At 45.7% G+C, this 261,180-nt stretch overlaps 6 protein-coding genes across 7 annotated transcripts; 3 read left to right on the top strand and 3 right to left on the bottom strand.

The window, feature by feature from the left end:
• The first annotated feature begins 49,942 nt into the window (after nucleotides 1–49,942).
• ALDH1A3 (aldehyde dehydrogenase 1 family member A3) lies at nucleotides 49,943–83,998 on the top strand. Its single transcript, XM_058847113.1, has 13 exons — nucleotides 49,943–50,072; nucleotides 53,415–53,519; nucleotides 58,958–59,098; nucleotides 61,229–61,358; nucleotides 62,574–62,635; nucleotides 65,472–65,600; nucleotides 67,957–68,070; nucleotides 70,489–70,591; nucleotides 71,556–71,740; nucleotides 76,733–76,897; nucleotides 78,440–78,597; nucleotides 79,893–79,967; nucleotides 81,323–83,998. The coding sequence occupies exons 1-13, from the start codon at nucleotides 49,974–49,976 to the stop codon at nucleotides 81,393–81,395; spliced, it is 1,539 nt and encodes a 512-aa protein (XP_058703096.1). The 5' UTR covers nucleotides 49,943–49,973; the 3' UTR covers nucleotides 81,396–83,998.
• Nucleotides 83,999–85,583: 1,585 nt separating this feature from the next.
• Nucleotides 85,584–159,046, top strand: LRRK1 (leucine rich repeat kinase 1). Its single transcript, XM_058847114.1, has 34 exons — nucleotides 85,584–85,786; nucleotides 88,550–88,763; nucleotides 104,975–105,138; nucleotides 105,998–106,169; nucleotides 108,447–108,626; nucleotides 109,238–109,386; nucleotides 114,082–114,308; nucleotides 114,792–114,919; nucleotides 115,056–115,219; nucleotides 115,911–116,048; nucleotides 119,643–119,755; nucleotides 120,858–120,934; nucleotides 124,207–124,336; nucleotides 124,870–124,982; nucleotides 125,803–126,017; nucleotides 127,978–128,142; nucleotides 130,050–130,222; nucleotides 132,168–132,288; nucleotides 132,529–132,688; nucleotides 133,295–133,571; nucleotides 136,509–136,680; nucleotides 138,059–138,222; nucleotides 139,369–139,508; nucleotides 140,849–141,098; nucleotides 142,529–142,695; nucleotides 143,764–143,961; nucleotides 144,615–144,892; nucleotides 145,074–145,268; nucleotides 146,044–146,195; nucleotides 147,782–147,899; nucleotides 149,093–149,209; nucleotides 154,200–155,035; nucleotides 155,625–155,726; nucleotides 157,639–159,046. Exons 2-34 carry the CDS (start codon nucleotides 88,697–88,699, stop codon nucleotides 157,814–157,816), a joined length of 6,000 nt encoding a protein of 1,999 aa, XP_058703097.1. The 5' UTR covers nucleotides 85,584–85,786; nucleotides 88,550–88,696; the 3' UTR covers nucleotides 157,817–159,046.
• A 4,125-nt stretch (nucleotides 159,047–163,171) lies between these two features.
• CHSY1 (chondroitin sulfate synthase 1) lies at nucleotides 163,172–239,594 on the bottom strand. The gene is made up of 3 exons (XM_058847121.1): nucleotides 239,203–239,594; nucleotides 229,918–230,413; nucleotides 163,172–167,917 (listed from the first exon to the last, which is right to left on the bottom strand). The coding sequence occupies exons 1-3, from the start codon at nucleotides 239,472–239,474 to the stop codon at nucleotides 166,325–166,327; spliced, it is 2,361 nt and encodes a 786-aa protein (XP_058703104.1). The 5' UTR covers nucleotides 239,475–239,594; the 3' UTR covers nucleotides 163,172–166,324.
• Nucleotides 239,473–240,053, top strand: LOC131583170 (atherin-like). Its single transcript, XM_058847011.1, has 2 exons — nucleotides 239,473–239,837; nucleotides 239,988–240,053. The coding sequence occupies exons 1-2, from the start codon at nucleotides 239,473–239,475 to the stop codon at nucleotides 240,019–240,021; spliced, it is 399 nt and encodes a 132-aa protein (XP_058702994.1). The 3' UTR covers nucleotides 240,022–240,053.
• Nucleotides 240,054–247,377: 7,324 nt separating this feature from the next.
• On the bottom strand, nucleotides 247,378–253,191 carry SELENOS (selenoprotein S). Of its 2 annotated transcripts, XR_009278453.1 has the most exons (7): nucleotides 253,032–253,191; nucleotides 252,766–252,900; nucleotides 251,170–251,276; nucleotides 250,267–250,356; nucleotides 250,100–250,175; nucleotides 248,516–248,605; nucleotides 247,378–248,198 (listed from the first exon to the last, which is right to left on the bottom strand). XR_009278453.1 is itself a non-coding variant. In XM_058846952.1 (6 exons), exons 1-6 carry the CDS (start codon nucleotides 253,105–253,107, stop codon nucleotides 248,119–248,121), a joined length of 564 nt encoding a protein of 187 aa, XP_058702935.1. In that variant the 5' UTR covers nucleotides 253,108–253,191; the 3' UTR covers nucleotides 247,378–248,118. The 2 variants fall into 2 exon arrangements, 1 of the variants encoding a protein (XP_058702935.1); XM_058846952.1 differs by lacking the exon at nucleotides 248,516–248,605.
• A 191-nt stretch (nucleotides 253,192–253,382) lies between these two features.
• Nucleotides 253,383–259,226, bottom strand: SNRPA1 (small nuclear ribonucleoprotein polypeptide A'). The gene is made up of 10 exons (XM_058846951.1): nucleotides 259,159–259,226; nucleotides 258,957–259,096; nucleotides 258,172–258,319; nucleotides 257,588–257,666; nucleotides 257,188–257,234; nucleotides 256,350–256,452; nucleotides 255,717–255,796; nucleotides 254,541–254,616; nucleotides 254,086–254,179; nucleotides 253,383–253,568 (listed from the first exon to the last, which is right to left on the bottom strand). Exons 2-10 carry the CDS (start codon nucleotides 259,036–259,038, stop codon nucleotides 253,510–253,512), a joined length of 768 nt encoding a protein of 255 aa, XP_058702934.1. The 5' UTR covers nucleotides 259,039–259,096; nucleotides 259,159–259,226; the 3' UTR covers nucleotides 253,383–253,509.
• Nucleotides 259,227–261,180: the final 1,954 nt, after the last annotated feature.

Raw genomic sequence — 261,180 nt, 5'->3', positions numbered from 1 at the left:
GCAGAACCACCAGTGCTGGGGTCTGGAGGTGACACATTTTGAAAGGAAGCTCAGAGATCCAGCTCCTTCAAAGGATCTTTTTGGACAACTACCGGTAGATAACCCTGGCCAGACTTTAAGGTCTCAGTGAGACAATCAAAGCCTCACTGTGGTGTAAGGGCACATTCAAAGGCACAGAAGAAGCTGTACAAACACCTCATCTTGCTGTTCTAGCATCAAGAAAGATTCAATTAAGATTAAAAATTATTTTACTCTTCTTGAAAGACCATTCTTCTTTTGATACCTTGAAAGTCAGCACATGGAATTAACTGGGTTGCATCATTTCATAGTAGCTGTCAAATCCTCTCAGTAGCTTCAAACTCAGTAGCTGGAGCAGGTCATGGGACACTCGCCACTTGGCCTGCAGCTCATGGGTTTTATTGTTCCTGGGAAAGAAGAGGAACAGTTTCAGGGAAATGTGGTGGAACAGATGTAATAATGGATCCAGGAGCACTCACTGCATACAAGTGCTCTGCTTTCTGCTACAGAGCAAAACAAACATAAAGCATCTCTTCATTTTCTCTTGCACTACCAAAGTCTTGGGTTTTTTAGTTGAATTCTAAACTGTTCTGTCTAGAGGTGTGGAATGATTTCCTTGGAGATTTTGGGAGCTTATTCCCAATGTATTTGGAATGTACATCCCTCTGTGTGCACAGAGTTCGGGCTATTGAACCCATCAGCTCATTGCTGTTTGGATTATCTCGTGTATATTTCCATCTATATATGTACTTCTATATCTATATGTTCTCCCAAGATACTTGGATCCACCAAACCAAGTTCAACAATGTGAGAAGGGTTAGGTTCTGGATCCTCAGCAGATTTCAGTAGAATTGGTGGAAAAAGGGGACCCAAATGTGGTGTTTCCATCACAGACGAGGTTGGAGGAGCTTGAGTTATCCCAGATTTGTGCCTGGACCTTCACGTGCTCATCAGCTTGGGAATGCTGAGGATGGTTCACACACAGCTCTCCAGAAACTGCAGTGACCCAGCCATGAGGTCTGAGAGCTCCAGGGCAACAGGAGCAGGAATATGAAGTGTAAGGAATAAAAACTGGGGACACAGGACACAAACTTGCAGTGAAGCAGTTTCCATCATTCCTGCAGTACAAGCAGCTTGGATTCTTAGGTGCTGCTTAGAGTGAAATTCATCCCACCTGAGGCTGTATAAAACTGCTGAGTATTCTGCTTACTTTTCTCCTCATTTTTGGTTTGGCTTTTTGGGTTTTTTCTGGGTGGTTTTCTTTTTTGAGGAATGGGATGTGGGATTAGGTTCAAGTGTTGTTAAAGGCTCAAGTACTGAGGGCCTCTGCAGAAAATGAAGTGCTCAAGAGGATGGCCATTTTCATTAAGTGGACCTAATCAAGCATAGATAATGGGGAGTTAGTCCATCTCTAAAAATCATGATGTGTGTCACATAAAAGGGGAGACTCACTGTTATAAGTTTATTTAAGTGAAGAGAGATTTGGCTTCTTATGGATTTGAATCCTTCTAGGGACTATTGGCATGGAAAATTAAGAGGGATTTTGCTGGGGAGGTGCCTGGAGGCATTACCTCTGTCTTGGTCATATTTTTGCACACAAAAAGAACCCAAAACAGGATTGTTAACCTCTCAGACTTCTCCAAGGCATTGAATAGAGGCTTGTGTTTCACTGAGAGAAAGCAGGATGTCATCTGCTAGAAAAGCAATTTCATATTCTTTATCATGGGCTGTGATGCCCTGAATCTCATTTAAGGCTTTGAAGTTCTCCGAAGCCTCTTGCATTATCACCAAATCCCCTCCAGTGAACGTGTTCAGGGTAAGGCACATATCTTAAAGGAAATAGCCATGCAAGGAGCCTTCCCTGTGATAGCTGAGACGTTCGTGCAGACATTGCAGAGCGTAATCTAAAACTTCCTTGGCTGCAATTAAGTAAATCCTGTGTCCTACAGCACTGAGATAATATCTCCACAGAAATGCTTTTTAAAAGTTTCCTGTTTCCATTGTGTTCTCAATCCCCATGGGATAATATTCTCATTCACTAAGTCCTGGGCCCTTACAAAAAATAATAATTAATACAGCTTTGAGTCAATGGGATTCCCCAAGTTTCTTTTTTGGTTTTTGCTTAAGGAGCATTGCAACACAGGGTTTATTTGAGCAATCTGGGGGGAAGATGGGGTTCTCACAGAGTGAGCCCAGGGACATGAGAGGGAGGCAAGGGAAAATGTGAATTCTCAGGATGCACATCAGACCATTTTATCCCACACTTTGTCTGCATTGGCAAAGGTTTTCCCTCTCTCTGTCCCATCAGTCTGTGCTTTTGAGGACTGTCTTGTGATGAGCACACTGGTACCTTGTACATGTGGAATCAGTCCCAGCTCTGCTTAGTGAATGACTTCACATGCCTCAGTTTCTCTGGCTTTAACAAATGATGACCAACACAAGGGCATGAAAATAATACCACAGTTCCCAAATCATTTTAAGCCTCTTTTCTGCCTACCCCATGGCTGTCTACCCAGCCTGGGAGCCAGCAGCTCATCCTCCAGGAGGATTTTGAGCTTCTCCAGTGAAAGCTGTTGGACAGTGGAGCCTTTGTGCAGCTGCCTGGTGGCTGATGGTGTCTGGTTCTCCAGAGGAACCCAACCCACAACTGAGTGGTTTGACTCTCCCTGATCTGCTGGAGACACTGCTCTGAAGTGAGTCTCAGGAGGAGACCACTGTGTTTCCCAGGGCATTTTGGATCTGCTGCTCCATCCCAGGGAACAGGAGAAGGAGGAGAAAATGGTCCATAAAATTTCCATTACTCTGAAAAGCAGAAACATCTGTTGGAGCCTGCGAGTGAGGTTGGAAGTGGTATTTACCAGCAAGAAGCTGGCATCTCTGTTCAGACCCTCTGCAAAATAACTCCTGCTTCCTCCCATGGAAAATAACGTGGAGGAATCTCTGAGTCAGGATCTGCCCCAGGCACTGAAAGGCAGCAAACTCCTCACTCTTAGCCAGGCTGTGTGGATGGACCCACGCTCATGGTGCGTCTGCCCGGGCTCTGAACGAGGTGCATCCCATGAAATCCCAGCTCAGCAATGGGCTGTTTCTAATAACAGCCTTACATAAAGTCAGCTGTTCTGCATCACGCACTCTGGTTTAGGAACTCAGCTCTTTAAAGCAGAGTTTCAGAAAACAAGCTGGATTTTTTAACTTTTTAATTTTTTTTTTTTTTTTTTTTAGGGAGGGAATTGGAGGAAGTGGCAAAGCTCCCAAGTTATCCAGAGACCTGTGGTTTCTCCATGCTCAGGTAAAATGTGTGTTAGGGAAAGGGCAATGGCCTCCTTTTTAAGACAGGGCCTTGGGTCTGCATGATGCTTTGTGGCTCCACACAGAGCCCATGACTGCCTCTTCCATGGCAAACTTGCTGCTAAATTGACGAACACCTTCTCTGTGATTGCAGAGCTGCCCCAGCAGAAGCTTCTAGAAGAGTTAGAGGTCTTCAACGCAGGAAGTTCCCTTTTCCTCCTGTTATTCCAGTGGTGTCCTGCTGTCCTGGCTTTGTGAGGTTCCCAGAGTTACTCTAGACCCTGATAAATCAGACCTTAAATATGGAGAAATTACCTGCACCTGGGTAAGTCAAATATCCACCTATGTTTTAAATCCCTCTGATGTGTAGCTTTGGAATAGGTTGGGTTTCTCCTGTTGCTTCCCAGTTTGGTCCTTCCCCAGACTCCAGGTAAGACCAGGTGTACTCTGGGTGACCACCAGAGCAGGTTTTTCTTGGAAAAGAGCATGAAATCCAGAGGCTGGGATCTATTCCTCTAGGTATCTTCTCCTGCCAGGTGGGGGTCTGTGGCAAATTTGTCATATGAAGTAAGTCAAGAAGGCAATTTACATCCTTGGCTTTCACCACAGGATGATTTGCCCACTGCTTCCTCCAGTCTGTTTTATTGTGAAGCATCTCATTAAAAAGCAAAGGGGATTTAAAAGGTGGTTTGAAAAGCAGAGGTGAGAAAGGTTGTCCTGTGTCACTGGTCTGGTGTTTCATGGGCACAAATCACTTCATTTGTTCACATCCCTGCCTTGCTCCAAGAGCTGGGATGAACACGTGAGTCAGTGTGTTCTGAGCAGAGGATGTTCCTGCATTGAGACATTGGCTAATTTTGGAATTAAATCAGTTGTGAGCTCTGTGCTTATACTGAGCTGGTCACCTCTGACATGGGTTGATTTGACAGGTTATTTCCTTGACTTTGTGCAAATCTTTTTGAGACCTGACTGTGGGTGCTGCTGCTGCTTCCCAGCCATGCAGGGCTGTTGGAGGAGGTGTCTGGGTTTGCCCTGGTTTGTCCAGGGGGCACAGGAACGCTGAAGGTGCCAGGGAAGGAGGCCAAGTCTGTGACAAATCCTAATCCCCCTGCCTGGGGCTGGTGCAATACATTAAATCTGGTTTTTCTCCCTTCCACCTGTGCTGCACAGCTGGAGAGTGGTTGGAGGGTGCAGTTGTTTAGGGGGTTCTGTGCATCCCTCTGGAGCATCCAGGCCGAGCACTGTCAGATACAACATCCCAGGCTGAGCCATTAGAGTGACTGTACATGGCATTTCTCTCTGTCCTTTTGCCAGGTTTTCTTCTGAGGATAATATATGTGCATTGCAGTGTTGGCTAACAATGCTTAGGACTGCTGGAGGAACTCTTGCAAATGACCCATTTTTTTTGGTGAGATAATCTGTGGGTTATTAAAAAGACATATATTTAAAAATCCTAAAGTCAACAGATTTGCATGAAAAATTGTCTGCCTTGCCTGGCTTACTTGACACTTTGGCTGTCTCAGAACAGATGGGACAGTATCCAGCTGTGGGAAAGGAAATACATTTAATGTTCATATTGTGGTCATTGAAATGTGAGGGGCACCAACAGGCTCATAAGGAACCATTGAGAAAATCCCCAAAGCCTATCAAAGCCTAGGTTGCATAATTTTGACATAATAGCACTGCTTGGAGTAGCTGTGCTAAATCTAATGGATGTCCAGGCTGCTCTGCCCTGTCATGAGAGATTAGGCTTGATTAAGACCAGTGTATTTCAAGAAATCATTTGTCCCTGCAGATCCACACAGGATGTTCTTGTGGGCTTAAAGAACCTCTGAGGAGGCAGAAAGCTGGTTCTTTCTGGAGGGAGAAAGCATGAGAGACAGACTGGATTGAAAAGAGAAAAAGGACCCTCAACTCTCCCTAATTTTCAATAATGCTGCCAGTCAAAGAGAGTTCCTCTGGTGGAATCAATCTCTTGCAGCCCTGGTGGGTAAGAGCTGCTTTGAGTAACTTTGGTGCTTTCTTGGAAGTGTAGAACAGATGCCAAAATAATTAATTCTGTGTAAGAAAACTCAAAGGTGAATTAAAAACTGGCTTCATCTGTACCATCCCTCTTCTCTGCCTTCTCTGGGGAGTTTTGGCATCCATGAGATGGCCCTGCAGCCCCCTGCCAGGCAGGTAGAGTCAGTCCCCTGCAGTATTTCACAGCTCCCTTCTTCCATTTCCCCCCCCTTCTTTACACTTAGAGATGAGCCTGGATTTACCCCTTCCTGACTCTTGATAATGTTGATCAATGGACCATCTCAGCCATGTGTAGTGGGCAGAACAAAAGCTCCTGAGCGTTCAGATCCACCTCCAAACTGCACAGCTTGAGCCCATCTCCACGTTTAATTACTCCAGACCATTCCCATGTGTCTCTGGGAAAGATGCGTCCCCTCATCTCTGTATCTGCTTAAAAATTCTATCAATTGCCATTTTTCTAAATCCTTCTATCAAAGAAATCCTCTCCCCTCCCTCCTAAATCTCTTGCACTTGGAACTTCAGGGAACAGAGCAGATGCAGTTTGATGCCCTCATCCAAACTAATGATTTGTTTCTGGCCGAGAACACGTTACCATCAAGGGGTTTTAATATTCTGCAGAATTTAGTGGAGGCCAATGGAGTAGGAGGGGGGTTAGATGCTCTGCCTTTGCCAAGATGTTTATGCAGCAGGAATGTTATTTATGTAAATCTGGAAGCACTCTTGAAGCGATAGCCTCGCTCTTGCATCTCAGACTTTTTTCATTAAGTCATTGATCTTCCTTCAAAAAAAAAATTATTATTTTTTTTTTAAATAAAAAAAATCCCTCTGAAAACCTAAAACTCAAACATTAAAAGTACTTGGGAAAAAATATTTACTGCATAACTGTTCCAAACTACCCACATTATAGAGACCACAGCAATTCCTGAAGAATGCTGGGGTAACAACTGCTGGATTCGGGGTTTCACACATCCGCTCCCCTCTTCTTCAGCTGTCTCCTTTCGCCTTCTAAATGAAGTTATTGCCTGTTCCAGCATCTCACTGTGCTCTTTGGGGTCAGCCTGTTTCACCTAAAAAGGCCATGTACAGACACTAAATTAAAATATGAAATATAGGAAGTTCTGATGCCTGAAGTGTGTGCACAGGGGATGAGCACCATCCTCATCTCCAGGCTTTTCCTTTCTCAGCAGCACAAAGCTCTGCACAGACCATGTTCCTTGCATGAAGCAAACAGATTCTGGCACAGCTCAGTTTGTGCTCCTGGCTTTTTTCTTTAAAGATGTGCTCTCCTTGTAAAGTTTTTAACATTTTATAAATTTCCTCCCTGTACATAACTGCTGCTCACAGCTTTGTCTGTTAAAACCCAGAATCTAACAGGAAAGTTTATCAGGATGGATTGAAGGGCACTTCAAGGTAGGGGAAATCAGGCCAAAGTGTCCCAGCAGAGCAGCCTTAGTCCATTGAGTGCTCATATCCATATATATGGATACCCATATCCATGGGGAGACAAGGATATAAACCAAATGAGGTGGTGGCAGGCAGAGAAGGTCTGGATGAAATGTTACTCAGAAGCCAGGATGTGTGTGATCTTCACAAATTCACTCTCAGCTGCTTTCCCTGGACTGACACGGATAAACAACTTGCAAGGGCACTTCTCCAGAGCCCCATTCAGAGGTTTAAAAAATATCTCCAAAAAAGGCTAGTGGCAATTTTGGATCACTGTAGGGATACACTGAGAAGGATCAGTAACTGGTGATGCTGTGACCTGCTCACTGCACCTTCAAGTGCCCAGTGAAATTCCCACTGCACAGAAGACTCTCCCTGGGCAGAATTGTTCTGCACACTGTGGAAGTCAGGAGTTGGAAAGAAGTGGATGCTGTGTTTCAGGAATTTGAATGTGATGATTTCCACCTAAGGACAGTTAACCTGTGTTCTGCAGCCAGCAGGACACTGATGCTCTACGTTAATTTAGTGCGTATGAGGAAGCAGCAAGTCTGACAAACAACACATTCCTGAAAACCAATAGCATGAAGCACTTGTGGATGGAAGGCAGCAAGGACTGGAATACTCTGGGAAATAACACTGATCAATAACGTCAGCAGCTCAGGTCAGAGTGGAGTTTAGTCTGCACAGCTCTGATTTCTGATTAATTGGGAAACTCTTCCTTGGCATGTAATTCCTGTGACTCTATGCAGATAGTTCACCTCACTTATCTTTTGGGGATTTGCATTATCTGTACCAGCAGCAGAATTTGACCATATCTGATCCTCTCAGAACCCCAGCCAACCCAATGGCAAAATATAAACATCTGCCTGGAAACAATTTTTGCAGGGCTTATATGGTAATGATGGGGATTCAAAGGCAGCAGAAAGGCACCTACAGATACCACTGTGAGCATCCCAGACCACATCTTCTGCCTGTAGCTCATAGATTCTTCCAAGTATAGCACATTTGTGAAGCTCACAGCAGTAGCAAAGGCCCTGAAAAAAACTGTGACAACAAGCCAAGTATTAATGCTTTTATAACCCAGCAACCCAGGCAACAGCAACAGAAGGAGTTGTTTTACAGTCAGCACCTGACTGCAGCAACACCATCGACATCCAAGTCTGACCAAAGCTGAGAGAGCACAGGGAAACATCTTGGATCCCCCATTAATTAACCCTCTGTGTTTTGTGGTTTTGCATCCCAAAGCTTTACTTTCAGCACTGGAGGACAGGAGTGCTGTGGGCTGGACCTACAGAGGTTGGCAGATCACACCAGATGTGCAGCTGCCTTTAAGCTCCAGCCATAGAGTTAAAATTGGCTTTTAGAAAAGAATGTTAAAAGCAACCAAGATGCATTTTTTATAGCACTTTTTTCCCTTTTTGTCATGTATTTTGTTGTTTGTTTTTTTTCTTCTAATAGCAGGTATGAGACCAATTATCTGCATTTTCTCTGAGCAGTTGTTACTGAGGTTTATTAACATCTGGAGTTTGACCTAGACCATCAGTGTGTGGCACTGGTAGCAAACAGGGTTATGATGTGGCAAGGGGACATTCTTATGTGCATAAAGAATTCTTGGACTCCTTCCTGCTAGGGATGCTTGGATCCCTCAGAGATGGGTGTGGGGTTTATGAGGAGGGGGAGGAGGGGTTACTTGCTGGTTTTTGAGTCTCGATGGGTAACACCCTACCCGTGGGGCAAATAGCAGGCAAATCAGAACCAGGAAGTGATGTGGCACATGCACATGAAAAATGATGGGTGGGGAATGTTAACCAAACTCAAAAGGAACTTGGGATAGGTGCCAGGTCGTGTTCTGGTTCAAGCCCTTTGCTTGGCTCGTAGTTGATCTCCACTCAGTGGCCCACTCAGTAAAACCCATCTCCCTCAGATGCAGCGAGGGGCAGGAAGGAAGTCTCTGGTTGTTTTTGTTTTGAAACCTGATTTGGACTGGGATGTGCTGGGGACCGTCCCTTGGACAATTGATTACTCATGGCTCCTGCATTGCTCAGCACCTTCCAACTCCCTCTCAGGTCCTTCACCCTGAGAGCAGCTCCTGCTCCTGATGTTTGCTCCTGATGTGATGGGAAAGGCTGATCAGCCGTGCCTGCTGAGCTCAGTGCCATCCCAAGAGCAAGGAATGGCCCCGGGAGCCTGTGCTCAGCCAGCAGCTCTAGCACTTCACAGGCTTGAGGGGAAATCTGGAAGTGGCTAGGCTTGGAAAATCACAGAGGACACCTGCTGCCCTCACTGGTCATTAAACTTCATGAAGGATGACAAGTTCCTCTTGATGTGCAGTTTTCACTCCAGTGTGGCTCCCTGGCCTTCATCACAGGGAGTCCTTTAGATCCTCAGTGGTGCCAGCCTCCTGTGCCAGTTTAGCCATGATTGTGGAAGATCCAGGTTTGAGGGAATGGTAGATGTCAGGTGTACTTACACAGCTCTGATTATGAGCCCTGAAATCAATCAGTGCTGGATCACAGCTTTTCCAGCTTCTTCATCTGGGATGTCCTGACATCACCGTGGGATGACCAGACCGCAGCAATGATCAAGCCCTGCATCCTCTCCTGAGAACCTGGGCTTCAGGAGGACCTGGAAGGATTCCCAGATTTCACACAAGATCCACTCCCAGCTTTATTGACCTGCCACATCATGTGAAAGGTGCTAAGTGACCACAGCATGAGCCAGAGTTCATATTCTGAAAAGAATTATTCATTAGAATGAAAGATTGTGGATTAAAGAATGTCCTTCAAGAAATGCTGAGTATCTGAGCCCAGGCAAGATATGATTTGATGAAATAATTAAGAAAACATGCCTGGTTTCCTTCAATGAAACATGCAAGCCATCTCTAATTTAGCAAGTAAAATCTCTAAATGTTATGTAGAGATTTTACTGCCTGGATTCTAATTTTTCACAGCTGTAAACAGAAGACAAAGGGTGGTGGAAAAAAAAAGTCCTAAGTAGGAAGGAAGAGGTGTGTGATCAGAAAACCTTTGGCAAGTTAAGAGGATTAAGAAAGGCCCCAATGTTCTGATTTTAAGTTCTCTGAGTTGGACTAACATCATGGATTAGATTTGGGTGGTTAAGAGGAAGAAAATACCTCATTAAAAAGAAGCAATTGGGTTTAAAGTTGTTGTAAGACAATGGCTGAAACAGCTCAACTGGAATGGTCTCGCTTGCTTAATTCTGGGGTTTTGTGTGTGTTTTAACACCCTCCCCCACCTCTTCACTCCCACCCTAAAACCCTGCAGGATTTGCCTTAAAATATATTACTTTCATTCCTTCTGCCCTCTTGGTATTGCTGTATTTGGGATGTGTTGAGCTCAGTGGAGCTGGGCTGGTGTCAGGGAATCTTTGGAATGGACACTGTGAATGCTGAAAATTGGCACTGGAAAAATAAGAGTTCAGTCTTATTCTTATCCAATTATTTCAAGTCCACATCTTCCTTTCCAAAAAAAAAAAAAGAGTTGGATTTTTACACCCTTCCTCTTTTCAAGGTAGTACACTAGTGGTAATTAAGGAGATGATCACTGCAGTGGGATTAAACTCTGCAGGTGAGGAGGGAACTAAGGGCTGAACACTGCCACCCCTTTCCCAGCTTTCCAAAAACACCCACCAACAAAATCGTGGGAAAATCAGAGGAGTATGTATTTCTGAGGAAAAGTGGAATAAATACAGATCTGAAAGAGCAGGAGCAAGCAAGGCAGTACAGCCAGAAGGCAGCCAGCAAGATTTAGGGTAGTAAACAGCCAAGCAAAAACCAAAAAAACCCTGTGTCTGTGATCCCCTTTCCTGAGAAATCACCTGGGAACCGTTCAGTGCCGGTGGAAGGTTCCTGTGGCAGGAATTTAAAGCTCTCAGGTGGCTCCTTGAGCAGTGTTTACTTGTTCTTGGAACCCAGCAGGAGAAGAGTTTGAGAGTACCGTGGCTTGGGCAGGTGTGAGTCCTGTTGGCATCCTCCCACCTGGAGCTCCATCCAAGGAGGAGATCAGTCCAAGAGGTGCCGTAACGCTCCTTGGTTAAGCAGTTTTGGGTTTGAAGGGGATGTGTTTGCTCTTCCCATTGGCACGTGCTGGACTCTCTTCCCTTGGACCATCTGTGTCACCTCTGCTGCTTCCTCCTGCTCCTGCCCTCCAACCAGGCAGGCTTTTTTCATTTTCACACTCAAGGCAGCTCAGTTCCTCTGAGAGCAGCTCCCTCAGCCATTGCATCTTGCCAATGGAAAAAGTGACACTAAAAATAAACTTGTTTCGGAAAAAAGCAAAGGCAGCTTCCAAAAATCCCCAACTAAAGAGGAAAAAAAGAAAGCAAACCACCATCAGCCCAGTCTAGACAGCTGCACTAGGTGGAGGCAATAACAACCAAAAGGAATAAATTAAACTGTGGTTAAGGGGAGAATTTGTCTCCCCTGATTGCAAGACAAAAGAAACCCAACTCCTTGTTTGCAGAAAGAGATGTTTGGGAATTTCTCAGGCCAGCTGAGGGCCTATTAGAGTGATGTGAACTGGAAATGGAGCTGAGGGCTCTGGCTGGTTGCACGACCCGACTCCAGACCACACACCACAGGCGAGGCTTTGACGAGGCAATGAGTAGTGGTAGGTGACAAAACCATCTGTTATTCCACTGGGGAACAAAATGGACTTGGGCTGCGTGGCCTCGACACCATCAGCGCTGGCGATGGGAGGAGAACGAGTCCCTCTCCTTGCAGATGTCTTGAGCTGCTTCTCACAAGTGCCCAGCAGCTCTAGCTGCACCAGAAATTGATGGATGTGAGTTGTGACCGTGGTCTGAAAATCCATGGGGTGATGGATTCCTCCTTTTTGTCCTTCCAGTTGTGATCAAACCGAAGGCTGGGTCCTACCTATGCTCTGGGTGGATTTTTCTTGTTTATTTTTGGGTTATTCCTGCACAACTGGCAGAGGTTTGTGCTTTCTGTGTACCAAAGCTTACCTGTATGTACTTGTGCCACACCAATTTTTACTCTTTTACTTGATTTGAGCTGGGCAGGCTTTCATCCTGTCTAAGTGCTCATGGAGACTCCAGTGGGAAAACTTTACTATATTTGTTTATTTTTTAATGTCTAAGGGAGCAAGTGAAAACTCACCTAAAGAAACATCATGGTCATTTTCTCAGTTCTCTTTCTCCTCTTAATGAAATTCATTGTTGGTTTGTGCACAATCTGTGGTGTAAAAATGAAATATCTATTCCAGAGGGGGCATTAAAACATGGAAAGAAAATCTGAATATTTTTGGTTTAGGAACTGTACCTGGGGCCTGGCTGGGCATTGGTTCCCATCCTACATCAGACAGCAGAGGGAGGACCTGCAGGGTATCACACTTTGTGTCCTCTGTCTGGACATGGGCAGCTGACATAAAAACAGGGCCAGCTCACCTGCCTGTAGTCACTAAGGGTCACTTGGCATTTGATAAAAACCCCAGTGCTTGCCCCAGTGTCCAGCCTCAATTCTGCTTTGTTTATTAAGATTTTTCCTACATGAAACTCATCCCATGATTTCAGCTGAAATTCTTCTTTCCCTTTCCCACAGCCTTGCACTGTGGAGGGGCTGCATTTCAGTGGTAAACAAATGGTGGGGAGTCTTGGTACAACCAATTAGTAAAATAGCTTAAAAATGCTGACAACCAGCTGGGAAAAAAGGGTCTGTAGTTGGTTTATTTATTCACTGCCTGGAAGCTTCCTTTTAAAATTGAATTATTGATTAAAATTAGGTTGTTTGGGTTGTTTCAAGGTAGTAGCTGTTTACAACCAGACACACACAGCCAATAAAATCCCAGCACCTTGGCTCAGCAGGAATTTGGTGTCAAATCAAACCTGTTTGAGAACTCAGGGGGTGGGGTGGTATTTCTAAGCCCCAGCAAGAGCATTGCTGGCATAAGAGGCAATTGGAGAGGTTAAACTCGAGGAGTTCGATGCTCAGGGAGGTTTGGTGAAGTGTCCCTGATCATGGGTTTGGGTCTGGTGAGTGGCCTGGATTTTTTTGCCTGGGATGTGGTAACGTCACAGAAATGGGGTGAGTTGCCTTGGGCTTGTCTTCATCCTGTGCCAGGCAGGTTTAATCAGCCATGCTGGGGGTTTTGCCTGCTGTCCCAAGGAAATGAGCCTGATATGAGCATGTAATCTCCATCAGTCCAGATTCTTTTCCCCTTGTGAGACTTTGCACTGCCTGCAAAATACCTGTTGGTTCTGTGAGAGCCAAAGGCTGGGTGAGATGAGAGGTCCATGTACCATCCCACCAAGGGACCAGCTGTTGCTGCACCCTGGTGTGAGGCTCCAGACAGACAGGGAACACTGTGGGTGCTCCAGCAAAAGAAGATTTACTTAGGATTTGCTTTCTACTTTGGCATAAAGTGACCTGAGATGCACAGCCACAGAAAATCCCTGCCTCGACAAGTGCCACTGCTGACAGGAACATTTGGATTAAGTATTTATGTCTGCCTGGAAGGAGCCAGGCTGCTGAGGGCACACAAGCTCACCTGGACATCACAAGCCAGCCCAGGTTATTTGGTGTAAAGGGGAGCCCAGGACGATCCCAGCGATAATAAATCCACCCTGTGCAAATAGAAAATGAATGGCGGAAACACTGAGCAGCCCTGGGAGCTGTGGGAGCCTGGCTCAGCCACAGCCTCCACTGTCCCAGCCACAGGCAGCCCAAACAGGCTGAGGCTTGATAATCATCAGGATGGGTCTGTATGAGGAGTGGATTAAAGGCATCGTGCCACTGCTCTCCCACCTGATCTGCTTCCTCCTCCCCTGCCCCTTTTGATGTTTGCTTTCACGGTGATTTCTTACAATGTGAAATTCATCCTGGGTTTAATGGTTTGGGGATGATGTGGTTTTTCAGATGAACAGGACAAGGATGTAGAGCTCTGAAAGATGTCTCTGCTCTTTATCAGTGATTTCTTTCAAGTACAAAACGCTTTTTCTTTCCCTTTTTGTTCTGCAAAGGTGGATTCTTCTCCTGCTCTGTTTACTAATTAAAATTTAGTTGGTAAAGAATAAGCATATTGTCCCTGCCAGGGTTTGATCTATTGTTATTAGGGCTCTGCGTTGTTACAGATGAGATCAAAGAATTTAATTTATGATGGGTGGATAGGTCAAGTTCAGTCGTCTGAAGCGAGTGCAGGGCAGAAAGCACAGTCAGACAATGATGTCTTAAGCAGCAGCCCAGGCAATAAGTTCTTCCTTGTAACACAGCCCCACTTTCTCCAGTTTTGACTCAAGAAAGTCAAGCTGTCCTCTGGATATAAATACTTGAGGACAGCTGAATACAGTGTAAGAAGCCCCCTCTTAGTATGGTATCAACACCACCTGAGGAATCCATGGTTCAAGATAAAGGAAAAATCCTGGGGCCATGACTGTGTGCTTCAGCCATCCCAGTTCTCAGGTTTGCATTGTGTCTGAGTGCCTGCTGCAACTTCCTATGATATTTCTAATGTGATTTTTAAATATCCCTTGAGCTCACAGCAAGAATCTCTAATTAAGACCCAAAGTTGATGCTGCAAAGCCTTAGTCACACCCTAATAACAAAAGGGGAATGGGGTGGGGGGTGAACAAATTTATTGGGTCTGCTTATGGTCTCTAGCTGCAATATTTTCCTTGAACTGTGCTCAAAGAGGAATGGGTTGGATTATTTCCATTTCATCTTTATTTATTGCACATCAGTGTGTGCAGCGCTGTTATGAAACCAAGCAAGACACCCACCTCTCCCCTATGCCTATGGAAACCATGAGGACTGGCCTGAGATGAGTGACTGGGGAGCAGTTTCTGGGCTCTGGTTTTGGGACATGTCTGTGAATGCATGGCTCACATAGTTGGATATGTGGGGTGTGCTCTCCCTGTGTTCTGCCCAGCTGGAGCTGGAAGCTGTTTTGGGTGGGAACCACATCTCCCTGTGGCTGTCTGGAGAGTGCTCAGCACACCAGGGGCTGGTGGAAGAGGCAGGACAGCTCAGGGCTGTGGCTCTGCCTGGAATGGAGCAACAGGAGGTTCCCTGTCAGCTCCGTCCCTGGGCTTTGCCTCTCCGTGTTCATTTCTCTGTCCCACCAAGTGCTGTGGTTTCTCTGGGCCAGGCAAACTCCTGACAAGGCAGCAAAGCTGAAGCCTTTGTGTAAGAGCCAAATGCAAAATGTCACTGGTTTGAAACAACAAAATTCCTTTCCCTGACCTGCTTCATGGAATATGAGGAAACAATGTCAGGGCTCCATGGATGGGTTTCTATGGGTGAGCACCTCCCTGCCCTGCTGAGGTCACCTGCTCAAAGGCTCCATGTTTTCCCTGCTCAAGAAGTTTTGGGGTTTACAAAAGTCCCCATCTAAAGACCCCATGGTGCCTTTTCCCTCACAGGGTTTCTGCTCCAGGCCCTTGTGCCTTGGCTGCTGTTTCTTGTCCAGCTTGGTGGTAGTTTGAGTTTGTCATGTATCCTTTTTCTCTCTGTCCACTCCTGCTCCCAGGCTGCAGCCTCTATTCCTCAGTTGTACCTGGCATTGTGGCCACGATCAGGGAACTCATCTGGCCCTAAAAAAACCAGAACAGTGGAAGTTTCTCATAAATTGGTATGGGTTTGTTTGGTTATTTTGAAGTGAGGGCAGTTCCTCAGGCTGGCTCAGTGTGGTCACAAACAGAGCAGGGGATGCTCAGGGTGTACCTGGTACCTGCATCTCAGCTGAGCTCCCACCCACGCTCTGGGCTCAGGAGATTGGCCACAAACCCTGTGTGCTACAGAAACACTTTCCTCCAGGGGCTGGCCAGAGAAGTCAGAGGATTGGCAGTGGCATTTCAGCTATAGCAAGACAACTGAAATATATTCAGATCCTGGTAACACCATTGGATCATGATTTGCCTTTTTCAGTGGCTTTTTCTTCCTTTGACACTGAGAGGTCAAACTCTGTGAGGTGTAACTGCAGCTGCACAGCCCCACTCTGCTGCTTCGCTTCGGGAAAGGTTTGGTCAGGGCTCTCCTCCTGTTGTTTTCCATTTTCTCATTCATCCATTCCTTGACTGATATTCCACAGCTGTAACAGGGCAATATTGGAAGAGATGATGGCATTTTTCTCAGGGCATTTTTTAACCCAGTGAGAAGCTGTAAATATGTGATACCTCAGAGTGCCCTTGTAAATCTTGCAGCCCATGGGCTGGATCCGAGAAGCTCACACAGTCTGGATCAGCCTCAGGGGTGCTCACACACATCGTGTTGCTCATCCAAACCCAAACCCCAACACTCTTAAAATTTTCTCATTATGGCTCTGACTTCCAGTCAGCTTGGAAGCTTTAAAAGGGGAACTGGTGGGTGGTACAGTGTCTGTCTTAGTGTCTTCCTTGCATTTACTGCCTCTTCCTTTCTGGAATGAAAGCTTCAGTTTTATTTCTCATGACTTTACAATGCATCATCTTGGAAATCAATCTTCCCCTTCAATTTACTTAATAATGCTGTCAAAAGTCATCAGCTAGAAAGCATTTGGTGGCGAATGCAAGAAAACTTTTTAAATCTCTCCATGATGAGCGAAAGGGACAAAGAAAATCTTTTACAACTTAGTTTCTCTGTCTCAGTGAAATAAAAACAGCCCCCAGAGAGGCATTAGTAACTGTTGAGAACCAATATTTACATGTAGTAATTTATCTTCATGTTTATAGAAACCACAATTAAATATTTAAAAAAAAAAAAAATCTCCAGAAAATTATAATTAGAGATCTGTGGCCAAATTTTTTGGGGAGGGAGTTAAAAATTATTTTTCTAAAAAGGCTGTTTAATGTCTAGGGATTTGTGTTTGTTTCTGTTGACTAATCTATAGAGTAAACTGCCCAGGCCCCGAGGTGACTCACGGGCTGTGCAGATGGTGAGATTTGCTCTGGGCTCTCCACGTTCCTCCAGGAGGAGGAAGAGCTGGTTCCACCTCCTCATCCCCTGCTGCAAAGCCAGAGGGTGTGTGAAAACCCCTCCTGGAGACCCAGCTGCGGGAACCCTGGGTTTTCCAGGCAATTACATTTTTGGGAAGCTTGTGCTCTGACCCAATGTGAATGAAATGGGATTAGCTGGGGGCTTCTGGAGGCTGCCAAGGTGGGAGCCAAGGGAGGATGTGGCTGTGGGGGAGGGAGCAGCTCTTGGAGGACAAAGTAGGTTCTTCTCACCTCTCACTTAACTGTGCATTGCCCAGAAAGATGTGGAGGGGCTGGGGTGTGTCCAGGGCAGAAAACGGAGCTGGGGAAGGGTCTGGAGGGGCTGAGGGAGCTGGAAAGGGGCTCAGCCTGGAGAAAAGGAGGCTCAGGAGGCCCTTCTGGCTCTGCTCAACTCCCTGACAGGACGGGACAGCCGGGGGGATCGGGCTCTGCTCCCACGAAACAGCGACAGCACGAGAGGAAATGGCCTCAAGTTTCACCAGGGGAGGTTTGGTTTGGATATCAGGGAAATATTCTTCACCAGAAGAGTTATCCAGCATTGGAACAGGCTGTCCAGGGAAGTGGTGGAATCATCATCCCTGTAGGGATTTAAAAGTCATCTGGATGTGGCACTTGAGGACATGGGCTTTGGCCATGGTTGGACTCAATGACCTTAAAGAATTTTTCCAACCTTAAAATGTCTATGATCTTCTCCAACCTAAATTGTTCTCTGATTCTTGTGGGCTGGACAAGGGGAGCTGTGCTCTGTCTCAGTAATGAACTCTGACTGTCCAGGAAAGCATTTATTTTTGCAAAATTAAAAAGAGGGAGGGGTGGGGGAAATCAATGGATCTGTTTATAGCTGTGTAAAAAAGGCAGAAAAGTTAATGCTGCCATGTGTTTCTTCATTTTCCCAGAGCAAAAACATTTGCAGGATGGTAGTCCAGAGCACAGGTGGTAAGTGATCAATACCTTTATTTGCATTTTTATTAAGGAATGGCAGGACATGGAGGATGTGAATGGATAGAATCCCTGTAAACACATTATATTCATGTGTGGATGCTGTGGGCATTGTATTGCAAAGACTTCAGGAGTCCATCTCTGCAAGTCAGGTAAATATGATGGAGTTTATTTGTTTCAGTACACAAGCAGTTTTCAGAGCACTAGAGTGGACAAAAGCCATCAAAACTCCAGAGTTTTGTCCATTTTCCCCAAGCTACTAACAGAGCTGAACTTTTTTCTAGTCTAAATAGCAGAGTCCCCCCCTGCCATGTACAAGGTCAGCCCCCATCCAAATCCACGTTATGTCACACCCATGATATGCCACCTGAAAATCAGCTTGAGCAAATCTGTCTTGGTCTGGGTGAAGTGAAAAGCTTTGGGAAAAATCATTCCAAAATGCAAAGGATTTCCTGTGGTTTTTACTGACAATATCTGCCTTAAAATGGAGTGAGCTCTGCTGTGGGTCTCTATCTATTCCAGCTGCAGTGTTATGGCACGAGCATGGAGGCACAGTCCCAGGTGGAAGCACTGCAAGGAGTGAGAGCACAGGGGTGGCCTGGCAGTGGGCAATACCATGGAGAGAAGTGGTTGGGCCAGGGAAGGACCTGAATGTTTCAACTGCAAATATATTTAATGTTTCTGCTTCGAACAGAATTTCCTAGGATTTTCATTCATCAGTTTGCCTGGTTTTTAATGGGAATGAGGGTGGTTACCTGACTGTTCTGGACTCAGGCTGATGGAGGCACTGGGTGAAGATAATCACTGCTGTGGTTGAGGCTTCACCAATAATCTCTGCCTGGAGCTGAGTGAAGTTACAAACACTGCCTGGTTTTCTGATATGGGCAAATGCTTTATTTTCCCTCTGTTTTATGAATTTCCTTAATGTGTGCTGATGCTATATGTTATTAAAATCGATTACCTCCTTCACTTATTTCCTCTGCTCTGGACTCAATTACTTGCTTTCTTTTCTTTTCTTTTTTTCTTTTTTAAGTAGGTTGAAGCTGATATGACAGAAATAATATCCAATCTCTATTTCTTAAGATACAGGACCAGTCTATCAGGCTGTTGGCACAAAACAACAATTGTTTTATTGTTGGGGTAAGTAAATAAGAACAAGAAGTCTTAAGTATTGGCATATGTTGATACTTGGCCAAAAAGGTCTCTAAACAATACATTTTCTATTCATTCCAGAAACCTCATACTCTGTTATTTCTCATTTAATGCTGTTGGCAAATACCCATGTCACCATCTAATTTTGACTGTAGTTCAACTTTTTTAGTGCAAAGCTAATCCTCATTATAGCTGTAAACATGTGTTTCATTTGGCCTCATGCTCATGTGCTAAAGTGACAAAGGCAATCGAGGGTTTCTATCAGGAATGGAGATGTACAGGTAAGTGTTTTGTTCCATCTGCTTCATCTTTCACACAGTGAAAATCAGCCCAGTTGCTTAATAGGGAAGAATGTTTTTATAAGCCTCTCTGTATTCTCTGTTTCCTGCTCTGCATCTTTTTTCAGACAAGTGGGACAGACCAGGGAGAAAAAGAACAAGTGACTATGAATAATCACAAAAGCCATCAGGATCTGGTGTAGCAGCTCTGTGTGTGTCTCCTACAGCTTTATTTGCTTTTCAGAGACTGATAAATTTTAACTCTTATTATTCATAGAATGTTTTGGGTTGAAAGAGACCTCAAAGATTATCTTGTTCCAACTCCCTGTCACTGGAAAGGACACCTTCCACTAGGCCAAGTTGCCCCAAGCCTTGTCCAACCTTGGAAATTTCCAGGGATGGGGAAGCTACAGCTTCTCTGCCCAGCCTGGAGAGTGGCTTTTCAAATATGGTTATTTCAATGTGCCTCAGTTTACATGGAGAGTAACAAATTCGGTCCCATTGAGACCCTACTCAAAGTGACTCTGCTCTAAAATAAGGCCTCTTGTAAGGGGATCACAAAACAGCATCCCTGTAGTCAAAATTCACTCTCAGATCATTTTATTTAGTAGTTTCTAATGGCAAAATTCAACCTGACTTCCCTGACCCCAGCAGAGCACGTGACAAACTGTTTATCAAAATGATCTGACTCATGGAAGCCTGGCAGTGACTAAACTGAGGTCGAAGTGTTGTCACCAAACTTCTTAAAATGCAGCATCATAAAAACAGCAGAAAACCCTGAGCCATCAGACCTGAGTCAAATAGGACCAGACCTGGTTTGTTTATGGTTTCTGTCTTTAGGATAGAATAGGGTAGGGTGGAGTAGAATATTTTCAGTTGAATGGGACCTACAATCATCTACTCCAACTGCATCATCTAGGCCAACAATTCAAATTATTCTGCTGATGCTCCTGGTTGAAGTGTAGCTTTGTGTTGTCTCTTTCACTAAGTACTGCCAAGTCAAAGCTCAGTAGGAATAGGTCAAACAGAGGGAGGAGTTTGGGAGCACAAGGTGGAGGCAGAGTTTTTATTTATTCCTGGCTGTGGTCTGCAGTGGGATGGGTTCTGCTTGGTGGTGGCAAAGGGCTCCCAGCCTACAGCAGTAGTGCCCAAATAAATCTCCTGAAGGATTCCCAGTCAGACAGAGCCCATCTGCTTGGACTGGGGGAGTACCACAACTTCAGCAGCTGGCAGCTCCATCAGAGTTTGTCTGTGCTAAAAGAAATATACTTTGCTACAAGATATTTTTCTATATTCAAACACACACTTGAGCCACAAATGTTTCTCTGTGCTTGCCTACACCAACAAGTCACAAATTGTCCTCTTGTATTTAAATAGAGCCCAAATTCAATCCATACATTCCCAGTCATTATCACCCCATTATCCTTTCTCCTTTTTGCTATTTTTCTCACCAAGCAGCGGTAAACCCCGGGCCCTCTCTCAAACATGTGGTTGATATAAGAGGAGAGAAAAGTTATTTTCAAATATTAAAATGTTTTTAAATACTGTTTTATAGCAATCATGGTCATCTGCAAGAAATCAGTTTTCAAAGAAGCGTTTGATGGACTGACAATCATTTGAGCCCAGGATGAGATGAAATGGTCCAATTCAAGCTGGATTGGGACTCACTTTTCTGGAGAGCACATGAGTTTAGAAGAGATTGATGAAGCTGAATTTTGAAACTATCAATTTTGTGTTTGAAGCGTGTTGGGATCCAGGCTGGCTGTGAGGATCAGAGAGCTGGGAGTTGAAGAGGATGGAAGGAGGTGGCTCCCTCTGGAGAGTGGGCAGCACTGAGGAGGAATGATTAAATGGTATCAGAGAAGTCATCCCCTCTTTCACTGGACTTGTACTACTGCCACCCTATTTCTGGGACAGGGTGTCCTGTGAAGGGCCAGGAGCTGGACTCCATGATCCTTGTGGATCCCTTCCAACTCCAAAAGTTCTATAATTCTATGATTTTGGTGCATTTGTTATGCAGCATTTATTGTTCTCTAATGCACACAGGATGTTTGTTTCCTACGTGCTTCAATTTACACCTTTTGCTATGAACTGTGTTTTGTTTAATATATGTAAGGAACCTTCAATATTATGTTTCAATGTGTTAATATGGAAGAAAATCAAGAAAACTCTTTCTTGGGTGGAATTCATCAGGTCCCCAGCTGGGATGGTTGCATTTTCGGTTGCTGTGGCTCCCACAGTGGGAGAAACCTCCTAGATTTTCCATAATTTATACTGTTTATACTGAATATCCAGGCTCAGAAACAGAAATAACTTGGGGTTGTTAGGATTTTTCCGGTCTTATTTTCTTGAATACCAATAAGGAACAGCCAAGGCCTTGGTGATCAAGACCCAACAGTGGCGCTGCTTTAAAAATCATTCAGGCTTTTCAGGTGTCCAACTTCCAAACTACTTAGGGCACAAGGGGAAATGTAAACATTGTTCTGTTATTCAACCTACTACATAAGAGCATTGAGTTTGACAAGGCTCCAGGTACCCCCATGTCCCGTCCTGAGCGAGATCAGACGCTGATATCCCTCCCTGTGACATCCAATCTGGCAGGTTTGTTTTCACTCTAACAATTGGCCACTGTAAATGTTGGTTATGCTGCTTCGTGCCTGCCCTGCCAGAGCTGCTTCCAGGAGGGTTTCACTGCCTTTCTCAGCATTCAAGCTTGTAGAAGTTTTTTCTGAAATACAGTCAGGATGTATTTAAATACAAGTTCAGGTGTGTGCTGCATTTATTTAATCTGTGCAAGGAGAGAGGTGATTTCAGATATTCTTTTGAATTTTGTAAACTTTGTATCAACCCCTTTTTTTTTTTTTTCTTTTTTTTTTGTTCTTTTTTAAGTAGATATATATCATATTAAAAATTGTGAAACTTTTTGTTATGGAATTGGTCACATTGGATGAGTCTGTTTACAGGGCCCAAAGTTGGTGGCAGAGCATGAGATGAATTTCAGGTTATGCCACAGACAGATTTCACACTGGACAGAGGGTGAGAAATGGAGCTAATGAAGCTGGGAGTGCTCATTACAGGAACATGGTAGGGGAGAGGCTGATGAGTTCCCGGATTATTACTGAGAGCAAAACTCGGTGTCTTTGTTCTGCACTGATCTGCAGGGAAAGAAGAGTCGGAGCCATCCCCTCTGCCTCCAGTGAGCACAATCCATGTTTATACCCAGGAATGGCAAGGCCAGGTCTGGCAAATGCCAATGGTCTGCCTCTGCAACAGCATAACATTTGAAATTCTAATTTAAAGTATGAAATGTATATAAGAATTATAAGCAGTAGTAAATGTGCTCTGACCAGGCAGGAGAGAATTACTCCTGATCAGCTGGCAGAGCTGGATGTAGAGCAGGACCCTGGACTTCGGTCTAGTTTGAATTAAGCTGGATTTCTGTATTATATTATTTTTATAGTCTCTTCCCATCTGACAGAGATCTCTGCCTTCTTTGCTGTTTCATACAGTGTTCACAGCTCACTCCATTACCAGGGAACAGTTGTGCCATGATGGTTCAGGGCTCCCCAGACTGGGGGTCATGATGGTCCTGTCCAGTATCTGAGATGAGACAGCTCCTTCCCAAAATCCTCTTCTCTCTCTTGCTGCACGGAAAGACTTCTCTGCCAGTCCCAAAAACAGCAGGGAAGTGTTTCCATCTTGAACAGTTTGCTTCTCTTTATTTACCTTTGGCCTCTGGGTCAGGAAAGCTTAATAATTTCCTTTTTATTAATTTAATCCATAGTTCCTTGTAATTACCATAAATTAAGCCTGCTGGGGGGAAAAACACAGCCAATAAACCAGAGGAACTGCTGGCTTTATGTGGGTAACGTCAGTACCTAGAGGATTGTTTCCTGCAGGTCGGTCCCTTGGTTGTCGTGATTAACTTGAGATCAGCAGAGAGTTTCCCGTCCACCTTTTAAACGAGGCTCGGACATGCCAGGAATTCTGCTAATGCACAGGGCCCTGTTAAAGGCTTAATCTTGGTGTGAAATGAACTTATTCCTGCCCCTGTGCAGGTACTGAGTATTTCCCAAGGGATGTTTCTCTCTGGTTTGAATGAACTTGGAGACGCCAGTGTGTCCTTCCCGATGGCATTCACAGCAGTGAGGTGACAGCAGCACTTCAAACACCTTGGGGTTTGGAGTAGAGATGAAATTAGAGCTTTATTTTCCAAGAACAAAAGAAAATAGTAATCTGGATTCACAGGGGGAAATACATGGCATCTGGCAAAGACCCTTCTTTGGTCCTCCTTAGCAGCTCCTTTGGGATTGGGGCACTCAGAACATGGTGGAGAAAGTGGGAATTAAAACAAGGCCATGGGATGAGAGGCTGCCTCCAGGAGCCTACAGAGGCCCCACTAGTAAAGGGTTGCTGGTTTCCTCTTTGAACTGGGCTGAAGCCAGGCATTCCTGAGTGGCACCGGTCCTCCCAGAGCTGGAGAGGAAACATTCCCGTTTGTGAGCTGTGGAAGTGCATGCCTAAGCCAAAGGTTACCAGGCTGAGGTGATATTTTTGCATTCCTACAATGTCTTAGCTTTTTTAAATTAAATTCTTGCAACATGAGGATTTAATCCCTCCTGGTATATATGGCGTGCGTGTGTGTGCGTGTACGCGCGTGTGCATTTTTTTTTTCCTACAAAAATTTCATCAGGCAAGTTATTTTTTGTTTTGAAAGTTGGCTCAGCTACAGGGTCAGTAACTTTCCACCCAGAGCCTGTGGAAAGGTTTGGGGTTTGAGGCTGAATAGAGGGTCAAGTTTTAGGGTTGTGCTTGAGTCGAAACTGGATCTGGGGTTGAGAGCCACTAGGGATAAAATCTGTTGAATTGTTCTTGAATATTTTTTATTAAAAATAGTGGAAATAAGCAGTTTTCCTTTGCCCAAAAGCAGAGTTCTACCACATTGAAAATGGTCCTAAGAAAATTAGTGGTTTCCAGCATGGAATTGGGTTCGAAATCCAATCCCAGAAGGATAAGTTTGGAGTCACATACTCAAAATTAAGCTCCAGCAAAACAAAAAGCATTTTGAGTATAGTACTGTGAGGGTGGGGGAGGAACACAGGCTGTGCCCTGATCCTGCTAGCAAGGAGTTGGAAACTTCTTGGGACCAGAAAGGTGCTGTGGGACACCACAAAGAGCTGCAGGCAGAGCCTGGGCTCTGTGTCCTGGGCTCCAAGAGCAGATATTCCAGCTCAGAGTTACTTAAAGAAACTCAAAGCTTTTGCTTTGGAGCCTGGGCTGTGCCTCTGGTTGCTCTGAGCTCACACTCTCTGCCCTGCTTCTGTCCCCAGATGAAGGTGGTGGGTTTTTCCTGGGGAACAAAGAAGTTGTTAACTCAGGCTGTGGTCTGGTTCCTTTTCCATTCTGCTGAGCTGCTCTGCCAGCTTTGAAATAATCAGGCTGATTAAACCCACCTACACCAATGCCCTGGAGAAAATACCCACAGTTGCTTCTGCTAAGACAAGGATCCCCCTGCTCTGGGCATGCACAGGGGACAGCTCTGCACCTGGTCTGAGCCACGGTACAAAGATGAACCAGGACACTGAGACACAAGTGCCCAATTGCTCTGAGCCAGGACTCTGATTTTAAGCATTGACCTACTGAGATGCCCTTAAAACTCTGTCTTGATCATGCTGGAAAGTAACAACATTGCATTTCTGAGGAGTTTTTTCTCCACTGAACTGTTTAATACCATGGAAGTGCCCATGTGTGCTCTGTTAAACCCTGGACAAGGCTGTGTCCTGGATGAAGGTGTCTTGGAGCAGAGATGCTCAGATAAAATGGGGATCATGGTGTTCCATGGTTCCCTTCTGGTGTCTGCACAGCTGAGGACAGCTGGCACAGCCACCTCAGGTTTGCTCAGTGAGGGGAAGGGATGTCCTGAGCTCTCCTTTTCCCTTGGTTCAACAGAGCCAACACGATGGGAGAAAAGGCAGGTTCTGCTCAATGGAGATATCTCTGTTTCACCACTGCTTCCTCCCCTGGAAGAAAAATGATTCCTCCAGGTCTTGACATCTGCTGTTATTTAAAGGATCATCATCATCACCACTCCAGCCCTCCTGGGGCCTCAAGGTATATAAAACCTTATTCTTCCCAAATTTGTGATTGAAAACAGATATTACGTGATGGTGTCCCTTTAAATGCCATGTCAGTGGTGGGAAGCTTATTAATTAATGGTTCTGCAGGACAGAGGCTGGGGGTGACTGGGGAGGGCAGGTGGAAAATTTTAGGTAGATTTTAGCCCCCCTGGGGCAGATGGGTGATGACCACCTGTGGACATCCTGCAGGAGGAATCTGCAGTGCTTGCAGCATTCTGCTGGTGCTGTTATTTGCATTATCCAGAGATTCCCTTGTGACATTTAGCAGTTTTTATTTGGGCTCTGGTGAAAGACTGAGACAGAGGAAGAATTTCTCAGGTTAGCAGACCCCTCTGCTACTTGTCACCCCCATTGTACACCCACGTGCACACCTCTGTAGCTGTGGAACCAAGGGAGCAATGGGAAACTGCACCTGGAAGTTTCTCAAAGGGTCCAAGCTGTGGAAAAAGCTCATAAAACACCTCCTTGAAGCCTGTCTCTTGTGGGAGGCTGTGTGTAACCTTCATCCTCACCCTCCATCAGGTGGCTTGGATGGGGGAGGCTGCAGCTACAGACACACTCTCACTGTAACAGATCCACACTGGAGGACCCAGCAGCTCTCACTGTGTATTTAGAGTTTGCAGGTTCAGTGGTGATGGTAATTACTGATTCACAGGGTGGGAAGGCCATGGCACAGGTGACCCAGAGATGCTGTAGCTTCCCCATCCTTGGAAGTGTTCAAGGCCAGCTTGGACAGGGCTTGGAGCAGCCTGGAGGTGTCCCTGCTCATGGCAAGGGGTGGAATGAGATGGGCTCTGGGGTCCTGTCCAACCCAAACCATTCTGGGATTCATCTAATTGTAAGTGCCTGAGAAGTGAAGTATTGTTCTGAAGGCAAAGAAAGGAGGCTGTGTGATCAGCCTGCTGTTTTGATTACCTCCTTTAGCAGTACTTATTGTTAATTAAAAACTGGATTGTTCAGCTCAGTGCAAGATCTGCCCCAGCCTCTCCCCATTCACCCTCCACGTCTTTGCACCCTCACACCCACAGAGCAAGTTTTAAGACTTTTATGATTGATGAGTTATGGTGCTTGAAGCTGGTTGGTTTGACACAGAGCCATGAGTTTTCACCCTTAGGGACATTGGGTTCCTTTCTCTTTCCACATCCAAAGTGTTTGTCTTGTGTGGGTTTGCCCTTGGGAAGCCAATTCCTTTGAAAGGCACCAGGAGTGGTTCTAAGTGAGGGATGTCCCACAATGGGACTGTGCTCTGATGTTCTATCACCTTTACCTCCCTCCACAGGCTCTCAGCAAAAAACCTTTCAATTGCCAGGGCAATAAGAGATGTCAGGGGTGATTAAAGATGTGGAAGCTGGTGCTCTATATCTCCATGCAGCCAAGTCCTTCAGATTTTCCTCACTCCCACTGGGACAGAATTTTCCAATATTGAGTACCAGTCTCCAGCACACCCTGAGCAAGAAGAGGGTGTTGAGCACTGGCTGGATTCAGTCACATCTCTCCAAGCTCCCTATTCCCATCCATCTGACCACATCCATCCCTGCAGTGCTGGGTGTCCTGTCCCTGGGCTGAGCTGGGAGCGTGTGGTCCTTGCACACTGCCTGGAGTATTGCTTACATATGGTATGTTTTCCATACAAAATGGGTTTTTAAGAAATAAGGGTTTTTAAAATGGACTAAAAAATTTTTACCGGGGCATCTGGTATTGGAAATATTTGAAAACGTTGAAATTTTTTCTCTCTTGGCAGTAAAAACAACCCAGCTTCTTTCCCACTGCAGTCCAAGAACTATTGAATATGTTTTAAAACAGATCGTTTGGGGGGTTTATATAACTTTTTATGGTTCTGAACAGAAGACACTTTTCTCTTTAGAACTGGTTCAGAATCCTAAATTATAGTTGTTGATTTCTTGGCTTATGGGGAGCTACGTGATTTACACCAGTTAAGAATATCAGAAAGCTTCAAGAAACCTTTGAAAGCGCAAACCAGAGGAAGATGAGCTTTTGTTTTCCTTCCCAGATATTCATATCCTTGTTGCAGACTATGCCTGGATTCACTCCATTGCTGTTGTGAACCGTGAGACTTTATCCCATCCCCATTCCCCAGGTAGCTGGAGTCAAGCACTGCAGGGAGAAACCTGAAGGTTCCCCGAGAAATTTGAAGGGATCTGAGGGAATCCAACCCCTGGGATGGGGTGAACCCAGATGCTGCAGCTGCTTCAAGCTTTTTCCAGTTATTTTTTCCTGAGAATGACTATTAAGGTCACAAGATCTGGGGGTTTTTGTGTGTGGTTTTCTGACCTGCTGAATCATTATATTTTTTATTATTTTTTTCTCATGCCCGTTGCACTCAGATGTAGTTTTGACAGAAGCTGAAAGAATCTGCCTGGGCTGGAGGGAGGAATTGGACCTGCATCTCTTGCATCTCAGCTGAGGGCCTTGGCAGCTGCATATGGTACAGATAGGAACAAAATGAAAGCTTTTTAAAAAACATATTAAAAAAAAGAAAAAAAGGATGGGGATAAGAATGGGAAAAATAATTTTAAAATATCAGCTTTTTATCCGCAATTGATCCCATGCCTGCATGCTGGAAAATCCTCTGTGTGTGACAGCTCCTTGTGCCCAGGTGGCAAAAAATCTTGGGAAATCCAAATACAGCTGAGATATTTGTACACACAAAACCAGATGGGTTTTCAGCTTATTGTGTGCCTAGACAAGTCCTGGTACTTGCCAGCACCAAGGTGGCAGGATGGGGCTGGGAATTCCCCCCAGAGACAGCTCGTGCCTGGCCGTGCTCATGGCCAGCACTGCAGTTGCCATGGCTGGGGTTTGCTGATCCATAAACCCATCTCCCCTCTGAGCCAGGGTGGGATGGCTCAGGGATCTAGAAATGACCAGAAATCCAGCCCTGTGCAAGGGAAGGAAGGGTGGTGCTGGTGGAGGATGCAGGGGTCCCAGCAGCCTTGGCACAGGCACAGCACCAAACCACATCCCTGGCCAGTCCTGCTCTGCAGTCTGGCCTCATGCCCAGGTTGTGAAAGCACTGTAAAAGCCAGATATGTTGTTTTGGCCTTAATGTTCATCCCATGGCATGAAAAAAAAAAAAAAAAAATCAGGACAAGCACAGAAGAGTAAAGTCCTGAGATATTTGGCTTAATTAGATTTGCTCAGCTGCTGCTGGGCTTGTCTCTGCCTGCTGCTGGTGTCAGGGTTTCTGTCACCCTCTCTGGCTTTGTATGTGCAATTCCACAGACATTACTCACACGTGGACTATTCAGTGACACTTTGGTCCAGTACAGCACAAGCTGGACACTTACAGATGTCCATCATTCACTCTGACAAAGCCTTCACTCCCCCCAGCCTTGGTAACCCATAGCTGGAGCACATCTCTGCAGAAGAGAAATTCACTCCTTGCTTTGAAGACAAAGTGCTGAGGCATCCGCTGCATTCCTTCCTGACGTGTTCCAGTGGTTGGCTGCCCTCATTCCAAACCAGATGTCTCCTCTCTGATTTGAATGCTGCTGACCTCAGATTCCTGCCATTGGACCTTCTGCCTGTTCCTGATGGAGGTGAGAAGCTCCAGGTTGTTGGATACCCAGGCTGCCACTGCTACCCAACGAAGCATCCGCTCTCAGGGTCAGAGAGATTAACAGCATCATAAAACACTTCAAATACCTATGCTTTGTCTCTTGGCTGTGATGGCCATTTAGTGGGAGCAAGGCTTTCATGTGCACAGCCTTGGTCTGGTTTTCCCATTGCTGACTTTTCTTTGAGCCACCTGCTTGGTAAAATGGTGGAGGTTTGACCTTTAATTTTCCTCCTCTTATGAAAAGATAAATCTGTTAGAATGTGTATTTTTTTTCCTCTCTGCCTTTTTTTGTTTAATATCATGCCATAAATATTCTGTAGTTTCATCTTGCCACAATGCTGGTTGAAGCTAAACTCATCCAGTTTTTGGCCGAGCAGTGGATGTTCTTCCCATAAAAAGTTCCTAGTGAGATGTGGGAAAGGAAAGGGACAGTCTGACTACCAGCCCTGGTGAAGCCAGTGGATGCATCCTCATGAACAAGAAACTTGAGATTTTCTTATCAATAGTGTAAAGGTCAGGCTTGGTTTTGTTTCTCAGCTGCATGTACAGAACAATGTCTCTTTTCTCTGCAGTGCTGTCCTTCCACCTCCTTCCCCTGTAAATTTTGCTCTCAATTTAATTTATTTGCAGCCCTACCTTTGGTAGGCAAGGCAGAAACACAGACAGAGCGTGAGATAGGTCTGATCCCATGAAATTCTGCAGCTTTTTCTTTCAGGATTGAATGCTGGGCTCTTCCAAATTGAGGGGGAACCTGGTCTCAGATAATTTTAAACAAGACTGGCACCTTCTGAGCACTTGAAAATTGTAGAACCACAGGATCACAGAATAGTTTGGGTTAGGAGGCACATTAGAGATCATCCAGTTCCAACTGCTCTGCCACAGGCAGGGTCACCTTCCACAAGACCAGGGTGTTCAAAGATTTAAAGGAAGCAAAGATGTGTCCATAGAGCCAATGGAAATATTTGTGCTCTCTCCCTCCCCGTAAGTACATCACAGTAACTCAGAGGAGTAGCACGTGCTCACTTACAGAAGATGTGCTATAGAAGAGTTATCACTCATCAGGGGAGATATGGGCTTAATGCAAAAAAGAGCCTGAGATGGCTCAGCACAGCCCATAGCTGAAACATGTTGTGATACCCCTGGGTAAAGATCAAACTGTAAAGGTCTTACCGACATCTGATTCTCCTCAGTTTTAGTTGGATCCAAATCTAGCAAAAGGGCATTTTTATGTCTGGTCACAGTCCAAAAAGATATAGCAAAATCACCTGGAGTTACAAATGTGTTGCAGAACCTGTCCCTAATCACATTAAGAGCTCTAAACTGTAAGGCTCGATTGTTTGCCAAATGAAATATTCTCCTCTGGTATTTGCAGAAAGGAATTACAGTCTGTGAGTCATGTTTTTCATTTGGTATTGAAGTACAGTTTCTATTTTACAGACCCAATCCTGAGCTTGGGGAAGGAGTCATTAAAAAGGCTTTGTTTTGTTGGGAAATAAGGACAAGGTGACAGGTCTCAGACAATGTATTCTGGGCTCTCAGTTTGCAGCTGGGCTCTCAAGCCCCTGAGGTTCCCAATGTCAGGTTTTCCTCTGCGGTTCTCAGAGAGGTGGTGGGGGCTGTTGGATTTGAGGTTGTGCTGAAATAAGCAGAAAGGCCAGATAATCCCAGGGCTCTGGTCTCCAGAGCTTCAGTGGCCGCCCCTAAGGTTGAGAAGCTCCCTGCAGAAATGTCTGGTGGCTCCCCAGTGACCACTGGACTCTAGCTCCAAGCTTGAAGAGCCTCTAGGCCTTCCTTTTGGCCCACTATGATATTAGCTGGCCACCAGCCATGGGCTCTGGGCTGGAGCTCACCTGTGGTTTGCACATGAGCTCCTGGTCTAGTGGAAGGTGTCCCTGCCCATGGCAGAGGGGTTGGAATGAGACGGTCTCTAGGGTCCCTTCCAATCCAAAACCATCCAGGGCCTCGATATCACCCAATAAACTGATACAGATTGGGTGACATGGAGCTCTTGCAGTGGGTAGGAGGTGGGGGACAGTGAAATCCAAGACAGGGAAACACTCAAAGCACCAGGTCGCTGCTGAGAGGAGAAGCAAGGCTGAGAGAGCTCCTGGCTCCCAGCTGTGGAGGATGAATATTGCACAGAATTTGTCAGTACCAGAGCTGTGGGAGCTGAGCCAGCTCCAGGGACAGTGGGAGATGCCCTTGGCTCACCCAGAGCTGCTGTTGGATGAACTGCCTGTCACACCACACTTAATCACACTGAAGGAGACTCACCCAGAGTCACCCTGTGTCCCACGGGAAGGACGTGGGAATGGGCTTTACACCACCTCATCTTTAAAGCTGGGAGCAGGAGGGGTGGGCAAGGCCCTGTAATCCCTTGGGAAGAGGGGAGCACATCCCCCTGGGCTGCCCAGAGGCCACAGCCTGCCCCCAGCCTGCCCCCTCCTCATCCTCAGGGAGGAAGGAAGCACAGGGCCAGGTCAGCAGTCATGCCTGGGGGATTTTGGCCTGACTTCTCACAATGTCTTAATATACCCCAGCTGGCAGCAATAATTGGAGAGTTATTAAATAACTGTCTGCAGTGACATACAATCTGCAGAGCACTGTACCAATTATTTTTCATTTGCTTCCCTCTATCTCAACGTGTCTCTATCTCCCCATCCTACCCTGCTGCCTTTCCCAGGAACAATTTACTGTAGTGAGTGGAGGGCAGCAAGATCTTCTCCAACAAAGAAACTACTTTATTTTCTGCCATGGTTAATGCCCCAGTTTAATGAGTCCTTCATATCATTCTCACCACCCTAAATTAAAGGGTAGCCTGTGCAATTAAACTGTTTAGCTTCCAGAATGCCCCTCACAGTTATCTGCAAAATGGGTTGAAATGCAGCTGCTTCTACTATTGCTCATACTAAAACTGGCGAAGGGAAAACCACTTTCATCTCTTTATTTTTAGCAGTGTGCCTTTACTTTCAATTAAACTAATTATTTGCACCATCTTGTTACTGATTGTTGTCTCATGAGATTTTCCCAACCAGGAAATATTTTATGCAATACATAGCTGCAGATGCTTAGATCTTCATGTTTGTGTCTTTTGGGAATGAGGAGAAAGCTGGGATTTGCTGTTCTTAGTCCAGTGTTTATCAGTATTAAACCAGAGTAAAGTTAGTTTGCAGTGGATTCACTCCAGAGTTAAGCTTTGTTAGATGGCACTTGTTCTTTTTTCCCTTTACTTTTTAGATCTGAATTTGTTCTTTTTCCTTTATTTTTTACATGTAGAAGTTTAATGAGGAAAAGCCAAATATCTTCTTTGCATCCAGAACCTGCTGCTGTATTCCCAAGGATCATAAAACAACCTGCTCTAAAAGCATCCTTGAGGATCTGTTGATTCTTTTCATCAGGAACTGCTTCATCCATCCCTGATATTTGCCCCACTCAAGATGAAAAGTGGCTGCTTTTTAAGGATTGGAAGGAGGTTTGTCACTGCTTGGGTTGGGAGCAGAGTGGGAAGCCCCCAAACTGTCAAACCATAAGGTTCTGCAGCAACCCAAGGAATTCTGCTTGGGATGTCTCTGCAGGGAAGTTTCTTCCCGCCTCAAACCTGTTGAGTTCCAATATTCATTTTAATGATCTCATTTTATAAATAATGGGAAGCAAAACAATGCATTCAATAGAAATGAGATTAGAAATAGGAGGGGAATGAATTACAAATGCAAGAGTCTGTATTTATTCCAAGGAAGATAAATCTCATTTTAAGTGGTCTCCAGTGCAACAGAGTCTTGCTAAGACTAAAACAAAGTAAATCTGGTTTTGTTGATAAATAAAAGTGTGAGGCAGTGGCAGGGAATGTTTTCTAACACTAGTTGGTTGTCATAGTATCCTGGGACTAATGATAACTAACTAATACCTGGGTTTTACTCTTGGCCTGGCCACTGTCTCTCTGCAGTAAATCATTTAACACCCTGTGCTGGAGTTAAGGCACAAGCTGGAAAATCCAACTCCAGTGTACAAATTACATCAAGGCATGACCCTCGGTAAAGCTGTCACTGTCAGGATTCTACCTCAGCAGGGTGAAGAAGTTTGGGGTGCATCATCAATTGGAAGGTAGAATTAGTGGGATTTCAGCAGCCCATGCACAAGTTGCTTCAGGTGTTGTGGGAAAGGCTGTTGGGAGGCCTTTTAATCTGGGGCTGGATCTGGCATGGTGATGCACCTCTTGTGTCATACAATGTAGACACAACACCAGCAGTGGCTTGAAAATTCTCCTTTTTTTTCTGTTCTGTGATTTGGTCAGATTTTCTGTTCACATGGGTAGCAGGCAGGAAAAAAAATGTTTGCTCTGCAGAACTCTCCATGAGTCCCTTCTTCATGTGGTCCTTGAGCTGCAGTGAGGAAGGGACCGTAGCAGGGATTGATAAGAGGGTCTGAAGTGTAAAGGCCAACTCAGCAGGGAGGTAACACCATCACTGTGTTCTCACCTAATTGGAAACACATTGTCCGTCCACACCTGGTGAGACTCAGAGGGAAACGCTGGCATGAGCTGCAGTGGGATGGATGGATGGATGGATGGATGGATGGATGGATGGATGGATGGATGGATGGATGGATGGATGGGGTGAGGTATCCCCAGAAAGAATGTACACCCCAGAGCTGGCACGTGCTGAGCCGGGGTACGCAGAGCTGCTCCAAACCACGCCACAATCAGCAGCCTCGTGGGCTGGAGCTGGAGAGTGGCCGACCCTCCTAGCCGGGAGCTAATGATTCCCTTCAGGATTGCATCATTAGATTCAAACTGAGTCATTATGAGGCGATTTGGGAAAACAAGTTGGAATTCATTACCAAGGAAACGCTCTGGAGCTGTTGCAAGAGCCTCCTGTCGGGTGCCGGGTGGGCGCGCAGAGGCACCACCTCGCTCCCGGGACCAAGCACTGCTCTGCCCTCGTGGCAGGAGCCAAGACCTATTCCCAGTGTAGGCTGGTGGGATTCTTCTCTTATTCCAACCACAGCTGCTTCCTGATCTGTTCTGCCACTGCTCTCCTTGTGACACCTGTCACAAGAATAAACAAGCCCCAGGGCAGGGGGAGACATTGAAATTGTGAAATTTGCACTCTTGCATTCCCGGGTGCAACCTCAGGAGCAGGCTCAGCCTCTGGCAGCAGTTCCAGCATCATCTCCCCTGGTGTCCAGCTGCTGGCAGCCCCTTTGCTCCAGCTGGATGGTTGGATGTTTGCCTGCCCTGCTCACTGCCTGTTGCTTCTGGTGCTTCTCCAGGTGGACACAGCTTTGCATGGCTCTGCCATCAGCAAAAGCATTTTCAGCAGGTGTAGTGGAGGGGCTGGAAAGGGACTACAAGCAAACAGCCAAACGATTTGTGGCAGGTTCTTGGAAACCAAACAAAACCACATGCTGGTGTCAGTGTTTGGGCTGCAACTTGTTCTGTGAAGCCACCACTGAGCCATGGGAGGATTTCTACCTGCAAAGGGCTGGATGAGGACAAGAATATCCTTGATGAAGGCAGAGAATGTGGTATGAAGGATGAGTAAAGGTTTGGGAGAGCAGTAAGAGAAAAGGAACTTGGGGAGCAATCCAAGGCTTGATTGTGGGTTGGCACTCAACACAGATGATCATCGATCAGCAGAGATCAATTACTCTGGAAGCTTAAGCACCTACCAGGAGCAATACTAACATCAGCTTGATGACTAAGGAAACAAGGACATGGATAGAGACCAGCATGGATGGATACAGGCCCCTTACTTGCCTCTGCAGAAAGCTGTTATCCCAAAGTTACTGATGGGAGAGGCCAAGCTGTGGCCACTGAGGGTGAACTGGGGTCTTTGTTAATATGTTTATAAAAATGTGAGGCCTGAGCATTTGCTGGGAAAGAGGATACTGTTGTATTTGAAAATAAAATAAGCAAATGTTTGCCTAGTGAGGGAGAAAAATGATTTCAGAAATAATATGGGATAATGGAGAAATTCCTCAAAAATCAAATATAGTGAGGACAGCAAAGCCCTGGTGAGGTGAGCAAGCTGGTGGGTGGCAAAAACAACTGAGGACAGACCTGCTGAGCATTTCCCATCAGTCATTTTCCAGGGAACTCCATGCCACAGCTGCTTGAAGAGATGATGGATGGCTGATCCCTGGTAAATCTCTGCCAGCTTTGCATGGCTCACCAGGAATGAGGAGGTTTAAAGGAACAGAGTGAGGTACAGAGTGAAGAGGATTTCAAACACAGTGCTCAGGGCACCACAGCCCTCATTACCAGTGCCCCATGTGGTGCTTACCGTAGGACTGGCAAGAGAAAAGGCTTAGAATGTCCTCACACCTGCTTGTGATGCCACAGCCTCACAGCACAGGTGACAAACTCACCAGACCTGGGGGACTGGGGTGGCAGTCCACCCTCTACACAGTGACTGCAGGCTTGGGACTGGCTCTGCTGGGTGACCCTTCCAACTTAGAGCCACAAAATCTGGTCAGTTTTGTAAATTAGAGGTTGCACCTTAAAGATTGGATTTTTTTCAAACTCCTACCAAAATGCAGCAGGTCCCTGTAGAGTCAGTTATTTGCCTGAGGGAGAAACTAGGTCAAAACTTGGTAAATTCGGATATAAAGGGTTTCCTATGCTTCCTCAGCAAACAATGTCTTACTGCACATAACTGCAACTAACTGTGCCCTCAGCCTTGTTCTGTCCGAGGTGATGCTTAAACTGTCAATAATCCTAAAGCTGCTGTCACAGTGCTGCTCAATGGGGTTGACAGATTATATCTCTAAAGTCCCTTTATTGGACCTTGTTCCCAGAAAAGCTTGCAAATTGCTCTGATCTTACCAGACAAAGGCGTTGCTCACTCTCGGAGTCCTTGGATATCCTACACAATAAGGTAGGAATTGGTGAGAATTACCTGAGATAAAATATCCCTTACAACATCAAAGTTCCTGATCTCTTAGCTGTCAGCTGCAGGTATGTGAAAGTCCTGACAGGCTGAAGATAGAAGGAAGAGATAAAGCAAAAGAAGAAGGGAGGGGGAATGGAGAAATTCTCTGCATGAAACGTTATATCATTGGATTTGGCACAAAGATGTCAGCTCAGGGGGTCTGTACGGCCAGCTGGGGTGTGAGCAGGGCACTGGGCTTTCACCTTCTGAGATGAATCAACAGCAGCTGATACCAGGACAGATCCTGATCCTTGGCACACCAGTGGATAGGGAGATGGACATCAATAGTCTTTGTGAGTCCCTTCTAATTCAGGATATTCTATGATAAATAAAGCAGGATAACAGAGATCAGGATAAATCATGATCATGCACCCCTCACATTTTCCCTATCCCTGTACACTCAGCTTTTGGTTATCTTTTGCCAGTAAAATGGGTGAAGTAGGTCAGTTAGCAGGGGGAATCACTGGTGTAACACAGGACATCATCCTTTTGCCATCTTTGCCCTGCACATTTTATAATAATTGCCTTCTCTGAGTTGTCACAGGAGCGTGGCAGGAGAGCTGGGGTCAGACTCCACCCGCTGCTGCCCAACCTGCACCACTCATCTCCCTGCAAAAGTCCAGCTCGTTGGCACCAAAGCCACAGGTAGGTCTGAAAAACAGATTTTCACAAAAACACAGTCTGAGTTGAGCTGAAACAAGATCTGGTTTGTTTGTCTAAAATCCTAGCCTTTCACAACACAGACTGGACAGGTCTTCCCTCTGCCCAGTGCTCCCACACACCTAATCCTCCCTAAAACTGTGTTTTAGAGCAGATCAAATACCTTTAGGTTCTTAGAAAGGACTGGTTTTGGCAAATGCACAAATACTTTTCTCAAATGACATAAATATTGTATGTGATTTGCTGCCTTGCCAAAATGCAAACACACACACATGCTCTCCTAACTAAGCAACATTCTTTAAAAGTTAAGATCATTGCTTAGAAAGAAATATAGAGCATTTTATAAATCCAAATTGATCACGCACTGTGTGTGTTGAAAGTATGTACAAAAAATGGAACCCCAAAACTCCATTAAACCACTTCTGAGACAATACATCACTGCACCTTTATATTGCACCAAGGGGTTTAACAACCCTTCTCCAGGAAAATATTTTACTAGGTAACAAAAAAAAAAGTTATTGAAAACATATATTTGATACTTTTGGCAATTCATTTTACTACTTGCATTTCCAATTCATTGGTATAGTTCATGAAAAAAAATATTTTCGCAGTTGGGTCATGTTATTATTTCTCTATTTTTTTTTTCTACTTGAAAGCCATGATACAATTTTTATTTTTTTTCTATGAAACAACAGAGACAAAAGCTGCTTGCCTGGTGATCCAGTGGATGTTTGAGGGTCTTCTGGAAGTGTAGAATACACACAAACATGCCTACAGGAAATTATGGCATCTTTCTGCCTTTCTGGATAACCAAGGTCATATCTGAACCAGCTAAAATGAAGCCAGGAAAGAACTAGTAGGTTGAATTTTCTAAGGAACAAAAAGAAGGTATAATCTACTAGGATATTAAAATATTTTTTTAAATTTGATGATATTGCTTCACATTATCTGAACTGTCCCTGTCACTGATTTGTGTGTGCCTCATCCTCTCCCTGCAGCACTGCTCTTCTCTTGGCTGGTGTGAATGTACCTCCTCAGGAGAAACCCTGGCTTGAACTTGACCTGCCCAGATTCCAGAAGAAGGCAGAGGAATCCCAGGAGAGGAGGAGAAAAGCATTTCCTAAATCAGACAAACAGCACATCTGCACTGCAAACTCAGCTTAGGCTCAGATTCCTTTCCATAGCTAGAGAGTGACTTTCCCCCCAAAGCTGCTGGTGCTTTAGATCATTTGATCCGGGCATCATGGCATTGTGGGCATGCTCCAGGCTTTTGCTTTCCCTTGGGCTGAAAACACACCCATTTTGAAAGAAACCTAAACCATAGGTGGGACCCTCCTGTGCCTGCTTGCCATCCATCCTCCCTTCTCCCTCCCCACCTGCCTCTTTCCTTCACATCTCTTCAGGAAGATTTTGGTGGAGATCTTCCATGCAAACACCTAGGTGGCACATATCCTTGGAAGCATTGGTGACCTGCAGAGCTGGACATCCACACAAGGATTTCTGCTTCATTAACCAAACTGCTCCTGGACTGTGTGTGTGCTCACTTCCTACACCGTGTGGGTAAGTCTGTAACCTTTGCTTTGAGAGAGATACTGTGATTAACCATGAGTACATTGTATCCTTGTTTGTCTGCAGAACAGTGATTTTCCATTTTAATTGCTTCCTGTATGACACATTTTGTTAGGTCCCAGCCTCCTGTCAACTCTTCTTCTCACTGCATTTGTTTCCTGATGTGTGTGTAATTACAACCATGAAAGTCCATCAGCAAAAGCACCATCAGTCTGAAAGATTAACGAATCTCACGCTTTCCCTCTCTCCTCCCCCCAAAATTAGAAAGCCCACTCTGTAGTTTCCAGCACACATCTATCATTACACACCCCTGGGTCTCAGGTAAATTAGCAACCTGATTCTTTTCCCTGCTGTCACTTAGAAGAAAAGGGCTTCTTATTTGCCATCCAAGGAAAAGTACAGTAAACCTAGAGCTAGATAAAAGGGAAGTAATCAAATATATTAAACTGTACTCAGCCAAATCCCATTATTTGTATAGATGTTAGCTGGTGCATTTGAAGAATTAGAGAAGCCTTGTCTTTTATATGAAATAGTACTGCTTGATTGAAAACTGCAATATCTGTTCATGTGCTTATTTAAAATGAGGAGTTCAGCTTTATGGTGAGATATATTTATGCATGAAAGGCAGATATTTTAAAAGGGGTTTCATGTCCTTGCTCTTCCACTAAGCATGTACCATTGGGGTGAGAACAGCATCCCTCTGTGTTTCTTTTAGAGATGGGAAATGCCTCATCAGTGGGGGACTGCTCCTTGGATTATCCTTCTCACTTCTACTTGAAAGATGTGGAGAAAATAGTTTGAGACAAGTCACCTCCTACACATCTGAGGGAATCAACTCCCTGGGGTGTGAGGAACAGCCTATGGGGTGTAGGGATAATGTAGGGGCAGGCTGAGCAGCTGTGGGGAGGGAACATACTGGGCATACCCCATGGACACTATAACTATGGTGAGGCTGTAGGAGAGCACAGAAAGCCTTCAGCTGGTGGTAGGAACCCAGGTTTTGAAAATACATGGACAACATGACAGCAGTGCTTGTGCAAGGGGTACTCCTTCCCTTGGCAGCTGGGTCTGTGGGGAAGGGGGAATGCGCCACCTCTAGACGGCTGCGGTCCGTGGTCACCAGACCTTCCCTTTTGGAAATCCCTCCAATGCCAAAACAGAGGACGCACATCTACTTGGAAAATATATCCAAATATACCCAAATCCACCTCCTCATCCTTATCCACAGGACCAAATTATCTTTGGGGTGTCCCTGTGCAAACAGTGCGAGTTTTGCTGTGAAAATGTTTGATTAAGGTGTTCCAACACAAGCATTGAAATTCAGGTCCATGGATTGAGGGCAAGCTTCCCCTGGACTGTGCTCATGCCAGCACACAGCTTTTCTCAGTTCAGTTTTGTGCTCAGAGGACACTGTTTTGTGTTCTATCCAGCCAGGTAAGTGACAGGGGCTCTTCAGAGAGCCCAGGTTCTTAAGGATGATGACCCAGCTCCCCACCATGACAATGAGTGTACCAAGATGAGGTATATTTTGATCCCAGATTCCAGTTTTACTTTGCTTGTATGAAACATCACAACTCAATGTTGTTTCAGTACTTTGGGGAGAAGAAGGAGGCAGACAAGAGTCCCCACAATGTTTTTTTGCATGCCTGAGTCAAATTACCCTCCCTTCTGCGGGGCTTCTTCTGAAGTAACAGATTGTACTGTAACCAAATATTGCCATCCAGGAAAGCCATTTTCCATCCAGCAAGGAGGCTTCTTCCTTCTCAGCAGCCACTGAAAAGAGCCTTTGTTCTCAGGCTGAACACCTGGAGGGTGTTATCAGCAGTGGCCTCTCCGGGCCAGCGTGCGGAGCAGCTGTGACAAGACCCAGTGGCTTTGGCGTCGGAGCGTCAGCAGCACCTGGCAGCTGCTGGCACCCAAAAAATGTCCTGTCTGGGCCATTGCATGGGCAACTTTGGGTGGTTCCCCTCTTCTGTGGGGACCAGGGTCTCTATTTTCTTTCTTTTCCCTTCCTAGAATGAAAGGCCTCACTCCACAGGGTCTCTGGATAACCTGAAGGACGCGACACCTCTGCAGGGAATGGAGCACAAGCCTTGGCATTACCTTTCTGGAGACACTGGTGATATGAGCTGTGAAAAGCTGGCACAGAGCACCAACACCCTGGGCACATGGTTTGACACTACACCTTGATGGGTAAAAGGTGGAAGTGTTGCCTGGCATGAGAGGTAGGACATTCAGCAGAGAAGGAGTTGCCTGATGTGACCAAGGACAAGATTGCACAGCAGCTGATATGACTCTGGGCACAGCTGTCTGTTCTCTCCATACAGTCAGCACCACTTCTGTCTGTGTCCACAAAAAGACAGACCCACAACTACACAGAAACTCAAGAAAACCCAACTCATTTGGGATTTTACAGGATCTGAAGAAAAATATGTGAGGAAAGATGGAGAGTCAAAAAGCAGAGGCTGTCAGTAGATCTGCCATAGAGTAAACTGGAGAGCTGCTGACGCTGGCTGAACCTGTGCTGGATCTTTGAGGGTTTTTTGGCCTCAGTGGGAATTGTATCTGCAACCTATGAGTCTAGCAGGTCTAGGCAAGTACAGACCTTTCTCAGTGTATTGATTTTCCCCTGAAGCCAAACTGTCCAGATCACCCCCGCCCCCAAAACCCCAACATAATTCTTATTTTCCTGACAACCCAGATAAAGTTTTGACTCCTACAAGGGATTTGACTCCTACTGGGAGATTTCAATGCCTTGTCACAAGATGCACAGCTCTGCAAAGTATCCATTCTGAAGCAGTTCTGCCAAATACCAAAGGAAAATTGCATAACATGAGAAGGAGAAAACCGCAGCTGAAGCTTCATCATCCACAGTGGCAGCTGAGCGTGGACGTCACGAGTTCTTCCATACCCAATGGCATCATTTCCATTTTCTTTGGACTGTAGTAGTGAAAGAATAAACATTTCAAAAGGTTCAAATGAGACTGTTGAGTGCCAGCACTGAGTCCCTGTGAGGTTGGGATAAACTGACAAAATAACATCCTGCAGAAGCTGTGCCTGGGACAAACCACCATTCCTGTGTTCATGTTCTGTGGTTTGTAGCACAGGGGCCACTTTAAACCTTGGTCTCTATCCAGACACCAGTACCAGCTCTCCCATGACTTTATGTTTGCATCTCTTTCTTCTTCATGAAGGGAAAATTTCCAGGTTTGTTCCTTTTAACTTTGTTCATGGTAGCACTCTTGACAGAAGGACTTAGTGCCTATTTAATGTCTTTGCAAGGAAAAGAGAGAAACTTCTCGGTTACATAAAAGTTTGTATCAAAATTCAAGAATCCGGATTAATTATAGAAGACTTGCCTTGTATCATTCAATTTGTTTGAATAGCTTTAAAGATTAAGCAGATCCAAGGCCTAACAGAACCAGAGCCAGTAAGACAATAGCTGAGATTTTCCTTTGAAACAAAATATACAGGTGGTTTCTGTGAGTTTCTGTGTCTATCTGCCCGGCTTTTTTATTTTTATGTCGTATCCAATATCACAGAACCTGGCAGTAGAAATCATATAGCAATTTGTGAAAGCTTGTTGCTGTTCTAGATATCATATAGTCTGTTCCACACCAGCAAAGACAAAACCAATGCCTTTACTCTTCGAGTTTTCATTCAAAAGGATAATGATCTCTGGTAACAAAATATTTGGCAGTAGCATTATTTAAAATGCACAGAGGAAATGTTTGTCCCTAAGTCAAGGGACTGTGGTCACACAGTCTCTATTCACTTGGTATTTACCAGGGAATGCCAAAGGCTAATCTGCAAAAAAGCCCAGGAACAGAGTTAAGTTTATCACACTCCATCCTTCACCCATCCCATTGTAAGGGAATTGAAAAATAGTAATTATTGAGTTTCTCTGTGGCCAGAGAACTTATAAACCGTGTTATACCCAGCAGGCTCTAATGGCTCCTTCGGTAAGTATCTAATTAAGTGGTTGGGGTGTTGGGTTTTTTCCTTCTTTCACAGCATACTTTTGTGTTTTAAAATCCCTTTGCATTAAACGACTTCTCGAGTTTTCCAAATTTCTCACACGCACAGAAGAGGGAAGTAAGAAAAAAAGCGGAGGGGAGATTTCGGTCGTGAGAACAGGAGGCAGAAACAAGGATTCACAAAGGCCAAAGGCAAATCGTCCCCAAAATCTCCATCTAAAACATTGAAAATCGCAGCAACGATTTGCCTGGGACCGTTGGCTGTCTAGAGGGGGAAATAAAGCCAGCCCGAGGGCAATGGCTGCGTTTGGGGGGGACAAGGCTGCTCCCCAAAGCCCAAAGCAGTTACAACACCTCGAGGGTGTTGGTTTGAAGGGTGCAAATCCGGGGTTTGGGCAGTTTTACCGACCCCGCTCGGCATCCCTCGCCCGCCGGTCCCCGCCACCGAGAAATCCCGCTCCACCCCGGGGCAGCGGAACGCGCCGAGCGGTGCCGGGCGAACGCACGATCGGGGCAGGGAGAAACTGTCCCGGGGTAGGAGGAGAGAGCCGAGCATCCGCCCCGCTCCCTCCTCAACTTCGGGAGGGATGCTCGGCTTCGCGGGGGCGGCGGGAGGTGAGAAAACTGCCGATCTCCGGCCCGGAGAGCCCTGCGAATGCTACCTGCTCCCGGGAAAGCGACTTGCCCCGGGAAAACTACGTGCTCCGGGAAAATGCCTCACAGCGAGCCACGGGGCCGGTCCCTGCCGCTGCCCACCGCGGTACCAGCGGACACCGCCTCCCCGCAGCCTCTCTGCTCCTCCGGGCACCACGGGGACGCTCCCGCCCTCTCGGCCGAGCTTAAATCGCCAATAGGTTGGATTTTTTAAACTGAGCCACGTCGAGGTGCCGGAGATGGGCTGGAAGGGGCCGAGTCCCCGGATCCCGGCTCGGCCCCGCATCCCGGCTCGGCTCCGCATCCTGGCTCGGTCCCGGGCGCACCTGCCCCGGGGCTGCGGGTCTCTCCGGGGCTGCTCCTCCCCTGCACCCCCGGTCACTCCGGCCCCTTCTCCCTCGTTAGGGAAGTGTTAGAAAGTTGCTGAAGTGCGAAATGAGCCTGCGAAACCTCGTTGTCCTCATTAAACTCTGACAAGGAGGGTGACAAGAAGCAGCGGAGGGGAAACAATGCGGCAGTGTTGGGGAGAGCCCCGCGCCGGGGCAGCCTTTGTGCCCGCACACAAAAGCTCTTGTTTGCATGTGTTAAAGTCCATTAAACCGCGGCAGCCCCAGGTGCAAACGCCAGCCCGGAGAGGCCGCGCCACCTTCCGCGCCCGCTGAGCGCCGCGGCCGCTCCGCGCTCGGCCCCGGCAGTGGCGGGCGGCGGGGCAGGGGCACGGCCCGGCGGGCTCTTAATGAGGGCCCGGGGCTGGCCCTTCATTAGCGGACATGGGTGGGTTTCGCTCTCTGTGCCCCCAGATTCGCCGGTCCCCCGCCTCGCCGTTAGTGGCAGCGACGGGACACAATGTCGCCTATTGTGCTGCCCAGCCCCTCACCCGAGGGGACACGGATGGGACCCCGCGCACAGCCCGGGGTCGTGGATGCTGACCCGGTGCCAAAGAGCCTGCTGGACAGGGGCCGTGGTTTGGCTTTTTCCCACTGCGGCTTGTGAAGGTGCTTTTGGAAACCCAAGCATCATCAAATCTTCACAGAAAGTGCTGCTAAGGTTAGGAGCAAACTGACCAGGCAACTCCTAGTTCAAACAGCAGAATTCAACCCAAAAGGTGGAAAAGAGAGGAATTATACAGAGAATAGACACAAAAAAAAGCCTTGCACGGGTCAAAGCCTACAAAAACAATCTCATCACAGTGTTACTCTTTCATATGACTGGCATGGCAATTTATCCAAGAAAAAGTATTTCCAGGTTCTGTTGCAACAAGTCCACATCACTTCATCCCCAGTGGTCTGCCAGGGATCTGCCCTGCAGCTATTTTAAATTGTGCTACTAATAACAATTCATTACAGTTGATAGAACTGGGAGACTTGCCTTTTATTTTGCAATTAGACATAAAGGCTCTGATCTGGCAAATGCTCTGCACTGTATGTGAGTAGCTCTTCTGAAGTCATCTGGGACTGTTCATGTGCTTAACATTAAGCCCGTGTGGGTTTGCAGGATCAAGGTCTGAGATGGGATCATCTCTAAGGATGTTTGTTTACCTGCTCTGTTCTGTATTTTCTAGATTCATGACAGCGCCCTGCAAAACCATTTCTCTGGGAAGAGCTGGTATGTCTCGAATCAGCTGGGCACAGCTCACAAGTACCATTCTGAAACTGAGTGATTCTTCCCGTAAACAAAAGTGGTTTGCAGGAGCTTGATTCAGGAAGACATGACAGCACTGGGGACGTTGCACTGCAAACTGTTCAGCTGTGTGAGCCTGTGTGTACTGAGGCGTTAATGCAGAACTGTTGGGCATTGGGCCCAGAACAGATGTGATGATGAGTGAGAGCAAAGAGACAGGGAGGAAGGAGCAGAAGAAGAAAGAACATTTTAGGCTTCTCAGTTCCTGCCTAGACAACCACTGCTTCCAAAACCTGGGCACTGTCCCCATTTGCCTCTTATCAGGAGAAAGTAGGAAGCAACATGATCTGTGGAGAAAATGAACATATTTGTTTTTTTCATTTGCCAATCATGCAAACAATAGCTGTTTGTAGGTAAATAATCCTAGGTCTGCATCGCCAGATCAATGCAGGGAGTGGTTCCCATCAGCTCTGCGGTGCCAGACACACTGAATGGTTTGTAAGGAAACAGGTCCTTGAACTTCTCCACGGCACAGACACTATCTTAGTAGGTTATCTCACACTTGCTTCTGTTCCTGTTCCCATTCTCCTCATCTTCCAATGATTGGCCTGGGAGGGAGAAGTGAAGACTAGAGGAAATAGACCTTCAAAAAAAGGCTTCAAAATGTTCATCTGTTTGTTATTTCCTTGCCACTTACTTTTCTAATTTACTTTTGGAGCCAGGCTAGCTAAAGGAAAGGCCAATCCTTGTGCACAGTCGCAGTTTAATACCTACGACATGCATGAAGAAAATTAATTTGACTGAGGATTTTGCTTCATGAAGTAATTACAGCACAAAGCATAAAAAGGCTGTGTTTTGTCTTGAGCCGCCAAAGTCCTGGTTTGCATCATGAGGTCATGTTTAGGATTACGAATGTTTGCACAAACAGCATCTTACAGTATCTCACATCGCCTCTCTCCACCTTTACTAACAGGACTTTTGGAGGTGGAGAGGAACAGGAAAAGAAACTGTTCTTCAGTCCCAGATGTGTTAAAATAGAAGCTTAAACCCACAGGGCACGAGAAGGGCAACACAATTATGGGAGGGTGCTGGGTTCATGGGGCTGCTCACAATCCAAAATATATCCCATGTCTACAACCCATCTCCACTACTCTCAGTAGAGAAGGGTTGTAGCAGGCACCAGCACAGACCAATTGAGGTTGGATTGATACAAAAAACCCCCATAAGACATAAACATAAAAACATAAAAACACATAAGACATACCATTTCCATGGTATCTTCAAGACAGGCTGATCTTTTTTATTTTGACCTTTTAAGGCACCTCTCTGGATTCAAATCCTTTTGAAATTGTATGTGAATACTTTGATAAACTGAGTAGAGCAAGTTTCAGTAAAAAATGGCAGATTTTTTCATTAATTTGGTGATATTTGCAATGTGTTTCACAACTGAAGGCAGCAGCTCAATTATCACTGTCTTGCAACCAGAATATATTTGGAAAAACAAAGCAAATCAAAATGTGCTGGCAAAGCACATCTCACTGCCTTCTTATGGCTGGTCCTTATCAATCAGTCACTTCAGCTACCAGGGAGCCCATAAAGTGCCCATCACACCACAGTTCAAAACAGTCCATTCTGCTACTACCCCATCTCACAGCAAATTGGGTCAAGACTGATGAAAAGTATGGATTTTAAGTTTCCTCAGAAGAATTAACTCAAACTCTAGAGGACTACCCATGGGAAATAATAGTTACAGGAATGGTAAACATACAAAGAACCAGAAAATTCACAGATTAAAGTCACTGGGAAGCAATGCACTCACCAGCACTTTCTGCCTTACCTGGGTGTTTAGGTGGGAGATCTTCAGATCCACCCTGTGCAATGACTGCTGGAGCTGAGCTCTGAATATCTGTCATCAAAGCACTCAGGCTGTGGGTGACTCACATCGGGAAACCGAAATTATGAAGACCCTTTTTTTATTCATCACTGTCTGCCTTCTTTCCTCACTGATAATACAGGGTCAGCATCTTCTCAAAATGACTGGAAAAGGAAACAGTGCATGTGAAACTCTCAGACACTGCTGTCATGAGCACCATGGAAAAACCATACGGAAATGAATAATTTTGTGCCCAAAGCACAGTTTGAATAACAGGCAGTAAAAAGCCCCTTCGCTGCACATTAAACAAGAGGAGAATAAATCATGAGGGGAGCTGCTCCCTCAGGAGCAGCAACCATTGCCAATGCAGAGTGAGGGGGATGCCTGTAGGAAAAGGGTGTGGATAACTCAATTACAGTTCATCTGGATGAGGAAAACCAGGCAAATTCTGGACACTCCAGGCTGCTGAATGCTGGAGCGTAGAGGCTCAGTAGCCTTTCAGAGTATATTGTTTCACACACGTATTTATGTTTGTGTGTGCATGGGCTTCGGGGTATATGGAGAATAAGTGGGATAAGCTTTGGCTTTGTGCCAGGTTGACTACTCTTCACAGCTACAGCACTGCTGGTCAGCTGGAAGCACAGGCTGAAGTCTAGAAGAAAAAAAAACTTTGAAATATCAACTGATCAGTTTGTAGAGTATCTGTCAATGGCTACAGCCTCACTGGCTGGGCAAACATAGCCCTCTAATGTGTGCTTCACTGCCAAATCTGTCTTCATCCATGGGACAGGATGCCAAAGGGGTCTAGAAACACCTTATTTCCAGGTAGTGTGTAGATGTCTTCACTGACCCTTTGTATCCCTGCACTCCTGGGCTGGAGCCAGGGCATAAGATACAGCAGAGTGTATTTGGAGGAGTTACCACCAGCAATATCCCATTCATTAAGGTTAAATAAGGTTGGGAAGTAAGAGAAATTAATTCCTACAGGGACACTTGGCATCCCTAAGAGACAGGGAGACTGTTATATCATAGCAGGAACGTGTCCTAGGACTGCACTTGGCACAGACAGGCAGGACAGCACAGAGAGCTGTGCTCAGGTCTCACTCATGGTGGCAAATTTAAGAGTGCACATGTCCACAGTGCACAGTAGGAAGGTGATCTCTGTTCTGCTTGGCAGAGCAGAGCTGGTGTACTGACAGTGTAAAAACTCTCTGTGAGATACAGCTCTGCTGAGCAGCTCCAGGGAATGCACAGCCATTGCTGTCACTGCAGCAGGTTAAGGACACAATGCCAAGATCTCTGCAACAGCAGAACACAGCAGGGTGACTCAGTGGTGTAACCTCTCATCAATGGATGCTTTTCCTCGTGCCTGTGTTTCTGACACATTGATCCTGTTGCAAACCTAGGTAAAACCCATTTTTTCAGTCCCTCTATCCAAGTGGTGGCATGGCACTCCTGAGGCCCAGGAATGAATGTAAAACGTCTCACACTTGTTCTGATCAGGGCTCTGCTGATGCATTTAAAGCTTCTCCCACTCAGAAGTCTGGAGATGTACTTCCACCTCTGTGGATCTGGTAGATGCACAAAAGACACATCTGGTGACAAAAGACATATCTCTTCTGGGGCTGGTGGACTTCCTGCTTAAGCCAGGATTGAGTTTTCCCAACAAGGGACCAGTCAGTGTCCACAAAACTCTTTGACAGCAGAACATTCTGTTACTCTTCCTGTGACGTTATCAGAGGAAACACTGCACACAGTTATGTATATCCCTTAAAGTCTATTATTTCAGCTCATTCGTTTGTTGCTGATTCACTTTGTACAACCTTTTAAAAGTCTTACACATCCCCAAACCCTGTACATGGAATTTCTGCTTTAGATGTATCTCACACTACACCAACATTAACTCGAAGACGCAATAATTTTCCCAGGAGAGTCCTGTATAAAATCTTTCTCATCAGAGATAAGAGACAAGGTCATTCCTCATGAGACAGCCCACTGGAATGACTCTTTAGATACTGCTTGTTCTGGAACTTCTTATTCATCATTCTCCTCATCCTGATATTTTGTCCTCTAATTGCACAAGTACTTTCCACCTCCTCTGAGTGTTTCTGTGGGCAAGGTACGGACAGAAATGGATACACTCTTCACTGGGACTAGGAATACATTGGGATTTGGCTAAGAGATTTCTTCTAGTTTGTGTACATTTGTAGCTTTTGTGGGAAACAGCAACTGGACAGCTAAAACCAGACAGCTTAGAAATAAATATTTCTGCACCAATCACCATCAGATAGGTTTTCACCTGGGCAGAGGATCTCCAAAAACATTTTCAAAGCTGCAGGGAGTGGGAGATGATTCATCAAGGTACTTTCCCTTCTGAATCAGCACTAAATCTACGCCACTGTGATATCACGGGCTATCTGCCTTTGGAAGCTCTGAGTATTTTTAAATATTCTAACAGCAAAGTGCTGACTATTGCTGGGGATTACAGATTCTGCAGAACATTTTGGAAGATAACTTCTGGCATCTTGCCACTTGTTATATGGAAAATATGTTGTATTATCTTCCATGTGTGTGGGGGTGTGAGGGTGCTCCGAGTGTCCTGGCCCTCAGCCTGCAAAGACTTACACATATTTTATGCAGAATAAAGTTAAGCAATACATAATGAACTTGTTCAGGCTCAGAGCCTAGATCTGTCACTTAAGACATGTTCCATATCCTTCAGGACTTCTCGAAAGACAGCATCTTTCTCAGCACTCCAAGTATGCTACTGTGAGCACCATGCTGGAGTGGGACTCAAGTTATTATATGCTATTATCAGTGTAGGACTTTGCACTGGAAGGGCCTGGTCCTGCCCCAGTTGGCTGGAGTCCTTTGACTGGGATAGTCAGACTGGAATGGTGAAACTGGTCCCAGACTTCTGTACCCACACAGGAATGTGGAGAAGCTGCTGTCAGATGCACATCAGACATTTGATGTCATGTTCTTCTCTTATTATCAGTCCTCGAAAGATCTCCAGAGGCACTGAGTTAAGGATGAGGTGTAGCAGGTTGAGGTAAGGATGTCAGGGCACCAGGAATAGCAGAAAAAGACCCTTATTGCTGGGAGACAGTGGTTTTATTCCCTGCAAGGGTCCTCCCATGAATGACTTCTGGGTGGGTTTTGGTGGGACGCAGAAGCAGAAGGCAGCAGAGGGCACATCCTCCCATGCCTGCCCCAGTGTCACTCTTACAGGGAAGCCAGGGTGGCTGCTCTACTCCCCAAAGCCCATCTGGGCACATCCAGCTCCCCTCCCTCACTGCCCTCGGCTGCGGGGAGCCCTGAGGGAGCCCTGCGGGAGTCCTGTGGGGAGCAATGTCAGAGCCGTGTGTGGAGCTCTGAGGGAGCCCTGCAGGATTGCGGGGAACAGCACGGGGAGCCCTGAGGGAGCAATGTCCGAGCCCTTTAGGGAGCCCTGAGGGACTCCGTGGAAAGCCTGAAGGGAACCGTTTATGGCCTGAGGCGAATCCTGAGTAGACTCTCTTGCAACCCTGTGGAGAGCTCTTTGGAAGCCCTTTGGGATCCTGAGGGGAATCCTTTGGGATCCTGCGAGTCGCCCTTCGGGAGCCCTTTGTGACCCCTGTGGGGGCAGCGGGGCCGGAGCGCTGTGGGGGCCCCGAGGCGGCGCGCGGGCGCCCCCCCCGCCCCTGCGGCGCGCGCGGAGCCTCGGCGGGGCGGCGCCGCCCGTCACCTGCGGCCGCGCGAGGGGCCGGGGCGGGGCGCGGGGGGCGGGGCCGGCGCGCGAGGCGGGGGGCGGCGGCCAATGGGGGCGGGCGGGCGGCGCGCGCGGCGCTCTTAAGGCGGTGCGGGCGCTGTCAGCGGGCAGAAGGCGCGCGGGCTCGACGGCGGGGCGATGGCCGCCCTCAACGGTGCCGTGGAGAACGGGCAGCCCGACAAGAAAGTGCCCCCGCTGCCGCGGCCCCTGCGCAGCCTGGAGGTGAAGTACACCAAGGTGAGCCCGCCAGGCGTGGGGCGCTGGGCGGCGGGTGGGCTTCGCCGTGGTGTCGCCGATGCTCCGTGGAGTCAGGGTGGCGGTGAGGTGTTATATTTTTAATACAAAATTTCCACCCTCAGTGTTGTTTTTCTTAGCTTCATTTATTCCTTCTTCTATCTGAGATAGCAGGTTTATGGGGGTTTGAGGTTGAGCAAGCAGATGACAGTGGCATTTCTAATAGAGCAACACTTGCCGCAATCCCTGTTGCCCGAAATCTACCTTTTTCTTTTTAATAAAATAACTCCACCAAAACTGTTGCTTTCCCCAGGCGCCTGGGCTCCTCTCCCTGGCTGTGGCGCCTGACACCATCTTCCCCTCCCAACCTACCCGTGAACGCCTCCAGCTCCTCGCTGGCGCTCAGCAAAATCCGATTTGGATGGGGTGAGCCTGGGCAGGGCGAGGAGAGCTTTATCCCTCAGGAAACCTTTGCTGGGCTTGTGTTCAAGCGTCCTTGACCCACAGCTCCCCTGTGGGAAGGTGGCTCCGTGCCAGTGGTGGGTTTGGGTGGTGGCGAGCACAGGGCTGGTGTCCGGCAGGACTGGGCCTTGTGGAAAGGCTCTGCCGTGAGACTGGAGCCATCCTGCAGCTCCACAAGAGGAGCAGTGCTCGTGTCGGTGACTCTTCATCCCAACTCCATGGCCTCCCCACGGGATGTGCAGTCGGGCTCTGAACCCACACAAACCCTCACCTCCCTGCTCTCCATTGAGTTTATCTTTTAATAGTTGCCCCTGACCTTTTGGTATAAATGAAAAGCTCCTGAGCTTGATATCTCTGTCCCTCAGAGGTGGGGCTGGCTTGGAGCTGAGCAGGGCTGCAGAAATCCCTGCTCCCAGTGCAGCTGTAGCTCTGCGATTGCAGAGTCGCTTTTTGTTCCACAACAGCCTGACCCACTGCCTTGCGCGGTGGGGAAAGTGTCCCAGCTGGTTATGCTGCTGAGGACCCTTGGCTGCCATAATTTCAACTTTTTCCCTGGACTACAAGAGCTGGAGGGGCTGAATGAGTGTGTTGCTGTTGCATTTTTGTGTTAAGTATTAGGAAAAAACAAAATTTGAAGCTCATTCCCTTGAAGCGAGAAGGAGTGAACAGCGGTAGTTTATCCAGCGAGGTGTTGATTTGAATTAGGCATCCAAAGTATTGAAATAGATTAGCAATTAGGAGTAATCACTGGACTAGATTAATTTTTAACATCCGAAATTTATCTACTCTTTATTTGTCAGATAAACTCGTCATTTAGCAGCAAATTGGATCTGCAGCTGCTGATTGCGGAATGGCGTAATGCTGCACAAACAGCTCTTTCCTGCGTCCAAAATGGACACGGCCATTTGAGTTCTTCTTAAACATCCAAATGTTCTGGTTTTTGTTATTTTTATTGTTGTGAACACTTTTAAACACTCCTTAGGGATCTTATCCTGCAGCCGTGTATGTTTTAAAACACGCAGTTTGTGCTCCACAGTTTTGCCAGAGACTGTGAGCGCTAAAAGAGTCAAGGTAGTATCTTTAAAATAGAAACCAACGTAAACTAAAAGTGTGGGTTTGATGTTTGATCTGATGCTCCTGGTGCATTGGAGAAAATAATGAGCAGCAGTCAATTTTCATAAAGCTGTGAGGAGTTTTGTGCAAGCTCTGAGTTTCACCAGATGTTTACAGCTGACAGCATGCTTCCCTGTGCCTAGAGGAGGTTTTTATTTTTGGTTCTACCAGTTATGGGGCTGGGGGAGAGGCAAAGTTTTCCAACAAAGATCTTTCTTATTGAGCAGCTTAGTGCTTGTCATGGGTGTGTGATGGAAGTGATCTGTCCACAATTCCTTGTCTCAGATTTTGGCTATGAAGCATGAACTGCTGATATACTGTTTGATTTGATTTCAACTCTTGGCACCAAGGACTCGTGATATGTGGTGGTTTCCCAGAAATGTTGCCAGTGTATATGTTACATTTAAAACAGCCTGATCCTGTCACTCTTGTGTTTTATTACTTAGTAGGAACATCACTTTCTCACAGAATTAGTGTTGAATGCAAAGGAAAAATCAGTATCCCTTCCCAATGCTTAGTTTATAGTGAGTATATACCTGATATTGCAATTTTATGGTTCCTGTCAGATTTCTCACATTTATAATACAACTTTTCTTCATTTGGGAAATGAAGAAAAACAGAAGTTAAAATGTGTAAATGTTAAGATGTATAACGGAGGTAGTTTGCGAGCACTGGTGTGTTAAACTGCAGTCAATATTTCTAACATTGTATCTTTTCTTGTGACTTCTCTTGGCAACATTTTTTGTGAAGTTTTCTTTTTCTCAGCCTTTGTGAAACAGGTGGGTCCAGCAGTGCAGCTTCTACACCAATTGCTCTTTTGATGCTTTATGCAGAAATAGTAAGAAAAAGTCCTTTCAGGAAAGAAAACTATGACCCAAAGCAGTGGGAATTCCGAGTGTAAGAGATGCAACATTAATCTCCTGGTGGTGTGTAGAGACTCATAAACAAGATTGCAAATGTGGATGGCTTCCAAATAAAAGTACTAGCTTACAGCCACTAGCAGGCTACTAATAAAGATTACTTCATCTAATCTTATTTCAAGTATATTTATAAAATATAACACTGCCAAGTCAGATCACAGTGTGGATAAGATGCATGTTGAATCGATTAATTGTATATAGGTATTCATGTTCTGTTTATAGTGAGTAACAGCACTCCAGTATTTAATGCATTTTCAGTTACGCAATGCTGGGACTGTTTGTTCTTGCTCTGGAAATGCAATATTTTGAAACACTTAAATCTTGTCACAGATGACTCCAAGTGATGTGGGAGGCTTGATCTGGCCTGTGACAAGGCATGGTGAGGTATAACCGAGCCAGAACCCGCCTCCAGCGGACACTGCTGGAGAGGGGAGCAAGCTGTGGCGGTAGCCCAGGGCAGGGCACAAACAGCCAAGTAATAATTGTCCAGCAACATGTAACAAGGGGCTCCCTCTGCCTCAACCATACAAGTTTCTCCTGGTGTCTGCTTGCTGTTCCCATGGAGATGTATTTCAAAAACTGCCCATTTCTCACTGCCAAATCCCAGTGTTGTTCTGTGTGGGACCCTTGCTCTGCCTTCCTCTGGCTCAAAACTAGCTGGGTGCACAAAGTTTGTAGAAATAATTCTGTATTGCCAGCAGTGTCCCTGGGAGAGAGACTGAGTGCACTTGACTCTGCCATGGGTGGAAGTTGAAGAGCACCTGAACCCTTGAGGAGCACTTGTGGGTTTTTTTATCTGTATCAGTTTTTCTTTCTCCTGCCCATCCCACTCCCCTTGCTCTCTTTTCAGATATTTATTAACAATGAATGGCACGAGTCTACAAGTGGAAAGAAGTTCCCCACCTACAACCCTTCAACGCTGGAGAAAATTTGTGACATCGAGGAAGGAGATAAGGTAAGTGTTGTTGGACAAACTGTGCAAAAGACATTGCCTAGGGGATTTTTTTGTAGGGAAGCATACAGAGGAAAATCTGGCTTTTAACAACATCCATCTGGCCAGCCTGAGCTGGAGGTCTGGGACACTGGATGTGCTGCCCAAGAATTACATGGGTTGGGAGGCATCAATCCTGTCCAGAGGCACTTTCCCTGATAGGAACTGGCTGCTGAACACTGTCAGAGGAATGAGACTGAGCATCATTCTTGTGCCATAGACTGGAAGGAAGTAGCCAGCCTGAGGAAATAGCAATGATGGTGTGTGCACACCCCTGACAGGATTTGGGCCCTATGTTGGGGGTGGTTTATACTCCAGCTGCAGGGCAACCTGTTGAAGACACTGAACTGAAACTCACCCTTTTTTAAACACAAATAACCTGAGTACTTGGGGGAATTTAAGCTCAGTCATGTGAACACTGACCACTTGCTGCTGGAGATGTGGTGCTACTTTTCCAGCTGGTATTGTGGGTTCCGGTCTCCTGCACAAAAGGAGCAGTTCTCACTAAAACCAAAGTAGTATCTCAAGGGCTCTGGTAGTCCCTGGCTGCCCCTGGTGTGCTGTAGAGTAACACAAGATGTAACTGCTTGGATTTGGTAACAGTCTGAGGTGAAGAATAATCCCATGTGACACTTTTTTTGTCCAAAGCAGCTCATCATGTAGTATGGGCCAACTGGTCTGACCTATGGAAAAGAGCTGGGCCAACATCTGGCTTTGTGCAGGAAGTCATGAGAAGGTGATTCACAGCTGCTGTGCTGTGCCAGGGCTTTGGTAGCTCATTGCTGTGGGCAGTAAGTGATGGGCAGTGTGGCCATTTCTGCCTGCACTGAAGTCTTTTTCTTGGTATTCAAGCTTGTCCAGTGCATGTGAGGCAGCCTCCAAGACTTATTGCCACTGGGGATCTGTGCATCCATGGGGCAATTACACATCGAGGCAGAGCCAAACATTATGTGTAATTTCTTTATCCTGACTGGGTAGGACACAACTGTGTTTAATTGCAGTGGCATGTAAACAGTGGAATTGAAGCTGACTCTGATGCAACTGTATTTTGATAGGCAGAAACCATGACGTTGTTATTGTTCCCTGAGCTAAGTGTCTCCTCAAGCAGCTACAGATTATTACATGAGCAGTTTGTGCCTGCTTCAGAATGTTGGCTAAAGAAAATTGTTATACACAACTAACAGGCTGGTTTTGCCTACTTGATATTTGTCCCTGTCAGCTTCTAGCTTGCAGGGGATGACTGTAAACTTTTCCAGTCAGTGGAGCTCTCTCCCCCTGAATACCCACCATAGGTGACTGATTTCTTAGTAGAAATTGCAGCCAAAATGTAAGCTAGCTGTGCTTTGGGTGCTAAAAGCCTCTTCTCTACATTATACCTTTTAAAACATTATTTTGCTCTAACTAGGTTTTTCCAAGAAACTGAGTGGGGATTAGACCTGGATCTGGATTAATTAAAAAGAGTCATGGGTGACAACCATCCCCAACTAGCTGTTTGCCTTTTGGTGACACTTGACTATGTCCTACTCTCTTCTGGCAAACTAAGGTCCCTGAGGCTTCCCTTGCTCTGGTTCATCCCCTTCTGGGGCTGTAACTCCAGTCTGCTGGTGTCACCATAGGAAGCTGTGAGTTATGTTTGGTGTCCCCATGTGCCTCTGTACTTGCTGTGCTGTCCAGTGCCACTGCAGGGGTGGTGGTTACTGCTACTGGCTCTGGCTTCAGCTGTGCTCTGCCAATGTTTGGCTCTGCCTTCATTGCAGGCTGGGAGCAGAGCTCCCCTTCCTAAGCCCTGAACAGAAACCTGCCCCTCCCTGGCCATGCAGAGTGTTTTGCTTAGGCTGCACGTGAGGGGTGGAAATTTGGCAGCCGATATCTCAGTGATGACAGTTTAGTCTGGTGCTGAAAGTTGGCCAATGCTTAAGCCTAGAAGCAAAGGTTTTGTTATCTGTTCTTTAGTTACAGAATTGTCCTTGATGGGACAGTTGAGGGATAAAGAAAAGGCTGTGTGGAAAACGAAGCCCTGAAAATAAAATGGTGGATGTTTCCACTGCATGCTGGATACCTTGCAAATAAAAGCTTAGTGTCCAACTGTTTGCCAGGTTGATAATGGAAAAGGAGAAACTCTGGTGCTGTCCTTAACACTTGGAGACAGGCTTTTTTCCTTCTAGCAGCTTGCTGACATCCATCAAGGGCAGGGGAAAAGTGCTACTTCCTCAAAGGAGTGCCCAGCTCAGTTGCCACAGAGCATGGGCAGCAGGTCCACAGCTGTGACTGTCAAGTCTCTGTCATGATCATTTCTAAACAGTTCACTCTTGTGTGGATCTTTGAAGGGTTGTGAGAGGGATTTCTTCACAGTCAACCTGTCCCCTTCAGATTATAGTAGCAGGCTGAGGTAAGACCACAGCCGACTTGCAACACCCTCAGTAATGATTTTGGACATTTCAGGCTGTTAGGATGCTGTTTGTAGGTGTTTTGAATTTGAGTTTGGAACTTTAAAGCAATTCAATGTGTGGACTGTTTGCAGGGGAGCAGATCAGGGAACCTCTTCTAACTGAAAAACTTGTGCCCTATGTCAGAAGAGTTCCTTTCCAAAGATGTGCATAGGGGAGGCTTTTTGAAGAAGTCAGTAGGTGAATTGAAGAAAGAGGGTCTCCAGTGGGTGTGCTCCATTCCTGGCACATCTCCTCACTGGAGCACTCTGGGGCACCCTGAGACTGAAGAAGAGCAAGGCATTTTTGCAGGTGTTTTCCCCACTCACACAGCCAGTGGGGTGATTGTCTTCACTGTGCTCTGCAGCCTGCTGCTGGGACAGGAGAGAGGAAAAGAGGATGGGAAAGAAAAAAGGAGCAGCAATGAGCAGGACTTGAGGTAGAGGAGGAAGATGGACGGGGCAACTTAGAACAAAGAACAGTGTTCAGTTTGTTCAGGGGGGAAGGTATGTGATTGTGTAACTGGGGGTTGTATCATAACTCAAACATCCCAGGTGGATATGAAGGTTTGCAGGCATTTCTCAACACTGTAAAGACTTTGCAATCTTAATATTCTTAGTGGAGCTTTTTATGTAATGCTCAGTAAATCTGTTATAGGTCCAAGTGGAGCACCAGGATGCATGGATCTCCACCTCCTGTGGTTTTGTGCACCACAGGGTGTTCCTGGCACCTTGACAGTTCAGAGTCACTTTGTCACGCCTTGTGCCTACCTATTGCAACATGCCTGCAATGAACATGCCATTCAGACTCCCCTAATGCCTAGTCATAACAGGATGGATTAAGAATGGCATTTCAGCCTTCCTGAAGAATTTCCTTGTTTTTGCTGGTCTCTCAGGCCTATTGAGGCTGTGCAGAAAGGCTCTCAGGATATCACTTGGTTGTGCTACCCCGAGGGTGTTTAGGGAAAGCCTGTTTTCCTGTGTGACAGTGACTGCAGGCTCTGAGCCACTATTTGTACCCAGAATGTCTGAGAAAGATGGCTGTCTTTACTTTTGTCTCTACAGGAGAGCCTGTTGCAGCAGGGCTCCCATTTGCAGGATTCCCAAATGCTCCCGTTTTTAGAGACTGGGGAAGATCTGGGCATGCACTGAAGTCCTCTGCCCATGCAGTTATCTCACTCTTGTTTTGAGTGCCAGGGTAGAGGGAAGACCCTCACTACCAAGGGCATTGTGCCACTGCAGACCCAGTTCCCTGTACATCAGTGCTCCCAGCCTGGTTGCAGAACTAATTAATTGCTGCTAAGGAAATACTTGTTCAAACCTGGCACACTTATGTTCCTTTTCCTGCTCTGTCACATAAAATATTGCCTTTTTTCAGCTTAAGTCTTCATTCCAGCAGGCAGGATGAGGGATACAGAAGAGGCTGGTGGTGCCTTCTGGCTCTTGTGATGCGCCAGGCTGAATCCAGATCAACTCCAGCAGAGTGAGCCATTGAAAGGCCTGTTGTGCCCATAGGTGATGGGCCCCAGGCAGGACCTGCCTGTGTGCTCAGTGGCTCTGGACACCTCTGCATCACCAGCATCCTGTGCCGTGAGCCATACTGTGACAGCACAAGTTTCCTCCAATGGCTTCCCATCAGTGCTCTTCCAAAAGGATGGATTTCTTTTCCTGACAGAATAGGTCAGACTGTTTCAAAGCTGTATGGTTTCTTTGTAAAGAAATGGAGCCAAATTTAATGTAAAGTGCCATTGTATTGGGTGGTAACTTGCAGGTTTGACCATGAACTTTTTAAGAATGCAATGTGTCTCCCTACAACATTTTTTTCTTGAGCACCACACACCCCCCACCATGAGGAGGGTGTGGCCAGATCTTGTTGGATCAGTACAGAGGCTTATTTCCTAACTGTAGCCAGCCAAGACTTGAGAAAAGGTATCGATGAGAGCAACTGGTGAAGTGCTGGGAGGAGTGATCAAAGTCTGACACCCTCCCTCCTTTCCCACCCTTTCAAGCCATATATTGCAGTGAGGTGCAAGTTCTCCATCAGCTGAAGTGACACTTGGTCTGTGCCAGACCTTACATACAGCAGGAGTCTGTCCAAAGCTTTATCAATGCTTGGGGTACAGCCTTGGCCTTGTGGTTGTTGGTGGCAGTGTTCCCATAGATTCTGTTGGATTGGGAGCCCTTGGCTTCACTTTTTTAATCAATGTATCTGAGGTGAAGAGAGGAGTCCAGGGCATACTGTGGCCAGAGCAAATGCATGAAGCTCTGAGGGTGATGGTGTGGGAAGACAGGGAAATTTGTTCCCCATTTGGTTAGTAACTTTGTTAAATGGAGGTGGATTTGGTCCAGAAGATGGTAAAGCTGTTGGGAGGTGAAGGGAGAATAGCACTAAGTGTGTGCAGGGAAATCTCTTTGTCATAGCACTGAGCAGTAAAACCTTTCCCATCTGGTAGAAATGTTCTGGGAATTTGTTCTAGGATCTAAGGGTGATTTTTAGTGTGTTAACTGCCTTGGCATGGGCTCTAGGGGAACTAGATGGTGGGATCTGAGCTGTAATTACTTCCCTGGGTAAAATCTTGATCTCATGGGGGATTTTCCTGCCCATACTTGTTTAGAGGAGGCTAATTCATGTAGGTCAGTGGACTGTCATGATTCTTCATCCTCCCCCAGTGTCACATCCTGTATTGGCAGGAACATGATTCTGGATTATTTTATAAACAAGTCAGTTACATTAAATTACCCTTGAAAGACCCAATTGGTATTCAGACCTCAAGGTTGTTTATGAGCCCAGGCCAAACCTAAAACATATTCCCGGCTTGAATTCAAATGCAGGAGTGAAATGAAAGTGGTTTTGTTGGACAACTTGGGTTTGGCCACCACAGCATCAACTTGGAAGCAGCCTGGGGGGGGGTGGTTCTGTGCCATTGTCCAGCTCCTTCCTTGTAACCTGAGGTTTTCTTGTGTTTGTGTTGTGTAGCCTGATGTGGATAATGCAGTGGAGGCAGCGAAGGCAGCATTCCAGAGGGGCTCTCCATGGAGACAGATGGATGCCCCAAGCAGAGGAAGACTCCTGCACAAACTGGCTGATCTCCTCGAGCGGGACAGAGTCATCCTGGCAGTGAGTACTGGGGGCAGTGATAAGCCAGCAACAGTTGGCTCATAACCCTGCTCCATCCCTCTGGTGTATCTCCATTCATGAAGGGCAAGAGTCCATACAGGAGTCATGGCTTTGTTCCTCTTTCTGCAGGATATTAGAGGTCTTAGAAGGCTCAGCTCTTTTACATAGTTGCCTTTTGTGGAACTTTAGCTAGTTATTGAAGTGATTAAATATATTAATACTTAAATTTTCAAAGCAGTATTTGTTGTTTTGCTTTAACAATCATTGATGTTTATAGCTGTCTCCCAGCTCTTATTAAAAAAAACCAAACACACCAAAACAACCAAATCACACCAAACCACCACAGCTGACTCATTCTTTATTACAAAAATGCAGGTGGCTTTGATTCTGTGCAAATTCCTTCCCTTAAAATGCGGGGCTGGAAAGAGCATCTTTCTCTTGCTGGATATCATCCAAAGTTTAAAATGTGTGTAAGTGGGAACTGCTTCTTTCCCTATTGAACATACTGGCTCAGGAAAACTTCTCTATAACTGTGAAGCTGTATTAACTTGGACTTTTGCACTGGAGAACTATTGCTAATGATTCCATGATCCTGTCCTGGAGGAGTCCTGCTGGTGCAGAACAAAGGGATAAGAACCTGAGCTAAAATGTGCTCAGCTGGTAGAAGCCTTTGGACTCTACAGGCCTTGTACATCTTTCCAAGTGACACCCACAGATCCTCAGCTTGGGGCTGCTGTCCCTCCACACCTAAGCTCTTGGGTCTGAGCACCTCTCCAGTTCAGTGCTGCACTTTTATCTTCAGGGAAAGGCATTGATGACATTCCATGCTGTTAGATGTGCAGGTAACTGAGCCAGTGTCCTGCTGAGGTCAGTGGGAACTGACACCCATGGGATGTGCTCAGAGCCTATATCTGTGTGATTATTTTGAGCTGGGCCTCTTTCCCCAACACAGTGTCTCTCAACCACATGACTGCTTTCAGTTTCAGCAGGGCAAAACCAAAACATTCAGTTCTGAAGACAGTTCTGGGCACCAAATAAGAGGGAGGAGAAAAAAATATATATATGTGTGAATAAACCCTATTAATTTTTTCTCACTTTTTGATGTGACTGGAGCACCCTCCTTTTCCTTTAACCAGAACAAACTTCAAGCTTTCTGCTGTCCTTCTGGTCTGGAAGGGCTTGTTTGGCATTGCTGTTTGCACTGCAGAAAACCAGCCCTGGCTGCCTTGGCTGTGTGCTAAGCAATGACTTATAAAAATCAGTTGTTTTAGCAGACATTCAGTGGATAACAATCCTCACCATTCCAAGGGGAATGTCTGTTTGAGTGCTGTTTGGACCCTAATGTCTGTGGAGGGTGACAGCGTATGACTTCATGTGTAAACAAAGATGTTTCAATCTACCAAGGGATAGTATTTCCTTTATGGATGTGCTGGCCATTTGCACCAATATTCCGTTTAATGACCTGAGCAGAGAACAAAGCATTCCCTGAGCTAATGTCCAGAACAGTGTGAAGGACACAGGCTCAGCCTGGACTTTGTTTAGAGCTGATCAGCACCAGTGCAGCAACTTCTGCCTTTCCCTGGGCTCAGCATAGATATGAGCCCAAAGGTTACTTTACCAGAACTCTGTAAAAAGTATGTTTATCATTGGGCAAAAGAGGCTTTTCAGAGGTCTGGTTTAGGCTTATGGAGTAGAGATATTAGATTATTTTTTTCTAATTGAAGGAAAGTAGCTCTGCCTGATTTTGGTGACACCATCTGGACTCCAGAACATCTGTGTTGGAAGGTCAGTTAGGATGAAGTCATGATGCTCACATTGTTTCTGACCAGTGCCCCAGACCCCAGCCTTGTATCCCACCCACACTCACCTTCTGGAGGCTTCTGGAAGGTGCTCTTTCAGCACAGCCCCTGAATAAAGCAACTCCTGTACACATCAGAGTTACTGTCTGCTTTCCCTTATTATTTATTATTTGTATTAATAAGCTCATTCTCTAAATATAAGAGGAGGGAAAAACATTCCATGTCTTCAGAACAAGGCAGAATAAAGCTGAGAAGAGGGTTTTTTAAGAGAGAGAAAACCCAAAATGTTGACTTGTCTGACAGTGCATGCAACTTGTTTTTTTTTTTTCAGACTCTAGAAACCATGGACACAGGAAAACCTTTTCTGCAGGCTTATTTCATTGACCTGGAAGGCTGTATAAAGACACTCCGGTATTATGCTGGATGGGCTGATAAAATTCAGGGCAGAACTATTCCAGTGGGTGAGTACCTTCAGACCCAGTTTTGGGATCCCAACCCAGAGCTGGGTTGGGATCAGGCTTGAGGTGGAGGGAGCTCAATGGAAAGGCTAGCTTCTGAAAACCTGCAAAAATAGCCTGCACTTCCTTTCTATCTCAGGATGCATTTTAAGCAGATGTTTCAATATTGAAACTAATAGGAGAATTTGGTTAATGCCTGGATAGATCTCTGGAAAATGTGTGGGCCTGTATGGTGCTTTTTTAACAGAGAAACTTTTGGTCAGAGCAGTCACAGAGACAGAACACTTTGGCCCAGGTATAGAAGTTCAAATATAGTTTTGGGGAGATCAAGTTAAGAAAATGGATGTCCTTGTGGCACAATGGGCAATACAATGTATTTTCAAATTTGGCCCTTTTTATCCTGCATGTGGGTGATCACTGAGGCTGTGTGAAGGACAGATACTGTAGACAGAAATTAGTCACCAGAGGAAGGACTCTGGAGGGCTGAGCTCGTTCAGTCTGTGCAGACAGCAAAGGGAGCCATGTCAGTCCTATAAACTGGGATTTGTCACCCTCATTCAGAGTGGTGTAAAGCTTCACTTGTCTGGACACTGCTTGTTTGTCCTGATTTGAAATCACTTAGAAAAAGCATCATTAGAAATGTTCTTGCTCTTGTCACATCTTCCCAATGAAACTAGGTGTTCAGCAAGAATGAATTTGAAAGGCAAATGTTCTTCCTGCTTTCTCTTTGAAAGGGTAACAGCAGTATTTTAAGGTGAAGTATTACTTTAATTCCAGAGTTTCATCTTTTTGTCATTTCTTTCCAGGAGCACAATTCCTGTTATACTGAACAGGATTCCTGTATAAAATGGGTCTCTCTCAGGGAGACAAGTGCTTTGTGTTCTTCAGTAGGGCACAATCTGAATGAAATTTGTTTGCTCTTCAGTGTGATAAAGTTATCCTCCCCTCAGCCTCAACACAGGGAATTTGCAGAGGGAACTGAACCCTGGTTTTAAAAGGTTCCTGTGTGACTGTGAGTGGTGTCTGAGTTTCAAGACCTGTAGTCAGATCTTCATCTGCCTGGGATGTTCCAAAGACAGGAGTCAGGTTGAACAGACACTGTGTTCTCTAACATGGGCTCAGTTCTGTCCCCAACCTTAGTGTGCAGTTGTCTCACACACTTTTTGCAAAAGTGAGGATTTTGACTATTTTGTCCTCTTTTACTCTCTTGTCTTGCAGATGAAAATTTTGTCTGTTTCACCCGGCACGAGCCGATGGGTGTCTGTGGAGCCATAACTCCAGTAAGTGACAGTGCTGGTGTCCTGCATATCCCATAGAACTGGAAATTCCATGTGCACTCCATCCTACCCTGCAGCCATTTGCTGCCTGCTTAAGCACAGCTGTTCTGCAGGGAACTCCCATCTCAGTGGCCTGATGTAGTTTTGTGTTTTACCCCCATGCCAATTGCTCTTGGCAACAGAAATGCTCTGCAGTGGAAGGGTGGGTCTCCTAATCAGATGCTCTGTTGCTCTCTGAGGCTGACACCAGTCATCAGAGACCAGTCAGAGCTCTGACTCTCACACTGCTGGGACAGCCATCTCATCATTAGGAGTGCTGGCTTTTTGCTGCCTCGTGCTGATGCATAGTTTTGAGTTTTAAATCATATCCATGATCAATTAATTACGTCTGGCTGTTCTCTGAGCTTTCTGGGATTAAATCTCACTGAATAGTTTTCTTTTCCTTGAGGTCTCATTCTCTGCTGAGAGGACAGTGTGGCTAGCTCTTGGAATGCCTCCAGTGTTAGCATGTGTTGCTTGCTTTGTTTCAACAGACAGCCAGGAAGACTTTACAGCTCATGGGAGACAGATTTTGTTCCTGTCTGGTTGTAAAATGCTTTGAATGTGATATTCTACAATTTGTGAGGCAAATGGTGCTGTGTCAAGATTCTCTGTTTGAATACAGCACCAAGTCTGCCAGAGCTTAAGAAGTGTTTGGACAATGCTCTCAAACCTGTGGTAGGAGTCTTGGTGCTGTCCTGTGTAGGTCCAGGAGTTGGAATTGGATGATCCCAGTGGATCCCTTCCATCCAGGATGTTCTATGTTTATATGGTTCTTGGATCAATAAGAGTTCATGGAGGATTTTGACTTTTGAGATAAGGTTAAAGACTGAAATAAATACATGTGGGACACTGAATTTGCTGGACCCTGGGAATACCAGGTTTGGACCAGATCCAAAGGTGTCTGGGGCAATTCTGCTTTTTCCTTCAGCAGGACTGAATTTATAACCCAGATGATACGACATGGATGGTCTCTTTGGCAGTATCAGGGTGAGGCAAAGTGGGAGGTTATCAAACATTTGTCTTGATGACTTCACAGCTTTTCTGGCTGAGCAAGCAATGTGACTGCTGGTGGGCAGAATTTATGACTTAAGATCAAAATCTCAGGTTCCTCACTCTGATCACCAGTTAAAAGGTATTTCCCTGTCACTCTCAGCCACCTTTGGCACTCAGAAGTGCTTTGGAAATTATCCCTTTAAAAGCCTACATGCAGGATGCTTTGGAAGGCCACTCTAGGGGACATAGTGGGACTTGTAAGACCTCTAGACCAGCAGTAAATACAACAAAGTATAGAACCAAATTTGACTTAAGTTCAACTTAAGACTTAACTTGTGTTTGTATAAAGAATGATTGGGGTCAACAAAACCACATCTGTCTTCAGTTTACTCAGAACAGATCTTCACTTTTTTCCCCAGTTTGATCTTGATAACACCTCCAGCCTGTGGGCTGTGTACTTGATAGAAAAAGATTCTGTCACTGTTCTGGGTATGATTTCCTAGAGCAATTAACAGTCCTCCTTTTTTCCTATGGCTTGACTATATTTAAAACAATGTCCTGAGCAAGAGAAGTTCTTAGGAATTTTAGCATATGGCTGATTTTTATCCCAAGGTGATATCATGAGGCAGCCCTGGAGTCCTTTACTGTTACTTTCACCAGTCACTCTGAAGCAGAAAGCTCCTAATGGGGCTATTTCATGCTCTGAAACTGTAGAAAAGTAGTGTAGGTGTAAATGGCTCAAGCTGCACAGTCAGACCTCCAAGAAAACTTAGGAGAAAAAGACAAATGGGCAAATTATGGGATGTGGCCATTGCAGATCACTGAAATGGAACAGGTCTGGGAAAAAGGGTGAAGTAAATTGAAGAATAACACTTGAGACTAAATTCTGCTTTGTCTCAGAGTTAGAATAGAACTCATGGCTCAAAAGCTACACTGCTAATTTATTTGTAAGTGTGAATTTGTGGATTCCTGACATACTTGGCTGCTTTGTTGATAGCTGAAGGCCCTTGGCTTGAGTCTTGACAAGAAGTCCCCTTGCTGTTGGCCTGCTTCCATCATCCCTGAAGCAGCATTAATTATTTTTAATGAAGAAATCCTTTCTGCTGCCAAATGACCTTTCTGAGATTCAGTGTGAGCTAGATTTTCCACTTCTTACTTAGATTCCAAGATCCCCAAATACACATGACCACGAAAGAGATTAGCACAGAGAAAACTGATGTGGACTGGCTCCTAATTCCAAATTAGAAAACTAATTGGAAAGGAACAATTTACAGTATGAAAGGAGTAGAAGGCCTCCCCTAGATTTCCATGACTGAACAACTCACTGCACTTTCCTAGTTATAAAACCAGAACTGAATGATATTATATAACTCAGAGCTACACAGCCAGTGCTTAACAGAGAAAAATTAGGTTTTCTTCAATGAGTAGTTGCATTCTGTAATTCCCCACATACAGATGCTGTACAGAAGTGATGCATCAGAAAACTGTCTCCAACACGGTTTCTGTGGAGAGCCAAAATCCTACACAAAATGTGATCAAACTCCTTTAAAGAATGAGGTCACATAATGCAGAGGGTTGTCCAACTTACAGGATTAGTGTGAGGACTGCCAGCAATATCAGGGATCTCAGGGGGAAATCAAGGAAGTTATATTCCTTAGTCCAAGCAAACACAGTATTATAAACAGACTCTTCTCTTTGTGGCTTTCCTCCCAGTTCCTTTCTTTCCTGAGCTGGGAAAAGGCTGTGTGGAAGTGAGTAGGTGACTGTGCCAGGCTGATCTGACCAGTGACTTGTGTTCTTGCAGTGGAACTTCCCCCTGCTGATGCTGGTTTGGAAGATGGCACCAGCTCTGTGCTGTGGAAACACTCTGGTCATTAAACCAGCTGAACAAACTCCGCTCACGTCGCTCTACATTGGCTCTCTGATCAAGGAGGTGAGGAAATCTGAACAGCCCCTCGAGGTTCTGTTCTCTTAAGGTCATAAGCAAGGCTGTATTTTGAATTGGTTCTCCAGATTTTTTAGGTTTTAAAGAGTCTGAGCATAACAAACAGACTTCCAGCTTTAATAGCCTCACAAAGGAGAGTGAGAACAGCCTCTGTCTTCAGTCTTTTTTTACAAAGGCCTTTGTGACTGGCTGGGAGGTGGTAAACATTACAAAACCTGTGCATTTTTCTCTTTTCTCAGGAAGCTGCAGAGAGAAAAAATGATGCTTTTCTTCCCCCACCTTGTCTTCCCCTCTCCCAAATGAGGGCAAGACAACAGCTCAGTTTTATTAGACAATGAGACAAAAAAGTGTGATTAGAGAGCAGTGTTATGTTTGTTGTTTTAAGTGGGATAATTCAACCAAGACAGAGTGCCCTGGGAAACAATTCCTTGTCATTTCTGTGGTTCATAGAACAATTTAGTTATGTCTGGCCTGTAAAGTCAACTGAAATAAAGGCAAGATGATAGGTTGGGATTTTTAAATGCTGGTTTAGGGCTTGTCAGTTAGGATCTTGTGTGCCAACAGATCTGTTAATTTTACAGAGAGGGTGGGAGGTGCACAGAACCTTCCAGCACTGTTCAGTACATCAGCTTCCTATAGCTATGGATGTGACTGACTGAGGAAAACTAAAGGAGTAATAGATGGACTTTTGCCTCTCAGCTGGAAGTCTGTTTGTTATGCTCAGTCAAATGATGATTTTGTTCTTTCTTGGCTTAGCCTGGGAGAAAATGGAAAGATATGTTGGTAATTGACACTTAGGGTTCTTCCATCAGGAAAGGAAGTGGAAAAATAATACCAGTTAAGTCTCCTACAGTTACTTGGCTTAATGAGATTACACAAGATGAGTGAGTGAGCACAAGGTGCAGTTGTCATGACTTCTAGTAAGCCCTGCCACACCACTGCTTTTTTAGACTCTGATATGCAGCTCCCCAAACACAGGCCTGGCATTCCCCCCAAAAGAACACCATTCAGTTCTGGTAAAATTATTTCTTTTCAGCTGAAATTCTAAGCTTGCTGTTTCTCACAGTTGTCTTTAAAGGCAGAAGTGCAATTAGAGCAGAATAACTCTATTTGAAGATGCTCCTTTCTCCACCCAAAATTAACTGAATTCTTTGCGGTTTTTCAGAAAAAATGAGGTAAAGTTTTTTGATTTTCATCTTTAAAAGGATATAGAAGATGTTACCACACGCACAAATCTATGTGTTACATTCAATGAAATAATTTCTGGCCAACCAAAATATTTTGGCTTTCATTTTTGCTGAAAAACTGAAAAAACTTCTTGGCTCAGAGTGTTCTGAACCAGTTTTTTGCTTCCTTGTGGCTTTGCTGCTGACTCTAAACACCATTTCTTGCACAGTTTGACACGCAGTATTTGCTTGAAAACTCATTAGCCAAGATGCAAACTCCATTAAATGCACTTTTGTCATTGTCACATCCATAGAAGAAATGAGACTGCCCTTCCAATTAAAGAAAAGAAAAAATGGGGGAAAAAAGTCTTATGAGGATAATTTTTTTGCAAGACAGTACATGAGCAATTGCTTCATTTTTTCTCTATTAAAAAGAAATGGCATTTATTGAGATTTTGTATTAGAGTCATAGGAAATGAAGCAAATGGTTATATTCTGCAATTTCATCATCAGGAATTGCAGGGAAAACAACCTTGTGCTATTGGTAGTAGGGGAAGGCTAGCTTAGAAGAGCAATAATTCTTCAAACTCTTGTTTCAGGAAGTAAAACCAAACCAGTCAGTCCCTCAGTTCTCCTTGCACTAGAATTTCACCTGAAGTTTTGCCATTTGTCTGTTTTGGCAAAATTAGTAGTTGGCTAATCTATGTTGTAAATGTGGTGGAAACTTGCATAAGTCTTGTTACCATCTGCTTTTGTACTCCTGTTTTATTAGCCCCATCATCTAGTGAGGTTTTACTGACTTCTTAATCCCCCTGGTCCCTGAAGAACCACAAATGTCAACCTTTGTTCAAAACAAACTTTCATTCATTTACCCCTTGGCTGCAGCTGCACTGCAGTAGCTGGAGGCCAAGTTTGGCCGAAAGACTCACTCTCTTTTGACTTGAAACTGGGACTTCTCCAAGAATTCTTACTGAAACTTGGCATTTCCTAAGCATGGCTGTTAGCTTCACCCACATCTACTCCAGCTGGTAGCATGCAGCCATTTTACTGGAAAGTCTGGAAAACAGGGATGTGTCTGGTAAGAGCTCAGAGGACTATAGTACAACTAATCCAGGCTTCCTGAGAAATGAGCTGTGCTCTCAAATTCTCTACAGAGCTGGTTTTAATCTCTGTTTCAGGTGGGTTTCCCTCCAGGTGTGGTGAACATCGTGCCAGGCTATGGCCCCACAGCTGGAGCTGCAATTTCTACCCATGACAGCATTGATAAAATTGCTTTTACTGGATCAACCAAGGTAGGTGATGGATTTCTCCAAGATGTCTGCTGTTTTCTCTTTGCATTCTCTTGTAAACTGTCATCCATACAAGACTAGACCTATGAAAGGTCAGTGATTTCTGTATAACCAACTCTTCTTCCATCACATTCCATGTGACAGGGTTTCTCAGAAGTGTTTGGTGTCTGTCTAATTCAGATCCTTGTGCTTGTAATAATCCCAAATCTCTGAAAGCTGGGTTTTGCCAAACCACCACATTTCTGTAAGAACTTAGGTGCTCTGACATAAGGCGAGGCAGTCTACAGGGCAGGCTGGCAGTGACTTAATATCATGTCATTGACCCGATGGAGCTTCTGGGCATGTTTGCCTGCCAGTCCTGCCCTGCAACTGGAAAACATGTCAGTCAGAGCCCTGAACAATTCTTTCTTGGCTTTAGTTACCTCTGAGGAGCTAGGACTTAAATAAAAGCATGGCTTCATGCCCAAAGGCCTTCTTTGCTGACGTGGAGGGGATTAACATTTGAGCTTCATTCTGAGACCTGCACAGTAAAGCACCTTCTATTTAGTTTTTTTTTTCCTGTAAATAGATGTGTCTGGCTTGTTTATGAGAAGGGTGACCACAAGAACCCTGCACTATCAATCACCTACAGCCATCCTCTTCCATGCCTACATAGGAAAAGTGTATATGGCTTGGCCAAGACCATGGAATTGAGCACAGCTGAGACATACAAACAAATCTGACTGCAGTAATCACTGCTGAAAATTCTCAAACAAAAGCTTGCTTAGAAAAGTGAACACTTTTCCACTGACTGCTTTAGATGTTTCTTGCAGTAGATCTGCACCTCCAGAATGCAGGCAGCGTCCAAAGAATGGAAATGCTTATAACCAGTGGGGGCAGCTGAAGGAAATTCAGTCTCTTACTTCTTTGAGGAACACTATTCTTGCTGAGCATTTGCTGGATTCATCCATTCTTATGTCTGCCCTCGTAATTGCAGAGTGTGATGTGAATGTATAATGATGACAAATTACCTTGATAGGTGTTCTAGGTCGGGAAAGGTAACTCCAAACACTCAAAAGCTGCAGCGTTTACCAACACTACCATCTAGTGGCTTTGTGTACATCCTGTGCTTATCCCATAGGAAAAGGTGTGCTAAGCCTCTGTTTCTGTACAGGGATCATGGGAACAAACAGAACACAGAATAAGGTATAAGTTCACAGCGAGCTTTTATTTTCTTGATAGCTGGTCTAATCTTGGAGTTTACTTAGTTACATGCTTCTCTCCAAATCCTAGATCAGAAACTTTTAGCCCACATGAGACATTAGCTGTGTGAAAACAATAGAGCTTATAGACTCATCCAGCCCACATGGATCTGTTTGGGTTTTTAATGAAAAAGGAGTATCCAGTGGATTAGTGGCAGAAGGAAAATCTCAGCTGCTGGAGCCTGTAGGCAAAAAACTCCTGTAGACACTGCTTGTCTCCTAATCCATGGGTGTGCAGGAAACACCAAGGGAGACAGATCCTTTCCTAATGCATGTGTAATTTAGAAGTGTTTTCTTCCCCCTCCACCCATCTGTGAGTTCAGCTGCATCTTTGCAGCATTTTGCAGCACAGTGCTACTGTTTCTGAGCCAGGAAGTGAAGTTAATTCAAAATATATTTTGACTTCATTATTAAACCCCAGCTTAGGCTCAGTGCCAGCTTGGAATTACTGATCCTCCAAAAACTCCGTGAGAATTTTCCCATATAGATCTCTTCTCTTAGGTTTATTAACTTGCTTCTCTTTGGCCAGCCAGCCTGCAGTAATGCCTCTTGCAAAGCTAGGATGCATCACTTATTTCTGCTGTCTCTAGACCTAAGCTCTGAGTGACTAGAGGTGATCTCTCTTAAGTTCAGGAGTCATGCTCGAGTAACAAAGGCAAACCATGAGAAATGCAGACCTGTGATTGCCAGCCAGGCTTTCCTTCCTCACAGTTCCACTCCAGGGCAAAAGTAGTTTTAGTCAGAAATAAAGGTAAGATTTCCATGTGCAAAGGTAAGATACAAGAAAACAGCTGTAATATGAGCAAATTCAAATATTACATCACTCTTAAGAAATTAACCTGCCCTAACAACTAAAGGTCCCTCCCAAATAGTTTTAATTCATACTGTTTCTAACAAAATTAGATTACTGAATTCTGAAAGCAGAGTAAATCCTTCCCTTCAGGATACAGGTGTAGCTCTCTCACACAGCCTGTTCTTTCAGACTTGCCTAAACCAATTCTTAATTCTGGGGCTGGTTTTGACCCAACACATCACAGCAGTAGGAAACTCAAACCATTTCAGGCTGCTCTCCCTGACCTCTACCTGCTTCAGTTGCCACCCAGGCTCTTCCACCCTTGTTGGAATCACACTCAAGATTTTTAGGGGAACAACTCATCTCCTCTTTATCTCACTGATACAGGTTGGAAAACTGATCAAAGAAGCTGCTTCTAAGAGCAACCTCAAAAGGGTGACGTTAGAGCTGGGAGGGAAAAACCCCTGCATTGTGTGTGCAGATGCAGACTGTGAGTATGGGCTGCTGGGTGTGTTTGCTCTAAGAGGATTGAGGGTGCTGGGGTTTGTGTGTCTCTGCTGTCCTCTGGCAGCTCACAGGGCTAGTGTTTCAACCCCAAAGGCTGGAGGAAGCATCTGTCCAAGGGCAGGATATAGTTCTGCATTCCTGAAGCTCTTCCCCAGCATGGGCATCATTCCCAGGGCCCATGTTGCCTTCCCTGGGGATGGCTGGAGTTGTAGTTAAATCTTGCACTTGTGTGTTTGCTGTTTGTGGGCTTTCTCTTTGGCTGGCAGTTCTGCAGAGCCTGAGCCAAGCACTGAGGAAAAGAGTTTTCTGCAAAGCAGCCCTTCTGCAGGAATTCTTGTGACAGGGGAATTTTGTAGGACCTGATCTAATCCAGCCTTCACCTCTATCCTGGTGGTCTGCAGGGCTCATTTTGTGTGTTTCATTGCAATTTTGTTACATCACTCAGACCTCTGAGTGATGTGACCTCTGACCACCAAAATGGTTGGAAAATCCTATTTGGCTTCAGGAAAATCTTTTCCAGTCCTGCACAGCACAGGCTGAAAATCAGAGGTATTTGTGCCAGCTGCTAATAGTGAACATTGCAAGGAGCTGGCATGCTGCTTTCTGAACAGTCACAAATGAAACTTGTCTTTAAGAACCAGTGCATGGTATTGAGAATTCCCACAGCAAGGAAAACTGGTCACTGCCTTCAGTGAGTCCTTGTGAGGAATGTATCAGGAACTATGGCCAAGTAGACCTCAAGACAAGAGACGGGAAAGGAGATGGATACAATAAAAGATCTGGTTTGGGGGCACTGGGGCCCTGTGAGTGCCTTCTATGGGTGTGGACCATGGTCAGCATTTTTTAAGGAGGTTTTCCAAAGAGAAAGGAAAACAAGAAGTCTGGAAACCCTGGAATGCTGGAACTGTTCATGTGGTAACACTTTTCCCTCCTGGGTCATCTTGCAGTGGACTTGGCAGTGGAATGTGCCCACCAAGGCGTGTTCTTCAACCAGGGGCAGTGCTGCACGGCTGCCTCCCGCGTCTTCGTGGAGGAGCAGATCTACCCTGAGTTTGTCAAGCGCAGCGTGGAGTTTGCCAAGAAGAGACTGGTTGGAGACCCCTTTGATGCCAGAACTGAACAAGGGCCCCAGGTAACTGTGTGTCTGAGAGCAGTTGTTGTTTGGTTTTTGGTTGTGGTTTTGTTTAATTTTCCTTGTGTAAATATTATCCTTACGGATGCGGTCCCAGCAGAAGTGCCGAGGGGTGAGTAATGTATCGTGGCTTTATTTTTTCTCTCTATTTTAAATATCAATTAATCACAACTGTTGAAATGTTATGTTGTAATTTTTTAAAAAAACACAAATGTATTTAATTGTGTTCTTATCCAGCTTTATGGAAGGGCCTGTCTCCCTGGTACAGTAACACAAAGCATGTTGCAGTGAGCCATAGCTCTGTGCTGAAGAGTGCAGCTAAATGGCTATTCAGCTCCTTTGGCTGTGTGGGTGATGACAAGTAGTTAGAGCCCAGAGACTCCTGAGTCCTCACTTTCCCTCTCCTCCTCTGCTGCCTTTCTGATCCTTTGGAGAAGTTTCAGCTGAATTAGGAGGAAGAAACATGCCAAACTGCTGTCAGAACCAGCCTCCTCAATACTTCCAGAGCCTACCTCTTAGTTTTTCCTTTTGAGGCAATCTGAGTTGTGCTGGAGAGCTCTGGGGGAAGATGATCCTTAGGTCAGATCTTCTAACAGGCCCACTGCTTGGTACCAAAAATAAAGCAAGGCTCCCAGAAACCTATAGCCAAGGCCTCTTTTTCTCAGTGCTGCACTGTGGGTTTATCTTCCTTGATGCTGTCTGTGTAGGATCCCTCAGAGAAGGGGTGGCTCTGAGGACATCTGCCTCTCCTTATCTGGATCTGAATCTGCACATGATTGATGTGTGGCAAAACCTCATTTCTTGCCCTCATGCATGGGGAATAAGATGATGTACATCCCCTCCTCATGCTGAGGCTGCATCTAGCCCTGTAACTTGCCTAGGGATTTCAAACTGCTCAGGACTCTTAGGAAAAGAATCCCATGCTGAGACTTGCTCCAGCAGAGATGAGCTAACCCTCAAACACTGATTTCATGAGAACAGCTCCTGAATCTATTCAGCTGTGAGTTTTAAAGGGTAAAACACCCTGCAGTGATTGGAGCATGTTGAACTGGGCTTGTTTAGTGCTTGTTTAGTGTTCATCAGTATTCTTAGCTCTTGCCAGGCTGTCAGAGCACTTCCAGGATGCACCATAGCCCAGCTCCATCCTCTGGGATCACTGATGTGGCTTAAGGCAGACCCTTTGCATACATTAATTACCCCCTGTAATTAAGGCCAACAGCAAGTTGGAATAGCACTGTCTGGTCAGATTTTAACTGTGGCCCATCTGTCCTTTTTTCCTGCTCTGGCTTACCTGTTGTAGGAGAGAGAGCACACCCACACACACCTGAACTTGTGTATGCAGCTGTCAAAGCCAGGATGGGAAGGTGTTGAGGGAGTGGGAGGAAACTGTAAATCCCAAAACTTTTATGTGGTTGCCAGTTCAAAGGAACAACCTCTTCCTCTGCAGTTTGGTTCCTCACTCTCTGGAGCCTATGTTGTGGGCACATACAGAAACTTAAGCAGAGGAGAGAAATGATGCAGTGTCACAAGGACTTAAAAATACCTCCGAAAGTAGCAAAAATTTGTGCCTGTCCACAAGTTACTCTTCAAATGTGGAGCTTCCAGATAATTTCTTCCTCCCTGTTCCTGAAGTAACATGCTTGGCTGTGAAGTTTATTTCATCTTGAACTGAGGGGTAAGACAAGAATTACCAGGAAAAATAATTTGTCTTCTTAATCTCTCCTCATCAGATATTTTGGACCCAGCCTGTTGCTTTCATTCTCCTTTGGTGTGAGTCAGGGTGAGCATATACAACAGCATTACAACAGTGATCCCCATTGTGAGATGGTCACTGGCTTAGAAGCCAACAGGGGGAAGGGGTTGAAGCCAACCTTCAGGCTGACAGTGGTTGTAGCTCATGATCTCTCTGGTCCTGCATCAGCTGTAGGTGATAACCCTGTTCCACAGGAACTTGAAGTTGACATAAGCTAGTCCTGGAAAAGTGGTCCCATGTGCAGTTGTTTGTTCCTACATTGCTGGGAACTGGCTGATTCAGGTCTAATCCAGCCTTTTTGGAAGTGAGGAAGAAAAGTTTTACACCGGGCAGTCCCCTGATGTGGATCACTGTTCACTGGCATGGATGCTCATGGCATGGCAGAGGGGAAAAGACTGTGTCAGCTGCAGTATTGGGTTATGCTGATATAAACTGTACTGCTGTGATTAAAATTAGGTCAACTTTAAACAGCATTAAATTTAGACAGAAATGAAGCATGCTTCTGATGAGACTTCTCCAAAACTCACATGTGTCTGGCAGTGCTGACTGGCTGGAATTCAAAGGACACCACAAGAAACCTGAGGGGTGATCAGGACTGTTTGAGCAGAGTGCCAACCTCAAATGCAGACCAAGGGCAGTTTTGAACTTTGAATTCCTGGGAGCTGTATCACAGGAAGCAATAAAATAAATCTGCACAGATGGCAAACTGGTTAACAGTGCATTATACAGCTGTGAACAGCAAACTGCATTAGATGAGACTGACATCCTGGGGCACTAGAACAGGGATTAGATTAGAACAAGACTAGAGTAGTTTTGTTATTTTAGAACTCTAAATACTGGAATTTGTGGACTGCAAGACCTAGTCTACAGAAATAAAACTAGCACTAATTGTGGCACTTGTTAGCCAGTAATTATTCAGCCCAAAACTTATAATTTGATTTATAAGATGGTGAATATTTTCCTTATACTGTAGACATGCACTTTAGGCTTAAAGTGTGAAAATTAAACATTTAAGTAGAAAGGGTTGTGTCCAACAGCCTGTTGGACCCAGTTGTGGTCTATTTTGTAGGATTACAAGTACTAGGTTTACACATGGGAAAAATTCTCCTTGTGGTCTTGACTGAAATGAAGCAAGAGATGAAGATTTGGGGGTTCCCAGATTTTCAGTATTGCAGTGATCCTTAGAAGCTCCCTTCTCTATTGAATTAGATGAACAAATAGTAGAATTTGCTTTACCAGATCATGTGTTTTTAATAGAATTCAATGCTTGAACCATAAATAATAGTGGAGTAGGGGACAGAATTTAAACAAGCCTTGCAAGCTCTAGTTACAATGACAAACAGTTCCACCCTTGCATGTCATTTTTACAAATGTTTTCTTTCCCCAGTGTCTTTTCATCTAACTGTAGTTTGCCTTGCAACAAGTTACAGCTGTATAAATATCCTTGTTTTGTTTTCTGTGATGTGAAGTGGATGGACTGGATTGGTCTGGATCACAGACATGCCAGCATGGAAAGCACTTGCAGATATTTTCAAATTATTTACACTTGGCAACTAAGCAACCAGACAAATAGACAATGTGTATGACACCTGCCAAACTTAGTGTGACACTGTATCCTCCAGGAGGGCACACATTTCCTTGGGCAGTAGCATGAATTGTGTCTTTGGGTAGCACCTTAACACATGAGAGAACACAAGCACTTAAAACATGCTGCCCACAGTGCGTGTGCTACACACACATCTGTTTGCCTGGAGATGTGCTGGGCTCTGTTTCCACTGTGTACCAGAAGTACCCCAAGGACACCCTCCTGCAGCTTTGATATTTGTCTAAAAGCATGAAAACTTGGATTGTGTGTGGCCAGGATTAACTAGGGACAGGATATAGTCTGTAATCTGGAGGAGTCAAGTGTGGAACACTCTGTGTAAACAGTCCCAACTGGCAACTGGCCCTGCTGAAATAAAACCAGATGCCTAGGGAGGGGGATTGAGCCAGAATAAGCATCTGGAGATACCTGGCAATCAGAATAACTCCCCAGGCTTCCAGGACACCTTGTACCAGTGGGTGGAGTCTTTTCTTTAATCACCTCAATAAATTTTTTGAGCTTTTCGTTGAGTTTTTATTTTTAAAAACATCTCTGCAACTTTTTTACCATCTCCAGCATGCTGTCATGAGGAGTTTCCTCTCTTAATTCCACATCATGTCAAGAGCCAGGTGTGTTTGTTTGAAACCTGCAGTTCTGCAGCCCACTGCTGTGCACGTGGAGCATGGAAGAAGGATCAGCAGTGGTTGGAAGTGCTGTGGGCTTCTGTACCTCTTGCCAGCACAGGACACACTCTGCTTGTGGAGTACATGATGTGTCCTTTAAGTCCTGGTGCAGCTGTGCAGCTTCAGGGTCCTGTCACTGGACTGGCCTTTCTCCACCCCTACAGAAATCTCTTGTTAAAGGCTGACAGCAACACTCACTATTTGAGATTGCTCCGTATTTAGGAGGAGGAGGTAGTTAAAAGTGAAGATATGGCTCCCAGTGCAGAGAAGAAAAATGCAGGACTATACCAGTCTCTAAGAACTGTGAAAAATGATTCTGATTTTAAAAAACAAGGCTTTGCTGCAGCAGTTGTTGTGAAGTCACCCCCACCAACTGGGCCTATATTTGAGGCTGTTCATGTAGTTTGCACTGTGGAAGGAGATGGAGGCAGAGCTCTCTGGGTTCTTCCAGCTGGGGACAGAGAGCTGTAGGTGAAGCTGCACACTGCAGCAAAATTGATTTAATAACTCTTTTTTCCAGGGCCTCCCTCTCCTGTACTGATTCTGTTGCTGGTCAGATCCCTTATGAGCTTTCTAGTCCATCTCAGGCTGTTCTCATACTGCTACTGAGATAAACCAATGCTTGGAAAAGGCCAGCAAATCCCAGAGCTCGAGTGAGGGGAGCTGTGGGAGCAGATATCCAGGACAGGGAGGAATGAAAAGTGGGGAGAACCCTCCATGTGGCAGCCAACTATTAGATTGGATGAAACTGTCACGTGTCACCTCACCTTCTGTTTTCTGTGGCTCAGAGCTATGCCCATGTCCTGTCTTTCTCCCTGTTCATTGCCTGGCTGCCACATCCTAAACTGAGCTGTAAACTGACCCAGTTTGACAGTGCCCTGCAAACATGCCTCTGGGCCACATTCCATGACTCCTTCTGGAACCATGATAATAAAGGTGTTGCTGTTTGTTTCTTTTCCTTTTGTGTCTGACAGATTGACCAAAAACAGTTTGATAAAATCCTGGAGCTGATAGAAAGTGGGAAGAAAGAAGGGGCTAAACTGGAGTGTGGAGGTCTTGCCATTGAAGACAGAGGCCTGTTTATAAAACCCACAGTGTTTTCAGAGGTCACTGACAACATGAGAATTGCCAAAGAAGAGGTATAGTACAATTGCCTAGAAAAATGCTGCTTCAGAATCAGAGATCGTGGTGAGGGAGGGGGTTCTGTCTGAATCCTTAATTTTAAATATAAATAACTGATTAAAAATAACTGATGCTATGGAGGATGAAGCAATTATTTACCAGTAATTGCCAGTGACAATGGACAGTGTAATGTGTGTTCTTGCTCTACTGCTTTGTACAGAAGGGGTTGCTTTACTGCAGAAAGGTGGGAAAAGAATTCTGGGACCTGATGCTGGTAGTGAGCAAAGCAGGAGCCACTGAAGTTCTCTGAAGCAGACTTAGCATCTGAAACAATCCCAGATTCCATTCTCATGGCAAAATCCCCTGAGACTGACTATTTCTTTCCTATATGAAAACATGGTAAAAGCCAGCAAAGTGCAGATCTAATACTCTGGCTTTCATTATTTATATGCAGAAATGTTGAACAAGCTGCATGTGATTAGATCCTGTGATATTCCTTTGAAATAGAACTTAATCTACTTTTCATCATGTTCCCTAATGGAAAATAAGTAGTTGCCAAAGTCTAACTGGCATTTGTAGTTTATAGTTTAGCCTAGTGCTTTTTATGGGCCTGCTTGCTGTTCACTCCTGGCACGATGTTTAAATGTCTCAGATCTGCCATAGAATCTCTAAGGAACCTGGGAAAGATATCAGTCAGGGCATGAGTTACATGCTAAAAATAGAGAGAAAAAGAGCTGAAAAATCCCATGACAGACCTTTTCTTAATGAACTGACTCCAAATCCCAAGCCATGATTCACAAAGCTTATCCAGTTCCATTCATTGGCAGTTTTGTTGCAAATGCATGTTCATCCTTTGCCTGGGATTGAGGCTCCATGTAAGAGCCTGGATATCCCAAAACAAAGACATGTAGAAACCCTTGTATGAGCTTAAAAGTGGCCCAGATGAATCTGTATCTCACATTCAATGGGCTTTGTTGTGCTGTGAGAGCCTGCAGACCAAGAAAGGGCTCCACCTTTGATACTGTACCCGATGAGACTCTATCCCAAAATTTGGGAAGCCGTCTGTATTACTGTTGCCTCTGCTGACAACCTGGGAAGCCAAGTTTGTGGTCAAACACAGATGTAGCTAATGCACTGCATGCAAATAAAATGCATACAGTGACAAAAACAGGGTTAATACCAAGGAAGAAAACTTGCAGTCCTTGAAATAAATTAATTGTTACTTGAGTACGCTCAGCTTCAGAGTTCAAAAGGAGAGTTGTAAATGGAGTGAGGATGAATCATTTGTAACTTGTCCAGATCTAACTCTGCTCATTTTGATTGCTACAGATGATCCATTACTTGTTGGATCTTAACATTTATTAACTACTACAGCACATCACAATGCTTCCTTTGAAGTTTAATTAGTAGTTTTTAAGATGCTCTATCAATGACCCCTAGAACGCTAAGATATAAGATTCTAAATATATTATACAAACAGAGCATCTGATTCTGATTACTTCAAAATTACCATGATTAGTAGATGCTTTCCTGCACTAAAGTTTAATTGATATGTGCAGATTTTTGGGCCAGTTCAGCCAATTATGAAGTTCAAGAGTATAGAAGAAGTGATAAGAAGAGCCAACAGCACCGAGTACGGACTCACAGCCACGGTGTTCACCAAGAACCTGGACAGAGCCTTAACCCTGGCTTCAGCTCTGCAGTCAGGAACAGTCTGGTGAGCAGGCTGGGAACAGACAGTGGCCTGGGGCTTTGTTTCCTGGGAGGGGAGAGGGATTTAGGACTTGCAATCATGTTAGTAAGATAATAAGGTTGCTCATAAGGTTGTGGACTCCACTCCTGTATGTGCTGTTCATTTAAGAGTTGAACTTCATGATCCTTGTGGGTCCCCCCAGCTCAGAATATCTGTGATTCTCTAAAAGCTGGAGGTAAGATGTATTAGTAGCCTGCCTAGTTCTTGATGTTCTGCTCAGAAGCAACATCCATTCCTCAAAATAAAGTGGTGAGGCCCAGACAGCATGTTGAGAACTAGATTGTTTTTTCCTTCAGTCTAGGTATTTCTTTGTTGGGGTTGTAGTAAGTATGACAACAAAGGGTGCCTTCCAAAACCCTGTATGTAGGAAAAAGCAATTCTCGTGACCTTTAGCCAGCACCAGATGGGATTTTGCTGCACAAACTAGTATGGACAGTAGATGGCAACACACCACTGTCACAAAGAAAAGCAGCTTTTTTTTTTGCAAACAAAATTTCTTATATTAGAATGGTTTTGAAGATGGAATCCTGATTTTTTTTCCCACTCAAGACAGGAAGTTGATCTTGTGTCTGATCCTGATGCAAAGGATTAATTTCAAGAGTTGGCACCAAAATAATCAGCCTCAAATATTTACATAAAAATGGGATGTTGGGCTTTGAAGGAAACATGTACTGAACACACATGGAGATGCACACCTACAGCAAAAGCCATACCTGTGCTGTATGACCTTCACTCATTTGATCTTACTGAGATGCTGGGGAAGTGTCTGCATCAGCTTTTTCTACCAACTATCTATAGAAATGGGCCCAGTGCTTTTATTTTACTGTGACACAGTTGTCTGATACAGTCCAAATGTTTTCTCTACCTGGAAGGGGATGCTAGGGCCTCATTGTGAGTGTTTAGACAGCTTTCTGAGTAAACATGTTCATTTCAGAATGTGCTTAATAAATTAGGGAATAGCTTGGATTATTTATTTAAATCATGACTCTGAATATGACATAAATTCTAGCTCAAGCATGAATGCCTTTGCCATTAGAGGACATGAAGTGAGATGTAGGTCAGACTGAGAACTACTCAGATGTTTTCTGTTTCTGCAGCAAAAGAAGATTTTATTGCAAAAATCTGATTACTCAAGTGACTGAATTGTATGAAAGAGAAAATGGGGAGATTTCAGCCTTTTATTGTATTGTTGCTGTTGTCATCATCTTGCTTTTCCTTGGTATTGAATTGTCTTTTTAAAATTGATGTTTTTATTATAGGATCAACTGTCACAATGCGCTCTATGCTCAGGCTCCTTTTGGTGGCTTTAAAATGTCAGGCAATGGCAGAGAACTGTAAGTTTTGCTCAATATTTTGTTTCTGTGTGGGTGGTGAATGCAATAACATTTGTGACTGTGAAAACACTGTTGAATTTGCTTTTAAAGTTTAAGCAGGCTTGCAGTATGCTCCATAGGGAGGTGCTAAGCCAGTAGAGCGTGGATGTAAAGCACTCCTTTAGGAGCACCTTCATCTGCTTTATAAGCTTTTAATAGCTCCAGGTCAGTCAAGTCCACTTGGAAGCACTTTTCCATACTAGTTAGATTTTTAAATGAAGGGAGAAGTAAGGCACCATGGCTGGGGACACTGGTGTCCACCCCAAAGCTGCTCCATCTTTCCATGGTAGTGTCTGTGTCTCTCTTGGCTGCTGTATCATTGCTCCTTGTTCAAGTGGGAAGGAATGATCTCCCAAATCATTTTACATCCCCCCCTTCCAAGGTTGCTGCTAAATTACAGAAGAACCCTCTGTCCCTCTTCCCCAGCCTGGTCCGTTACACTGGGACTCCCACACACTTCTGCTCTTAGTAGTTACTAAAGCTGAAATTTTTAAGCCAAGGTCACCCCATGAGTTAGACACAGAGCTGAGACATCGTCTTAAATCTTAATTCTTGTATAGGAGACAGGTTTTCTTAGACCATTCAGCAGACTTCTCAGAGGAATCTAACAGACCTTTTCTTTCACAAGCCAGATTTAATCCCAGAAACCATTTCCAGTAACTGTTCTGGTACATCTGCTGCTCTGAGACATTCAGGTGCCTCATTTGCTAAGCACAGCAAATAAATGAATCCTCAGATGGGACATAGATATGTATTGAGACCTTATGGTTTGCTTTGCCTGACTGCCTGGCTAATTAAAGGATGTCAGAAGTTTCTCATGGGAAAGGCATGGGAACAGAGCCAGGTACCACCAACCAGGACATAATGCAGTGGTGGGCTCTCTCATCAGTATGCATTTCTAGAGCTACTGTGCCCTCCTGATGATATGGTATCTTGTAGATAGACGCTTTCTTTTGGTGAAAAAAGTAACTTTAATTGCTGTCTAATCAACAATAACTGTGTGTACATGGCTGTCTCTTATATGGCTTCTCACAGCAGCACTCAGTTTGCACTAAGCAGAGTCAAAAGTGTCATCTTGTGGGTAACAGTGACCAAAGCATTCTGTGTTTCTTTCACAACAGGATGTAATTTTATGTACGTATGTCCATGTACTTGGTGGTTATTAGAAGTGGTGGGACAAGTGGATAGCTGGTGTAAATTGTTCAGATCTGGTTTTAATGACCTGATGTCAAAAATGCACGTGTACAACTCTCTCAGGGAAATACACATTAACAGTCAACAACTGTTTGTCCCTTTCCTCCTCTTTTCTTTTGCAGTGGGGAATATGCTTTGGCAGAATACACCGAAGTGAAAACAGTCACCATTAAACTCTCCCAGAAGAGTCCATGAAAACAGGAGGCCTAAAATGCTGACACTCTGAATGTGACACATGGGGGACGTGTTCAGAGCAAGGGGGAGGGGAGGGGTGGGAAGGAAAATGGAAACACCTGTCTTTATTCCTCTAGAAACACTGAATCTACTGGACTCCATTTTGCTGACTGGCTCTTCAAAAACTGATTCACTGACCCTACTGGCAGTACACACTTGTACTCTACAAGTCCCTGGCTGTACATCTGCCTGCTCCCTGTGACTCAGATGCTGGTCAGTCACAGTGTTGGCAGGACATCTGCTTCCAAACTGTACCCCTGAAGGATGTGGACATCACTGGCATGTTAGAGAGACTGCTGGTACCACCAAAGGTACTGGCAAATACCTTCAGAGGCACTTGGGTTTCCCTTGGCAGAGATGGACTCGAGTGGTAAGGGTTAGAACAACTTGACTGGAGTTGGTGGAGTTTGTGTGAAGATTGCAGCTGGAGTTTGGAATGGGAGTGCAAGCTTTCATGGAAGGATCTGTAAGGAAGTTCTCTTTGAAAGAGCTATCATGGTCTCTCTAAAGATATGTGCATTCTCCATCCTGGTGATATTCTAGCCCTGAATGAGATTTGTGGGAGTTTCCTAGAGGACTCCTTTGGGGCCAGTATGTCACCCAACAGAGCCAGACTTTCAAGTGTCCTTGGAACCTGATGTTTGGGTGTGCACACACTACACATGCTGCAAATGCAAGTTCCTGACTTGCTGACCCTTCTGGCTCCCAGTGAGTCCCAGTTGTATCTCAAACCTTCACTACAGCACTTTTCTCAAGAGGATTTTGCACTGCACTTACCGTGGTGACATCGAGTTGGATGCTGAGCATGTAGCATGGTAGATATCCCACAGAAAACACCCCATACCAGTCCTGATCTGGGGGAGGGAGCAGAAGAGCTGCAGGAAACTATCCTACACTCTCTTTCTCTGCAACTTTCAGGCTTTTTGAACATCTCTTTGCTTTTTGAGCCAAGACTATTACTATGAGAGTAAAACTTACAAGCTCTTCACACTGCTTCTTTATCCTATATGAATGTAGCTTAAAATACATTCCTGGAAGTGCAGTGTGAGAAGGCAGGGGCTCCCAAGCACACCTTGAGTGCTAAAGAGGAGGGTGTACAAGCCAGTTACCATGGAATAAGCTGTGGCTGGACTTCAGTCTGTCAGCAGCTTCTCAGCCATTGTCCCTGTGTGTGCTGTCATCTCGTGGCCAGCACAGAGTAGCTGATCCTTCCCTGAGAAAACTGCCTTGGGTTGTCCCTTGCTCACAGCTGTCCATGGAGTGGCTGTCACATGTTCATGTCTTATCACCTCCTGCAGTAACTTCTTTGCATGCCCAGACATTATTAGGAGATTAATTATTATGAGATTAATGACAAGCCACAGGTTATCTTCAGTTCCTGGGTTCACTGCTTTCCCTCCTCCTCTTCCCCTGACTCTGCTGGAGAACCCTGACAAAGGCACAGCCATGTCTGCAGGAGCTGTGAGTGTGCAGGAGTTAGTGGTGACAGCTTGTTAGGAAGTTCAGTGATCCCTCTGGGATTGTCCTCTGAGAACAAACCCAGCCGAGTTCCTTATGGCTTATCAGCAGATCTCCAGGGAGCACTGATAAGGATTGCTGCTCCAGATGTCAGAGCTTGAAGCAGAAATGCAGGTCTAACCTCTCTTCTCTGCTGCAAGCCAGGATTTACCCAGTACCTTCCTTTGCTCACAGATAGGCTCAGACAGCAACAAATTCTGTTGCATGAGTGGAGCTTTTTTTGGAGGAGGAAGGAAGGTGGGTGGCGATAAGTAAGGAAAGAAGTTTGCATGACCCTAAACTTCCTTATTAGTTGGTGAATGTTGAAATTGCACTTCAGCATCACTTCACTTCTGACATGACATACCTCCAACAGTATAAGCAGGAGCCTGTCCTCCCACAGGGTGTGAGGCAGGTAAATCTCCCCAGCCAGTGATGAAAATGTCCTCCCTTCCCCATGAAAGGCTAAATGGGATCATTGTAAATAAGCTTCTATTTTTGTAAGACACTTAAGAGTGCAAACATCTTCTCAGACAAACATTTTACTCTTGCCCCCCTGAGGGTTTCCTTGGGCTGCAGCCAGACAACAGGGAGGTGAGGCAAACAGTAAAAGGCTGGCTATTTTGATATATCTGTATTTTCGATAAACAGTGGTGAAAACTGAAATAATCTGAAATTCTTTAAATCTTACTCCTCTGGCTTTATATATATGATATATATTTCACTATTTTCCCCTTATCAAGTTTTTAAAAAGTCAATGTATCTCTTATTGTATAAATCAGGGTTTGACTCTACACACTGAATTTTCTAAGTTATATAACACTAGACACTAACTTTAAAATAACCCCTTAGAGGGTATATATATTCCTCCATTGCACAGTAAGGCTTTCATATGAGTACTAGTTGTTTTTTTAAAAGAAAAGAACTATATTTATAAATTAGGATACAGTTAATCTAATGTATTTTTATAGCTAAAGGTACATGAAAATGTTATGTTTAAACCTCATGTATATATTTAGACTATGGATATCTTTTTTTGTAATAGTTCTTGTTCTTAATAAATGTTTAACTTTGTGAAACAGTTGTATCTGAGGAGTTAGTAGCTCAGTGGGGAACTGAGGGAATCTGCACAAATTATTGCAATTTGGGAAGAATTAGCCAATTTTAAGAGTAAAGTGCTAAGTGTGGTCAGTGTTCTGCACATAAAAGCTTGAGTTGTGCCATTTAGTGTAAGCAGAGGGAGGAGGGCAGAGCTGCAGCTGGCAGGGGCAAGCACAAAGTTGGATGGATCCTCTTTTCCTTCTGAGGTGAGCCTCAAAATGAAATGTTTCAAGACACCGTGGCTTCTGCAGCCAGATGGGGCTTCCTGCCTTGCTCTGAGACACATCCACCACCAGCGTGGCCCTGCTAAATGTATTCCCAGCCCAGTTTTATTTCTCATCAGATAGATACAGAGCAAGAACTTTCCATTGTCTTTTAACTCTCTTCCCATTGATGTGTGAGAAATTCTTATCAGCTCCTTACACAGGCCAAACCAAACTCCTTGAATTTTCCACTCGCTGACAGCATCACTCAGGAGCTTTCAGACTCCAGAAAAGGGATGGCTGGAGATACAAAGGCATTACTGTGAGTGACATAATCAATGGAGACATAGGGAAGAGTGGGATGAGATTTGGGGAGGGAAAATTTAGCTTGAATATGTGGATAAATTATTGCCAGAGGAAATTAGAGGCTTTATCATAATAAAGGTAAAAGAGTTATTTTAGGGTGTTTTCAAATATTGTGCTAAAAATGGTGTGAGAAAGGTCTGGGTAAGAGCTGGACTGTGAGGAATAAAAGGGAGAGCAGGCCAGGTAAGAAGTGGAAAGGTGCTGAAAACAGGTAACACTGCTTTTTAGGCGTGTTAAAAGTCAGAAAACAATAGTATTGGTATGTTCTTGCTCTCTACCTATGGATGCAGATTGATGGGAACATGAACGCAGGGAAAAGCACCGGTGAGCACCTATCTGTGTCTCCACAATCATCCAAAGAACCCCCAAGCAGCTCTCAGGCTGCCACAGCCATTCTGTGAATGCACATCCACCCTCAAGTGACCATCAGTGACCCATTGCTAGGTACTGGCCAGGGTAAAAGAGATCCTCTGTGTTTAATTTACAGAACGACTACGAACAGCAAAGCAAAAGGCACGCAGAAATGGGTTTTTTCTTAGTTAGTCTGACGGGTGGGACAAATGGGGCAATCGCTGGCTTGTCCGAGGCTCCTGGAGAGGAATGGGTCAGTCTGGGGAAGGGCTGCGCACACCAACATCTGACTCCTTCCGAAGAGAGGGGGCAACCTCGCTCTGCTCTTCCAACGAGGACCAAACTCGCCGCGATCGGGGGGGGAAGAAGCAACTTTCAAAGTCCGAGCTGTGCTGGCGCTGCCGCGGTAAGGCCGGGCCGTGCCGGGACGATGGGCAGCGCTGCGGGACGCGTCCTGCTCCAGCCACAGCCACTCCCAGGCTGGCTTTTCCTAAAAAAACTCAAATCCTCGGAGCCTAAGGGGCTGCCCGGGTGCGGGCGGGTGTGTGGGTCGGGTCTGGGGAAGGAGCTCCATCCTCCGCCTCCGGGCCAGCCCTTCCCACAGGGGCAGGCTAGAGGCCGGCCCGGGGGACTCGCCCTTGGCCGCGGCGCTGGGCCGGGGGCCGCAGGAGGAGCCGCTGTCCCGCTCCCTTGGCTGCCGAGCTCCCTCCGCCTCCCGGGCCGCCGAGCGAGGCGTGCGGGCGGCGCCGGACGAGGAGGAGGAGGAGGAGGAGGAGGAGGTGGAGGAGGAGGTGGCGGCGGCAGCGCCGGGAGCGCCGGCCTGGGACGCAGGAGGTACCGTGGCTTTGCTGCCAGAGCAGTCGGTGTGGGGGGCTGCCGGGGCGTTTCAGGTGGAAAGGAGGGGGAAAACGCGTTTGTTTTTAAAGAAAATGAAAGTCCGGAGGGAACTTTGTGGGCGCAGCGCGGCCGCCCCGCCCGGCGGGGACGGAGAGCAGCGGGACTCGCTCTGAGGGGACGCCCCACCCCGGCAGCTGGAAAGCGTCTGGAAAAGCTTGCGAGACCCCCCAAAACGGGCTGTAGCGCCTGTTTGTGTCCCCCCAGCCGGCAGCCGAGGTGTGGGAGAAGGGCATGGCTGGGTGCTCGCTGCTCACCCGGGGAGGAAGGATGGGCTGGGCTTCGGCCCCAGGCTCGCCCTCACCCCCGCCCTGACATCGGGCAGCAGAACCCCTGAGCCTCTCAGATCCTCTGGTGATACCCAGCCCCAGGTGGGATTGGCAGACACAACAGGTGGTTTGGGTAAAGCACTGAATTTTAGCAGGGGGTTTTTATGAATTAGGAAGAGATTTTGGGCAAACCACGATGTTTCAGGGGGCATGGCTCGATGCGCAGGGTAAGGCTGGGCGGGCTGGTGAAGTGGTTCAGGTATGGGCAGTAGCAGGTGTCAGGACTGGGAATGTGAGAAATAACACATCTACACGTGTTCACATGTATTCTGCGTGGTCCGAGTCCTTCCAAACAAGATTCTGCAGAGCACATTGGCTTCCTAAATCAAATCCACACGTGGTGTTTGCACATGTTACAGTTGTGTGCACCTTGCTTAAGGTAAAGCTCTGTAGGGATTTTTTAATTATATACAAAAAGGTCCTGAAATACATAAATCCTGTTTACGTGGGCACTGTGTGGCAGTAATACACATGGCTACAGCATTCAGTTACTTGTGGTTAAAGGGAACTGATTACAAGAACCACACCACTGTTTTTCCTTAAAGTTATTTTTTCCTCTCACTTTATATGAGGAAAGTTTCAGCCTGGGGAATAGGCTTAGTAGAGAGCTAAAAATCAGGAGTGGAATGGTTTTCAAGCCTCAGGGGTTCATGCTAACCCCCATTCAGTGTTTCTTGTACAATTGCTGTGGATGCACGTGGTTTGTCCCCATCTCAGAGCAAGGAAGTGCCTCAGAAACCTTCATCTGCTGCAGAGCTGGTGGGTCAGAGTGTGCATGGGGAAGTGTTTACTCCCCCTGGAGCTGTTTAGTGCATGGAGGACATGGGGCAGGCAGCTCCTGGAAGCATCACATCCCCTCTATTGTCAGAGTTAACATCCTGGACAGCTCTGGGGAGATGTGAGAGCTTCCCTGACACCTCTGCCTGGAGTGTCCCACCCATGGCATGGAGGGGTCTGTGGTCCCAATGCAGCAACTCCCCTTGCCAGTGTAGGCAAGGGAAGCTGAGACCAGGAGAGAAGCTGAGTCTGGTGGGGCCCAGCATGTTGCAGGGCAGAATTCAGTCCTCCACCAACAGCTCAATTCACCAGTTTGTGGGCTTGGATCTGGGATTAGGGATCATCTCCATCTCAGCCTCCTGCAGCACCCAGTGTCCAGACTGGGGCACAGGGGTGTGGATTTTGGCTCTTGCTGCCAGGCACTGCAAAGTCAGGATCAGCTGAAGCTGAGTGCACCTAGAATTCAAATATTTGCCTAGAAACAACTGAAATAAGATGCAGTGATTTTTAGTGTTGGTGGGTTGTTGAAACCCAGTGTAAGGAGGGAGGAGCAGAAGGCTTCCTGGATAGTGGTGATGGATCAGCATATTTCTGTATTTTCCTTGGCCTTTGATCCCAGTTCAGGAAGCCAGCTCAGCTCAGGGAGAGTCAGGGAAGATCTCAGGCCTTGCTGGCTGGAGTGGGAGGTGGGTTACTAGCTTTGCTGAGCTAGAGCCTCAAATCAAAACTTCATCATCACACAGCAGACATGAGAAGAACCAGTAAGAGTCAGTTGAGGGGCATCATGTTATGTCTGAGAGGTGTTTACTGATTGAAAGTGAAAGCAGAAAATGAAGGGGCTCTTATGCTGGTTGGACAAACACAGCAAATCCTCCAGGAGTTTGAACCTCTGTATGAAGAGGTTAAAGGGTGGCTGTGCAGCTGTGAAAAGGGAAGGAGTTGGAAATGCCTTAGGAGAACTGAGCTGTGCAATTTTCTGCTGCCTGTTCTACCAGGCAGTTCACAAGAAGCCAACCTTTAATAACTCCTAAGGGCCTGGTTTGCCTCCCTGAATGAAGAAGCCTGATGCTTCCAGGGTGGGAGAGTTCTCAAAAAGGACTGGGCAGAGGGGACAGGAGCTGGTGTGTTTCCTACAGAGGATTATCTCAGTAACCACATCAGTATTTTTCAGTTTCTCACAGTCTTACGAGAGCCGTGGTTGTCTTTGTGGATGGGAGAGGTTTTGAGGTTGCATTTAGGATTTTTCCAGCTGCACTGCAGGGTTTCAATGGTCTGCCTTTACACCAGCTTGTGGGGAAACTGAAACTGCAGCTGTGACCCCTGCCCACCCCCATGTCCTCTGCCCAAAGACTGAGTAGCTTTGGTGGTGAAAAATTAGGAACATTATCTTTCTGTAGTGCAGAAATTGTTAGTCCCCTCTGTTAATTCATGTTATGCTCTTAACAAAGCTATTATGAAAATAATTGTGTTTATAGGATGATAAGTATATTTCTGCATTGTGACATTTGGACGACTGTGTTAACAGTGAAGAGGAATGAACATCTCCCCGTTTCTACAGTAGAGCAATTAATTTGTTTTGTTGTTTATTTTTAAACAGAGTAAATGATGTTTCTTCAGGATGGAGCTCGCTAGCAGCCTCTGCTCCTGCGTTCATGTGATGGGGATTGTCCAGCTTTGACAACACTGCTCAGTCTGAAGTGCTGTGGAAAGTTTGTCTGTGGGACCTTCACAACTGAGACCCAGAATGTACTGGTGTGTGGGAACGGAGGAATCCGCTGTTTGCAGGGAGAGCAACATGGATCCACAAAATGGTAAATAGGAGCATTTGTTTCTTTCCTGTTCAGACTGGGAGCAAGAGGCTCTGAGAGAACTCAGTAGCCAGCTGCCACCAGGCTTTGATGAAGTTTAAAAAATGGGAAAGTTTTTTGAGCCCTAATCTTTGAAAATTTACAGTCTTGAACAAGGAATTTTACTTCCAGGGAGAATGGTGTTGGACTATGGAGGTGGTAAGAATAGCATTCCCCTGAGGATGGATGTTCTCCAAAGGCCTACGGAATTAGTCAATATATGTATCATGTCTCACCAGCTCCTAAATATGTTTTACAAGATCTGTGCTTTTTCAGTGTGTGAATGCAAATATGTTCCAGTCACTGATGCAATGGGTATTCAGGGTATGAAAGCTGCTAAAATCAGAGCGTCCCTTCTCAGCCTGAACAGATATTAACCTGCTCCAGTTTTACCCTCAGCTCTAATTCAGTGGCTTGCAGTGATTTCATGTTGGGCTAGATTAGAAGGTTTGTGTTTATGTAATAAAGAAATTCCCCTTTTGGAAGGGACATATGCTTCAGGTTGCTTCCTGTGAATTTTCCTTTTTTTTTTTTCCTGAGCAGGCAAATTATTTTTGGATGGCTTCTCTCACTGCAACCCTCAGCTCCCAGGCACTGCTGCCTTTCTCTGAGTCAAATCCCAGTTATGTTTCTGCAGCAAGAAATAGCCTCCTGTTCTTGTGTAACGGTGTTCCCCCCTTGCAGCAAGTGCTTCATTAGGAGGCAGCATCTGCGTTTGAAGTGTGGGAAGAAGGTGTGTTTGACGCTTTGTAGTGAGTAAGCAGGCTCCAGCAGAAGCTAATGTTTTTGCAGCCTTATTTTGGATTTTATCAGCAACTATGAAGCAAAACCTGATAGTTAATTCAGAGGCCTCCTTGTCTTGTTTGAAGACGTTTCTCACCAGCGTCACAGGGAGCTCTGGGAACTCTTTCCTTTCTCCGTACGTATTCTGCTTGTTCTGTGATAGCGATTTTTCTGCTTGCTTTTGGTAATTGGCATTGTACCTTTCTGTAACACTTGGTTATTGAATATTCTTAAAATCCTTAAATTCTCTCTTCTGCATTTCTCTCTGGAAGAAATTATCTCTACTTGAATACTAAGCTATAAACCATGAGAAGAATTTTAATCTGCTCTAATGGTCCGCAACTGTTCAGAATTGCTAAATTTTTGTTCTGCAGTAAGTGATCTGACAAGTTTTCTCACTGTTTAAAGATACAGTAAATAAATTATTGTAGGAGTGAATAATGAAGTGAAAAGTGGAGTAGTTATATTTTCTACATTTTGAGTTCAGTTTTTTTTTCTGAGAACTTTATTACATATTGCTATTATGTAATTACATTCAGTTGAACTGGTTAGCTGGAAGCATGCAAATCTCAGTGGTAGACTCTTCTATATGGATATATCTGGGTTATATTAAAATAGTCTTGGAAAACTAGGAAAGGGATCCTAGTAAAGCTTAAGATCCTTGTACAAGGCATCAGTACTGCCTTGGTGGATTTGCTCTTTTAAGGGTATTGTACATGCTTAAACTCATTGTTTCAGGATTGTTTGGGTCCTGCCAAGAATGACTGTCATTAGCTAACCGGTCCACTCCCTAAGTTAGCTGTCCTTGTTCTGGGCTCGGATCGCATTCCAGGGGCTGAAGCAGGAGCACGGTGACTCACTCAGCCTCCACATGCGAGCCCATTGTTTACAATGTGGATTCAGCCTCCTGCTCCCATTCAGCGGGAGCTGCTGGGGAGGGGAGCGAGATCCCGGATCATTTCTTTAATGCCGACGATCTCATTAATGCTCAGAGCTTGGAGTCTTTTTTATTTTTTCGGGCAGGAGGGACCGGCATGTGGCTGTGAGGGGTTTAAGCAGAGCACGGGGGTGCCGGGAGCTCCGGGATGGGTCAGTTGGATCAGCAGGGCTGGAGGCACCTTCCAGCAGGTCCCTGTGCACATTCACTATCTGAAGCTTTAGGATTTTTTAGGAGTTTTTTTTGTTTTTTCCTGGCAGCTATAAACCCCTGGCCAATTGCATGTGGAGAAAAGGTTCATGGCATCCTTATTAGTTAAAAAATGTAAGATGGGGCGCAGGGGCTCACCTTGCTCAGGTGTCTCCTCTGCTGTTCCTCCCCGTTGCCAGTGATCTTCCTGTATCCCAGCAGGATGCCAGGTTTCCCTGTATCCCAGCAGGATGCCAGGTTTCCCTGTATCCCAGCAGAATGCCAGGTTTCCCTGTATCCCAGCAGAATGCCAACTTTCCCCAGGAGTGGGTGAGCTGTGTGTCAGAGCTGGACCCTCTCTGCCCTCCGGGGATGGTGCTGGGCTGGACTTGGTGGTGCTGACCAAGCCTTCGGAGGGGATTTCTCACTGGGGCACAGATTGAGGCTCCCCTGTGGGTGCACTCAGCATCTCCCTTGCCTCCTCAAACCCTGCTTCCCCTCTCTTGGATTTGTTCATCTTGTCCTAATTAAAAGAAACTGAGCAGGGATATGGGGGTGGCTGCAGTCTCTCATGAAGTACAGGGTTTGGGTTTTTTTTTAAACTTGGTTAAAGAGCTCTGCATAATATAGAGGAGGTGACGTGATGTAAATTTTGTAGGAGGTACAGTGGAAGCCCAAAGGCATCACTTTATGAATGTGTAGAAAAACTTAAAGAATCATCACCTTTCTATGGGCTGATTGATTTCTTTGAATCTTACAAAATTTCACAGCTAGGATTAAATTCTTGCGTGGTTTTCTTGGAGACAGTTCCTCAGAGGTGTAGTAGAACAATTATTGTTTTCTGAAGCAAAAGGGCACCTCTGTTAAAAAGCTTATCTCCTTCTTACTGTGAATTTTATTTGAAGTCACAGAGCATTCATATGCCACTGGTGTGTGTCTCAGAGGTGGGACTGGATTATCCTTCGAACATGCCAGAGGGTGTCTCTTCTCTCCTGCTAAATCTAGAAATGAGCACTGAAGAGGGGTGTTATGGTGGAAGGTGTCAAACATTACATAATTAGGGACAACAATGCCAAGGAGAGCTTCCTAAAACTTTTTGGTAGCTTTGCAGATATTAACTAACTGCACCTTCACAACTTCTTTGAGGCAAATCAGTTGTAACTTGGTGACTTTCCACTGTCCAGGGAAGCACAAATGGACATGGACAATGTGCCTGGAAAAGGGACCTAAATACTACATGAGGGACCAAACAAGTAACCACAACATATGACTTGTCATTTGGAGTGGACCAGAGGCCCCTAAAGCTGTGCTTGGCGGGTGCTGTGGTGACCCTGCAGCTCACAGGGCATTCTATTTTATCAGAAAGAAGCTGCCCACAATAGCAGTGACCTTTGCAACCCCGGCTGGGCCATGGCTCAGCTCAGATCTGACTCACAGGGAAAGCTGCTGCCTGCCCTGCTGCTTCCTGAAACCTCAGAAAGGCTCTGGTGTGAGTAAGGGCTGGACTGGAGAAATCAAAGGCTCGTTTAACAAGAGGGACTACTCAGGAGCAAGTGCAATTTTGTAGGGAAAGTTTCACAGCAGTTTGAGTGGTGGCAGTTCAAGGCTGGCCAAGAGCAAACGGAGCAGTTTGTCCTCCTGGGACACACTTTGTGCCTCCAGCTTTGCCCCTGGTTGGCATCAGGGCAGGACATGTGCAGAGGTGGACTTGATGGTCCTGACGGGTCCCTTCCAACTCAGCCTGTTCTCTGATTCTATGATTTCCTCGCAGTTCTGCACTTTGTTACCTTAAATGTGAAGGGCAGGAACTTGCCGAGTGAATAACTTTGTTTAAAAATCTTTCCTGCTGAAGAGAGGAGGAAAGGAAAATCAGCACCACTGATACCAGTTTGTTCCTCATGAAATCACCACATAAACCTTAAAACCTTCCCATCAGCTGTGTGGGGACAGGAGCAGCAGCAGGGCCTTGGGGCACATTGTGCTGTATAACACGGGAAAATTACTCACAGCCTCTGTCCTGCTTTTTCCTTCCACACATCATCCTGTAGTAACATTACCCTGAGTGTTTTATGGCAGTGTGGGGTGAGAAGGACCAGGAGAGGATCTGGGAGGTGAACTGAGCACACAGAGCCCTGGAGAGCTGTAAAGTGTGTCAGTCGTGTGAAGTTCTCCATAATCAGACTAAATCAGCCTTGAAGGTTTTCTGGTTTTCTTCCTGCTTGTTAAGCTGTGAGTAAATTCGAGTCCAAACAGCAAACTGAAAGAGTTCCTATGAGCTAAAAAAGCAGAAAATAGAACAGGTTTTGTATGTGAGTCAGTCTTACTGCAGAGTGCCCTGCAGAAGGAGAAGTAGGAAATGCTCAGCAGGAATAGGAAGTGCACCAGTAAGGCAGTAATAGGCTTGTATTTTTAAATATTTAAATAAACTCTTCATACAGAAGTGGTGCAATCTCACAAGGGGCCAAGGGCTCCTGCGGAGGGCTAAACATGCCTGTGGTTAAACCTGCCCTCCTGTGCAGAGCTGGGTGTTACAACATCTCTCCAAACACAACCTGCATTTCAAAAAGAGGCAAGGAATGCTGAGGCATTTACAATTTTCCTGACAAAAACCATCAAAACCAGCCTGCTCTTGAACTTGAGGGCTGTATCAAGGAGGGCAGAGCCGCTGGGAGAGCCAGTGGTGCAGCAAAGACCTTGGGAAGTTAATTGAGCAGAGAGTGTGACCTGAGAGCCAGTTTGATTTACAGGCAGCAGTAAAACATTGATCTTTATCTGAGCTGCATCTGGAATTATTTGCTGCTTTACAGCTTTATTTTTACACCTTGATGTTAAAATATATTTGTGGTGTATTGCATTGAAATGTAACATATGACAACTCTATCAAGAAGCCTGGAAAAAAACAGGGATAAGATGCTAAGATAGTAAAGAAGATCCTTTGCACTTTGAACTTGTACACAGGGAATTCTTTACAATGTTCCTGAGGTGTGATTTATGAGGGAGCTTTCAGGTGAGGGTTGATTCTGGGGTCATGGAACTGCTGTCCTCTGTTTCAGTGGGAAAAAAAGCAATTGATAGTGTTCACACTAACTCAGCCTTTACCGGGCCTGTAATTGATGCATTGTTTTGACAGAGATGTTGCAGGTGATTTTATACTTGCATTAAGAAAATGAATTATGGGGTTTTATCCTCCCCAGAGCCTATGGGGGCCTTACCCAAAACCCATTAAATTCTTTGCACTGATGTAATGGGATCTTCAGGGATCCTTACAGCATTAAGTCTGTGGTTTGTTTGTTTTTCACTGTTATGATCAATAATGGGGCTGCCAGGGCTGTGCTTGCAGAAGGCAGCGAGTTGGGAGGAACTGTTTGCAGATGAGGGGAGAGGGGATGAATTTTATACCAGTCAACTCCCAATCTGCTATATAGAATCATAGAATCATGGAATTTTTAAGGCTGGAAAAGACCTGTAAGGTCACTGAGCCCAACTGTTCCCCCAGCACTGCCAAGCCCACCATTAGACAGTGTCCCCACGTGCCACATCCACACAGCTTTTAAACCCCCCCAGGGATGGTGACTCAACCATGAAGTCTGTCTCTTAATAGGTTCTGTTTCAGATATTACATCAAGTCAGGCTGATATTTAATTCCTTCCCTTAATCCAAGTCTGTGTGCTCATTAGTGGGTCAGCAATTGCTTATTTGCATGATTATGTATCACCACAGCAGCAGCTCTTTTATGTAAGCTGCTGATATTTTCACAACAGAAGTGTCTCCATGTTTTTTAATTTGTGCCTTGCCCTCACTTTAGAGGAGCTATTTTAAAAGTCTTTAAGTTTCAGGAAAGGCTCTCACCCTTCCAAAAGCCCTTCTGCAGTTGGAGGGACTCTGGGAGTCATCAGTTCATGTTGCTGGCAGGACTTGGGGTCTGGCATGGAGATGCACAGTGGGAAACCTGGGGGAGATCCTCTCTGTTCTGGCTCTCCCTCTCCAGCTGGAGAGGGCAGCAGATCCTGGGTGAGCTTCAGGAACTTCTCATCTGCAAAGAGAAGTCCCATTAGTGTCACCCAGGGGTGAGGGAAAGGGTCAGTCTGCCACAGGAAGAGTGATGGGAAGGACTAGGGACCTGGGGCTGGGAGCTGGAGGAGCAGCTTTATTTCCTCTCTAATAATCAATATGTGACTCCCAGGAATAAAGATTGGCATTTCAGAATCTGCTGGGGAAAACTCAATCCCAGGCTGTCCCCAGCTCCTCTCTGTGCATAGCTGAAAATCATGGAAAAATAACGAACCAAAGCAGTGACTCAAACAAGAAGTCTGGATAAATTTAGCACAAATATTCTTGGTATGTTTGTGGTCACTGTGGAAATTGCATCACTTCTTGTTTTAATGATCAAAATATTGCTTGGAAAACTGGCATGGCTACCCAAGAAGAGCTCAAAATGAAATCCCTTAAAAGCAAGTATGTCTTTGGAATTGCTTCACCTGCAGTTAATTTGTTTTGGGAGTTGTTTGTTTTATTCCTGTTGTGGTTAAGGAGTTTTTGGACTGGAGGTTATTGCTGCTTAATTGAAAAGCCACAAGGTTTAGAGCTGATACACTCTGCAGCATGATTATCTCCTTCATATAAAAGTTCTGTCTGGAGAGTAGGATTCAAAAAGAGTGCTGGTAATTGCTGAAGACAAGACCTCCTCCAGAATCTGCCTGCACGTCTTTCTGTCTTTCACATTAAAGAGCCTTTGAAAATGCTTTTATTTTTGCATCAAATAGGAACATTTTAATTTTTTTTTTTTTTTTTTTTTCACAAGAGTAATGGACAGGATCCCTCTTCAGATCTCATACCTAGCTTGAAAACAAATGCTTGGCTCCTTAAGTGAGCTTGTCATCCTGGTCATAATTCTCCCATGTTTTGCACCTTGGACCTTTCACACAGTGGAAGGATGGGAATAAAAGCTGCCAAATCAAAGCCATTTGCATGGATAGGACCAGGTTCTTGGATGCAATGGATCAGAGTTTGTCAAAGGTTGGTGGGAAGGGGATGAACTGTGCCCTGCCTTATTTTACTGTCTCTGCCTTGGAGCAGACATGTAAAAATGCTGTGAGCTGCAGTGGGGTCACAACATGGACATAGGAGCCTCCCAGGCAGAGTCCTGGGTGCTGATATTCCCAGGCACCAGGAAGACAAAATACCTCCCTGCAGAAGCAGGCATTTCTGCCACTTGTAGGTTTTGTCACAAGTAGGGGAGGGTTTTATGGGGTTTTTTTGTAGCCCCATTTAAGCTTTGGTGGCTGTCTGAGCAACAGCAGAGGATTTCCCATCAGGTTTCTCTTCTGCTCCAGACACAGTTGTTAGGGTGATCCTCCCTCTGGGACAGTCAGTCCTGAAAACCAGGATCTTCTCTGACTTTTGTGGAAGAAGAGTCAGAAGTGGGAAGTGCTCACATTGAGTTCAGTAGAAGCTGGAGTGGAGCCTCATTTTCTTCACTGTTTTGTGTGGATTTTTTGTTTTCTTTTCCAGACTAACCTATCCGTCCCTTTACCCTGGTGCTCTTCCCAGCTCTGCACTTCCTTTGGCTCTGCTGTTGCCAAATTGTTGCTTCAAGTCTCTTCATGCCAACCATGTCCAATATCTTGATTGAATTTTCTTTTCCTCTGCATGCAACACTTTTACTTAAACTGATGCAGAGTGGTTGTCTTAGTGATAAATCAGAAGTGAGGGTAGCAAGGAGTATTTTATTAGTCAAGCAGGCACAGTAAAGAAGCTCATTGAACTGTGTCTAACATGTACTAAGCTTGGATTTTGCTGTGTGGGATGTTTGCCCACTCAAATTTCTTGAAAGGCTTCTTCCTTTAGATGTGTCTCCTGCATCTATCAGGTTTTTTTAATAAAAAGTATTCTCTCATTCTCCAAACTTTATTCAAAGTAGCTGGAAGGAATGTGTGGGTCAGTGTCCTCGTGTCAGAGACAGATTTTGGCTGCTTTTTTGCTCTTATTTTTGACCAGCAGTGCTATTGCAGTGCTGTAAATGGGTTTTCTATTGAGGAGAGTGTTTACATGTGTTATTAAAGGGAAACACAAGCTTAGGAGCTGCTTTTCCCAACTCAGAGAAGGTGTGGGATTGCTGGATGTGTCTTTGGGGGAGCTGGTAGAAGATTTGTGTTGACAAGAGACCTGAGCAGAGACCTTGGGCTCATCTTCCTCTCACTCACACACAGCAAATCCCTCCTGAGCCCTCCACACGTAGCCTCTCACAACTGGGGCTAAAACTATTTGTTTCTTTCTAAAGCAAGATTTAAATATGTGTCTAAGCAGCTGAAGTGAGCTGGCCATGAGGGGGTGCTTCCCCAATGTGAATAATTAATATTTTAATTTTTTTAGAAGAAGAAGAATTTTGAGCAAATTATTTTTCTGAAAAATTGAAAACATTGGTGTGTGGGATTTTTTCCCTTCTGATGAAAGCATGAATGTAAGGGAAAAGGAAAAAGTTCAGAAGAAAGTTAGCCATGAAATTTTATTTTCTGGAGTTTCAAATGAAATCCAGTCTTGGTTTGGTTTCATGGCTATAATATTTGATTCAGTTGGACAGGAATGGTCTCACTGGAGACGCCTTTCATCATTTAACAATCCTCCCTTTCCAGCCATGCCTGGAAACGAATGCAAACTAAAACCAAAAGTGTTATTGTACTTCTGCATACTTAATGTATATCTTCCAATTTAAAATTTGGAAAGCAAGAGTGGCATAGCTGGCTTTGCCTGCAGAAGCACATTTCTGAATGATTCAAGCTGTAGGATGGGAACCAAATCACTGAGGCCAAAAGACAAAAATAGAAACTTTCACTCCAGAGCTGAGTCATTCGTATTTTCAATACAGCAACTCTCTGGCCATTTGGAGCTCTCAATAGCTTCTCTTTGGGGGTAGAAGTTAACAGCATCACTGTTCTCTCTGGGCTTTGCTGATCCTTTGCCCCCCAAAGAAGGCGTTACTGGAGGGATGGGAGGTATTCCCACCTTCTGAGAGAGGCAGTCTTTGCCCTGTGCTCACTAGAGGACATCCCTGCTCCATTCCTTCCCTGCCCAGAGGGAATCACAGTCCTGCTCCTCTCCCGCCAGGTACAGCCCAGAGCTGTGGAAGTGGAGCTGCACTTCACAACCAACCAGTGGGGACCACCCTATCCTCCTGCAGAGGAGAGGCATGTCCCAATCCCTTGTTCCTTTTCCATGGCTAGCTGCAGGTATCATTAGTGACCCTGGATCTGTTTTGCACTTTCCAGCGTGGTTTGTGCTGTGCCATGATGGGTCTGTTCTGACAATCACATTCCAGTGTAATTCTTTGTGCTCTCTCTGACCCCATTGCCTTGCAGTGCCTTAGTGCAGCCTCTTTTGTACTTCAGCAAAGAATAGCCATCTCCGTTTTGTTTTAATTTCTTGGACAATACAAGCAATTCCCAGAGTCCCAGGGATCTGGGAAGTGCACACACAAATGCAGGAGATCTGGCAGTGCTGGTGCTGCCCACTGATACTGCTGAGTCCCAGTGTTACCAGGATTTGAGGCTTTTCTGTTCCCTCTTCCCTCATTATCCTGGATGATGAAGAAATGATTGTGTAAGTGTGGAGCTAAAGCCTTTGGAGCCGTCTGTTTCTCATAATTCCATTCTGGAGCCCAGTGAAAAGGCAGGAATCCAGAGCATTTTTCCACCCGGGACTTAATATTTTCCTTTCAGGCTTGCATTAGCAAATGGTGTTTTTTTCCTTGCAGGTTAAAAGTGTTATAAATAGAAAATTTCCAATGATTCCTGGTGATAATTGTTCACTTGACACAACTGTACCTAAAACTGTCAGTGTGCCCTGGGTGCTTGCTGGAAGATGTTCAATGCAGATCAGCACGATGCATGTGTGGTGCTGGCATGTAAACAACTTCAAAATGCTTCCAGAATCTGCAATAATAATGAAAAAGATCCCTTCAGAGCTGGATTTTTGCCTTTGGAGCATTCCTCTATGTTTCATATCTGGTTTCTTTTGGGGTTTTAAATCACCTTTTGGGGCAGTGAGCATTGATTTTGAGTTCTGTTGTAGATGTGGGTGGCTTTTGTGCTCAATACATCATCTTTTCCAGTGCCTTTGGCAGGCAGAGCTTAGTGCAGAGCCACTCCTTTAATTAGCTGAAATAATGGATGTTTGGGTGAAATGGAACCACAGGAAATAGGCAGAAAAAGTGCTGTCCTGAGAAGCTGGCACATCTCACTTGTTGTAGGAAATATTAATTAGGGTCAGAGGAGCCATGACCCAGTTCTGGCACTGACTCTCCAGTGGGGATTTGGAACTTCCCAGATAACCCATCTTGTTCTCAGTGTCTTCTCACAGGGGGATTTATTGGTGGTTCTGACCATTTTTGAATCCTGACAGGAACATTTTAAAGCAGAATTGGTTAAGCCACATGTATTTCACCTAAATCTGAGAAAAGGTGAAGTAGATCATTGGCTTCTTGCTGCAGGATGGTTTTGAGGCAGCTTCTGGCAATGTGGGCAGGTGGGGGTCGCAAGGGATCTTGGTCTGTGGCTTTATCTTCTAAGAAATTCATTAATGAAATGAATGAACAAAATATTTTAACTTTTTTTTTATTTAAAAAAAAGGAAACCTTGAAGTGTCAGCTAATTAGAGAAGGAACACAAAAAATATCTTTGCTTCATAAAGCATTTTTACCCACTTGGGCTGACTGAAAAATTCATTTATTTATTTTTTATTGAAGAACCCAGAGCTTTGGATTTTCTTCCTTGGGTTTGGGATCAGATTTTTCAGTATCTCAAAAATTTCCAGAGGACTGATAATTTTTTCTTACTCACCTAAATGGAAAGTGCAATGTAGGGCAGATCCATCATCCTTTGAAATCACTGGAGGCTTCCTGTTGGCTGCTGCTCAGTTTGTTAGCCTGAAGTTTTCCAAAGCAGCACAAGATTTGTGAGTCTGTTTCAGAGACTCAGAAATAACATGGCTTTCCATTAATTTTGCAAACCAGCTAGGCAGAGCTTTTATGGAGTAGTATTGAAAAATGTTCAGTGACACTGGTGAGTTTTGGAGTGTTTGGAGGTGCTGGCTTTAAATATTCAGCACATCTTCATCCTCATCCCTGTCCCATTTTTTATCTGTGCTGTGGCAGTGCTCAGAAGTCAAAATGGCAAAAGATTAAGCTGGTGAAGGTTAGCTGTAGCCATCTGGTGCTGTTGAGGAATTAAAGTCTGAGCTCAGCCTGGAGAGGCGGCCTCCCTGCCCACCCCCATCCCCACGTCCTCTGCACCAGAGGCTTGGATTTCGCTGTAATGGGACATGGAGATGAAAATATCTGTCAAGGCTAAACTGTGGTAGTTAATTCAGACAAAGGAGCAGCCAGCCAGCCATTCCATCCAGTGGCCACTGCAGGAGCTGCTGGTGCTGGAGCAGAGGTGGGTGGTTATCAGTCCCAGGAATTAACAGCTGAATTGGGCATCGATGGGTGGGATGCTGTGCTAAAGCATCAGCTTGATTTGCTCCCGTCTTCTGGAAATACCTGCACACATTATGACAAGGTCAGTAGCAGTTTTCAAGTTGTATTATTCTTGTAATTCTGTTTTTGGAAGGGGTTAGCTTCCTGATTTATCCTGGGTAAAGCATCTCATTTATATCTTTCTCTGCTAAATAAAAACATCCTACCTAGTTGCCGAAGAACTGCTGGTTATCGAAGGGCCAAATGTAGAATTTACAAACTCTTGTGAGTTTATGTGTCAGAGATGCAGTGATTTGGGCTATAAATACAATAATCATCTGTGCATTGTGCTGCTTTGTTATGCAGCTGTTTGCTGATTCACAGCACTGACCTGCAAACCCTCCCCTTTTACTAATGGCATACTGTCAATTTAGAAATTTTACAGGTTTTTTTTTTTCTGTAGTAATAAGGCCTGTGACAGGGGCTAACTACACATGACCCTAAAATTCTCATGGTACTCTTTATTACTGAAAAGGCTTATTTTTATTTTGTTTCTCTGAGCTGGGTCAGCAGTGTGTTGTACTTTAAAAGTGATACCTTGTGCCTTTTCAATGGCAATAAAAGAACTCTGCTTTTTTACTGATAACCTCTGGTTTCATTGGGATATTTTCTAAAAGAAAATGAGTCTTGCCCTTAGCTTTTATAAAGGGTTGTTAGGGCAAAGCCAAACTTAAAAGGTATTTCCAAAGTATAAATCATTGAAATCAAGAGAGAAATAATTGCAAAGTTAGTTGTTTTTGTACAAGCTGTTAAGTGGTGTGAGGAATAGATGATGGATGCATTTTCAGTGTCAGCAGATGCCTCCCCTTTTCCCCTCACAAACAGCCCCAGGTTTGCTTACAGCTTTTTTAGTAGAAAGCAAGAAAAGAGAAGAAGCTGTGGATCTGTGGAGAGATTAAACAAATATGATGCAGAGATGCAGAGGCTGCATATTAGGGAGTAAATTCCACAGCTTTATTTTCATAGATATTCAAAGGTGCTAAAGAACACACTGTAGTTCAAATAGGCTTCATTTCTCTGCTTTTTGGTGCTGCTTTGGGGCAGTACTCTCAGAGGAACCTGTGTCAGCACAGGAACTGCCCAGATCTGTGGGCAATAAAGCAGAAACTAAAGGAGATAACAATGGGTGTGCAAAGCTTCTGGAATTTCTTGAATAGTACAGGAATATCCCAGAAGTCCTGCTAAGATATCCTCCCTTGCTGTGCTGGTTTGCACACAGCAATGTGCATAGTGCAGTAGCACAGACCCTGTTGTGCAAAGTGCAGGAGCTGGTTCCTAAATCCATAAAACCTAAGAATTAAAAGCACTTTGCTACATCCAGGCTCAAATGCTGAGTGTGTTGCACAATCAAGTCCAAAACCAGAGGTTCAGTGTTACTGAGCTCCAGTATTGCTCTCCTATCACATTGCTCAAGGCTGGCTGTGAGTGAGTGACTGACAGGAAAGCCATTAAAGCAAGGAGTAGGAGACATGTAAGGTTAAAAGCAGAGCAGAATTTCTTTGGATTTCAGCCCAGATTTCTGCTAAAAATGGCTGTTGCATGTATTGGCAAAATTTTATTCCCAGCCTACATGAATGCCACTGCTGATGATAGGTCAGTCCTGCATCTTGAGGAAATAAAAGTCTTTAGTCAGTAAAATGAAGTTTTCATCATTTATTTCCCACCCCCCCTCCACTGTTGAGTAAAAATCAGGTTTATAGAACATGCTGGTTCTTAATTTGCCCTAGTATTTCAGAAGCCAATATATCATTTACTAAGTCACCAGGCAGTCTTCTATGAACTAGGTAATTTTGTTGGTGAGGTGCTTAGCTTTGCCTTGGATGGTGTTTGTGTTTTTTGGGAATTTGGGAATGGATAGCCATTCCTCTCATTTAACCTCTGAAAGCTCTGCTTAAACCTGACAGCACCTTGTGAGTACAGCTGTTGGTTGAGGGCAAACATTTTTATCTGCATCTCACCAGTTTTGCTCTTTTCAGGCTTTCAGTTTATCGTCACTACTTTTTGCTGGAGACCTTTGGCAGGTTCTTCCCTCAGGCCTTAGGCAGAAGGTCAATTTACTCCGCAGAATGGAATCACAGAAAGAGGTCTTGGTGTAAGAAATTTGAAAGATGGGTAGCATTATCTTGCTGCCAAGAATATTTATTATAAAAATACTGGTTTCAAACAGTAGAATTACTCAAATTTCTTACACTCAATGCAGAAACCTTCAAGTAGAAACCTTTATTAAATTCTACTTGATGAACATTCAAGTGTTCAAAAATGAGCAGTTTTGATTAGATCAATAAAAATTTGCCCAAAACAAGACTAAAATTGAGTTTGGCGACTAAAATGAATATACTGAAGACTCTTCTGGGAATAAACTCTATGGAGCCAGCTGTGACTTTCCAGTTCCTGGAGATCCCAGAATTCTGCACCTAACAGATGGCCAGCCCATGTTCTTCCAGTGCTGGTGGAACCAGGGGTTGTAACTGAGCCATTGCACTACAAAAGACTTCAGAAATTGGGGGTGGGAAAAAATGTAAGGGGAAGCCCAACACATTGGCTGAGTTGTTTTGTGAAGTAGTCATTTGGCAAAACACAGAAGTGGTGTTGGGATTAGGGTCAAGCAGGCAGAGTTCCTCCTTCCCTCAGTTACAACCCTGTGACCCTTCTTGTGCTGGTTTGAGTGGGGCATCTCCAGCAGGAGAGGTGGAAAAGGCTCCTTTAGGGGGAGTTCTGTGTGTGGGAGGTTGGCTGGAGACCTCTCTGCTCCAGGGAACGTGACTCCAGGATCTGACGAATCTCTGACCATGAGATTCTTGTACCTCCACCCTCCCAGGCCATGATTTAAAATCTAAGAGAGATGGGAAAGGCTGTGCTTTTGCATCTGGAATGGCTGCAGATGTGGGCCTTGAGTGATAGTCCCCAAAATCAGGATTGAGGCTGGAACTGAGTAAAATTTGTCCCTCCTTTCTGCAATTTGTAGGAAGCAAATTGAAGTTGCTCTGCTCTGACAGCCTTGGTTTGCTGGGCTCCTTGAGCAGGAAGCTGAGGAGCTTTCCAGCTGTTTTGTATCTCCGATGTGAGGCATTTTTTCCTCCAGGGGGAATTCCAGAGCTTCTCTCTAGGTTCAGGATTTCATCACAGGGTGCCAAATGGGGAGGCTGCTTGTTCCAGTAACTGCAATGTTTGCTTGGATTTGTACTATTTGAATTTCCTTAGTCCAGTTCTGAGTTGTTTTGACTGGAGAACTACTTTCCTTCAAGGTTCTCCCTTCTATCATCCTTTAAACATACTTGCCTAAGAATATTTTTTCCCCTATCTTTGGTGTCCATGAAAATGAAATCATATGTAATATTCTTAGTGATCCCTTATAGATGTGTGGTCTGCTTTAAAAGAGTGAACCAAATGCAGGAAGAATTTCTTTCCCAGTGTAGTTCCTAAAATTACAGAATTACAAAAGCACTACACCCATTAATGTGAACTCTGAGATCCTCTTTGTTGTGCTGTAATTTAATCCCACTATCATGGGCCTTGATTTCTTCTCCTTGTCCTTCACACATTCTGCATCATCCAGGAAAGGTTATTGGTGAGGGCACACTTTTAATGGCACGAACCTCTGGAGCCATCTCCAATGTCTGAGTGATTTGAGCTTCGATAAATAATTGATGAGAAGTCTTAGTCAGAATCTACTGACTGCATTATTCAAAGATATTTACTGACAGTTATAGATTGCTCCAAATTTACTTCTCTTTCCAGACTGCATTAAACTAGGCCCTGCATGACATATGTGTTATTTTAAAAAAATAAATCCTTGTTAGTACATGGGAAGAACTGTGGGTTTAAGTGCTTTATTTAACCAGTTACAAATAAGCAATATTAATTCATGATGTTTTAGCAGGAAAAGGCATTTTGTTTTCAAGTGGAAAATGCTTTTTTCCTCTGTCTTGCTTGTTGTTCAGGAGTGGACCTGAAAACATCTTGTATTTCAGTGACTTTAACACAGCTTTCCCTGTCCTGGTAGTTGGGGAATGGTTGGGTTTGAGACTTCCTGCCTGTCTCATTAGCCACCCACCAAAGCATCTTCTCTAATGGCTTCATCTTTTAGTCTCTGACACTTGAAAGCTTTTGGCTCCCAACACCATTTAGGAAAAGAAAGTCTGGTCTAGGACGTTCTCCAGAATTAATTAAAGTGACACTGGGCATCTTGCAAAATCTCCTTTTACCTTTTTTTTTTCAGAGTAAAAATTTCCAATTTCTTTTATTTCACACTCTTAGAGGTGCCCAAAATTCTGATTGAAAATGTTGAAGGACAATGGGATTTTATCAGGCTGTTGTCAGGAGTGAAGTGTGACTAAAGCAAGGCCAGTAATACCAGATTTGCCTTTCAGATTCCTGGCTTTGTCAGAATTCCTGCAGGTGCCAGTCCCATGCAATTCCTTCTCTTCCCTGGTTCCTCAGCAGGAGGAGGAGTGTGCCAGGCAGATGAAGGGTTCATGTGTCCATGTGTGTGAGCTTCCTCACCTTCCTTTGGAAACCACCTCAGGGAGCCATTGGGGAACTCGCTGTCCCTCTCAGTTTCATGTCCCTGTTGGGAAGGGCTTTAACATTTTATCACTTTCTTTTATCAGGCTCTTTACTTTTTAATTGCATGCAGTAAATATTCCTCTGAAAATCACCAACTTCTTTTATTCCCAGGATTCACAGGCATTGCAGCTGTGCATGAGTAGTGAGCAGGTACTTGTCCCTGACTTCTCTTCCCTGTTTTTCCTGCAGGAACTGTGGACATGGGTGGCAAACAGTCCACAAGTGGCGACGTCTCCGTCATCCAGACCCCTGTGACAGAAAGCATCCAGGATGCCTACAAAGCTGGGGACACCAGCAAAGCCCAAGAGTTGATTAGGTTGTCCTGTGAGGAGACTGCACTGCAAGTGGAAAAGGTTGGGTTGGGTTATACTGCTCTCTTAGATTTCATTGGCAAAGACTGGCCAAAATTTCAAGATGCTGCAGTCTTCTGTAATTTTTTCACAGAGAATCCATTCAGTTGTGTGGGTCCCAGACATGGCTGGTTGTGTGGGGCTCTGCAGAAACATGCTCAGGGACACAGTTTGCCCTTGGAAACACAGATCAGGAAGATGAGACAGACCTCAGGGAGCAGTGTCTGTAGGAACAGGAGGCTGTGTGAGGAGGGGTGCTGCTGCTGTGGTCACCAAAACAGGGAAATGCATTTTTCCCCGTAAAAAGGAAGCAGTTTATAGACTTAGCAAAAAATGTATTCCCCCACCAGTGCAAAGATAGTGGCCCCCTGGGAAGATTCTGCTGCCTGTGTGTGGAATTTTACCACAAACTGTGCTAGCTTCTGCGCTGCTCTGCCTTCAGAGCCCTCCTTTTGAGCCTGCTCTTTGCACAGAGCTGATGGGAGTGTTTTGGGAGGGTCCCTGCATGTCAAGGGCAGTCATATTGGCCATCTCCAAAACAGGTAATACTGCATTTTGCAGCTGAGCTGTGCAAATGTTTTTTTTGTTGGTCCATGAAAAACAGGTTTATACTCACCGTTCTGTGCCTCAGGCACTTATGTGAAAAACCATACAAAAAACTACAATACAAACCACAACAAATTAATATAATAAATTTATCAACAATGATTACAATGCCCACTAGTGTTTGTGACATTCCCAATTAACCATGGCGACAGTGGACATGGCGTGGGCACAAACAAACCCATACAGCTCTAGAAGTGCTCTTTCTCTGCCTGCTGCCCTGAACAGAGAGTTTATTCTGCTGTGTTTCCTTCACCAGTGTCAGCTTTTAGGCATTGCAGCAGCATATGGAGATCTGCAGGCGGTGAGGTACCTGCTGAAGGAAGCGTTGGTGGTGTTACCAACAGAGCCCAACGATGACAATGCAGCGGTGGTGGCTGCGTATTTTGGGCACAAGGACATCGTGAAAGAGCTGCTGGATTCTCTGCGTGGTAAGCCCTGGGCTGACCCTGCCTCTCCTCAAGTTTTTAAGGAGCTCCAAGCAGACATTTGGGGTTTTTTCACGTTCTTTGGAAGGGGAGGGGTTTAGTCATGGGAAAGTGTGTGGAGGGATCAGATCTCTGCTGTGCTTGAAGAAAACTTCCCCCCTGGGGAAGAGAAACACATACATAAAAATATTCCATGTTTGCAGACTGGAAGTGGAGGAAGATGCCATTGAGACAGTTCATTCCTGTCAGGCCTCACAGCTGGGTAACATCCCAGACCTACAGTGAAGTTAGGGGATTTTCAGGATGCAGCAGCATCCCACTGCTGATCCAGCAATATCAGTGGGGCTGGCAGTGAGTGGTCTGTCTGGTCAGGGACACTTTGGGTACACAGCTGACACCCACTTTGTTCTCTGCTTGACATTTTGTTTTGACGTTCAGGGGAATTCCTTCTTTAGAATAATTGCTATGTTTTACTTAAGTTTTATTATAGTAATTATTTTGGAGCAGGACATTTTTTGACTCAGACAAGATTCCTGAGGCAGCAGTGGGGGCGAGGGGCAGAGCACAGCTCTGACTCAGGACCAGGAGCTGTGTTTGGGTCCCTGTTGCTCTCTCAATCTGTGAGCTTGGCAGCTGCTTCTCCCTGGGGCTTTCCATGCATTTGAGGTCCAGAGGTCCTGCAGAACATCTAGGGCTCATCCTTGACCTCAGACACTGCAGTAACACAAGAGCTAAGCTGGCTTCTGCAATATTTAACCTGAATATAGCTCTAGCTCCTCATGGGGACTAAATAGTTGCCAGTGGCCTCACTGAGAACGGGAATAACCTGTTGGGAAACCTGCTTATTTGGTGTCCTGTCAGAGCACTGGTAAGCAAAATAAATGTTCCAGTTTGGGGGATGCAATTAAATGTAATATTTCCTTCAGCCAGAAAGGAAGCTGAGTAACCTAGTTGCAAAAATTAAATTATATTAATATAATACACTGAGTAATGAAAAGTGACTTAAGTAGTTTCTGGAAATTTAGTTTACAAGTGACCAAATTCCCTCCAACTCTTGCTTCGGGGGGGTCAGAGGAGGAGCTCTCTACAAACAACAGCTTTCAGAAATTTTCATGCAGGACCTTCCAACTGTTTTCTTGGGAAGTTAAACAGAAACCAATCACAGGGCTTAGGTATAAATTGCATAAATTTTCAATTTGGCTGTTACACTGCAGTGATTCTCCCTGGAACAGTGAGAACTACTTGTGGCTTACAGCTTAAGTGGAGCCCATTTTTTGCAGCAGGAGGGTGAGGGATTTAGTGGAGTTGTTAAGAATTCAAAGAGCAATGTAATTTCCACATGGATAAGCTGTAAAAAAGCCTTGACATGTTAAACTTGGGCTTGTGGATGTTCCTGTAAGTGTTTCAGGGAGGATATGAATTTGTAAAGTATATGGAGATAGTACAGGGAATCAGGGGAGATTTGGGGACTGCTTATTGTTAGCAAAAATAATTCTGTCTTGGGCATTTAATTGCATGCCCAGAATTAGGCACACCTAGAGGAAAGTGGTATTCTACAGAGAAACATTATTTCTGGGGAAAAAAAAGCAGTTTGAGAATGACTAAAACATCAGCAAATTCATGTAGAAATCAGAACATGATGTTTTAGTTTTTAGCCTTAAATGACATCTGTCTGACTTTACTATGAATTAATAGTAAAGAGTTGACCTGAAATGAAATATTTAAAGGGGAAATGAAAGTTTTTGTGGGAGACTTCAGATTGCAGCAAAAACAAGCTAAAACAATTCCCTTTTTGTTGACTGAAGCATTTATTTTTGTTTTATTCATCCAATAACATGAGAACTCATCTGCCTTTCCCCATTCATTGTATCCTCTCTCATGAGCTTGGAGGATGTAGCCAATCTTGGGTGTTTGGATCTAATGGCTGTTTGGATCTGGATGCAAAGCCAGTCCTGATCATCCCTCTTTGGGGTCAGATGTTTATTTATCTGCTGGTGTTTTAGCAGAACTGTTGCTCCCTTATGATTGCTTAAGTCAGGGACAGACAAAATATTTCACCCGTTAGCTGGGTGGGTAAAGAACAGTTAAGCAAAGCTGAAAACTTTGTGCCTGATCATCTTAGGACCCTTCTCTGACACTTTTGCAATGTAACCTGTTCCTTTTGTCCTCAGGAGCTTCACCCTGTCCCAAACCCCATTTCACAGCCATTATCTGTGGGTATTCCTCACACATCCCAGCCCAGTGGCACCAACTAAGTCACATTTGGTATGTTTTTGGCAGGTCCTAATACTTGCCAGCAGCTCCTGAACTGGATGCTGGCCATAGCCTGCCAGCAGGGCCATTTGGACATTGTCAAGCTCCTGATCCGTGCATACAGTGCTGACCCAGAGAGCTGTGCAGTCAGGAAGAACGAATTCCCTGTCCTCATCCGCCTGCCCCTCTACGCTGCTATAAAGGCAGGTGTGTATTTGCACGCTTCCACATTTTACCTCTTTTCTTCCAGGTCTTTCAAAGAGTGGGCTGAGCTGTTTGCACACAGGATGGTATCCATGGCCTGTCTGGAGATGGATTTCCAACAGCATGAATTAAAGTAAAATTGGCTCTGAATCTTTTGACTCAGCCAGATTGGATTCAGGGCTTTGTGAAGTTAGATTACTGTAAATACTGAGAAGTTGAACTCTCCTCTATAAACTCCTAGGGAAAAGACCCTTAAAAACCAGAATCCCTGCAAGTGAAAGCATTATTGTTATGGACACTCTGGCACACATGCTTGATTTGGGCTGAATAATTTACACTTCAAAGCACAGCTGTGTGTATAGTTTAATAAGATGGGAAAAAAAGAGAAAAAAGGAAGAGCTTGGGCCAGCACTTTTACACAGTGTCTTTGCTGTCTCAGTTTGACCAAACTGAGTCCTGCTACTGGAGGAAACAGCCTTTACACAGTTCAGTTTCCTTTTTGAACACCCCCCCAGTTTTTTTCAGAAGTGGTTATTTCCCAGGATTTCTGTTCAGCTCCTTGCTGGTTTATTTACATGAGGTGAAGGGAGCAAACAATCTGCTTTTCTCCAAAGGGAATGAAGATGTAGCTGTGTTTTTGTTGCGGAATGGAGCTTTCTTTTGTTCCTACATCCTGATGGACAGTCCTGAATCCAGCAAACACCTTCTGAGGAAGTATTTCATTGAGACAGCCCCACTACCAGGTAGTGCTCCAGCAAAAACAGTAAGTAACCATTTATCTGCCTGAGGAGATGTTGTTTTAAAGGGGTATCATGTTAATAATTGATAATTGCCTTTGCATGCTGTGTGGCTGCTGATTCTTCTCCTTAACTAAGAGCTTTGTGGTTTGCTGCCCTTTTAGAAAGCCGTGCAAGTGGCTTTGATGCTGATTTACAGGGTGTAAAACATCAAGGCTTTGAATGGCCTCACTGTGCAAGACACAGCAACAGCTTCTGTGGGGCGTTTTAAACACCAACCAGGGGGTGCTGGGGAGAGGAAGCACCAGCTTTGGGCTCAAAGCCTTCCAGAGACAAAGCTGGGCTGCTTCTAGCACAGATTTCCTCTGTGCCCCCAGGCTCATCACTTCCTTTAGGTTTCTGTTGTGCCCCCTGGTTGCAGAGTGATGCCACAAGCTCTGTGGTGTCCCTGAGTGTTGGTGTGGCACAGAGCTGAGCATGGGAACCCTTCTGTGTCAGACAGTTTAGGTAAAAATGGACTTGGGTGGCTTTTTGTTAACAGGGAGCATAAGCAAAGCAGTGATCTGCTGAGTATCTTCTCTACTTCAAATCCTCAGCAGTAAAAAAGTGTCTCCCACTGATATTGTTACTACTTTGTAGGGAAGCACACAGTATTTTGTATTATTTATACTGTTCTCCAGCAATTTATTACCAGGCATTTTTAATTTTTCCCCCTCAACATGTACTTTAACTCACACTGAATAGGAGCATCAGATCCCTGAACTTTCAATGCTTACAGTTTTCATCAGGTCACAAAAATTTTGCAGTGAAAAGATGTCCCTAATCAATCCAGTTGAGTACCTGTCTGCTCAGCTTGTAGCATTGCAGGCTGTTGGTTCTGCTTTGGTGTTAAGTAAAAATAAGGAGAGAGGTTTTAGTAGCTTTAGAAACTTCTCCATTCTCGGCTTTTTTTCTGCCAGAATCCTCCCACTGGGTTCCTGTTGATTCCCTGAGTGTTAGACCACATAAGTAAGCCTGACTTCTTCAGGTTCAATCAGTAGATTTAGAGCCCTCCTTGTACTACTCTTAAGTTTGTTGATGGATAAACAAAAGGAATCTGAATTCTAGATGTGGATAAGAGTTGATAAAATATCTTTCAGAAGAAAGAAAGAAATCCAAATGGATAATTCAGCTTGAATAAACTAGGAATAAATGTTTGAATCACAGGGAAGAGGTCTGTTTTCCATGTGAATTTGCTGGCAATATTTAACTTAGCTGCTGTAAAAATGACTCAGCTTTTCTGTTGTCACACCCTGAGTGAAGAAGAGAGCAGTCTTCAAACATCAGCTAATTGCCAGAAGGGCCTGGTTTAAAAAGAAAGAAAAAGAAAAAATAACAGGGATAAAACACAGAAACTTGACCTTGATTCTCCTAGTAGCTGTTTATTTTTAATATGTTTGCTTATTTAATGCTTTCTCTTTGAATTCATTTTGGCAGACTGGGACAGATTTGGGAGGATCTGTCCTAGTTTGTCTGCAGAGCTCAGATCTTTGGGAAGTGACACTCACACACCCTGATAACTTGTTTTAAAATTGTGGCAGCTGCAGACAAGCTGCCTCAGTGCTTTCCTCTTGTCTCAGAGGGTTCGTCCTGAGATGGATTTTGCACTGGGAGGAAGCAAAACCGTTCTGTGTGGAGGTTGGGATGTGTGTGGCAGCCAGCTGGATGTCAGAAAGTTCTCCCCATGCACAGGGAGGGAAAATCAATCACTGGTCATTTCAGAGGAAGCCCAGAACTTCAAAAAGCTTTGTCCTTTCTGTGCTATCTCTGAGTGGAAACACTTGAGCACAGCTGAGCTCCAATCGATTTCACAGTAGTGAGTGCAGAGCTATGCATAGAATGTGCCTGAGAGCTGGTTTTGGCTGCCACACCTTCCAGGCAGCCCTTGCACCAGCAGAGCTGCCCTGTTTCAGGCAAGAGGAGTTACATCTCATTTTTCTGATGTCTGTTTCTCCTTTTCTTGTTCTTTCCTGGCATAAATTTATACCCACACCAAACCACAGTTTTGCTAAGGAGAGGAAGTGGTCCATTTTTACAGGAACAGGTAATGAATGCCAGAGAGCCTTTGCAGTGAAATGGCCAGGCACAGATTCCAAACTTCAATAGACACAGTCAGCAGGGAGATAAATGTAACTTTCCAGTGTGTACAGTGTGAGATATATTTAAATTTTCCATACAGGCCAGAGAAGAGTTTTGTCTGCTGTATTTTCCCTAGGAAATATTTTACCAATAATTTTAAATTCAAGCATACAAATGTATGTGTGTGTGTGGGATCCTCCTCTCATTTCTTTATCCTGGTAATCTCACTTACATCACCATCAGCACAGAGCTCTGCAGCAGTCCCACACAATATTCAGAGCAGAGTTGTTGATGGAGGGAGCAGATCCCTGTCCTCAGATTATCCCATCTACAGCAGGAACAAGGTTCTGATGGAGCACGTCACGTCATTTAGGAGAAATGCACAACAGCCTTTCTTAATCACCTTACCAGACAGCCTCGGATTTAAGTAAATATTTTTCATATTTATAGTTGATCCTTTGCCCAAGAGCAGCAGGGTTTCTTGCTCCTGCACAATTTCCAGTCCTTTGCCCTAGTGCATCCCCTGTAGTAGAAGATTTCAATTTAATCTTCAGGGCTTGTATTGAGAAATTCTTCCCTTGGCAAGAGAGAGGAGTCTACAGAGGTTTTCTTTGGCCTTCTGAAGAGCAGAGAGGAGTCTACAGTCAGCCCTGAGCTAACATCCTCTGAACTCTGTTGCTGGTTCAGCACCAGTCCCAAACAGAGAAGGGTTGGGCTGAGCCCTGAGCTCTGCAAGTTTGGCATCACAGACCTTTGGCATCAAAGAAACAGCTTTTCTGGGAAAACAGTGGAGATGATAAACTATGAGTTGGGGTGTAAATCCCCTCTCTTTGTGGCACTGCTCTCAGGATTTCTTTCACTTAATTAACATTCTCACTGCAGAGTCCTGAGCCAACTAAACCCCTATGGTAACTCCACTGATACCAGGTTCCTGGTACCAGTTGAATTTGCTCCAATCTCTTTAAGTCAGATAGGGGGGTTTGGCTGGTCCTCCAGTTTGCAGAGACACTGTCTCTGGCCAGTGGACAAGGACTCTGGATCCTTGTCTCTGGGTGGGAAGGAGGGAGCTGATTGCTGGGATTCAAAAAGCTGCCTTGGATGCAGGACACCAACCTGCGGCACTGATAGCAGGTGCTGGATTTCACAACCTTGCCTGTGGTTTGAGAAGTCGTTATCTGCGTTCTACAGGTGTCTCCTAATCACATTAAATGCCCTGAGGCCATGCCTCTGCATTTTTGAGGGAAATGATATGCAGACATCTAAATGCAAAACAGAGATGTGTTATCAGTCTGCAAAGAGGAGGAGCACAGACTCAAGGTCCTGCTTGCACCCCCTAAGAGAAGGCTGTAAGGTTGTACTACTGCATTGGATGGTGTACTCAAGGACAAGTACTTTTTTCCTAAGCCAAGGGGTTTGTGGTACATGTTACAGGTGAGACAAGAGTTCAGAAAACTGCATACTGAATTTTAAACAAGAGTTCCTAAGCAGGAAGCTGTTAAATATGCAGACTTGAGAAATCTAGCAGTAAAGCAGGGTGTGTTTGGTGTGAGAGTGAAAGCTTTGCAGTGCAGCTCTCATAGGGTGCTGTGCACTTTGCAGTAGCAGTGGAGACTCTGCTTAATTTGATTTCTTGTTGCTGCTGGCTTGCTGTCTTTTACAGGGGTTGCCTTGTGGCATGGCAGTGGATGTAGCTTTAAACAAACAGCTGGAGCTCTCTGCCTTGGTTTCCCCAGTGGCACAATGGGCATAATATTTCCATTCATATTTTCAGGGCTGTCCTGAGGCATCACGAGTGAAGGTTTGAAAAGCACAGTCTCTACACTAAGTACAACTAGTGTCAATATCTAAAAAATGCAACTCTTTGTACTTACTCTTTGTTCCATTCTCCCAAACATTTGAACTGTCTGATCTACATGACCAGTTCTGAGTCTCAAATAAGCATTTGAGACAGGCCTTTGTTTCCCTTTTCTTTCTGTCCCTTCCCCAAATACATTAATTTTAATTCTAAATTTGAGGTTAAAAATCCAAAGAGCTAAATACTGGGCATTGGAAAGCAAATTAAACTTGCTGTCAGGTTCTTGCTGCCTCCTGGTGGAGAATTAACAATCATTGCATTGAGGCTGGTTTGGGGATGAGTTATATCAAAAATAACAAGTTTATGGAAACGTTTAGGGAATATAATTTTTAAAATGTGCATTTCAGGATTTGCAATGTGCATTCAAGGATTGCAATGCAGTGAGGTGATCTTGAAAATGAAGTCTTGAGTTTTTTCCTTTCATTGATGACCACTGTGTGTTCACACTTCCGTCTGTCCGAGCTGGACCCTGAATAATAAAGACTGGTGAAGAAGTCCAGGTCCCCTGCTTGAGCTTGCTCATGATCTTTGGAGTGAAATCATTGAGCAGATACGGCAAGGACTGCTGATATCCAGGCATGATTTCATCTCTGAGTCAGTTTAATTCCTAGAAGCAGATTGGAAAGTGAGCAAAATGTTTATGGCTGGCCTGTGCTCTGCTCTGCCAGATTCCCAGTGGTGGAGCACAGGCTGAGAACAACTGGGGTTTCACTAATGTGGTTTTCTCTTCTCTCTTTGACACATGCAGGCTTTATGTGTGAACTGGTCAAACCTCAAACTGCCCTGGGTGGATCTAGACTGGCTGATCGATATCTCCTGCCAGATAACTGAGCTTGATCTCTCTGCCAACTGCCTGGTGTCCCTCCCCTCCGTGATCCCATGGGGGCTGATAAACCTGCGGAAGCTCAGCCTGGCTGACAATCAGTTGACAGAGTTACCCAGTGTGCAGTCCTCTGATGAGATCATTTGTACAAGGTGTGTGCTCAGAGCTGAGCCTGCAGGGAGAGCAGCCTCAAACTGGGCTTGAGGGAGGCTGTGTAAGGGGAGAGCACATTGCAGGAGCTTCTTGGTCTGTTTTCTGTCTGCTGCAAGGTTTAGCTTAGGATTTGCCCCTCTGCATTCTCAGTTTGCTGTCAGGACAGTTGTGGGGATTTTATTCCTGCTTTGTCTTATGTTGCCTCTGCTTTTTCTCTGGTGAGCCCCATTCCTCTAATTTGGATCAGGGTGACATTTACTGCCTGATACCAGTGATTTGATCTGCTGTCTGTCCAGACCACCTCTCTCTGCTCCCTGGAGGGGTTAATTTTCTGATTAGGGTTTCATGCTTTGCCTTGTGAGGCACATTTCAGCTGCTTTCATTCAGAACTGAAGCTGTCCTGGTAAAGCAGATGTCTGTGGCAACAGGAGGCTTTGCAAGTGTTTTACTGATGCCTGACTGAGATTGTTCTGTACTCACAGGTTACTTGAGGTCGACGTATCCAGCAACAGGCTCTCCACTCTCCCTACTGGATTCCTACATCTTAAAAACCTTAAAAAACTCATCGCTTCCAAAAATTATATGGAGAAGTTATTTGACGAGGAAAACAGTACGTACAGTCCAGTGTTTGGCTTGCATTTTGAGACTGAGCTGTAGGGAAGAACCCAAAAATGTTAAAATAATGGCTTAAATGGCTTAAAAGCTCTCATGCTTATACCAAGGCCACAATGTTTCATGTTTTCCAGCAACTAATTGGATTGGTTTAAGGAAGTTGCAGGAGTTTGACGTCTCTGACAACAGGTTGGTGGAACTTCCAACGGTTTTTCTATACTGCTTCAAGTCCCTAAACATACTGAATGTTTCCAGAAATCAGCTGAAAGTGTTTCCAGATCCCTGGGCCTGCCCCCTGGTAAGTTGAACTGCTCTGACAAAGTCACAGGCTGAAAAAGCTGTTAAAACAATGCAAAAAAAAAAAATTTACTGTGATGCTTAAAAAGCTGTCAAATGCTTAAAAGGCTGTTCTGTAGGAGTGCCCCTGCCAAATTTGGTTTATGGGTTTCAGATCCAGTCTTTCTGAGGTTCCACCCTGTTCTCACCATGTTGGTGGCATTGGTGGAAAGCATTTAGAAGCATGTCTTACATGGATGTATTAATTTTCTCTGTAGTTCCTCTGAGCAGAAGTATTGTTGGGATCATTTTACTGAATACCCAACTTTCACCACAGGTGACTTTGCCCAAACCCATGGCAAACTAGGACATTTGTATCCACACCCATCACTGTGACTTTACTCCTTATTTTCACAGGGACAGCAGGGGAACAGTATCCTTTGGGGAAGTGTTTATCTGTGGTTGAAAGACAAATGGGTGATTTTCAAAATAATTTTTGGAATACTTTTTGCCCACCAAGAAATTTCACCAGCAGTTGAGTGCATCTCCATAGCAAGCCCTATGTGCCTGCATGCCCAATAATTTATCAAGATATCTAAAGAGGCCATCTAGAATTAATTTATTAAAGCTTTTGACATGTGACAGCTGATCTACCACGTTATTTAAAGGCATGATTGCTACTCTGTAAGTGTGGGGCTTTTTGTGTTTTCCAGAAATGTTGTAAAGCATCTAGAAATGCACTGGAATTCCTACCTGATGCATTGACTGTGTTCTGGAAAAATCACCTGAGAGAGGTGGATTTTTCTGAGAATTCACTGAAAGAAGTTCCAACAGGACTCTTCCAGCTTGAAGTAAGTGTCATTTCTTCATAGTTCTCACATTATTTTTCCTGATACTGACTCAGACCTCAGACTGGCTGCCTGGTTGAGGTAGGAGCCCACATGCTCCTATTGCATTTGCACAGAGCCCCTGAGCTTGTCACCCCCTGAATCACCACATTCAGGCCCTCATCCAGTGAGATATATCTAGTTTCTGACACAGGTCTTGTGAGAACTCTCTGGATGTTTGTGGTTTGCAGAATTTGGGAGTGCAGTTTGGAAGACAAGCCCTACATTGTAGCTCCAAGCTCCAGCCATTGAAATATTGATGTACTCATGTACACTCACAAATAGTTGTGCTTTTTCTTGAAAAATGTGTTGTGTAATTAGGAATTAGGCTTTCTGTGCTGAAAATAGCATGTTTTTGTATACCCTAAACATTCTATTCTGCTTGGGACCTCTATAATCTTAAAGGCTGTAGATTAAATGATTCTTTTCTGTGGACACCAAAGATCCATGGGTTTATGTCAGAATTCTTCAGAATTTCTGCTTTCACACGGTGTTGTTGATAAACCAAGCAGAACTTGGGGTTTCCTCCAAGCTTCCCTGCAAGATTGTGAAAATCAGGGTTGTGGAGAGAGAAACACAGGCCCAGAAGTGCCATGCTTTTCCCTGCTGGCCTCTGTGGGAAGGATGCAGAAGTGATGGTTCATATCCATGTCCAGTCCTGATCTCAGGATCTGCTGCAAAGATCTGCTGTAACAAGAGGGTTGAATTCCCTCAACTCTTTCCAGCTTTCCCTGCACATTTGGCTTCGCTCTCTGGTGGCTGTTTCTTTCCAGTTGGCTTTTCCCCTGAAATGAAACAAATCCTATGGACTATTGTCTCCAAAACTTGGTTTTTCTGACTGCATTGAGAACCATCCCAGGGGGTGGGAGCCACCATGGCAGATATTAAACACTAGATGGTGCTTCCAGGGCACAATTCTTGGGTGCTGATGCTCAGAGGGTGCTGAGGGGTGCAAAGACACCCGTACAGGAGAGACTTCAGTGCAATCAATCTTTGCTAATGTTTTCAAAGTTAGTAAGCCTTGGCTGCCCTAAACAGTGTCTTTTCTTATCCATATCTCTTCAGCATTTTATTCATAAAAGAAATAAATATCAAGTATTTTCAGTGCCCTGAGGGCCAGAGTGTGGTGAGCAAATAGAAGTTAAAACCCCATGCCAGGAGGTGCCCTGGCTTGGGCTACTCCTTAGCTGTAGAGTTTGTGTGGGTGAACAAGGCTGTGCTCATGCTCCAGGCCTCTTCAGAAGGAGATGTGGAAGGGGGGGAGAAATGGGAAGTGAAGTGTTCCTACAGAAAACTTATTATTTTTATGTAGAACAGCAGTGAACTGTATTCTCCCTGGGAAAAGCAGACAGGAGTTCTGTGACTTGAAAGCATGTCATGGGACAGTCATTTGTCACTGTAGCTGCAGTGTAGTTTATCACTGGCCTTTGCATGGTTTGCAGATGAATCTCAAGACTGGGACTAGCTCAGTCCTTAATACCATATGTGCTCCAGAAATGTGGTGCTAAGAGAAACAGAAATCTCCTCAGCTTTCTTGGCTGCTGCCTTCTAAAGGAACCAACCAAGCCATGTCTTAGTTCTCTAGGCTGGTTTGCTTCTCCCTAGTTTGCTTCTCCTGCAGACGCCTGACCCCCTCTGAGTGGAATAATTCAGGTAAGACTCTGGTCAACTTTTCCACATCATGACCTGACCAAGACACCTTAACCTGGATGCTGCAGATTCACTCAGGTGTCATCTCACACCCTTCTGCATGCTGTGGCAGCGCTTTTGGAGGTGTTTGTCTGCCACTGCCATTGTGTCCCTTTTGGAGGCCCCCATTCTCACACTGAAAGGCAGTAAAAACGGAGAAATTAGAGAGAAGAGGCAATTTAAAAGGACTAGAGATCTCCAGAGTTTGTCATGAAGAACCACAGCCGGCTGACAATCACTAATTTTCCACCCATGCACAGATCCACTGGAGAGAAGCTCTTCAGGCTCTCAGCACCCGGGGGAGTGGCCTTGGTCAGTGTCTGGGGGGACACAGACACAGTGACTGAGAAAGAACACCCCAGTTAGACCCCACAGAACACAGATTGTGCTAATTCTGGGACATGCAGCCTCCCTCTCCTCCCACCCCTGCCCAGGGGGAGAAGTCTGAGGCATTGTACTTGCTCAGCCCCATGCTGACACTTGGAGAGAGCCCCACACCCGGAGCCAAGGGCGGGCTGAGCCCTCCTTCCAGGGGAATTGGAAAAGGCAATTTGTAAAGCATTCTAAAAGCATAGGCTGTCAGGATTCAGTTTTCAATTTTCCCTTTCCTTCAGTGGCTCACTGTGTCTGCAGTTTTGTATTCCCTTCACCTTCCCCAAATCCCAGCAAAGCCCAATCCTGCCCCTCTCCATCACTAGAGGGAGCATTTTGCACAATAATTCCCATTCCAGCCACTGCTGGTTGTCCATCGCTTATGTCACATGGACACCTCATATTTTTCCAATCTAAAAAAAGGGGAGGAGGGCCAACAAACTGGCTTAGTGAGACACTGTTAATTCTGCTCGATGAAAAGGGGCATAAACCTTTTATATTAACGTGGAGCACATAAAACATTTAACACACTTGACGCTGACATCTCTGCTGGTAAAACATGATTTCCGTGGGGTATAATTCATTAATATTGCTGTATTTCTGGCAGGAGATAATTCAGCTGACATTCTGCTTTATCTCAGTTTTTCATGGTAGGGGGACTTGCTGGATAAACCTGGTTGGAAACTCTACAGACAACAGTTTTTCAGTGGAAAATTGGATTTTCAGCCAAATGAAAATGATCGTTTGAGCCTCAGCATTATTAAGGGCAGATGGAAGAGCATAAACTTCACAAATCTGAATGGGAACTGCAATTTTTTTTTGTATTTCAGTTAAATTCAAAGGAGATCTTATGTTTAGCTTGGTATTTCCAGCTGAGTCCTGTCTGTGTGGTGTTAACTGTATGGTATCAATCAGCTTCATTTGTTTTGAAAATTCATGTCTCTGCTGAGAGGAGGAAAAATAGGAGCTGTGTAACTTGTATAAATCTTGGAAAGTGACTATAAATCCTTTCCATTTTAATAGAGATGACTTTAAAAAGCAGTCAGAACTTTTCCCTGTGTGAAGTGGTTCATGTTTTGCAGCTGGATTTTGTGCAGGTACCTCAGGTGTAAGCCCACTCTGACACCAGCTTGTACAGACACACACATTTATTACATATATATGTAATCCATACGTGGCATCCTGTGTTGGTAAATCAGACTGTTCTTTTCCATTTGGAAAGGTTTCCTCACTAAAAAGTGAGATGTCCTCTTGCATGGGCTGTTTCCAAGTGCATCTGTCAGCAAGTGGAGCAATAATCTCCCTGGAGTGAGTGGTGCTGCTCCGTGCAGAACTTGCTGGGGACAGGGAGGAAATGTTTGCATGCTGGGCAGCACGGACAGGATGTTCTGATGAATAAGATGTACTTTCTTCGCATTTCTGTTACTTAATAGCCATGCTTAAAAAGCTCTTTCTGTGTGTTTGGTGCTCTCTAACTCCAGGCTATTCCTCTCCTAGGCTTTGGTGTCCCTGAAGCTGCTGGGAAATCAGTTAGTTACGTTGCCTTCTCAGGATAAGTGGAATTGCAAACAACTTAAGTCGCTGGATCTTTCAAAAAACCAGCTTGGGAAGTAAGTGTTTCTTTCAAGTTTTGGCTAAGAAAACAAAAGCTGAAGAAATAACAGCAAACCCAATCCCTCGTGTAACACAAAGAGTGTCAGGAGAATTAATTACCTGCTTAGAAGGCATTGATACCCACATAGCATGTCCCCAAGTATATTGTGTGTCTGTGGCAGTGATGAATTATCCTTGGCTGATTCTTTGGGCATTTAGAGCACTGTATCATTTATTAAGTGGATAGATTATTGATAATGGCAGTTTAATTTCTGAGCATGTAGGAATTTCTTCAGCCCAGTGTGTGGTTCATCACTACAAATACAAGTTTGTGGAGAGCATATCTTAACCATAAACCATCTGGCTGGACTGCAGTTATTAGTTAGTGTGGGAGTATTGTTTTGGAAAAAATGAAAAGTCTTTGTTTTTTAAATGGAAGTGTAACCAGCTGCAAGTTCATAGAGATTTCCAACCTAAAGGATTTTGTGATTCTAATACTGATGTTAAAAAGACAGTCCAATAAGAGTGATGTTCATCTGTTTAGAAATTCCAATAGGGATGTTTAACATAGAGAGTCAAAGGTCCTTTATCATCTCCAAAATTGCACTGAATTGTGTCATGCTGATATCTTCTCATTTGGGTGCCTGTCCAACACAGTTTTTGGAGTCCTTAGGAGTTTCTCTGTCAGTTGCAAAAGACAAATTACCACTTTTTGAATGTCCCAGTGCATTTCCAGAGTCATGATGGTGGGTCATCTTGTTTGAGAGTCTTTGGGGAGGGCAGGCAGAGGCAGCAGGTCGGTTCTCCAGCGCTTCTGGTGAAACTCCTTCAATTTGCTGTTTGACAACCACTTAACCCTGACACCCATAAAGCTGGGGGTCAAGTGCTCCTGCCCTGGGAGCTGGGAGCTGCCTTGAGGAGCTCTGTTGATTTGCCAGGAGAAAACCACTGGGCTGACAAGTGTTGGTGGAGTCTGACTGCACAGCGGGTTCCAATCCCACCTCTCCAGAGCAGGTGGGATCCTGTGAGAGATGTGAGCGGGGTCAGGCTCTTCCCCGTGTATCTCAGCACCTTTCCAAGATATTTTCCCCACAAGTCCCTGTTTTGTTTGGCCCACAGGAGCGATGAGGGATTTAAAACGAAGAGGATCCCCTTTTTCACCACGAAGAACAGGGTGCGTGGTGGCCCCGAGGCAGGTAAGGCACAGCGAGTGCTGGCAATGCCAGGTGAGCTGGGAAACAGCAGGAATCTGCAGTTTGGCTGGAGGGAAAGCAGGGTAAATTCCTCTGCAATTTAAAGTGCAACTGCATTTCATTAAGAGGAAATATGTTCAGATAAAATGTCTCTAAAGAAGTGATGCAGCTGGTTGGTACCACCAACAAAGATGGTGTGAAATGTGTTTCTTTTGCTCTTTCATGAAGATCATGCCTTTTAGCCAAAGTACTAAGTGGTATGTTGAAGTGAAATTAACCCATAATTTCCCCTGTGATTCTTAAAATTGTTTATGTCCCTGACTTTGTAAATGGCACATCTTTCCCTGCCTGTGATTTGCACCCTCAGTTTGGGGCAGAGCTGATGAAATGCATGTGAAATCCCAGAGAGAACAAAGGGATATCTGAAGATATTGCACTGCTTCCTGCTCTCTGTGGGATTCATCTGCATTTCTTTTGTTTGTTGTTTTATTTTAAAGCACTTGGGGAGTTTTCTCATTCTGGCTGCCTGCAGAATGCCTGGCTCTAAACATTCCTTGCCAGTCACAGAGTGGGATAAGAGCCGGCGTCGTCCTGACGCACATCCGAGCAGCCTTCAACTGCTCGTGGGAGGAAGAGGCCCTTCTGCAGCAATCCTTCCCTCAGTTCCCCTGAAAATGGTGCCTGAGGTGAAATTGCTAAATGTACCATGTACAGCCCTAGCTGTAGGTTAGGGCTGGAGATCTTCACCTCCAGTTGGCTGCTCTGAGAGGCAGAGGCTCTACCTGGACCTCCGGGCAAGGCAGATCCTGCCTTGTTTTCCTGTCTGCGGAAGCAAAGGCTGCTGTGCTGAGTAAGGTGTGTGTGCCCCCTGAGGGGGAGAAGAAATTTGTCTGTGCTGCTTCCCAAGCAGCAAATGGAAATAGAAATGCTGTGGCATTGTTGGAATACGGAGGAACTGGAAAAGGAGTCTGAACGTTGTGAATCTGTGGAGTCTGACATATCCTCAGAGCCTCGCTGTAAAGTGCGACAGCAGCATTTCCCAAAGGGGAGAGAAGGGAAGGAGCAGCAGGCAAAGGCAGCTAAAACCAGCTCTAAAAGGCAATTGCCACCCTAATGGAAATCTCTACATGCTGCAAACCCAGCATAACCCCCTGCAGAAAGCAGGAGATGATGGGTTCTGCATCAGTAACATTTGAACAGCAGTGGCACATCACACCCTGCTGCAACCTGGAGCTGCCTCAGGTGGCCCCAGGCAGCAGCAGGGCACAGAGGAGCCCACCTGGCTGGTGCCATGGGTGAGCAGCCACAGAGACAGAGCAAAGCCAGCTCATCCTTTTCTCTCTGTTCCTCTGCCAAGTATAGCTTGGTGAGAAGAGAGGATGTGGCCAAGAATTTAAACATCAAGAGAAAACAGAAGCTGGAGTACATCAACTGCTTGCAGAAGTCTCCTAGTGAGGTGGGGGTGGACAGGTTTTCATATGATTTACCAACAAAGCTGTTTACTTAAGTCTAGATTATTTAAAGAGAATAATTTATGGATGCTCACTATACTTGATTGATAAGTCTCAGAATAACTTCTTGCACATGCATGTGTGCTGTTGGTAGCGTTTATTCATCCAAAAATACATTTTCAAGATGGGATTTGTTTTAATTTTTCTACAGTTCTTTAAAAGAAAATTTGAGCTGAAGCCAGAGAAATCATAAATAACTCATGAATAAATAATTACAATTCATAAACACCTCGAGCTTGCTTCCAATATAGTACACTTCTTTCCACCTGGGACTCTTTGGTGAATTCAGAGTATTGCTGCTATTTTAGGAGTTTGCTCCTACGTGTCCAAGAGGGACTAAATCTGTCTGTGCCTAGGTACCTACTGAAGAGCAACAATGCAAAGTTTAAGTCCAGTGATGAGCCAGAAAGGAAAGTGAGTTGCATCCATGAATAAGCCTGCTGTTCTCCTAAAATAATCCCAAGGATGATTTTATAATTTGAAAACTCAAAGGCGGATTGTGATACTTCCCACACCAGACAGTCCTGTCATGTATATGAAACACCCCTGCAGACAGTGGGACTCTATCTTTCTCCTTTTCTGATCGCAGATCAGGCTGGAAGTGTTGTTAATATTAGAACTGAGGAGTTTTCTCCTGAGAAAACCTCTTCCATTTTCTTTTCCCCCTCTTTTTGGCTAAGTCTAATTACAGTTCCTCACGTCTTCTCTGTAAAGGAAGAAGGTCTTGGTGGAAGTGTCTCGTCCCTCAGGAATGGAAAGTCTTGCATCTCAGGGAGTTGCTGACCATGGAGGCAGCAGATGGTGCTGGTTGTACTTTCCTAATCAGACCCCAAACCTGCCTGATTTTCCTTCATTTCAGGATGCCCTTTGGTAGATAAATGTGACACCCTCAGTACAGCAACACAATCCATGTCAGCTTTTTCTGCCACTATCCCAGGAGCCATTTCTGGAGTGAAATGATGCTTTTTGGAACTTGCAGAGCTTCCCTTTGTTTGAACCTCTCCAGGAGCAGCAACTCAGCCATGCAGTTGATGCTCTTACTGCTTGGATTGTTCCCAAAATACACAAGATACTCCTGGGGCATGGAAAAGTTCCCTGAGTCCTTCTATCTAAAACACAGCAGAGGAGCAAACACCAGCATGTTTTAGAGACAGCATAGGTCAGTCTGTCAGCTGCAGTTTGGGTTTTCTGTTGTTCTGTTGTTACTGATTTTGATCCACCATAAATTACTGTGGGATGCAATGTGGGGGCCTGAACATAAATTTTGACTGGTTTCTGGCTTTTCTCAGGTAATACAGAAAAAAAAAAACACATTGAGAGCCAGCTGTGCCCTGGGTGTGCCCTTTCAGGGCCATGTTAAGAGCCAGTTGTGCCCATGGGTTGCTCTCTCAGTGCCAGCTTTTAGGCTGCAATAGGGGCAGTTCACAAGATATTACCATGTATTCAGCAGCAGGAGATAAGGTGCCACTCCTCCCCTGAGCTGTTTTGGCAGGCTTGGAGTTCCTCCCTCAGCACCCCATAAATCCTGGACACTGTCACCTTCCAACACACTGTGACTTTAGGATGCTGAGATGTGAACATTGATTTCTGATTGTCACTGAAGGTTATTTGCTTTTCTGCTCTTGTTTGGTGGTGGCCCTTGCCAGTGGACATGACCTCATGTCCTGCACACAAAGTTCAGGTGAAGCTCTTGGTTCAGAGCCTTGATGTCTGTTTTGTTGTTTGTTTTTTTAAAGGTGCAGTTTGTTTCCTGTCTCGTTCCAGGTCCTTTTTTGGAGTTCCCAGCATTTCTGAGCGATTCTCTGGAGGTTCTTTATCTGAACGACAATCAGCTGGACTCTGTCCCACAGTCCGTTTGCCTCCTGAAAGGTTTAACAGAGCTTTATTTAGGAAAGTAAGTCCATGTCCTGGCAAAGCTTTGCAGTGTTATTTCCGTGTTGTTTTAGTGACCAGTCTTCTGTGGAGCCCCACCCCAGATGTCCAGTGGTTTTGAAGTCAGAAAGCTGGAAATAGTCAGCCCCTTGTTAGAGCTGTGCCCATGGTTTGCTTTAGATAAGGAGGAGGCTGGTCTTTTGATTAGGGAAGATGATCTAATGCTTTGAACACAGGCCTGGGAATCTAATGTGCCTCTAGTTCATTCTGACTTTTTGCTGTCAGTTTCTGTAGTGTTACATTCAATAACTCATCATTTTTGCCTTTATTTCCTCAACTATCCAGCAAAGATGATTACATTTGTCTGCCTCAGAGGATAAATTGAGGTTATACATCACTTTTAGGATGGAAATTGCTATTAAAGTGCTGAGTAGTCTTATTAAAATGTTAATGGAAGATTTCTACAAGGATAGAATAGCGTAATCTGAGAGTCCGTGAGAGCAGCTACTTACACACAAAGCCTGGTTGTTGGTAGATTTATTTGTTTTTGTACAGTAACCCTGGTATCCGAGAGCTTCCTCCAGAACTTGGACAGCTGGCTAATCTCTGGCAGCTGGATATCGAGGAACTAAATATCAGTAACGTTCCTGCAGAGATCAGAAAAGAGGGTAAGGCTGATGCTGTGTATTCTTTATTAAATTGACTCAACATGCAATAAAATCTTTTCTTTTTAATGGTTAAGAACAGGAATGCCTGAGCCCTTGTTGGGGTTAACTGGAATTGCACAGGGAAACCTCCTACTCATAGTTACAAATTTGATAATCAGTGCTAAGGTCTGGCTGTAATGATCAATTTAAGACAGATCACAATTCAAAATGATGACTGATAAATCAGTATTTCATTTGCAGTATGCATAAATTCTGTAGCTTGCTTCCTGAATGTGGATATTTTAGGATATTTAGATGGTCTCTCTAAAGACTCAAGTGTTTAGGATCAGCAGTCACAGTCCCATTGAAGTGAGCTGCTAGGTTTTTGGATCAATTACAATGCTGTCTTCTTTTTTATTATTTTTTTTGGGCATTTTAATCAGAAAATCCAGTGGGAACAAAGTTATTAGGAATTAATCCTGCTCCAGCAATATACTGTTGAAGCCTCAATCTAACTTTAACTGGAAACACAAAAGTAGAGGGAAAAACTGAGTATTTTCCAATACTAAATTAGTATTTTATGTTTCCTTTCAGCTTCTGAAGCGTAGGAGCCCCAGCATTTGTTTCTCCTTACAGTGCTCCATTGTGGAGCCTCCGAGCAGTGACCTTTTCCTGGGGTCTCTGTCTCAGGTTTGTCCGCTGGAGGTTTCTTTGTTTGTTCTCAGCCCACAGCGAGCCTGCAGGGGAAGCATGAATGCAGCTGAAGTGTGCAGCAGTGGGGTGTGTGCTGTCCCCAGGAGTGTTTGTGGCCGCGGTCCCCAGCCCCTTCTCTCCCGCACAGGCCCCAAGACGGTGCTGGCGTATTTACGAGCGCAGCTGCGGCGGGCAGAGAAGTGCAAGCTGATGAAGATGATCGTCATCGGCCCCCCCCGGCAGGGCAAGTCCACGCTGGTGGAGATCCTGCAGACAGGGAAGGTGCCCCAGATGATGCACAGCGATGCCACCATCCGCACAACAAAGTGGGAGCTGCCCAAGCCCGTGGGGCACAAGGCAAAGGTGAAAAGCGGTCGGAGATCTGCAGGCCCGGTGGGATGTGGGAGCCCTGCAGGGTCCATTGGGGCTGGAATTGTCCTTTGACGAAGAGCAGTTTCCATTACCTCATGAGTGACGTGGTTTTAGAGCCACTGCAATTCTGTTTCATTTCTGGTTGGTACCAGAGGGCAGTTCTGTTTTCCTGACTAACTGTATTCTAAAGAGAGCTGTGTGAAACTGGCTCTCCCATCTTGAGTGGACACTAATTATGAGAGAGTGCTTTAAATCAGCTTCTCTGCAGCAGATTGTCCTTCCATTTGGGACATTGGTACCTAAAGCTGGACTTCCTTGATATCAGAACTGTCCTAGGTGGGGAATGTAGGTGGAAGTTGTGATCCAGGGATGTCTAAGGCATATCTTAAACACCCAGATCTCAGATGGCTCATTCATGGAGTGTGTCATATTGAACTCATTTGGAGAGCGCTGATTTAATCTAAGCATTTGTAGGTGGCCCTGTCCACTGCCTGCAGAGTAGCCCATGGATTAGAGGATGCAGAATTGGTGCTGAGGTCTTGTCAGAGGTGAAGGGGTGCAAACACATCGCTCCCCTTTCCCAGATGAGAGCTCTGACCACCAGACTGTTTTGGAAAGGGGAAAGGAGCCTGCTGAGTTCAGCTGTTCCACAGCAAAGAGTGCCAGGCCAGAGACAGAAAGAAAAGAGCAGCACAGGCTGACTCCTTGAAGGGTAGACTTTGGTGGGAAAAGGGATTTGTGCATTTTGTGTTGAAGAGCAATTGAATAAAATAAAAGTGTAGACAGCACCAGAGAGCTGGAGTGGGATCAAGACACTGAACGGGCTTTTATCCCTATCTCTGAGTCTGTCTGTCCACACACACACTCACAGCTGAAGGTCTTTTGGATGAACAAAGCAGTCCTTGTGCTGGTTAGGGCTTGGCTTCAACAATATGGAAGTTCTTCCAGCTGTTTTTGGGAGACTTCACACGGATTGCGCAGAATCAGAGCCCTGCTGGATACTGAGCTCCTGGCTGAACTCTCATAGGGTAACTTCCACGTGGGATCAGTCAGTCCCTGGCCCCAGCCCCCTAAACAGGGCCCACTGGGTGTTATGTGATACTCTGAGGATGGTGGTTGGAGGAAGTTTTGGTTTTGTGTTCAGTCTCAGGGTTTTTGACTCTCCAGGGCCAAGAGATTTAGGGACAGAGCTTCCCAGGTGTGCAGGTACTTCCTGCTGCAACTGGGAGCCTGAATGCCATTGAAGCAGAGACCCATGGTCCCTCCTGGTGCTTGTCATGGGGCTGCACAGAGAAATGGATGCAGGAATACTGGGAAGAGAGCCAGAGCTGGAGAGGCCTCCATTTAAGCAGTCCCCCAGAAATCAGCGAGTCTGATTCACAGCAACTGTGATTCTGGCCCATCTCTGGCGTGGCACAGACGTCAGAAGCCTGGGAGCAACGTGTAGGAGGTGTTTATGGAAGGCCTGAGAAGCTTCCCATCTCCTGAGCATCTCCCTTCTGCTTGGCTCAGCTCAGTCTGAGCTCAGTGGAAGTGATTTCAGCAGGGGTTTCCTGTTCCCCACAGCAGTGGCAGATAAGCAGCTTCAATGGTCTTGTCGAGTGTGGCACAGGCAAGGATGGAACAGTTTCTATTACAGATGCAGTGAAATGCAGGGCTCAGAATGAGACCCTTGTTTGTACTGGAGAATCCACAGCATTAACTGGAGTTTTACCAGCATCAAGGGCACCTCTATCATTTTAGCAGCAAGTAATTAGTCTTGATTTCCTGTGGGGAAGTGGTAGCCATGCTTAACAATTGCTTGTTGATTTATCTTTCCTGGAGGCACAATTAGGACATTGAACCCCTTCTTGTGTCATACATTATGCAGGCGTAGGTTTATACTTCAGCTATTATCTCCCAGTGATTTACTGCCACGGTTTGATTTGAACACTTCTCTTTGTCTAAGTAGGTTGATTCAGTGGAGTTCAATGTCTGGGATATCGGAGGCCCAGCGAGCATGTCTACAGTCAATCAGTGTTTCTTCACAGACAAAGCATTGTACATAGTGGTCTGGAACTTGGCACTGGGGGAAGAAGCTGTGGCAAACTTACAGTTCTGGCTGCTGAACATTGAGGTAAGAAGTCACTGGTGGGCTCTGGGATATCTATTTATCAAGTAGCAGCTCAGCAGGCAGATATGTGATATTGCAGATTCTTTTTGCTCTGCTTTTAAAAGCTCCCCAAGCTATGAATTTTGCACAGCATTTGGAATTCATTTTCCATTACGCTGTAGGCGTATCGCTATATTTAATGGTTTAAATTTATCATTTGCTTTGTTCTCCCTCACACACAGCAGAGAACGAAACAAAAGCTGATTTATAAACCCTTGCTAAGTAAGGCTGAACGTACTTATTTTGGAATTAGTGTTTGACCACACTGTGCTCCAAGGGGGATTTGAAGCATTTTCTTTCTTGTGTGGGTTAGACACACGTTAGTCTTGAGGTAATATTTTTAACACTTTAGATTCAGGTAAGCTAGAGTATTTCCAAAACAGCTCTCATTTAGACTCAGAGCTGCAGTGAATTCATTGCTGTGGATTGATTTTTGTAACACCATGTTCATAAGTGTTTGTAGCTCTTTATGATTTGATAATTATTTTAACATTAAATGCACAAAAAGGGATGCCTCTCAAAAAACAAACATCTTGTAATTATCAAAATATTAATGGTCAGCAGCAATCAAAAACCCAAACTAGGTGACAAAGCTGAAAGAAAAATTATTATATTTCAAAAATGTATGATGAGTCCTTAATACATCCCAGCAAGCACATAGAAACATCAGGAAAAATGCAGAGAAATACGATCATGATGGTTAAAAGGAGGGAAAAATGAAGAGGGCTGTATGTAGACATGGTGGGGAAAGAGGAAAACCACAACAGTCTTTGTTCATGATCCTTTACAACAGAGAAAACAAGTGAAATTGTGGCTTTGAAGCAAACAGTGGGAAGTATCTTAAACACACTGGATGGCTAACTTGTGGAATTTACTGGAAACACAGTGTGCTGGGAGTACCAGAAATTGGAAAGACAAACTGGTGAATGAAAACTCTATCAAGTGTTGTTAATTCTGAGATACTCCCTTGTGCTGAGGAAGTCAGTGAGCTGCAGGCTGCTGAGGACTGGGAGATCACACTGGGGAACATCTCTCCACCCTACCCTGTGTCTGTGCTCTCTGTGAGCTCCAGGCAGCAGCACACTGGGCCAGGGGGCCCTTTGGTGTGGCTTGGTGCAGCCACCACTCCTGGGCTTGTTTGGTGTCACTCAGATTGGGAGATTTCAGTGGGCATCATAGGAGGGAAATGGATTGCCTGCAAAGAAGGAAATCTTTCTGCCTCTGAATATTCTTCTGTGGTCTAAGTCATTTGGATGGGCAAATGATCCCTGCTTAAGCCTGTGCAATCCCATTGTGTTTGGCAGCATTTTCCCTGAGATCTGGATACATTCCAGGGTTGTAAAACAGTTATGGAAGGGTTGGAAGAAACCACAAGATCACCTAATCCATTTCCTAGCTCTGATTCAGGATTAAGTAGATTGAGACTTTTCTAGAAGTTTATCTCATCTCTCCATGTACCTCCAGTGAAAAAGTTTGTGTGACTTCCACAGGTATCTATTCCACACCGTAACTAGCCTTTTTCAGGATGTCACATCTTCTGGCTGCAGGTTAAGTTAACTTTTTCTGGGCAGACATGGTTCCCTTCATTTCACTAACTCACAGCAACTCCCTTTATGTTAAACCCTGATGTCAAAACCCAAAGTGACAGTTTCCTGCTCTGCAGTAGTAGTACATGATTAAGCCATGCTCTGCAGAACTTCTGTAATACCAAGATCACTTGTAGCTGTTGTCAAGCTGCCACGACAGGTTGCCTTTATTTTATAAATATATTTTATTAATGTGTGTGACTCCCTCCTCTTAAATATTATACTTTTCACCTCTCCTCAATGATGTAATCTGGATGAGATCACTGTCAGTGTTTTCTCTTGCAGGCCAAGGCTCCGAACTCAGTGGTGTTGGTGGTAGGAACACACCTTGATTTGATTGAAACAAAATTCCGTGTGGAGAGGATAGCAACCCTGAGGGCATATGTCCTGGCTCTGTGTCGGTCTCCCTCTGGATCCAGAGCAACTGGCTTCCCAGATATCACCTTCAAGCACCTGCAGTAAGTACTTGTGCCTTTGTGAAGTTCAGTCACTCACACTTTATTTTATGACACTTTTAACAATTTTGAGATACTTCATCTCCTTGGCAACGGAACCAATTTAGAGACTCGTCAGCATTGCATTTCATCTATTTTTGACTGAGATAATGTATTATAATGAGAGAGAAGGTCAGTGTTGCTCAGGGGGGCTGATGATGAGTCTGAGAGCTGGAAGCTCCAAAGTCATGACCTTGACCAGCCTGTTTACTGCTCCCCCTTCACTCAGGTTTCTCACTCTTTAATGGTGACACATTAGTCACAAGGGGAGAAGGTGCAGATTGCCTAATTAATGCTGTGAGAGCGTGACTGTCACAGGGTGGGTGCCAGGGGCTTTGCTGAGGGGAGGCTGTGGGTGGTACCTGACGTGGGAACACGGTGGCTCACACGTCAGCTGGGCAAGGAAGGGTCAGTCCCCTGAGCCCCTGGCAGTCCAAACCTGTGCCATCCATCTCCAGGTGTCACAACAGAGGGCTGGGGCTGCCTGGGAGATGAATGTCACTCAGGCCATGCAGTCTGACACTGCTCCAAGAGAATGCCCTTGGGAAGAGGAGGCTCCTCCAGCTGGGAATGAAGTGTGTCTATGAGCCAGGGGGTGAACATGGATGCAGCAGGCTGGCACCAGACAACGTGAAAATGCCTCTGCCTGGGGCAAGAGCAGGTGGCAGCTGGCAAGTGAGGAAGGGCACTGTGATGTCCCCAGCACTTCCCATCTGCTGCCTGGCAAAGGCATCAGCCGACCTCCCACACACTGCTCTGCAGGCACTGTCAGGCATCCCAGGCTGTGTCAGGCATGCCAGCCAGCTCTTCCCCATTAGAAGGAGCACCAGGGACCCACTGGGAGGCTCAAGGTTTTCTCCTTCACCCTGAGAAGGAGAAAACTTGCCTCTTTTCCCATCACCTCAGAGCATCACAATACCTTCTTTCTCAAGGGGACTTTCTTTCACCCTGACATGTTCATTCTGAACATTTCTCTTCACTTTCCTTTCCCCTTGCATTTCTTCCCAGCCTGATTTCATACCTCCTTCCTCCTGTGCCTCTCCACACCCCATCATCCACATATCATGAAATATGCCTGGTATTAAGCTCTGGGGCTGGAGGAGTGTGAGGAGTGTGAAATCCTTGTGTGGGTGACCCTGGTTCTTCCATCAGTGGTCAGGGTCATCCAGCATCCCAGTGAGTTGCATACTTCCCAGTGCCAAAGAGGGCTGAGGGTTACGATAAAGCATATTTCATTAGAGAAGGATTTTCTGTCTGCCATGGGAACATGTGTAGGATCAGTTAGAAAGACCCTTTGTTGGGGAAAGTGGAATAGAAATGTTCTTATCCAGCCCACGGAAAGATTAAAAGTAGTAGGAGTTGAAGAGAGCAGGTTTTTAGTTGTTAAAGAGATAATGAAGGCCAGCTTTTAGGATCTAAGCATCAATTCCCAGATTGCAGGATCTAGCTGATCAAGGACCGGAATGAGGGTGGGAAAAGGTGTCTGGTAGTCATCATCCTGCCTCTTTGATCTGGGGTAGGGAGGACTGGACTAATCTCCAGAGGCTGCTGGGGCACAGAATTTTCCTCCTTCCTGCAGCCCTTTCCAGGATGTGTGTGGCTCTGGAGGGACAGGGGCATGACTTTGGTCAGGCTGCCAGGGAAGTCCCCAGACATCACAGTGCACAGGGACAGCAATGCAGCGAGTGGAGCAGGCAGAGCAGAGGTTGGACTAAAACAGATGTGGCCTAATACATCTTTTCCAGGCGACTCTGTGTTTTCTCCAAAGTATTCTAAAAATACTGACAGCCTTCCTCACATTCAGCTGACACAGGAAATTTAAAGTCAGTGATAAGAGAAAGTGAGCCTGGAAAGGAAGCTGGTGTGCTGATAAGGTTTGATAACCTTCCCCCTTTCATGACTTTTGCAGTGAGCTCTCGTGTAAGACTCTGGAAGGCCTCGAGGGACTGCGGCAGCTGATTTTTCATGTCACTTGCAACATGAAGGATGTTGGCAGCTCAATTTGCTCCCAGAAACTTGCAGGGAGATTGGTGAGAACTGGGTTGTCTTGGTGATCCTTACCAAAGCAGGGCGTTTGGGGGGCTTGGAGATGAGCTTTAGGAGTTATTGCTGGAGTAAGGAGTTGATGCAGGAGCCATGTGAATATTTAAAATGGCAATCTGGCTTTGGGAAAAGACAGCACTGAAAGATCCCTGTGAAAGGAAGATGGCAGCCAATTCATCCCTTGCTGGCTTATACTGATCCTGCTGGTTTTCTCACGTGGCTTGCAGATACCAAGGAGTTACCTCAGCCTTCAAGAAGCTGTCCTTGCAGAACAGCGTAGAAGAAGTCAAAATGATGATGTGCAATATTTAACAGACAGACAAATAGAGCTGATGATCGAGCAAACACCTGGAAATGACATCAAAGACTATGAAGACTTGCAAACTGGTAGGTCAGAGCAGACCGGTAATTTCTTGGAAATTAATATGTATGTCCTATTGAAATATTCCACAAACAGTAAATACAAATTACACCAGTGCAGAGGTCAGTTTGGAAATTGGGAAGATATAAAATTAGTAGTGGGACTTTGGGGACAGTACCAGGAAGTTTCTGAGGTGGTCTGAGGTTGCTGATTTCATTCTTTTTCTTTTTTTTTAACAAGCTGTGTCTCATTTCTAATCTGTGTAGAGTGAGGGTTGCCATAGTTTCAAGTCTGGCTTCTTTGTAGGGCCCCAATCTTGTGATCTTTACGGAGGCCTTGCTCTGCAGGAGGCAGGGAGAGCCCTTCCCTGTGAAGGATGGCAGGAGGAGGGTGAAGGGGAGGTGTCATGGGGACAGAAATACTGGCTGTGAAGAAGTGAGATGTGGGTTTTACAAGTGGAGTGTCAGATAGCAGCACTCCTCAGATAGATGTTACTCTCTTGGCTTGGCTGTGTGCTGGCTGTATCTGGAATGCATAAAACTGCACAAACTGTCTCCCAGTATTACTCTTCTGCACCGTGGTTTCCTAATGCTGGTCTGTTGCTAATCCCCAATTCTTTACTTTTTTTGCAGCCATTAATTTTCTCATAGAAACAGGGACACTGCTGCACTTCCCAGACACGAGCCACGGCCTGAGGAACCTCTACTTCCTTGACCCCGTCTGGCTCTCGGAGTGTCTACAGAGGATTTTCAACATCAAGAGCTCCAAGTCTGTAGCTAAGAATGGAGTCATCAGAGCAGAGGACCTCAGGATGCTGCTAGTTGGGACAGGTTTCACTGAGCAGACTGAAGAGCAGTACTTCCAGTTCTTGGCCAAGTTTGAAATCGCTCTGCCTGTGGCCAATAACAGGTATGTTGATAATTAGAGAGGTTTAGTCAGGCTGGAGAAAAATGGCCATTTAGTCAGTGGATATTAACAGGCTTTGCCACTGTAAGTGGTTGTCTTGACAGGGTTCTTGTGTTGAGAAAATATCTGAGAGCATTCAGCAGTGTCATGGAAGGCACCCATCCCTTTGGGCCGTATTTCCTGGACTGAGCATCCCCTGGGCCAAACCAGCCCGTGTGAAATCTTTCCCAGAGCAATCTTTGTCCACTGGATGCATTGAGGCTGGTGACAGGCTCAGCCACCAGCCCGGAGGGGCAGTGACACCGCTGGGGATGTGGCCATGAGCAGGTGGAAGCTGTAAGGGCTCAGCCGGCGCAGCTGCAGCCGGGAGAGGATGTGAGGCCACGGCTGCCAGGCCTGAAATATAGATGGGCTGGAGTTATCTGTTTCCAGTGAAAGATCCTCACTTCAGTGCAGCAGAAAACTTTGGGTAATCAATAATTGTGTCAGCCCTGAAAGTAGCAGCATTTTATTCCGCGTGAAGTCAGAAAAGCGTAGCTGCAGCAGCAACGTGATTTACTTGATTTTTAACCTCCATAGGTGTTGATCAATAGTTTTCCTAGAAATGGTCTAAGAAACCTCATTCTCTTTAAATGTTAATGAGTCCTCCTCCCCTCTGCCCCCCAATCCCTTTTCCTCTGGGCAGAGTTCCCTGCGATTTTTCTCTCTCCCATCTGCTTGGCGACAGCCTGTTGTTGGGCTAGCGGTGAGACCAGAGCTGTATTGCACTTTTGATGTGGCATTTGCATTTCACTTCCTTGCCCTTGCAGGACAGCGCGGCTGCATCGCCCTGAGCCTCTCGGGAGCTCTGAATGCCAGCACAAGTGCAGCATTCTCTGTGCTGTCATTATGCCTGTCACTTATCCAGTCCCGGATGCCAACAAATTTTCTCAGGCTTAACACAGATAAAGCAGCAATGTTTCTGCTCAGTCCAAAATGCCTTTTGGACTCCTTGTCACTATCTGCCATTTTTCACCAAGGCAATTACATTGTCTGTGCCTCGGGAACAAGGAAACTGCTTTTTCATGGCCTGCCCAATGTTTTTCTCAAAGATCCAAGCCACATTAGCAGAATATTCTTCCCACTGACGGGCTGTAGCTATAGCAGGTTGGATTAATTTAATGTACTAGCCAGACACAGAGCAGTTATTTGTTGCTGTGCTGCTGCAATTATTGTCTAGATTGCCAGATAGGGTTTCTGTGCAGTCAGTAGAGAAAGCAGCTGCCAGTTTCTGTTCTGAAAGGGTGGATGGGGGCATGTTTCACATATTTTCAAAATTTGCATTGGCTGTTGTTCAAGAGCGTCAAATCACCATCTGTGTTATAATCCACTAGATAGTGTGGCCCAGAAGGGCCTCACTGGCCCTTCTTACACTCCTAGACCTTTTCTTGGATGTGCTGGGGAAAATTTATTGGCTGCCGGATGATGCATCCACTACTTTTATAGAGCGAGAAGTTTTAGTTTGTTGCACTCCACTTTTCCGCCTAAGGTGCATATAACTTAGCTGTGTCCTGCTTTTTAAAATACAGTTAAAAGCGTGACCATTCTTATTCAATTTATAATTGAAACTTTTGCCAGTTTTACATTCCAGAGATGTTTCATGGAACAGATAATTTGATCATGTAATATGTTATCACGTGGGACATATGCAGAGAGCTGTTGTCTAATGATGGCTGTTTTTTCTGAGCCGATATTTCAGATTTTACAGAATGCTGCAGCTGCTAGAGAGAAAACATGAGAGGCTTTAAAGCAGTGGATTCTGACCCAGAATTAGTTCTGGTTCTGTTTAGTCCTTGCCAGTGTTATTTTGGTCAGGTCTCTTGGCCTTGTGCCTTGTTGCTGTCATTGTGCCCGTCAACGATGAGCCCCAGGTGCCAACACATTTTCTCAGGCTCAACACTGATAAAACAGCAGTGTGTCTGCTTATAAGCAAATAACATTTTAGATTATACAGGCATCCTGGGATGTGTTTGGTACAGAAGAGTATCACTGACAAGAGATTTACTGGCAAGTATTGAAAGCCATAAGCTGATAGTGTTCAAAACAGTTGCAGTGTTCCAGGATATTTAACCTCTCAAATATGAAAGATCAGGACAAATGAATATTCTGAGCTTACTGGGAGATCTGAAAATAATTTGAAAATGTTGTGGTCCCCTACACCAGCATAACTCCATTACTGCTGACTGGTCAGGCACAGATAACATCAAGTCTCCTTCACACTTGGGCAAAATACCTAATAATCTGATTTTAGAGGAATCTGAGCTAGATAAGTGTCTCTGCTAGCAACAGCCTGGCAAAGTAAGCTCTTGTTTTAGGGGCTTGGCAGGGATGTGGCTGGGATCCACCAGCTGCAGGATGGAGCAGCAGGAGTCCCTGTCACGCTGACCCATAAGGTGCTCTCATTCTGGGGCTGGGTTGAGGCAGTGCAGCCCAGTCCCTGCAGCCTGGAACTCCTTTCCCCCCTTCTGGGCTTACAGAACCTGAGCTGCTGGAGGTTGTTTTTGCACTGATCTCCTGTTCCACAGCTGTAATTCCCTGCTTACTACCAGGGCAGAGTAGTACCAAAAAAATGAGTCCCGACATCACAGCTGTTCTAATGACTCTAATATTTTAATGCATTTAATTTGTGAGTACACAAATGCTCATTACATCAATTTTAGCCCTTTCCAATAGCCCTGGCTGAATTATGTAATGTCTGTTTTGCCTCTGCTTGCTTCCATAGTGTAAATTAATTTCTCCATGTATTGCTGCAGCGCTTCAGTCTAAAAGCTTTTTTATATGCAGTAGGCTGTGCCATTAAAAATCTCTTTGGAGACTGAATTGCCCTATTATCTGGTAACAATGTACTCACTGTTAAAAGCTGTAGCTAAAATCTGAGCTGTTGAACTTGATGTGTTTCAGCTACCTCCTCCCTCATCTGCTTCCTACCAAGCCGGCGTTAGATATCCACGGGCTCTGCCACCAGACCACAAACACGGTCCAGAGGGTCTTCAAGATGAGTTTTGTCCCCGTTGGCTTTTGGCAAAGGTTCATAGCCCGAATGTTAATTAGCCTGGCAGAGATGGACCTCCAGGTAGGTTACTGTGTCTGTCTGCAAACAAAAGCAGACAGCTGAAATGGTTCAGTGTAAGTGGGATGTCTCTTCACATCCTGCTCGCTTCTGTCACAGACCTCAGTAACATTATTTGAGTAAACAGGGAGAGACGAGGCTCTGCACTGAAAATTGGATTCTGTTTTTACAGTAGGTGTCATGGAGAACAATAAATTGGCACTGAGGGAGAAAACCCAAGTTCTCCACAGCCTCTTTATAACGTGATCCCCTGGAAGGTCTCAGTTCCTCCAGCATCTTCCAATTACAAGTAATTGGAGTTCTGCCTGCGGCTCTTGTCCATGACCATTCCACCAGGCCAGACTCCCTCACAGCTTTGCCAGAGGAGATCTGGAATAGCTCCAGCAAAGCCAGATATCTGAATCTCTATGGGTTTAAATGGGAAGAAAATTACAGAACTGTTGCCTTCATGAGGCACCTGATTAGTGCAGGTGCTGTGAATGACATTAAAATAGTGTTTGCAGGGTTCTGAGAGATGAGTGAATTTTGATGCTGTGGCAGACGTGTTTGCAGCAGTTTCTATCTGAAACTGTAATAAGTATCTGCAAAATATTTATAGTGCTGCTCTGGTATCTTCTTAGCAGCTCTCCATTAAACCGTGGTCTGTCAGTGATGTACAGAACATGGAAAACTTGATACCTGTTTTTGCAAGGTCCTCTGTGTTCCAGGCTCCTCAAACCATGTAATAACTTTACCTCTTTTAATGGGCTGTCTTGGCAACCCCTTGCTTACATCCTCCTGGGCACTACATAATCCTAGAGCACCTTTCCTAGGGGCTTCATCCAGTCCTCATGAAGGGAGTGGAAAGGATGCCAGGCGTCAGACCTGTCTGCATGCAAATAAATGTTGGAACAGTGAGTTCAGTGGAGTCCTGCAGATTAACTTTTAAACAGAAATACATTTTGCTCTAAGTGCTGGTTTGAAGTGTCTTGGAGAAGAGCCATCTTCCTCCCACTAAAACAGGTGGAAAAGTTAACTCTCTGCATTGAGGGAAGACTTCATCATTCACTAGAACATTTAGTACTTTCGGTTTATAGGACTTCTGCGGATGCAGAATAAATACGGCAAATGTCACAGTTATAGAATTAATTTTGTGCACTAATATGAAATTGTTCTTTTTTGAATGGCACGAAGAAGATTTCCAGTGTGGAAAAATAAATTTTACCACGTGTATTTCCTTTCCATTGCAAAATTTTATATGAGCACAAGTCACTTTTTACGGGAAAAGGTACAACAGCACCTGTGAAAGCCAAAAAAAGAAATCACTTTCTTGCTAGATTACAACATTCTTATGAGAAACTGCAGCAGTTTAACAATTTTCATGCTTTTCTGCTTGTTTCAGCTCTTTGAAAACAAGAAGAACACCAAGACAAGAAACAAAAAGGTGACCATCTACAGCTTCACAGGCACCCAAAGGAACCGCTGCAGCACATTCCGAGTCAAAAGGACTCACACTGTTTACTGGCAGGAAGGTCTGTTCGTTACCTTTGATGGAGGCTATCTTAGGTAATTTGTGTTCATAATGCAGCATGTGTGACAGGGGACTAATAGAGTGTATGAAACACATCAGCTGAATGGAGATGAATGGGCCTGACCCAGACTATGTGCTCACTCATCAGGAGAAGAGGAGGCTCTTCTAATGGACATAACTCATCTGGTAACAACTGCTGACAAAAATGATGAATAACTGATTATTTGGCAGGTCTGAATGTATCAACCTTATCTGTTATTGCAGCCACAAATTGAAAGAGGCCTGAGAACAGAAAGTGAAATTCAGAGTGGGGCTCTGGCAGCTTAAAATCGTGCATTTTCACATGCAAAGATTTCCTTACCTCAATGAGTTTTCCACTAAATCCTAAAACTTCACCATTGCGTGGCAGTAATCCAGGTCAATGGAGGTGCTTCTGTGCAGCAGGGACTGTGGGCAAGTGCCTCAACCTGGCCAAGGCAGAATGTCTGCTGGCTGCAAGCCTGGGGAAAACCTCCTGTCCATGTTTTACGAATGCAGACATTTAAGGCTTTTGCTCCTTCACTCCCTGGCAAGACAGGGAGGAACCATTGGTGCTGTTGCATGGTTGGAGGCCAGAAGGAAACAGTGAACTTCCCAAGTTTCCAAGCTCAGTAGAGACCTGAGCCCAGACACAGCAAACCACAGGCTGGAATACTGAATTCTGGACCATGGTAGTGGTCATGCTGTCACCTCCCCATGTATTTCTGTGAGTTACACTTCAATAGGAATTGTGCAAAAATGATGTTCGTAAACTTTTCCTAATGGTTTCTGGAAATACCATTATTATTCCACTGGAATTTTATTACTTATTTTTCAACTCCCAACCTTCCATCATTCTGTATAGGGCATTTCTGTCAAAACTCTCCATAATACTCAATTTGCTTAGGCCACAGTTTTCCCTGGGCCTGACCAGCACTTACCCTTTGTGAGGAACTGGCATTTCTGTGCAAGAATTCTCTTCTGAAAGTCATTTTCAGAACAGACCCAGTTGAGTATCACCCTCCAAGCTAGATTGCTTTGTGATTCCATGACTCATGAACTGTGTGTTATTATGTAACTTGGGTTTCCTGCCAGAAAGAAAGTTTGTTGACACTGATATTCAGAAAAGCTTCACAGGTCTGTCTTTTGGCTTTCTCACACAGCGTCGAGTCTTCTGATGTGAACTGGAAAAAGAAAAAAAGTGGTGGAATTAAAATAATTTCCCAGTCAGAAGTGAGAGACTTTTCAGCCATGGCATTCATCACGGATCATGTCAACTCTTTGATAGATCAGTGGTTCCCTGGTAAGAGAACAACTGTAATTTTCTGTGCAGTGTTACGTCTTTTCAACAGAGGGTTCTTTGACAGTGATGTCCAGGTGCACAATTGAAGGTGTGTTAATTGAAGACCCCTCAGGTTCTGACGGTCTCAAGCCAATAACATTTGATAAAAGCTAATAAACCTGCAGACAGATCAAGATTAGTTGCCAACACTGGTCTAGACATTGTGTCTTCCAATCTGTCAGAGCAGCACAGGTGAAACATTACAGGTCAAACAGGACCTGTTCAAGAGACTCCATCCAATGCTCATAGCAGGGGCAGGATTTGGCCCAGACTGCTTGGTGCTGTCCCTTAAATACATTTGGGCATCAGCTGGGGCGAGGATTTTCCCATCATTTCCAACTTTCTGTGAGTTAAAAAATCCTGATGTGAGAGGCATGAGTGAATATGGTACCAAGGACTCCATGCCAAGGTAACTTCCTTGACTCCTGCAGCTGCTTTTCCTGTGCTCAGCACAGATCCTGCTGTTACCCAGCAGGCTGTTTGCAACCCCAATACACTTTGTTTGAAACCAAAACAAAAATCTGAAGTGCTCTTTGTTGTCCTACCCTGGTCTAGAAAGCAGAGCCAAAGTCTTTTAATTGGAGGCTCTGTGGAGGAAACAGTGGTGCACTCTCACATACTCACGTTCTACATGTTCTGAAGATGAAAGAACATTTGCCTTTGGATTAAAATAATGCTGAAGTTAATCAGTGAAGCTTGAGAAGAGCCACGACTTCAAAGGCTGTGTTCACCCTGACTAATTGTGGGCATTTATCAAAGCCTGTCACCACAAAATCTCCCTGTAGTTATGGGAAAAGTGTGAACCTCTCAAAAGCTTAATCATGGTAGAATCCACATTTCCCCTGGAGGGGCTGAACATGCAGCCCATGAGGGAGCCCACAGGACCTGTGTTGGAGCCTGCTCCCAACCCCATTCCCACCTCAAGCCATCTGGCAGTTTGCAGTCTGGGAGGAGACAGAGACACTCAGCAGGTAGAAGGGTCTCTCCAATGCTTTATTCACATCTAATATTTGCTGGTCCTGAGTACATTTGCCTTACAAGCCTGTGCATTACCTGTGACCAGAGCAGGTGAAAGTTGGGTTATAGCCACAGTCCTGTCTCCCCAGCACTGTCCCTGTACACTTTGCAGAGCTGTTTTCTATTGCAGTCAATACCCTGCAGCAAACTGCTGCTGTGTGAACAGGACCCTTTCCAGCCAGCAGATCCAGGTCGTGCTGCAGACACTGGAATGCTCTTGGAGCTGTTGTTCCTTCTCAGCGGTGTGAACGATGTTGTTTCCTGTTTGTTTGCTCTCTTTGAAGCCCTGACAGCCACGGAGAGTGATGGCACGTTGCTGATGGAGCAGTATGTGCCCTGCCACATCTGTGGTGCTGCCAGGCCAGAGCAGGGTGAGGGCGGTGAGAGGGCGGAGGATGTGCAGTACTTCAACATGGAGGATTGTGTCCTGACTGCCATCGAACTGGACTACATCACGTGTCCTAACCACCCTGACATCCCCGTGTCTCTCCAAGAGCTGGTCCCAGAGCTTTTCATGACTGATTTTCCTGCCAGGTAACGCATGACAGCCTTTGCTTGGGTTTCAGTGCACCTGTGTGATTTGGTTGGGCCCTTTTCCTAAGCTGCCACTGCTAGAGGGACATGCTGACCACAGAAACAAATCCATCTGCTCTCAATCCGTGCTCTGGCAGTTCATCCTGAACTGCACCCCTGGTGTTCAGCAGCTTGCTTAGACAATAGCTGTGTGCTGACCGAGTCATCACACCAGGGGTCCTTTGAGATCACTGTGGTGCAGTGTGAAAGTCCCTTTTTAAAGCCACAGCTGTCCTGCATTGCCCAGAACTCTGGCCAGTACTTTCTGTGTTTGGAGCCCTTCTGGGATACCCACAAAAGGAGATTTTTCATGTGGCAAAACAAAAAGGAAGTGCTGCTGCATCACAAGATTGGCACTGAAATGGCCTTAATTTTGTAAGGGCTTGTAGGTGAGTGAGTTTATGGACACCACAGGACTCACACTGAGCTGGGGCTCCTTGTCTGAGGGCTGCTGGATGTGTTTGGTGTGTGGCAGCCCTGAACAGCTGAAGGAGCTCTTCCCTACCCATTGCAGCACTGCCAAATCTTTAAGCTGCTTAACTGCATTCCCAGATGGGCTCAGTCTTACACCCCTTATTACTCAGTGTGCAGAGTAGGAGACCTGAGAGCAGGCAGGACAGGAGAGCAATGTCCCCTTTGGCTCCTGCTTTCTCAGACCTTTGAGTGCCCAGTGCAGAATCACGAGACCTCTAGACCAGACTGTCCTGTTGGCTGCCCTCAGAGCTCTCTGTGCTCTCACTGGCCTCTGTTGCTTTGTTGGGGTCATTTTTCTGGCCAAACACCCCATCACCTTGTCACACCAGCCTCCTCACTCTGTTATCTCCTGCAGATTTATTTGGCGGGTGCGAGGCGAGTGGAGATGTTTGAAGTGTGAACAGCTGTAAAAGTAGTCTCTGGGAGAGTGGGGAAATGATGAATTGCAGCCTGGGAACACTAAGCTGATTTGAATAATCAGGTTTCAGAGTGTGGGGCTGTTCATAAACATCCTGTCCTGCCTCGGTGGAAAAATGAGGAACAGGAGGTAAATGAAGCAATAAAAAAAAAAATCTTTAATATAGATAAATAGTGCAAGAATCAGTACCTGTGTCATCTGCTTGGAAAAAGGAGCTTATGTGCTTTCCAGATCTGTTTGATTCTTGTGGGATAAATTAGTCAAAAGCCTTTTGTGCTTCTCTGCTCAAATCACTTTTTTCTTTCAGAAATCTGTTGTACAACGTGAGCCAGCATGGAGTGCACTGAAATGACCAAGGTAGTTTAGGTGACCCAGTCCTCTTGGTAGATAAGGCAATTTGTGAAAATTAGGCATTTGTGAAAATGGAAATCACATAAAAAACGTGAATTTACAATGTCTTTGAAACTTTAATTAAAAACCCCCAATTTCTGTTTGGCAGACTGTTCCTGGAAAATAGCAAACTGGAATGCAGTGAAAATGAAAACAACGTTCTTGGCCAGGGTGGAAGTGGAACTGTTATATATCGGGCACGATACCAAGGAAAACCAGTGGCTGTGAAGAGATTTCAGATTAAAAAATGCAAAGGTTCTCCCACTTCAGCTGCAGGTACAGTGCATAGATTTGGTGTCAGGAATCTGGGAATCTGCAGTCTGGGATCCCAAGACCAAAGAGTTTGCAAAGTGCTGACGGCACCTGATTAAACAAAGCATGGAAATAGATGGGTTTCAATGGAGGAGGAGGATGCATCTGAGAGTTCTTCGTGAGCACTTCTAGTGATGAAGGTCACTGGCACTGCAGGAGAGGCTTCTCTCCTGCAGATCAGAGGTTGGATTTATAGGGTGCCAAGGCAGAACCCTTGATTGGGATGGGAGGTGAGATTTCAACTCCTGTTCCCATGCTATTTGGCCATGAGAAGTGTGAGTTTGCTTGGGTTTGCACTGAGGTCTCCACCTCTGAAGTAGTATCTTACCCCCTCTGTGCCAGCAGCTGGAGAAATCAAACTGGGAATCCTTCTGAGCCCACCAGCTTCTCCAGGCAGGGATGGGCTCTCCTGTGGAGCCCAGGTTTCCAGCAGAGCCTCAGTCCATGGACAGAGGAAAGGGAAAAGTGCCTCACATTCCTCATTTTTGTCAGGGGAGGATGTGGTGAATCCCTGAGCTGTGGAGGAGGCCAGCTGCTGTCCCAATGACAAATAACCTTTGGGAAGAGCCGACCTGCCCGAGCAGCCTGTGCTGGGCTGTGGCAGCAGGACCATTACTGTGATGGGTCTCTCTTCTGGCAGGGAAGCTGGGAAACTGTAGGAACTGGGAAACTGTGCAGCAAAGGGTCTGGAGCGTGCCATCTACACAGAGTCCCTGCTGGGAGAAGCACAGCACGAGTTTTCCAAAGTCATACAGGGGATATGTGAGAACAGCATGTGCCAGACACACCTGAGCCTGCTGTTTAAGGACCAAGGGAGCTCTCGCTTCCTGAGGCACCAGATATATCCTGCTTACAGCCAGTGTCTCTTAGTGGCTCATGCATCAGCATAAGGATTCAACTTAAAGCCTCACTGTTGACATAATCCCACCAGCTGCCTTGCTCTTGCAGCCCTTGCTCAGTGATCACCTCCCAAGGAGTTTGTGACTCGTTTCCTGAGCTGGGCAGTGACAAGGGGGTTGTGTGTCTTGGCAGATACCATGCTGAAGCACCTGCGGGCCATGGATGCCATGAAGAACTTCTCGGAGTTCCGTCAGGAAGCCAGCATGCTGCACTCCCTGCAGCACCCCTGCATCGTGTCCCTCATCGGCATCAGCATCCACCCGCTCTGCTTCGCCCTGGAGCTGGCCCCGCTGGGCAGCCTCACCACCGTCCTGTCTGAGAACTCCAAAGGTAACACCAGCCTCTCCCTCCACTCTTCCCCCAGTGACAAATGGTCAGCAGTGTTTAAATTACTCCTTGATTTGCTGGAGGGGATTTTCTTTTTTCCAGACTGAGGGAAGTGGGAGGGATGGAATTGTTCTTATATTGTGCTTTTGGGAACCTAGTAAAAATTGATGCTCAGGATTCTCAAAACTACATTGGAGACCTGGATTTTCAATTTCTCTGAAAATTAATATGGAGTGCATCTGTCTTCAGTGCTGCATGGATGGTGCTGTGTTTTTCCCCCTGCAGATGGATGTCTGGTACTCTAAATTATCTCATAATTATCTGTATTGCTGTCATTGTCAAATGAACAACACTAATTCCAAGATAAGTTGGGGCCATCTGACCCTCTTGGCACCTTGGCTTCGTGTCAACTTTCAGTCAAACACTAATTTCCACCAGAAGATTTAGCAGCCTAGAAGTGAAAGGGTTTAAAAAAAGAAACTAATAGGACTGTCAGACACATATAGTAACATAAACAGTGTCATTTCAAATGGTGGCATTGAGTGACGCTTCAAAATGTTGTCAGTTATTGCTCTGGAGTTAAAAAGGAGAGAGGGGGAAGAAGAAGCAGTTATGGCAATTACAGGAGCTGGAGACGAGCTGTTCCTTTGTGCCAGGGTCCTCCTTTGTGCCGCTGGGACACATGCTGACACACAAAATAGCCTACCAGATCGCCACAGGCCTGGCCTACCTGCACAAGAAGAACATCATCTTCTGTGACCTCAAGTCAGACAACATTTTGGTGTGGTCCCTGGACGTCAGGGAGCACATCAACATCAAGCTCTCCGACTACGGCATCTCCCGGCAGTCGTTCCACGAGGGCGCGCTGGGCGTGGAGGGCACTCCGGGCTACCAGGCCCCCGAGATCCGGCCCCGCATCGTCTACGACGAGAAGGTGACTGGGGAGAGGCTGTGAGGCAGCCCTGTGATGGCAGCGGGGGGCTGGCACCATCCCATGGCTCAATTCCCTTATCCATGCGTGGGGGTGGCGCTGGCTTTCCCACTGTGGTCTTCCCTGCTCTCCTCTCCACCCATCAATGGAGCCTTGCCCTGATTTTCCCCGTTTCTGGCTCTAGGTGGACATGTTCTCCTATGGGATGGTCCTGTACGAGCTGCTGTCTGGGCAGCGGCCTGTGCTGGGACACCACCAGCTCCAAATCGCAAAGAAACTGTCCAAAGGGATCCGTCCTGTCCTCGGGCAGCCCGAGGAGGTGCAGCTCTACAGGATGCAGGCACTCATGATGGAGTGTTGGGACACTAAGCCAGAAAAGGTACGAGACCACGCTCCTGTTCTCTGACCTGGCTGCCCTATTCGTGCAGGAGGGCTGAGCTTGCTCCTCGTGCGGCTCAGCTGCTCCATTGCCCGTTTACCCCTCCTGCTGATTTGGCCCAAAACTTCTGTTGACTTAAATGAGAGTTTTATGAATGAAATGATGACAGATCTGTGGTCTTAGACATCTGTGGTGACTTGAAGGTCCCTTGATGTCGATGGCAGTTAGGCTGCTGATTTCACCAGGGCAGGACATTACCCATAATTTCTAGAAACAGCTCCAGTGTCGTGCTGTGAGTGCAACTACGAAGAGTTCAAAATCCCCAAGATTATAAAAGGAAGTGTGAGGAAGAAAAAGCTTCAAAGTGCAAGAAAAGGATTATGCTGCATTATATTCTTCATTAATTTCAATTGGTGTTTTAGAGCTGCTGTCCTTCAAACAAAGGTCAGCCTGACTCTCAAATATCTACACACTGTGATGCAATGGGTGAGCTTCCAAAATCCGTAAACCTGAAGAAATGAATCAGTAAAATGTGTAAGAGAATGACAGACCAAGCTCCAAGCTTTAATAAATAATCACAGAATCTGAAAATGGTTTGGGTTGGAAGGAACCTTAAATATAATCCAGTTCCAGGGACACCCAGCCTGTGCTGGTGCTTGGGATTGCTCTGATCCAGGGGCAGGACCTTGTGCTTGGCCTTGCTGAACCTCCTGTTTATTATGGTTCTCCTATTTCATCTTGTGTGACGTGTCTTTCTCTTTTCCTTCCCCGTCAGCGTCCCCTGGCCATCTCCGTGGTTGGGCAGATGAAAGATCCAACCTTTGCCACGTTTATGTACCTGCTGCCCTGTGGGAAGCAATCTTCCTTCTTCTGCTCCCCGGGGCAGGAGTACACGGTGGTGTTCTGGGATGGGAAGGAGGACACCAGGTGAGAAGGCTCACATTAGCAATTTCTTTTTCTTCTTTTTAAGTAAAAAATCCTTCAGCATCTTCTCTTCTGGCTCTGGGAGGGAGGTAAAGAAGGTGAAAGTGAACTTGGATGAACGCCAAAAATACGGTGAACACTGTTTTCCCAAACTCTTTTAATTGGGAACAGTGGTTGCTTTATAAAGGATATTTAATGAGCTTAACTCTGCTTCAGTTAATATGAGGAGAAGATTAGGGCAGTGTAATGATTCACACACACAGGATGAAGCATTTGCACATGAGAACAGACGTGTTCTGCCTTTCCTAATGAGGCCATTTAACACTAAACCTTTCCTAATTGAGGCTGCAGTTCTGTCTCTCTTCTGCAAAGCAATTAAGCACATGCTTAAATCCTATTGCAATCATCGGGAGTTAACCACATGCCTGGAGCTGTGTGTGCATCCAAGTGTGCACTGCCAGTAAAATGTGCTCTGGACTGAAGGCATGTGCTTAAAATGTTATTAAATTGTGACTGAGATGATGGCATTTCGCTCAGCCACATGTGACCTGCGGCTAGTTAGGTTCATTTTTATGGATGCTGCTGATTTTTATAGCCTCAGTCTTATTTGGAAACATTCACAAACTGATCTGAATTTTATATTAATGTGTTCATTATTTGTAACCATTAAGCTAATGGGGAAAAGCACGAGATTTGTTGCTGAACTATTTGCTTTGCCATTTGTGGTCCCTGGTCAGTTGTTCAGTGCAGGCAGTGTAACTTTTCCTGCTGAACTGGTGAAGCACATGGCACTCCCAGATGTATTTTGAATACATGGATGATGTCCAAATATTCACAGCAATATATCTCAGTGAATCTGCTTCCTGACTGGACAATCCACTTGCTGGAGACCGCTGAATAACTAGTTACTCACATGTGACAGATTTCAGGATGTGTAATTGCTTGTGCCACAGTTGGTAAAACATCTGGGACTCGCAGATGTGCTTGTGAATATCCAGTTATTGTTCAAACATCCAAACCCAATAAACTTCCCCAAACAAACAAAATCCTTTTAGCTACAAAAACCTATTAATTAGTCATATTTATAAATAGTTTTATTAGGTTACAGATCTTTGCTCTGTAGAATCATGCTCCTCTATTTATGTACTGGAATAATAATGAAGCCAGATAATAGCTAGGCAGTGAACTTGGAGAGCAGATATTCCCTTGAGAACCTAATGGGCAAGATGGGCTGAGACTTCCGAGCTATTAATTACTGCTGTTCAGCTGGAGCTGTTTGTCTCACAGCTCAGTTACAGGAACAGACCACATATGTCCTCCTAACCCTGTGCAAAGTCAGAGGACAGAGTGTAAATCTTCAGAAGAAGAAGCAGAACAGAAGCAATTGCACATCTGCCCCTGAGGAAGAGCTGTGACACATCTTTCTTTTCCTTTCCAGTGAGGGATTTACAGTTTGGAGGGGTGTAGATCCTTGCAGCATCATCCACATCTGGGCAGATGTGTTGTGGCTTGGCCACAAGTGCCCCAAGTCCCTCGGCCCCATGCAGGAGGAATGTTGGCTGTATGAAATTGTTGCTTGCTCCTTTTAGGAACTACACGGTGGTGAACCTGGAGAAAGGAGTCATGGAAGTGCAGAGGATGAGCTGCCCAGGAATGAAGCTGTGCTGCCAACTCAAATTTCAGAATGCCCTGTGGGCAGCCACGGAGGTGAGCATTGCCTGTGCCCCCCTCGAGAGGGGCCTCGTTAGGGGAGACACAAACGAAGAGAAAGAGCCTGTTAAATTAGTAAAGCCAAAAGTGTGCGAGACAAAGGGCATCTCAGATGAGCAGCGTGACTTTGCATCTGCTGTCTCCAGGTGTTTTGTTTCTACCTGACACACAGATCCAGACTGTGCCTCCCAGAGCTCAGAGTGATCGTGGGAACCTCGGCTTTCCGAGGGGAAACTCTGGGTTGGAGCAATCTGTACCCAGGGGTTCATCTGGGAAATGTCCTTATCTGTGGGTGATAAAGGGAGGCAGGGACAGAAAACATGCATTTAAGGGTGGAGTTTTGAAAAAGGCCCGAGGGAATTGAATGTTGGTGGGAAATGGGTACCCAAGTTTTGTGTTTGCTGTGGAAAATTGCAGCTAAAAAGATAAGAGCCAGAGAGCGTGGCTGATTTATTCCCCAGAACCCCTGCCCACCCATCAGAAAAGGGCTGTTAAGTGTAAGCCAGTTCTGACACAATCATTTCACACAAAACAAAGGAAAAACAGACAAAAAAATTAAATGTACCTGAAGGTCAGTGGTTTAGAGTGGGGGAAAAAAAGGCCACGCTCTCTGAGTAAATAATTTGTGTTGGCTATTTCACTCTGCCCTGGCATGGAGGCTGTGAGTATAGAAATTTTTTTCTCCCCATAAGAAAATAAGATATTTTGACTTTTTCTGTTCTCAAATAGAGGTAAAACTCCAATTGTTGCTGGTTCTCAAACTGTGTGCTTTTAGTGAATCTAGTAGATTTAGGAGGTGTGGGGCAGGTGCAATTCCACATAAAATGTAATGTCCCTTGAATGGACAGATTAATGCAAAATAACATACAACCTGCTTCAGTTGTTTGGGATTTTTGCATTCAGGGTTGTCAGATGCTGCCTTTGGATGTGGTGATAAAACCCCTGCACTGGTGATTTTTGGTGACTTTTAGATAATGCATATATTGTCCACTGCCTATTCTGGGTAATGCAACACCCGCTTTCTACACACACGCCAAAGGCTCTCCATGGAGAACAGAAATTCACGCTTTGGATATCAATAAATACAAATGAAATCCAGTTTTGCAACCAATTAGCTCTTGCTCAGATATCAAGATACGAAAAGCAGGGAGGTGTATTGCGTTTATAGAACTTTATGTGCTCTTTCACAGGACCAGAAGATCTCTGTGTATGGATTGCAGGGCATGTGTCCCCTAAAGACTCCACTGAAGGGTTTAGACACTCCTGCCACTGTGAGCTGCTTCCTAGTGATGCCTCTTGTCAAAAGGGTAAGGAACAACCCAAAGGAAAAGGGGCACAAGTGAGACTGCTGCTGAGCCAAGCTGCCACACTCAGCTGGTGCTGAAGGACTTTGGAATGGCCAGGAACATTTTGGTACTGCAAGGAGAAGGTTTCCAGGTCTTTCTGCCCTGCCAGAGGACAGAGGGGTGGGCAAGAACCTGAGTCAGGGCATCGAAGCTGGCACTTCCAAGCCTGCTGGGAAAATAGTCAAAACAGATCAAATTCCTCGGCAAGGAAGTTTTCCAGCTGTGTTTCCACTTCACTGGAACACAAGGTTTAGGTTGATCAAGCAAAGTAGAGAAGACATGAAGCAATAATTAGAATAGAGATTTGTTAAGTGCTAATGCAGGAGGTGGGTACATGTGGCCTCTTGTACCCACTGTTTTCCTGGGCTGTGTGCTGTCATTTGTGTGCACAGTCATCCTTAAATGTTATCTAGGCTCAGCCACACTCCTGCTTTGATTTTGAATGAGAACACTTAGATAATACAGCTGTTTTGGGGAATGCTCTTATGGGTAACACGAATAATTACTCTTATGGGCAATAAAACAAGTTATATGTTATCTGCCTAGCCCTGGAATTGCCAGCATCCCGTTTCTGGCAGGAGAAATCTGACCTGAGTGCCTATTGCGGGCAAGTCTTGGGAGATGTATAAAAACTGTTTTCGAGCTAAATTACCTCCGGTTTGCTTACAGCCACCTCAAGTGAAAACATACAATTATGTTCCAACATTACTGGTAGCTGTGTAGCCTTTGCAAATGCCAGCAGACTGGGATGTGTCTGAGAGCTCAGCACGGGGCAGCTCTCGGAGCTGCTGGTTTATACCAGGCCTGTCCTGAGCCATTGTCCATTTCTGGCTCGTCTGCTGGGATTGCTGCTTGGACTGGATCTGAGGCAGATGGTTTGTGTAAGGTGTTCTGCTGCGCTTCCAAACATGGTGTAAGAAGCACTAAAGTAGGGCATCGATGGCACATCGTTGGCACAGGGCTGGATTTCTCTGCATCTGTTGGCTTTCCTTGGCTCCCAGACCTGCAGCGTTTGTCAGCTGTGGAGTTTCATTTCTGATGTGTAGGGCAAATTTCTTTTTCATGCTGCCTGAGGTTCCATCCAGGACAGTCGAAGGAGTCTTTTGCTTTCAGCTTTTCCACTGTCACACAGCTTGCAAAGCCATTCCTCAGGGGTTACAAGTGGCTTTATGTCTCCTGGTTTCTATTTCCAGTTTGTGGCTTGCCTAGAAAATGTCATAAATAATGCCAGGCTCTACAATAGCAATATTGAGTCTAGACACCTCCCTTCCTCCCCCGACCCTACCCAACCTTCCAGAAATCCACCTCCCTTCAGCTCACTCCTTCTTAGTTTATTGGACTTACTTTTTCCTCTCTCCTTTCTATGAATGAGTTTGGCAGTGAAATGGCCAGAGCAGCAGTCTGGGGATGTGCAGACCAGGCTGGCAAGAAATAAACCAGCCAGTTCTTCCAAAAGACCTATGTGGAAAGCTTACACTTGTCACACTCACTGCCTGGCCAGCAAGCTCTATCAGAGTTATCACAGTCATTGCTGACCAGTGGAGAAGAGAATTGCATTTCCCTGGGAAGAAAGCCTTTAGCTGGTGAGATGTGAGGTAACTTTTAGTCAGAGAATTGCCGAGGGATGTTGCTGGGAAGGGGAATTCTTTACGACTGCCTTGGGAAGGCTGATCCAAAAGAAATAGTTTCCAAAACTTGGTTTCTCATCCAAAGGAAGCATCATGGAAATTTGAAAGCAAGCGAGAGGGGCCCAGAATCTGAAACTCACCCGCCAAGGAAAAGTCTTGTACAATTTAAGCTTTTTGTTGCATGCTTTTTGTCACCAGGATGATTCTTTTGGTAAACAACACAATTTCCAGAAGAAAAAAAGAAAACAAATTAGCAAATGAACAGGTTAAAAAGGGCAAACTAAGACACATTCTGCCTTGGTTTGTAACTTTCTTACAAAGAGATGTGGAGGGAGAGAAAAACGTGAATGGGTGCAAATCTTTGGCCTCGCACAGAAACCTGGAACACATGGAAACAAAAGCTGCATTTAAAGGCTGCAGCCAGCACTGCCAGACCCTGTGGGGATGAGAGGAGGAGGTGACCAGGCCCTGGTGTGGCATTTTTTGCCATTTCTCCTGACGTGCTGGCAGCAGGACAGGACGTCTGGAGCCGGCTCATCCCTGCACATCGCAGCCCGGCACGGCCCCGCTCGGGGCCTTCCTCCTGGCACGGTGGGGCTGCTGGCAGCACAGGGCCTTCAAATGCAGTTTTGTTGCTGGGTGTTTTTGTTGGCTCTTCGTGGAGCCCAAATGTTGAAAATGAATTCTGAGAAAGTTACTTAAGGTTTCTGGAGGCTGCAGCCCTGCCTGCCTTTGGAATACCCTGGAATACCCTGATCAGGGGAGTTTTGCCTCACAGGCACTGGATGAAATCTGGCAAGTCAATGGCACCTGTGGGGAGGTGGTTTTTGACATGGTCTTCTGGAGAATTGGTCACTCCCTCACCTCAGTCATGTGAGGGATGGCAGGGTGAGGGCATTTCTCAGCACTTGAATTCCTACTCCTTGTTTCTTATCTCTCTGAGAGATAACAGTGGCTGGACAGAAACAGGTCCTGATAGCCAAGACAGAGAGGAATAAATGCCCCAATGGAAAAAGTATCTTCCAAATTTGCTTCCACTGTTTTTCCATCCCAGACAAGCCAGGATTTGGCACTGGCATTACTGGTAACACCAGGAGGGGTTCCCTGACCCACCTCTGCCTGGTTATGGTGCTCACTGCTCAGTGCCAACAAAATTTGGCCTGTGGAACCCAAAAGGGAATAGGGATTCTATCCTGTAGTAGCTGACACTAATCAAGGAATTCAAAATAATTTTTTGTGAAGACTGTGCTTGGATAATTCCGCGTTATCAAATCAAATGAGACAAAATTATAATTTCTGAAGATTTTAATTGTGTCCTGTGTCATGCTGGGAGCAGTTCAAGTTGACATGCCCACATTACAGTTAATATCTGATGTTCCCATCTCAATTTAATTTTTCCATTTCTAGTAAGAAATGCCTCTTGTGTGGGGTTCTTCAGACTGAAAAAGTTGGACCATTTTTTACCAGAGAAATGTGGGCTGTTCTGCTTTGTTTTATTCAGTTTTAAATGATTGAACTCCCTTCCAAAGGAAAAGTAACCCAAAACCCAGCTTGTGCAAAGCATTGTGCCATGATCCAACCTACTGATGCAACTCCTTGGCAAAGCCACTTCCAGGAGCCTTTGCACCAGATCCACATGGCAGCAGGGACATGGCACTGAGCACTGCAGGTCGTTGGGATTTCTTTTAATTAGTGGTTAGAGAATTGGGACTGGACTGAGTTAGTCCAAGCCCCATTTCACAACTTTCCACTTGCTTTCCTAGTTTTTCCCATTACAGTAAAATTCTGCTGTGATTTGGATTAGTCATAGGGGCTCAGTGCTCTCGTGGTTTTACTCATACTTGGTGTGCAGAGAGTGTCTCTTTGTCCAGGACTCTCAATGAGCCTTGCAAGCAGAGCTCTCAATTAAATAACACTTACCCTGCACTACCTGCCCCTCAATAGCTGGGGCAAGTCAAGATACTGATTTTAATGTGGGTTTACAGCCTGGGAACTATTTTCCAGGCTTGGCAGAATTGAGATCCCTGGAAGGGCACAGGGATGCCTTAATTTAATTTTTGCATTCCCAGCAAAGAGTGACTCTGAGTCCTCAGCCCATCTCACTGGCACCCTGGGCATGCCAAAGGGTTTTCCACTGTGGAGAACCTTAAGAGGGGTGAGGTTGTGTCAGCTCTGTGGTGCTCTGTCTGGTTCTGTTTGGTTTGCTGTGCTTAGTCCAGGCAGCAAAAAAGTCCTGGGTAAAATGGTCTTTTTTTAGAATTTATTGCTCCACAGGGAGGAAACAGAAAGGCCTTTGAGGTAAGTATTGTTTTATCTGCTTCACAGATGGGGGAGTTTCTGGTGGAGACCCAAGGTCATGGGAAGTTTTTTTTCCCAAGAGATCAATTTCCCAGTCTGTTTAACAGCATTTTTCCCCACTGGGATGAGCTGGAGGAGTTGCTGAGCCGTGGCCTTCCCAGCAGCTCCTGCCGCTGGGACACAAGGGATGCATGGCCACGGAGCTGGAGCTGCATCCAGCACATCTGTACATTTAGGGACAGGCTTCTACCAACCTGCAGAATTGTTTGTGGCACTTGGCAGGTGCTTTGCTGAGCTGCTGCTGCTTCTGTGCCCTCAGCTGGGATGTCTGAGCTGCCAGGGATCCCAGACTCTGAGCACATCCCTGGGAGGAGCAGTGCTCTCAGAGCAGCAGACTCTGGATGTGGAGCAATCACTGGATGCTCTTGTTTGTGAGAATATTGTCTCTCTCTTTCCATTTTTACCGCATTTCTTCCATTGTTCTCCTACCTACATTGATAGCAGTAGCTTTACTCCTTTTTTGGAAGTGAGCCGGGTTTCTACAGCTGGATTCCTTAGGATCATGATGGCTGTCTCTGAACATACTCCAGCTTGAATTTGTTAACCTTCAGGGCAGGCTGCCAGGTCTGCCCTTGCCAGTAAAGAGAGAGGTAATACTGGGTGAAAGGAGTGTGGCTGTGCAGCAGCTTCTAGGGAGTGACTTTGTTTTATGCTGCTGTTATCACTGTTTTGGGGTAAGTTACTGGTGTTCTTGCAGAATGTGAGAAGCAGGCAGAGTGTCTGGGATTGAAAGCTCTTCTGTTATAGAGAAGTAAAGAAATAGGAAAAAATTCTTTTCTGTGAGGGTGGTAAGGTCCTGGCACAGAGAGGTTGTGGACTCCCTATCCCTGGAGGTGTTCAAGGGCAACCTGGTCTAGTGGAAGGTGTCCCTGCCCATGGCAGAGGGATGGAATGAGATGATCATTTAGGTTCTTTCCAACCCAACCATTCTATAATTCCGTGAAGTTTTTCTCTGTTTCTTGCAGAACTCATATGTGGTGCTGGCTGGCTTGTCAGATGGACTCGTAGCCGTGTTTTCAGTGTCCCAGGGCCTGCCAGGGGACAACTGCTCCTACCTGTGCTCCCACACAGCAAACAGGTCCAAATTCAACATCTCCGACGACGACCCGCGGCAGAACCCGTACCCAGTGAGGGCCATGGAGGTCACCAACAGCGGGGCCGAGGTGTGGTACAGCAACGGCCCCGGCATCCTCATCATCGACTGCGCCTCCATGGAGATCAGCAGGAGGCTGGAGCCCTTCAGCCCGCCCTCCCTCATCACATCCATCGCCTGCAACTCCGAGTGCCATGGGGAGGAGGTGGTCTGGTGTCTGGACGATAAAAGCAACTTCCTGGTGATGTACCACGCCACCAGCTACCAGCTCTGTGCACGCTACTTCTGCGGGGACTGCAGCCCCCTCAGAGACATGTTCACCATCCAGCAGCCCTCGGCTGCCATCCCAGCCACAGCCCCCATCAGCCACAGGGCGATGGAGAGTGACCCTCCGGGGGACATGAGCATCGTGTACAGCCCGGACGTGGGCACCCAGATCCTGAACCACCAGGACTCGCTCACAGATTACTGCTCTGTGTCTTCCTACTCCTCCTCGCCTCCCAACGCGGTAACCCGCTGCCCCTCCAGCCTGCCCAGCTCGCCCATGAGCTCTTCCAGTGCACCCTTCTCCACAGATTTTGGGGAGTCTGAGAAATTCCACGAGCTGAAGGCTTCCCTGGATCACGATGCTTCACCTGCGGGTGACAACACGGAGCATCTCCAAGCAGTCAAGATTCTTCCCGTAAAAGACCTCATCTGGATCCCCAGGTAAGTGGGTCACTTACCCAAGCAACTTAGTCAAAATCCCTCCTGGCTGAACATGAGATTAACTCAGGCTAATTCAGCAGCTTTTGCATTCCCAGTATGATTCACCTGGCCAGAAAGTCAAGTTACCATTAAGAAATTCTGTTCCCAGTATAGTGGAACATGGATTTTCTACGCCTTTTGAAAGTACGTGGTGTTGAGCAGAAGGCCACGTGGAAGGCCTTGCTGGGCTGGTTTCAGCAGAATGAGAAGGGGGTGGTCAGACTCCAAGCTGTGTTTCCCCAGCTACTGAGGAAACAAAGAGCAGCAGGCAGCCTCCTTGCTTGGACACAGCCCTGGCAAGTCCTGCTGCCTCCTGTGGAGCTGATGGGAACCTCTGGGAAGCTGATTTTGCTTGTCACAGGATCTCTCGCAGTGATCATCATCACTGGATTCAGGATGCCCCCGTGGCATCACAGTGCCCCCTCCCCTGCAAGACATCCTGTGGCTGCAGGTGGGCATGGAGCAGAGGATGCATATCCAGCATGGATCTTCCTCAGCTGACAGCATCCCCAGTGCTGAAGATGTAACATCTCCCTCATTTCTCTTCTAGGAGAGGAGGGGACATCATCGTTATCGGGCTGGAGAAGGAATCAGGCACCCAGCGGGGCAGAGTGATCGCAGTGCTGAAGGCAGGGGAGCTGGCTCCCTGCGGGTGAGGCTGACTGGGGTCACCAGTCTCCAGGAGCACAAGGGAGCTGGGGGGCAGAGGGAGGCTCTGCAGGCTCTCAGGGCTCTTGGGAGCTTCCTTTTTGCTTCCAGCAGCCTCTGAGGAGGTCCCAGTGAGAGGACACAGAGTTGCTGGTTGCACATCAAGGCGTGTACACTCTCTTGCAGCGGGGCAGCGCTGTGACTGCACCCTGGTCAGCAAAATCCACAGAGACTGAACACCCCATAATGACAGACAGCACTGTGCACAATGTAATGGAGCTGGCCTGATCCTGCCTGGTGCTGGCTCCCTTTGCTCTGAGGGCACTTGGCAGAAGGTCAGAGCAGCTTGGCAGACTCAGGCCCCGCGCTCAGAACAAGAGGTGTATTTATGCAGAGCACGGTGCTTGTCTGTGGCTGCATTCACGTGGGTCAGGTTGATGTTCTGGCTCTAAATGAGCACCTTTGTGCTGTGGGCAGTGACAGGCCGGGGGACGGCTCCTGCAGCACAGGGGAGAGCAGTTATATACGTTAATTTAAAATGTTTCATACAGCGCAGGAGAGTCCAAGGGAATAAATAGCTGCTGGAGAGGTGGGGGTGTTCCCGCTGATCATTTAAATACCGGTCTGGGATTGTACTATTTATGTCCAAACAAATGCAGGTTAAGCAGTGCTAAGGATTATAAATGATGGTTTATTACCACCAGGCAAACACAACAGGAGATCAAAGGCTCCTGCCAGTCCCTCTACTCTAAACTCAATGTCTTTATCAGTTAACTGGGAGGAGAGAATTCTCTTTATTGGTCACAGGTACTCTCAGGTTGGTTTGCTTAACCCAAACTGAGTGTGGAGTTCAGGCAAAGTGATGCCACATCTCACACCTGTCCTGCCCTGCTGCCTGACTGGAGCAGGCACCATGGCCATTGACCCTCCCTGTTTGAACAGCAGGATAAAGAGCAGAAGGGGAGGAAAGGGAAGGGGCTGCTCTAACATCAGAGCAGAGAGGGAAGGAAAGGGAGGGGGCTTCGTAGGGGCAGTTTGTGATAAAAACCAGCTGCCAAGGACAGTTCTGTGGCCAGTGCTCCCAGCTGGACACCTTTCTGGGGAAACAGTGTGGGGCCAGCCTTCCCCATCTGCTATGGGAGTGGTACAAGGAGCCCAGTGAGGGCTGGACTCCTGTTCCTTGGATCCCGCAAGGGAAAAGTGTCACTGTCTGCTCAGCCACCTCCCTCTGAGGTACCTGCAGGGCCAGCTTCAGCAGAGAGCACGAAGGGAAGCACATACAACACAAACCACACAGATCCCTGAGTGCTGCCACCGCTGTGCCTGCTGCTCTGGGCTCGGGGCTCAGACCCTGAGCCAACACAGGCAGGCTCCATCCTGCTTCCATGCTTTATTCCAGGCTGTGGAAGCTCTCGGCAGCCTGTCAGCTGTGTTATGATGGAGCTGTTCTGAAAATGCCCAGCTGGCAGCAGGAACAAGAGTCTGTGGATTTAGCAAATCAGAAGATTAGCAGCAACTTCAAATACCACGTCAGACTTAAGCCCCCACCTGCATGTTTAGGCACCTGAATCCCTTTAAAAACCTTTTCCCATGTCACTGAGCAGCTTGGTTTTGATGTGACACAGTTTCTGATCCCTCTCTTTGTTACATTCTCCTTGCTGAAGGATTTGCAGCTTATAAAAAGCTTGTGTAGCTGGAAGGGAAGCTCATGAGGCAGTGCTGCGCTCACAGAGCTGCTCTTCCCCGTAATGCCCTTCCCTGGAATGCCCTTCCCTGTAATATCCTTCCCTGGAATGCCCTTCCCTGTAATGTCCTTCCCTGAAATGCTCTTTCCTGTAATGTCCTTCCCTGGAATGCCCTTCCCTGGAATGCTCTTCCCTGTAATGCCCTTCCCTGCTCTCTCCTCCCTTCCCCAGGATGCTGGTGGATGCGGCTCTCGTAGCGAAGGACACGGTTGTGTGCTGCTTTGAGAACGAACACATGGAGCGGTGCCTGGCTGTCTGGAGGGGCTGGAGTGCCAGAGACTTTGACATTTTCTACCAGGCCTATGAAGAGCTGGGAAGGCTCGAGACCTGCATGCGCAAGAGAAGGTAGTGCCCGTGGTGCTGGGATCCCAAACTCTGAGGGAGACGGGAGCGTCCTGGACTCGGAGACACAGCCCAGACCAGGGATGATGGGGGGGAGTGTGTGTCTGGTTTGCTGCTAGTGAGCACTGTGGGGTTCCCAGAGCCCCATCAGGGCTTTTGGGGAATGAAGAAGCTGGTGTGAGCAGGGCTGGGACAGGCCTGGGAGCTGGGCTCAGCTCCCCTGCCCCGTCACACGCTCCCCTGGGCAGTGCAAAGGCAGAGGTGGCTGCAGTTCTGCTCATTCCCCGATTTCCAGTTTGTTCTTCCCCGTTTTGAATTCCTTCCTCACCTTCAGCATGCCCTGGCTGCTGCTGCTGCTGTTGTTGTGTGTGTGTCAGCCAGGAGAGCTCTGTGGGCTCTTCCCTGGGAGCCTGAGCACGTTTCAATCCCGGCTGCCTGCTGGCTGGCAGCACTGTGGGCTGATTCACCCTGTTCCAGGAGGAATGCATCTGCTGGAAACCCTGCACAGTGGGGCTGCTTCCCACCTCCCTGCAACTCCATTAGGGGCTACTTCAGGCGTAGTCCCTGTGTAGAGACACCCTGGTGTAGGAACCAGCAAGAAGCCGTGGCTGGCCACTGCATTACTGGTTCCTAAAAGCTGTAGTGGTGCAGCATTCCTGAGAGAGAGCCCAAAACAACCTGCCAGGAATGCTGCACCAGGAGTCAGTGAGCTGGTTCATGGCACTGCTGCCATGGCAATGGAGCTGATGGAAAGCAAAGCCACTGGGTGTGACAGGTATTCCTGGTGGAAGAGAAGGGAGCCCCCTGACCAGGAAGGTTTATAAGCTGTCTCTGCTCCACTCCTCTTTCTCTTGGGAAATGCACTCTGGAGCAGCAGGAACACAATAAGCTCAGTTTGCCTGTGTATCTGTGCAGCTTCCGCCCACCACAGCTTGTATTTAATCTTCATTAGTGGCCTGGGATGCTGTATTGGCTCTGAATCCAATTGCACTTAATTATCCCAAGCATGTACAGCAGTGTAAAAAGTGTCCCCAGCTAAGCACCCTGTGTAAAGATGTACAGTTTGAATTTTGAACCTTTCCTTTTTTTTTTTAATCCCAAGAATCTTGTGTGAGCATCGGCAAGGCTGGCCAAGGCCGAACGGGCAGGTTAACCCTCTGGTTCACATTTCTGTTGCAGGCTGCTAAAATATCCTTCTTCAGAAACAGAATGTATCTTAAAATAAACTGATTCCTCCCCAGGGTGACACTGCATTGGTGGTTTTTATTGGAAATCCAACTGGCACTGGGTGTTTGGGGTTTGCAGCGTGATTCAAGTGCTTGTTGTGATGAGCACAGCTGGAATCAGGGCTATGAGTACAGACTGTCTCTGTACCTGGCCTTGCCTGTGACTGTCACCCTGTGCCTCTCCAGCAGCTCATAAAGTAGGTATGGCAGCACCAAAATTTCCCTCCCTTGCCAGGCCATGCTCTCTGCCTGTTGTCTCAGGGCTGGGATGAGGTTTCACGGTCACCTTCTCCAGCTGCCAGACTCCTTTGACTTGAAGGAACTCTTCCCTGATACCTGAAGCCCCACCAGGAGCTGTAAAGGGGCTCATTCTTTCATTCAGCCTTGCAGCTTTCCTTTGAGGAAGCACCCTGTGGAATAACCACAGCAGTTCCTTATTGTCCCTCTTGCCCTGAACACCTTGGGTGCTGTGCTGCTTCCAAAGCCAGTGTGGGCTCCCCAGTGCCCATGGGGGAAGCTGGAGCATCTCCCAAACCTTTGGTGGGCCCTGGCCAAGGCCTGGACACAGAAGGGCCTTTGTTCTACTGGACATCATGTTCTGGGGCTGTTACTGCACAACACCCTTCCCAACACACTGAGACGTCCCTGCTCCCTGCCAGGTGGCTCAGGGTGGTCAGCTGGGGAGGGAAGAGAAGGGGGTGGCACCTGGGTTTCACAGGAGCTGTGAGAGATCCTGCACTGGTGGGTGTGTGTCCCAAAACCTCCTGGGAGCAGGGGGTTGGTTCCCAAAAGCAGATGAGAGCCTGAGTGTTGCTACCCTGGAATAAGAACAAAATCCCCCCCCTTCAGCAGACCTGAAACCCCATTAGCACAAGGCTCCATTAAGTGAGCACTGCATGTGCTGCAGGAATTACTCCCCAGGGGCAGAAATAAACAGACATTAAAAGCAAAATTAAAACAACTCCCACCAGTTCAAACAGTTGGAGATTTCACCGCTCCTTTCCATCTCTCCCACCAGCAAAGCCTGTTCTCCTGATGGCAGGTACAGGTGAGGGGCATTAGGCATCCTGGGGAAAGGGACTGGGTCACAGCCAAAGGCAGGAAAAGCCCCCAGAGCCTGGGAACAGGGGCAGCATGAGCCCAGGAGTGGGTCTGGGGGAGCTGCACCTATCACAGTCTTCACTCTTTTATTTCAGCTGATAAAAATAAACCCAAGCAGGGCCCTGGTGCAGGGTTATTCCTGCAGCTGACTGAGGAGACGCAAGAAAACAGGTTTGGGTTTGTTTTGTCAAGGCCAGGTTTCCCCCAGGCCAGCCTGGGAGCAGCAGGAGCACACGGAAGGGGCTCATGCTGGGAGGGAAGCGGATGCTCCTGGAGTGGATTAACCCCCAGCAGCAGCAGCAGGAGGACAGCGGGTGCCAGGGCTGTTAATTACTCATCAAGAAAGCAAAGAGAGATGAACAGGACCTGCCTGGGATTAACTGAGCCCAAAAGCCCCCCCAGCTTCACTCTCTCACTCAGCTGCTTCCTGAGAGCAGAGCCACACACGTCCCTGGGCTTCTCCCTACAGTGCTCAGTGCTCCTTTACCTGCTTTGAAAGGATTCAATTCCCAGCTGGATACCGATTCCTATTCCTGGTTTGGGCTGTTCCTTTGCTGGCATCAGTGCAGAATCAGGCCCTGGGATGAAGAACAGCTGTGCCCAATACCAGCATCCCAGTTTGGGGCATGGCCTGAATATTTCTGGGGGGCAGAGGCATCATGTAGGGGCAAACCACTGGTTGCATCCCATATCCAAGATCCCATATCCTGATGCTCACTCTGGGCATTTTTTGGGGCCCCAGCACTGTGGATGCACAGTCTGGGGTTGTCCAAACCCAACCTACCTGCTCCGTGTGCAGAAGAACAGGGAATGTTACAGCTCATTCTGCTAGGAAAGGAAAGGAGGGCTGCTCATTGCACACAGTGGCCTGGACAGTGGGCAGGAATTGTTGTAATTTGATATATTAGAGCAAAACCCCACTTCTTGTGCAGGTGAACACTGCCACACCAGCTGGATGCTCCCCATCCCACACAGCACTGAGGGCTCTCAGCTTCAGCATAAGGAAAAATGAGGTGATTTCTAAAGGAGGTGGGGAAAGGGGCAGAGCTGGCTGCTTTGTATTCTGCTACCGAAAGGACAGAGGAAATTAGTTTTCTTTAAGCAAGCTTTAAAAGGACAGGAAATATCGTGGCTATTTCAGGCTGCCGGCCTGTCCTCGGCTTACCCCGGCCAGCGGCGCTGGGATGGGAGCTGGGTCGGCCTTCAGTGGCTCAACCCAGGTGGAGAAGGGTAAGGATGGGCTGGGGATGGAGATGGGCATGAGGAGGGAGCTTGTGATGAAGATTAGGGTGAGCATGGGGCCAGGGATGGAGTTTGGGGTGGGGGTGAAAATGAGGAGAAGGCTGGGACCAGGAATGGGCTTGGGGATAAGAATGGTGCCAGGGATTGGGCTGGGGCTGAGCTCACCTGGGACAGGTGCTCAGCACTGGGGGAATCAGTGCCAAGTGCTGCTGGCAGTGGGCAGAAGGACAGAGCCCATCCCCAACCCATGAGTGGAAAATCCACAGCGGTTCAGGTTTCCCAGAGCCATCGTGGTCCTACCCCAGCACTCAGAACCAATGCTGGCACAGCAAACAGCTTTTATCTGCCCCATATCCCAGCCTGCTTGCACTGGGAGATATCGTGGAACCACTTTAAACTGAGCCCCTCTGAGAGCCCTATAGCTAAAATGTCAGTAAAACACAAAGGTGGTGTTACTCTTTTGTCTTCTTTTTCTACAAGGTGGAGCAGGATCCTGGCAAAGTCCTCTTGGCACCCCCAGCCAAATGGGGGACCCCCAATTTCCAAGAGACTCCAGCCCAGCCTGATGGAAATGTTGGAGTCGATTCAGGTCAATTAAAGTTGAGGTTTTTATTGAATTGAAGTGTGGAAGTAAGCACAGCCAGTCCAGTATTTGGGCTGGTATTTTTTTTTTTATGTTAATTTAATTTTTTTCACCCCTCTCATAAAAGTGATTTAGAAGTTAGTAGGGATTCCTGGGCTGGAGGAGTCCTGGGAGATGGTTCTGGAGCTTGGAAAGGAGATGGACATGTTTCTTACACCTGGGAAAGTGGCAGCAGTAGTTCGGACGTGAGAAATAAAAGTGTTTCTGGCAGCAGCAGCCAGGTAAAATGCAGGAAAATAGCTGGAAAATTCCTCATGGTATGCACTGCCTTGGCTGGGGAGCCCAGGTTGTCTCCAGGACTGCCTAAGCCTGGGAAGGAGGTGGATTTTGAGCTCCAGCTGGGATCAAACCCCTGAATTTGCTCAGGTCAGCACAATAACTCACATTGGCAGAGTCCACTGGCTACAAAAACATTAATTAAAACAGGTCCCACATGGGCAGTGCCCCACCAGCCCAGGGATCAGCAAGGCCAGAGCCGAGGAGGAGCCTGGTGGGGCCTGGACCTTCTCTGCATTTTTAATGCCTCTGAATGATTTTCTTTCCAAAAAGCTCCCGATTGCGGCTGGCTGTGCAAGCCGAGTATTTTTAGCAAGTATTCATGCAAAACGGCTCAGGATAATAATTTGCAATGTAAAGTTAGAGGCTTCCACAAAAACTCAGAGTAAGCAGATTTGGGTCAGCGGGACTTTGTGCTGATTTTGCTGAAAGGAACCAGCCAGCCAGGTCCAGGGGAGCTACATGGGGCTGGTCACTGAGTTTTCTGGGTTAATAAACCCCCACTGTGCCCACAGGACCAAAACTTGAAATCCTTCCATGGACTGTGATCTGCAAAGTTACAGATAAATATTTCACATGTAAATAGTCACATCCAGCATGAGAGTCACCAGGAGTACTCACTGCTGGACTCACATTTCTTCCCCATCTCCCTTTGCCTCTTGTTGCCATCACTGATCCATGAGCAGGAGGGAAAAGCTTTTAGGAAACAGCGTTAATAAACCCAGCTCCTCAGCCAGGGGTGAGCAGAGAAGGTGAAGGGTGCCCAGGGGCTCCAAAGCTCTGTGTGGGTGGGAGTTTTATTACTGTGAGGACACTCACAGCCAATGCAGCATCCAACCCAGGTTACCTGCACCAGAATAACGAGGGAAAGAAGTGTCTCACATTTTTAATTTAATAAAGAAGAGAAACATCTCTACAGATAGGACAAGACTGGGCACCACATCCTTCGTTTTCAGCATGACACCATCTCATTTTCTCACACCTCTGTGGCCCAGAAGAAAACCCTCCCATGATTTCCCGCTTCCTCAGCGTGAAGGGAACTTCTGTCGGAAGCAAACAACTGGAGTAAATTGAGGATGAAATGTTCCAGCCCCAGAAGGAATTTTTGTCAAGGCTGGGTCAGCACCTACCAGCTGATGATTTCCACCTCTGTCCAGTTCCTTACACCTGGGGCAGCAAATGCTGCTTATTTTAGTGTAAAATGGGGTTTATGTGTTTAGACTTTGTCATAAAGGGTTAAAATTAAAATTTAACTTTAAAATGGGTTATTTTTAAGCTGCAAGTCCATAAAATATGTGAACAATTGCAATGTGAGGCCTGACAGGCTGCCTGCAAGCTTGGTAAAAAACTCACTTTTAACAGAGATTCGGTAACAGAATTAGAACTGCAGCAACAGAGAAAAAAACCCCAATACCAGATGGGTGCTGTTCACTAAATGGCTTTTTCCAGTTACATACATTCTGCTTTTACCAGCTGTTATGGGCTAAAAAAAGTCCATAATCATAAATGTTAATAAATACAGTACAAGTACAGGGCTTTTTTTCCTCCTGTTTTACTGCCATTCTTTGGGATTCATATTCTTTAAGCTCTTTTCTGCACCACAAATACAAACTGCCTTTTTTTTTTCCTTTCCCTTGTGTGAAGAAACACCTCTGCAATCCCCAAGATTCTTGCTTTGGGACTTAATTTTGTCCTCACACCAATACTGAACAACTCCTAGAGTTATTAAATAATAAGTGTTCAACCCACTTAATAATTATTTGTACTGTGTTTTGAACACACAGAACATCAGGGCACCATGCAGCCTTGTCACTGCGTGTGAGATGCACACTTAAGGGTATTCTCAGGCAGCAGAAGTACTTTGAACATTTTCATGAGGAAAAAGTCAAAACCAGGGAATGGCACAGCTCATCAGCACCTGAACCTGATGAATGGGTTTGTTCTCCCTTCCCTCAGCGCCAACTGAGCTCATCCCAGGCCAAAACACAACACAGAGGTCAAAACCCTTTGGAAGACAGAGATCCTTTTACCCAGACTTATTCCCAAAGTGTGTTACTCTGTGCTGGGTGGAACGATACGGACTGACAACGTGAGCAGCTCCAATTGCAAATAAAAAAATCTTTATTGCATCTTAGAAGCAAGTCTTAAAAAAGAAAAAAAAAAGAAAAAAAAAAAAGAAATAAAGAAAGGAAAAAAAAAAGAGAGAGAAGGAAAAATTTTCCATGCACCTACATCCTCGGGACTGTCACCAGAAAAGGATGAACATTGTAAGACACAGACTCTATGCTAGTTGCAGTTCATACTCCACACACGTGTAAACAATGTTATTTCTTCTACTGGAATAGCAGTTGCTCCATAATATCCCTTCAAACATGGTAACAACCACTTAAGCCTTGGATTTTCTCCATTTGTTCACTTGCCTCCACTTCCCAAAGAGTAGAAGTGGAACTGAGGGCAATGAGATGAAATGGGGCTGGAGGATACGATAGAAAAATATATTGTTCGCTGGTTTTTATTTTTTGTTTCTGCTGAGCAGGATATTTACAGGTACATAGGTCCCAAGAGATCATCTGCTTCAATGACAATGTCCAGTCACTGTCCAAGTCTCAGTGTACAGGGTTCCCTATCTGGCTTTAAGGCACTTTATTTTGTGTATTTTCTCTTACCTTGCTAGGTGTTTACTCACAGGGATCACATTTCCCTTGTATTCAGCCTCCTCATCCCCAGTTCCTCTTAGAATACCAAAAAAATTCCTAAACTCACTGAAGTCATTCCAAAAATGTTAAATTTGGGAGGGGAGGATAAAAAAAAAAAAAGATTCATGAAAAAATATTTTAGAAAGTAATCTTTGGAGAACATTTACTGTAAGTATGATGTACACTACCTTATCAGTGAGAAGATGCAATACATTCCTAATATATATATATATATTTACACACACATATATATATATATAAAATATTAAAATGACTAACAGATATTCAAGGAAAGGTCAAGAACCTAAAACAATGGATATTAAATAAATTAATGGTCTAGCAGATACAGGGGGAAAAAAAAATCCCAAACCAAAACTAATAATCCAATGTAATAATTGTTCCCATTAACATCACGTGAGCGATTGAATGAAACGGATGCGATCGGGCGCGGGACACTCGGTGCAGAGGAGTTTTCCAGGCTCTCCTCAGGGATCTTGGATTGTTCATTGTGTGCTGTCCTTTGGCTGCCAGAGATTCCCATTCCCCAGCCCCTTCCCCTCGCTCCTCAGGCATTTCCTGGTCGCATCGCTCAGCCCTGGGAGGCGGCTGAGGACAAAACACAGAACCCACCATGGATTCCCCAAACATTCCGTCCGTCTGTGGACCAAATACCAAACACAACAATTTCTACAAGGACTAATCACGGCTTGTGCTTACTTCCTTCCCTTGCCTGCCCATAAGTGGAAGTATATTTTTAAACTGAAATAATCAGCTGTTAGGGAAAAAAAAAAACCAAACAAACCCTCCTGCGATTACCACCCCCTTCTCATCGCCACAGCGACTTGGATTTTCTAATGCAATTTGAAAATTAATGGCTAATCCTGAACCAAAGGAGCAGAATCTTTGCACGGTAGCAGTCACAACAAAAACATTTAGACACAGCGTTTTGTCACTTGGCTTTGCACGCTCAGGTCCACATTTACAGAATCCCAGCCATGAAGACGGCAACGGAAACGGTAGGAAATAATCTTTTGTTCATAAGGAAATTCTAATTCAAGTCAGATTTCCGCTGATCAGATAACTCTTAAACAATTTTTTTTTTTTTTTTTGTTTGAAGGCAAATATTGATCACAGTTTTGTTCAAAACCAAAAACACAACAACAAAAAAACCCAAGGGCCTTGTTCTTCTCAAAACGAGCGCTTTTTAAGAAAACAACGATGATTTCTAAAATATATCCTGTGTGGTCTTTTAAAAGTGAATTATCAAAAAACATTTTCCCAAAAATAAATTAGATAATTAAAAAAAAAGTCTTTTCCAGCATAGCTGGACATTAGGCTGTCCTCACTGAGCCATTAGTATTGCTGCTTTTCCCAAAATTTGGGTCGTTTTTTTCAAACCATATTTCAGCCAGCTGTTGTGTGGACCCATAAGTTGAAGCTTTGGACCCCAAGCACATTTTATATTGTTTTGGATCAAGATTAGGGTCACAAAAAACAGGGTGATGCACATGGACTACTCCAATTTCTTGGCTTCTGAAAGTTTTTAAGCCAGCTTGAATGACTTTGTTAAACAGATCTACGTCTTCAAGGCCCCAACCTTGGATGGAGACATCAAAGCCACCCGCTCGAAGAAGGTCACCTTTGTAAATACAGGTGATACCAAAGCCATAGTTCCTCCAGAAACCTGTTTTCTGAGTGAAGGCGAAATGATTGTCACTAGGAACCTTTCCACTATAAACAATCTTTGGATCATACTGGCTAAAAATGATGGGAAAATATACTTGCTGACCCAAAACTGTATTGGCTCTACACCGCTGGAGGAATTCTGTGGTAAACACTAAGTCAACATCACAGAAGAAAAGTAAAGACTCGTTCTGGAACTGAGAAGATCCGACTTCCAGAGCCAGTGCCCTTGAGAACTCCCCCGACACCGGCAGAACCTGCATGTCAGCCTTGGGGTATTTGGAGCGGTAATCTCTCATCAGCTCGATCTGCTTCGCTTTGTCAGGGTTGGAGTTGGAATTGAAAAGCAGAACAACCAGCTTGACGTTCTGGTTTGGAATGAGGCACGTCTTTTCAAAATTCCCCATGAACCTTGCAAACATGTCAAACCGTCCAGAGAGAGGGATCAGGATGTTGATCTTCTTGTCTTTGAGCTCCTTCCTTTCTGCTTTGGACCTGCTGAGCTGGAAAGGGACAAACATCTTCAGCGAGTTGGAGAGGAAGGACAAGGACCCAGAATCCTGGTTGATTTTGCTGGCCAGCTCTTTGGCGTCCATCTCTTCGTGCTCCATGAACTGGATCTTGCTGAAGGTCTGCTGCAGGTACGCGTGCCTCCTCACGGGGACCGTCATCTTCTTCCCCTTGTGCTTCTTGTAGAGAAGCAGCAGGTCCAGCACGTACTCTGCTCCGTACATGGGGTTCACCCTGCGGTATCCATACTGAATTTCCTTGAAATCGATGATTCTCCCCCGCGTCTTGGCGTTGGCGTTGATCATTTCCATGACCTGCATAACGATGTCATCCAACGCCTCGCGCTGGGACGAGTCCATCCCTCTCCGAGGTGGCTGCCCGTCGGCACCGGAATACAAATATTTTCCTGTAAGGAACTCCCACTCCAGTATCTCCTCCCGGTGGCGGGGCTGGAACCGCATGAAGGAGGGCGGCATCCCCAGCTGCAGGTCCTCCTTGTGGATTTCGGTGTTGCTGTACTTGCTCATGAGCACGATCTCGCGGTGCAGCTGCACGGTGCGGTGGCGCAGCTCGGCGATCTTGCGGCTCAGCATGTAGCTGTGCAGCCTGTACTGGTACGGGGGGTTCTTGTTGGGGTGCAGCGTTATGGCTCGGTGGATTTTGCTGTTCCTCAGGTCTCGGATGTAGCCTTTCTTGTTCTTCTCGTAATTCTCGTAGAACAGCTGCTGCATCTAGAAAAGAGAGAGAGAGGAGAAGTCAGAGTCTCGGCAGTGCTGACCCTGTGAAAGTTTGCCCACGCAACCCCGCTGGGACAGAATTCCCCCTCGCTCACAAGGCCAGAAGGTTTTCTGAATAAGCTGTCCTTGGGTTTAGCCACAGGTTGTAGCAATACCAGCTGCTATTCAAGGAAATTAAGAGGATTATTCATTGTAAACTGGTGAAAGAAACATCTATCATGGATTTGGGATTACTACAGCCCATTCTAGAGATATCACCGGCGGCCAAACAATTCTGCAGTAAGTCGATTGTAAGCTCATTTCTTCACAACAACACACCATCACCAGGAAAACAACACCGTGAAGTGTTCACTACAAAACTCTCATTATTCATCTCCCATTGTTTTAATATTAATAATAAAGAAGAAGAAAAAGGGATGCCATGTACATACTAAGCAAATCTGACACCTTTTCCATTATATCCAAATGTCATTTAGGCATTAAAAATCCAGGTTTAGGCATTAAAAATACAGGCTGCTGAATGTTTTAGTCAAGATGCCAAATATGTTACCTCAAGTGCTGCAGTGCAAAGCTACAGCTGTCATTTTAGTGGACAGTAAAGTGTACCTGAGATTCCTAGAGTTCCAGAGGTCAGATAATATAGGATGCATGTGTACACCAGAATAAAAACATCCTTAAAGTGGCATTTGCTATTTCAAAACAAGAAGATTGTGAGTTGAGATTAGATTCTCAAGTCTTAGGAAAGCAGACAAACCAGCTTTACAGTTCAGAGTAGCTCAGGCAGTAGCTGATACCATGAAAGACAAACCAGGATGATAATGTGGAAAACAAACTGACAAAAAAACCTTGAGGCCATAGGTATACACCAGCTTAGATAATGGAAATTTAAAAAGACCACGGGCAGATTCTCTGTCACAGCACAAACATCATCAACCTGCCAGAGCTGACGCAGCACCTTCATTCAATAAGGGATCCAATCTCTGTTACTGGCAGTGGAATCTGCCACGGGAAACACAGGATTAAAGCTTGTGGAAAAGGGCTGTACAGGTCAGCAAAGAGCCAAACTCAAAAAGAAGAACCAGGGAGAATGTCTCAAATATAATGGTAATCAAACAGAGCACTAAGAAGAAAATCACCAGCACAGAAACCTTCCTTTTACCAGCTGCTCAGAGCCAGCACAAGTCCTGTTTTATTAGGCTTTTGGTTGCATTTTTCCCATTATTGTGGACAGACACTGAATCTCAGGGATAAACTTACACCTGGATTTAATTGCTGCTATCTTAATAAGCTGGCTGTGTGCATGCTGAAAGCTGACATTCGGCGTATCGCTGCCGACAGCACGGAGCGAGCTGAACCTACTGGGAGCACGGATTTTAATCTGAGCAAATGTAAATCACTGCAAAGGAGGGAGGGAGGGATTTCAGCCAGACTGAGAAAGAAAGGACATTTATTTCGTGGGTCACCAGCAGTCCCCAACCCCCTTCTCCTTCAAGTTCACCTTCTTCCCGCTCTCCCCAAGTGATCCCTGCTGCGTGCACGCTGTCTGGGAGCAATCCAGGCCAGAGGATGGATGGATCTGCACAGCAATGCGGCCAAAGGAGAACATCTTGGCCATGGCCCCTTGGCAGGCCTCAGATGAGCTGCCTGTCGAGATGTATAATATCCCTTTAGAAGTCATGCAAGATTTAAAAGAGCGCTACGGGCAGAGGTTAGCTGGTCTAATCCCACGTCCAGCAGAGTTATCCAAACTGAATGAACCTCTTGCTTTCCCAAGAAACACGATTTTTCCACTCACCCAAAAGACTGTTCTTCATTTGTATCCCTGTATTGTTTCCTCTAGTAATGACACTTTATTTTTTGGGTCACTTTGAACCTCACTGTTGCTGTGAAGGGCTCTAGGAGACCTTAAATCACACCTACTTAGGGTCAGTCCTGTGAGCACCATTTATTGCAGTGGAGAGCTCCCACGGGAAGAACAGGATCAGCCCAACACTGCAGGACCCACTCATTTTACTGACAACACTGATCCATCCTCTAACACTACACATATGTAGAACTAGAAGTAAATGCATATGGTAACCAATTTCACTGACATTTTAACAACTATAGGCAGAGGCTTTTCCAGGAGTACTGTGACATCAGATAAAAATTCTTAAATCACATCATTAGGCTGCCATTATTTAAAGGAAAATTGACATTAGGATTTAATTTCAAGTCTTGCTTTGAATTTATAAGACAACAAAATCAAGATCACGCAGCCTGAATGCATTTACTCCAAAATTGCTACCCAGGGCATTCTGAAAAGGAAACCATGAGAAGCAGAAGGGCTTTCAGATTACACAACAAAGTTTTAATAGAATACTGATGGGTAGGAAAATGTTATGAAAGTTCCCAATGGAAGTACAGATAGGAACTCCTAGCAAATGGCACAAATTAAAATTAAGCATATTTTAAAGCTCTGGCTTGCCACTCAGGAGTAACCTCTTAGACTGGTTACCTTCTAATACTCCTTCCTGCCCCTTCCCAAAACTAGCTGGCTTCAAAAACTGAAAATAAAACATATCTCAGTAAGACTTTACAGAGGCTTCAACACAAAGCAATTTACAACTGAAACATCTATTAACAGCCACCTTGCTCCAGCCAGAAAGGTGACAACTACCAGAGCCCTGCGCTCCGGCCAACCCTGCAGAGCAGCTAATGAGAAGCACCACAGTAGCCAGGCTTTTCTATAATCCTATTTTTCAGGAGAATGCCGTGCAAGGCTGGCACATTCAATGTTTTTCCCATGAAGTCTCCCCCTCTCCTCCTGCAGTGTCCCCCCTGTCCCCTGGCACTGCTGGCACAGGATCCGCAGCTCCGATCCCCTCGGGGAGCCAGGGCACAACCCCAGGCCACAGGAAACACCAAGAGGGGCACTGCAAGGGTTAATCAGCTGCCAACAGAGAGTACAAGGAGTCACAAACTGTTTTTTCACAGTGACACCAAGTGCTGTGCACCAAGTCCAAGTGGCCAGTGGCCAAGGGAGCAGTTTAACCCTTCTCCTGCCGAGACACTTGATGCAGTGCCACAGCAGGGCTGTGGGGCCCGAGGGCTTTGCCCCAGAAACCAGCCCCACGTGGATTGTGTTTGCTCACCCACACCTACAAACCTGAAGGAAATGAGCAGCTCCCTCCATGCCCTTTGACAGCTCCACCAACACTGATCTGCTCAAATCATTAAGGCTCCCCAGCATTGGGTTCAATCACTAACCAGAGCAATGCCCAACTACCACAAATCACTGCTAAGATAATTTCTTACCATATTTGGGTCTAAACCACTATGTTAAATATCACCAATTAGCCCACACTGGCTTCTGACTCCATGTGACACTGGAAAGCCATAAGGAAGACACAAAATCATAATTAACTCTTGTGTACATCATCAATAGGTGGGTGGAAGAAGGCCACAGAGAAAGGAATACCTGTGATTTGCTCCTCCCAGTCACTAAAGACACGAGTGGGGAGTGACACAAGCCCAGGACGTGCCAATCTCCCCGTGCCTGTTACCAGAGCCTTGAGAGCTGAACTCTTGCAAACTCTTCTTCTAGTGAAACAGGTTTCTCTATGATTTTTTTTTTTTTAAAAAGAACCTTTCATGGATATTAATTTTGCAATGATTATATTCTAAGCATGCTTTATTCTAGTGCAGAGCACTGAGAGCATAGGGATACAAAGAAGAGCTACTCTTTATTGACCACTATTTACTCTAGACCTGTTGAAGCCTTAAAAACCCTAATGTTCCTCAAACCATTAGAGACTGAATGTTTAAACTGTGGTACAGCTGTTGTGGGCACTGCTGGCTCACATCCAAAAGACCAACTGAAAGGAGAGAGTGTTACGTTCTTCGTTTTAAATGAAGAAGTCTTTTGCAGGCCAAAAAAAAGTGTACTGGAGAAAATGGACTTTAAAAATAAGACCAGTTTATGCAGAAACTGGCCCGTAGCCACGGATTAGCCCCTGAGGGCTTTCTCTCACAGCTCCAGATTGTGCTACCAGAGCACAGACACAGCCCCACAAGTCTCACGAAAAGCAATCATGGATAAGACATGCTGTATGGCAGGTTTCAAAATGCCCAAGGTGGGCTTTAAATACAAAGCCCAGCTAATTAAAAGCCCGAATGATGGTTAATGTCACCTAGCTCAGAGCACCTCTGTCAGGAGATAAGGATGTGGGTCCCAGTGTGGAGCTGTTCTCCTACAGGAGCAATGCAGGTGCTGGGACAGCCCCTACCCTGCCCCACAGCTCTGCAGCCAAACCCAGGCAGGATCCTCATGTCCATCTCCTCCTTCCAAGGATGTGCCACAGCTGGTGCAAGGGGGCAGCTCCTGTTGGCTGGCTGAAGTGAAGTTAAAGTCCTTCTGCTCCCACGTCCCAAGGAACTGCATGAAATAATTGTAGCTGCACTAGAACAATTTTGCCACTTTGCAAGCACAAACAGATCTCCAGTTTTCTGGCTTATACATCACCAATACAGTTCAATTGATGAAAAAATTTGCCAAGGGAAAGGAGCAGTGGAGCTTTGTTTACTGCTGACTTGCCTCTGCTGGAGGGGAAGACTGTAGGAACCTCCTGGATACAACTCTTGTGTCTTCAGGGTTCTTTCTGTTTAAACCCTGGTGCTTTATATCCCACAGCTTAACACTGCCATGACTGAAGCCACTCATCAGAGTTATTATGGTGGAGACAAACATGGGGAAGCAATGGATAAACACTCATTTCCAGTGAACTTGGCCACTTGTTCATGGCTTTAACGTCCCCAGTTGCCACTACAGGAAAGGATGCAGGAAACGCCACTCGGCACTGGGAGATCAGACTTCCCTCTCAGCTGGCAAGTGAAGCCCTGAGCTCTGGAGCACGATTAAGTGATGTGATTCTTCAGACAAGTTACTTCTCACACCAATTTCATCAGGTACCACTGGTCCACGTTTGCTTTGTTTCATAAAGAGAAGCAAGAAAATCATCCTGAGCAGTCAGTACTCAAAATTTCCACGGCTGGGGTAGCAGAGGCAGATCCAGCTGTGACCTCTGGGTGAAGTAAGACCAGACATGCTCTGAAGCAAGAAGTTTATTCTGTACAAGACAAATGCCTCTTCTTATATGATCCTAAATGAAACAGTGCTGGTCTGACTCGAGAGCCTTGCAGTGCCTCCTGCACCGCTCTCCTCCCCAAAGTGTTCCAGAAAGGAAGCCAAGAACTAAGGCAAGTTTCAAGCACAGCAAACTCAAGGTCATTGAATTCCCAAGGAATCTGTGAATTAGGAGAGTTACTGCTGGAGCTCAAGCTTTTGTGAACCATACCAAGTAGCTGTTTAATTAAACAACTGTTTTTCTCCCAATCCTTTCTTGTTTAAGCAAGTAGAAGAGCTTAAAAATTACTTATTCATTTACAGTTTCTCAAACCAAGTAGCCTTTAAAGTATTTCCAGCTTGGCAAAGGAAAGAAGAAAACCTGCAAAAATGAATGGGTCTTCAAAACTGGCATCGAGTACCTCACCTCTGACCCTGAGCTCGACGATCTCATTACCCAAAACCTACACGTGGGAGCAGTCCAAGGCACTTGGGAACAGAGATCCTCCAGCTAGGAAGCAGAGAACTTCCCTCCTCCTGGCCCTGCACTAAACTGAGCTTCATCCTCCTGGTCTAAATGAGGACACAGAAACCAGATAAAACAGAACGTGCCAGTTTAGGATATTTAGATTTAACTGTGTAAACCTTAGGAGAGCTGGATGTGATTGCGAGGTTTTCATCCAAAAGGTTCTGGTTTGACAGAAACAAAAACAAAATACCACTAAACATTAACAAATGTTCTACACTACAGCTATTAAAGAAGCAGAACATCGTAGGTGCAAATGACTAATTGTCATTGGGATTGCCTGAGAAAGTGTAATCAAAAGTTGTTTCTAGCATAATTTCCAAATTACGAGTCCTGGTGCAAACTGCTGCTCTTCACAAGGCTCGCCCTTGCTCAAGTTAAGGCTCTGACCCATGGGGCAAATGATTCAGCTCTCCCTCTCCAGCCTCTGTCCCAGATCCAAACAAAACCAGGGATACAGTGACTCGCTGCTGATTGCTCATTTAAAGGCCAGACTCAGGGATGATGCCAAATTACTTGCCCACTGAATCTACTGCGTCTCAGCATTTCTTTTCCTTGTTGTCAGCTCCACACTTTTACCCCACAGTACAGACAGAGCACAAGAAAACTTGTTTTTCATTATGAATTTCGACAGGCCCATGAAAACCAGAGCCACAGCCTTGGAAGTCTGTATCTGCTCTTTCTCATGCAAAGCGTTAAGATTCCAGAGGAGCAGCACATGACCCTTGGAGGGGAGTTTCTTGGACATGATGAGCAGAAAGCTTCTGACACCCTGGCCAATATTTTTTGGATGCTAAAAACAGAGTTAGGGGGATGCAGTTTCCTCTGAACACAGACTACAGAAGAGAAGACCTCTTCTGGGCTGCTGTGTGATTTTCCACCATGTGTTTTCAAGAAGCAGTAATGTAATCATTTAGAAATACTTTTGTTCATGGAATTCAAAGATTCCTATTTGGGAGCTATTTTCCACGTCCAGTGGTTTTGTAGGAGTTGTGAGCCATGATGGATGAAGAGCCTTTTTGGTCCACTTGGCAAGGCCACCAAAAGATGCTGCTTAAAGGGGAGTGGAGAAGAAACCCTCTGCTTGGAGAAATTTCAGCTGCAGCCCAGGCAGCCACCCACCATCTCAGCATCAGTCCAACACTGAAATCCAAGCTGGAGCAGCACAGCCTCTCTGCCAGATTGGATGGGGACAGCAGTGATCCTGTATCACACACCACCCCAGGTCTCCAGACCTCTGCCAACACCAGATGCTGCAAGAAGCCCGGGGGAAGCTCCAGTGGGTCTGTCTGCAGGATCCCTCCCCGTCAGTCCTGCCCACTTTCTGTGCTGCAGGACAGCTCAGGAACCTCCACCCCTGAGCAGGCACAGAGAGACAATGTCTCCCTCTATGTCCCCATCTAACAGCACTGAAGGACAGGGCCGAGGCAGTCACATCAGCACAAAGCTCTGAATCTCTCTTGAGTCTTCACAGGAGATTACTGTGAATTTAATTAGGCAAAGATTCAGCCTCACAGTAGCTGCAGTTCTTCCCTGCATGTAAAAAGGTGGGGGTGTATTTAAAAAAAACAGATTAATTTACAAGACACTCGTCACTTCTAGCTTAAGCAGAACCATTTTGGATGAGGAGGGCCACAGCCCCTTTTTCATGGCAACAGACCATGCCTGCTGTTTCTGATCCCTTGAGAAGATTTATGTGAGGAATACACCTTTTGGAAAGGGGCAAGAAGGGAGCTGGGAATGCTGAATTAAATCCCCAAGACAAAGCCAACTGCCCCACTGCCTGTGTCAAAGCTGCAGCCCCTGAGAGCTGCAGTGCCAGAACAACCTCAAAGTGAGAGAGCATCTTCCATAACTTCATTTATAAATCCATCTGCATTATGTTTTCTTAACAACTGATGGTGAAAGCACTTCTCTGCCAGCCACATCAGTATCAGCTGATGAAAAATGACAGAAAACTGGGAATATATAACATTTCTAATTCCTCTGCTGGTGAATCCTCCTCCCAGATGCCACAACAGCCATGGGTGCTGCTGCATTGTGCCTCTGCCAGGCAAGCAGCTGGAAGAAGGAATGTTGTTCAGGAGGAACTCTTGAAACCTTAGCCCCTTCCAAACTGCTGATGGCCTATCCCTAGGAGATGGCAGCTGCACACCACTTCAAGCTGCTGGGGTTACCTGAAACACAGAACCAGCCAGCATTCAAGCAACACTCTGAGAGGGCTCACTCTGTCCACTTGGTCCTGCTGGACCTGCTCGTGTCTCACCGGCCTCACCTGGTTTGCAAGAGAACAAAGAACAAGCTGATGGTGAATCACTGTGTTAACTGCATGGCACAGCCATCTCTCCTCCAGGCCTGGATTTCAACCAGTGCTCCAACATGGTTCTCTCTAGCTGCTTTTTCCAGGGTCATGCTGAGATATCCGTGGTTGGCCGCTGCTGAAGGCTGGTCTGCTCCGAGCTGGCAGCACGAGGCAGTGCTGGGTTTCCTGCTCAGGTCTGCTGTCAGCAGTAATCACAGTCACAGAAATCACAGAATATTCCAAGTTGGAAGGGACCCAGAGGTATTACTGAGTCCAACTCTTAAGTGAATGGCCCATACTGGGATGAAACCCACAACCTTGGTGTTATTTTCACCATGCTCAACCAGCTGAGCTCATCCCAGTACACCCTTCCATGGCATCCAGCAATGAAGCAGGAACTCAAGCTGGATTTAAAAGAATATCTCCTTTTACTCCTGTTGGTAGAAAACCAGACCAAGCTATGGAGTTCTTTAGAGAGCTCCCACAGAACAGACACAATATTTGTGACACAGGCAGCGGGTTTCACTCCTCTTTCACCCGCCTGCCAGCTCAGAGCGGTTCTTCATCTTCAATCTGGTTTTTCAGCCAGAGCCACCATTTCTGGAGCTGGTTTGAAGATTGCCTACAAGGGCCTGGACTCAATCACCAGCTTGTTTCACATGGGGAGCAGCACAGGGTGACGGCTTCCAGGGCTCACCCAAGCTGCACAGCATTGTTCTCAAGTGTCTATATGAAACGCGTGCACTCTTTTTTTTATTTCTTCTCCCCCCCCCCCCCAAGAATTGTTTAGCAATTGCTCAGAGGAGGGGAGGAAAATAAAGTCACAAACCCTTGTTTCATGTGGAGAAGCCACATGTTTCAGTCAGCTCACGAGGATCCACAGCTGAGCCCTGCCTGGGGATAGCAGAGCTGTGGAAGGCTGTGATGGTAATGAGCACCGTGCAGTAACGCTGCTGCTGCAGACAGAATTTCCACAGCGAGATGATGATTGCACAAGGGTTTTTCTAGTGCTTGTACCATTACCACGCACGACTTAAAGCCTTCCTGCTCTTCTATGCTGAGTGTAAAAACAAAATCTGCCCTTTGTCTCATCACTGGAAAACATATGTATATCATCCAGCCTAGACGTGGCACTGCCAAAACCATTCCATGACAAGGGCTCTGCCTCAAACAGTCCTGCCATCCAAAATAAGTGAAACACACAGCAGTTTGGTTATAAGAGACAGCTCTTTGATCAAGAAGGGATCAGCAGGCAAGGTTTGCCCATTCAGAGGGCTGATAAATGTCTCAAGAATTTGCCTTTCATGCCCTGTAACCCAAAAGCACCATAAATTGTGCATTAATAGCTCTAACTACAAAGGTCACCTGTTTTTATTACTTGCTTTGCTGAAGCACAAGGGATAATATATTTAAAATAAGTCACTTTTTAGGAGAGAGCAGTGATTTACTAATTATTGATTTGGATAGGGTTGGCAGGGTGGGTGCAGATTCAACACCCTGGAAAGAAAAATGGTGAAAGAAGTGATAAGGGATGAGAGAAGGGTAAAGGTTATGAAAGAAGGGAAAAACACTGTTGCACATGCACAGGTCTGGGACCAACCTCTGCAGTTTCACATATGCACAGAACAAGAAGGAAGGCAACATCTTTCTAAGCAGCCCCAGTTTTTATTGTCCTCCTGTCAGTGGAACAACTTTCTCATTATTAAAACGAGCTGTCAGGCAGACTGGCATTTCCCTCCTCGCCGTGTCCAAGTTAGCCCGTTCGTTCAAATATGGTTAAAGATTTCACACAGTGTTGCTGGCTAACTGTATATGGTCTGAGGTTTTCTGGAAGTTTGCTGTCTGGCACAGCTTGGACAAGGAACAAGCAGCGTTACTCTGCAGCACTCTGTAACCAAGTGCCTCTTGCATTACACACGGTCTGTCAGAGCCAGGGGTGCACCTCCACGTGGGTGTTTAAGCCTTGCTGATGTTCACCATCCATCATCCAGCTCTGACAAAAAGAATATTCAACTGCTCCCTTTGTAATGCTCCAAATTAAAACAGGAGATGCAGATGCCGATAAATGCAATTATGCAGAATGTAAATGCATTAGAAATGGAAAGGAAAATTAACACTGTCTCAAATACTCCCCAGCTTGGGGAAGGTTTGCTGATCACACAACACAAGTGAACTCTCTTTTGAGAGAGTTTTTTGAGTATTTCTAGGGTCTTCTTTGCTTCCAATCTGGAGCACACTTTGTTCTGCTGGCTGCAACCAAGCTGCCACGGGTGCAGTTTTGGTAGAGCAGACCTGGCTCCAAAACTTGTGCCCATTGCCCTCAGCCATCATGGCTCGGTCCCTCCATCCCTCCAGCTGCCAGCCTGCAGCCTAAGAACCTCAGCTCACACCCAGCTGCTGCTTCCTCTCCCTCTCCCTCGGCTGCTGCAGCCTTTCTAGATTTGGAAACCAGGCAGCTTGGAGGAATTTACCATTTTCATTAGTGGCTTTCCCATACTCCACTGACATTTTCCCACTCATTTGGGAGACAGAGGCAAGGGGAGATCTCCTGGGTGGGTTTGCCTGTTGGGTCAAGGTCCTGCTGCTTCAAGCAACCTCATGTGTGCTCAACAGAGAAAGGCAGGGAGGAAGGAAAAGCCATTGCTGAGAATGCAGAAGGAGCTTTAGCCAACAGATGGAGAAGGCCAGTGGAGTTTGCAGCTTCCTTCAGCAGGAACAGCAATGCCTTGTCTTGTTATGACCCATTTTTAGTTGCTGATCGAGGACGTTTTGGGGATTTGATTCATGAATAGCAAATTAGACTTGTGCTGGCTTTGCCAAAAAGCCTTCTCCATGCTGCAGGAAGCCTGGGCTGCTTTGAAGCAGCTCCTGAACCAAGACAATTTACAGCCTGACAGCTTAAAGCTGCATTGAAGAGGGCCCTGGTGTCCTCGGGGTGTTATAAATCACCGCGGTTCAGAGCAGGGAGGGCAGGGTGCATGGATGGGGACTGTGTTCTTCTGCTGTCCCACCAAGGCACGGCCACGAGGGAGCCAGAGCCCTTCAATGGGGCTTTCAGAGGGACACACAGGACTACTTTCTGCTGCCCTTTCCTCAGTACTCTTCCGAGATATACCTGTATCATCTGAGCTGCAGGTTGTTCCCGAGTTCAGTGCGGTTTTGAGCTGAGTTAATCCAGGCTCTGATGTGCACCCCGTGAGCAAAGAGATGTTCCCAACTCCCAGCCAAAGCAGGCCTGGAAACCTGTCTTGAGGGCAAGCTGCTGGGAACAGGCTCAGCTGGTGGCAGAGGGATCCATGGCTGACTCAGTCCTGGGGGCTGCACCTTGTGTCACAAAGCAAAGTGGGCACTGACACATTATTTGAGTCTTGAAATAGCAGCACTGTTCAACACAGCTCATCTGGCAGGGCACCCCAGAGCTCTGGGTGGGAGGACAGGTCTCACTCTGCTCCAGGACATCTGTCAGGGATGTCCTCCATAGCCACAACCTGATCTGGGATGCCCAATCCAGCAATACTTTTCTCTAAAGCCTACAGAAAGAGCTCTGTGTGTAGGAGTTTCACCCTCATTTCATGGCTGTTTTGCCCATCCCCATTTGGGGTTTTCCCATCCCAGAGCCAGGGAATGTTGTGCAGGCTGCGGGACCGTGCTCTTCATCGAGCCCTGCCTTTGCCTCGTCTTGATGTGAATGCCAAAGTCAAATATAATCCACCCACCCAAACCAGATGTTAGAAACCTGTCTGTCTCTCTTCAGCTGTCCTCTGAGGTCTGGCCCCCTATCAAATGCCCGAGGCGAGAGTTTTCTTTTTTATTTTTAAGGCAATGCTAATATGTTCAAAGGCTCTTTCTTCTGTCTGGAAAGAGCAAATCTACACCTGGTCCAGAAGTGCTTCAATACACAACAGCAACTAACAAATCTCTGTCTCTGAGAGAAACTTGGCCACTTGACTTTCAAAATAGTTGTTTCCTCCCTTCACAGAAATTTTAACAGCTAATTCAGTAGTGCCACAGGGACAGAGGCGACAAATCCAGCCCAATCTGTTCAGTGTGCCACCTTTTTATCCAGCAAACTGTCAAAAAAGAACTTTTACCTTCCCCTCTGGAATGGCATTTGTTTCTACAGATCTTTAAGCCAGAAGAATACAGAGATGATCTCCTGGGCATTTGTTTTCCATGGAAACAGTGCATCATTGGATTATTTCCCACAGATAAAAAAGGAGAGGAGCAAAGACAGAGGGAGAGTAGAAGGGAGAAGGACATATCAGACCAGAAGGGGCAAGTTTTCAGCACCGTTGTGTTGTCTCATAGTACTTCTTAAGCAAGAACCTGCTTTTGGGTACTTTATGTCCTAAAAAACCCTCAACACGTAACAGGAGTCTGTGTTGCACAAGGATGAGAGATGGAAAGCATTATAATGACCTTAAAATGTAGCTCAGGGGCCTGCTGCATCACAGACTGTTTAGTATTAGCATTATCCAGAAAAGCACCAAAAAATGCATTGCAGGATATTGAAGAAATCTATATCCGGATATTAAAACTAGTATTGAGCAAACTGTGAGGAGTGACTATCACAATATGGTCAGACCACAAGCTTAATGATGCCTAGGAAATAAAGCACCATGACTAATTTGAAGCACATTAAAAGAAATCACATACAAACCCCACTAAATCCATCAGCTCCCAAGGACACTTCTTTGCCTCACTCAGAAGGGCTGAGGACACAAACACATGTGATTTACACAATATGTTGTACTGCTCACTGCTTTATGCTGATTTCCAACCAAAGTACTGCCTGTTCTTGAGGACTGGGATTTCACACTTGGAGGATTTCTAAGAAAGAGGTTTTATGGCTGGGACTGAAGTGATGTGGCCAGAACGTGAGGAGTCGGCGCCTGCCTGACGATGCCTTCCCAGCACAGCAGGGACGTGTCCAGGTTCTGGGACCCACTAGCAGAGTAACAGCATCATCTTAGCAGATGTACAGTGTTATCTGGAACGAGTCAAGAATCAGGTCAAAGAAAACCTTCTTCTCCCTGCATGTTGGATTTCTTGTGTGGTGTAGCCCTGCTGCCCACTCTGCATCGGAGAGAAACCACCCAAGCCATGAAATGTCAGCCTTTCCTTTTTGTCAAGGGGCTGAAGTAAAGGGAAAGTAAAACAACCCACAACATCAGAAAATCTGCATCAAAACCCAACCCTACCCACAACATCCTTCTCATCTTCATCCCTCAGACAACTCACACTGGTACTGAGACTGGAACTGTCTTGAAAGGACAATTATCTGTCCTGCTCTGGGCTTGCTTTGTGTTCCACAGGAGAGCAACTAGACAGGGATGAGATGGCTCATGGCCACGAGAAGCGTGTGGTTACAAGAGCTGATGGCTCACTCAAGGTGGCAGCAGGAGCTGAGCAGTCCTGCAGATAGGAGTGGTGCAATAAATGCCAGCCTGGAAATTTCCTTACAGGAAAAGATATACCCTGAAGACTGGAAAAGAGCACATGAGAGCAGTTTATGAGAGTAGCAGAGATCACCGCTAATAATTTGTGCCCTGAATGCTGCAGAATGCCAGGAGGAGTGAACTTGATGAATCATGATACAGGTTTGTAAGAGATGCACTAGTTTATGCCATTACTGAATGATATCAAATCCAAATGTCAAATCCACTCCAAACCCAGTAGTGACTTGGCCAACTCTAGATTTGGTTTCTTTCTTCACTTCCAAGTTACAGAAACCATTACCCTGACATAAGGGTTTAGGTTTTAATAGCATGAATCTTTTGGCCATAACCATGAAGAAAAAACAAAACAATAATAAATCTGTAAGCCTCAGTGGCAAGCAAAAGAATGTAATCTTGATTCTCTTGCCCACTAAATAATTATGCTTACATCATGCTGAAATAAAAGTCTACATTGTGCTTTCTGTTATTAAAAATACAAGGAAGAGATCAAACTGTCCATATATATATATGGAATTATAAAACCAAGCCATATATCACCCAGACCAAAGTATGTAATCAGGACATAACAAATGGAGTTTAATACTCAGCGGAAACCACAGCTCTGGAAGACATTTAAAGGAATATTTCCATTTTCCTAGGTACTATATCAGGTTCTTGGCCAGACATTTTTGATTGCACGGCACTAAAAATATAGCCCTAGTTTCAGAAGACAAAAATTTTCGAAGCATGACGAAATGTGAAAGGTAATTGCAATGCACCGCTGAGCTATTTTATTACATTATCTAACATCTTTAAAAAGTAGATTAGCTCACAGTGCAAACATTCTGGTTTCCCTGATGTTTGAGTCCTGGCAGCGACACAAGCAGCAGGAAGAGCCGTGCCTGAAGACAGGGGAGTGGTGCTAGTGAGCTTCTGGAGCAGCTTTCCTCAGCAGAACAGGCAGCGCTTTCCATCCAAGAACATCGTGGAGGAGCTGCAGCCCCTTTGCTGAGGCAGTCTGGGAAGATGCTGGAGAGGTGTGTGATCTCCTGCCAAGCCCTCCTCAGCAAAACTGAAATAGCCAAAGGTTTATCAGCACCATCTGGGTCTCACTGCTGACATAAACCAGGGGGGAGCTGATCTGAGAAGCTGCCAGAGCCCACAGCCCCACTGAGCACTCGGCAGTGGTCAAGAAATGCCTCCCCCTCAGCTGCCTTCATTTAACCCTGACTTTTTCCTACCTTCATTTAACCCTTCTTCCTACCTTCATTTAACCCTAACTTCCCACCTTCATTTAACCCTAACTTCTCACCTTCCCAGAAAGAACAGCACAGTCCTAACACAATAATACCTTCAGAACTAAGGCTGCCCCAAATCAGAGATGCTCCACTCTCAGGAAAAGGAGAAAAGTCTGGTGAGAAAACAGCAGCTGTGGAGAGAGCAGAAGGGACTCACTACACCTGCAACAAATAACTCACTGCAGTGGATGAGATTTGTGCTCCACAAATGCTGTTTACCTAGGAAATCCGTGTTTACAACGGCTGTGGTTATGTTTTCCTTCTACTCCCTTTGCCCTCCCACCCGCTCCAAGCAGGAGCAGGGGGAGCCCTCCTCCAGCTGCTCCATTATTCCCAAAGATTTTTCCCTTCCTCTTCACTCTCTGGCTTGTTTGTCCAAGAAACAGCTCTCTATGTGGTTATGCAACAAAAAAACAGTGAGAAAGAATAATCACTAACCAAATTTCTGCTTCCTTTGAGCTGCCAGGCTCACAAACTAACTGCTCCCCTCTTCAAGCACAGGTTAAACCTCTAGGAAACCAGCATGCACGTGGGTCCAGCATGGCATGGGATGCAGGGAATAAGCAAATGTCTCTCAAGAAGGCAAAATGGAGGAGAAATGTTTAGGTCCTTAGTCAAAAGTAGACAGTAGCTGTATGCTGCCATCACCTCGTATCTGACATAGCAGTTTATTGCTCCATAAAACTCAATTTTAAGCTCAGTTTGCATCCTGAAGGCTGTTTGCAAGCAGCAATTTAAATGTAGGGTTTCAAACGTGACCTTACAAAACTGAAGACCCATTTTAGACAAGATTGAATGAATTGTATTTTGAATGTTGTTTTTTCTAAAACATGCACAGCCTGCCATAAAAACTAGTGAGAGAAACTACAGCCAGAATACGAGGTGTCAATGGTCAAGCATATCCTCATTAGAGGGTGGCCAAGTGATATTTATTTAAAGTGTTATGCACTATGAATTAAACATTTATTTTGTGTCACCCAGTAAAATACCTGAACCTCATTTTGGCAGCTGTGTAAATTCTACCTCGACTGCATTGACGACTGACTGTACTTCTTTTGACTTCCATGCATGCTCTCTTCTTGTTTTAAGAGAAAAACCTAAAAATCAAGAATGCTAAATATGCAAACTTTCGTGTATCAACCCAGGGTATGCAAAAGGAGGACGAAAGCAGATCACCACTCACGACATCGTCTCTATTAAGGTTGCAGATGGAATTACAGCGTGATAATTAAAGTCCTGGAAGACTTGGCAACCTTATCCTGTAAGAGTGACTCTTCTAAAAGATCTGGGAACATGGACTTTCTGTTCCTGGATCGATGGCTTCAACAGGGAGCATACTAAACAGCATTTGGAGATCTGACCATCAGTTCCCTCCCCCACTAAGGAGAGAAAGAGCCTCACAGATTTTGGCTTAGAAACCCCTCACAGATCCTCCTGCCCAAGGTGGCTAAAGCCAGAGATGACACTTCACAAGAAACTCATGTCAACCTGCTATTAATACTTACCCAGTCTGAAAAGTGTTTTGGCATGGTTTTAACAGGATTGCAGGATTTATTCCATCTGAAATGCTCTCTGGACCACACGGCAGAGCAGTGCTGCTGTGTGTCACTGCTCCATTGACTCAGCAGCAGAAATGTGACACTTTTTCTACCTCAGAACAAGCCTGGAGAGCAGAATCAGCCTCTGCTGATTCACCTGGGGGACAGCAGGGGCAGATGGCAAAACAGTCAATACAAAAACTCTAACAAGAGCTGAAATAGGAGCTGCTGACACCTACTTCCATTGGACAAAGCACATCCAAAAAGCATGTTCTACAGAGCAACATTTACTTCAGTGCCTGGCACAGAAAAGAATTGTCACCACATGCACTGGCCATTGGAGGGTTTATGATAGATAAAGCAGGAGTAACCAGGTAGGACTTAAAAGAAAGTCCAAATTTGTCCACTAAGTGTGGGTAGTTACTATCTGACAATATGGAAATGGGCCTCCATTATTGATTTAAAGGTGTAAGAAGATCCAAGAGCTGAAAACAGGGACACTACACTATCCAAGTGGCTGAATTTTGAACAGCTTCACCAAAATGAAGAAAGTGGGCAAGACTGTATACTACTTCCCAAACACTCTGACCTAAAAATCAGATTAAAGCCTATTTTTTAAAAAAAATATATGTATTTTACATAAAGTTTCTGGAAGCTGTTGCACAGAGCATCCCACTTGCTTTACATGTGACATCCTGTCTGGACCAGAACCCCTCAGTTATCCATATAGCTCATTACCTTACACAACTGGCTTTATCTTTCTCCACTTGTCCCCACCACTCATAGTCCTGCATTAATGAACTTTTATTTCAGAGCTTCAGAAGATTCCACCAGGATCAGGGAAGGTTTGGTGTTAAATGCAGTTCTGGCAGCAAAAGATACAAATGAAGAATGTCAAGGGACAGAGGGGCTTTGCTCTGTGAAGTTGCTCAGCATCTCCCACCAGACCAAGGCCCAAGTAAGACTCAGACTCTTTTTGAAGAGGTCTGGCTCGTTATCCATGGTGAAGGTCACTGTAGGTCACCAGAGCTGGTGTCAAGAACAATTCCTACCCCAGGACAGATGGGAGACTAAATCCTTCCCCCAGAGCCTCTCTTACTGCAGTGTGGGATATGCTTCTCTCTTAGGACCACTTAAGCATCTCTCCCCTAATCACTCATCAGTCTGTGGAGACGATCAGGAATTAACCTCTCCCACATCTCTCTGGAGCAAAATTGGATTAGGCTGAAATTCTTGAGTTAATACAGACACACCTGGGAGAAACTGAACAGCCCGTGATGCACGCGAGATCAAACGAGCAAAGTCCGGGGGGGACACGACCGAGTTCTCTACAAGCTACAGCTCCAAATGCAAACATCTCCTGCTTTTCCAATCGCTTGTGCTCCAATTTTTTGGGCAGGAAAAGCGGACTCAGAGCCGTGGTGGATCCGCTGCCAACCACAGCGTCCAAATTCCTAACGAGGAACGGCCGGACGGCAGCCGGCTCCGGGCACTGCCGTGTGCTGCACCTCGTGGAAAATCCATTGTCAAGCCCAGTGCTAAGCCAGCCCCAAAACAGTGCCAGGAATCAGCCCAGAGCAGCTGCAGCCTCAGCATCAACGTGGACTGGGGACGCCCCTGGACCTGCAGGGACACAAGATCCTTCCTGACACCGGCTGCTCCGCTTGCACATTTTACGTCGCTTCGGTAATGACTGGTTTGGAGCAACGCAAGGCTCAGCCCTGAAGGATAAGGATTGGAGAGCAGGAAGTCCGAGTTAAGCTGTGGGCACAAAAAGTGACTTGGGATTAAGCAGCGTTTTGTATTGCTTAGACTATTACCCTGGGTGGAGCACAGCAGCTGGGCCAGATATCCCTGAAAGGCACTTTACTGTGCAGTACAGCTGGATCCTCTGAGTTCTGTCAGTGCTGGAGACCAGAAAACTCCTGGTGTGAGTCTAAAAGAGCAGCAGAGAGGGAATGCTGACTCAGAATTTTCGCTTTTTCCCTATGCCCCATCACATCCCAGCAGTGTTAGAAAGGTGCTATGTTCCCACACCCACAGCAAGAGGATAAGGAACAAGCAATTTTTTGGGCTCACTGAGACACTCAGTGAGAAAATATATCAGTGCAATGCACCAAAACTCAGCAAATTGTCTTTAAAATGCAGCCTGGTTTGTGTCCAGAGAAAACCAGTGTTCTGTATCAAATTTTTCCCGTCAGAAAAATTTTTTCCCGGTTTGGAGCCGGCAGGAAGGGGAGGGAAGGGATGAGAGAAAGGAGCAGATTACTGGCTGTGGCCAAGGCTATACTCATTATATAGAAAGGACATGAAAGGCTCTACTCAAAGTGCCAACGTCAGTTCAATGTATTTATAAGGATTCAAACAAGTCCCACCGGGCAGAACAGCCCGAAGGAGCTTTGTGTTTGTGTAATTTAATGGCTCTTTGTTCACTGAAGTCAAAAAGCAGCTCTGGATTTGGGAGAGTCCCTGGCCAGGCCCTGCACGGCTCCCAGGACTAAAAGAGACATCACTGCACAGTGCACTGAGCTCTGGTGGGGCAGCCTGAATTAAAGGACTGTTGTAAAATAAATCCTCTGATAAGAGCAATTAATGCTACCCTAATTATGTCTTTTTCCCATACTCGCCACTGTTCCTGCTGGCTGCCACGAAGGCAACTCCTCCTCCTGGGAGAAACTACAAGTGAGGTGGGGACTTTAAAAATACACTTTTGCCAATTTCTTTTCAATCCAGCATACTGAATACAAGATATAAAAAAAACACTCTGAAGCCTTTTGTTCTGGGCTGTATTTTTATTACTGGCAAACCCATTAAGCTTGAGGTTTTTCTTATTTTATCTTTGCTTTCAGTTTTTTGGGGTGGTTTTTTTTTTCTTTTTTGGTAATCAAAATGGCAATAGTTTATTATATGCTCTGAGGTTTCCTGCACACAAAAAAGAAAAAAAGGCTGTGCTACTATTCCTGTCTCTAATTCATCCCTTTTGCTGGCTCTGCTGTGGGCAAGACTTCAAATCATAACCAGCAATTTTGTCTGCCTCCTACTTACCAAAAATTACTGCTGCACCCACTGGTGATTCACAGACACACACATTTGGTACCAGGACATCCATCTGAACCAGCAGATGCCTGGCAGCTCTATCTTTTGGTCATTAAAACATGAGAGCAAAGCAGCCTAGGGAAGTCTCCCTGATAAACTAGTGGAAAACACACATGTGCTTTCAAAGGGGTTTTAGGCTGATTAGTTGGAATAATATTTTCAAGGCAAGACAATGATACTGGAGCATTATACATCCTTGAGATATGCTATCTGAAATGTACCATTCTTTGTCAAAATGGATGTCTATAAAGGCTACAGCTGGTTATTTCAAAGAAAGACATGGAAAGGGAGAGAAACTTCTCCTGCATCAGTGGATTTAAACAGAACTCCAGCTCCAGGCAGCCAGGATGTCCCTCAACCTGTCTGGCATGGCTCAGAACCCCCTCAAACACACAGAAGTGCTGCCCAACACCGAGCTCTATCTCCATCTTCCACATGGTATCTGCAGAAGAACACGCTCATTTGCATCCCCAGAACAATAGAGAAATTAATGAAGATGACTGCAATTCATAGAGCCTGGTGTCTGCAGCAGTGGAAAGGTCAAACAAATTAAGGCTCTGAATTCTGGGCAGAGATTTCAAGCTGGCTCTCTAACATTTGCAACACAAGGGAATAATTAGAAAACATCCATCAGCTCCATTTCCGTTCACAAGCCCGTTACTGTGAACATGGTGATGAGCTGTCCTCTGCATAGCTAGATCTGCTCTCAGATTATGGTCAATTACTTCTCCTCAAGTATTTCAACTCCCAAACACAAACTTCACTTCCTTCAGCTCCCAGATCTCAGAGCCATCGACCACACACAACAGCCCCTGCAGAAGCAGCTCTGAAAGGAGCTGAGCCCCTGCAGGGAACCTCTGCTGCTCCCAGGGACATCAAGGACGGGAAATGGTCCCTGCATTAAAAAAAAATGAAACTCTAGATACTATAAAAAATAGAAAAAAGATCACAGGAGCTCCACGCTGAACACACAAAGCCCACATCACCTCCCTCCCTGTAGCTGTGAAGTCCCATTCAAACGCAGTCGTCTTTTACAAGGAAGCATCCTGCTGAGCCCAGAGGATGTTTTTGGAGTGGGGGACAGGAGAAATGCAGGACACTGCAGTTTAAAAAGCACATTCTGTGTGAGCTGTTCCATGTGAGAGCTTGCACACCCAGACGTTTCACTCCCTACAGAGCTGGCACAAACTTATTTTTAACAGACTAAACCAACCTGTCCCCCCTGGGATGCAGACGGCTGCTCAGAAGAGATCTGCTGGTTTGGCTCTGCCTCTCAACTCCAGGTTTTACCACACAGCTGAGGAGAAGACTGCCAGCTTCTGGAAATCTGGGTAGGGATCCATAAACCTGTGCAATGTCTCCAGCTACACTACAAGGAAGGCGCCAGGAAAGAGTCCATGCAGGAGCCTCAGCAGCATAAAAGGAGACAAAATCCCTTGCCAGACATCCTGGTGCATAGTTTGGGCTGGGACAGAGTTACTTTTCTTCATAATAGCTGGTATGGGGCTGTTTTGGATCAGTGTTGGTAACACAGGGATGTTCCAGTTATTGAGAAGTGTTTTTAGGGGAGTCATGGACCGTTCTGCTCCTCACCCCACCAGCAAAAGGGGTTTGGGGGGAGCACAAGGAGCAGGCAGGGGACAGAGCTGACAGCTGACCTCAACTGACCCAGGGGATATTCCAGACCATATGGAATCATGCTGAGCACACAGAGCTGGGGGAAGAAGGAGGGGGTGCTCACAGCAATGGCATTTGTTTCCCAAGTCACTGTTTGGCATGATGGAGCCCAGCTTTCCTGGGGATGGCTGAACACCTGTCTACAATGGGAAGTGGGGAATGAATCCATTCATGGTGCATTCATGGCTTTTGCTTCACTTATTGAACTGCCTTTATCTCAACCCTCAAGTTTTCCCACTTTTAGTCTCTGTTACTCCCTCCATCCCAGCAAGGGGGAGTGAGCCAGGGGCTGTATGGGGCTGGGGCTCCCTGGCAAGGAGAAAAGACATGATCTGAAGAGCTGATTTAAAATCAAAGTCTCCTGTGACCCAGGAGAGCTCTGAGAGAGAAATCAAGGGGGAAGAATGAGGAAGAGCTCACGTGAAGGATTTTCCCCCGGTGCTGCTGCTCTGCAGGCAGTGACAGGACAGGCACCTGCTCACTCCTCAGCTGAGCTCTGCCTTCTGTGGGCTCTCTGTGTCCAACATGAGCTCACACTGAACCAGCAGCTCCTGTGATGCCCCTTTATTCCCCCTGTTGAGCAGCCTGGTCCAGGGGAAGGTGTCCCTGCCCAGGGCAGCAGGGTTGGAACTGGATGGTCACTACAGTCCCCTCCAATCCATCCCATCCCATGGTTCTGTGTTCTGAACTTGATCCCATCTCCTGACAGACACTGGGATCAGCAGGTCCAGACCTGCTTGGATCCAGGATTCCCAAGAATGGTCACTTCCACTCTGCATCACCTCTGTGCTGAAATGGTCACTCCTGAGCCCAGTTAATTCACTGCCTGGCCCAGGACAGCTCACAACTGATGCACATTCTTTGCTGTAGCACGGCTGCCAAGTCCAATATTGATATCTGGCCACAATCCTTCCTAACCCTGTGGAGATCTCTTGGAGATCAGCATGTTGCAGCAACAAGGTTTAGGGGTTAATAGGTGCTCCATTAAAAGCTTGCCCTTGGAAGCTTTAAAACATGTTTTTTCTCAAACATTATGACGACATTCCCCACCATGTCATGCCCTTTCCATGCTATCCATCTGAGCAGCCAGCTGCAGCACAGCCCTTGTCCCACTTTCCCAGTTTGCATCTGTGTCCCTTTTCCCCCAGTTTTTCTTTTTAATTTAATTTAAAATGTTGGGAAGTGCTGGGTTAGCTGAAGCTCCATTACCTAGAAGTGGCACCGAAAGAAAAAAAACCCAGACTTTTCTGGTTTTGGAAATAAAAATGCTTTGGCTGCCAAAGAAAAGAAAGAGTTACACCCATGTAAAGGTTTCACTTAGAGAGAATTAATACAGCCAACTGTTTTTGGATGGACTGCTGGATAACTATAGTATAAAAAACAAAAAAAGAAAAGCAGAAAGAGCCCCAAGCCGTGTCGTCTCCCATTAGACTCACTCCAGCTTCCAGCTTCTCCTGGGTTCCTGTTCAGAGGGAAATCCTCCATCACCTCTGTCTAGACTACTCACCTGAGTGAGATTTTACTGGAAGAAGTGCAGAGATGCAGCTTCCAGGTCCATAAACCTCTCAAACCACACATGCAAGAACACACATACACGCTGTATTTTACACGCTTGCAATGTTTTATATCCACTTCTCTACCACCACCCTAGTGACATTCCCTGCTATGTTATTTCCTCGCTGACCACCAATTCAAACATTTCCACTCTCAAAATGCTTCACAAAATGCCCCTTTAAAACAGAAGCTGCATGTGCAATTCCTAGTATGACTTATTCTGCATACTATAGGATTCTGGCTTGATTCCTGTCAACTCCCACAGAGCCAGTTAAGCTAAAGATCTGTCCAGAAGGACACGTAATCTTAAATGTAACACTACTGAATACACAGCCATACTACCACAGCTGAGCTCCCAGCCTGGGTAATTAGAGATTTTATTCCTCTATTGTCCAACTGCTGATTTCATTACAGACTCTGTGAAATTCTCTCATTTAAATTCTCTGATACTCATTAGCAATAATTAAGCAGGGCTGATGCAGGAGACAGAAATAAGAGGTTGAGGAGAAGAGAGTGACTTTTTTTTCTGCTTTTAGCAAGTCCAGTGCCAGTGGCTGATTTCAATGCTCACTTCACAACCCCTCCTCCTGCAGTGCTGACATCCCTCGCCCCAGCAGTGCAAAGGCTCTCAGTGGTGCTCTCACATCCTTCTGGGCTTTCTGCTGCTCCCCAGAAACACAGCACAGGGGTTTTAGCAGGAGCTAGATCAGCCACTCAACCCTTTCTTCTGGACAAAGTGGTAAGATAAAGAGGATTCTCTGCATGGACATAACTCTCTCCAGCAACATGAGCTGATGGAAACACATTAAAATGCACCACATGAAATTAAGGCGTGCTGACTTGAATTTTTCCACTTAAAAAATAATAAAAAATTCAGTTCCTCAGTACCTATCCTTCCCTTCCTCCCTGATTTGCAAGTTTCAAATTCTGAATAATCGTTATTCTGAATAATTTGCCCACAGGCACAACCCTGAGAAGACTCTTCACAAACTAGGACATCTCAACCCTAATTCAAAATTCCCAAGTGCTGCTCCAGCTTGCTTATCAAATGTCTGATTCCGGCGGCAGTGGAGACAATCAGTCTGTGCACCGGTGCCTCAAGTATCTCACACTGTTGCTCAATTTTGTTCTGAGATTTTCATTTTTTTTTTAAATATTTTTTTTTCCTGGTTTCCTTTAAAAAAAAAAAAAAAAATTAGGAAAAAAAAAGCCAGCAGCTGTTCCAGCAGACAGCTCCCGGATTTCCCTGGATGTGCGTCAGTGGGATGATGCTACTCCTCAATCTGGCGGCCATCCTTCAGACAGAAGGAAGGAAGACCGTGGTCATATCTAAGCTACTGAAAATCTTGGACACCATCAGTAAAGTAAGCTGGGCAGACAGTTTTCCACGCTTGCACTTTCTAAAAATGAATCATAAAAAGCCACGACAGTGGATAGGATGGTTTAAGCCAACCAGTCAAAAATCAGCCAAAGCAAAAGTGCACTGCCAACGTTGCTCCACTGTGTCATTTCACATTCAGGAAGGTCTTACAAGCCTTTGCAGAGCCTTAAATTAAGCCATCAGCACCAGACTGGACAGCATGTGGACATTCACCAGCACTGCTCAGTGAAGCAGCGTGGTGAGCCTCCCAGCTCTGCCTTCCTAGAGTCAAAGTGACTCTGAGCAGTGCATTTACAAGCACAACTTCACCTTTAATTAATGCAAGATGTACACTAACTCTGCATCCTCTTACCTCCCCAGAAATACTCAGTTTAAAGTCAGCTTATCATTTTTTTCATAGTGAAAACCCAGGACACGGCCAGGAGTCCAAGATGACACGGCAAGCAGTGGAAATGCTACAAAAGAGATTTACACATCTTTGCTGGAAAATCTCAAGAGAAGCAGTATCTGCTCTGGGCTCACTGCTTCCCACAGAGTATGACAAAATCACACTGAGTCAATGTAAATTTGTCATATCCTGTGAGGGAAGAGTTTAACCCACAGCCAAAAGGGGAGAAGGAGCTGTCAGTGTATCTTAACAAGGTGCAGCTGATCCGTGAGAGCAGCCAGACCCCAGATATCTTGACATCAGCTGATAAACCCTCAATGAAACTATTTTGCCTCAAGCAATGTTGTGACAGGGCAAAACCACATCCTTAGCAGACACTTCCTTGACCACTTGCATCAATGTGTGCTGAGATGTGTTCATGGGAGTCAACCTAAAAACCTGCCAGGTGTGAACCTGATACACACAGGAGACCCTGCCCAGTAGCAGTACTGAGGGTTAAACTGAGTATCACCCACGAGGCAGGAATTCTTACCAGGACTGCAATGGAGTGTCTATGCTGTATGACAACAAGATCTGTTTCACTTCCTCGCCACCTCCTGCCTAAAAATTCAATGCAGACAACAACATCCTAAAGCTGTCCCCATTGCAGACGAGCCCAGAAAATGTGTCTTGCTTCAGCTCCCTACACAAAGGGAGCGTAGAATGTCCTGAGCGACATTCTTCCAGATCAGAATGAGAAGATCCACCCTACGTACCCCCAAAAAGGCTCACCACAATTCAGTATTTAACAAAATGAAACATCAGACCCACCACAACCAGAGTCACATTAGGGAGGTGCAAGTGGCCAAAGAGAGCGCTGGCGTTGTAGGCGATTTGGCCACGCAGTGACAACCCAGATGTTCCCCGTCCTCCCTCCCACCTCCTCACGGCATTAGTCACTCAGAAGACATCAGAACAAAGCCACATTCAGGCTTGCCAGATCAGGTTTTGTTTGCTTCAAGACCACAGTGGTAGACAGCTGTTGCACACTCTGCCCTGAGGTCTGAGTGAGCTCCTCACAGGATTAATGAAGCTCTGATCACAAAGGACCTCTGAAGGCTCCTGATGGAAGTAGGGCTACTGGCACAGCCTTGAACCCCATGAGCTTCATTATGTGGCCCAAACTCATCAAGTTTGGTTCCATCACATTCACATCTGCCCCACAAAGAGCCGTAGGTGGCTCTCAGATGACTCCGCAGCTCCTTCATCAGAGGAAGCAAGGCCAGCTCCCTCACCTTGTCCTTGGAGCATCTGTGGCTCATGGGACTGTGGCCATCCTGGTGGTCTTCTGCTAAACCCTCTGCAGTTTCTCCATGACCTTTCTGAGATGAGGGGAAACTCTTTTAGATGTATCTCACATAGGTGGTATGAACTTCCCTCACCCTGCTGGCCAGGCTTCCAACACTACACACACAGACATTAAATCCCTACTGGTATCTGTGACACCAGACTGAAGCATTTCTCCTGTCATCTGCTTTCCTTGTTTAAGAAGTGATAGATATGCACCCAGATACATGCATAAAAATCTGGATGACAGCATTTTCCTGCCTTGAAAAGGTGTAAATGATGTTAAGTTCATTGGTGGGCAGGCACTAAAGATGCAAAAGCAACATGACAATACTAGAAAATGCCTTGCCCTGAACCAGTGCTGTTTCTTGCTTAAAACTAAACTGTAAGGGTATTAAATATATTTAAAGCCTAAGGGTTATAAACAATTCAGTTTGGAACATTTTTACTTTTAGGCTATATATGTATTGGCATTTACGTAATCAGAGAAAAAGCAGGGCAGTTTAATTCATAATGGCTTTTTCCCCCCCTCTATAAATAGACATTTAATCAACAGAAGACAAAGCATGGCATCCTGGAAAACCACTGAAATGATCAGATTTGGCAAGCAAAGCCCTCGTCTTCCTTATTTTCTCCATTAATTTAGGGAAAGAAAGAACTGGACTTCTTTCAGAACAGCTGTTCACCTTAAGGGGGATGTAAAGAGCTGCTGATCCACCTCACATCTTCCTTTTCTGGCTGCTGAAAAACTTCACACTCAGGAGCACAGCCAGGACCAGGCACCACCTCAGCCCCTTTGCTCTCATGGGCTAGTTCACCTGCTGAGAAGGTGAAACTAAACTAAACTAAACCAGGGAAGGGGGGTGGATTTTCCTTTTAAATGGTTAATAATTCATGTGTCAAGTGAAGCTGCGGGGTGAGAAAGCACAGTCAAAATTATTGCATCCATCAGCAGGATGGTTCAGCTTCATCCTACACCACATCCCAGCTCAAGCCTTTCAGCTGACATCCTACAAGCCCAGAGGCAGGCAGGGATCAAACAGGGATCAAACAGCTGGAGAGCAAGGGCTGAAGAAGGGATGAAGGCGGGGGACACACCTCTCCACCTCCTCCACCAAGCAGAGATGCCTGTCTGTTCTGTTCTTCCCTGCAGCTTCTCCTACACTCTCAAGCAGGTTCAGCTCCAAGGCAGGCTGTGCTGGGAGCTGCAGGTCTGTAGCCCTGGCCCCTGGCACCCATCCTGCCTTCCAGGGAGGGGACTGAAGGCAAAATCCCAGTGCCAGCCCAGCACAGGGGCAGAGAGTGCTCCACAGTGCTCTGGATGTGTGTCCCAAAGGGATGTGCCCACCCCAGGGCTCTCAGGATGCCACTCTGAGGACTCCCATGCATCAGGTCCAGGCACCACCACATCTCCATGCAAGTGCTTTGTTCTCATTTATGGCTCCTTGAACCAACAGCTGTTTAAAGTTCTTTTTACCCCCCTTTTTCTTATAAAAGAAAAGGAAGATGCTGACAGTGCAAGTGGCCACCCAGGCTTTCAAAGCACTGCAGAGGCCAAAAAGGAAAGTCACCCATCAAGCTGTTTGCTATCCTGATGTCTTCTTACAATAAAAGCAGTTCCCACAATCAGCCCTATTTACTGCAGGCTGTAATTTTGCCTGGATGGCAGGATGACCTCCTGGATACTGCTCTAGTTGCATATGAATGCATTTGAGACAACAGCTAAAATTAATGAAGGCAGGTTTGGGGTCTCTGCCCTGCAAACATTCAGTGTCCTTGTCCTGACATGGATGAGGTGTGTCAGTGCAGAACACGCAAATGCTCAGCCTGATGGGGAAAAATTGTGTGTGTTAAGAGGCTAAAAGAGTGACAGACCTGTAATAATGCCTCAGCCTCCAACTCAAGACCACAAGCCCCAAGAACAAGAGCAGTTTTACTTGGCACCAGCAGGGATGACTGAGCAAGGCAACACGTACAAGGAAGGTAAAGGTTTCAATCTCACTGAAAATCTCTGCCCTAGTAAGCCAATGGCAGAGAACATGTGGCTCTCAGCCATATTATTTGTTCTAGTTTATTATGCATAGCACAATACAGACAGTAACAAGTGTGTGTCAAGATGTGGCCTATTAAAAGTGCTGAAAACATTTACTGGGCCAGTAGCAATGAAAAGGTTCCCTACCCTTGTATTACACAGATAGAGGTTTACCACACACAGCCCCAGTTTCAATGCATTGCCCAATTTGCAGCCAACAGCCCCAAGTCTCAAATGTTTTATGAGCAAGAAGCTTGGACTCCTTCTCTCTGATACATGTGAGCAATTGCAACTGGAGTTGCACTGGTACATCCAACAGGCAACCACCAATTGCACAAGGATTGCAAAAGGCTTGCGCTTTCCACTGGTTTACCCAACAGCCAACGCCAGTCCAAAAACCATTTAAGATGCTTCAGTAAGGGTAACAAAATGAGTCAGGCCAGGAGGGATCTCTAGAGATCACCAGGTCCCACCACTCTGCTCGAAGGAGGGCAGCTCACAGGGGTGGGTCACTCAGGACCCAGCTGGGTCTGGCTGTCCCAAAGGATGGAGACTCCCCAGCCCCCCTGGATACCATGACTGACCAACTTTGCAGTAACAAAGCTCTATCCTGTGTTTAAATGCAATTTCCTGAATCCCAGTTTGGACCCACTGCCTCTCCCCCAGCCCCTGAGGACCACTGAGAAGAGGCTGGATCCATCTTCTTTACCACTCCATCAGGTATTTATATGTGCTGTTGAGATTCCCTGAGCCTCCTTACCCCAGGCTGAGCAGCCCCAAACCTCTCCCCAAACCTCAGACACTCCAGTCCTCTCCCACCCTTCTCAAAGTGTGTCACTGGACTCCAGAATATCCACACCTCACTTGTACTGGGGAGCCCAGCCCTGGACCCAGCACTCCAGCTGAGCAGAGAAAGGTCACCTCCCTCAGACCTGCTGGCAATGCTCTGCCCAAAGCGCCTCAGGATGCTGCTCCCCATCTTTGCAAGGACATGGTGACATCTCACACGGAACTCTTTGCCCACCAGGACCCCACATCCCTGTCTGCAATGCTGCTGCCAGCCAGTCAGTGCCCTACGACCTGTGTGAACTCAGTAAAGTTACAGGACTTATTTCACATCCATTCCTCCCAGCCCAGTCCATATTTGCACTCCCAAAGCCAGAAAATGCTCAGCAAACAGCTGACTCACCCAGCCCGTGGCAAACCCCCAAGTCTGCCCAGAGCCTCACCCATCTGCATTGAGCTGTCACAAAATGCCACCAGAGTGACACCTGAAAGGTCTTTTTCTTGGGGAGACAAGTACAAAGTTCCCATTAGATATGGATCAAAAAATCAGCCTAACGTTGTAATTGGCGTAATTAAACGTGCTTTGAACCCTTGAAGGAAGGGCACACGAGGAAATGACACTGTAAAACAACACGTAATGACAGCGTGAGCACAGCAATTACTCTTTGCAGGCTTAAAAGGCAACTGGAAGGTAACAAAGAGCAGGCCAGTCAAATCAAAGCTTGAGACAGCACATTAAAAAAACCCTCCAACAGCCTTAAAATTGTCTCACTTCAAATTTGCATTCTCTCTCCTGGAGATGATTACAACCTTTTGATCTCTGCAAGCAAGACAAATTATATTATTGTGATTAAAAATTCAAGTCCTTCCGTTGCCCCAGTAAGCAGGACACACACAGGGCACAGCACCGTGCTGGCTTCTGTGACAAAGGTGCCAGAGAGCCAGAGAAGGGATTTGCTGCATTTATTTCCTGAGACATCTCAGTTTCTGGGCACAAAAAAGTTAAAATCATAAACTGCCATGACTTTAAGGGATGCTCATCTCCTCCATCCAGAGTGCAGAGCACCAGCTGAGCAACACAGCCCAGCCAAAAGCTGCTCTCCCAAACTGAATTTCACACGCCCATTATTCAATTTCTCACTGCACATGTAACAAAATTAAAAGGGATGGGGGGAAATCAAGTTAATTTTACCAAAACCTAATTGTGAAGGGAAGCCAAATAACCACATCTCTCCCTTCCCTTTCAATAAAAGCTGCCTCTGTCAAAGCCTTAACATCTTGTAAGTGCATGCTAGCAAATCCATTTAAAGCTCAAACATAGAATTTTATTCTTCTGTGATTGCACAGCAGAAGAGATCATTCCTCCTTTGTTGTGCTGGAATGATTTGGGCTGAAAACTGGCAAGAACCAAATTTTAAAGCTGGGTCACTCCTTCCCCCCTCCTTTTCATCCTGGTAGGATCTCAGTAGCAACCTTCAGTCAGAGTCAAAGGGGATTAGGGAGAGGTTCAGGAGCAGAACAGTGAGAAAACCAGAAGTGTTACCTTTAGTAATTACCAAAGGAAGACTTTCATGGTGTTACCATAGGAATTAATCCTTATATTAATATTTAAAGCATGAACAAAGCTAGGGCTCTGGAAGACACGATGTGGGGAAAGTAGCAGTCTGTCCTTGCAATGCACTAATTCTAATTTGAGGAAAAGGGGAAAAAAAAGTAAGCTTAAGACCCCTAAACTGTGCTGTCTGGGTGAGAGGGTGAGCTCAAAACCAGAACCATTTCCTTCCCCATGACATCTTCTCAAGCAAGGAGCCAAACCCACCTAGATTTTTACAAGTGTCCACAACTGAACTCCTTTTTATACAGCTTCTTGGAAACACACACCAGCAACACAACAAAACATGGTTTTCTTAACCAAGCCATGCAAACTATGAGGCAATGAGGCAGCAAGGAAAGATTTCTTTCCAAATTCTGCAGCCTTGTTCTTAGTAAAGATGAAGTTCAGCACCATAGGCTTGAAAAAGGAGGACCAGATGTTAAACTGTGTCTTAAAAGCATTAAAAAAATATCAAACATCCCCTGCAGATCATTGCTTCACAGCAAGCCTGAACAGCATCTTCTGAAGCAAAAGCTGAGCAAACCTCAAGCAGCCCCAAAAGAAGATGGGATATTGGGAAGAAATTCCTGGCTGTGAGGGTGGGGAAGCCCTGGAACAGCTTTCCCAGAGAAGCTGTAGCTGCTCCATCCCTGCAAGTGTCCAAGGCCAGGCTGGATGAGGTTTGGAGAACCCTGGGATGGTGGAAGGTGTCCCTGCCCAGGGCAAGGGGTGGAATGGGATGAGCTGTAAAGTCCTTTCCAACTCAACCCAGTCCACGATTCTATGACTGCTTTCAATAGAACAAAATCCTGTGTAAGTGCTGTGACATGGCAAATGTAATTAAAATACAGGTCATGCAAGATGCACAGAGAACAGAAAAGTGAGGGTCTAGAGTAGGTCTCTCTTTAAAAACTCATTATTTCAAGACAGCCTGCAGATTTCAACACCACTCCATGCAAGAACTGTGATCTTCAGTCTCATTTTCCCTGCCAATTTTCCTTAGTCTTTTGTGTTGTTTTTATAAAAAATAAAACCCAGAAAAAAACCCCAAAAAATCCACTGTGCACCAAATGCTGCATTTCTAAACATTACACATTTATTCCCCGCTCTACCGGTCTGTTACAAGGCTTCTTCTAGATTCATTCTCAAACCATTTTAAACATTTGGAATATCTCCCATGTGGGGGAAGAGCACAGAGCTCCTGGTCACTGCACAGACGGCTCAGAAGTGGAAAAATCCTTTTAGCAGCCATTTGGTTATTAAAGACCAGGCCAGGGAGGAGAAGACCTTATTCCCTTCAATTTACAACAGAAGGTGAATGTTTCACTTTTCCTGGCACATTTGAAACAATCTGAATTCTAGAGTTGTATGGCAGCTTTGAGATATGAAAGCAGCTTGCTCAAGGAAAGAAATAAGATTTTTTAGCTCTTATGGAGGAAAGTGCATGTAAATCAGTTGCTGTGGTTAAAGTGAATAATCAAATTCTTCAAAGCCTCATGCAGAATACTGCAAAGAAGTTTGGGGGGAGCATGCATGAAAAGGACAGGAAGAGTAATAGCTAATAAGAGAGTCCCCCAATTTCCTAAAGCTGATGTCCTGAGCACATCTATGACAGCAAAAATAACAAGTTGTTTTTTTTTTTTCCTTTCCCTGTTAGCAACAGCTATAAATGTCATCAACAGTACCAGCAGGAAACCTCCACAGAGGGTAGGATGTGAAGAAATAAGATGCTTGCTAGTTTTAGAAACCATTAAATTTGCCATTTCCACTGAACTCCTACAGTCACTCCTTCCTGCAAAGTTCAGGGACTCAAAAAATAAAAAAGCCATCCAAGCAGAAAGAGAAACTGCTTCTGAAGCAGGGAACTGTCACCAGCCCCCCGTGGTGACACCCCAGCTCGGTGGCATCACCGCTGGACACTGCAGGCAGCAGGAGAGGCCAAATTCCTCTGGGTCAAGAGGTTCAGAAAGTGAAGTCCTCTGTTCTCTCCCAAAAAAATACAAGATGATTTCAGAGGAAAGACTGCACAGTCCAAAGGACTTTGTTCTCATGCTCCCATGAAAAATCTCCCTGCTCTGTCTTACATGCCAAAGAGGAAGGAGCACCTTTTTGGAGAGCTGTTATTTTCTACCTTCAAAAAGATACTCAGCACCACTGAATTCAGTCTACCAACTTGTATTTTCCTCAGAGATACTGGCTAAATTTATAAACCCTATATATTTAACGTGCAAGCTTGAGTGGAATGGGAAGCCAATGGGACAGAGACCAACAGAAATGTTCCTGCCAGTTTAAAGAGAGCTCCTTTAATGCTGGGGGACTGAACAAATCAAGTGAGCACTCAAAAATTACAGTTAAACCCAACTCTTGCAAAAATGTCATTTCAAGGACAAACCTACTGCTGGAAACCTCTGAAGAAGCCTGTGTGAGCAGCACGAGAAAAATCAGGTGCCTTCAGCTTCTTCAAATACTGCAACTTGCTGCAGTCATGGGGTGTTTTTGCCTTTATGGTGGGACAGCAACACAGACTGGCTTGAAATGCCTGGGCTCAGGTCCCAGGTACAGCTTTACTGGGGAAGAAAGCAAGTGTTTCTCACACCTTCCCACTCAGGCACTGTTTTCACACCGCCCTGCACTGCAGACACCCACAGGAACCATTATCTGTGAGCCTGGAACTACCCACTTTAAGGGAAAAAAAAAAAGTGAGATCTGTCAATGGGCTGCCAAAGGCCCAAAATAATTTTGAAAGGCAGTAATGTCAGCAACGCCACTGAATAGCAGAGCACTGCCTGCTTGAAAGGCCAGATCTTCACAAGCACCAAGTAGAAGGACCCCAGATAATACAGCTCCTTCATTCAGCAGCTTAAAAAAAAATGTAATTTAAAAAAAAAAAAGTCAGCTGAGCTGCCTCATGCAGCACGGATTCTGGTACACTGTCACTTTGACAAAGATTGCTTGTTAATACAAAAAAAGCAGGAGCAAGAACCAGCTCCTCACAGCGCCTTTAATTCTCCTGCAGCTCAGTTTTAGAAGGGAACAAACCCAGGGCTGCACCAACCTCTCCACGTTCCTCCTTCCCTGAATGTTTTGGGTATGGCCAAATGGTTTTTGTTTTAAAGGTCAGAATTTGAAACAGGAACATTAATGGTTTCATTATCCTTAAAGCAGCACACACTTCCAGGTTCACCTGCAGAAAGTATTTGACAAACAGTGATCAAAAATAAGTTTTCCCAGGTAACATTAAAAATCCAATAGCTGAGAACCTGAATATTTTGCATTTTGAAGGAGAGGATGGTCTCCCCAGCACAGCACTGCTCTTCACAGACAGCAGAGCCAGAGCAAGGCTCCCATCCCCAGAATTTTTTTGCAGGCTGTCCCTGATGTTCTGGGGGCTATTTTATTGAAGTGTCTGCTCTGGAGCAACTCTTGAATCTGCTGGCAGCAAATGCTCATCAGGGCACATCCCCTCATAAAGAAGAACTGTGGCTATGGTACACCAGGAGCTGCTGGCTACAGACACATTTCAGTGCTTCCCAAAGACAGGAATCTGCAGTTTCTAGTGAAAAATAAAGAGTTTGATGGGTTCATTTGACAACAGCACTAAATAAAGCAAAGATTCCTGCAGAAATGCATAATGTGAGCTGCAGGTAAATGAGGTTATGATGCAGCACAGGCTCCAGGAACCAGAAAGCCTGGCTGGATTAGCAGGGAGAAAAGCAAAGCAAACATCTGCTGCAGGACTGGTGTTTAAATAGACACTACCTAGACTTCAAAATGAGAAGTTTTCAATAACTGAAACATTAAAGGCCTCTGTACTGTCCATACTACTTTACCACCCACTTAAAAAAAGTTGGATAGCATTCCCAAAATCCATCTTCATGATTTAAAGGCCGTTCAAGAGTGTTATGGAAACCTGCCTAATTCGTCCAGACAGTTTTGACAAATCCAAACCAATGTGTTTAAATGTTTAGCAAGGAAACATTTTTCAGGAGATGTAATACCTTTTATTAGACCAACAGATACAAACAAGGAGCCCGAGGGGCTGGGAAAGCAAAGAGACTGACAAGTTTTCAACATCTAAGTCTTCTTTTCCAGTCTGAAGATGAGCTGTTGGCCTGAAAACTGTTCTGCTCAGACTAAATAATATTAGAAAAAATTAGAAAACTTGGTCCTCCTCTAAATTCCCTTCACTTGTACACTTAAACTGTCAAGGCTTCACCACTAAATCATTAAATGATGAATGTAGCTTTGGACTGTGTGCTTGAACACAGCAAAAGGTTTGCAAATCCTTTCTTTAAACAACCTAAATCCACATATGGAAAATGTACAGTGTCATCCCTTTTCAACCTCTGCTTCCCTGCCCCACAGTGTAATGGCAGCCTAATGCCCTTCACCAGAATATCCTGGACCAGAACTGTCCCAAGCCTCGAGCTGTGAATGTGCTGCTCTGCCCAGCACTGCTCAGTCCAGCAGCCAGGGAACACCAGGAGGATGCCTGTTCCTCCAGACTTTAAAGGCTTTTCGTGGGAATGATATGACTTTTCTAATTTTTTAATGGTTTTATTACACTTTTTAATTAATCATCTTAATTAACGATAAGCAGCCGTGTTAAAGTCTTAAATCACTTCTAGCCAGAATTCAGCAAATTGTGTCATTATGTCATAAGCTGCTATTGGGGGAACACAGCTTGGGAAAATTACTGAAATTTTAGATTTTGATAAGCTAACTCTGATATGATTCAATTAGCAAAGCCTAGGAGAAGACATTTTACAGAAATCAGAAGATAAAAAAGATAATGACAAAGAGTCAGTATATGTCTTGGAAAGTCCATACAGAAGAAAGTATGAAAATGTATATATATATATAGATAGATAGATAGATATATAGATGTATAGATAGATACAAATATAGATATATATAAGGACTAAAAATATGGACTAATTAACATAAACAGCAATAAATCAATAACCAATACAGGATGGAATACTAATTAATGAAAGAATGATGTAATTCAGAAAGAATGAACATTAATTTCTTTGTTTGCTAACAAAGTATAAATAGGTGAAAAAGTTTTGCATCCATGTCTGTGTCAAGGCCAGAATTTTGCCAGCCACTCACACACCTCCTGGCCAAGAATAAAGCAGTGCCTTGCTAACATTAAAAGACAGTGTTAGAGAGTTTTATTTATCCTTGCCATTTTGAAGGATTTTGGCAACAGCTTCACAGGAAAAGTCATTTTTCTGTTGTTGCCTCGCAGCAAGGTTGGGATGGAGGAAGCAGCACTTACAAAGGCTGTCACCACACACATGACACACTGGAAATTCTGTCATCCCAAAGAGCATGGAAGAGGGAATGCACAGAAAGTCACTCTGGAGTTGTGCTGGGAGCAACACGGCCTCAGTGGAATGTGCCTTTGGAATTCCTGTGGTGCCCCTGTGGACTGCAGGACCATGAGGGGTGGCTCCAGGATGGGAACATCTCAGCTGCCCTTCTGGCTTTCTGAATGAGTCATTCTGTACATATTGCACAGCCTTTTAAATTGTCTGTCACTGGGGACATTTGAAATGATGTCACCTAATCACCACCAAGGACAGCCAGGGGCTCTTCCATGAGCTGCACCAAGGATGTTGCTGGGTACGAGAAGCTCACAAGGACCTTCACCAAAGGTCACTTTTAATAGAACCAGAGAATCCCAGAATGGTTTGGGTTAAGGGACCTTGAAGACCATCTCATTCCACCCCCACTGCCATGAGCAGGGACACTTTCCACTGTCCCAGGTTGCTCCAAGCCTCATCCAACCTGGCTTTGAGCATTTCCAGGGATGGAGCAGCCAAAGCTTCTCTGGGCAACCTGTGCCACGGCCTCACCACCCTCACAGTAACAAATTTCTCTTGAATATCTTTGAAAATCTAAATTAACTCTGCCCTCCTTCAGCTTAAAGTCATCCCCCCGTGTCCTATCACTGCATGTCCTTGTCACAACTCCCTCTCCAGCCTTCCTGCAGTCCCTTTCAGGTACTGGAAGCTTCTAAAAGGTGCCAGCAGATGTGTCTCTTCCATGGTTTGGCATATTCTGGGACAGTTTCACATTACAGACACCACCACCGAGGACGTGCTGGATGGGCAGGAATACAGATACACCCTGCTGGCCTACTACTCCCAGAATTTGGCCACCCTACCCAAAAAAAGCAAATGATGCTGCTGCCAGGGGATCCTCTCCAGCAGTGAGGCACGGCTGGACAGCTCAAGCTGCAAGAGAACATCAGCACTGTGACAACCGGCTCCTCGATTTCCTCACTGAGGGAGCAGAGCCCACAGCGAGGGAAAGCGAAGGAAATGCAGAGCTGTGCCCATCCCTGCGTCTCGCCTCACACCCATGCAGTTCTCAGAAGGGTTTGATGTCCCTGCCAAGCGGCTGCCTGTGATTCCAAGGAGACCTGGAGAGGCTGCCCAGCGCTGGGCGGTGGTTGGGCACCCAGCCTGTGCCACAGAGGCCAGCCAGGAGCACAGAGCCCAGCCCTGCAGAAGGCAAAGCTGCAGCACGTGGAGCTCTGAGAGCACCTCGAGGCTCCTCTGCTCTGCACTCACCCTCAGGAGGGGCTGCAGCACTTCCAGCAGCACCAAAATCTGTGCCAGGTAAAGGCAATCTGCAGCGAGACTCAGCACTGACAAACGCTCCCAAGAAAGGCATGAATTAAAGAGGTATTTTAAACATCAGCTGTGTCCATCCCTCCCTGGAAAAAAATGAACCAAAACCAAGACCAACTAAGGAGGACTTGCAGGCTAACAGTACCTTAAATAAGAAAGGTCAATTTTGCATGTGACTCGCATTTTAATACTGTATTAAATTATATATATTTTTCACTGCATCCCTTAGTAAAAAAAGACTTAAATAGATGCCTGAGGCCTTTTGGGCTGTTATTAACAGCAGAGACAAGAGAGTTTCAAACACACACCCTACAGGGATCTCTGTGCACGTATCCAATTACGCACATTTCTGTTCCAGAGTCCCCTCCTGATAAGTATCTGGAATAAACTGAAATTTCTTCAGCACGCAAAACTTCTGGGGATGAATTTAAACGAGAATCTTCAGCATTTTATGAACAGTCCCTTACAAAGAGGCAAACTAAAAGACAAGATTCATTGTCCAAAATAGGCTCTAGGTAAGGTTTTGTCATAAAAATCCTGTATGACTTATGGGAAATGTCCATTCCATGGAATGGAAATTGGAAATGGAAACTGGACAGGTATAAGAAACTGCTTTCCCATGCATTTAATAAGCCAGATGACAGCCTGTTTAAGTGGTATTACAGACTGGGCAGAGCTGTCTCTAACCAAGCACGCTGTCCCTGCCCTAGGAGATCTGGGGAAAAGTCAGAAATGTCCACTGCCAAAAAAGAAAAGCTCTATTTTATTGCCATGGAGGCAGGACCTGAAACCACGTGCTGGAGTCAGAAATGGGTGAAATAAAAATAATTTTTAAAAAATTAAAAGGAAAGGAAAAAAAGAAAAATAACTTGTCAAAAGATACTTTATTACCACAGAACCTGAGCCAACTGTACAAGAAGGCTTTGCAGCAAGCAAACAGCTCTGCCAGACAGCTGTGAGAACTTCACACTCAACAGACAACCAAGCTCGGCTCTAATCACCACCTCCAGCGCTACTCTAAGAAAGATTTGCTCAAAATCTGCAAGTTAAAGACAATTCTGTTTATAATTTATAGTCTTGGGATGGCCAAAAGCACTCTCTTACCCCAGAGGAGAAACCATGAGGCCTGGTAACAATACGAAAAGAAAAAAATCAGCAAAGAAAACACAACAACAACAGCAACAAAATCCAACAAAAAACCCCAACTTCTCTCTGACTCTAAACTCTGACTCCAAACTCCAAGCCAAAAGCGAGGTGACACAGAATAGGCAAGTACAGGCAGAGCAGAGAGAGTACAAGGCAAAAGGTGAGGCACAAACACATCCACCTGCCAGGGACACACAGAGGAAATGGGGCTACAGACTGACAAAAACCAGATGAAATCAAACCAAGCAAATACAGATCCTTCCATCACACCTTATTCCTTTAACGTGGTGGCCTTGCAAACTGAATTTGTAAAGCACAGACCCTTTCAAAATACGGAATCCAGGTAGGGAATAAATGATTTCCCTAAGCTTGACCCTACAGAGACTCAGCATCAGGCTTTGTTGCCCCGAGCTTTGCATTCCAGCTGTGGCAGAAGTTAAGGACAGAGGAAAGACAGCACCTCACGTGGGTGCACACTCTAGGAGAGTTTTGTATGCTGATGCTTTAGCAATCCTGCCATTCTTAATCACCACCATGGTGAAAGGTAATGTGTTTGCCCATTATGGCTTACAACTGGGAAATATTTATGGAACGAGCAGCACGTTAACATGTCTTTATTTCCAGCAGTTAAACGAGGCTTCTGAGAGTCCTCCCTAATATTGTGGACATTTGTTTCATTGCATGAGACTCTGTGCTCAGTTTAGGATTAAACTGTCATAGGGGGATTTACTTATTTAACTGAATACTTGCTTTCTGAGAGAGAAATTCCAGTTGTCTGCTTCTCAGCTCTATCTAGCCATCAATACAAGCCAATTTCAATTTCAGGTTTCCTGAATGCCTGGATTGAAAGAAAAAGAGGTGAAAATAAAAATCCATTTTTTCACAGGGAAAAAAAAAAAATCAGCCAAGACAGACAACAACAACAAAACCAACAAAATAACCTAGAAGCATTAAAATAACCACACATGTTTCTTCCTAAAGGTATTGAGAACCCTCTTCTGCTCAGCCTTTATTACTTCCAGCTTCTTTAAACACACAAACTTGTCAAAGTCTGACATGCAGAAGGGACTCTTGCAGGCCTGTCTTTTGTCTGCTGTCCAAACTTGTTGGATGCTCTGAGTGGCTGCAGAGTGGAAATGAAGCTCTTGTGGCAGAGCCCTCACCGCCCCGGGCAGATGAACACCCAGCAAGCACAGGAAGGCAAACTCCCTCTCAATGGCATTAATCAGATCAACAATTATTTTCCATAGTGTCGTCATGTTCAAGCATAAACATGCTTATCTTTGTGCTTAAGATACAGCAAAGGCAAAGCCCTGCTGCTAAAATCCCTTTTTCATGTCTGATTCTGTTGTGGGAGCTGTAATTCTCAGCAGAAAAATGGATTGAGGACATGGAGTAACTTCATTTTGTCCTTAAAACTGCAGCATTTTGAAAAGTGTATGGAATTGCAAATATTAGTAAAATTTAGGTGAGTTTTTTGCTATTTAAGTTTCCATAGTTGATGTAATACTATTTATTTTAAAGGCTGCAGGCAAAGGAAAAAGGAGAATATTATCAAAGTAATACTATAAAAATACCATGTTCCAACTACAAAAATTATTATTAACAACAAGTTTTTAGGAAACAACTCCTAAACTGTTCACTTCTCAAAACTGTTTCTCATCTAAACAGTCCTTCAATTTTAATATTCACTTCCACAAGCCCAATTTAACAGCTATGATTAACTACCAAACCTCCCCTTTTTATACAGAAGAAAAACCCACAACACAAACAGAATGAGTGGTGCAGGGTTGGAGTGAACACCAGCCTAACTTCTACCTGCAGCTTCAAGGGCAAGATAAGATCATTTGAGTATCAGAGGTAAAAAGGACTCCACAAAGACACAACTCCTCACCTTCTGAAATAACTGACATCCAAGTATCTACAGAACTCTTGGAAAGTTAATAAACTACTACAGGAGTACTTTTTTCTCTGTCAAAAGCCTAATTAAAGCTGCTGGCTTAAAACTAAATACTGATACAGATTCATACCCAGGAAATCACATTTTGAACAAATGAAAAAGTTCAGGGAGCTGGGTGAAAGGGCCAGGCTGCAAGTGCTCCTCTCTCCTGGCCTTGCCAGTGCTTAAGAAGTGTTCAGATTTTAATGAGCCTCCATTTGAGGTTAGATTGGTTCAGCAGGTCAGCTCCATCACCACTTTGGGTAAGTGGAAAGGTCTCTCAGGTTCAGGAGCAGCCCAAGCCTCAGTGCTGAGGCCAGCTGGGGTTTTCCAGCCAAACACATGGGTCAAAAGGCAGCACTGCAGTTAGGCACAGATTAATCAGTCCAGCCCATCAGTGCCATTAGGCACAGATTAATCAGTCCAGCCCATCAGTGCCATTAGGCACAGATTAATCAGTCCAGCCCATCAGTGCCATTAGGCACAGATTAACCAGCCCTGTGACTCTATTCAAAGCATGGAAAGTTCTCCTTCAGGAGGTAGGAGAAACACAAATTAACAAAAACTCTGAGAGCCAGAAACCCTGATCCATCACTATTACTGATCACCAGAAGAACAAACAACCCTACAACTGCCCTTACAGCTTTAGACATCAGTAGAAAAAGCAGTGGTGTCTTTCCACCTTTCCCACCTGCACATGCCTAGCCCCAGGCCAAATCTCTTTAAGAAAGCATATTAAATATAAAAAGCTCTTGGCTTCATGTTGCATTGTTCAGGTGTTCCCTTTCTGCTGCAGTGCCCTTTGGAGTGCTGTAAAGGACAAAGCAGAATTAAAGAGATGGAAGAGGAGAGAAACAAGACGAGGCATTCTCATTAAAAGCAACCCAGCCCCATGCATGGATTGAAAGTTCAGCTGACAAAAATATTTAACATCTTAGTCTGGGCAGGGAAGTTTTCCACTGAACAGTTCATGTTTCCAGGACATGGAGGAGGAGGAGGAGGAAAGCACAAGATCTGTTGGTGAAAACCAAGAGACAGCACCTGCTCATACAACTGGGTCCCAGGTTTGGGCAATTGTCCCAACACTGCTTGAGAAACCTGTCCAGTGGCCAGGTGAGAACTGAAGCCACTGATCTGGCATTCCTGAGGATTTCCTAACACAGGAGGGTCCCTTTGGTCTGTTGTGTCCAAGTAATGTTTTCTCCCAAACCAAACAGAAAACCACCAGCATCTCAGAAGCTCTTGCATAAGTTTATTCAGGCTGATATTACTGAAATACACACAGTCAGATGCCCATTTCTTTACCTGATACCAAAAATAATCCTGGATGCCATGAAGCTTCATTAATCACTACCATCAAGTACAAAGCACTAACCTTTTTTAAAGTGCTTTCACATACAGCAGGAAGGGCAATACTTGAACCTGCATTAGCAAAGGGAAAGGAAACACTACAGATATTACCCTCTCCTGCCAGCAATTAAAGAGGCTCTTCATGGAAAAGCTGCTCTTTACAGTGTTTGCCCTACTTAGCATTAGCTCTCAATTAGTAAGAGGCAATGCTCCAGAGGATGGTAGGAATCCAAAGAAAAATATTAACAGGTAGAGAGTAGGGGCTGAAAGCTGTTAAATGAGCTCACGAGATCCTCTGGGTGGCAATAAGAGGAAAACAGGTTGTAGCAAACTAAATGCTGCTTGTCAGTGCAAGGCACAGCAGTGAAGCAGTGCAAATCCAGCACAGCAAAAAAGAAAATGGTCCACAAGTCATCTGGTTGCAGGGAAAGACTGAAAAGCACCAGAAATTAAAGTCTGTGGAGGAGATGACCCCAACAAACTACATAAATACACACCAGGCTGTGCACAGGGAAGAGTAATGCCACTGGTTTGAAAAGAGCCAAGGTATGACCTGTGAAAATATTACTAAGATTTGTAAAACAATAACCTAAATGTCAAGGAACCAGTTAACAGTGTAACTAAGGTATTCTTCTCTGACCCAAGGGCAAGACACTTTTTGGCTACAACTTAAAGGGAAAAAAACCAGAACTGCCAAGGGACTAATGAAAAAGTCACTGGAAAGTGGTTGAGAAATGTCTACAACACAACTGCAGGATGAGCAAGAGGAAGTCCTGAGCTCTCCCTTGGGATTTCAAGGGAGGGGAAAAGTAAAGTTTACAGATGTCATCTCAAGTCCAATTACTCTTTTCTATTATGAAAGCACCCTGCCCCTTTCCATTTAGGAAATTTCAGGTTTACTGCATATTTTGGTTTTACTTTTCCCGTCCGTAGGTTGAAGCCTTTACCAGCTGCTCGACACTTTACCAGCCCTTCAGCACAATGGAATGCCATAAATTTGTGCATCAATAATGTGTATTCACAACTTTGGCATTTTATATCTCAATTTATATGCCAGTGTGCACAAGATACTGTTAATTTAATCAGCTGTGTAAGTACCAAACCATTCAGTTGGGCAGGATTGCCTGAACCACAGCTGTGTTTTCATTTACCTTACAACCTTTGATAAACTTAACCAAACAAAAATGCTCAAAACTAATCGGATTTATATTTGCTCTGCTCAACTACTACATAAATCATGGGGAAATGATCAATAGACAGCAGTTCGCAGACTGTTAACGTTTACTGAAAAACAAATGCAAAAATATTTAACATTCAGTAGAAGATTTTTGACTTTTCGTTTAACCAGCGAAAAAGGATTTTCTAAGCACAGGTCCATGTTCAGTACAATGCTGATACCATTTGGGGTTGCTTGTTTTTCAGAATATACTTCCTGTACTATGGAAACCAAATTCTTCAGTCATAATTTGCATGTCTGAATTAACTCATGGCAAACAGTGCAGAAAACCTCAATGTTTTTATCTAGGTGTTGCAGGAAACTGTTTATCCAAGTTAGAGGCGTCTTGAAGAAATTAGCATTATATGTGCATTTTACAAGATGCATCACTTATTAATGTATGGAATAACTTCAGTGGTTTTACCAATGTAGGAGCATTTTTCATCTCCAATTTCTCATTTCTCTCCTCCACTTTATTTAACTTCCAAATATCAAACCTTGTTTTACTGCCAAAACAGTGCTAATCCCTCCCTCTGTGAATGGAGACAGCAGGTAAAACAGATAACCCTTAATGAAATTGTTTCTCCTACTTCTCCAAATACAAATTTTCTTCCTAAATTCCCATTTTTTCCCCCAAGACACAGAATGTGCAAGGCCCTACTGGTATTTACCACCAACAGGAGACCTTATATGGTTAATAAAAATCAGACATTTTACAGTATCCCAGTATGTATAAAGGATTTTATCCATTTCAAATGGAGATTCCCAGCTCGATAATGGAAGAGTCATTACTGGAGCCTAGTCCTGCAAAAGCCCAGGACACTGAGCTTTAATCTCATGCCAATCTCATGTACAGAACAGCTATTTTGGGTAATTACAGAAGTTGTAATAATGCCTTTGGAGTCCCATGAAGTTGAACTTACTCAAGACATGCAGTCTTGCAGGCAGAAATTTTTTTAACAGGGATTCAATTTGTTTTAATGAAATACTGAGAACCCTATCCTTTAGACGTCAGTATTTTATAGTAGTACTTGTATGTCATTTTCTACAAGATTTCTAATCTTTAGCTGATGTACATCAACATAACCTTGCTACCTGATCAAGTTACACCTATTTGCATCAGAGGAAAATTCAACCTAATGCCAGGTCTTATTTATCAGTACCTCTTGCAACTTACCTGTATTTCACTTTCAGTATAAATATACTTTTTACAAAATAATCTTAAATGTCATCTGATACAGCACTTGCTGTTCTGAACTGAGCACTTTACTACAGCAGAATTAATTTCCAATTGTTTGTACGTTAAAGACAGTTCAATCCAAATCGAGTGGGAGTGTCTGCAAAACGTTCAAGAGAAACATTTGTCAGGGTGAGGCTGTTTGAGGATGCTCCTTTTGCTGCAGGACAGGTGAAGGATGAAATCCTTGATACATCCCACCAGCACATGGATCTGAGCTTTTCCTCTCTCCCTGGGAGGGAACATTCTGTTCTTCAAGCAGGCAAAAAGCAGTGAAAACCACCAAGAAATAAAAAAAAAAATATGATAAAATACAAAAAGCTTGTTAGCTACTGTGCACCTCAGCTTTCACTGACGTCTTTGGTGCAGCCTTCACGTTTTCAAGTCCCTCCTGTTAACCAAGCATGATTAATTCCCCTTCAGTTTTCCAAGCCTGCTTCTGCTTAGAAGCCAATTTAGCAATTAAATTAATCGTCAAATATTTCTTGCCAGAGAATAAAAAAGAAGTTTCTCTCGCCTGGGCAAAACGCAATTCCCAAGGGATTTGAGCATTTAATGAGCGGAAGAGTTACAAAAAAAATGTAAAAACTGGCAAATCAGACAGCAAAGAAAGAGACAGGAAGTGACAGATTTAAGAAAATACCTCTCAAGTAGAGGAAATGAGTCGTCCTTTAAGAAGAAATCATACATATAAAGCACATAAAACAGAGTATTCTTTGTAGACTTGACTGAAGAAGGAAAGGAAAAAAGAAGAAGAGATAAAAAAAAGACACATCCTGAATAGCATTAAAAGCAAGGCAGCTTCAGTGGTCAGCCTCTTCTAGTCAAGATGGAAATTTGCATAATTTTAAAAGCAGTGTCCAAAGTCTATCTGTGAAAGAAAAAGTGTGAAAAAAGGAGAAAAAAAGGAACTAAATGCAAGGAGAGGAGTGACTTGAGCCAGTAAGTGGACACACAGCTGCCCATGCGAAGCAAAAGGTTTGCTCCGTGCACTGCAAATTCCTAAAGGTGATAGTTTTGAAAGGATAAAAGGAATTTTTTTTAAAAAAAACTAAATGCACCTCTCCTGGGAGGGATGTGCTGAGAAGAGCCTTGGGCTGAGTTTCTGCCCAGGTGAAGTTCTGCCCAACTGAGAGACTTCTTCAGTGATTCACAAACTGGAGGCCTCCGTGGTACCCAAGGTGTTGGATGCACCTCTGGGGAGCACACGAAGATGCACCTTTATCAGTTCCCAGACTCACAACTGCAAGAACTGCCCAGCTGCACCCACTGAAGTCCTGGACACCCCAGCACCAGGTCAGGGAGGGGACTGGGAGCAATCTGAGGACAGTGTTAAGGGCTTTGCTGAGTGACACTGACATTTTTAAAAGGTAACTCAAGCCTTGCTTATGTCAAGTTAAGCCTTCGTTAAAGACTTAACTTTTTTGAAGCTGGTTGCTATAATGCAGGAAATGTCACACATAAAAGAGCTTTATGTGAGTGCAAACATCTTACAAGGCAAATTTACCCTCTGAGATTGTGTGTTCATCCCTACAAAAGAACATTCATTGTCCAGACGTGCTCAGTGAGGTTTTGCTGGGGAGGAGGGGGAATGCAAGAAAAATACCCTCATTGCATTTTACAACTACAAAAGGCACTTCTAAGACATTTTTGTATAACTACAAGATTCTCTTTCATGATAATGTTACCTCATTAAATAAAACTTTACCTGGATTTGATTCTTAATTTTTGGAATTACTTGTCTTTCAAAAGGTAGAGAAATGAGACTAATTAATAAATGTGAAAGCCTTCTACCACAAGGATTTCCCTTGAAAGGGCTGTAACAGCAATTTTAGCTCTGAACTGCTTCAAGCAAGCTCTGCCTGGTTTTCTCTGGCCATAAAGGCAACAGCAGCTACACTGAGCAACAAGCCTGCTACTGTAATGCATCACTCATCACAGCCTAACTGGCATGATAAAGTGTTTGCTCGTGAGGGGATTGTGTGGCCAGTCCAAACAAAGACCACTTCATCTTGCATTTCCTAGAAATCTGTTTTTCTAGAAGAAAAAAGCTGACATGCTGAGCTGTGCCTATGGAGAATGCTGGGAAGCCTGTGCCACTGCCCAGGCCTCCCCTCTCCCCACGAGGCAGAGCTGCCTGCACGCCCTGTCAAACAGCTGCTCTGCTGCAGATCCCCCATGCATTTCATCCGGTTATAAATGAAATCATATCATAATCACTTGGGGTTTTATTGCTGTTACCTGGAGACATTGCCAGCAGCTCCCTCCAGCAGTTTGCTGAGTGGGTGAGATTTGCAGCAAACACAAAGCATCAAGCCAGCAATGTTATCTTCATTGCAGAGTGAGAAATAAAGGCTGAATGAGCCTCACATGGTATTTCTCCTCTCCCTCCTCGTTTCCCTGCTCCTTCCAACAGCTCCAGTTCCTGGAAGCTCGTGGGGAGAAGATGTAGAACTGCTGGGAGAGCATCTCCCCACCCCTGTGGGGCATCTTCTCCCTTCAGGGAGCAGGGGGGCACATATACACATCTATTTAGATATATTTACATGTGCAAATCCCCATTTCTTCCAGCACTTCCCCACAAACAGAAGACAGAGAAACCAACAAACAAAGTGATCTATCATATCTCCAGACTGTTATCCTGTTAAATTTGCTGTGGTTTGGGCAAGCAGTGATCTACTCAGCAGCAGCTCTGGTTTGAAGTGCATAACCCAGGGATGAGCATGCCTCAGCACTCCCTGAATGACCTTCATGTGTTTTAATTCCCCTTCAGACCCTATGAATTTCCTACTTACACTGACATTACACGCAGTGAGCTTCCCTGGCTACCCTGGCATGAAAAGCAGAGTTCTCAGCCTTGACCTTCAGCGAAAGTGCTGGGGACAGGAGGGAAGGTGTTTCTGGCCACCTGACACAGACCCTTCCTCTTGCCCTTTTGGGAGGCTGGAACTACATTTCCCACAGCTGCATCTGGGAGATTTTCCATGCCAGCCCGGTTAACCTGTACATCCAAGTCCCCACTCTCAATGTCCAAAGGACACCTGCCACAAGCCAGCATGAGACGGAGGGTGCTGGCCCTCCCAGTGCTGCACTGCCTCATTCAAACATCATCTGATGTCCAAGAGCCACAGGACAGCTCATCCCCAGCCTCTGAGAGCCTCCTTTGGTGGCCAGTGAGCTCTTGATCCCCTGACAGCACCGATGTGTCCACTCCACATTGGAGGTGACAAGGAAAACAGGGCAGATGAGAGCTGGCAGGGCAGCCAGGAAGATCCCCTAAAGCACAGACAAGAAGCTCTCTCTTTCCCAAGCTGTTTGTGTAAACTGGGTTTGCTCCAAGTTAAAACATCATTCAAAAGATGTGGTTCTGCTCTTGCTCACTCTGGCCATGGCACAGTGTCCATGCTCCTCTCTCAAATCTCTTGGCACGTGAGCGTTCCAAGGCCAGGGCTGGAGCACACAGTCCCCTGCACTTCCTGCACCATTCCCAGACTCCCAGCTGAGATACAGCAGCCCCTGTGGGATTACAGACTCCACGCTACAGCAGATCAAACACAGAAGGAGCTCTCTCCACGCCGCAATCCGTCACCTTCAGCCCAGGCCCACTCTCAGGGAATGAAAAACAGCCCAAATTGGATCATCCACATAACCACAGCACCACAGGCCGACAGGGATACTGCCCTAACAGGACACAGTGCCAGCAGCTTCCCTGGCAGGACACGCTCAAATCCACGGGGCAACTGGATCTGAGGAGAATGGACAATCCCATGGTCTGTTTGAAACGTTATAGAAGACACAGGTTGAATATTAATCAGAAAGAAAAGAGTACTGATCATCACCATATCAATGGGCTCAGTTTAGCTTTCAGTGCTCATTATTGTCTGGTGTGAGGTGCAGGACTGAGTCTGTGCAGATATTTCCAAGCTGCTAAGTTATAGCTGTGGTTTCATCCCCAAAGCCTCTAGAAAGGACCACAACAACTCAAACACTTGAAGATTTAAAAATAAATTTTAAAAAACCCCAGCTTTGCAACAGCATCATCCAAGTGACAATGCTCAGGAACAGGGTCTGGAATGTTTTACAATGATTCTGCCACATTCCAGCACACACATTTACTTTAGCTGACCACAGAGTGCACGAGCACGCAGCTACATGAAAAGGGGTGCTTTCCAGAGTGTGGCAACCGGGGGAGTCTAACCAGAATATTAAGAGACAGCCATATTTTACTATTATTTACCATCGAGGCACCACAAGAACCACTGCAGCTCCTTTCTTCTGAATATAATCATCATATTGATAAAACTGGCAGCGTTCCCAAACTGGACACGGCTTTTTTGTCCCACCACACAAAGAGAGGCAGACACAAAGACAACCAGTGACGTTATATTGGCTACCAAAGAAAACAAAATCCAAGCCACTGTTCTTCACTGCACGCTCTCTGCTTGGACAGGAAGAAAACATACTCTGAGAAGTCACTTGCAGACCTGTAAAGAGTTGACTGTTTTGCATGGTAACTAGGCATGAAATTACACCAGCTACAGTTCAGGCAGCTCGGTGTTTTTCCTATGTTGGCCATCAGTCAGGTGCACGAGTGCTCGCACTTGGATTTAACTCGGATGCCACGCCAGAACACATCCCATCAGCAACACACTTGTCACTTCCACGCAGGATGGTTTTGCTGGCATGTGGAAGCAGCTGAGGCTCACAGCATGTTGCTTTTTTGGCAGGTATTCCACCTTGCCTAGGGGAGACAGGCATAAGGGAGTTTTACGTCTAGGAAAAATAAGATTATTGTAGCCCATCAGATATGATTTCCGGCTTTAAGGATTAGAGCTGTGTCCCAGTGAGAGCCAGTGAAAACAGCAGGTTGCTCCTTAGCTTGCACCTTGTAACATTTTATTGCTTACCTGCATTTATTTTATACCAACTTCCTTTCTGAAGGCCTATCTCAGTCCTTCTCTGCCCACCCCCACACACAGCCCGCCCTACTCCCAGAGAAACTGCAACTAAGAATAAGCACGTTGAAGTTTCACATCATCCTGACATTCCTTAAGGATATAATTCCTTCAACATCTGCAAGTGACTGCTTTTCCTCCTCCTCAGCACTTCCCACCTCAAATTTTGCCCCTCTGGTGGTCCCCAGCAGAGGTGAGCACCTGTAAACATCTCCCTGATTTACCCAGGCAAGGATCTGGTTCACTTGGAGCAGCAGCTACAGAAGGAGCAGCATCTGCTCCACAAGCTCTCAGCAGAGCGTTGCACAAGAGCACTTACTTTAGCCTGCCTGATACTGCAAATGCCAAAGGAATGTAGCTCCCTTGTATCTCTACTCACGGGACCTCTGTTTAGAATATTTGAAATTACTTAGGCTCCAGACCCCCCTCTGGGTTTCACTCTGGCTCTCTTGCTTTCACCACCTTTCACCTCCAAGAGGTTCTTTGCCATTGCTCCGCTTTGCTCCCTGGTACCAGTGAAGAGGCTCATCTGCACCCCTGCAAGCTGGGCTCCCTCAGTTTTATTAGGAAACCATCTCCAGTGATTGCCCTGGGCCACGGTTCAGAAAGGCTGATGGAGATCTGCAGGTCTGTCTGCAGGGCTCCTCGCTCCCAGCTCAATTCATTCCTCCTGATGCCCTCTGGGCCCCGGAGCACACCATGCTGATTATTTTTGCAATTTCTGCCTGTGACTTTTCTGTCCCTAAACAGGTGGGGAGAGCACATTTCCTGATGCTGCTCTAGCAAAAGGTCCATTCCAGCAGAAAATTTGGTTCTCCCTCTCCCTCCTGAAAGCAAGTCTGCTCCTGCCTCACCTCACTTCAGCCCTGACGGTGGAATTTTAATTGCAGGGACTGGTGAAAGAGGGGAGGGAAGGTGTGGTTTGGCTGCAGGACAGAGTCAGGACCTCTTACACTCTACACCTCACCCTGACAGTACCTCCTCCTGTGCCCTGGGGATAACCCCGTGCCATGTGGGGAGAGCTGTTGTTCCACAGCGTGGAAGGAGCACAGGAAAGGTTTGCAAAGCCCTTTGATGGTAAAGCACAAAATTCTAGACCCGGGGTAACAGTTCCCTCAATGGACTGGGAAATCAGGTTCCTCCAAGTTTCCCTGAGAGCAAGGTCAAAACCACACTTCAAGTTTGCTCGAGAATAACAGCCAGTCTAAAATTAAGCTGAAGAGTAACTTCTCACCCTCTTGTGAAACAGGCCACAAAAAAGCCTAAATGTATCTTCAAAGCCAAAACAGATCTTCAAGAAGAAATACTCCCTGGAGAGGGGAGCAAGCACAGGCACATGTTCCAAGGCAGAGCTGGGTGTCGACATCAAGGACAGGGCAGAGCTGCTGCCCTCAAGGGACAGGGACTCAGTGGTGGAAAGTGCCATGGACCCACCCCAAGTCACCTTTTGCCACACTCAGCTACCAAATCTCGCTATTTATCCACACTAAGAGAGCAGAAGGGGAGATCAAAGTCAAAACAAGAGAGCTTAACATGAAACAGCACATCCCTCTCTTGCTCTTCCTCCATCCCACGAGATCTATCTCATGGTAATTTGATGAAAAGTTGTTTTTCCACCCAAGCTCTAATTTGAGTCAAGAAGCCAGCAGTGACAGCATCAGAAAGCTATTTTGGAATGGAACTGAAGAGCTGTCAGATAGCTTTGTGGGGTTAAAAAAACCAACTCAGAAAACCAAACACAGGAGACGGGAGATGGCAAACCTCAAGATGTCTGAAGACCTCAGGAGACAAACCCAGAGATTCCCAAATCACCAGGACTTTGTCAGTTTACAGCGCCTCTTCTCACTCCCTCCCCAGCATTTCAGAAGATGAGTGTGCATTTCTGGGCAGGACTGATTTCAGCCAAGTGTCTGTGGAACGAGCATGAGGACACGTGCAGGAGAAAAGAAGTAACAGTGGAGGCGGGGAAAAGATGGGGAAATTAATCCAAAGGCTGCAATAAAGTTCAAAAATTTTAAGAAGTCAGGGTTTTTTCCATTTAAGTGCCTGGTGATGGACTGGGGTGCCTCTGTTATGGTGCACACAATGTCTTTCAAGCCAGGTCTGCCTCTGGAGAAGAAACTGAAGACAACTTTCCCCAGAGAAAGTTCTATTGTCCTGCAGTCACTGCCAAATTCAGATGTTTAATTCAAAGTGTGAAACAGAAGGATTCCAGTCTGCTTTTAAAGAGGAAAATCTCCAGGCTACTGCTCCATCCCATAACTAACACCAGCTTTGTTCAGGGCAGGACACAGCACAGCTCCCTATCCTCAAAAGGAAAGGGAGGCAACATATAAACAACATATCACTGTACATCACAGCCTGGGAGCTGCATACCTCAAACAGTAACCAGTGCTAACAGTCTGAGGCACCTCGACAGATGTATGGCCAAGCAGCTATAAAAGAGCCTTTGTGCTGGCTGAACAGAAACAAGGCATTTTCTGTACGGCCTGACCACCTCACAGGATAAACGGGGTTACACATTTCACACCTCCCCTGCCCCAGGGACCCCAGGGCAGATGGCACAAGGCAGGATGGAGGAATGACCCACGTCAGGGATCTGCAGGAGCCACTCTGCAGCCACAAGAAGATGACTTTGCCCTCACCTTCATCCCCCTCGCTTGCAGGTCCCATGTCGGAACCTCACGGCCTGGTTTAAAGCAGAGCCATTCAGCAGAGGCTCGTCCCTGCAAAAGATCATCACAAATACTTGTGATCCACCAGCCAGAGCCCCAGACAAAGGCCTTTCATCCTCGTGCTTAAGCACCCAGCTGCTATTTTATATATCTTGAAACACACTTTTCATCTTCGCCCTGGTTTCCAGTTCTGAAATTAGGCTAATTCTTCAAGGCCGCAGGAGCCGTGGTGTTATTTTTGGCCTGAGGAAGATAAGAAACCATGTGGATGGTTTTTCCTCAGTACAAGCACACACAGCAGCAGCAAACTTCAGGATTCAGCCAAACACATTATTCCACAGGATCAGAAGTGGCTTCCAGTTGGGCCCAGTAAAACACAGCAAGAAAAAGTGCAACTGCAAAAGGCTCTCGCAGTGACTGCAGTGCATGTTTCAGCTCCAGGGAGGCAGAGAGAGGGGAGAGAAAAAAAGGAATATTTGAAAAAGTCAAAGAAAAATAGTTCTGTCCAAAACCTGGAAAAGCCACAGTTAGCAAACATTCCCAGGGAAGCAAAAGCCCTGCTGCTTTATGAAGATTAAATCTGCTATTGTCTCACAGTTGTTGGCTGTTTGCTTTTTTTTAAATAAAGTTCCCCTTGGCCAAGGATGTTAGGAAGTATCTTCAATAAGAAAAGGATATAAAAACAAGTATGCCAGTTAATAAATCTGTGATAAGCTTAAACAAACAAGGTAAGTTAAGGTGAGGGTAAGGTTTCTTGATAAATCATCTTGTGATAAGGGTAAGCAAATTTCTCTTTTGTCAGGACAGGAAAGATACACATGCAAGGGGCACAATATTTTCGCTGACCTGGACAATGAATGTGAGAGGTGTATGTTCTGAGTCACGAATGTTGGACAAGACTTTTTTTCAAGCATATGGTCTGAAGACTGTAGGAAACTATTAAAAAAAAATGGGTCAGGCATTTAACCCACTCTGCACCCTACCATTGAGAGGAACTGTCGGAAAAAAGCTTAATAAAAAATTCAGACCTTAGATACAGACAGTTCCCCAATGAATATCTATGCAGAATTACACTTACTGTTAATTCTCAACAACCTATCTACTAAGAACTTTGTCCTTCTGAGGACAAAGAACACTGTCCTTATGCAGAGATGCTGAGGAGTGAATTCTGCTGTACCTTGGACAAGTGTTTTCTCTCTCTGTAAGACAGTAGCACACAGTAAAAAGTATGGTTACAAAGGATTAAAGCAGCTCAGTTAATGCAAACTAGCACTCTCTCTCCTGCATTCCTCACTAATACAGTGGTGACATAACCAGCCAAAACATGTAGCTTTAACTCAAATAAGGTTTAAAGAAGTTACTGCCAAGTAATTACACCCATTGAAGGCCCATGAGCAGAGGAACCTTCATTAATACCCCGCTGCAGCTCTCGGAGCGCTTTTGGAACCAGCTGCTCCAATCTGAAGTGGCAACCATGAACAAGAGCAGGCAGCAAGTTTTCATGAGCAGACTTGTGCCTGCCTTTCAGAGGACACCCTGACACATGGCTGAGCACAGCCACGAGGACAGCAGGCAAGGACACAGCATCCAAGTGCTGGCTGCCTCCCCACAAGGGCTGGGGCAGCCCTGAGGTAGAGGAGCTTTCTGGTAATGTCCCCCTTTATTTTTCTGATAACACGCTTTTCTTTGCAGCTGAAAGAAGGTGACAGTGGCACTTCAGGAACTGCAGGCAGTTTTCTACTACCCTTTTCTGCTTTCTAATGAACCGCTGGCTGAGTCCAAACCATGGGTTCCCATTTATTTCATCACTAATCCTAGCCTCTGTGTCAGAACCTGCGCTTAATCCACAAAGAGTACCGGATGCTTCTGAAGACTGTTTCCAAGAACAAAAATATAGTGCTCAGCTGGAGCTCCCTAAAGCCATTCAGTAGGAAGGATTAAACCCAAAGACTTGGATGGAACTTAGATCCAGTGGGCATGACCCTACCTGTGCTCTCTTCATTACACAAGAGCACGCCATGCCTTTGCCTTTTACTAAACCCTTTTCTAAACTATTGACTCCAAAGCACTGGCTCCAGGAGCCTCCTCTCACAGCTCTGCACAAACATTCAGGGCTCACATCCATGTGCTCTCAGTATAAACCAGCACAGATGAAGCTGTTTGTGGCAATGCTCCCAGGACATCAGATCACCAAGCACAGAAGCTGACCACTGAAGCTTCACCTGCACTGCAGCCCTGGGAGCGAGTCCCTGCCAGCAGCTCAGGTAAAAATGGCATCACACAGGCTGGAAAAAGCTCTCTCTGAAAAGGTGAAACTGCTTCCATGCTCATTCCCTGGTAAACAGAGCTCACTGCAGTGGCTCTCCTTTTGCCACCAATACTTCACATCAGGCACAACACTGAAGTGTGGGCAAGAGATAAATGGATAAACAGATATTTCCTATTCAAAGAGACTCTAAAAGAATGGTCTCTATTAGCTTGGGTCCCTAACAGCAATATAAATTGTATGCAGGCATTGATTCTTCTCCTGAAATCACCATTACCACACAAGCTGCAAGTAACTGGCACGAAGTTCAATAGGTTCTCAAGAGTCCCCCCACAAAAATCTGTCACAACTTTTACTTTTGTTTCATTATTGTAGCACCACTTTTAACTTGCTCAAGACGCAACTGGAAAAAAAAAACCACTAACTTGCTCTCACTGAGGCTACCAGCAGAAAGAAGTTTACTTTCATGTAAAAAATCTAACCAGAAATAACCAGAACTCAACTTTCAGTTTTGTAAGGGCTCTCTAATACACTTTTAGCTGAAACTTTAAAATTTAAGAAAACAAAACCACTTAGTCCCCCAAACTTTTCCAATTAAGTTCCCAACTTCTTTGTGACACATAAAGGTCATTTTGGTCGAGGCATGCAGGAAGATAATCCCCACCCTTCAGGCAGTCAGGATTTCTGGCAAGATTTTAAGAGGTCTCCAGCTGATAACCATGAAAAGTTCACACCACCAGGAGTCCAGATAAGCTTTTAACACAGGAAATTAGTGAGAAAATGTTTTAAGGATTTTAAAGATCAATTAAGATGGTGTAACAGTCCAGCAAAGTAGAATTGAGTTCTCTGCTTCAAATCAGATGGGTTTAGAATACAAAACGGCAGCTCTGGAGCTGGGAGGTGTCTACAGGAAATGAGGTTAGACAAATGCAGGGCAATTAATCCTCTGTGCAGCCAGATTACAGACTCCCCCCATCCCCAGGGCCACCAGACACAGCCAGAACAGGGTTAAACTGTTTCAGGTTGTCATCTTGCATCTTCTCTGCCCATGTTCTCCCCCCCAGCCCAAAAAAGCCAATCTCTATCCTGAGATGTGAGGTACACTCGGGAACAGCACACAGGGACACTCAAGACGTGCAGTTCTCATTTGTAACTGCAGATGCAAGCTATGAAAAAAGCAGCACCAAACTCCATTTTCTGCCTTGTCAGCACTGGGGGGCTGTAAAGTTCATCAAGGACACTGAATTTCGGAGAAGCAAAAGATGAACTGGGAGTTCCTGGCTAGGGTGAGGAGTCAGCTGCTGTTCACAGCTCTTTCTGGGATCTTTCCCAGCACACACCAGTGACTGCAAACAGTGTGAACTGGGGAAAACGTGACTGTACAGATCACAAATGTATCCTCAGACACTGGCCTGGTACACCATCAGCCCAGGGAGCAAGGGAAGTGTCTCAGCACCCAGCCTGCTAGGAAATATTCTTTCCCAAAGCATTAAGAAAACCCTTCACTGCAGATTAGTGCTACACACCACTGTGGCTACAGCCACTGTACAGAACATTATCTATGCTCATTCGTTGAAAGTTCAAAAGAAAATGGTGATCTTTTACACCAAATTTGGTTGTTAGGTTTTTTTGAAGTAACAAATAGATATCACTCGGAGACCCATTGTGTCCATCCATTTAAAAAATCCTAGCTTTGTTTCTTCTCAGTGATAATTCAATTATTTTCATTGAAAAAAATCAAGTATTTCTTAAAACATTATGCTCCAATTATGGTACAGGTAGCACTGAAAGCATTTAAGCTGTGTGTTCCTATCCACCCTGTTGGTGACCTCAGCTAAGTTTATATTAAGCCCCTTCCCCACATCAGCACTTCATTTTTACTTCCCACCACCAAAGAAGCCTGGCTTTTCTCTCCCATGCTCACAGGCTCTGACACCTCCTTGCTGCTGGTGCTTTAAGCTGCTCACAGAACTTGACTTTAACTGATGGAGGGAAAAAAATACAAATATTCTCTCCAAATTAACACAATTAACCCTGCCTCCCCCAAGCATGCAGGTCACAGTCACCCTCTACGTAACTGAGAGGCCCAGCTGATAACATTTGTGTCCCCTTCAGTCAAGAAAAACAAGTTTTTAATCTATTTTTATCACTGTCTAGTCACACAGGACACTTAAGAGAGAGACTGGTCCTATACAGAGGTATCCATGAAATGGTTTATTCCCCTCACCTTCATCTTTTACACACAGAAATAAGCCCGAAAGAAGTTGAAAAAGGAAACTTGCTGGCTCAATGTTTGGTCAGATATCACTGACCCATAGGAGATAACTGACAACAAAGGTATTCCTGGGATTGCCATTGATTAGATTTGGAATTTAACAGTGTCCTTCCAAGGTCTCCAGTCAGGTGGGATTCCCCTACCAGAGGATCACAGCTCCAGCAAGCTGTAAAGTAAGATTTTACCCTACAAAAGCAGGATGGCTTTCCCATCAGTTCAAAAGAAAAATATACAATAGAAAGCTTCTAGTCTCAGACTCACCTCCTTCTGCCTATCCCCACTGCTGTTCAACAGAACAACCTCAAATCCTCAACTATCTTCTGAGTGTCTTAATGAAGAAACTGGCATGATGAGCTATTTTATTAGAGTTCTTTGTCCTGTCATGCTATGGAAGATTAGCCTTTCCTGACTTGTCCTCAAGGTAACAACTAATCCTGATGTCTCCCTCAACTCAACAGGCTGAACAGATCCTAATTAATAACAAAATCACTGCACTCCAAGACAACAGTAATGGGGGAAAAGCGATACTTCTGTTTGCTGGATTCATGGCTGAAGCTTCCTAAGAGTCTGCACGACACCATCAAAGTCCTCATTTCAGCAACCCTCAGCTTAGGCATTAGGTCAAGTCATCCAGCTAACTAAGGACAGATTAACCATGTGCTCACAAAAACTAGGTCAGTCCCAAACAGGCTCTACAGCCTGGAAAGGCCTCTCTGTTTCAGCACAAACCCCCCAGCCCTCCTCTCTGAAAAGGATATTCGGCACAAAGTGAGTGGAACCCAGACTCAAGTTTTGTTACAACACTTGCTCTTCATTTCTACAACACAGAATAAACCTGCATTCAGAAGTCAGCAGGAAAACACTCAATAATGTCAAGTTTTCCCTCTTTGGAATATCTGGTTCTCAAATACTCAGTTATTTTCTGAAGTGAAAGAGCCAGGTCAGGACCTGGCTGCGGACCTGAGACCTGTTTCCCATTCCAAACCTTCCAAATCTTCCTAACCCACACCTGGGTTTCACAAACCCAGTCTGCAGCCTTTACTCTCTCCCCTGACCTCTGTGCCCTCCTCCTCAGCAAACACTAAAATCAGACCACAGTGGTCATCCCACGCTGCCTCCCCCACTGTTGTCATGGACTCCCTGTCACATCAGTCATGTATTTCAGTCTCACCCTGTGCCCCATGCATCACCTCCCCTGCCCAGATAATGCTCTTCTCTAGTCTTACCTGTCTGTCCTTTGATAAAATGCCATTCCTCATTACCTTCAGGGAGCTCAATCTCCATCCATCCCCAGAATGCATGGCCACCCACTTACATCTTAATCCGAAGCCAAAAAGACATCTCTGAGGCGTTCCAAAGATAAAATTTAGTGCTGGAGCAAAGACAGTATATAAACATCCACCCTAAAACTCTGGGCATGCTTGTATCCTCCCTCTCTCTCACACACAATTCACATCACAGGTTTCTGGAAATTAAGAGATGCAGTGGGCTGCTCCCACAGTGAGATAAGGTGTCTGTGCTGTCAGGGTTTGCCAAGTTTCCATGCTCTGACTTCAGAAAACGTCCAAGCTTTGAAGCCAGGACAATACAGACACATAATAATGTCTCATTTCAGGAGTACTGCTGGAAGCTCCTACCACAAAGACAAGACAAATCTTTCATTTGCTGGCTGGGAGTCCAAGGAGAGGTTCACAGAGCAAGAACAACCAAAGCCCACAGTCCAACCCCACTGTCCCTGGCGTCTGCAGAGAACAGAGGTGCTCCAGAACACCCAGCACCTCCTCACAAACCCCACCCTGCACTGCCCTGAGAGCACACACTGTGCTGGGTGTCACTCACCACCCAGCCACAACAGGATCAATCTCCTTTTTTTTTTAATGAGAAAAGGTTTCCACAAAGGATAAAGCAAAGGAACTGGAGGTTTGCCATTAACAGCACCTCTTTCCAGTCATTCAGAACTGATCAATCACTGCAGGAGTAATTTTTTTTTTATTTTTTTTTTTCCCCCCAGCTGACCTACAGAAAACATAAAGTTCAGTTTTGCCCTTGGGAACATCCATCCCAGAAATGCTACGTTCTGGCACTGCCAGTGTACTTGGCAGATATAATGTGCACTTTAAGGGCTTTCTTAACTTCAGTAGCAATTATCTTCAATTACTCCAGATGAAAGACCACACAAAATGTTAATTCAAACCCCCTTCTCCCAAAGCCTCCTGCTATCCCTGGTCACCAGGTTTGGGATTTCTAATTTTCTATTTTCCCCCTCATCAACACCCAAAAAGTTGGACCTGCTCTTCCTCACCTTTCTTGGTGTGATCGCTGCCCTCGTCACATCTTCTTTTCCAAGTATAGTGTAAAAAATCCTGTCACTTGCTGCATCTCATCTTATTTCTCCCACAACCTCAATCAGAACAGGAGATAAGACAGACAAAACTGGTCATTTATACCTGTCAGAGGTAGAAAAAGATTGGATCCACCTGTTTCTATTGCACTGTAGGACACACAGGAAGGAATTGGTATCACCTGAAAGCAGCATGTGTCAGAAGGGTTTTAATACTGAAAAAATTAATGAGATATATCAGCACTGCCTTAACTTCTAGCAGCTACAAAGAGCCTGTAATAAAGTTGTGAAGCTGTTAACCACAAATTAGGAAATTATGCAGCAACAGCTGCAAAACAAGGCTGAAACAACACCAAGCTACACAGTGGTGACTTTGTAATGCAGGTACATTTAAAGAAAATATTAGACACAATACTGAGAATCAACAATAATTTTGGGATGGTTTAAATCACAAATGAAAGAGCTTGTCATCAAAACCAGAACATGTTCTCAGGCTGAAATCCAAGACCCTGCGTGGCACCACATGGCAGTGTAGGAGAAAAGAAGAACTTCCACGTCCCTGTGATACACATGAGATGGACTGGAAGAACTACTGGTGGGAGGAAAGGGAAGAAAGGAGACTTAAGTCTGAAATAACACCCAGCAATGTGCCAGAAGTCTAAAATACCAATATTCACTAGAAATGCAGAACCACTTCTGAGAAAGTTCACTCCAAGCCTCCAGTTCTCCTCAAGAAAAAGGACTACACTCTGTATTTCTTCATAACCTCTCAAGCATCCTCCTGGAAGCTTCAGAGATTTCACAGCTCCATTCTTTTCATGACTGTTTTCTTATCATTTGCTGCATAAACCCTCTGGCTTCAGCTGCTCCACCCTATAGAACACTGAATTTTATAGTTATTTGTCAAACAGCAGCGCCAGTCTGGGTTTTGTTTTTACAATGATGATAATCCTTGCCCTAAAGAACTTACATTTAACAGCCATGTCTCATCTGTGACTCACTCAACCTGTGTCAAACAAGGGAACAGCTCCGAGCCTGGTCACAGGAGCTTAAAATCCATTGTGGGCTGCAAAGTGCTCCCAAAGCCTGGATGGCTCAGAGCTCCCCAGAGCCCTGAGAGTTGCAGTTGTCCTCAACCCTGCACACGCTGCTGCTGCTCTTCTGGGCTGAGATGACACAGGAAGTCCAAAGAATGGTGGTGTCAGTTCCTCTGCTGTCTCTGCTGAAAAGCTCCTGATGGCAGGAACAGTGTGAACAAATCCTCACAAGTCTTGAAACGGGCAATAACCGGTGCCACTCTGATGAAGTGGTCTGAGAGGCACTGCAGAGAGCAGAGGAGTGACAGAAACACAGGAAGGGGTGAAAAAAGAGGTTTTGAGACAGACTGCTGCGAGCAGAAAAGCCACACAGAGCCAGGCCTGGTGATGCATTCGGGCACACAACCAGAGCCACGGCCAGGGAAGATGAGCAGCACAGTAAAGACATTGTGGGATCCTAAAATCAGAGAAAGGGGGCAGTGACAGTCATGGAGATGAGTAAAATGATTCTGGGCAGGGAGCCCACCACAAGAACAGTGCAGGGAAAAGCCACCCGCAGTGAGGTGAGGGCACTCCACGCCTGAGATGCTGAGAAGGAAACCCAGAGAGCTGGGGGTGACAGCAGAGACCTGAGCTCCTCACTTGTGCTGCCACTTGAGCCTTTTTAGGATAGGAAGTGCAGGCTGCAAAGGAGAAGTTTGAGGTCTGGGATTTCTAAGGCCAACACTGCTCTGTCTGCTGAGCCTTGTGCTGTCACAGCTTTTCTTCCAATGGAAATTGTGAAGGATGTGGTGGCTGTGCCCCAGCAGAGCAGACACAGATAAACTTTTTGCTCTATCAGAAGCTCAGTGAAACACAACATTTTGCAATTCACTTACAGTGGCCTGTTACTTGATGTTCATGAACATACAAGACATGGAAAATGTCGTTTTTACACCAAGCCTTCCTAACACAGCTGTTGCGACAGCTGTGTTTTTTCACACAGCTAGTGCTTTATCTGAAATAAAATACCAGACACATTTCATCTGGGCAATGAGAGGAGCAGATCAAAAAAGATGACAGGTATTTAAACTGAAAAGCCACAACTAAATGAGAGTGGACCTACATCTTGCAGAAGCTATGTCCTTTTGTCATTGAAACTCTTCCTACTCTCCCAAACAGCTGAGCCTCAACATCCCACACTCACGGGTTACTTCTGAACGCCCAACAGTTTATACACTTCACACAAACCAATTTTAAGCAATTCATGGCACTTAGGAGAATCCAGCATTAAGGATAATAACAGAAGCTCATCAAACAAAACAGATTATGAGAAAGCCCCATCTATTCCTGTCAGACAGCATTCCCAGTGCACTTGTGGGCTATCATTGGCTATTTCAGCCCAACATTTGGTTATATTGAATTTAGGAGCTCTTTGCCAGTTTCAATAGGACCAAAATGCTGACCTTCAGTAACTTATCAAATGCCAGATGGTACAGGCATTCACACCAGAAGTTATTTCTACTCTGAATGTCTATAGTAAAAATTTTATGCTGCTAAAAACTGTGGAAAAAGTTACTGACTCTTTACGAATGGCTAAACCACAATGCTGGCAAGACATAAACTAGTTCCAGGTCTGAAAGCAGGGAACGTGGAGAGAGGCACTGTTAGTCCAGAAAATCTCCAGGCACAGAAGATATTAATTAATAACTGCAGCTGGAAACCTCCTTCCCCTTCCTCAGAGGCTTCCCAGTCGCTGAACTGTGAACTGAAACAAAGCAGCAGCTTTTGGGGGCAGAAACTGAGTGTCAAAAGTTAAACCCAAGTCTTTGCCAGTGAAAGAGTGGCTCAGCAGCAGTACCTGTCACTGTCTGTGACCACCCTGTCAGTGTGACCACAGCTCCTGTCACACAGGCAGAAGAAACCCCCTTCACCACATCTCATAAAAGGACGTAGTTGCGTCAGGTCATAAATGTTTGTGTACAGAGACAAACTGTTCAACCTCTCTTCTGCTTTCAACTTCTCCCATATTTCTAAGGCAGACCCACCAGCATTTGCCCTGCTGAAAGTGCAGGTCAAGCCCAGGAGGTGTTTTCAACCATGCAGTCTGTACACAGCCAGGACTCACTTCAAGGAGCCCAGCTCACCCAGGCAGGAGAAGCCCCTGTCACCCCAGGGAGGAGCTGCTCACAACAAACAGCAGCAGGAAACTCTGCCACAACCAGGCTCTCTCATTTTTTCTCCCCCAAAATGCCAAATTTGCAGGCACATCAGTGTGGGCAGACCACGAGTTTCGGTAAGAGTGGTGGCTTGTCTCTGCTGACGTCAAGGACCTGCTGAGCAGGCGCCTGCAGGATGGGGCTGCCAGCGAGTGCCCGGAGCAGCAGCAGATCTGGGCTGCCAGGAGGCAGCTCAGCATGCAGGGTTACAGTGCCAGCCACCATGAGACCTCTCCAGTTTGGGGAAAAACTGTCACTGTCAGGGCAAACATCTGTCAGCCTCACACATTTCAACAGCAGTAAGAAACACGGTAATTGTATCATCCATTTCCCATGCTGACACCATGGCGTACTCAGCTAAAGAAGATAAAAGAGGCTTGGACACTCAGGACTGCAGGCACTCGAGGCCATTTTGATTTAAGCTTATTCCCTTTCTATCCAAATAAAAATATCTGTTATGAATAATGAATGTTCCTCCATTTCCCTCCTTACTGCTGCATTTCCAAATTTTTCTAGGTCTTTCCAAGGGTGACGCTTGCAGGAAACAAAAGGCGCAGAAACCGCACATTTGGATGGTGATGCTGCAGAGGGAGGTGAGGGCTGGGGGAACTGCTGTGTACAGCAGCAACCCTCTGCCTCCCCCAAAAGCCATCTCCCCATTCCCCTCGTCCTTACCTCGTAGGACCAGACACACTGCACCCCCGCGAACCTCCGCACGCAGCGTCCCACTTCCACGTCCTCGTGGGTGGTGTACATCTCCCGCAGGCACTCGCCGATGTGGGGCACCATCCTCCGCAGCACCTCCCGGCTCATGATCACTCCTGGCCCCCCCATGCAGAAGTTCTCTCCCGGCTCCAGCGCCAGCTTCCCCATCTCCTCCGTGGTGCCGAGGCCGGTCTGCCCCAGGAACAGCGGCTCGCTGCTGTTCAGGCTCCTGAGGAAGTTCTCCAGTTTGTCCCCTTTGATGTAAACGTCGTCGTCAGCCCTCATAAACCATTCGTATTTGTCCAAGTAGTGGTCATGCATGTATTTGAGCATCATGAAGGATTTCTTCTGGGGGGGGTAGGAGTCATCGACACCTGGAAGCGGCACGATGGGGATGGGGATGGAGGTGTCCGAGCCCTCGCTGGAGAAGAATTCGACCTTGCCAGGAATGGTTTTGGACCACGTTCTAGATTGAAAAACACAAGAGGGAATAATTAAATATGCAAACAAGGGCAAACAGAGAGTGCAACCACAGACTACGGCTCAACTGCTTTAAAGATTTTCTTTTCTGAACACCTTGAAAGGTTATTTTGTACTGCACAGATGAGGACATTCACATGGCACACACAGCAATTGGTACAAAATCCACAAAATTCTGGTATGACAAGCCATTTTTGCACCTCCATATGTTAGAGAAAATAATTCAATAGCAGCAGTTCACTAGTGGGAAGCAGGATTCCTTAAGCACACTCATTTTTGCACAAACAGGTATTGATCACAAAATATGGAGGGGGAGCCAAATCAGGCCAACAATTCACATACAACTGAATTTACTCCTTCCAAAGCTTCCCTGCAAGTTATTCAGCATCATAGCCCCCTTCCATTCCCTCTAGGCCTCCCCAAAAGCTCAAATGTGCACTCAGAAATGCAGACTTCCAGAGAGTTAATTCACATGAACTTTTAAGGAAATGGCATCCCTTGGGAAACAACCAAACAGCAACTTCTCCAGATGGTGCATGGAGAAACAAAGCAGAGAGCATGGAGCAGAAGTAACCTCAAGTGGCTTTGTCCATACCAGCAAAGTTCTAAGAGATGCCTGCAAAACTCATAATTCCCACAATAACATGGTGCTACCCAACACCTGCACCTCCAGCAGCTTTGCAGACACTTAATTCCAGGTTTTAGTGGGGAGGAGCAGCACAGGAGAGGAGCCTTTCCTGAGCAGAGCAGCGACAACATCTGCTCCACACCTTCCGCGCTCCTCTCTGACAAATCCAACCCATCTGCGTGGGCAAACTGGGTCATTGGTAGCGCAGGAAGAGCTGTAGGATGATTCCTCAAGGCAGAGCACAGCCTCCTCCAGGGAGGATTTTCAGTCACGTAACTGCTACAGCCTTGCCCTCAAAAATTATTAAGCTTGCAGTACCATTTTCTGAGATTCTATCCAGGGTAAGAGAAGAGACCACATACCCCTCACAGAAACTCACAGAAAACTATTTTAGTTGGTAAACCAACAGGTTTTGCCACTTTTTATATACAGGGAGAATAATTTATAATTTTATTTGGTGACTATACTCAAAATATAACATAAAGCTGATGTGAAAACACTCTCAAGGTAAAGGACACAGTATTCCCTCAATGCATCACTGTCACTCTGACCAGATGCCTCTCAGCACAGGCTTCCTGCCAATACCTGAGCAGATTTTGAGCAGCACAGACCATCTGAAATTTGAAATCTCCAGAATTAGCTATCATAAAAAGCCTGAAATGTAAAAATACTTCAGGAGAATTATTCCTTAAGTTCCACCAGAAAATGCAGAGGTATTTAATGAGACTACCTAAACATCAACTTTGACACCTTAACAGTTTCTCACTGATTCCACTGTGTGTAATGAATATCACCCAATTACTTTAAAAGCTTTGTCTTCTGGATTTCTTGCTGCCATGGGTAGTGTTTCATAGCAAAAGTTTAGATCTGAGCTTCCCTGAAGAGCAGAGTAAAGCAAATGGAAACATTCCCACTGCCTTCACAACAGAGGTGATGAGGCCTTTAATCATCAGCAATGCAATTAATGCACAATACTACTGGTTATAAATCATATAAAGCACTGAGAACTGCCCGCTGTAAAAGGAAACATGGTCACATCCTGAACTTTCACTATTAAGAAAGTTCTGCTGTTTATTTTCTGACACCCACACTGCAGATACAAATCACCCACAGCGCTCCCCATATCAACTCCCAGTCTAAGCCCAAAACACTTTTCCTCACTGAAGATGCATTTAAATTTTAGTGTCACAGAAGAAAAGGACAGAAGGAGTTACTGGGAAATGCAGCTCATCTCATCCACTGAGACACAGCTTTGGGTGGACCCAGGACCACCAGACAACCACCAGGTTGAAGTTATGAGCTAAAGTCTTATGGAAATTTCTGTTTATTCACTTTTTTATTCAAAAGCAAACAATGTATTTTCAGACTTGCTCTTCATACCCTGAAAGATTTACCTTTAATCTATGGACAACACAGGATGTCTTCTATCACTCCAAGCTTTAGCTCCTTTCTGGAAGCAGTCAAGCCCTTCTGTTGTTTCCCAGTTTAAATTTATCCCCTGCTCTCCAAACAGGTACCCTCACATCAAGAATCACTGATTACTGTCAGGAGAAGAGCTCCCATTCAACAGAAAGGGAACAAAATGCATGCTCATCCACAAACCCTGGCATGCTTGATTCCCAGTCACTACACCCCTCATCTCAAAGCCAGTTTGAGCCCATCTTCCCATAGGAGCCATTTTTGGGGTAAAACAGAGACATTCCTGTGTGAAGAACACAATGGGGACAGAAAGACCGTGCCCTAACAACATCCACATCCCAAGGACCTGTGTGTGAACCTGGCTCAGCACCACAACATTACTCCAGCCTCAGGATCTCATGTCAACCACATCGACCAGCACAGCCTGACTGAGCCTTTGTTCACCTCCTGCAACAACACAATTCCTAGGATGAGACAACTCAACGTCTTATTTGTGACCGTGGCTTTGAGCGATTGTTTGAACCCAAAGGATGAAACCCTCCCACATGGAAAAACAGCCTGAGTGTCTGTGTCAACAGGAGCAGAGGCTGAGACAATGGGCTCACCACGGGCTGCTCCTCACGTCGAAGCCACAGCGAGCTGCGTCCGTTTTTGGGGACACAATCCAGGGAGAACAATTTGCTCAGGAAACGCGCTGCTGCACTCGGCCAGAGAAGCCAAACCACAGAGGGTGAGATGAACTGTAAGTAGGTTTTTCTGACCCCAGTTATCAGCAGAACTAAGGACTGATAAATGCAGGGATTAATTCTGATCAAAGCTGCTTTTAACTTTTTTATCCAGTGTTGCAAATAATCAGACTTGGCTCCATCACTAGCAATTCTGTAGTTTAGTATGTAAAGCCTACATTTTTTGCCAATCCTCCCACATCCACTGTAGTTTACCTTGTCTTGTCAGGTTTTGGGCAGCAACCTGACCCTTCAGCTGCTGAGCACAGAGCTCCTGTCTCAACACCTCCCCAGCTCTGTGGCCCCACCAACACCCCCTTCCACCAGCTGACACCACTTTCCTGGTCAAGGTTTCTCCAATGTAAGACCTGCAGGTTGTATTTGCAAAAGAATTGTATGTTTGGTAATAAAAAAAAAAAAAAATTAATTGAAATTTGATATCCTCCTTCCTCCCCACCACCAGGTCACCTTAGCTGTTCAAAGGACACACTGACACAACATTTCTGCCACCAGACTCCTGTATCTGCACCTGCAGAGACCACCTGGGCTGCAGTGATGGATCTCTGAGGGCTTCAGTCAAAGCCATTTCGACTCTCTCCAGAGAGGAATATCAGCTTGTGAATACAACTGATACTGTACTGAACTGGTCATTTAAAAACCCTGACACATCCCAACCTTATCTCCCCCGTGTAATCTGAATCTGCTGCTTAAGCAGGAGGATGTGCATGAATCAGGACAGCAAGGCTCTCTATTTCCCTCCCCAGGAGGTAAAAAAACCTGCACGATGCTGTGTGACCTGGTTTCTTTCAGTGCACAGGGCACAGAACTCCACAAACCAGAAGTCTGTGTTGACAAGGAAATCAAAGTGAAAATTAAACAAACACAAACAAAATAAATAATGCTTCCTCATGAAAAAAAGCTCTAAGCAGAGGACATGAGTCCTGTAATGCTCCAGTATTGGTGGTTACCAAATCAATTTTACTGTCCCTTCCTCACCCATTTTGCACACTGGATATTCTACCTGTACCCTAGGCTAAGCAAGTCACAAGCAAACTGAGTGAAAAAATTTTATCCCAGCTGGCTCCCAGGTACTCATGAAATACAGAAAACCTTGTGTGCACCAAGAGTGCTAAAAAAAACCCAGTATTTTTAAAAAAAGTGACCACAACTGTAGTAATAAAATGTTGTCAGAAGTTATTTCTTCATTTAAAATAAAGCTTGAAAGCACAGCTTGCAGCAGGAGCAGCACAGATCTGGAATGTTTTATCTTCAGTTTCCAGTATTTATTATTTATTTGTATGATCTTGCTTTGTTATCAGCTCTGCAGACTCGGCAGAAGCACAGTCAGTGGCGTTATGCAGACAGTGCTCCCTTTGTAGAGACCCAAGCTGAAGACTACGACAAAAAATGTATTTGGTTTTTGTCTGCAGCTCAGGAAGTTCCCTCAGAGGAGATCAGAGAAATCATTTAAAGTTTTGAGAAATAGTCATCTTGTATAATTACGCTGAAGAAAATCATAATTTGTGAAGAACTCAGCAAGACAACAGACACAAAAGACTGATGTCTTGAATGCAGCTAAATTCCATGTTGAATTAGGGCTAGTTTGGCATAACTGTTCTTCAAGGTCCCATTCTTCCAACAACATTTGTTACAGGGGAAACAAGGAAACACAGCTTAGGCAGGAGAACAGAGCATGGAAACCAGCACGCTGCTCCTGCACGTGGAATTGCAGATAACCAACATGGGAGGTCACAAAAAACCCCTGTTTTTTATATTTCCAGATCCCTGTCACTAAGATCTGCATTACAGAATTCAAATTTTGAGGAAAAGTTCCTTTCAGGTTTTCGCAGGATTGCTTTAATGGAGAACCCAAGCAGCTTCCACAGCTCTTCGAGTCCTTTGAGCTAAACTCCTCTGATTTTAAGTGATGCCAGTTTTTTGTCCATGCATATTTATCCACCTTCCTTGTGGACACAGGGACAGAAGTGGATCCATCACCCACAGGCACAGACAGTCAGTGGGTCAGGCTAAGATCAAAGCCCAAGTGTCTCAGAGTTTTGGGCCACATGGTTATTTTGAAGGGTTTAGGTGACTTTGTTTTACCCCCACTACATCAGTGACAGCTGCTCTCACTGTGTTCCTTTCATATTGCTCCTTAAACATCCTCACAAATTTTAGGTTACTGGTCAGAAATCCCAAGTACATCGTGTTTCTGGAGGAGGGTACCTGAGGAGGACCCCGAGTTCTCACCACTGCAATACTGTGGTAGCATTCACACACGAAGTAAAACACGACATTCAAAGTCACTTCACAGGGCCCCCTCCCAAGAGGCAGCAGCTCCACAACCCATCACATCCCCTCACCAGCAACCAGAAAGGCCCAAACCCCCCCAAGAGACCCAGATGGGAATTTAGGAACGCCACAACAAGGTGTAAGTGCAGGCTTGGACAGACAACACAAACTCCCTTACACCCCACCCAAATCCTTCTGGCTGCCTTTCAGGAGCTCTCCCGAGCACTCAGTATCCGGATTCCAGTGCAGATCCCTGTGAGCCACCACCAACAGAGGCAGCACGTTCGAAATGGAGCCTCGGAAGGGCATCCCTCTGTACAGGACAGGGATGGCTGAGCACCAGCCCTGGCCATCACTCACGGTCCTCGTGGCACTTGACGGTGCCGTGGGGACCGTCCCAAAGCGAGGAGTGCTGTGGCTGTGCTCCTGCAGAGATGCTGCCAAGGGCCAGCCGCTGACATCTCGCCATTAACTGCATTCACACCACTCTCCTGCCACGTTTCCCAGGAAATCTAGTTGCTACGCAAACGGGAAAAAAAAAAAATGGGTTAACTGCCTGATATTTCTGTTCCTGAGACAACAGACTTAAATCTTCTGGGAGACTGCTTATTCCCATCCTCTTCTTCCTGTAGCTCTTTTAGGACAACTCCCCTCAACTGCAAAACCATCAGCACATATTGTTGCACTTTCCCTGAACCCCAGCCATCCCTTTAACTCCTTCCTGCCCAGCTCTTTTCCCGACTATTCCTCGTCATTCCAAGTGACACCGTGGTTCTGCTGCTGCGCTTCACCAGCCTCCTGGAAGGGGAGCTCTGCTAACCTGGCTGTCAGATCCCATCACTGCTGAGGCTGCAAATCCACCCTCCCAAAACCTGTGGATCTGAAGCTTATTCTCTGCCTCACAGACTACAAAAGCACGACTGTTACAAAGAGCCGGCGGCTCCCGAAAATCCAGCAGGCCTGTTTTGCCTTGCAGTGGTCATTTTGCTCATGATTGATGTTCAGGAAGTGGATTGCTTCCCCTCTTGTTAGACCCTATCTGGATTCACAGCAGCCAGGATCAGCAAATGCTTTCCGCTCCGGTCCCTTTTAGCTGTGTCTGTAAATGGCCTTTGAGCCACAGCAATTTGGAGGTATTCAGCCTCTGAATCCCTAATTCCTTTCAGAGTGGTATCAAGGCTCTGCACACGCTGCCACCCCGGGAATGCCTTGCTAGCAGCTTCCCATTTCACTGGCTGTGCCAGCGATTCAGCTCACCAGGATGCTTTGTCAATGTAGTAATCCCAGCAATTGTCTGCTTGAGTACTTCATGGCAATCAAAAGCCATTTAAGATTTCAGGTTTGTCTTCCTCTTCCCCCCTCCCCATCTTCCCCCAAAGATGTCTTCCTGTCACCAGGACATTAGCTCATTTCTTTCACCAACGGAGGTGAGAAAAACGCATTTAGCCCTACTAAGAGTCTCTTTATCCGTCTCTTCCAAGAACAGACATCATCTCTAGAGGTTAAACCAAAATAGCAGCGCAGTAAAAAGCCATACTCAGATCTCCATCTAAGGGCTGAAGGAGCCCGATTCGATTAGCTGAATTTGTTAAATTGCATCTTTAGCCATTGTTTTGTGCGAGCAGATGTTGCAGATCTTGTCCTCTAAACCTAGCTCCGCCACAGCACGAGACAAAACCAGGGACAGGAATCCTTCCCACACCAGCAAAGTGAATTCCTCCCCAAAGAACACTCTGGACAACACAGTGATAAACTTCCCGTTTCCGAATTCTTGATGCAAAATCTGATGGATGCTAGACAAACTATTCTGCCATAAAACCTGTTACGTGATGTCCCAACATGACTACAGCCTCTCTGTATCTAAATCTAAATTACACAGCCCGTGAGATTTGCAATCCAAAATGTTCCATCCCACATGGTGAAGGAGAACATAACCCTGAAGATACAGATTCCTTCACCCATTTCAAAGCATCAATCATGCAGTCTCTGTAACTTAATTACAGGTCTACTGCTGGAAGAAGGAATTAAGTTTCCATTAAAACCATTGCTGGTGGACAGTACGCCTCAGATTGCCCAAACAAAGCAATTTTACTGCTTTATTAATTTGATGCTGATATAAAGACAGATATCCTGAAACCAGAGCTGAGCTGGGAACGATGGTATCATGGCCCATCATACACAGTTTTGCCATCCTGCTCTTACTGGCCAATGGGGCCAAGTACTTTTCAGCCAGGGCGGGCAGGACATGGAGAAGGGTTTGTTCTAGCAGAAGACTAAAGGGGATGTTTTATTAAAGATCTGCCCCAGAGCTTCTGGCTGCTCCTCTGAGGATGCTGGATCAAGCAGAGCTGGGGTATACCCGAGCTGACATTTTAGCTCTTAACTCTTTCCGATTTCCCGAGCAGGCTTCCCGTGCAGGCTCCCAGCACTGCCTGCTGGCACACACACCGGAGCCACGAGCATATCCCAGCACATTTCAGCAGAGCACAGAGTTTCACCAAAGCCACAGACATCTCTCACAGAAGAGATGATTATCCTGATGCTGCCGAGGCTTTGGACAGAATTCCCGTTAGCCCCCGGCACACACGGCCATAGCCAGCTACACCTGGGGACCACGGCGAGCAGCACACAGTGCAAAGCACCAAGATTGCTCCAAAATTAGGTGTGCTCAGGGAACAAACACAGCTCAGAGACCTTGGTTCCTGCATCAGCTCAACCAGTCTGAAGCATGGAGAGTTTCACCCAGGCTGACTCTCCTCATCCGAGCTGTTTCACTACCTGCTCCAGCCTCAGCAGCAGCTGCAGGGAGCCCAGGTGGGTTCCACTCCATTCCCAGATGCTTTTTCGGGGTCTCCTTCCCAAGCTCACGCTTTCAGCTTGGCACAGTGGTCTTTTCTTCCCTATCCAGGGGATTACAGCGGTCTCCAAACTTTATCCCAGTTACCATCAGGCTGTCAGCTCGCTCCGCAAGCAGCAGCCAAGGACCGTAGCAGCGTGGCGCAGCTGCGCCCAAGGCAGAGGCACTGAGGGACACACTGTGATGCCCACGTCTCCGCCGGTGACGGGCAGGCAGTGTCCCCTCGCACCGGCGGGGCTGCCTGACCCTCAGACAAGGTCACTGGGGCCACCTGCCAGGCGGAACCTGGCTGAGCCAGACCCTGCGGGAGCGGAACGCGACTCACTCGAGCCCTCGCGTGTCTGCCGAGCTGCCCGGGCAGCGGAGCAGCGCCCGGGGCTCCGCTCCTCCCTCAGCCCGCCCGGAGAGCGCCCGGGGCTCCTCAGCGAGCCCGGCTCGGAGCGAGCAGCGCTGGGGCTCAGCGTGCCCCGAGGTTCGCTCGCACCTGCCCCGGGGAAGGGCGAGCGGTCCCCGGGGCCGGCGGGAGCATCCCGGCTGTAAGGGCATCCCGGGCCGGGCGCTTTTACCCCGGGGAGACCGGCCTGAGTCCAGCTGAACGGGACCGAACCGAGCCAAGCCCAGCTCGGCTGAATGGGACCGAACCGAGCCAAGCCCGGCTCGGCTGAATGGGACCGAACCGAGCCAAACCCGGCTCGACTGAATGGGACCGAACCGAGCAAAGCCCAGCTCGGCTGAATGGGACCGAACCGAGTCGAGACGAGTCAAGCCCACCCGAACCGACCCCGAGCCCATCCCAGACCCCAGCCCAAGGCAGCCCACCGGCCCCCCCATCCCCGCCGGCCCCTGCCCCTCACCGGTGCGCGGCCACGGCGCGGCTCCGCAGGTACTTCTGCGCAGTCATGACCCCCACGAAGAGGAAGCTCTGTGCCGGCGGGCCGGGGCGGCGCGGCGGGGCGGCGGCGGCGGCGGCGGGCGGCGGGCGGCAGCCCTGCGGGCGGGCTCGGTGGGGCCGCGCCGCCGCCGCCAGCTCGGAGGCGCGGGGCAGGACGAGGCGCGATGCGAGCACGAAGCCCAGCACCAGCCCCAGCAGGACGCTGAGCCAGGCGCGGCGGCCGCGGCCCGCCATGCCCGCCCGGCCCGCTGCTCACAGCGCCGCCGCCGCCGCCAGCCGCGCCGAGGCGCCCAGCGCCGCCATGGGGGAAGGGGCAGGGACGGGAAGCGGAGGGAGGGGAGCGGGGGGCCGCCCGCCTCCCCGGCCCTGCCCCTCGGCACAGGCGCCGTGTGCGGCCCCGCCGCGCTGCCCCTGGCCCCGCCCGGCCGTGCCGGAGCCGCCGCCGTGCGGCCCCCGCCGCAGCCCCCGGGACGCGGCCGTGGGGAGGGGGCACCGGGAGCCGCGGTGGGACCCCGGACGGGAGCCAGCTCCCGCAGCACCGCCCCGCAGCGGCACCGCTGCACGGCCCGCCCCGTCTCTGGAAGCGTTCCAGGCCAGGTTGGACGGGGCTTGGAGCAGCCTGGTCTGTGGGAAGGTGTCCCTGCTGCCCAGGACACGGGGCTGGAATGAGATGAGCGTTAAGGGCTCTTCCGACACAAAGCGGTCGGTGATTCTGTGACAGGAACCTTAACCAAGCATTCCACACAGGGGACAGGGACCCCGGGCCGGCATCCCACACTGACACCTCAGAACTGAGACACCAGAAGCTCAGCCCAGCTGTCCAGACCAAGAGGGGCAGGAGACCAAGAGAATGTGGATGCTCAGCTCTGGGTACAGGGACTGAGACCCTGGACATAACCCCAGGACAGGCATCCCAGCACCCTGCGCCAAGACCCCATGGCAGAACTGGGAGTCCAGCCCTTCAGACTAGGGTAAGAAGACACTGGGACACAGATCCAGGATAGGCACCAGGTCGGGTCCCTGCTGCTCAAGAGACCGAGGGGATGCAGGCAGTGAAGAGCAGCCTTGCAGCCCTGTTTGCCTGGCACTGGTGCATTTGTGCAGCACATGCTGTAGTGACAGGGAGCCAAGGCACAGGCACTCTCTGTTTTTTCCCACCTTGCTAATTAAACCAACCAGAAATAGGTCAGTCTGTTTCCATCCGCAGGCTACAGTGAGCGCTCAACAGATTGAAGACTTTTTATGTATTGTGTGAAGATTTCTTTTTCCTTTGTCCACACTGACTCTCCACGTGCATTTCATCAACAGAGCACTTCAGCTTCAAATGCAGCAGCTACAAACCCCTCACATTTCACAGGAAAAAAACCATCCAGTCTGAACAGAAGAAACTTATCAAGTACAACCTGCTGACCTCCTGCTTATCATTGTGGTTTCCTCCATTTCCTGCCCACTTCAGCCTTTCCAATTGCCAGTCTTTTCCATTTTAAATTTTATTTATATCATGATGTCATCCACAATGAGCTGGGAAGAAGAAAGTCTTGGTGTAACGGCAGCAACCTCTTGAGCAAGAACCATTGCAAAAGAGGATGTCGCACCACATTAATACTCCACAGTAATAAGCCAAAGAGACATGACAGATTTTTTATGATCACAAGTAACTGTCTCGCTTCTGGGATTGAGCAGGTAATGACAATCTGCTTATCTAATGAGCTCGATGACATGTCTTGAAAAAAACACTTTTGTTTGGGGTTTATTGCTCTTGTGATGGTGCAATCCTCATACCGAGGTCAGCACAGATGGATTCGTGATGTCAGGAACACAAATAACACAAGGAAAGTGCCACCAGGATTTATGGTATTAAACAACAATAAAATTGATTACAAATAGAAATTAGATAAGAAATACAAACAGTGAACGGGAAAGAAAAGCAGGACGTCTCCTTTTGTTTGCCCCTGGGCAGAACAGAGATGTTTTGAGTGAGATGTGTTTGTGTGAAGAGGAAGAACTAAATGGTGAAAGAGAGAGAAAGGAAGAGCAGTCCAAACTGGAGTACACACAAGACAGGCAAAGCCAGGAAGGGCAGGAACACCATTGCTTGGCAAAAGCCAGCTGGACTGTCCTTTGCATCCCCTCCCCAGCCACCACTGTCATTTCTTTCTACTTCCCAGGGTTTGCAATGCTTCACAATTATTTCTAACTACTGGTACACTGATCCTTTCCATGAAGTCTGTGGTTATCCTCAGCCTGTGCCACTCTGCACATGTGGATCTTTTATTGTGCTTAAAAAAGGTTCTTCATTAAACTCTGCTTCTCTTCTCTCCCCACAAGCCTGATCATCAGGTCCTGAAATACACAACACCAAGAGACATTCAAGCTAAAAAAAAAAGCAAGGCCACTCCTTTCCAGGAGAGGCACATGTGGCAAGTCCATGAGCAGGAATGAGATTACTCTCTGCCTGCTCCAAATCAGCTGTAAAAATCTCCTGATTCAAGGGAAAGCCACTGTGGCCTATGAATTACAGGAAAAGGCAGAGCTAGCGTGGTTAAAAGGCAATAAAACAGAGAAAGGTTTGGGTTGGGGCTGAGGAGCTGTCAGTTGGCTTCTTCCCACAAAGAAAAGAAGTTAGTCATCACAACTGAGAACTCTGTGCAACTTCAGCACACATGGAAATGATGAAGCAGAGCAGCACATTCCCCTGATGGATCTCCTCAGCCCAGAGCTCTCCTGGGCATGTTCCCACCTCCCTGCACCTCCAGGGCAATTATTGTCCTGGAGCTCAGCACGTGCAGGGATGGTCAGAGAATGCTTGGGAAGGGGCAGGAGAAGGAAGGGGAGCTTTCCTGGTGCCAGGATTTGATCCGGAGAGGAGGTACAGTCAGGTTTTGTACGAGGTCACACCTCTGGCTGTAAGGCTGAGATGTCCAGCTGTGAAGAGGGGGTGCCACCTGGGAATGCTGCAATGCTCACACAACTCCCACAGCACATCCACATGCCTCCCTTTATGTCATTTATTGTGCCAAACTCATGTTCTAAAGAGCTAGGCACACACATGCCCCTTTTACTGCTTCTGCCCCCTCCCCACTTCTTGCATAGAGCAGCTGCTGGAAAAAAAAAAGGAAAAAAGCAGATTTAGAGAAACCTGAAAAGCATGGCTTAGTTCTTCCAGTGGAATTATAACACTGTTACCTGCCTAGAGTGTATTTTTAATCTGGATGGCAGCAAAAGGTCATACTCCATAATCATATTTAAGTGCCATTCTCTATTAATACAGCTCTTGGTCTTAATAGCTGTCACTATACATCATGGCTTCTATATATTCAAAGACATGATATTTTTCTTTTGTAACACAGTCTGCAAGCATAAACACATTTTTATGCAGCATCTTTTCAACTCCTTGTGGGATGGCTGGAGGAAGTATTCCGAGGGCTCTCCAAAATCTGCAGAGGATGCACGTGGTGTGTGCTCATCTCCACGCTCCCGTCCCACTCCCTCCAGCGAGATTAGCACCCAGACCGGCCGCTGAGAGCCCACTTGACAGGCCCACATAGTTTAGATTCATAATCAGATTAACCAAACAGTAATCCTATTTTTAAACAATGAAAAAGCCAAGTCCTTGAGCTGCCTCTGTGTGTGTGTGTGTGCATACAGAATAAATGTCATCCTTTTGGAATAAAGAACTTGAATACCAAATGAAGAAGGTTTCTTCCACATAGGAGACTTTGCCCTGTAGAGGAAAGAAGGACTGTGTTGCATTATTAACACTTTTTCCCACTGATTTTGATCTCCAGCAATCCCACTCCAATACTTGCAGGATGTACCTTCTACAAGATATATTCTTGACCACATTTTAAAATAATAGCTACAGAAGTGCACTACTCCCCAAATGCTCCAGAAACTTTAATTAGGAATGTTCCAATACTCAAACTTATACTTTAAAAACTGCCCAGGCACTGGAAAATGAGCATATTTCATATATTCAATGTAACAGACTCACAGTGGAAAAAATCTCACTGGGCAACCAGTAGCATTTGTCTCTGTCACAGTATTTCCAGCACCACTGCATTTTCCCAAATGATGCAGAAACTCCTTTCTCAGGTCCAGCACCCACTTTTTTTTCCCCTCCCCATCCTATTCTGATCGTGCCACGGCCCAGTCCCAACCTTTCCCCAGCCGGATGACTCAGAAGTGCCCGTTCGAGGGAGAGCAGAAGTGTCCCCGTTCTCCGACAGCCGGCCCGACATTGCCATCGCCCGGCCCGGCCCCGCAGTGCAGCATCCTCGCCTTCCCGGCCGGGAGAGGTGGGAATGCCATGGAAAACCCTCCTGCTCCCCAAGCAGCTCCTCGGGAACCTGCCCAACCTCCGGGTCTCATCTCCCCGGTGATGGGAGCAGCACTGCGGGCTGTAACAAGGCACTCGAGCTTTGCGGAAGGGATTGATGCATTTCTGAACGTGGTGCTGCCACACCTGAGTCAAGAAAGCGCTGGAAAAGCCCAGAATGTGTATTGGAAAAAGAGAGCAGCAAGATGTCATAGCCTGAAAAGCAGAACACCCAAAGAAGTGGCAATTACATTACCTAAGAAATGGAATTCACAGGTAGTGTTGCCCCCCTCCCAGTACGTGATAAAGCTGTACAACTTGATTTTTTGGTTTTTTCAAAGTGCAGCTTTTAGGCAAAGCTAACAGTAACTCCCCATTTTAATGCAGGGCACTAGAACTAGACTTAAATGCCAGGTATTTCAGGGTATCTATTTCCCTTCCGTTCTCTTTAAATAAAATTTTCTAAGTTCTTTTCCTTGCCTCCCTCCACAACTGTTACCCACAGAACCAGCTCAGAAGCTCAGCTCAGTAACAACCACACAGAAAGAATCTATGGTAGAGGGAGGAGTGAAATTGTAAATTTACCAGTGATCTTGCTCTGTGCTGAAAGTGCTTTTTAGCAGGTGTGCACTTCAAAATAAAATCACAGCAATAAATACACGAGAACAGCACCTGCCTCCCTGCCAGCACCTTGCCACAGAAATCTTCAACAAGAAATGTGTATTTTCCCCACCAAAGCTGAGCTGAGGGCACCTATTCCACTGAAGACATTGGTTTCTCATAAAAAAAACAACAGAAGTTTTTGAAGTCACTGGCTCTGGAGCTGGGAATATGGGCAGGGTGTGTGTCAGGCTGCCCTGGAAGCTCTCACAAAATCAGCTACAACGGCGCAGCCGGGCCAGGACACCACCCAGCCAGCAGCCGTGTGCTCTTCCTTTGTGGTTGCAGAGCTGTTCCACAAGCCAAACTCTCATTCCACACAGGAGGGAGAGGAAAAAAAAAAATAAAATTAAAAACCCAAAGCTTCAGCCCATCCAAGTCTAGACCAGCTTTTTTTACAGCTGGAAATTGCACAGTTTCTCTGTTCAACTATAGCACGGACAGAAACACTCTGAACCCCACTTGTGGCTAAACTGGTCCCTGACAAGGTGCCACATTTTAGCCTGTACAAGGGCAAAATTCACCCAGACGGTGGATCTGATACTGTGTGCTGATGTGCAGCCAGGCACAGGACCCAACTGCACAAGGGAGCTGCCTGCTTGAGCAAGAGAGAGAAAGAACAGCATTAGAAGGGTCTAAAAGCAGCCAGTAACAATAGGGCTGCTGGTAAAATCTACAGGAGATTCTCAGGCTGGATGCCATCCTCCTTCACTGAGCTCTGGAATGCAAAGTCATCTTCTAGGGAGGGGAATAAGACACACACACCCCTGTCCCCCCAAAAAAATCCACAATCTAAACACCTGAGCTGAGTATCAGCAGAGTCTGAGCACGGAGCCACTGCAGAACAGCCCAGCTCCTTGAGTTTGGAGTCAGAATAGTACAGAACTGCATGAACACAGCAGATGAGATGTGCTAGTACTGGCATTTCACACCTGCACTTGGATTTTGCAAGGACAGCAGTTCCTTGCAGATACAGGTGCAATTATAATTTTCATTCACATTGATCTTTGATTGAGACACAGATAACTCTGGAACACCTGGGAACAGCTCTGCTGACAGATTCCCCCAATGCCCTCACTCCCCCAAACTCCCTCTTCTGTTTGTTATTAAAAATTTCCAGCATAAGAAAGATATTTTTTAAACGCCCAAGTATGCAATATCACTCTTAAAATCTTTCTCTCATTTCACAATGTCTTTTAAAGGCATAAACAAAGCCAAATAATTTTTATGAGTCTGACAACGTGGGTTGTTTTGTTCAGTTTTAACTCCAGTGCTCAGTATCTCCTGATGAATAGTTAAGAGAACTATGCACAAACCAGATCTCATCTGCAATTTAAAGAAAACAAAAAACTCTGCTCCTCCAGCATATAAATCACCTAAAAGCAACAAAAAATACATAGCTGCACTTCTTAAGCAAGTAACATTTTCAGGAATTTTTTGTGCCTCTGAACACTTGCTTGATTTTTTGATTTCTTAATACCCAAACCAGATTATTCTTCAGTGGTTAAATAGCATTATCCAGCAGTTAAATAGTTTATTACCCAGCTTCTTCCAGATAGAGGTATTTCCAGAACATCTGCACGAGTAAAGCAAGAGGCTTCTTGCATAACTGCTCTAGTGGGGGGAAAAAAAAATTTCCTGAAGGCTTTTTAATATGATCTTTCATAATTCAAGTTCTTGGGAATTCATACCAAACCAGGAACAATGGATTCATTACATAGTTCACTTTCACCTAATGCTTTCTACATGCTTCACTCCTGAGTTAAAAAGCAGCAAGAAACCACCTTTCCATAATGGTTGTGGTCAGGGGAGAGCTTTCCATTTGAAGTCAGAGGAAAAACTCTTCTCTCTTGTGCACATTGTGAGCCAAAAGAAAACTTTTATGAGCTGAGGTTTGTCCTCCCACCCTGTTCAATAGCTTAGAAGTATCTGACTAAGAAAATTCAAGAACTTGAGGATTAAAAAAAAAAAAAAAAAAAAGAAAAATCAGGTTGAAACTTCCAGAAATATGTACATCATTTCACTTTCACTTGACATGTCTTATTAAACCTTAGAATTTAAAAAAAAGAAAAAAAGCCGTATCCTTAGTCCTAGCCAGAAGCAAGTCTTGAGACAATGAGAAAGATTAGCATGTGCTCAGTTAAGACCTGCTTATTTATTTTGCAAATGTTTTCACTGAATTAAATAAACCCATCCCTGACCATCTTATCAACACAAGGATTTCTGCTTCTATAAGACAACAACCTCCCCCAGTTGTTTTTCTGAAGACATCTCAGTCTGTTGCCTGCTTTCCCAAAAAAAGGGAGATGTTCCCTACGGCCTTACAACTTAGTCCTGCTTCCTGAGGAAGACTCTTCAGATGTTGAAAATATCCTTCCCCACCTCTATTTCTTTTTGCCTTATTCAGGATTAAAACCTGAAGTTGCATACACTGGCCTCTGAATGAATTTCCATAGGAACATCAACAGCCTCACTTCACCTTCCACACACACTTGACCAAACACTTTGTTGTGTCTAAAACAAAAGCTCCTTGGTCTTTCAATTTCAACTTCTAAACTCTCTAATAACATACTCCTGTTGTGTTTCTAGTCAAGAGAAATATCAACAAGCATATAAACATCTATTCAAAACTGACACTTGTATCTATTGATAAGCACAAGTATTCCAAGAGTAAATATTCAGAAACAAGTGCTCTGGCAGCCCTAAGCTCTAAGGAGCCACTGCTCCCTCCCCAGTGCCCACAGACCAGCTCAGGAACAGCAACTGGACACAGGGACACTTGTCCTATGCCAACAGGAATTATTTCACTCCTTCCCAAAAACAACCTGGATTTTATTTGTCTGTTGCATTTTAGAGAGAAAATCAAGGGGATGGGATGCTAGGAAAGTTTGGTTATGATGACCAGTTGTTTTTTGTCCTCAATGCTGACATACACCAGAAGGATGAACACCACACACTCCTTGCACCCCTCACTTGCCAGTGTGGCACTTTCACTGGCCAGAGCCCTCCTCAGCACACACCACCCTCAGCTTTGGTGCTGCCCAAGCTGCAGCAGTTACTTCATCTCCCACCTTGCTTTATACACATTCATTGCATTAGAACAAATGCTTTCTATAAAAAAAAGATGCTGTAGAAAACCACAAGATTGTAAATACCAAATTTACGATGTTTGCAATTATATTTAATATTAATAGTGTCTTGTTTTTACAAAGCAGTTGCAATAAAAAAAAAAAAAGAAAAAAAAAAGAAATAGCAAGAATCCCCCTGTCTGCTGTCTATCATCAGTAATCCTCACTGGTTTGTTTACCATTTATAAGGAAAACATCATTCAAGCTGGCTTGTCACAGAGACTCTTCTGCCATAACTGGCCTTTGGTGCAAATCCGTGGCATTTGTCAGATCACCTGTGCTTTTTCTGAAAGTCCCCCTCCCTAAATTCAAGGTGTCTGCCAATGATAATATCCTTCCTCTCTAAAAGACTGTGTTTAGTTGGAAGGTAAATCTGGTAACATATCTGAGGATGGTAAATATCCTCATCTCACAGAGGTAAAGTGAGCATAGATAACTAAATTTGTCAGAGAGCCCAGATCTCACAATCCCAGGTGATTCACTATGGCTGGAGACTACACTCCCTCTCTACAGAAGAGTGAAAATTAACTGATTATACTGAAATTGCTTCTCTCTTTGCCCTCCCTAAGAGGATCAGGTATTTTTCTGGTGTACCATCAGCCAATGTCTTACAATTTGGAAAGGGTGTAAATCAAACAAACAAATTCTGTTTTAAGTTAACAAGTGCACTAAACCAGTCCCAAAGGAGTCCTTGTGACAGGCCAGCTGCAGGCAGCTAGACAGGGGGTAAGATCAGGCCTGCTAGTGCCAGGGGACACTAGGGACGTTAGCCTCATCCGCCTGCTGACGGGCCCCGCCGGCCGGGTCTCCAGGAGCACGTCCCTCCTCCTTCTCCAGACAGTGGGTTATAGCCTGGAACACAGAGGAGAAACCCACTCTGTTAATATTCATCCTCCACAGCCCTTCACCAAGGCACAAGGAACACCAAAAATAGATCTCGTAATATTTACACCTTGCTCATCCTTTATGCACGCAGCATTTTAGGGAGAATGAAAGCACAGAAAACATCCAGACTTGAGAGGGTTTCTCTCTTTTAAAAACCATTGCATAACATTTGTGTTTTAATTTGATCAGTTTGGATTAAATGAAATTGAAATGAATCACCATTTAATTTTTCTAAGTCTGCTCTAAAGCTGCAGGATAAATAGAGAAGCAACAGCAGCTCTTACAGTAAACTCTGTAGAGTTTATCTGTTCTCCAAGAGCCCCAACAGCCAGGGACTTAAAATAATCCCTTATTCCAGTCCTGCAAGGAGTAGTCTGAAGGTGAAAAGGTAAATCCACTCATTAATACTGCAAAGTATTCATTTGAAAAGGCAAGCATAGGCAGAAAGGCAAATACACTTTAGATGAACATCCTAATGCTGTAACCATGGGAAACTTCATGTCGGGAGAACCCACTGAGAAAGTTACAACTTGACACAAACCTAAGAACCCAAATCTTAGTAACCAGGGGGGTTTACAAAGCAACCTGACTGAAACTCCCAGCATCACCTTAATCTTTGAAATTTGTTTTTCTCATACCAGCCAAGTTTTGCTTTCTAGCTCAACTGAGCAGCTGAGCAGCACAGATGGTTCTTTCACTTCATGCTGATCTACCTCAGGGGAAGATCTGAGACCTCTAATTCTGTAATTGGTTACTTAAGTAAGGACTTTGCTGTGGATTAAAATAGGACAGGTAGCAGCTGGAAGGGTGCCCAAACCCAGCTTCCCTGATCCTGGCTCTCAGCACAGCTGACCCCTGCATTTCTCATCCCCAGGGAGGTAAATATCCCATGACAGAGCTATCAAAGGTACCCGACAGCATCAGACATCACACCCTCATTAAACAATCTAAGATGAATCAATGGCTTGATTCCTTCAAATGTCAGGAGAAATACTCAAAGCAGAAATCCCAGCACTGCACTGGTATTGAGGTTTAGGATGTTTAATCAAGAATCCACAGGTTTCATACACTTAATCAAGTCACTCACTCAGCACTGCACCCTAAGTGGGCCTCCTTTTCAGCCTGATTGAGGCTGTCTGGATGATCCACTCCACTGTGGAAAAGTGTCATTAAAATACACCCAAATTAGCACCTGCAGGTATGGGCAAGGGCTGCTGGGCTGAGAGGAGAGGAAGCAAACTGCCTGCATGGCCAGTGAGCCTGACATGGGCAATGTGAGGCCATAGAAAGCACTTCATCCATCAAGATGATTCCAGCAGGTGACTGAGTTTAACAGTGAGATGCTCTTTGAGAGTTGGTAAGAGTTTATACAGCTACAGGATTTATACATTCAATAGGTCAGCACTGTGGTGTTTGAAAAGTAAGGTCACATTTTACATAATAATTTCCTTTCATCTTCTGAATATACCTAATACAAAGTAAAATACCCTCTTCCTGCATTTAGTCAGTACTTCAGGTGCTTGAAAGACAGACCAGATACTAAATTATTTGCCTTATACAATAATGGCCAGAAATAACTGTAAGAATCTTTAATTCTGAGTGGCAAAAATCTCAGTAAATTATGCCAAAGCATATTTACCAAAAAAACTGACACATTCTTTTCCCAGGGAAAAGCACTCCCAAAACTTCCTGCCAGCTTTCTGCACAAAGGACAGAGCAGACCAGCTGATCAGAGATAAAGAGCTCGTTTGTAAGGAACATTTTGTTTCTTCCTTGAAAAAGACAAAAAAGTATGTAGAGAGTCCATAGATACAGCTGGATAAATGACCTGTTCCATGCTCAGAGTGTCTGAAGGATTCCATACTCACCACCTCCTCTCAAAGGCTTTTTGTTTGGTTTAGATTTTGGGAGTGCTGAGGCAGAGGCACCAGATTCTACTTCTTGCTGTTCAGAAAAGCAAAAAAGTTACTCAGTACAAATTTCAGCTCCCTCAATCACACAAACACAACTGTGACATGATTAATGTGGTTGTTACCTGATTCAGTTTCAGGTTTCCTTTGTAGCTTTTTCCTTCTTGCATACTCTCCCACATTGCAATCTTCTGCCTTCGCCTCTCCTCCTCCAGCTACAGAATAAATCCAGGATAAAGCTTTAATCTTAGAACTAAGATTTCAGAGCTAACAAAATCCCCAGAAACAAAGACTCATCAAAATCTATCTATCTGATGCAGTATCCCTGAGACTATGGAAGAATTTACTCTTTTCATACACCCACATCTCCACCCCTCCTCAGGATGTCCTGACTGAGTCTGTGGCTTCTTTTGGCCACTTGATGCTTTAAAACATTTTGAAAGTAAAACAGAACCGGTGGCAGGTTTAAACCCTGAATCCATAAAAAGTACTAAGTAAAGAATATTGCATGTGACAGTAATTCAATGCACAACGTGGGGTTCTACAGAGGAAAGAAAGGACTTTTCCTTTGTTTTTAACTGCCAATATTACTGGAAGCATGAGCTATAAACTGAGGTCTGAGTGTCTGACTGCAAAAGCAAAACCAGAAGAGGTGGGATGATGACCAGTGTTATTGCTGTGCTGATCACACCTATTTTCTGCACTGCCCCACTCAGCAGTTCTCTATTCCTCATGATCTCAAGCTATAATTCAGACCCTTCAACTGCAGCGATGCTAAGCTACATTTCTAACACTTACATTTGCCTTTAAGAGCAGAAAACACACATATGCAGTGGTACAGTTAATTTAAATGCCAGCAAAACCCCTCCAGCTATTCACTGCACACACAGCTAAGTTCCTGCAGGTACAGATTTACCTGGGAACAAATGAACACCAGACCCACAATTACAATTTGCTGCTTTCTTTTACAGCAGCAAAGTTCTTGATGAGAAATTGATGAGTTAAAGGAAGAAATGCTCTCTGGTTACCTGTCTTTGCTTTTCCTTGTATCTTTCTGCTTGTGCATTCAATTCCTCTTGCATCCTGAGGCGAGCTGCTGCCAAAGCTTCCTGCCTTCTCACCACTGCATCAGGTTCTAGGAAATCAGGAAAGAGTTTGCAAAGCTACTCAAAGTAAATTCTAGATGGTCTCCTCAAAGAATTGTAATAAGGAAAGCCTCATATCTCTCCCTGCAGCTGTTTTTCTAAAAATCACAGCTCAAGTTCAGTTTCCAGCTAATCTTTTATAGTAATTTATATGCTGAATTAAACTTCATCGTGTTTTACTGTTTTAAAGCAATTTCTTTAACAGGATTTTAATAAGGACACAAGTATAACTAACCATAAAGTTTAAACTTCACACTTCAAGGACACTTCCTTCTATATCTGAAGGATTTGTTAGATACAAATTAATTCAGAAACATCACCCAGGCTTCACAGGGACCATTTTTACCCAGAGAACTTCTTTTACGCAGAAGGATGAGGCAACCAGCCCACATTCACTCCTACTCCTTCTGGCAATGGGTCCTGCTGGTGTCAGTGCAGCAGTGGATTTAACACCCTCCATCAGCAGACAAATCACTTACAAACATGACACAGATCTCAAGAGACACCTGGAGGTCTCAGAAAATCCACACTGAGGCACCACTGCTCTTCATGAATGGCCTTTGAAGGTCAATAGGAAAATTAAATTATACCCCCCAAAAAAGGCAAATGTTGCTCTGTTTTCTTCCACCTCCACATTTGTTTGCTTCATTTTTTGCTATGATCCAGTGATGAATATGAAAAAGAAATGTCAGTACTTTCAGTAATTTCATTTTTACAGGCAATTTGGGCAATTAAATCATCATTTAATTATCATCACAAAAGAACAGCAGAAAGATAAGGGCACGCAAATAAGATTTTACTGGGGCCCCATGTCCTGTCGTGCCAATGTGCCCAAGGGATCAGTGCCAAGCACTCATGGATTTGGCAGAGCCACGAGCACAGCCTGTGCTTCTCAGCAGGATCCTGACTGTGAGATTTACAACCTGTGCCACACTCCCAAAGATAACAGCGTCACACCCCAACTGCACACAGTCCCGCCACAGCAGGAACTGGGAAAGAATAACTGGAAGGGGATGATGAATATTAATAAAAAGCGAGTATTTATAGAAGTATCTTCCCCAAGATTTAGATTTGGGAGTTTTGGTTTTGTTTGGTAAGCCTAGAAGTTATTTGGTAACTGACCACGGGTGCTTTTAGCCTCCATCCCCTCAGCTCCTGCACCACCAAAGAGCAGATATCCCCCGTCCTGTGATGTCCCGCTCCTTCATTCCCAAACACCTTACTTTGGGACGCGGCTTTTCCTTTCTTTCTTTTAAAAACACTTCCCTTGGCCCAACTTTTCCCGGTGATCTCCTCAGGCTCAGGGGGCTGAGCCGTTATCCCGAGCATCCCTCTCCTCTAAAACCCCTCCCAACCGGATCTCCTGCAGGCTGTTACCAGCTCCAGAGCCCGGTGCGGATCCGAGCGGCTCCCAGGCACCCGCCCAGGCCGCGGAGGGCCCGCAGGAGCCCGGAGGCCACAAGCGCGTTCCGTACTCACCCTCGGCCGCCTCAGCCGCTCCGGGCCGGCCGCTCGGCCGCGCCGCCAGGCTGCGGGACACCTTCTGCACGAGGAGATACACGGCGACGACGGCCAGGAGCATGTACCAGCCATAGCTGGACAGCACCGAGCCCGCTGCGATGGGGACAGGCCGGAGGTGAGCGCGGGCCGCGCGGCAAGGGGCCCACCCGGGCGGGGGAGCGGCCCCGGCTCCGCGCCTCGGCCCCGCCGCCCCCCGCCCTCACTCCCGGCCCCCGGCCCCTCACCCGTGTGCTGCAGGGCCTCCAGGCCGCCCCGGCCCAGCGCCGGCCCCGCCGCGGGACCGTCACCCCCGGGCTCCATCACCCGCCGCCGCCTCACGTCCGGGCCCGCCCCGCTCCGCCAATCACCGCCCCGTCCGCCGCCGCCTCACGTCCGGGCCCGCCCCGCTCCGCCAATCACCGCCCCGTCCGCCGCTGCCAGGAAGCGCCGCGACGCCGCCGGCCGAGTGCCCGGGGTGACGTGCGGCTGCGCCGGCCAATGAGAGAAGGGAGGCAGGCGCAAGGCGGCCAATCAGGGCGCGCACGAGCCCGCCCCCGGCCCGCCCCCGGGCGGGAAGCGGATGCGGCAGCACCGGGAGAAAAAGGGAGCGTTCGTTTATTGAACAGCGAAATGCGCGAGGACGGGAGCGATGGGGCCCTGCCGGGGACAGGAATGGGACAGGAAAGGGCTCCTGGGGAGGGCTGGAGCGCGGCACGGCCCGGGCTACGATCCGTTTGGCACTGTGTCCTCTTCCATTTCTTCTTCGCCGTCCTCCGATGGGCCTGAAAGGACACGTCAGAGTTTTAGGGCAGATGCTGCAGACGTTGCTGTTCTTTCCCCACCCCTCTGCAGAAGAGTTATAAAGGGAACGTTTAAGAACTCTACAGAATGGGAAATCCAGATAGCCCCAACATACAGAAAACTGGTGCTATGGCCAGCCTGCAGCTGAGACCCATCTCTGCAGGGCTCCCAGACTCACTGCTGTACCCACACTGATGCTCAGCACAGGTCCAGAGAGACTCTGTAATTCATCTCATTTTGTTCAATAACTGGGATGAACTTTGGAGTCATCCAATGCAGCAAAGCAGCTTGTTTGGCACCTTGCTCTGGAGGGAGTGCAGGTGACAGCCCTGAGCTGCACTCAAGGCCAGCAGATCACACAGAGCCAGGGATGTGCTCCACACATGACAAACTCACACTTTTTCTACCCAACTCCCTACAGAGATCACATAAAGCATCAGGAACCAAGGAAGAGAGGTGGATTCTGCTTAAAGAAGAGTAGCAGAAGTAGAGAGTAACCTGATTTCCGCTCCCTGCCGGGGATCTGTCCCGCCTGCAGCAATCCCTTCAGCCGCTCCACCTCCGCCAAGGTCGAGGCGTTTGCTATGGCAGTCTGAGAAACAGAGAACTCAGTGAATCCTCACACACCTGTGTCAGACTTCTCAGAATAAACACAAAACCCAGATTTCTACCAGTTAAGTGATGCTGAACGCCTATGGAAGTTCTACTAAATTCTAGTTCTAGAAAATTCTACAAACGACAAATCATTACCTCCCCCTCCCACGGAAGAACTCAGGTTAACATTTCACTTAAGTTTTCAAAATACACGTAGGTCAGAAGAAAACTTATTGAAAAAGAACCTAAACCAGAGACAGGACATGCTGATCTATTTGTCTGAATAGCACAAAGGAAATGTTTGTTCAATTTGGATCCATGGCAGCTCTTCTCCTCCACTTTTCTCCTGCCATATTTACCTTAATTGCCTCCACATCCCCTGGGGAGGGCCCAGTTTTCTTTTTGTCTGTTGGCAGACCAGCTCCTGGATTGAAGCTTCAAAAGGAAAAAAAAAAGACCTGTTAACACTTTTTGAAGAGTAGCTGCTTCTCTTAACTTGAAATGCTTCCAAACTAGGTTTGAAAGCATTTCATTCCATCAAGTGTAGTATCTTATCTCTGTTAACAAACTGATACAGTGAAGAATTGCCTCCTTCAGAAACACCAGCAACTTGTCCTCACTGTCCCATTACTCCCCCCCACCTTTTCATCTGCCCAGAGGCAGAACTCTATTAATCAGGCAGCTGACAAAAGCTCTTTGGTTTGGATGTTGTTGAACACTCAGCTGGTCTGTTGCCATTACAAAAGCAGGGTGGATAAATAAAGACTAACTGAAAGTGGGTGTTCTGTTCCCATGTGTCGAATATGATACTACAACAGCCTAAAGTAAAGCCTGCACTAAAATGGTCAAAAGAAAAAGGTTATCTGCTGCTGCTGCTTTAAGGAAAATCACCTGCTTATTCTAGAACTGTCACAGACCTGAATCCCTTTCCACTCACAAACTCGAGCTCAAATCCATCTATTATAGCTTTAAATGCTAAATAAGTTCAAGACATTTTTCTACTTAACCATGAATTTGGAAATGCTGTTGCCACACATGATCTGAATTCTTATTACCAAATAGGTTAATCAAAACATATGATGTACCACTTAACAATTAAACTAATTAAACATACACTCTAATAGCTTAATTAAAGATTTTCATTTGTATTTCATCTCCTAACTACAGCAGATTTTGCAGTTTATTCCCTGGCAAAACAAAATAATTAAGTTACCAATCATCTAGGAGAAAAACCCCACCAAACACAAATTAAATAATGGCCACCTCTCTGCAGTTAAATAACAAAAATAAAATTAAGGTTTCCTGCTTGTTGACTTCAGTGAATCCAACTTGAACAAGTTCTCTCTTTCAGAAACATTTCTGAGATGTATTCACCACCATCCAAAACTTGGGGTGCTTGGACAAGGCACTTCTGGATCCCAAAGCTTTTGAGGCATCCTGCCAGCAGCTGATATTTCAGTTTTCTGCCTGATACTGCACACAAAGAAAGTGGTGTTTCTGAAGGAGGATGCCAGTGTAAATTTGTTTTATCTTACGTTTTTGCTCTCCTGGCAATATCCTTTGCAAGCTGTGCACCCCGTTTGCCCTTGAACATTTTCTCTGCCTCCTGTCGCTCCTACAGCGATACCACACACACACACAAAGTTAATTTGAGAACATCACAGTTTGCAAAGCTTCTGTCTTGGCCAAGAAAGACACTTTGGCTCATCTTCATCAGTGAAATTGGTACATGGAGACCAGATGCAAGAACAAGCAGATAAACATTGCCCAAACACTCAAAGATGTATCAACTTTGTGCTCTTAGAATGAAGAGCTCTTTCCCACACTCACCCCCCACCCAGAGCTGAGGGCTGTGGTGGTTTTGCTCATTTCTTTCTCTAAAGGTGTCTCCTACCAACACCAGAGAGACAGAAAAGAGTTACATTAAACAAAGGCACTAAAACTTAATTAAACATAATTAAACAGATTCTATCCTTAACAGAATGAAACCATGAAAGGAAACAATGAGTGTTGTAGACCCACTTACAGAGTTTCAATAAAATTTACAAGACCACTGTTCATGGTGAATTTTCAAGAATGAAACAAACAAACAAAATAAAAACAAAAACCCAAACAAACAAACAAACAAACAAATAAAAAAACCCTAAATCAAAAGCAAGCAGACTTACTTTGAGCTTCACTTTTTGAAAATCCAGCACTCTGACCTGGGGAACTTTATGAATTAGATATAATCTGTAATGTTTCTTATTTGTTACAGGATTCCTTAGAACGCTGTGAAATAAATAAAGGTTATAAAGAGGCTCTCAATACAAAATATTTTAAAATACACTTGTATTGAAATATATTAATATACTTGAAATTAATTCATGTACTTCCTGCTGCAACAGATAACAAATAACACCGTGAAATAAGCCTACTGACAGTTTTTTGATACTATGGAAACTGTAGTAAAAACTTGCACTTTAGCAATTCAGTAGATTTAACTGAAGGACAACATAAAGAACAACCTCAAAATAATCATAATACTCCCCCCAAAAATAATTGAAACATCACTTTTCCTATCTGGACACTGAACAACTGAAAAATCACAGGGCAAGCCGTGTTCCTCTCTGTCCCTCAGACCAAATGTGATACTATTGAAAAGTCCTTGTTTGCATGTATTTTAAACTATTTTTTTTAATCAACCAATTAAACCTTTTAGGTTTTTAAAGGTTAAGTTCACTTCAGCACTTATGTATTGGTTTATAGAGATGTTAATCTCATTATCCCAACAGTCTATAAAACCAGTATTACATATATATAAAACAGTATGTAAAACCTCAGACAATAATCACCAGATGTTTATGAAGAGTAGAGGAAACACTGTTTATCAATTCAATTTTTAGACTTAAAGGATCTGTCACAGCTCATAAAAAGCAGAGCACTCCAGACCAAAGCAAAGGGCCAGGCCAGCAGCAGAGCTCAGACAGGAGAGAAAGAGCAGCTTTTCTTTTTGGGGTTACATACCTCAGGTAAGTCAATGATTTAATAGTTGCTAACGGATCCAGTTCACCCTGGGTAAAGGGAAGACAGGAAGAATTTTTAAGCCCCTTTAGCAAAAAAATCAAATAATTGAAAATGAAGTTGCTGAACTTGTATCTCTTTTAGAGATTAATTAAATTACTGCAATTATTTTAATAGGAAAACCACTAAGCTTTGTGACTGCTGTTCCACTGCATGAAGCCAACCACGTTCACTAAAGCATGTACATCATTAACTACTGCCAAAACTACAGGATATTGCTCTAAAGAGAAAGAACCAACTATTACCAAAAGCACATGGCACTACTCTCAGGCAAATGGTTAATTAGAGAGATGAAAACCACAAATTTTAAGCTTGTTTAGCTTTATCCTGCATCACAGCTTACCAGTTCAGCAATGTTGTTGTTGGTAAGAATGAGCTCTGTGAGGCTGGGCAGAGCCTGTTCCAGGTTCTCACCAATCCGACTGAAGAACAACAAGAACCAAAGGTTTCATTTAGGGCAGGAATTAGCAATGGTGAAAATACACAGAGAAACACAATAACACAGAGGATCTCTCTGTGAAAAACCCACTGTGACACCAGGAGAAGTTTGGCTGAGCATCCAAAACACTTTTCTAACAAAGCTAGCAATATGTCACTGCAAGAACATTAGATGCAATATGAGATTTAAATCCATTCCCTTGCAGGTATCCCTTCTTTTGTGTCTTTATGGAGCTGATTATTGAAGTCCAAAGATCTGGCCAGATCCCAAACTCTGCATCTCCTTGTGCTGGCTGAGAAACAAACACCGACTTTTGCACTGTATGAGGAAAGAAACTGAAAGAGGGCCCACACAGTGCTCCGTGCTGATTTTACTGCCTGAAACAAACACTCCTGCACCTACCCAGCACTGACAGACACACACACCTCTCTCCCAAAAGCATCTTCCTCTGCCCCAGGGTCCCATCAGGCTAAAACACAGCTCCTTACCAAATCCTGTTGTTATTCATGAGGAGAGTTTTCAGCCTCCGCAGCAAGGGGAATCCGTCCAGTTTGCGGATCTCATTGTCAGAGAAATCAATGGCATCAAACTGGTCCAGAGTGGCACCCAAGTTCTCGATAACAGGGATTTTATAGCCTGGAGGGAGAGTGCAAGGCAGGGATCAGATGGTGCCCACGGCAGAGCAGACCAAAGCAAAGCAGAGTGTGTGGGGGCAAATCTGGATGGACTGAGGATGACGATAAGCCTCAGACAAAACACCTCGGGATTGACTCTCCCCCTCAAACCAAACAGCGCTCACGGCTTTTTCAATCCTTCTTCCTCTCAGCAAAACCAACTTTCTGCACATCCCTCGCGCTGGGAGCGCATCCCACCCCCACCACAGCACATTCCTCCTACATCTCCCCGTCTTAGTGGTTGGGAAAAGATGATCTTTAGGTTCTTTTCCAACCAAAACCATTCTCCCGCTTTGTAATTCGCTCCTTCACATCCCCCGCAGGTTCCGGAGCCACTGGAGCCTCTTTAACCACCCCCGGCCACTGCAGCCCCTCCAGCAACCTCCCCGCGGCTTCCCCGTCCTGCTGCGGCACCTCCAGGCCCCACTGCAAGATCCATCAGGGACCCTCCAAACCCCAGCACAGCCTCTCCTCCGGCATTCAACACAGTCCCCCCTCAGACTCCACCACACACACACACACAGAGCCGGGCCTCAGCCCTCCGCCCTCGCCCGCCGCCTTCCCAGCACAGCCCCACTCGCCCCGCGGGAGGCGCGCACCGCGCAGATCGAGCTCCCGGTCGCGGACGGCGTTGGTGTACTGTGCCGCCTGCTCGATCAGCTCCGCCGTGAGCTTCACCATCGCCACAACCCGCGACACACCGCCACAAGCAGCGACACACCGCCACAACCCGCGACACACCGCCACAAGCAGCGACACACCGCCACAAGCAGCGACACACCGCCACAAGCAGCGACACACCGCGACACCACAGCGCGCCAGGCCGCCGCAGGACACCGCGCCGAGCGCCGAACACGCGCAGCCGCGCAGCCGAGCGCCGAGACAGCGAACGGCAGGGACCGCCCCATGCCCGCATTCTCCGCCTCAGGGGCCGGTACAGCCCTCAACACCCATCCCTCCATTCTCATCCTCCCGGGCTGGTACAACCCTCAACACCCATCCCTCCATTCCCATCCTCCCGGGCCGGTACAGCCATCATTCCCATCCTCCCGGGCCGGTACAGCCCCCAACATCCATCCCTCCATTCCCATCCTCCCGGGCCGGTACAGCCCCCAGCACTCATCCCTTCATTCCTCAGAGCCCGGTACAGCCCCCAACATCCATCCCTTCATCCCGCTCCTCCCCGGGCCAGCTCCCAGCCCCACGCCTCAGCCCCTACAAGCTCAGAAGGGACTTGGCTTTGCTGTCAACAGTGCCCTAGAGAAGCACAGGTGCCACCAGAGGTTCCCTCCCACCTTCTGGTGCTTCCAGGCACAGATTTATCTGCAGAAATCCGGGCAGAGCGGGAACACACGTCCTGCCATGGCTGGCGCTTCCCTTCGGACAGAACCGTGTTCAAGCACTTGCTGCTTCCCTCCTGCTGCAGATCCAGGGCACCTTCTGCAACCACAGCTCTCAGTACTTTCCGTCCATCCCAGCAGCAGCAGCTCAGCCTTTGCTCCCGGACATTGTGCTGCCCATAAGGGCTTTCCCCCTGCAGCATTTGGGACAGTTTCTCTGTCCCTTCCGTGTGCGTTCCTGGTCTCAGAGTTGCTATGATGGGCTGAGAACACCCCACAGGCTGCAGCACGACACACACTCTTTATCTGTGAGATAAAACCTGCCTGCAAATGTCACTACATCCCCCTAACTGGCTTTAGGGATTTGGGGAACAGCAAGGAAGAGCTAGGAGTTGTGCTGGGGGAGCTGAGGTGGCTCTGGCTGCTGTGCCTGGCCAGGAGCTCCCACCCAGGCCCCTGGGTCTGAGGCTGGGGCACTGCCTGGCACTACTGGGAAGGGCTCAGCTGATGGCTGAACAACAGTGCAGGGGACTGGACTGAAAGTGACATCCCCAGACCCCCAAAACCTGCTGAATGTCACCAAGCCACTACTGGGGAAGTCCTTCCCCAGCCTTCAAGGCCTGCGGAGCAGGATGAGGAAGGATTTCTGTCTCCACTGCCATCGAGGGAAGGCTATTTTTTGTGAGACATGACATTTCTGTGAACCCAGAGGATGTTATAGCAGGCCAAACACTGCAGCCACGCTTGGCACTTCACAGGGATGGCTCATGCTTTTCTTTTGGGAGCTTCTCAGGGCATCACCGCGGGCACGACGCCTGGCTCAGTCCCCAGGACTGCAGCGTCAGAGCTGGCCCTGCCAGGGTTCAGCTGGGCTCAGGCAGCTCCTGTGCTCCCTGCTGTGAAAACTCCTTCACCAGAGCTGTATGGGAAAGCACAGAGTCAGGTTTTTATAACAGCTGCATTTGTTTTATAACATAGGAGGCAGCAAGAACAAGAGGGAGCTGTCACAAGGAAAAACCCAAGAATTAGCAGCACTGTTGTACATGACTCAGGCATCATGCAGCGTTAAAGACAACAGAGACTTTAGTCATTTCAGGCAGTTCTTATAAGGAGACTCTTTCCAGCCTCCTGGAAAGCAGGTCCTGCCTCTGAGAAGGCCAAATAAAACATGGACCTGTCTCCCTTAGCACAATGCATCTGTTTGCCTCAGCTCTACAGCCACAATAGAATAGTAATTGCGAGCAGATGGATTCTGGGTTTCAGACGCTGCACACAAGCTCTTGACAATCCTTTCTTTGCAATGGAAACTCAAAGCAATGATTTTTTAAGATCTGTGTTCCCCACCTGCCAACTGCACAATGGCAGATGGCCGTGGCTGCAGCCCCACGGCCAAACTGCAAACGAGGAGTCAGGCTGCGCTAAGATTTTCCAGAAAACAGCTATTACAGATTTGGCTTTGGTGCCAAGAGACAACAGAGAAATG

The sequence above is a fragment of the Poecile atricapillus genome, chromosome 11, assembly GCF_030490865.1.
Source record: "Poecile atricapillus isolate bPoeAtr1 chromosome 11, bPoeAtr1.hap1, whole genome shotgun sequence".
NCBI lineage: Eukaryota > Metazoa > Chordata > Aves > Passeriformes > Paridae > Poecile > Poecile atricapillus.
This window is presented reverse-complemented; position numbering and strand designations above follow the sequence as displayed.

Excerpts from the sequence above, each read along its gene's own strand:
- LOC131583170 (XM_058847011.1), top strand. The coding sequence starts at position 239,473 with ATGCCCGCCCGGCCCGCTGCTCACAGCGCCGCCGCCGCCGCCAGCCGC. Across the intron at positions 239,838-239,987 it reads CTGGAAGCGTTCCAGGCCAG|GGGACAGGGACCCCGGGCCG; the intron begins GTTGGACGGGGC and ends CATTCCACACAG.
- SNRPA1 (XM_058846951.1), bottom strand. The coding sequence starts at position 259,038 with ATGGTGAAGCTCACGGCGGAGCTGATCGAGCAGGCGGCACAGTACACC. Across the intron at positions 257,235-257,587 it reads ACAACAACATTGCTGAACTG|GGTGAACTGGATCCGTTAGC; the intron begins GTAAGCTGTGAT and ends CCCTTTACCCAG. Across the intron at positions 256,453-257,187 it reads AAATCATTGACTTACCTGAG|CGTTCTAAGGAATCCTGTAA; the intron begins GTATGTAACCCC and ends TTTATTTCACAG.
- SELENOS (XM_058846952.1), bottom strand. The coding sequence starts at position 253,107 with ATGGAGCCCGGGGGTGACGGTCCCGCGGCGGGGCCGGCGCTGGGCCGG. Across the intron at positions 250,357-251,169 it reads ACAAGGAAAAGCAAAGACAG|CTGGAGGAGGAGAGGCGAAG; the intron begins GTAACCAGAGAG and ends TTTATTCTGTAG. Across the intron at positions 250,176-250,266 it reads GAAACCTGAAACTGAATCAG|CAAGAAGTAGAATCTGGTGC; the intron begins GTAACAACCACA and ends TTTTCTGAACAG.
- ALDH1A3 (XM_058847113.1), top strand. The coding sequence starts at position 49,974 with ATGGCCGCCCTCAACGGTGCCGTGGAGAACGGGCAGCCCGACAAGAAA. Across the intron at positions 65,601-67,956 it reads TTGGCTCTCTGATCAAGGAG|GTGGGTTTCCCTCCAGGTGT; the intron begins GTGAGGAAATCT and ends TCTCTGTTTCAG. Across the intron at positions 78,598-79,892 it reads CTGCAGTCAGGAACAGTCTG|GATCAACTGTCACAATGCGC; the intron begins GTGAGCAGGCTG and ends TTTTTATTATAG.
- LRRK1 (XM_058847114.1), top strand. The coding sequence starts at position 88,697 with ATGTACTGGTGTGTGGGAACGGAGGAATCCGCTGTTTGCAGGGAGAGC. Across the intron at positions 126,018-127,977 it reads CCGTGGGGCACAAGGCAAAG|GTTGATTCAGTGGAGTTCAA; the intron begins GTGAAAAGCGGT and ends TTGTCTAAGTAG. Across the intron at positions 132,289-132,528 it reads AGAAACTTGCAGGGAGATTG|ATACCAAGGAGTTACCTCAG; the intron begins GTGAGAACTGGG and ends CGTGGCTTGCAG.
- CHSY1 (XM_058847121.1), bottom strand. The coding sequence starts at position 239,474 with ATGGCGGGCCGCGGCCGCCGCGCCTGGCTCAGCGTCCTGCTGGGGCTG. Across the intron at positions 230,414-239,202 it reads CGCGCCGTGGCCGCGCACCG|AACGTGGTCCAAAACCATTC; the intron begins GTGAGGGGCAGG and ends TTTTCAATCTAG. Across the intron at positions 167,918-229,917 it reads AGTGTGTCTGGTCCTACGAG|ATGCAGCAGCTGTTCTACGA; the intron begins GTAAGGACGAGG and ends TCTCTTTTCTAG.